Consider the following 288,358-nt stretch of genomic DNA (forward strand, 5'->3'; position numbering starts at 1 on the left):
TTCTTTTATCACGCCATAATCTGACTTGCAGGCATCGTAGGTGCGCAAGTCTGTGTTGTAATATAAACTTGGACACTTGCCTTCACTCTTACCTGAATCAATGTAGATGTGATTTTTTTTCCCCTCCCAGGCAGGGTTTCTCTGTATAACAGCTTTGGTTGTCCTGGAACTTGAGTTGTAGATCAGGCTGGCCTGGAACTCACAGAGATTCACCTGCCTCTGCCTCCCAGTACTGGGATTAAAGGCATGCCACCATGCCCCGCATGAAATTATTATTTAAAATTATTTAAATTGTTATTTCCTTCATCAGTTTTTCCATATTTAGGCCAGTATTTCTTAAAGTGTCTGATGATTTAAAAAAAAAATCACGAGCCTGGCGGTGGTGGCGCACACCTTTAATCCCAGCACTCGGGAGGCAGAGCCAGGCGGATCTCTGTGAGTTCGAGGCCAGCCTGGGCTACTAAGTGAGCTCCAGGAAAGGCACAAAGCTACGCAGAGAAACCCTGTCTCAAAAAACCAAAACCAAAACCAAAACAAAAAAATCACATGGAATGCTTGTTAAAACCGCAAAGGGTCAAATCCCATTCCTCCAACTTGTGCTGAATTATGAGTCATTGACTGAAGTAGGAGAGCTAATTTTTTATTTTTAGGTGCTTTACTCAGATCTGAGCTTTGTAATATGACTGAGGGGGTTACTCAAGCTACAGTGATGCAAGGCCACCAGAAACTCAATGAAAACACTCTAGAAGAATACACCTCCCTTAACTTCACCCTCTCTCAAAGACTCAAGATTGCATCCAGTCACACCAGGTCTTAATGCAGGAAGAGAGGGCACCCCAAAATCTCGTTGGACCCTCCAAATGATAGACCCCAGACCCAGGGTACTACCTTCTCGAGTGGGCACCCCAAGAACCCAGACTCCGGTCCAGTTGATGCAAACAGCAAGAGGTTTATTGATGCGGCTGTACAGTCGGGCTACTCTTGTCCTGAGAGCAAGAGTCACATCCTACTGCAGCTACATATGTACTTTTAAAGAAAAAACCCACAAAAGCCACAAGATTACAATTCCCATACAATTTTGTTTCGATTGATTTATGTCTAGAGGCTAATTTCTCAAGATCATGATTTGATCACAGAGTGGGTATAGTCACGTCCGCATGCACATTCTTCCTGAAACCTCAAGGGGGGTATCAGGGTGGGAGTGAGAGTTATACAAAGGTCACAGTGGTCTTTCGTGGAACACTTGCCATTATCCAAGTCACAGTTGAGCGCATCTTTTAATAGAAATCTCTTTACATTGATACACTGTGGCAGGGGTGATTGAGTAATGGTTGAGTCAGCTTGCCCTTGGAACTAGATTTTTAGTTCCTCAATTTCCTGGGGCTTGGCGGGGGGGAGGGGGTAAGCCTGAAGGGTTAGAGTCTTTCATTCCCCCATTTTCTTTTTGGCAAATTTTAATCTTAAAATTATGGTATCCTATATTTCAGTAACTTTTAAAGCTTGGTATTGTTGGGTTAAAACAAGGGCCTGTACAACAGATAATCTCTCCCATATAAACTGCAGTAACATTTTTAAAATGCACGGGCCAAAGGTTAAAAGCGGGAGTAAAATAAGCAGGGATCCCATAATTGCAGATACCAGGGTCGTCATCCATGGGGACTTATTAAACCATCCTTCAAACCAGGCTTGTTGGGCTTCCCGATCTCTCTGTCTTTTATCTAATCTAGCTCGGAGCTTTTCTATGGAGTCCTTGTTGGCCTCAGCAGGTGCCAACTTGACGTGGGAGGCGTGGATCCAGGCAGCAATTCCGTCGACCTTGATGGCTGTTGGGGTAGTCAGCAACACGGTGTAAGGTCCCTTCAGGCGAGGTTCCAGGGTCTTAGTCCGATGTCTGCGGATGTAGACAGAGTCTCCAATCTGGAAGGGATGAGGCATACATACTAGGTGGTTTGGACTGGTACACAGTTGCCAGCGGTTTCCAGACTTGGGTCTGGATGAGTTGTAGGGCCTTGCTGGGGGATGTAGCAAAGGAGTCTATTTCAGGTCCCAACAGGTCTGCTAATGGGGGAGGGCCCCCACAGAGGATTTCATAGGGGGTTAATCCAAAGAAAGCAAGAGTGTTCCGAACCCAGAACAAGGCCATGGGGAGGAGTTCGGCCCAGTCAGTCTCCAGTGCCAGTCTCCATCGCTAATTTAGTGAGGGTCTTTCTGAGGGTTCTGTTGGTACGTTCTACCTGTTCTGAACTTTGGGGTCTATATCTTTCAATTCAGCCCCAATATCCTGGCCACCAACTGACTTACCTGGGAAACGAAGACAGGGCCATTATCTGACCCTATTACCTTGGGCAGGCCAAAACGGGAAAAATCTCTTCTAAGATCTTCTTGTCCACCACCTGTGCTGTTTCTTTCTTCGTAGGGAAAGCTTCCACCCATGCAAAGAAGGTGTCTTAGAGGCATTCCTGTTCTGTCTTTGCTGTCAGGAGATCATCCATGTACTGGAGGAGGGTCAGGTTTGGGTGGTTGACATGGAAATCCACTAAGTCCTGGTGCAGCGCTTCGTCAAACAGGGTAGGGGAATTTTTTGAATCCCTGTGGCAGTCTGGTCCAGGTCAGCTGCCCCAAGTATCCAGACTCTGGATCTTTCCATTCAAAGGCAAAAAGGGTCTGACTCTGAGGGCTCAATCTCAAACAGAAAAAGGCATCTTTTAAATCAAGTATGGTGTACCAGACATGCCCTGGAGGCAGGGTGCTGAGCAAATTGTCAGGGTTAGGTGCAGTAGGATGAATGTTCTCCGTCCTTTTGTTTACCTCTCTCAGGTCCTGGACCGGCCTATAGTCATTGGTACCAGGTTTCTTGACTGGCAGCAAGGGAGATGTTCCATGCCGATCGGCAGGGCTTCAAAATGTGCAGTTGTAAGAGTCTCTGGATATGAGGCCTTATCCCCTCTTTCGCCTCCTTGGCCATAGGATATTGGCGGATGGACACGGGGGTAGGGGTGGGGGGGGGGTAGGTGGTGGGTGGCGGTAGGCTTTAACATTATCACCAAGTGGTGGCTGCTGGGTGGCCAGTCCCATGCCTTCTATCTCTGCCCATGCCAAGGGGTAGTTGGTGAGCCATTTGGGGTCCATTCAGAGGGGTTTTGGAGGAGCTTCATGTAGCCAGTGCTCATCCTCCAGTCTCAGGGTCAGTACCTGGAGAGGCTGACCCTTTAGGTTTATAACGGAGACTCCCTTTTCTTGGAAGTGAATTTGGGCTCCTACCTTGGAGAGGAGATCTCTTCCCAGCAGTGGGTATGGACAGTCTGATACCAGCAAGAATGAATGAGTGGCTTTTCCCGTGGATAAGTGGACCTCTCTCTCTGAAGTCCATTTATATAGTCTTCCCCAGGTGGTCCCCTGGACCCATGAAGTTTTGGAGCTCAGAGGCCCCTTGGTCTGGGGAATGTTGGGCCCCTGTGTCAACCAGGAACGTCACCGGTTGGCCTCCCACTTTAAGAGTTAGCCAGGGCTCAGGGGGAGGCTCCTGGCCCTGACTCACCTAATCTTCTTCCAAGAACAGTACCGGGACAGGCTTGCGCCTTTTTGTCTTCTGGATACGGACCGGACGGACAATCCTTGGCCCAGCGCCCCTTTTCTTTGCAATAGGCACACTGGTCCTGTTCCAGCAGCAGCCTCCTCCTGCTTCCCAGGTTCCTGTTCTGCCTAGGATTACTCTACTCTGTCCCTGAGACTACGGTGGCCAGGATTCTAGACAATTTTTTATTTTTATTTTTTCTGTCTCTTAAGTCCTCTGTTCCTGTTCCCTACGCAGCTTTTCCTCCCTTTGCTCCTGCGCTCTGCGTAGCCTTTTTTCCTTCTCCTCTGGCGTCTCCCTTTTGTTGAAAATCTTTTCAACTTCCTTTACTAGATCTGGCAAGGTATACCCCTGGAGCCCTTCCAGACGCTGTAGCTTAGTGTGGATGTCGGGCCGATTGTCCAATGAAGAACATTATGACCTTGGCCTGCCTGTCAGGCGCCTGGGGGTCGAAGGGAGTATACATGCGGTATCCCTCCATTAATCTTTCTAGAAACCCTGCCGGAGTTTCCTCTGACCCTTGTACTATAGCACGTACCTTAGCCAAATTGGTGGGGCATCTACCTGCCCCTTTGAGACCCGCCAGGAGAATCTGGCGATAGAGACCGAGTCGCTCCCTACCGCGAGATGTGTTGAAGTCCCAGTCGGGGCATGTCAAGGGGAAGGCTTCCTCGCGCCCTGCCAGCTCAGCACCCGCTGGGCCGTGGGAGCGCCACGCTTGGGTGGCAGCATCAGGGGAAAGGCTGCGGCGCTTCGAGCAGCACCAGCAGGAGTGCGAGTCCCACCGCAGCTGGTGCCAGGCAGCGCGGCTGCAGGGACAAGGGGAGTGGGAGTGTGTGGATCTGGGGGTAAGGGTATAAGGGGAGTTTGAGAAGGGGGAATGGAGGTCGGGGACCCAGCATTGCTGGGGCAGGCAAAGCAGTGAGGAACAGCTTCACCCAGGCAGGTGGGTCTCTGGCCAAACTCTTCCAGACTGAAATGTAGGGCACTTGATCTGGGTGTCCGTGTGGTCCTTGCTCAAAGACTCGGGCTTTCACCTGCAGAATGACATTAATATTAAAGGTCCAGTCCCTGGCCAGCTGACCTCAAAGGCTGGCCATTCCGAGGAACAGAAGATGATCCATTTCTTTTTCTTGACGTCCAGAGAGGCGTTGTGAGCCTGGGCGAGGACATCTCTCCAGTTATCTAAAGTCAAACTTAGGGGGGTAGTTAGTTGTTGCCCCATGCAGAGAGGGAAAAAGAGGTAGAGACAGACAAAGACAGATAAAACACAAAAAGGACAGACACAGTCTGTGGGGTGGTTGATTCGGGGACAAACCGAAAGTACAAATTCAAATGGGAGTGGCCACGAACAGCCTCGCTCCCCCCCCCCAAGAGAGACACTAGGTCTGTCTCCTTCCTCCAGATCACTCCGGAGGAAACCTCCAGAGTGGGGACCCGGGGACCAAATACAGGTCCTGCGCACCTGCGCAGGCACAGAATACAAATGCCAAATCGACCCGACAAAGGACAAGAACACAATAACATAAAACATAGATCAAGCTTGTTTTTACCTCCAACTGGCAGAGTGAGGGTCCGGGGGCACCCCAAAATTTTGGTGGAACCTCCAAATGATAGACCCCAGACCCAGGGTACTACCTTCTCGAGAGGGTGCCCCAAGAACCCAGTTGATGCAAACAGCAAGAGGTTTATTGATGCGGCTGTACAGTCGGGCTACTCTTGTCCTGAGAGCAAGAGTGGCATCCTACTGCAGCCACATAGGTACTTTTAAAGGAAAAACCCACAAAAGCCACAAGATTACAATTCCCATACAATTTTGTTTCGATTGATTTATGTCTAGAGGCTAATTTCTCAAGATCATGGTCTGATCACAGAGGGGGTACAGTCAGGTCTGCATGTACATTCTTCCCGAAACCTCAGAGTGGGGGAGTATCAGGGTGGGAGTGAGAGTTATACAAAGGTCACAGTGGTCTTTCCTGAAACACTTGCCATTATCCCAGTCACAGTTGAGCGCATCTTTTAATAGAAATCTCTTTACATTGTTACATTGTGGCAGGGGTCAATGGTTGAGTCAGCTTGCCCTTGGAACCAGATTTTTAGTTCCTCAATTTCCTGGGGCTTGGGGGGATGTAAGCCTGAAGGGTTAGGGTCTTTCACCTACACCCATCGTGAGTTGGAGGTAGGTCCTATGTGAGTCACACTGACACTAGCAGGGCTTGGGTTGGGGATGGCTTACTAATGGAGCGCTTACCCAGTGTGAGGCATTGGGTCTGATCCCTACAACTCAAAGAGAATGAAAAGAAAAGACAGCAGGGTTTAGTGGAGCCACAGATATACTGTGGAAGAAGCTGTTTAGTACACGGAGTCCTCTGTCCTCTTCCCAGAGGGCAACTGAACAGATCTCAAAAGAGGCTTGAGTAATTTTCATTTTAAAACAAAATGCCCCAGTGATTTTGGCACACAAGATCGGTGCATCTTACTTAAGAAAATAATGACCTAAATGTCCACAGGCAGATAAGCAAAAAGACCAGATGAAGTCTCTAGGAACATAGTTCTTAGTTTTCAACAAGTCCTCATTGTAAAAAACCCTTTTAATGCTTTCTATGGATTAATAAAACTGTTCAGGGTGAGCCTTTTGACAGGCCCTTCCATTCTGAGGGCGCCCTAGCAGCCGAAGAGGACCATCACAACCATGGATGAAGACATGCTCCTGCTATGACCATTACAGACAACCTGCAACAGCCCTGGGAAGGCTAAACAAAATGAGTTGTGGGGCACGCTAGATGAACCTGATTACCCATTGCTATTCTCAGTCAGGTCAGAAGGTAGCACTTCCAAAAGAATGTCTGTGATTAGTTCCCGCACAGTCTTTCATTTGTGCAAACGACTGTATCCTAATTGCCACAGCCCCTCCTGGCTCTCCCTCCCTGCTGTTCCTGCTGTTGCAACACTAGGTCCATTATTGAATTATTATTTGGTTATAGGAAGGGGTATGCTTGAGACAAGATCTCATCCAAAGCTAGTCCCAAACGCCTTTATGTATCCAAGAACTGGCTTTGAACTCCTGATCCTCTTCCTCTCCACCTACCATGCCTGGCTCAACATTAGGCCCGTTAAAAGGCTTCTCTTGAGTGATCTTTTCTTGCCTGCTCTTCATCTTTATCATTGGTAGGTGTCATGAAAGCGGGCTGACCCGGAACACAAAGAGAAGACGGCGGGAACAGCAGAGGAGGGGTAGCAGTGGCTGTGATGGTGGTGGCAAGAGAACATGTGAAGAGCCCCAGAAAGCAACCAGGGCAGGAAGCTCAGTGGGCAGAGACAAAGAAGGCTGTGAACAGTTGAAGGCAAGACACTGCAGGCCCTGGTCACTAGAAATGTTTTGGGGAGCTGCCATGCCTAAGGGTCAAGTGTCCTATATCCTGACTCTGGAAGATACAAGGACAGTTGCTGCTAAAGCCAAGGGGCCCAACACCGCAGGTGTAAGAGCTATAACACTAGCATCTAAGAGCTGAGGGTCCAAACACTTGAGACCTGTTCAGAAGCTACTACTCCAGGAAGCATGATGTTACCTGCTGGCATCATTCACCACTGCTGGAAACCAGGCATTCAAACAGGCAGCTGCTGCTGCAACTATGGTTAAGGTCCAGTGTGCTATGCCTCCAACCCGTGTGCCTAACGTTGTAGGTCGGACTTATAAAGGCTGGTGCAACAGGCCTCTAGCTCTCAGGGCTTGACACTGTAAACCCCTGGGTTTGCTGGTCCAGCTCCTAGGCCTTGGGCACTAAAGGGCCCAGGACTGCCAACATAGAAGAGCTCCTTGCCAGCTCATGATTTCTATCTTGGTAGAGCAAAAGGATGCCACCTTATGGCTGGTAACAGTTTGTCCCTACTGATGCATATTTAAACTGAATTTCTCCAAGTGGCAGAACTCAGAGTTCTGTAAGCAGTGAAGTTCAAGATTAGGTTGCATCATAGCATCATGAGTCCAAATACATCTATAATGTAGGCTCTATGGATTTTTCTGTGAGTAAAAACATTTTCATAAATAACTGATCATGGAGAACTATCTATGAAAGTTGCAGGGACAGGAGTAATCATATCTAATTGCAGATGGAAACATTAAGGCACAGACAAGTTAGAAATGGCCTCTAAGCTGGTCAAGAAGAAACGAGGCTAACGTGCCAGATTCTCAGGCTATCCCCTCCTCATTCTGGAATACTAATGAGAGACTCTTCTTTTTTATCTTATAGATCAGACTGCAAATTATTTTTAGATCAGAACTCTGGCTTTTAAAGGAGAGCATTTCCTTCACCAGGGCTCAAGCTCTGAAGGAGATACAAGAGGCTTTAGCCAGGGTTCTTCCACTACCTGAAGCAGACACTGGGAATGTCGTTTCTCTCCCTAATCAGCTACCATCACCTCCAGTAGAACCAGAAGATGCAGTAAAAATACAGTGAGAGGGCAAACCGAGTGTGCCAAGGGGGACAAGGGAGGTCTTTAGGAAGCAGGCACCCCCCCACAGGAACAAGGCACAATGACACATATGTAGGAGAATGTCAGAACAAAGTCCTCTATTTTGTATGCTAACTAAAAGCTTAAACAAAATACAGTGCAACTATTCTGGGCATTCTAACTTTTAAATTTTATTTATTTCAAAATCACTGTTTTCTGATTAAGTAACAAGTACTATGGACGTTCACAGCAAACTATGTGAGGAAATACTCAGCAACACTTAGGTGCTGACACATATTCCTATGTGTGTAAAATTACTCACAGGAGATATCTGATTGATGATTCAAGGAAATCTTCCTCCCCATAAGTTAGATTTTCCATTGAAAGTGTTGCTTTACATAAAAAATATCTTGTCCCAAATAACCACTAGATGCTGCTAACAGGCACTCGGGAGGCAGAGCCAGGCGCATCTCTGTGAGTTTGAGGCCAGCCTGGTCTACAGAGTGGATCCAGGAGAGGCACCAAAACTACACAAAGAAACCCTGTCTTAAAAAACCAAAAAAAAAAAATCTGTGAGAATTATGGTGGTGCATGCTTTTAATCCCAGCACTTGAGAGGCAGAGGTGGCGAATCTCTATGAGTTAAAGATCAGCTTGGTCTACATTGTGAGTTCCAGGCCAGCTGAGCTCAATAAGATACTGTTTTTTTTTTTTTTTTTTTTGCCTGTACTGGATGTGTGCAGGCTTACCATCCCTATGTACACTTAAACAATACAGAGCAACAACTGTTTATAAAGCACCTTCTTTATGTTATCATTAGTATATTAGTAATCTAGTGAGAAGTTAAAGAATAGAGGAAGATTTGTATATGCAGATACTGGGAGTAAAGATTGGAGGAAGATATGTATAGTTATATGCAATACAGTGAATGCCATTTTATCTAAGGGACTTGATACCAAGGGTCAATTGTATTAAATTACCATTAGGTAATTAGGAAATGCAGAAAATTACAACAGAAGAAAGTATCCACAGCACTACCACTTAGAGAGCTCTGAGTATAATATATTACTTATATTATTATAAACTATGTATTATATGCCATATATTATATATAGTGTGATAGGATATACTACAGTATATATCATATAATGCATGCTATGTACAATTTATGGATATGTAGTGGTAGTTATATGTTCTAATTGATTATAATTATATAGTACTAATTATAATTATATGATACATAAGTAATATATGTGGCACAAGGACATTAATTATATATTATATGTATCTAACTTCATTCTATGTAAGCTAGGAAGATAGTATCAAAATAAACACTTGTGATGTGTTACACAGCTCAAGACATGGGCCATACCAATGCTTTCAGGTCCTTGAGAAGTCTTCTCCATCCTGTTCATCTGCATGTCCCACAGAGATCACTGCTACTATGAAGTCAGATTTTTAACTTATTTTGAATTTTGCCATATACAAATAGGTCTTAAATAATATATTGTTCAGAGTTTTGTGTTTTTGAGATTTTGTTAAGACACTTTCTAAAATTCACTGGTGTTGATGTCTTCATTCATTTTCTCAGTTACGAGATACACCACACGTAAAATACCTCAGTGGCATGAATTCTCCTGACAAGCAGTTAGGCTTATCTCCTCACGGCAAGACAGCTGGGCTATCTGGTTTCAGGACAATGATGAGCAATGTTTTGCATGTGTCCTGGGGCTAATGCATAGGCCATTCTTTAAGAATGGGATTATTGAAATATAGCGTGTGTGTTTTATTTAGGAGTCACTGCCGAATGTGTTCTCACAGTACTTGTATCAATTTCGATTCTTCCTAGTGGCATGCACCAGAATCCCTGCTGCTCTCTTCTTGAGACTTGGTGGCTCCTGAGTTTTATGTGGTTGCGAATCTGCTGAGTATGGGATTGCATTTTATTATGGCTTTAAATTGCATTACTTTCTTGAAGACTTAAAATAATTAATTTTATGTGTGTGGAAGTTTTGCCTGCACGTATGTCTGGGCACCACTTGGTGCCTGGTGCTGGAAGAGGCCAGAAGAGGATGTCAGATGCCCTGGAAATGGAGTCATAGATGGCTGTGCATCACTCACTCCATTTGCTGGAAATTGAACCTGGATCCTTTGGGAGAGCAGCCAGTGGCCTTAACCACTGAGCCATCTCTCAGTAAACTCCCCCACCCCGACTCCTTTTTAAATTATTCCAGACTTATTTACTTTCTGTCTTCAAAATGCCCATGTAAACCCTTTTAAAATGGATCATTAATTTTTTTCTTGTTGATATTTAGGTATTCTTCATATTCTAGATTTTAATCTTTTCCTAGTTATACATGTTTTAAGTGTCTTCTAATTGGAAGAGATAATTGTGTCTTTGGATTAACACAAGATCTTAATTTTGTTATTTTACTCCCATCTTTTCTGTGTGGTAATTTGATGTCTCAAGGAATCTTTCTTAAAGTTAACATTTATTAATTTATTTATGGGGCGAGGCTTGCATGTGCCATTGCATGCTTGTGTAGGGCACAGGGCAACATTACTAGCTGAGGTGACTTGCTGGCCCCACGGATTCTTTTCTTATCCTGAATTTATAAAAGTATCTTCTTATGTTAAACTGGGAGTTTTTAATAAGCAATAAGCAATAGCTAATAATGTTCACAATCAACTGTGTGTCCACCACCCCATAGGCGTTTAATACGGAATGGGCAGCAATCACCATCCACACTTAGGATGATCTGCAGGGGATCTTGTGATGCCTTCTTTTGAAAGAACACCTGTGACTTGCTTCCTTCCTCTAACCACATCTAGACAGAAGGACTTCAAAGGAACTTCTTGAAGGCTTGCTATGTGTCCTTTGCACTTAGGGTCACAGAAGACTGACATCTGATTCACACTTGGGAAAATGAATGGGTACAAAGTAATTAGTCTCTGATGATAGAGCAAAGGGAATGGTCAGTGTGCACTGTTAAGATTGGTTCAGGCAGAAAGTGTTTCTCATGAACTAGGCACAGGCTGTGTTCAAAAGAGAACCAGCCTGGCCAAAAGGGTGAGCAGGCCTCAGCAGAGAAGAATCAAGTAGACTTCCATCCTTTGTGTTCCAAAGATGAAAGTATTGTCAGAATAGGGTCCGTTCTCCCAGATCATGTGAACCGAGGTGTGTGTCAGATCCCAGCAGTGAGTCAAGCATCCAAAATCCTTACAAGACTACTTAAGAGAGAATGAACTTGAAGACAATGGCAGATCCCAGGATTACACAGATGCCTCAGGATAAAGGCACTCAGAAATTCATTTGTAATGTTTGATTGCCAGTCATCTCCAGGTGGAGGTGGACTGTGTTAAAAAAAATAATTAATCATCCTTGCTACAATATTGTGCAAGGAAGACTTTTTTTCTGATAGGCACAGGAGTCTTTGCCACAGGTTCTGTTAGTGGAGAACGCAGGTATGCATGTAGCATGAACAGCGGGAACTGATAGCCTAGTGTGAGGGACAGTGAATGGAACGTTACTGAGGGCTAACGTGGCAGGAGTAAGGGGGATTATGAAGCAATAGGAACAACAGGATTCTTACCACATATAGGCCAGCGTGATAGAACACATCTGTGGGGAGATGGAGGAAGAGGACCAGGTGTTGACAAAGGTCAGATAGCCAGGGTGGAGATTTTTTGCTATGCTGATTTATCAGAGATCTTTGCAAAAACTAGAGATTTGAAGAAACTGTAGTAACTCAGCTATAGAACTGTTGAGAAGTCTGACTAGAATTAGGCCAAGGACAGAGTGTTTGTTAGGGGGAAAGCTAGGATTTGCAGCATTAGAAGAGTCTGTCATATTATATGTTATATATAATTTACAAAAGAGATGTATTCTATACATTGTGATTTCTTGTTTCCTGGTTTTCTTCTACTGATCTTATAGTAAAATCTGTCAAAAGAACTAAAAAAAGTAATGAGTTTTTTTGTACATATTGCAATTATCTTTAATATGATTTACTTAGTTATAAGGAATATATGTAGCAACTGACTTTGAAACACCTTTGGTATCTAAGGTTCTCGAAAACTTGTTCTCACAAACCAGCCCCAAAATATGACCTTTCCTGCCTTCCTCTCTGGGTCCTCCCCACCTGCCACTACTGGCAGGGTCAGAGTCTGTATTTAGTTATGACAGTGAAGAGAAACTGGAAATAAGAAAACATAATACGCAGAGTACATTTTGGACTTCTCAGTTCTCAGAGGCAGCTGAGATAGTCTGCCATTCAATAACACTGGCATCACATTAGAGAGAAGGCGTACAAGGTGGAAGGCCTAAACAGGACAGGCAAAACCAGAAGGTGGGATGAATGTTGGAGGGGCAGGATGACAAATCAGATCATGATGCCCACGTTAGCTGGGTTTATAGTTGTCATAATTACACGGCTCGTGTTTTATCTGCCCCAGCCAAGGCCTGCCAACATTGATTGACTTTTTGATCTTCACTTATGTAACTAGATTGTAGCTGATTAACTAGGCCTCAACTCTGATCTTCCATTTAAAAAACCCTCATAGGATATTGCTCTTCACTAGAGAACCAGTTTTGGTTTTATGACTTTTGGTGCCTGTGCCACAAGGGTCAGTCTGTATGTCACTTAATGAAGGAGCCACAGTCTGAGGAAAGCATCTGCAGGTGATTTCACTCTTGTACGACTATCACAGAGTGTCTGCACTACAACCAAAATTTAGACTATGGTCTATATATTGGCCTCAGACCTGTGTAGTATACGAATACTGTAAGCAATGTATTTGTGTTTCTAAACAGAAAAATGCAGTAAAAATGCAAAATATAAAGACACAAAATGGCACACCAGTGTAGTGCACTCACCATGGATTGATCCTCCAGTTTTAGAAGTTGCCCTGCATGAATCAGTGGATGACAGACAAGTGAATGGGAAAGTCTAGGGTTTTGTATGTTACTGTACATTTTCTTTTGAGACAGTGCTACACTGTAGACCAGGCTGGCTTCAGTCTCACAGAGATCTGCCAATCTCTGCCTTTAGAGTCCTGGGATTAAAGGCCCAAGCCGCCACACCCAGCATCTTCATGACTTTTGAGGGGAGAACATCGTCTTGACTTTGGTTTAAGTACTCCCACATTAAAAACAAGGAACAATCTGCTGGCTTGGATAGTGCTCTTCCCAGAACTTCAGATGTAATCTCTTTGGGAAACAGAGCTGCTGTGGTTATACCTAGTCAAGGTGAGCCTAAAGGAGGTAGGATGGGCCCTCATCTAATATATTTGGTTACCTTAGAAGAGAGACACAGAGGCAGTGTCATCCAGAAAGAGCATTATGTAATGAAGGCTGAACCCCACACACCTTCATGTAAAGGAGTGCCAAGAACTCTTGGCCACATCTCCAGCTGCCAGCCGCCACATATATCTCCTGATTGCTGGGTCTTCATTGCGTCAAGAGGCCATGACTGGCACTGACCTGTACCATCCTGGATTGTGTAAGGCCATTCTATGATGTTTGCAAAGTGATGAAATAAATCTAACAGTACATTTCTCAGTACTGTCTGTCCTTGGGCAACACATGACTGTACCATAAAAAATAAAATCATTGCATTGCACTGCCTGACATCAAAGCTATGATTAAGTTCTTTTGGTTTTGTTTCTTTTCCTATATCAGTGGACACACAATTACATTAATTTAAATATATTTACATGATTATTTTAGTTGTACACAAAGAAGGTTGTTCATTTGGCAATCTCATCAGTCCAGAACCTATTAAATTTGGGGGGTTTATTATATATTATTTATTTATATCAGTTTTACTTTTCTTCTCCCTCCTCCTTTATTTAGATAGACTCTCATGTGAGCCATGACTGAAAATTTTCTATATATCTACGGATGGCCTTGAATTTCTGATCTGCCATTCTCCACCTTCTTAAAACAAATATTTGTTATTATCATTTTTAACCGTGTGTGTGTGTGTGTGTGTGTGTGTGTGTGTGTGTGTGTGTGTGTGTGGTGATGTGCACGTGAATGCAGGTGCCCAAGGGAGCCAGAAGCATCAGATCCTCCTGCATCTAGAATTACGTGTGGAGTCAAGCTGCCTAATTCGGGTACTGGGAACTGAACTCAGGTCCTCTGGAGGAGTGCTGAAAGTGCTTTTAACCACCGAGTCATCTCTCCAGCACCACCGCCCTGACGGCCTCTACCTCTTGAGTACTGGGATCACAGGTGTGTGCCCTATACTTGGCCAATTCTATTTTTAAGGCTAAAAATAATGCTTGTGTACTGCTTTTTCTCCACCCCAAACTCCCACTTTCTCCCACAGGATTGTGTGTGTTATATGAAGAAATACATACAGAAATATGTAATGATTCAAACACACATGGAGCTGAGCGCTAAAGGCTTGTGCATTTACTTTTATGTAAATTATTCTCAAATAAAAAGAAGCCATGGGGAAAATTGTGCTTTTTTGCAATAGCAGGTTGGATGTAGAATGTTATATATGGAGGGTCTTATTACACCCTGTTATTCTCTTAGCCCCCCAAACAACCCACAAACCAAGCCAGGAATGTGTTGTGTAGTCCATAAACTGAAACCTGTGTCTGTTCGTCAATCACAGACACCATTCTTAGGAAAGTTCTCCTGAGTCTTTTTTTTTTTTTTTGTTTTTTTGAGACAGGGTTTCTCTGTGTAGCTTTGCGCCTTTCCTGGAGCTCACTTGGTAGCCCAGGCTGGCCTTGAACTCACAGAGATCCGCCTGGCTCTGCCTCCCGAGTGCTGGGATTAAAGGCGTGCTCCACCACCGCCCGGCTCTCCTGAAACTTTTGACTTGAAATCCCAGAGCTATCGCTGTTGTTAGTCTACAAAGCAACACAGCTCTGTGTGTTCAAGTGTCTAGTTACACTGGCGTCATCAGTGAGTGCTACTTGCTCAGACAGGCCAGCAAGAAGAATTCGTCAAACTTTTCAAATTAGCTTCCTAAGGATGCTGCTTTTGATTCTTAGATTCTTTGACAGTCTGTTAAAGCCTCTTCTATTACTTTTCAAATTTCAGCATTTAAAAAAGTCATTTCATTTATTTTAGTGGTGTTTTGGGTTTTTTTTTTTTTGAGACAAGGTTTCTTGCTTGTTTTGTGTATGTATGTGTGTATATGTGATGCACATGTATGTGTATGTGTGTTTGCATGTCTGTAAGGATACATATGGTGCGTGTTTGTGTGCGTGTGTGTGTGTGTGTGTGTGTGTGTGTGTGTGTGTGTGTGTTTGTATCTATTCATGTGAAGCCAGAATTTGATGTCTGGTGTTTTCCTCAATCACATGGTGCTTTATTTACCCAGGCAGCGTCTCTCACTTAGCCTGGAGCTCACTGGCTCAGCTCGTCTGTCTAGCGGCTTGCCAGGTAGAGTCCTGCAGCTCTGCCTCCTGAGCACCGGGATTACAGGTGTGCGCCACCTCACCAGGCTTTATGTGGGTGCTGGGGATCTGAACTCCTTAGGTTTGTGCACAAGAAGCATTTTACCCACTGAACCATCTCTCATGCCCTAAGCCCCATATGTCCCAGGCTATACATGTGGGCCAGTGTGAGAAACAAAGATCCTCACTTCATTGTAAGAACACTGGATATGCAGAGTACAAAAGTAAGGCAGTTTATCTTACAACTTTGCAACACTGGACATCATCCCAGAATGGTGGACACAATGGGTGAGCACAGAGAATAGTTTTGTAAACCCCAACCAAATGTATGACCTTCCTCTGTTTCCTCACTAACTGGGCGATCAGGAGGGTATAATCTTAGGCACCATCTTACCTCTCCCTCTGTCGATCACAATATGTCCTTCCCGAAACAAAAAATTGTGTGTGGCTTCATCACTACATTTCAAATCTGGCTTATTTTATTTTATTTTATTTTATTTTTTTTTTTTTACTCTTTCACAACTGAGACTTTATTGGTTGAGTACACAGACATTTCAATTCTTAAAACATGGACCCAAATTCTAAGAGTCATACATTGTGTTCACGTACCCAAAAGAGCCATGTATTATTGTTTCTCTTTGAACTTATTCCAGTGATGTTCCATCCTAAGCTTGGCAAGTTTTCCCTAAGACCTCACATAACAATCAAATGCTCACAATCCTTAATTCCACTGACTCACAATTTTATGCCACATACAGTACATATTCAAAATTTCAATCTTTCACAGCACATTATCACAACTGTTAGGAAAATGGACTGCCATGACCAGAGACAGTTCTGACAGGGCAAGGACCGAGGAGTGGTTTTTTAGGATACAGTTCTACTAGAAACACGAGACCAGAAATAACTGAAAATATTCCAGACACAAATGCACGACCAAGACTCCAAGTATGCTTTGTGTTGTAGGATATAAAACTAGCCCCCTCTACGGAATGTTATGGTGACCCCCGAGACAGTCACAGCCTCTCCTGATTCAGTATCCTGCTATTTTCTGGTTGTACCAAAAAATAAACAACCAGCAAGTGATTTAACCTCTTAAAAAAATCATTTACACTTAAAAAATGGGATGAGGCAGGACTTCCCCCCACCTTTTAAAAATGTTTCTAGAGCTACTAAAAAACTCGCATTTACAAAATAGTTGATAAAAATATTCCTCTGGATTGTACAAGAAGGGAGGCGGGGACACTGACAGACACGATGGATGGTTAGTCGGACTTGGCTTCTTTCTCTTCGACTTCAGAGGCTGGACTCTGGTTCTCAGCCTCTCCATTTTCTGCAGGCACATCTGTGGTTTGCTGGTCAGCCACCTCCGCCTGTTTGCCCTTTGCTCCCCTCTTCCCTTTTGTTTGCACTTTTTTGTCTGATGGTTTATCCTTCCCCGCGGCCTTCTTCGGCTTCGCGTCCACCTTGGCAGGGGCGGGCTTGGCCGACAGCCTCGCCGCTTGGGCTCCGCCTTGGCCGCTCCGTCCGCGCTAACCTTCCTCTTGGGCATCATGGCGGCGCAGGGTGGGAGGCGCGTGCGAGGCCGAACCCGTCACGGAGCTACACCCTCAAATCTGGCTTATTTTAAAACTTATCAGGAACATGACCTTTCAGGCAAACTTGACTGTTAGTAATTTTCTACTCTAGTTTGTTTGTTTGTTTATTTATTTATTTATTTATTTACTCATTTGCTTGCTTGCTTGCTTGCTTGCTTGTTTTGTGGGGAGGATAGCTAAACTAGTCGGCATTTACAAGAATCTAGTGTTTTCTGTTCATTTGTAGCTGGGCATACATTAGTTCAAGATACCTTTGAAAATGAGCCATCAGATTTTATTTCTTTCATATAAGAACCTTTCTCAAAAAAAAAGAAAACATATTATATATTGCTATAAATTAGAATACTTTTCCTTCACCAACCATGGTTATCCTAAGAAATAGATTTGATAGGAAAGGCAGGATAAATGCTTTATTTCTCCCTTTATTAATTTTATAATAAACAGTACTCAGCAGCTTCCAAGAGTGGCCAATTATCATTGTGAATACCAGATTTTATATATTTAATGTAGTTCAATAGAGTTGAATAATTTTAGTCCAAACTAATTGAAAAGAAAGCTGAGTTCTATTTCTTCCCAGACACTGTTTGAGTGTCTGGTTCCTGTCATCTCTGAAATGCTTGGGTTTCCCTCAAGGGTTCAGTCTCTGACTCAGCTCATCCTCCCTAAAACAGTTTGAACTACAAGGCGGAATAGACTCCTGCCCTCCTGTTCATCCTTTTCTGTCTTGCACTGAAACTCTGAACTTTATTTTTAAAGTCATTATTTTTCTTTAAAATATTACTGGCATTCTGGATGGAGACTTGTCTCTGCCATTTCTTCTTTGTGCTTCAAATATTGCAAAATTCTCATTGAGCACAACACCTTTCTACCACCAGAGAAAGCACCAAAAGAGACTGTAATCTCAGACACCCAAATTTTCTCTACTTAGCTTAAGTCATTGGAACAAAGGCAACTTTTACTTTGGGGCATCTGGAGTAATAGACCAATCTTTGTTGGGTATGCATATTCTCCTTCCTGCCCAGCTGTGAAAGCAGAGCTGAGTGGTCAAAGGTGCTGATGAGCAGGAGAACAGGTAGGGATTTACACGCCATTCTAACATAGAGGAGATGGGTTAAGAAGAGAATGGAGGACTAGATTGTTGCATAATTATTATTCTGCTTGCTTTTAATTTTTATGAAGACCGTTTCTGTAAACTTAAAGGACAACTACCAACCTGCCGGTTTTCATCAGCAAAACAGCAGTGGCTACTAGTAAATACAAATCACTACAAGGAATGAAAAGGGCAGGAATTGGGGCACCAGAAAACCCTAGTTCCATCCAGTATTTGAAAAAAAAAAATAACATACACACATACTAGGAACTAAAAATTCCAGGGAGAGAAAGAACTTCAGTCTTGTCCTGAATCTTTAAGCCCTCCCTCACTTGGCACCTGGACACGCACAGTGATGTGTCTCTTGAACAGTTAACATGGTTGTGCTAAAGTCCTCTGAATGCCACGCTCACACTGTGTTATGCCTAAACACACACACACACACACACACACACACACACGCATACACTGGTGTGTGTGTGTGTGTGTGACACATTTTAAAAAGCAGCAAATGACTTAAAAAAAACCCCTAGATCTTCACTGAGAAAATAATCATTTTTGGGTGTTGCTAGACACCACTATTCTAACATTTGATAAAAGAGAAAAGCATTTATACTTTTCCTATACAATCTGTATTTCAGAGTAATTTACAGAGTTGTGAGAAAAATCTAAAATATATGTCTATTAGATTAGCGGATCTGAAAACCTTTGATAAACATTTCTTTTACCTACTTAGGGGGACACCTAGGGAGGCAGTATCAAAGGGATTAAGAAGTAAGGAGCCACTTGGTGGATTGCAAAACCTTCAGGGTCTAAGATTACCTTCTGGCTTCAGAATGTTCTGGAGCCACAGCCGCTGGGACGTGCAGGGAGATGAAGACACCTGAATGAGAATTACCAGCAAACTGTGCCATCCAGCCTTGGGGGCTGGCCATACCATGGCGGACCAGAAACTATGAGCAATCAGAACAGAGCCTTCATTCAGGGCCAGCTTTTTTCATGCTGAGAGCCAGGGAGGAGCCTTGGGAGCCAGGGGTGTGGCTTGGGGGCCAGGGAGGAGCCTCGGGAACCAGGGGTGTGGCTTGGGGGCCAGGGAGGAGCCTCGGGGGCTAGGGGTGTGGCTTGGGAACCAGCAACTGAGCCTCGGGCTCCTGGGGGCGGGGCTTGGGAGCCAGAGGCGGGGCCTGGAATCCGGGGTGGAGCCTCAGGAGCAAGGCCAGGGCTTGGAAGCCAGGGGCGGAGCCCCGGGATTGCGCGCGCCGCACAGACGTGTGGTGCGGCTGCGCTCTGGTGGCGAGCATCAGCACGAGCTCCGGAGCGCCCGTGCGTCGACGACCGTGCTGCACGCGTCTGTTTTGGCGTCCTCCGCCGTCCGGAGAGGCCTTTCCTCTGGTCACTAGTTTTGTTATTTTAAACCCTCGGTTTCCTCCCTCCGCGGAAAGCCCTTTTGCTTGCGGAGAAGGCGGAACTAGAGGAGGAGACTAAAAAGCCTTGAGGGAGGGGCGAAGATGGAGAAAGGTGCCCAGGCCTCAGACAGTGACAGTGATGAGACAGTGATTGAGGGGTCGGTGACGGAGAACGAACTGGAAGAGGAGGAGCTGCCCTGGAGAAGGTGACCGCCCTTAGGGCTTGAGCACGGAGCCCCTGCCCAGCCGCCGGGCTAGGCTTTCCGTGGTTTTGAGTGGAAATGGCCGCCAGCAGGACGGGGCTGGTGGGTGAGATTAGAGCCTGGGGGCCGGTCACGGTGAACAGTGACAAATGTCAGCCTCCGTCAGGCCTCCGAGCCCAGCTGGAAACAGAATGATGGTGGTGGGTTCATGGCATTTCAAAAAGCTTTGTCTTATGCTGGGGCCAAGTACTTTGGACAAGGACTGCTCCACTCAAACTTAATCTTTGGCCTGGGAGATGGTTCACAGAGCTTCTTTTTAAGAAGTATAACGGAGCCGGGCGGTGGCGGTGGCGGTGGCACATGCCTTTAATCCCAGCACTCGGGAGGCAGAGGCAGGCGGATCTCTGTGAGTTCGAGGCCAGCCTGGGCTACAGAGCGAGATCTAGGACAGGCACCAAAACTACACAGAGAAACCCTGTCTTGAAACAAACAAACAAACAAACAATACCTATAACAGGGAAACAGGTTTGTATTAAACTGGAAACGTGTTATAAGAATAAGAGAGTATGGGGCTGGAGAGACGGTTCAGAGGTTAAGAGCACAGACTGCTCTTCCAGAGGAATTAGGTTCGATTCCCAGCACCCACATGGCAGCTCAGAACTGTCTGTAACTCCAGTTTTAGGGAACCCGACAGACATGCATGCAGGCAAAACACCAATCAACACAAATAGTTATATAAATAAGTTGTTTTTTTTAAAAAAAAATTCAGCTTATCAGAGCCTTTCTTGAAGATATCATATTTTCAGTGTTAGGTGCAGGAAAAAAAGTAAAAAAAAAAAAAAAAAACGAGGCCACTGCCTCTGAGAAAACTAGGCCTGGAGAAACACTTAAATAACTTCAGTATAATATCTGAAGTCTAGGGATGTGGGTTTAGCAGCCCAGATGAACTTTTACCTCACACAGTCTAGTTATTTGTCAGAGTTTGCTATGGTTGACTTCTGAGTAGAAGCTTGAAGGTGGCATAGGATTTAGTCATGTGAGGAAAAGGTATTCCTGGATAAGGAAGTGGGTGGGCGTAGATGTAGATGTGGAACATAGCACCGAGTTATGCATTTTGAAGTATATAAGCAAATTAAATCCTTCAGAACTGTAAAATAGATGTGGAGTGACAAAGGAGGGATCCAGGTGAGGTCAAGTGATGCCACATACATCCTGTGTAGACCTTAATGGGATGCTTATGCAGTTTTAAGTGGAGGAGTATCCTAATCTGATTTCTGTTTGCCTTGCATGCCTTACACTAGGGCTTTACATTTTTATGCGCTTTTGAGTCACCTGGGCCCTGTTAAATTGTAGATTCCTGTTGTAGAATATGATTTTAAGATGTGTTACATTTGTTTATTCTGTGGAACATTTGTTTAATGATGTAAAGAATCATTCTTTTATGCTGCATTTGTTTTAACTCTGTGAAGCTGTGTTACTTTGCCTGTCGAAAACACCTGATTGGTCCAATAAAGAGCTGAATGGCCAATAGTGAGGCAGGAGAAAGAAATAGCTGGGGCTGGCAGGCAGAGAGAATAAATAGGAGAAATCTGGGAGGAGGAGAGATCTAGGCACTAGAGAAGGAAGAGGGCTCCAAGGGCCAGCCACTCAGCTACACAGGAAGCCACTGAGTAAGAAATAAAGAAAAGTATATAGGATAAAGATAAAAGCCAAGAGGCAAAAGGTAGATGGAATAATTTAAGAAAAATTGACTAGAAATAAGCCAAGCTAAGGCCAGACTTTCATAAGAAAGAATAAGACTCCATGTGATTTATTTGGGAGCTGGGTGGCAGCCTCCAAAAGAGCCAAAGAGAAAAGAGTTAGAAAAACCAATTAAAGATTCTAGTTCAGGACTTGAGGTTGGGGGTTAAAATTCTGCATTTACAAGACAGGCGCTTTAGCCAACTAACCTGGGCGGTGGTGGCGCACGCCTTTAATCCCAGCACAGGGGAGGCAGAGGCAGGCAGGTCTCTGTGAGTTTCCAGTCCAGCCTGGTCTACAGAGTGAAAAAAAAAAAGATTCTGTATCTATTTAAAGCTCTTACTAATGAAGCAAGAATTCCTTTCTGCAAAGCAGGGTTGGAGAGCTTAGGTTTCAGACCGGTTACAGACTGGAATGAGAAGAAAGTGACAAGGAAATAGCAGTGGAGACGGAGGCGATGTGGCAGATTAGAGAAACCCCAGCAAACCTTTGGTAGGAGATGGTGGCTGATAAGATTTGGGGGCGCTGAGCAACGGTTGTAAAGAATAATACCCAGATTACTGCTGCTGCTGCTCCTTCTTCCCCCCTCCCTTCTTCATTCATCTTTTCTTCTTTCAGGGTCTCACTATATAGCCTGAGCCAGCCTTAAACTCACAATAATCCTGCTGGGATTATATATGTGCATCATCACTCCCTTTTTTTCAATGTACACACAAGTAGTATTTACTCCTGTTGGTGCCCAGGGAGTATTTTAATAAATGCATGGAGTTTCATAATCTGCCATTCTGGAAAGTGTCTTGTTTGGTCCCTTAACAGTGGCTGCATTGCCCCCATCTGTTTGGATTATAGTTCTCTTGCATGTGAGCAGTTTTTCTCCTCTCATCTTTTTTGTCAGGAATGACATTTTCTGTTTACTTGTTTTGACTTATCTGAGCTTCTTGAAGATGGTTTCTTTAAATAGTCTTTTCCTACCCCAATCTAATTTCCTTTTAAAAATTATTTGTTACTGTAATTTTGGTTTTACTCAATTATTGAAAAAAATAGCCAAATGAATGGAAACACATGAACTATGAACCAAAGGCTGAGGGGCCCCCAGCTGGATCAGGCCCTCTGAATAGGTGAGACAATTGATTGGCTTGGTCAGTTTGGGAGGCAACTAGGCAGTGGGACCAAGTTCTGTGCTCATTGCATGAGTTGGCTGTTTGAAACCTGGAGCTTATGCAGGGACACTTGGCTCAGTCTGGGAGGAAGGGACTGGACCTGCCTGGACTGAGTCTACCAAGTTGATCACAGTCCTCGGGGGAGGATTTGCCCTGGAGGAGGTGGGAATGGGGGGTGGACTGGGAGTAAGGGGAGGGGGTGGGAGGGGGGAGAATAGGGGAACCCGTGGCTGATATGTAGAACTGAATGGTATTGTAAAATAAAATAAAATAAATAAAAAAATTATTTGTTATTGTATATGTATGTGCACGAAGGATGTGTGTGTGGGTGCTTATGCTGTGGCACACATATGGAGGTTGAGGACAATTCTTGGACTCCATCTTTTCCTTGTGCCTTTACTTGTGTGTTCTGGGGATGGAGTTCGGGTTGGCAGGCTTATGTTGTTAATGCTTTTACTTGCTAAGCCGTCTTGCCAGTCCCCAATCTCTTTTCTTTTGCTTTCTTTTTGATGTGCATTTTGGATCTTGACATATAGTCTCTCAAACCCCTGAACTTCTACTTAAGTTTTTTTCTCCTGGAGAATCAGACTGTATAGTTTTTCATACTGTGTCTTTAGGTTCATTTACATCCCTCCCTTAAAAAACAAAAAACAAAAAAACCCAAAGTGTTTCTGTGTACCACAGGCTGGCTTTGAGCTCAAGGTCCTTCAACTTTAGCCTCCCTAGCGCTAGAATTATGTATAATGAATGGCTACCTTGACCTAACTAGCCTGAAAGATAGGGGTTGAGTCTGTCCCTCAGGGACATACTAGCACTATATTCATGTGGTGATAAAAATAACCTAAGGGAAGGTCGGAGCGAGAGAGCAAAGCATAGGAGACATAGGCTTAAATAGTCACCTTAAATTAGCTCATGAAAGTAGCCATTTTGATCAAGATCTGTGCCAAAATGGAGGTTCTACTACTGATGAAGACAGACTGTTGCTAAACACTGTCTTTAGACCATTACGTTGAAAGCATGTTTTAATTAGATGTTTTTAATTGAATTAAAAGCTCAACATGATGTTAGGACTGAATTGCAAAAGTTTTTATACACATAAAATTGAAACCCTAATTGTCATAAAAATTCATTATACTTTTAATAACCAGTGAAAATTGCTTTAAATCTCCAATCAGATTTTAACCTGGAAAATTTCCTTTTAGTTCAGTCTGTTAAATTCACTCCCTTTCAAATGGAAAATACTTTTTCAGTGTTTCGTCTTTCTAATATTAAAAAGTTATACTTTATTATTAAAATACTGCATCCATGGAATGTTTGAGATTTTGGTTTCTTAAGTCAGGGTGTCGCTCCTATTCCAGGCTGGCCTATAACTCACTATATAGCCCAGGCTGGCTTTGAACTCTAAGGACTCTGCCTAGGTTAGTCTCCCAAGTGCTGAGATTACAGGCATGAGCCATAACATATAGCTGTGATTTTGATAATTGAATTGTTGAAGTTTGTCACATAATTAAAAGGGATTTAATTCAATCACAGTAATAAAAAAGTTCTCCATATTTCCTTCTTTGTCCCTAGAATTTTTTTTGAAAATGCTCCTTTTGTCCTCTTTTTTGAAAATGGCATCTCTTTAAAAAAATGTGTATGTGAATGTGAATGTGTGTATTGATGTGCATGAACCTGTAGAAGACTGTAGGAGGGTCTAGCCCACTGTGTGCAGTACCACTCCTAGGCATGTGCTCCTGGATGATATATGAAGCAAGGTTGAGCAAGCCATGGTCATCAAGCCAGTAAGCAGCACTCCTCCATGGCCTCTGCTTCAGCTCCTTCCTCCAGGTTCCAGTCTTGCTTGAGTTCCTGCCCTGACTTCACTTTATGATGGACTGTGATATGGAAGTATAAGCCAAAATCAATCCTTTCTTACCGAAGTTGCATTTGGCTATGGTGATTTATTACAGCAATAACTAAGACAATTCTAACTAAAGACAATCAAGTGCTATTAATGTCTGTCTCTTGTTCCCCTAAATCAAACATAATGACAAAATATTTGTAAAATGAATATGAATAAGTGAACATTTTTCTTCTTGGATAAATTCTTATATTTTTGGTTGTGAGCCTAGCCTTTAACGGCTGAGCTATCCCTCCAGCCCTGGATAAATTCTATATTAGAGTAAATGTTTCTGAAATACTACTTTGAAATATAAGTATTTATAGTAGTATAAAAGAATTTCAGCAATTTAATTTACAAAAATGATAATTTAAATGTTACTCTGTTTTGGAAATGTCTAATTAATTTGTGTTTTCTTTTTTGCATTTAAAAGGTTGCTCTTGAATCGATACACATCTTCGAAATCTGAGTTCTTTCTTCATCCTGGTGTAAATGGGATGTGGAAAGGTGAGAAAAAACTTTAGCTATTGTCAGTGTCCCAAGTATTATCATTCTGTTAACTTTTTATTTTATGTTACTCTTCTTTACACAGTTTCTTACATGCCTTTATAACAGACCCTGTGATAGGGATAGCAATGGGAACTGTAGCTTCCAGAGGCTATGTAGAGCTCCTGGAAAGGGTCCAGAAGTATTGAGGTGGCTCCTGGACAGCTCTTATCATCATCATCTAATCTCTAGCTTAACTCTAAAACATACTTGTAAAAGTACAAAATAACATTTAAAAAATTTTCATGGCTTATTATTATTTTTAAAACTTAGAACACAGAGTAAGAATTCCTTTATAGCCTTTTCATACATGTATGTCATTATAGTTCTTATTTATCTCTCATCAATAAGATGTGTGTGTGTTTGTGTATGTGTGTGTGTGTGTGTATAGATAGACATGTGTGTGTGAGTAACTGCTTATGTATGTACATGTATTTGGAAGGACAACCTCATGTATCATCAAGTTAGGCTGTGCAATCCTCATCTTGAGACTTGTTTTGTGTCCCAATATGTGGTCTGTTTTAGAGAAAGTTCCATGGGCTGCTGAGAATGTGTATCCTTTGGTGTTTAGGCAGAATGTCCTGTAAATATCCATTAGGTCTGTTTGATTTATGATGTCATTTAACTACAGAGTTCTATTTATTTTTTTCTTCAGATGACCTGTCATTGGTGAAAGTCAGAGTATTGAAATCACCCACTATCACTGTGTTGGAATCCATCTGTGATCTTAAGTCTAACAGAGTTTCTTTTATGAAATTGGGTGCTACTATGTTTGGTACATATATGTTTAGGATTATAATATCCTGTGGTTTTCCTTTTAATGAGTATACAGTGCCTCTCCCATCTTTTCTAACTAGTTTTTATTTGAAGTCTATTTTGTCAGATAAATGTTTTTCACCTTTTTACTTTAAGGTGGTGTCTGCTGTTGGTTGTGAGGCATGCCTTTCTTGGAAGCATCAAAAATACAGATCCTGTTTTCTGATTCAGTCTGTTAGTCTTTGTGTATTTTGGAGTTTCAGACCATTGATATTAAGAGTTACTGAACCACATGTGTTAATTCTTGATATTTGTTACCTTTGTTAAACCACTTTGATTCAGTGTCCTGGAATTGTTTGTTTCTTGTATCTTCTTAAGGATGCTTTAAGATCTTCAGATCTAAGCCTTCCTTTCTGTATCCTGTGCTGGTCATAGATTTTAAAAATCTGTTTTAAAATCTCGCAAGTTTTCCTTTTCCTTTGATCATGACCAATCATTTTTATGGGTATAATAGTGATATCTGTGCTCTTTAATAACTTATAGAACATTGGCCCAATCCCTCCAGGCTTTCAGTCTCCATTGAGAAATCAGCAGTTAATTCTGATGGGCCTGCCTCTCTATGTGACTTGATCTTTCTCACTTGGTGTTTTCAATATCTTTTCTCTGTTCTTTCACTTAGTGTTGGAGCCCATTTTTCCTAGTGGCTTTACCCAGCATGTCTTCATAAAGAGGATGATTGGACCACAGGCCCGAGTGCAGGTGTCTGAGATGGTCTGCATTTGGCTGTGCTGGGAGGAGGTCTTTTGCTTCACCCCTTGGCATTTCTTTAAATACCCTAGTGCAGAGACAGTCAAGGGCTGATGGATTAGGATCTAGGCCCTCTCAAGGCTATCCTGTATTGTCTATCTGTTTCTCTCCCCTCTATCCTTCTAACTAATATTTCTTGCTGCTCCTACTCAAGAGTACTCTGGGGAAATGTGTGGGTAAGGGATAAACCCCCAAAGATGGCGCCACTGAACAGGGCCTTAGGAAAATAATAACTATATATATATATATATATATATATATATATATATATATATATATATATATATATATAATTTAGATTTATCTAGAGTGCTTGGTGAAAATAGAAGTAAGGTACTGCCAGTTGAAGAGGTATGGTCCGGTTTTGTGGTGGAAAAAGTTAAATAAGGCAGAGGGTTTTATCTTCAAGAGAAAAAGAAAAAATGGACTGGAAGGATGTCCAAGTATTAGGCCGCAGTGTACAATCTTCTCTATCAAGATTTCTCCTGTGTCTCTTAATTTCTTTCTATGAAAAATAAAGAAGGTTGAGTGTAATAATATAGGGTAAATAAAAAACTTAGAAGAGTAGTAAGGTAGTGTAGAAAAAATTAGTAAAAGAGAATAAAGGAAACTTAGGATAAGACAGAGAAACTAAGTCTGTAATTTTCTAACTTTGGGGCTTTGAATGTGAAACTGGGGGGGGGGGACTATCCTCTTTGAGCTTAACGGGAAGATAAAAGCTCTTCTTTGAATATTTTGGGCAGAAAAAAGATTCCTGTGGAAGCCAAAAGGCCTGGGGACAGCTAAAATCCTAAGTCCAAGCAGCAGAGGAAAGAGATTTCCCCTAGTTTGGATGGAAACAAAAGTTCTCTGCTCCACCAGCAGTGCCTGAGAGCACTTTTACAACATCATACCAACAGAATTAGTTTCCTTTTGACCATGAAGTCAAAAGCTTAGAGAACAGAAGTTCTCTCAAACTAAAAGCTTTCTTAGAAAAAAACTTAAATTTCTCTCTAAAAATCTAAAAAGCTTTTCAGAACTTTCTCAGTTTCTCTTTTGGTAAGGGCAAAATTAGATTCACCTGGACCTCTATAGGGAAATTATCTGTGATTCGCTCTAAGGAAAAAAAAAAACCTCTTGGAACAGGCCAAAACCTCTCTTCTAAGCTCTGTCTCTTTAAGCCAGTAAAAAGCAGCAGTCAGAATCCCCTGAAGAAACACAAGGGAGAGTGTGGGCTAAGAGCCACAGAGAGCCCAGTGGGGCAGGAAACTGCAGGCTCGGACAAAGCAGTAAAAGCGGAGCCTCTCAGCTATGGCTGCAGCTGAGGCATGAGGAACTGTTTCTGGGTGAGTGTCTATCAGAATGAAAAGATTGCTCACAATCACCCTAACACAAAGATCCCCTGAAGTAATGAAAACCCTCTCTGTTGGCATTGTATCCTTACTACTAACCAACAACTGAGAAGTGATTAGCTGGCACCTCTGAGTTTAAGTGTATTCTGGGGATGCTAGGGTTCCTACAGTTGTCAACAGCTTCCTTGAGCATGGAGCTGTGGCAGGAAGGTGAGGACCTGAGGGAAAACTGCTAGCGTATAAGCAAAGCCAGAGCCAGTGGGAACAGCACAGTCACCCGCTTAACTACAAGCCCCAGGTTGGTAGGTGAGATTACTCAGTATTCATGGCTGCCAAAAGAAATTTCTCTGAGAAAAGCTTTGTATCAAGCACTTTCAGTTTCCCCCACTAACTCCCAGTGAGTAGAGGGAGTGAAACCCTGAAGCGTATTTTCCCTCTGGCAATAAACCATGGTCTGAGTATATGTGAGTAGACACAACCTGCTTGGACAGAGGGTCAGGTGAAAGGCCTGATTAGGGAAATAACACTTGTCCTAATTCAAGCTTGGGGTTACAAAAACTTCCCTTAATAACAAGCAGGAAGAGATACCAGGGAAAGTCTCTCTGAAGGAGCTGTGGGAAAGTTCTATTTTAAGTGCTTTTGTTGCTTTTCCCTGACTGGCTGGGGCAGATGAACAGCCCAAGGAAATGTTGGTATCAGGAGTGTCTACCTCCATGAGTACTAATGAGGCAGGTGTGATTCTGATTGGAGCCAGTATCTGATGAAAGAAAAACACCTACAAAAAACAGTTCAGGGAGAGCAGAAATCTTTTGACTCAAGAAACCTCCCATAGCAAAGAAAACTTGTTTACTCTTGATTTTTCAAAATATAAAAAGCACGGTAAAAGGGAGCTGGAAGTTGACTCCCAGACATGAAAAGAACTATGGGAAATGGAATCTGAAAGGTTACTTGTAACAGCAGGCTGATGTAGAGAAATGCATTCTGGGAAAGGTAGTTTTTCCGATAAAGATGGTGACACTGCCTGGAAAAACTGTTTTTTCAACTGAAAGTGAAATTTCTTTTCAAAGCAATGTTAGAAAGCTTAATTTTACCTTCTGAGAACTAATGAGTGTGGAACAGAGGAATGTCAGCTCCAATAAAAAGCTAAAGAGATTTGGAGCTAGGAGCTGCTCTGCCTTTGATCAGCAGAGGATCTGATATACAGGCTCCTTTGGGAAAATGTCTTATATTGCCTAATAACTGTGCAAGAAATTTTTGCTAAGAGCTTTATGACAGTTCAATATGGTAATTTCACCCTCATTCTGAATCAAAGCTTTTTGGTAGAGCAAACCAAAAGTTCCGCTATAACAGAAATGTTTGAATTATGGCACAGGGAAGCTGTTATGAATTTGGGTAAAGGGACAGTCCCTAGCTAAGAAGCGATTTACCACAGAGTAACTCACTGCCAGACCTGGAACAGCTGATAGAGAGCCTGGCGAGAAAGACAACTGGGAAAAAAATATCTTTACCCCAAGGATTATAGTCTTAACAGAGCTAAGTCACTTAAAAATACATTATTCCCCTTAGAAGGTTTTTCTTCTCATTCTCTTTTCTTCTCATTCACTTTTTGGGTTTGAAATGAAGTCTGAAGAAAATTACTCTCTGTCTTGTTAAGAAATCTTTTAGGTGTTTGCTAAGTTAGATACTTGCTAAGGGTAGCCCAGAGTATTTGCTTAATATAAGTTTGTAAAATGGATCTATAGAATTTCTTTCAGACATGTAGTAATATAAGTGTATTTGCTGATGTAGTCCTATAGAATTTCTTTACAAATATAAACTTGTATGAACATAAGAAATAAATGTTCTAAGGTAGTCCTATAGAATTTCCTTAAGAATATAAGCTTGCGGCCGGGCGGTGGTGGCACACGCCTTTAATCCCAGCACTGGGAGGCAGAGGCAGGCGGATCTCTGTGAGTTCGAGTCCAGTCTGGTCTCCAAAGGGGGTTCCAGGAAAGGTGCAAAGCAACACAGAGAAACCTTGTCTTGAAAAACCAAAAAAAAAAAAAAAAAAAAAGAATATAAGCTTGTAAGAAGTATATATAAGTATATGTTGAATGTGAGTCTATGCTTAATGTATATGGCGAAGGAACCTGGGACACAGAAGGTAGTGTCCCTAGCAGACTGAAAGCTGGCAGTCTGAGTGATTTCAGAAGCAGATGCCAGAGCCAGCACAACAGCCACAGCCAGGCATCCATGGAACATTAGTACAGCACAGAAAAACCTGACCTACCAGCAAAAACCTTGCAGTTTCTACTTGATAGCTAAAGAAAGTCTCTCTTGAAAGCACTTTGCACCAACCAACTCTTATGTAACTAATAGCTTTCACCCTGTAGGAAAGACTCTTATAAAATGCTACTATAACTAAAAATGTTTCTGGCCAGAGAACAAAAGTTGCAGAGATGCTTGTTTGAACTAAAATTGTTAACTGCAAAAAGTTTTGGGTTTAAAACGTTTCTTCATATTTGGATGTGGAAGTCTAGTACCAGAATTTATTTGAACTTAAAAGATAAGATAAAACTACATAAAGGTTTTGGTTATGAGTTTCTTCATATTTGGAAGGCTGGTACCAGAATTTATTATTTGAATTTTGGGACTTAAGAAATGAAATGGACAGTAATGATTTCATTAAAAGAGACAATTTTGCATTTACTTATGGTGATGATGTAGGAACTGTTTTATGGAATTATTTTTGTTAAAAATGGAACTGTTTAAATGGAGGAATTTATTTTTTCTACTTAGGCTCAAGATGCAGTTTTGTGTGTGCATATATGCTTTATTAACTGTGGTGATTCATGAATTGTTTTATCTTAAAAATGAAACTTTTATGGGACTGTTTATGTAAAAATGGAACTACTTGAAAACGAAACTGTTTAAATAAAGAAGCTTGGATTTTCTAAAAAATTATAAAGAAAAAGGGGAGTGTTAATATTCTTCAGTTTATTTAATTAAAAACATTTGAATGTTACTTGAGTGAATTAATGTTATGTTTTGTATAGTTATATTAAGAAATTGTTTTTGTATGTAGGTTTGTCAGAAAGTATTAATGCTTATATTGAGAATATTGCCTTTGAATATATGTTTGTAGGAATTATAATGGTGTATAAGTAATGTTCATGTTAGAGTTATTATGTTAACCTGTTGATATTAATGCACCATGGTTTGGTGAAGTTAAGGAAGTATTTAAGTTTGATGTGAACACATCAGAAGTTTATCCTGTGTTTTGTTAGCAAGAAATTCAAATGGTTCTATTAAGAATTTGCTTTAAGATTGAGAGAATTTTAACTATGTATAGCAATATTTATGTTAGAATTATGTTAACTTGTTTATGTTAATTATGAAGCTAAGGAAGTATTTAAGTTTGATACAGTTGCGTCAAGAGTTTTTTGGTTTAGAAAGGGCTGGATGTAGCTCAGACTGTTGTAGTCACCTTAGACACATACCAAAAAAGAAATGCCATCTTTATCATCCTCTACTTTCATACAGGGAGGTATGACAGCTATGGAGATTGCTGTGAGCTTTTAATGGGGAGTTGTTTTTTATATGTTAAGAAGGGGAGAACCTGTTGGAGCTCATTTTTCCTAGTGGCTTTACCCAGCATGTCTGCATAGAGCGGATGATTGGACCATGGGCCTGAGTGCAGGTCACTGAGATGGTCTGCACTTGACTGTGCTGGGGAGAGGTCTTTTGTTCCACCCCTTGGCATTCCTTGAAGTACCCTGGGGCAGAGACAGTCAAGGCCTAATGGATTAGGATCCAGGCCCTCTCAAGGCTATCCTATATTTTCTATCTGTTTCTCCCCCCTCTATCCTTCTAACCAATATTTCCTGTTGCTCCTACTCAAGAGTACTTTGGGGAAATGTGGGAGTGAGGGATAAACCTCTACAACTTAGTGTTTTGATATCTGGGTAGTTTCTTCCTGGTTTTGTCTATTTGGTATTTTGTATGCCTCTTGGACTTTGATAGGCATTTCTTTCCTTAGATTAAGAAAGTTTTATGTGACTTTTTTGAAAATATTTTCTGTGCATTTCTGTGCATTTGATCTGGGTCTCTTATTCTGTTCTTCTTTTTCTATTATTCATAGATTTGGTCTTTTTATAGTGTTCCAGATTTCCTGCAAGTTCCATTCTTGCGCGCACGTGTGTGTGTGTGTGTGTGTGTGTGTGTGTGTGTGTGTGTGTGTGTGTAAATTCAACATTCTCTCTAATCCAGTTCATTTACTTATCTTGAAGACCTGATATTCTCTCTTTTATTTGATCTAATTTATCAGTGAATCTCTACTCTGAAATTTTTGTTTGAATTTCCTAATTTTTTATTTTAAGTTTTCATTTATTTTGGCTTTTTTCAGATATTTTACTTGGTTTTTAAATTCCATTTTCATATATTGAATTGCTTTTATTATTTCATTCATCTGTTTTTGTTTTCAACATTTATCATATCTTTATTGAGTACTTTGATCTTGTTTATTATTGCTATTTTGAAATCATTTTCTTGTATGTCATTTAAGTCACTTTCCTTGGGGGACATTACTGTGCAAGAATAATTTTTGGAGGAGACATATTTTTGGTTATTCACACTTTTTGTATTTGCAGTGGGAGTTAGGTCATTGGTAATGTAGTAGGTGTGAGAATCTAGTTTCTCTTATTTACTAAGTGTTGGAAGCTGTTTTTCCTGTTACTCCCAACTTGTCAGGTCAGCTGTCTAGGTCTTAGGGAAGCCTTTAGGCATCATTGTTAACATTCAAATGGGGTATCAGTAATGGTTCCAGCCCAGCTTGGCTGGTTTCTAAGGCCAGGAGCAGACTTACTATATAGAGTTAGATGATTCCCACAGCCATTCTTCATGAGCCTAAGGGAGGTGTCGTGGATCCCTACCTAAAGAGAAAAGGCCCTTCTTCCTGCTGAGCTTTCTCACTGACTCAGGATTTGTCTTTCTGTGTCTCCTTTATTATAATTTCTAGTTCCATTAATTTTTCCTGCAAATGTCGTGATTTCATTTTTATTTATGAATGCATGACATTGCATTGTGTTTATGCACCACATTTTCTTCATCTATTGATGGCTGTTTTCACTTCCTGGCTATTGTTAACAGTGCAGCTTTAATTATGAATATGTAAGTATCTCTATGATTTGTTGATTAAGAGTCCTTTGGGTATATGCTTAAGAGTGTTATAGTTGTGTCATATGGCAATTCTACTTTTATTTATTTATTTATTTTTGGTTTTTTGAGACAGGGTTTCTCTGTGTAGCTTTGCGCCTTTCCTGGATCTCACTCTTTAGACCAGGCTGCTCTTGAACTCACAAAGATCCGCCTGCCTCTGCCTCCCGAGTGCTGGGATTAAAGGCATGCACCACCACCATCTGGCCATCTACTTTTATTTTTTAAGGAACATCCGTGGTGGCTGTAAAAGTTTACAGTACTACCAGTGGTATATAAGGGTTCCTCTTTTTCCAATTCTCACCAGCATTTGGCATTTGCTTTCTTTCTTTCTTTTCTTTTCTTTTTTTTTTTTTTTTTGGTTTTTCGAGACAGGGTTTCTCTTGTGTAGCTTTGCGTCTTTCCTGGAACTCACTTGGTAGCCAATGCTGGCCTCGAACTCACAGAGATCTGCCTGCCTCTGCCTCCTGAGTCCTGGGATTAAAGGCGTGCACCACCACCGCCCGGCTGGCATTTGCTTTCTTGATGATAAACATTACAACTAGGGTGAACTGGAACTCAGCACTTTTAATTTGCATGTCCATGACAGCTAAGGATGTTGAACATTTTTTTCAAATATTTATTGGCTCTTTATGTTTGTCCTACTGAGAATTCTCTTATTCAGTTCATCATTACATTTTGTTTGTTTGGTTGGTTTTGGTTTTTTGAGACAGTGCCTCACTATGTAGCTCTGGCTATCTTGTAACTCACTGTTTAGACCAGGTTGACTGAGATCTGATAACAGAGCCTCCACCCACCTCTCCCTCTTGAGTGCTGGGATTAAAGGTGTGTATCACCATATTTTCTGATTAGATGGTTTTTCTTGGTGTTTAATTTTTGAAGTTCTTTATATACTCTAGATACTAATCCTATATCTGATGTGTGGCAGAGATGTTTTTCCCAGTGTGTAGGTGGTCTCCTCCTTGTGGTCATTGTTGCCTTTGATGTGCAGAAGCTTTTTATTTTCATGTAATCTCATTTGATTATTTTTGAGATTATTTCTTGTGCTATTGGTGTCCTTTCTTAGAAAATTGTTTCTTATGCCTGAATCTTGAAGCATTTTCTTCTAGAAATTTAAAAGTTTTTGTTCTATATTAAGGTATTTAATCAATTTTGAAGTGAGTTTTTACACAGGTTGAGTGATAGGTTCTTGTCTCTTTTAAAATTTGTTTGCATACGTGTGTGCATGTGTGCGTGTGTGTACGCATGTGCCCATATAGATTGAAGGATAGCCTTGGGTCTCATTATCAGAAATGCTGTCTGCATTTCAGACTGGATCTCACTTATTAGGCTAAACTGACTGTCTAGTAAGCCCCAGAGATTATCTTGTCTCTACCTCCCCAGTGCTGGGATTATAAGCATGTGCCATTACACTTAGCATTTTTACATGTGTTCTAGGGCCAAACTCATGTCCTGGTGCTTTTAGGGTGAATAAGTGCTCTACTGGCTGAGCTGTATCTCTAGCCTGCTTTCATTATCCTGTGCTTAATATATTTAGAATATTTTGGCATACGGGAAAAGAAGAGTTCTAATTTTATTTTTTCAAGTAGTAAACTAATTGTCCTAATACGTTAATGATTATTCCATTTTATTCTGTTTAAAATACTATGGTTCTGATATATTAAATAAATTTATACATTGGTTTATTTATGTGTGTGTGTGTGAGAGAGAGAGGAGTGGGGACAGTTGTGAGAGTTGGTTCCCTTCTACCATGTATGGCCTAGGGATTTGAACTTAGGTGGTCAGCCTTGGCAGGAAACAGATTTACCCACTGAGCCATCTTGCTGGGCCATGCCACATTACCTGTCTTTGTGCATGTATGTAAATTCATTTGTGTGATTATTTCTGCACCATTAGTACATTAGTGTACTTGGAAGAAATCATGTAGTTACTTCTGAGGGAACTTTTTATATTGAATGACAAAGTGTGTCTTAGCTTGGGCTGCTTTAACAAAATGACAATAAGCAATTTATTCATCAAGACATCTTCCCAGTTCTAATATATAAAATTTTCTGTACATACTCATTGCATCCCTTCACCTGAGGCCAAGAAATACCAAGCACTGTTTTGTTCAATGCAGCATGACCCCCTACCAAGAAATAATTAAAAAATATTGACATAAAAGTCACAGTTAAGAAACTGTGATATATAATCTTTTGGACTGTGCTCAGTCTAGGACTCATATATACTAAACATTCACCCTACCATTTAATAACATATAACATTAGTCCCTTGTCAAATGACATTTTACCGTATTTATACAATGCTTTAATTAATCTAAAAGTGGAATAATAAAACTAATTATATTTCATTATAGGCATGCCTTCTCCTGAGATTCACCTTGGGCTCAAACTCGGAAAGGATTCACAAGAGCAAAAGAATAAAAATAAGGTGATGCCAACTCTTAGTGAGGACCTGGTATTACAGGTGCGTTGATGATGTATGAACATATGCCTATCAAATCTGGAACCACTATCTGGCACATTACTAATTATAAGGTTTTTTTTTGTCTGTTACTGTTTTGGTTCTCTTCCTTTGTTCAGTTATTATACCTTTAAAAAGCAATCATTCAATCTCTTTGCAAATTTGATGAAGGTCATTTGTTTTAGGACAGGGAATTTAAAATATTTCCCTTTTTATTCTCTCGATTTTCTTTTTCAGTGATGATAACATAGTAAAGGAACAGAGGTTAGACATAGGATATAATAATTAGGATTTTTCATTTCTATTTTGTATCAGTTCATTTTAAATTTTGTGAAGGGAATACAAGTTTATGTGGTGTAATTTAAACAGAGGGTGCATTAAAGACCCTCTGTTGTCTTGTGTATATGTGTGTGTGTGTGTGTGTGTGTGTGTGTGTGTGTGTGTGTGTGTGTGTGTAGATAGTCTAAGAGTTATTTGCTTCTCCTTAGTGCAAAACTATTGGGGGAAGTAGGGCATAATTTAATTAGCACTTTGGCTTGGTTAAGTGAGCCAACCTGGGATACCTACTTGTAGATGAATTTCTAAATGGTCTTAGTAAATTAAAAACATGGAGCCAAATATAGGGGTGAAAGCCTTAGAGAGACCAGGGAAGTAGGGAATGCCACCAGCCAACCTTACCTCATCAGCTCTGCAGCTTCCAAATGCGAGTTACTTCCTTTCTACCCTTGTCTATAATGCTTTGCTGTTCTGCCATCTGATTTGCTCTCTCTATTCAGCTACATCACTTCTTCTTCCTACACAGCTCTGTCACTTCCTGTCTGTCTGTACAGACCTCCATGGTTAATTTATTTTAGAATTTAAGGCGTGTGCCACCACACTTGGCTGCTTCCAGTGTGGCCTTGAACACACTGAGATCCTGCCTGCCAAGTGATAGGATTAAGGGCGTGTGCTACCACTGCCTGACTTCTTTGTTTACTTATAAAAGCTGGCCTTTTTCCTCTGATCTCCAGGCAAGCTTTATTTATTAAACCACAAATAAAATATTACCACATCTACCTACAAAGACTTAAGGAATGGAAGGGAAGATACATACATGTATATGTTTGTTTTCAAGACAGGATCTTACTTTGTAGTACAGGCTTGTCTGGGACTCACTACATAGCTCAGGCTGGCCTTGAGTTTGGGAGCCAGCCAGCCTGCCTTCCTTCCTTCCTTCCTTCCTTCCTTCCTTCCTTCCTTCCTTCCTTCCTTCCTTCCTTCCTTCCTTCCTTTCTTCCTTTTTTTTTTAAACAAAGACAGATTTATTAGAAAACCTTGGACAAAGCAAAGGTGTGTTGTCCAGGCACAGATAACCAGCAGGCTAGAGAGTGAGCATTGCATGGAGGGTTTCTGAAGTCTGGGTTTTTATTGTCTGTTTCCTTGGGGGTTGGGGAGATGGCTTTATACTCCTAAAAGACATATTTCTTCCACATTCAGGGCAGGAGTTCTTACCTTGGATGGTCAGCCTGGGACTATCATGGCACCATTTTGCCTAATGGAACTGTTAAGAGGCCCAGAGGGTGTTCATTGCAGAGAGTTTTTGTTTTAAAGAATAGTGAGCCAACACACATATTAGGTACTTCTCATTGCTGGAGCAAAATGCCTGACATATGCAGTTTAAGAGGGGTTTATTCTGGCTTACCGTTAATGAGATCCTTAGATCATGGCAAGGAAGCTGCTTCTGCCTCTTAAGTACTGGGATTGCTGCTATACCTGACTCACACACATCTCTCTCTCTCTCTCTCTCTCTCTCTCTCTCTCTCTCTCTCTCTCTCTCTCTCTCTCTCTCTCTGTGTGTGTGTGTGTGTGAGAGAGAGAGGGGGGGGTGCACATGCATTTGTGTGTGTGGGTTTACTCACACCTGAGTATCATTTTAATGAAATACTATACTTTTCCTTCCCAGAATTCTCACTTCCTGGCACAACCCCTGTGAACTTTCATGTAGTTTGTCTTAGTCTGTCTGACTCAAAAGAGTGTAACTTTTCTTTTCTTCTGTCTTTTTCTTTCAGAGCCTAAGTCAGTCATTCAGGCATTCATTTAGTCTGTCTGTCTATCTATCTATCTATCTATCTATCTATCTATCTATCTATCTATCTATCTATCTATCTATCTATCTATGTATTTATATTTTTGTGCCCTGGGCTTTCTTACTCCTCTAAAGCTCCTGTTTATGCTGTGTGGCTGACTGCTGTGCCAACTTATCTCAAAGTTGGCTTTACCCCCCTTCTCCATGCTCTGGTTAGCTGCTGAGATTACAGCTTGTCTGCCCTAGGGTTTTTCTTTTAAATGCTAATAAATTTTTTGAGTTTCCATTTGAGTCCATTCTTAAATTATTTTATTAATGAGACTAAGAACTATAAGAAGGGACTCTAATTTCCTTAGTAGCTGTATCTAAAAGCATGTAGGTACATTTTTAGTAAACTGATTCTGGGATGAGGCTAGTTTTGTCTTCTAACCTTTGAGTCTCTTGAGTTTTATAAAGCCTGTGTAGAAGGATATATATATACATGGGACTTGTGTGGATAACTCTGATGTTTGTAGGCTGCATAATCAGTGAATAGCATGAACATTAATTGGAGAAGATAAAGGTAATTTATTTTCAAATTTTGAAACATTTATTTTATTTGAAGAAAATCATAGAACAAGGGGGAAAGATTTTATTTTGATTACCTTTGGCTAGCTGTAGTAGGTTTATAATTATATCTGTTATCTCAAGCTTTTTAAAGTTAAAGTTTCACTTTATTTTTAAATTAAAATATTATATCATTTTCTCCCTTCCCTGAGGAGGACTATTTCTCCTATTTTCAGCATTCCTTAGTTGCCTGTAGTTTGATTTCATCTTTCCATGTTATACATATATTGGTATGCTTCTTCCAGTCTTGTTTAGGTAACAGTATTGTTAAGGTATCATAAGTGAAGCATCCCTGCCCTTTCTAGGAGATATAATCTCACAGCAACTTTCCTGGTCCTCTGGCTCTTACAGTCTTTCTGCCATCTCTTCTGTGATGTTCCCCAAGCCTTAGTTGCCAAAGTTGTGTTGTAGGTGTATCAGTTGTGGCTGGGCACCCACCAACATTCGTTTCTCTGTATTTTAATTAATTGTGCTTTTCCATAATGGTCTTCTTTGGTTGCAGAGAGAAGTTTCTTTGATGAAGGCTGAAAGTTACACTTTTCTATGGGTATAAAGATAGATATTTAGAATGCAGTTAGGAATTATGCTGGTTTTGTAAAATGGCAGTACTATTGAAAGACCCCCGGCTGAGATCTTCCTCCGGGAGAGACCCCAAACCCAAGGAACACACCGAAACCACAGATCAGATGCAAAAGCAAGAGGGTTTATTTAGACCAGGTACCTGGGGCGAAGTCTCTTGGAGGACTTGCGCGCCTTCCTAGGGCAAGGGGGACTTTTTATGGGATCCCAGGGGCAGAGGCGCGGTTACAGAAGCGAGAAGCATAGTTACAGGGTCCCTATTGGTTGTTTCAAAGAAGGCCAGGGTGAACTTGGGGTCGTATGTGTGTGGCTGATTTGGCCTTGTCCAGGCCAGCTGCTTATTCCTCAAGGCCAGGGGGCCAGCCATAAAATATCCTGATTCGACTCAACTGTCTTTCTCCCAAGGCCGCCGACCACAGTTATCTCTCTCAAGGCTGAATGGCTGGCCATAGCTATCTCTGTCAAGGCCGGGTGGCTGGCTATGGCTGTGAACTCCTGTTTTTCTGATTTCATTAGAATGGCGTTTCTTAGGCTAAGTTATGGGGGGGGGCGCATTTTATTGGCCCAAAGCCCCATGTCCTCATAATGGAGCGGGGGTATTTCACTATGTTCTCTTCTAAGATCCATGACCTCACTAGCCTTTGGTGGTTGACTAGGTTTTTAGTATCAGGCATAGTTTCTTTCCATCTAAGGGGCCTTAAGTTCAATTAGAGAACTAACTGTTGGCTACCACTAAGATGTAAGTGCCACCATTGCACCCTTAGGGCTATCCTACCATGCTGGTTGTCATTATAGTCCATAAGCTTTGCACCAGGTAGGACTGTTGGTTGCTTCCCTCCCTTGTAGCTTCCGTTGCCCCTCCTGATGCTATGAAAGCTTGTCCTCAGACCCAGCTTAGATCCTCCAGGTCTTGTGTCTGACATGAATGGTGTGGTCAGCAATAGGGACTCACCTTCAACCCCCTGGAGGCATTCCAGGGCAGCAGCAGTAGCCTCTATTCTTTTGAAAGTCTCTTGAACTCCCCTGTTCAACAACTCCAAAGAAGATTTCTTGTGTCTGGCATTGGAATGTTTGTTCGTCTGTGGCTATTTGGCAGAATATTATCAGCCCAAGTGGCATAACTTCATACATGCACTATTGTTGGAGGTTTTTGCTCTTTTTTGAGGGGCCTGCCACCCAGCTCCCAAATAAATCACACCTGGACGCTTATTCTTATTTATCAACGCCCAGCCTTAGCTTGGCTTAGTTTCTAGCTAGCTTTCCTTAACTTAAATTATCCTGACTACCTTTTCCCTCTGGACTTTTCCCATTCTCTTACATCTGTAAATCTTACTCTTACTCTGTGGCTTGCTGTGTAGCTGGATGGCTGGCCCCTGGAGTCCTCCTCCTTCCCTGGCTACTACTTTTTCTTTTTCCCATACTTCTCCTTCTATATATTCTCTCTGTCTGCCAGCCCTGCCTATCCTTTCTCCTGCCTTGCTATTGGCCGTTCAGTTATTTATTAGACCATCAGGTGTTTTAGACAGGCACAGTAACACAGCTTCACAGAGTTAAACAAATATAACATAAACAACAGTAACACACTTTAAATTAATATTCCCTAACAGTCTCCAGCAGAGAGCACTATTTTTGGAGCTTGTGGAACCTTTTAGGAAGTAAAGCCTAGTGAGTCAGAGATCAGGAGGTTCTTGCCCAGCACTATTTTTCCTGGTCTACTAAATGTAAGCAATCTGTGCCACAATTCCTGCCACCCCAGTGCCTAGCCACTGTAACTCTCCTGCCATAGTTTACTACATCTTCTGAACTGTGAGCCAAAGTATCTTCCTTTGTTTTAAACTGCTTCTGTCAGGTATTTTTTGTTTTGTTTTGTTTTTTGGTTTTTTCCGAGACAGGGTTTCTCTGTGTAGTTTTGCGCCTTTCCTGGATCTCACTCTATAGACCAGGCTGGCCTCGAACTCACAAAGATCCACCAGGCTCTGCCTCCTAAGTGCTGGGATTAAAGGTGTATGCCACCACCGCCCAGCTTCTGTCAGGTGTTTAGTCATAGTAATGAGAAAAGTAATAATTTATTTTATAGAAGTAAGTTAAGGAAAATACATAAACTAAGTAATAATTAGAAGAAATATAATAGAAATTATCATGACATTGGGCTTAACCGTGATTTTTTTCAATAACACTCTAAGTATAGAGAAGAAAAAGATTGCCAAGTTAGATGTAATAAAATTAAAAACTATTCAGCTATGAAAGGATACTTTAACAGAGTAAGAAGGTAGTCCATGGAATGGGAGAAAATATTTGCAAGTCTTGTGACATGAGATTGTTAATCCCACTGATCAAGAATAAGACCATTACCACAGTACCAAATTTGAAGCAAACTTTAATTAAATACTGACTAGGTGGATGGGCTCTGGCCAGGTCCATACCCGGGGTCCTGGGAAATGGCCCAGAATCACAGTTTGTAGCAACTTAGGAAGGAAACCCATAATTCATTGCATTTCCCATCAGGTCGAATGAGGGCCAAGCATACATCCTGATGTATCTTCTGCCTGTGAATCTCCCGCTCACATGTGATCAAGCACATCCAGTGCAGATGTGTCAAACAAACTTGTTTAGGGGAATGAAAATATGTGGCTTGTTATCTCCCGCAAACAATAGCTTGCAGCATTTCAGGAACTATCTGCCCTTAGGCAAGGGGCTTGCAGATCAGAGGCATTTTTGTTTCATGGATCTCTTAGACATAGTCATTAAAACTTAAAATGTAGCATTGGCTCTCACAAGATTAATATCCAGAATATATAAAGAATTCTTACAATGCAACAAAAACAAGTCAATTAGAAAATGAGAAAAGGGCCCGACATGGTGGGATGGCCCTGTAATATCTCATACTCAGGACACTGAGACCAAAAGATTGCAAGTTTAGGGACTACTGGGGCTATCGTGAATTCAAGACCACACTGGAAAACTGTCTGAAGGTGAAAGAATTAAAATGAGGGCTGAGGTTACAGCTTAGTAGTAGAGTGCTTGCCTAGAATGTATGAGGCCCTTGGTTCAGTCCCCAGTACCATAAAGAAATAAAAGGAGGAGGAATAGCAAAGAACTTGAATAGATATTCTGCCAAAGAAGATATACAAACAACTAATAAGCACAAGAAACTATGCAAACTAAATCTCCCTAGGGGGACAATTTCACACTCATTAAGATGACTATTACAGGAAGTAAACAATAGAAAATAAAGGTTAGCAAGGATGTCCTAAAATTGGAACCTTTGTGCTTTGCAAGTATGGATGTAAAATGGTACATTGAATGGCAATTCCTCCCAAAATTAAACAATAGAATGCCATATGATCTAGCAATTCCACTTCTGAATCTATGCCTGGAAGAAGAGAAAATAGGGACCTGAAGTAAGTTTTTATACTCATGTTCACAGCAGAATTATTCTGTAGCAGTATTTATTATTCACAATAGCCAAAAATGGTGGAAGCAGTGCAAGTGTTCATAAATGATGAGTGGATAAGTAATATGTGCTATATAGTCAATGGAAGTTATTCAGCCTTAAACAAGAAAACATACTGATACATACTACAGCATGGATCAGCCTTGTACTGTGTCAAATAAGCTAGTCACAAAATAATAAATACTGTATGGTCCCTACTCCATGATATTCCTAGAGGAATCAAATTTATAGAGACAGAAAGTAGCTTGCCATGGGTGAAGATAGAAGGAAATGGGGAATTTGTGTTTAAACGACATAGACTTTGAGCTGAGGAATTTCTGTTGAGAAAGTTCTGGAAATGCATGGTGGTAATGGTTGTGCAAAATGTAAGTTCCTTAATGCCCCAGAACTATACACTTAAAAATAGTTAAGATGACACATGTTATGTATATTTTTTCCACAATAAAAAAGCTCACAAGGCTTCAACCTTACACAAAGAACTACAAGCAAGTAAGGAATGCTGAGAGTGGGAGAGGTAGGTTTCCCTAGGAAAGAGCACACCGATTGGTTGTTCAATACCCAATGGTGACAGTATACAGACTGAGCATGCTATATTTTGTGTCTTTAGGAATACACACACACACACACACACACACACACACACACACACACACACACACACGAAGGTAACAACAATTAATGAAAAAGAGACCACCAATTTAGAAGAGCAAAGAGGGATATAAGGAAGAGTTTAAATGGAGGTAAGGTAACTATATTATAATCTCAAAAATAAAAAATTAAAAAAGCTAAGAAACACTAATGTAAAAAATTCTCTAGAGTGTTATGCTTTTGGTTTGTTTCATTAGGTTGTCATTTCCTAGTTTGGAAATAAAAAACAAAAACATTATATATATGTATAAAAACAATATATAATATATGTATATATAATTATATATGTATATATATGTATATATTTATATTTATATAAAAAGACAACTTTGGAAAAAAGTATCCCAGTTTACCTTGTTGAGTTGGCATTGTACAGAAATTAACAGCCATATTGGTCTAGAAATGTTGAACTTAACTTTTTTTTGCATTTGTACAGGGGTAACGCACTGTATTAAATATGTAAGGTCTTATCTACGTGGGTTTGATTACAAAAACTAATAAAGTATTCTCTAAAAAAACAAAAGCAGCCGGGCGGTGGTGGCGCACGCCTTTAATCCCAGCACTCGGGAGGCAGAGGCAGGCGGATCTCTGTGAGTTCGAGGCCAGCCTGGTCTACCAAGTGAGATCCAGGAAAGGCGCAAAGCTACACAAAGAAACCCTGTCTCGAAAAAAAAGAAAAAAAAAAAAAAACAAAAAAAAAAAAAAAAAAAAAAAAAACAAAAGCAAAAACAAAAAAAAAACAAAATAAAAACAAAAACCCTACTCTTTTTCCCCCTTAGGATCCTCAAGATGAAGCAACACAAAATCAAGTTCTGTTACAGTTAAGTATAATGACTTGTGGCTTTGTTATATATATTATAGGGTATTTATTTTATTACTGTTTGTACAGCTAAGATGAGTCTGGGTTTTTATAAGACTTAAAATTATATATTCTGGAATGTTAGTGGAGTAAATATAGATTGTTTTATAAGCATTCAGGATAAATTTAATTTCATATGAAAACTTGAATTAGATTAAAGTAACTTTTTTCTGTCTGCTAATCTTATTTAAAAAGTGAATTTATAGCATAGCATAAAGGAAAAGCTTGTAGAGTCTTTGGTGTAATGAAACTTGATATCCCTCAAGTTCTTGAAAAACAGAGGTTCTTAAAATACAGCTTGTATGCCGGGCGGTGGTGGCGCACGCCTTTAATCCCAGCACTCGGGAGGCAGAGCCAGGCGGATCTCTGTGAGTTCGAGGCCAGCCTGGGCTACCAAGTGAGTTCCAGGAAAGGCACAAAACTACACAGAGAAACCCTGTCTCGAAAAAAAAAAAAAATACAGCTTGTAGACTCCTTGCTAGTTCCTGAGATTCTTTTAGGTAGCCTGAGAAGGCTATTTTATTAATAATACTAACATATTACTTGCCTCTTTCAGTGGGGTTTGCATTTGCACCAACAGTGCTCAGTAATAATAAGTAAAATGCTTAATGGCCTTAGCTGGAACCAAGGCAACTGTGTTGAACAATACTAGTAGTCATCTTTTTTTTTTTTTTTTTTTTTTTTTTTTTTTTTTTTTTAGTGCTGTGTGCTAATTGTAAAAAGGAAATGATGCTAATTTTACTTAAGAATATGTTTGAAGGATATAGGTAGGAAAGGAGGGGAAGGGAGTTAGGGAGGCATCTGTTCTGGGTAGAGACCGTCCGTTGTGGCTGCCTCGAGGCAACCGACATTCTTTTGTACATCACTCTTCCATTTTCAATAATTCTCCTTTCTCCAGAGGCCCTGGAATTGGTATACATGAAATTTATATCAATGTAATGGTAGGAGTTTTATGGACATTGCTTGATTTAGATAGCAGGCCTAGACCAGTCAGAAGAACAGGCCTTGCCCCCAACTCAGAAAGACATCAGGTTCAGGCCACACCAGTCAGAAGAACAGGCCCTGCCCCCAACTCAGAAAGACATCAGGTTCAGGCCACACCAGTCAGAAGAACAGGCCCTGCCCCCAACTCAGAAAGACATCAGGTTCAGATCACACCAGTCAGAAGAATAGGCCACACCAGTCAGAAGAACTGGTACAGGCCACACCAGTCAGAAGAACAGGTACAGATCACACCAGTCAGAAGATCAGAGACCCTCTGCTGCACCAAAGGCTAAGCTAGCCACCAGAAGGCCAGCCCCCCAACTTGGACAGAGACTCTCTACTAGACCAGAGGTCACACTGGCCACCAGAAATCCAGGCCACAAAGACCAAAGAGGAAAGAGAAACCAAGGAACTAAACACCTATTCAACAAAGACAAACTTAGAAATCTGCACCTAGGCTAATAATCATTCTAAACCCAGATGCCTAAACACCAGTATAAGAATATAATCAACAACAGCCAGGGAGGGCAGTATGGCACCACCAGAGCCCAGCTATCATATGACAACAAGACCTGAATATTCCAACGTAGCTGAAGCACAAGAAAACGACCTTAAAAACAACTTTATGAAGATGATAGCGGTCCTTAAAGAGGAAATGGAAAAAAAATTCCTTAAAGTAATCAAGGAAAAGACAAGCAAAGAATTGGAGGAAATCAATAAATCCTTTAAAGAATGCCAAGAAAGCCAAGAGGGGAAAAACAGGTGAAGGAAACTGTTCAAGGCCTGAAAATCGAAATAGAAGCAATAAAGAAAACACAAACAGAAGGAATTCTGAAAATGGAAAATCCGGATTATTAAATATGAATTATAGACACAAACATTACCAATAAAATACAAGAGATGGAAGAATGAATCTCAGGCATTGAAGATACAATAGAAGAAATAGATTCATTGATCAAAGAAAATGTTAAATCTAAAAAATTCCTAATACCAAACATCCAGGAAATTTGAAAAGACCAAACCTAAGAATAATAGGAATAGAAGGAGAAGAATTCCAGCTCAAAGGCGGAGAAAATATATTTAACAAAATAATAGAAGAAAATTTTTGTAACCTAAAGAAGGACATGCCTATAAAGGGACAAGAAGTTTACAGAACACCAAATAGATTGGATCAGAAAAATTAAGTCCCTGCATCACATAATAAACAAAACATGAAACATACAGAACAAAGAATATTAAAAGCTGCAAGGGAAAAAGACCAAGTAACATATAAAGGTAGACCTAGTAGAATTACACCCAACTTCTTAACACACACACACACACACCACCACCACCACCACCACCGTCACCACCACCACAAACAGCAACAACAACAACAACATAATAGAAATTAACAATCATTGGTCATTAATGTCTCTCAATATCAATCAACTCAATTTGTGTATAAAAAGACACAGGCTAACAGAATGGATGCAAAAACAGGATCCATCCTTCTGCTGTATACAAGAAACACTCCTCAACATCAAAGATTGACATTACCTCAGAGTTGGAAAAAGATTTTCCAAGCAAATGGATCTAAGAAGCAAGCTGGTGTAGCTATTCTACTATCTAACAAAATAGACTTCAAACTGAAAAAAAGAGGGGGAGAAGGACATTTCATACTTATCAAAGGAAAAATCTACCAAGATGATATCTCAATTCTCAACATCTATGCTCCAAATGCAAGGGCACCCACATTTGTAAAAAGAAACATTAATAATGCTTAAATCACACTTCAAACCTCACACATTAATAGTGGGGGACTTCAACACCCCACCCACCAATGGACAGATCATCCAGACAAAAACTAAACAGAGAAACAATGGAGCTAACATGTTAGGAATCAAATGGACCTAACAGGTATCTACAATATTTCAAAGAATATACCTTCTTCTCAGCACCTCACAGAACATTCTCCAAAATTGACCACGTACCTGGTCACAAAAGAAGTCTTAACAGATAAAAGAAAACTGGATTGACCCCATATATCCTATCAGAACATCATAAATTAAAGCTGGATATCTGAAGGAGACTCCCACACACTGGGGGCTCCCTTCCAGACTCCAGATTAAGCACAAACCACACCAAAACACCTGTTTTCACAGAGAGATCTTTTATTAAGTGAGGTAGAAAAGTTAAAGTGACTGCTTTCTGATTCAGGCAGAAAAACAGTTGCAGGTGTGATTCTAAGAGGAGAAGAAGGGGACGTCTGTGTTAGAATGGGCTAGAATGCAGTGGTAAAGGAGATAGGGGACTAGGGATAAGGGGAAGGGGACAAGGAAAAGATTGAAAGGGTGTTTGTCCTGTAGAGACAAAGGACTACCTCTGGATAGAGAGGAAACAGATGTGGCACATAGGCAATTGGCAGTCAGCCTCAGGAGAAGGAAGTGGCCCAATAAGGGAATAGACCTTGGTGGCTTGCTTTAGGAATGCAGTCTCAGGGATTTTAGCAAGGCAGAGGTAATGGGAGAAGGGCATGGCTTGTGAATGCCATGTTTGAGTGGGCTAGTGTCCCTTCAATATCAACAACAAAGGAAACAATAGAAAGCCTACAAATTCATGGAAAATGAACAACTCCCTACTTAATGACTACTGAATCAAGGCAGAAATAAAGAAATTAAAGACTTGTAGAATTCAATAAAAATGAAGGCACAATATGTCCAAACTTATGCAACACAGTGAAAGTGGTGGAAGAGGAAAAGTCAGAGTATTAAGTGTCAGCATGAAGAAATTGCAGGGATCTCATACTAGCTACTTAACAGCACACCTGAAAGCTCTAGAACAAAAAGAAGTAAACACACCCAAGAAGAGTAAATGGCGGGAAATAAACTGAAGGCTGAAATCAATAAAACAGAAACAAAGAACAATATAAAGAATCAGTGAAGAATCATGGTCAAATAGGCTTCATCTCAGAGATGCAGGGATGGTTCCACATATGAAGATCTGCCAATGTAATCTACCATATAAATAAACTGAAAGAAAAAAAACCCACATGATCTCTTTAGAGGCTGAAAAATCCTTTTGCATAATCCAACACCCCTTCATGATAGAAGTTTTGATTAGGGCTACAAGGAACTGATACAGCTTATAAAAACCTTCAGCAACATAGCAGGATAAAAGATCAACTCAAAAACATCAGTAGCCCTCCTATATACAATTGACAAACAGGCTGAGAAGGAAATCAGAGATACATCACCCTTTACAATAGCCACAAATGACGTGGTAATATACCTTGGGGCAACACTAACCAAGCAAGTGAAGGACCTGTATGACAAGAACTTTAAGTCCCTGAAAAAAGAAATTGAAGAAGATGTCAGAAAATGGAAAAATCTCCCATGCTCATGGATAGGCAGGACTAACATAGTAAAAATGGTAATTTTACCCAAAGCAATCTACAGATTCAATGCAATCCCCATCAATATACCAACACAATTCTTCACAGAGTTGGAAAGAATAATACTCAACTTCATATGGAAAAACAAAAAACCCAGGATAGCCAAAAGAATCCTGTACAATAAAACAACCTCTGGAAGCATCACGATCCCTGACTTCAAGCTCTACTACAGAGCTACAGTAATAAAAACAGCTTGGTACTGGCATAAAAACCAACATGTGGACCAATGGAATCGAATTGAAGACCCTGACATTAATCCGCACACCTATGAACATATAATTTTTGACAAAGAAGCCAAAACTGTACAATGGAAAAAAGAAAGCATCTTCAACAAATGGTGCTGGCATAACTGGATATCAGCGTGTAGAAGGCTGCAAATAGATCCATATCTGTCACCGTGCACAAAACTTAAGTCCAAGTGGATCAAACACCTCAACATAAATCCAGCTACTCTGAATCTGCTAGAAGAGAAAGTAGGAAGTAGTTTTGAACACATTGGCATAGGAGATCACTTCCTAAATATAATACCAGTAGCTCAGACACTGAGAGAAACAATCAATCAGTGGGACCTCTTGAAACTGAGAAGCTTTTGTAGAGCAAAGTATATGGTCAACAAGGCAAAGCGACAGCCTACAGAATGGGAAAAGGTCTTCACCAACCCCACATCTGACAGAGGACTGATATCCAGAATATATAAGGAACTCAAGAAATTAGACATCAAAATGCCCAACAGTCCAATTAAGAAATGGGCTATAGAACTAAACAGAGAATTCTCAACAGAGGAAACTCAAATGGCTGAAAGACATTTAAGGAATTGCTCAACATCCCTAATTATCAGGGAAATACAAATCAAAGCAACTCTGAGATACCATCTTATGCCTGTCAGAATGGCTAAGATCAAAAACACTGAAGACACTTTATGCTGGAGAGGATGTGGAACTAGGGGAACTCTCCTCCACTGCTGGTGGGAATGCAAGCTTGTACAACCACTTTGGAAATCAATATGGTGCTTTCTTAGAAAATTGGGAATCAACCTCCCCCAAGATCCAGCTATATCACTCTTGGGCATATACCCAAGGAATGCTCAATCATACCACAAGGGCACTTGCTCAGCTATGTTCATATCAGCATTGTTTGTAATAGCCAGAACTGGAAACAACCTAGATGCCCGTCAACTGAAGAATGGATAAATAAAATGTGGTACATATACACAATGGAATACTACTCAGCAGAGAAAAACAATGACATCATGAGGTTTGCAGGCAAATGGATGGATCTAGAAAAAAATCATCCTGAGTGAGGTAACCCAGACTCAGAAAGACAAACATGGTATGTACTCACTCATAGGAGGATACTAGATGTGGAACAAGGATGATTGGACTGCTACTCACATCACCAGGGAGGCTACCTGGAAAACAGGACCCCAAGAAAGACACAGGGATCGCTCAATGATGGAGAAATGGATGAGATCTACATGAACAGCCTGGACATGAGTGGGGGTAATGAAGGGTGAGGGTCGAGGGAAAGAGGGCTTGGGGGAGCGGGAGATCCCAGCTAGATCAAGAACAGAGAGAGAGAGAACAAGGAATAGGAAGACCATGGTAAATGAAAACCACATGAGAATAGGAAGAAGCAAAGTGCTAGAGAGGCCCACAGAAATCCACAAAGATACACCCATAATAGACTGCTGGCAATGGTCGAGAGATAGCTCGAACTGACCTACTCTGGTGATAGGATGGCCAAAAACCCCATCCAATGACTGAGGGAACTGGATGCAGAGATCCACGGCTAGGCCCTGGGTGGAGCTCCGGGAGTCCAATTAGCGAGAAAGAGGAGGGTTTATATGAGCCAGAATTGTTGAGACCAAGGTTGGATAAAGCACAGGGACAAATAGCCAAATGAATGGAAACACATGAACTATGAACCAATGGCTGAGGGGCTCCCAACTGGATCAGGCCCTCTGAATAGGTGAGGCAGTTGATTGACTTGATCTGTTTGGGAGGCATCCAGGCAGTGGGACCGGGTCCTGTGCTCATTGCATGAGTTGGCTGTTTGAAACCTGGGGCTTATGCAGAGTCGCTTGGCTCGGCCTGGGAGGAGGGGACTGGACCTGCCTGGACTGAGTCTACCAGGTTGATCTCAGTCCTCAGGGGAGGCTTTGCCCTGGAGGAGATGGGAAGGAGGGGTAGCCTGGGGGGAAGGGGAGGGGGGCGTGAGAGGGGGAAACAAGGGAATCCGTGGCTGATATGTAGAACTAAATTATATTGTAAAATAAAATAAAATAAAAATTTTAAAAAATTGGAGTATAGATCTAAATAGAGACTTCTCAACAGAGGAATCTCAAATGCCTAAGATACACTTAAATGTTCAACGTCCTTAGCTATCAGAGAAATGCAAATAAAAATGACTTTGAGATTCCATCTTACACCTGTCAGAATGGCTAATCAAAAACACAGGGACAGCTCATGCTGGAGAGGATGTGGAGCAAGAGGAACACTCCTCCATTGCTGGTGGGAGTGCAAACGTGTACAGCCACTTTGGAAATCAGTGTGACAGTTCCTCACTACCTCACGACTCAGCTATAGCACTCGGGCATGTACACATAGGATGCTCAATCATACCACAAGGACACTTGCTCAGCTATGTTTATAGCAGCTTTATTCAGAATAGCCAGAACCTGGAAACAAGCTAGATGTCCCTCAACCAATGAATGGATAAAGAAAATGTGGTACATTTACAGAATGGAATATCACTCAACTGTTAAAAACAATGACATCACGAAATTTGCAGGCAAATGAATAGAACTAGAAAAAAAATCATCCAGAATGTGGTGACCCAGATCCGGAAAGACAAACATGGTGTGTACTCACTTATAAGTAGATATTAGCGATAAAGTAAAAGTTAATCATGCTATGGTCCACAGATACAGTGAGGCTAAGTAACAAGATGGGCTTAAGGGAGGCATGCAAAGATCTTCCTGAGAAGAGGAAATAGAATAGATTTAATGAGTGAACTGGGGGTAGGTGAGGTTGGGAACATGAGGGATCAAATGTATGTGGGAGGGAGAAAATTCTGGGAGAAATTAATGGAATTGGGGAGCATTTCAAGGTCAAGGTGGAAACCTAGTGCAATGGAAACTCCATGGAATCCACAAGAGTAACCCTAGTAAAGACTTGTAGTAATGGGGGACATGGAGCCTGAACCAGCCATCTTCTGGATCCAGGCAAGGCCTAAAGTGGAGGGATTAGGATACCATCCTAGCCACAAAACGGTTGACCTACAGTTTGTCCTGCCTGCAGAGTGTTTTGGGACTGGAACATAGGTGAATGTCATAAAAGAGACCAGGGAGGCTTCATCCAGCAACTGATGGGAGCATATGCAGAGTCCCACAGACAAACATTAGGCGGAGCTCAGGGAGTCCTGCAGAGGAGAGGGAAGGACCAGAGGAACCAGAGGGTTCAAGGACACCATGAGAATATGGCCTACAGAACCAACTGACCAAGACTCATGGGGGCCTGTAGAGATCTGACCTAGGTTTTCTGCATGTATGTTATAGCTGAGTAGCTTGGTGTTCTTGTGGAACTTCTAACAATTGGAACAGAGGCAGTTTCTGACTCTTTAGCTTACTTGTGGGACCCTTTTCCTCCTACTGGGTTACCTTGTTCAGCCTTGATGTGATGGTATGTGCCTGGTTTTATTGTAGCATATTATGCTATGTTTAGTTGATGTCCCTGGGAGGCCTGCTCTTTTCTGATAGGGGCGGTGGGATCTGGGGACAAGGGAAAGTGAGGGGGAGGGGGTGCTGGGGGGAGAGGAGGGGAGTAAACTGCAGTCAGGATGAAATATGATAGAAGAATTATAGAAAAGTTGCTGGATTTTATAAAGTGTCTGCTTTTAAGTCTGTATCTTTCCAGTCTTCTGTGTGATGAAATGAGGTAGGCTTAAAGCACTTCTGTGCCATTTGAAGTCGTAACGAGAGAATCACAAGTACAGTTGGTTTAGTTGTAAACATCATAAAATCCACTTTAAAAAAACTTGAAAGAATAATTGACAGGCCAGTTATTCCCAATTGGTATATGGCTCAGTGGTTCAGAGTGCATACTGCTCTTGCAGAGAACCCACATTCAGGTCCTAGCACCTGTGTTGGGCTGCCCATGACTGCCTGTAAAGACAGGTTCAAGAGATCTGACTTCTCTGGCCTTTGTAGGGATCGGCACACATGTGTTCCTACTCACACACAAATATGTATACATAATTAGAAATAAATATTTTAAAAATGAATAAAGTAAGCTGGTCATTTCAAGAAAAACAACTAATAATTAGTGTTGCCAATAAAAAACAAACTCAATTTTCTAAATTTATTTCATGGAAATTTCATGTATGTATACAATGTGTTTTGATCATATCCACCCTCAGTCCTACTCCCTCCAGGATTCCCTGCTCTTCTCCCTCCCAACTTCATATCCTCTGTTTATAATTACAAAAAAAAAAAAAAAAAGGACCCACTGCGTCCAATTAGTGCTGCTCATATGTTCATGTGTGTGGGATTAGCAACTGGGACATGCACAACCTTCCAGTGGCCACACTCCTAAAGGAAAGTGGCTCTTTCTCTCCCAGCAGCCATCAATTGCCAATAGCTCACCAATTAGGGGTGAGACTTCAGTAGCCCCTCCTCCCTCCATGCTAGAATTTTAAACTGACTTGATCTTGTGTAGGTCTTGTGGGGGTAACGACTATTGCTGTGGGTTCATGTGTGTGGCAGCCATTTCATATCCAGAGGACATCGTTTCAATGTTGATGTTCCCTGAGCTTTGGGGGAGGATATTGATGTAGATGTCCCATTCATGGCTGAGTGTTGGCAGTTGTTCCTTCTTAGCGCTTTGAGCAGTAATCTATCCCGGCATTAATGTTGGAGCCCACCTAGGTTTTCTAGTGGCTGTACCCAGCAGGACGCATAAGAGGATGATTGGGCTACAGGCCTGGGTACCAGGTGTTTGGAAGAATCTATTTTACTATTTGTAAAAGTAGTATAGCTTCTTAATTCTTAATAACATCAATTGTAAGAACATCCACAATGACCCTAAGGTTACTAAAACATTCCTCCATTTTACAATGCATATCTTTTTGAGGCTGGATTTTTGTTATGTACTTCAAGCAAATAATATAAAGATTAAACAAAGGAACAGATAACGGTGGTAGCTATATTACATACAATAAAGAGATTTTTTTTTTTCTTTAAAAAATGTGACACTGCCAAAAAAAAAAAAAAAAAAAAAAAAAAAAAAAAAAGCCGGGCGGTGGTGGCGCACGCCTTTAATCCCAGCACTCGGGAGGCAGAGCCAGGCGGATCTCTGTGAGTTCGAGGCCAGCCTGGGCTACCAAGTGAGCTCCAGGAAAGGCGCAAAGCTACGCAGAGAAACCCTGTCTCGAAAAACCAAAAAAAAAAAAAAAAAAAAAAAAAAAAATGTGACACTGGAGCTGTGGAGATAAAGTAGGTAAGAGCCCTAGCTGTGAAAGCATGCAGACCTGACCACAAATCCCAGCACTCATGTAGAAGGTGAATATGGCCATATCTGCCAGTAAACACAGTGTTGGGGAACAAGAGAGAGGCCAGTTCACTGGCCAGCTTATTTAACTGAAATGTGAGCTTCAGGGTCAATGAGAGACTCTATCTCAAAAAAAATAAAGCCAGGGAGGGATAGAAGAAAACACTTGACATCCCTCTCTGGCCTCTGCTTATGTGCATGTAAATAGGCACAGGTGTGCACACGCGCACACACACACACATACACACACAGAAATGTGAAGCACTACAACTTCTGTTTTCTCATTTTTAGTGTGTGCACATGTTACATGTGTATGCATGCTTTTTCATGTGTGTGTGCATATGTGTATGCCTGCATGTGGAGGCCTGCGGTTAATGTAACCTAATTCATCCTCAGGATTCATCCTCAGTGGCTCTTCTACCTAATTCATTGAGGCAGGGTCTCCCTGTCAAAACCAGAGTTCACTGATATAGCTAGTCTTCCTGTCCAGCTCCCCTTGGGGATCCCCTGTCTCTGCCTTAGGAGGCTGGCATCATAGGCAGGCCACCTACTCACTGAGCATGGACATAGGTTGCTGTGGATCCACATTTGGGTCCTCAAACTTACACAACAAATGCTTCAACTGCTGAACCCTGTCTGCCAAGCCCACCACAGCTCCTCTTTTTTTTTCTTATTTTAGACAATGCAGTTTTAGTGTAAATATTCTAATACATTACTGAATTATTACTGTCATTTAAAATTTAACAACTATAAAATTTTTAAATTTCTATATTTAAATATAAATCTATATAAGTCACATAAACAAAAGTTCTTTGGGACCCTCAAGCATGTAAGAGTCCAAATATCTGAAATTTTGATTGTAAAGTAACCATTTACCCAAATAATAATAAAATTCCACTTATAGAAATGAAGAAGAAAAGGCTAAGGAAGACAAATATACCATATAACCTAATGCCTAAAGAACCACTGATGACAGTTTGGAACACCTTATTTTATGCTGTATGTATATATGTGTATGTGTATACATATATGCATATGTTTTTGTTAAATTTTCTGTAGAGATGGGATAATTTTATGGATATGTTTTTAAATTTCCAATAAATAATTTATCAGTTATTTTCTCTTTGATTTTTTTAGTATAAGTTTTTTAAATTTCACAAATAAAATGGTTTCTGTTTATTTGCTTTTGTTTTAAAAAGTACACAAAATTATTTACCATGTTATGCAGTTAAAGTGCTTTTAATTATGTAATATCTTATTGCATAACAAATGTTATGATTTGTTGAATCAGTCATTTAGATTAGACTCTTGTTTGTAGTCTTGCTTAATAAAACTAGTTTTAACATTTAGATGAGGCTTTGAGTATTCAGACTGTGTCTTAACACTCTCTACAATTCTTGTAATTAAAGAAAGGAGTTCTGCTTCTTCAAACTGTGATTTCATTTTGTTTTCAATTAGCTGAACCTGCTGAAATTGGACATTCTTTCTTGTTGGCCTCACAGAAATTACCATTCTGTTTGCAGCACTCAATCTACATTTTCAACCTAACTTCTATTGACCACTTTTGGCTTGGGACAGCAGAAAATGCTGCATTTGTTATTTTTGCTTAGGATTTGGATAGCTATACCTAATACATTAAAAAAAAAAACTATTGTTAAAACACTTAAAGCAAGAGGATTTTTTTAATTTAATTTCATTTTTATTATTATTTTTGTCTTGTTTTGTTTTTTCCAGACAGGGTTTCTCCATGTTGTTTTGGTACCTGTCCTGGAGCTTGCTCTGTAGACCAGGATGGCCCCGAACTCACAGAGATCTGCCTGGATCTGCCTCCCGAGTGCTGGGATTAAAGGCGTGCGCCACAACCGCCCAGCTTTTTTTTTTACTTTAAATAGGAAAATGCCTTTATTGCATTTATTCAGTAAATTACCCCAAAGAAATAAAATAACTGTCTGATTGCTTTTTTCAGTGAGCTTTTAATACCCAAAAGTAGAGGATCAAAATTGCAGATTAGACATGACCTTTCTTTTGGTTTAGTCCTCTTTCTTTCAATATTTTCTGCTTCCCACCTTTAAACTGGCTGTGAAAAATAAAAGCAAATATCTGAGAAGTTTCTCACATAGCTCCCACCGATATTTAAACTGTAATGGCAGACTGTCAGTATATTTGAAGGTAGACAAGTCCCATTATTTAGAGCCATTTTCTTTGACCTTGCCACCCTTATTTGGTAGGCAGTCATCTCGTGGTTCACTTTCAAACCTAAATACAGTTAAGATTGTTTGTATCCCTGAATTTACCCTTTAGCTTTTGCAGTACTCTCCAATTTTGGATTCACTTCAACAAATTGATAGTAATTGTAAAAATAATAGAATGGTGTAACCAATTTTTTTTTCATTTAAATTCTCTCTCTTTTTTTTAAATTAATTTGTTTTTTAGAACTAGAAAAAAATCCTCAGCATTCTCTGTGTCATTTCCTGACCCTGAAGTTTCATGTAGCCACCAAAAGACTGGAGGTATGTTTTCATGAGCATCAGTACATAAAAGAATCTCTCTTCAATCGTAGAAGACCTCACTAGATAGGGATTTGTTTATAACTAGGCCGGTGTATCATGCATTTTCAGTATGAAGTGAAGTTGTTGCTGACTTTTAATTGTGATTAGACTGCCCATTGGTAGTTGCAGCCAATATCTATCTGTTGTTATAAATGTGTACTTTTCACTTCTGATTTTGGGGGTTTATATTTGAGAGTAATAATTGCTTTTATGACCTTATTAAAATGTATTTATGCCTTACATAGACCCATTTCACTATTTTTTCCCCTTTGATATTGAAGTATCTTGCTAGTGACTTCCTCAAAGTGGATATTTTGCCCTCTCTTTCACAGTGGAATAGTTATGCATAGTATTACAAGAAATGAGCACAAGGACATGATAAAAAACCTGTTAAAGTTTATAAATTTCTACTTTATATTACTATCTTTGTAATTGCCTGCCCATACATGTACTTCTAGTACTAGTTTTTAATCCATGTTATTATTCATTTTTCCAATAAACATTTATTGAATGATGTATGGAGGCTATAGGTGTATGAATTCTAAATGCAGGAGTACTGATCTGTCTTGAAGCATGAAGATAAGATATATCTGAAACATGTCATTGCTGGAAAGCAAGAAATTTTTCAAGATGTCTGTGGACAGTCTGAAAGAATAAATGCTTAATCTGTTCTTGCATCTACTAGCCAAACTGTGACTATTTAAATACAGGGGGAAAAAACACAGTGATTTTTAGTGCACGGAAGTATATTTTCTAAGAAGTGCATAATAACACTAAAAAAAATGTTAAATGTTCAAATGTTTGTCTCAAGACAAAAGTGACTATAATAAGATCCTTTAAAGTTTCTGTGACTTGAAAGTAGGGACCTGTTAATACATGTGTAGTTTTTTTTCTTTTCTTTTTCATCTTTTAATGCTTAGGGATTGAATCCTGAACCTCATATATATTAGCCAGGCATTGAATTACACTCCAACCCCTTTTATTTCTTTATTAAGTATATATCTGTTCATAAAGTATTTCACTATAAGTAGAAAAAGAAGAAACCTGAGTAAGTCAGGTAGTCTTGAAGAAAGTACAAATTATACCAAGAAAGAGAATGACCACGTATACAGCTCCAGTGGTAACTCATAAAACTAATAGAAGCTATGAAACCTAACCATGTCCCAGGGTAACAGACACCAGAAGCCAACTAAGGAGACTGCTATAGTCTAGATTCCTCTACTATCAGAAAGTAAAGCTTTAAATTAGTCTGCTTTGTCATTATCAGATGCTAATAGAAGGTGTGAGTTTGAACTTCACAAGGATTTTTTTTTTTGTAACTTAACATTTTGTCTCAGAATATCATCTATGAGTTTTGCTTGGTCAGTGTTAGAAAAGCTTCACAGAGATCCACCTGGCTCTGCCTTCGAGTGCTGGGATTAAAGGAGTGTGCCACCACCACCTGGCTTTTTTTTTTTTTTTTTTTGGTTTTTCGAGACAGGGTTTCTCTGTGTAGCTTTGTGCCTTTCCTGGAGCTCACTTGGTAGCCCAGGCTGGCCTCGAACTCACAGAGATCCGCCTGGCTCTGCCTCCGGGGTGCTGGGATTAAAGGTGTGCGCCACCACCACCTGGCTTATTTTTTTAATTTGTATTTTGTGTGTGTGTGTGTGTTCGTGTATTATGATAGCACTAATTTTCTTTTATATGCATGAATGTGTTTGCCTGCATGTATGTTTGTATACTATGTGCATGCCTGATTCCTGTGAGGGCCAGAAGAGGGAGTTAGACCTCCTGGAACTGGAGTTACAGTCTGTAGTGAGCTGCCACATGGGTGCTGGGAATTGAATCTAGGTCCTCTGGAAGAGCAGCCAGTGGATGCTCCGTGGATGCTTTTCAATGTTACCTTCCTGACCTTCGAAATCTTGGCTTTGGTACTGGGAGAGACAGGACTTCCTTATTCATTTTTGTGTGTGTGTGTGTGTGTGTGTGTGTGTGTGTGTGTGTGTGTGTGTGTGTGTGTGTTTTCTTTTGGTAAAAAGTGTTTAAAATAAATTTTACTTTATTATCAACAACTTCCAGAAACATAACAGAAATAAATTAAGAGTGAATCATACTAACATATTGTTACCTCAGAATTTGTTGAAGATAATTGGTAAGTTTTGAAACCATTATAGTTGGGTGTGCTTTATCTTTATTATAAGATATTTGATGTTGAGCTCAATGGGCAAAGTGCTTATTGCTTAAGGATGGGGACCCGAGTTTGATCCCCAGAAACCCAGGAAAAAAATTGCTGAATTTTGGATTGGAGAGATGAGTAATGGCTAACAGCACTTGATGCTCTTCTAGAGTACCCAGGTTCAATTTCCACATGGTGGCTCACAACCATCTGTAACTCTAGTCACAGGGGAATCTGACACCTCTTTTGGCCTCTTCAGGCTCCAGGCATGCACATGTTATACAGACATACATGTGTGCAAAGCACCCATGCACATGGAAATCAACAGTTCATGCTGCTTTAGTTTGGCCCTGCTTTAACTCCAGTGCTGAGGAGGCAGCTCCAGTGGCTCTTTGAGCCTCCCTGGCCAGCCAGCCTCGCCTGCTCAGTGAGCGCCTAAGGACTGGTTCTCAGTCCACTCCGGTTTCCAAAGGCATGTGCACTCACTGCACCCATGTGAACATGCGTGCTCCCCCACAAGTTAAAAGGTCAATGTTCTAAACAGTTTCATCCTATTATATTTGTAGTTTTCATTTTCCACAGAAATTTCCGTTTGTAATCAATGTTTAAGTGTCAGAGAGGCAGTAATTGTCAAGTCTTCAAGTGGATGTGTGCACACGTGCATGTTTGCATACGCATGCTGAGTGAGGTTCGAGGTTGAGATCAGATGCCTTGTCAGTAACTATGCACCTAATGTTCAAGACTCGGTCACTCACTGAATGTAGAGCTTGTAGCAACCAGCTTCTGTGTGGATGCTGGGGATTAAACTCAGGTTCTCATGTTTGTGCGACAAGTACTTCACTGACTGGACCACAGCCCCAGCCCCTCACACCATATTATTCCCTCAAAATACCTATTTTTCAATAGGCTCGTAAAATTATTATAAGATACTTAGTTTATCAAGCTTTTGAAATGTCAGCTGGTACCATAAAGTGATAATCTTTATGATGAGATTCTTAAAGACAATATGGAGAAAGGTATCTTTTTATTTTTCTTTCTTTTTTTCTTTATTTTTTTTGTCATTTCCTTTATTATTCAAAATATTGAAAAGGACTTTTCAATTTTTTTTTATTCTAACTCCCAAGGATCTGAATAAGGATTTAAGCAAACAAAAGAAAAATGCACCCTCCCTTCAAAGATAATTAAAGCTATGTTTCATTTATCACTGTTAACATTGAAGTTTTTATTTTATGTGTATGGATGTTTGCTTGCATGTTTGTGTGTCATGCACATGCAGTGCCTGTGGAAGCCAGGAAAGGGCATCAGATGCCCGGGGACTGGAAATGGTTGTTAGCCAGGGGATAGGAGCTGAGACTCAAACTTGGGTTTTCTTTTCTTTTTTGGTTTTTCGAGACAGGGTTTCTCTGTGTAGCTTTGCGCCTCTCCTGGAGCTCACTTGGTAGCCCAGGCTGGCCTCGAACTCACAGAGATCCGCCTGGCTCTGCCTCCCAAGTGCTGGGATTAAAGGCGTGCGCCACCACCGCCCGGCAAACTTGGGTTTTCTTAAAGAGCAGCCGGTGGGTGCGCTTACTGCTGAGCCATTCTGCAGCCCCAGTATTGATAATTTTAATGATTTAAGACATGGGTAGTAGATCTTATCATTGTGCTTGAAATGAACGGTTCTAAAAGAACAATAAAATTAAATATTGATTGATTTTACTGATCATCTTGTGAAGGAGTAGAGTATGATTTTTAACCTTCTTTTAAAATACTTATTCATTTATTTATTTATTTTTATGGGTATTTTGCTTGCATGTATGTCTGTACTGCTTGTGTACCTGGTGCCCATGGAAGCCAGAAGGGGGGTATCAGATACACTAGGATTGGAGTTACAGATGGATGTGAGCTGCCATGTGGCTGCTGGAAATTGAACCTGCATCCTCTGGAAGAGCAACCAGATTTTAACCTCCTTGATTTTTGTACTTTCATTATCAAATGGCAAGGTCAAACAGACAAACAAACAAACAAAAAAAAACCCCAAAGACCAAAACAACTGAAATAACCACACCCCACATTATCCGTCCCTACCCCCCCCCAAAAAAAAGCCCTGAGATTTTTGGATGGTGTGAAGTTTAGCAGGTATGTTTATGCTTAGTTTCTTTCCTGTAAAACTGTGTTGCCTGCAAGGATGTATTCTAAGATTCAGCAGATAAGTACTTCTTGTTTTTGTTAGCTGTGGAGGTTTATCTATAATCAAAAGAAACCAAGAGAAAGACTCAAATACTATTTGAAGCATCAGTGAGTTGTGAGTTCTACTCAGCTATATCAGATTACTTTTGCCTGGATGGTAAAATAAAGGTAGAAGGAGAAGGGATGTGGAGTAGGAGAAAAAAAAGAAGCATCCTTTGCTGGATCTTTCCTCAACCTAACGTGGTGTGAATTGCTTTGATATAGCTCCACTTAAAGGAGCTAGGCTGAAATCAGAGTCTAGATAATTCCCCTGATTCCTCGTGGCCCTACGTGAGGTGTTCACATCTAACTCCAGATAGCTGTATTCATTTAATCTGTATCACAGAGGAAATGATAACTCGGAGAAAGTAGTTTTAAAGTCTTCTTATGTAGTTATAGATACTTAGAATAATGCAACAGAAATAGAGAGGTTTGTTTCTAGCTAAACTAATTTCAAGTAGTTACAACTCTGTTTGGATTCACATTGTTGACTGCTCTCATTGGTGGTTAAACCTGAGAGTGGAGCCTAAAAATGAGGTAGACTAAAGTCTCATGTAATAGCCAACTTTATTCAGAGCATCAGGCAGTTTATACCCTGAGGGCTAAGAAAGGTCACATGAGACCTTTATATACAAAGTGTATATAACCACAAGGACAAGCTGCATGTAGCATTATATGTTTTTCCATAGAGACATACAAACAAATAACAATAGCCAGTTGTAATTAATAATCTGAAGTAAACTCACTCCTATCCACTACACCTCCTAGGGGCAGGAAAGCATATTTCAAGAACAGTTCTGTGTTTTTGAAGAATTTCTCAACAAGCACTCAGAATTCTTCTCACACTAATCCATTCTTGTACTGTGTTCTGATACCACATATTTTTTCTTTTTCTCTTAAAATTTTATTTTTAATTTAATTTAATTTTTTTAAGAAATGAAAAATAGCTGGGTGGTGGTGGCGCATGCCTTTAATCCCAGCACTCGGGAGGCAGAGCCAGGTGGATCTCTGAGATTGAGGCCAGCCTGGTCTACATAGTGAGATCCAGGACAGGCACCAAAACTACACAGAGAAACCCTGTCTCAAAAAAAAAAATGAAAAATAAGTGTCTAATGTAACCTTCCTTAGTCTTGAACTCACTGTGTTGCCTAGGATGACTTTGAACTTGTGACCCCTCTCCTGAGTGCTCCCAGTTTAACAGGTACTTGAGAGAGAACCCAGGGCAAGCAGTCTACCAGTTGAGCTACATTCCCAGCCGAAGAAATGAAGAATTTTATTATTTTCTAAATAATAATAAGTTTACAGCAATAAATTGATATATTATAAAATGTTTGCTATGTCTGTTGAGTTATTTAAGAAAGCTCAAGCTTTATATTTATAAAATGCTGATAAAAAGGGCTTTGTGGCTTAATAAAGCTATAATAAATACATATTGTTCTCTTCAAGGTCCTGATTCTGAAAATTGTGAAAATGTGCCACACTCAGAAAAGGTTGGTTTATATAACCAAGATTGGCTGTGTAGATTGTGGGTTTAGTTTTTAAAAATCATGTTGATTAAAGTTTCAAGCTCATTTAGACTCTCCACTAGGCAGTAATCTGACTAAATCACATCATTAGCTAGAAACTATTCTTTTTATAATTTTTTTGAAATTATAATATAATTACATTATTTCCCCTTCCTTTTTCTCCCTTCAACCTCTCCCATGTACTCCACTCATTTTCTCTCAAATTCATGGCCTCTTTAAAAAAAAAATATCTTTACATTACATATATGCAGGCCTGTAATCCCAACACTCAGAAATTTCAAGTTCTAAGTCATTGTGTGTGTGTGTGTGTGTGTGTGTGTGTGTGTGTGTGTGTGTGTGTGTGTGTGTGTAAATACAGCTTGCTCAGTTCATATAATGTTTATGACCTCAGAGATGGCCGCCCTGGGGAAGACCATTTCTTTCACTCTCAGATTCCCAGTTGTCTGTAGTCCCTTGTTTAGGGTTGACACCCCACAAACTGTCCCCTTCCATGTTAACATGTTCAGTCGTGTCATCATTGTTCAGATCTTCTTGATGAGAATTCATGGGTGTAGCCTTTCTGACATTCAGAGGAGACAGTCACAGCAAACTGCCCGTGCCTCTGGCTTTTACACTTTTCCTGCCCTCCCTTCTGCACTGATCCATGAGCCCTAAGTGCAGGAGTTGTCTTGTAGATCTATTGGTTGGGACTGGGTACACACAGTCTCTTGTTCACTGCAGTTTGATCAGTTGTGTTTTTCTGTAGTTTTCTTCTTCTGTTGCAAAGAGAAATTTCCTTGATGAGAGGTGAGAATTATGGTAAATATTTAGAATGTAGTTAGGAATTTTGCTGGGTTAGTGAAGTGGAAGTTGTAGGTTCACATCTGAGTTCCATGACCTCACTAGCCTTGGATAGTTGTAGGTTTCCAGTACCAAGCATGGTTTCTCTCTTGTTCAGTGGGTCTTATGTCCAACTAGAGAGTTGTTGGTTACTGCCAAGGTATGAATGCCACTATTGCACCCTTAGGGTTATTTTGTCATGACATTTATTGTTATGGTTCATAAGTGTCATAGCTGGAAAGGATTATTGGTTCCTTCCCTGCCTTGTAATTTTGTGTGGTGCCTTCTGGTACCATGAAAGGTAGTCTTTAGGGAGAAAAAATATTGTCTAAAAATCTGTTCATGTATTCTTCCTTATCTTTAATACTTTAGTAATTTTCTGATCTGTGTTCCTTACCCACTACTACAAGTCTCTTATTCTTTGTTTAGAGAAATATACACTTTGTTATTACATATGCCTACATGCTGGAACATAATCCTTTTTTGTTTGTTTTTAATGTCAGCCTCATTTCTTTAATATTTCAAGCTTGCTTTCTCATCATCGTGTTGCTAATATTTGTCGAGGGCCTGCTTTGTCTTTGCTTTCCACTTGGTGATGTGAACTGGCTCTGCCCACAGTGGACTCAACACTCTCCTTCAGGCTATCAAGCAGTTATGGACCTTCCCAGGCCCGCCCTGTCTTACCCGACTCTATCATTTCATCTGTGCCTTCTATATACCCAGTTACCAAGCTTTTCTGCTGAAGTTAGGAGCCAGAAGGCAGGGAAGTGCACATAAAATTTGGACTGGCTATGACTTCTAGGGTAACTCTTGTTTACGTCTCTAATGTACGGACAGATACATGTTTCAGAGAGTTACTGTGAGACCAGGAGCAATGATGACTTCTGGCCTGGCACCTAGTTGTGTCTGGATAAGTACTGTTATACTTTCCCTCCTTCATAAGTCATTCATTTATGCCTCAACTCCTTCCTTGTCTTTGGTTCTGTGTCAGGTGACTGGGAATATTGACTGAAGTAAATGCTGCTTCTCTGATACTTCTTTTTCACTGGCTATATCAATATTTCCTAATAGATCATATGAAAACATTTTAAATAAAACAATTGGAGAGTATTGTGTCAGATATTTACCATATATATTTTGAAAAAAAAATTGTGGGAAAGTAACTTGTTTAATTTTGTCCCACCAAAAATTTATCAGCAAAATCAGTAAACTCTGTATCGCCTCCTCTTCCCTGAAGGTTAGTGACTCTTATGGGGCTGTTGTTTGGTACACCTTCATATCTTGAATTTAATAAACATAAAGGAACTTTAAATAGCAGGGAACCCTTAAGATGTGACTCAAATAGTGAATAGGATCCAGTTCTTAGATTTCTTCTAAATTATCTTACAAAAATTATACTTAGTATTACAGATAAATAAAGGAATCTTCTTAGGCTGTGTATGCTATAGACAGGGGATAAATGGTAGCAGATAGAATATGTTAATTTTTTACTTCTTTTATTCAATTTAGAACAAATTATCAGCAGGCTAAGGAGGCAATAATGCATCCTTTGAGAGAAGTAGTAGACTTGTGGGGAACAGCCAAAGTGATGAAAAACTAGACATTTCCATACCTATAGAGTATGTTGTTTTCCTGAATAGCATAGCAGCTGATCTAGATAGTAGCTTTGAGAGGGATTCTAATATTGGGCACTGGGAACTTTGTAAGAACAAGCACAACCTGTTAGGTTATTATTGCCTTTGAAAATAATGCACTGGGAAAGTTGTATTTTATGTTGTTCTCTTCAAAACAATAAAAATCTGAAATTATTAATTTAGAGTGAGAATTCATAAAATGTCATAGAATTGCTCTTTCATTTCTCCTATTTCCCTTTCTAATTTCCAGTCCTTTTTATCTTCTTATTTCATATTACCATATTAATTTGAAGGTGAAATGATAAGAATTTCATAATTTTTGACTGATAGACATATTTAGAAAGAAAGAATTTTATATCATTACTTAAGATGTGAAGTATTTAGGTCATTTATTAATTTAACTAACCAGGGCATCTGTCTCTTTTGTTGGAACAGATAATTAAAGCTTAGTTGAAGAGATAATTTGTCATCTGTGATCCAGCCAATATCACTTTTGGTCCATTTATCTACTCTTGGTTAAATGTTTAACCATGTATCCAGGCATTACTGATTTCATATAGGGAAGTAATAAGGAATAATCTTTTTATTTATGGGTGAAGTAGACAGCTGGTAAAAATAAATTACTAACAAAATGAGTATAAAACTAATTTTTAATTTTAAATTTTGGCTTTGTGTTTTCTGTAATACACAGGAACTAAGTGAAAACACAGATTCCCCTGAAACTAGTCTTCTCTCAGGTACTTCACTTATGGCATCTGAGTTGGTTACGCTAAAGGAGAGATCATTAGCAGAGCCAGTGAAGACCTTAGCTGTACCAAATACATTTTCTGAGCCTGGAAAGGATGTAACACTGACCATGACATCTAAAGAAACCAAAGATGAAGAAAGCTCTCTTGAAACATTTGTGTCTGCTTTAGAAAGGTTAATAGAATCACCAGAAGGCACCCAAGAAGAAACCCTGCTTGAAATAATGAATGACTTCGATCCTCAAGAGTTGATGAACCCATTGAGCAACTCCTTGAGCTCTCTATCAGTACCCTTGAATGCCTTATCAGCATCTTATAGAGATGTACTAGAAATCACGAAGGATGAGGCTGCATTGCCTGCTGAATTGCTGGCAACCATCAACACATTACTAGGTGCTGATGTAGGACCTGGACCTGTAGGACCCATCTGTCAAGGACAAGAGAAAAGCAGCAGTGCTAGTGATGGAAATGGATGTTCAGAAGTGCAGTCTACCATGTCTCAGATAGATGAAGACTGCACCCAAATAGCACAGGTGAATTAAGTCTCTTTCCTATCCTACCATTTAAACAGTTCAGGCTATCCAGGTTGTGGAACAGCCATCTGTCAGTAGGACAAGTGGATGTGCACAGTATAAATATCTGAGTCTAACTTTTTTTTAAAAAGATTTATTTATTTATTACGCATACAGTGTTCTGCCTGTATGTATGCCTGCAGGCCAGAAGAAGGCACCAGATCTCATTACAGATGGTTGTGATCTATGTGGGTGCTGGGAATTGAACTCAGGACCTTTGGAAGAACAGCCAGTGCTCCTAACCGATAAGCCATCTTTCCAGCCACTGAGTCTAGCTTTTATAGTGACCTATTACAATCTTCACTGTGCTAAGTTCAAATCATCTCACCAGATACCAACATCTGGAAGATTGTGTAACTTTCACACGTAGATTGCTCTTTTGTAGAAGTACTAGGTAGAGTTTACAAGGGATTAAGTTAAAATTGTTTCCTCCCCAACATACATAAAAAGGCATATCATTAGTTTTTTAGTATATAGAAGAGTTACTAGAAATTTCTCTGTTTAGACTATTACTATATTACCCTGAGTTCAGAGTAGATACAGAGTGCTGTAGTTGGACACAGCATAATTTGGGCTGCTAAGTGTCGGGGGAAGAATTAAATCTTCTTTAAGCCCTATTTATTTGCCTTAAGTACATGAGTTAAGTGCCAGACATAACTTGTGCTTTTAGAATTCCTACGTTATGCCCAGAGGCCCTACAGATGTGTAAGGGGAGCCAAGTTCCTTTTTCATGCTGGGAGTTTGTATTCTCATTAATATAAAATTAAAAGCAAGTATAATGGTACATACTTGTAATACCAGCACTGGGGAGGCTGAGGCAGCAGAGTTAGCTGTTCAAGGCTAGCTTGTGGCCATAGCAACACCCTGTCTCAGATCAACCAAAACCAAAAGAACATATCAGACATTATAAGATTATATAACAGTATGGTAACAAAAGCTACCCAAAGATCCACTTTCTTAAGCATCATTAATAGTTTTGTGTATCTTCAATTACTTCTACTCCATGTAAATTTATTTTACTCAAATGAGACTGTAATACACAATACTTTGCAACTCATTTTTTAAATATAAAACATGTTGCTTATCTTTTTAGTGTCAGGAAATTTAGCACATTGAAATTAAATCTTTTAGGTTACTAAATGATATGTAAATTCATTATATAAATATAGTTTAATCAATTCATAATAATGGATACTTAGATTCCCTTTTTATTTCTTCTTAGCTATTAACAAAGTATTCCATCTATATTCCCAGGAAGATTTAGAGAAAACATGAGTTTATGTTGCAACATACAAACCTGGAATAATACTGATGTAGTCTGGCTAGCAACTTCCAGATAGATATTATGGGATTAAGAGGAGAAAGCTGGTCAGACACCTTTTATTCCAGCATTCTGAAGGCAGGGGCAGGTTGAGCTCTGTGAAGTTCAGCCTGGTCTATAGAGCAAGTTCCAGGACAGCTAAGACCACTGAGAGAAACCCTGTCTTGAAAAACAAACAAACAAACAAGCAAAACCAGAAAAAGATACATTAATCATGGAGTTTTAAAGAAGATTAAACATTTCAGTGTTCTAGTATAAGAAGAAGGACTATGAGTCAAATGTAGAAAATAGAATTAATAGTGGTAAAGTAAGCATAAATTTAGCAAGTCTTCAAGTTTAAAGAAAGAAACCCTTCAAGTAGTAGAAAGGAAATTCACTTAGAATGAATCAAATTCAATACTCTTACTCAGCTGTGATTAAAATATTGAAAAACCAAAAAAAAATTTCAATATTTTATCTTGAGAAGCTTTGCATCTGTATATATATATATATATATATATATATATATATATATATATATATATATATATAAATGAGCTCCAGAAGTTTTAGCTGGTGAATGTAAAATGTAAATGTCTTCATAGAAGTTAGACCTATAGGGGTTAGGGATTTAGCTCAGTGGTAGAGTGCTTGCCCAGCAAGCGCAAAGGCCCTGGGTTCGGTCCTCAGCTCCAGAAAAAAAAAAAAAAGAAAAGAAAAGAAGTTAGACCTATAGTAGAGTGTCAAGGAGAAATTAGAAGTCATGACGTACTATTGACCTGTGACAGTGTGAAGTTATGTACTGCCTTGTTCTCTAGCTGTCATTGCTCTGTCACTGCAGTTCTAGGCTGCATAGACCATTCATCTGCTCTTGACTGGTCTTTGCCTTGTTCTTATGTGGGTGTCTTATTCCACACAACTTATTTCCTGCCAAATTAATGCACCAAAAGTGATCTTCTTTCCTGTAAGTTTTAAAGTTGAATATTGATAAAAATAATTTGAAGGTCTTTTTTTTTTCTTTGCCCAGGTCCCTCTATGAAGTCCAGGCTGGCCTCAAACTCACTAATCTCCTGCCTCAGTTTTCCAAGTGCTGGGATTATAGACATATGTCACCAAGACGAGCTGCCTATGTTTTTCATAAGCTTAAAATCTATGTTGTTCTTTTTAAAATACAATTACAGAATTTTTCATTATGTTCATATATGATTATGAATTGGTACACTTTCATCTTAAAGACATTTAGTTTTATCAGAGAAGAAGATAAATTTAATTTTTTGTTTTAATGTTGTAATTATTTATGGATATATGTATATCTTTATAGACTATAGAAGACCCAAAACCATTTATATTGCAAACAGTGGCTCATGAAAATGCCACCTCTTATGAGCAACTAAAGAATAAGGGAAATTCAGATCCTGTGAAACAGCCCTCTGTCCAGGAACCCCCACATGTACTAAGAAGGTCATCAAGACTGGAAAAACTGAAAGCAAGCCGAGCCGTGACACACACAGATGTTGTACTGAAGACACCAGAAACGATTTTACCAAAACCACTTAGTTATGAGGATCAAATAGACAGCATATTTGCAACGGAGAGTTCCAGGTATGCCAGGAAATTGTGTCTCTCTCACCAGATGTGCTGCATATCTAATCGGGAATTGGGTGCTGGAGGGTGGTAGAGGCAGGGTCAACTTACCCCTAAGGAAAAAACCTTTTTATTTTGCTGTTTTTAATTACACAATTTTTGATCAGTGCCCCACTACATAGCACGTTCCTTTACCCCTCACACTCCTGCAGAGAGCCTGCCTCCTTTCCCTACAAGGCAAACAGAGAGGATAGTGACATGCCAGCTTGGGGAATGAAGGACAGGTACCTCAGAGTCCTCATGGGATTATCCCCAGCTCACTTAGGCCCCATCCCATGTTTAAGTTGCCTCTCAGTTGAGAATAACTCAGTAACTATCTTTGGGTTTTCACTATTTTGTCAAAATTTTATGTGATTCCCCATGAATGCTTTTAAAAATTGCAATTATTTAATCAGTCCATTTTTTAAAAAAAGAATACAGGGTTCTGTTTTAATGACTGACAGTAAAAGGAAGAATATGCTTTCATCCAGATTCAAGAGTGAACAGATCAGGAAAAATGAACAACTTAAAATAAAAAATGGTGAGACATATTTTGAATATTTCTTCATTCCTTTAAGTAGCTTATTGAAACAGAACTGAAGTAGAACAATTTAAAATATGATCTCAGTTATATTGATGAGTTAACAGTTTCAGTGATGGTAAGTAAGACTTCCCACTAGCACACATAGCTTAGTAGTAGCTTAGTGGGATTTGAACTTAAACAGCTTCCAGGGTAGCATTATTTTCTATACTTTCCACTATGGAGAGCAGCTAGTATCAGGATACTTTCACATTTGAGTGTATGGCTAACACAGCAAAAAGCTGACAGCGCATACCAAAAACAGGAGTAGAGAAAAGGAGAGGGCACATTACTGACAAGTTAATTGTCATTAACTTGTTTTTTTTTCTATATAAGCCACAGGATTGAATGTAAAAGTTATTACAATAAAATAATATAGAAACACTGGTTAAAGTGATAGTGGACTTGACAGAATTGAAATATGGGCTATAGATTGCATCTGTTTGAGTTTTCTGAATGTGAAAATAATACTCTTGATTGTATAAGAGAATGATTGTATTTTTAGAAAATACATGATAAGTATTAGTTATAAAAGGTATGGCATAAAAAAGTTAATCATTATTATCCCACCTGTCTATGTACAGCAGATAGATAGATAGACAGACAGACAGACAGATAGATAGGTAATAGATAGATAATAGATAGATAGATAGATAGATAGATAGATAGATAGATAGATAGATAGATAGGGTAGATGAAAATGATTTAAAATTGTGACAAAATGTTAACATTGACTCCTTTGCTTATTTTTCTTTTCTACTCAGATCAAACTCAGGGCTTCACACGTTAGCAAGCACTCCACCACTTGGCTATAGCTTTAGACCCTTTATTTTCTTTACATACTTTCTTCTGAGAGCCTGAAATTATTTCAAAATAAAATACAGAAAATTCAATAAACTGAAAAAAACTGGTTATAATATACTAACTAGATAAACAGTATAAGAGAAAATTATATATAATTATAATAATTATAGTGCTATAAAAGTAAGGAAGATATACTTATGACAGTAAAGCCTATGTCAACTTATAAGAAGAGGGTTTAAAATTTCTTCTGAGGGACAAAAAGGAGACTGGAACAAATGGAAACAAGAAACTAGTTCTCAGTTAAATTTAGAACTTAAGAAACTTTCTTCTCTCAGTAACTTCATAAGTGCATGGGATCTCAATCAAAAGTAGGTTTGGGCCTCAGGCAGTAAGGTGCTTGTCAAATCTGAGAACCTGACTTTAATTTCCAGCACTGTGGTGGTTTGAATAAGAATGGTCCTCATAGGCACGTGTATTTGAGTGTTTAGTCGCCAGAGAGTGGAACTGTTTGAAAGGATTAGGAGGATTAGGAAATGTGGCCTTGTTGGAGGAAGTGTGTTGATGGGGGTGGGCTTTGAGGTTTCAGATGCCCATGCCAGGTACAGTCCTCCTACCCCCCCATCTGAGGATCAGGATGTAGCTCTCAGCTACTGCTCCAGTGCCATGTATGTTGCCATGCTCCTGCCATGATGATAATGGACTAAACCTCTGAAGTTGTAAGTCCCCAATTAAATGCTTTGTTTTCTAAGTGTTTTCTTGGTTGTAGTGCCTCTTCACAGCAATACAGTAGTGACTAAGACAAGCACATTAAAAAAGAGAGAGACAGCAGCACATTCTTGTAATCACAGCACTTGAACAGGAGAGTCAGGAAGATTTGTGGGTATTGATGCCAGCTAGTTTTGTCAAATCCATGAGCTATAGGGTCAATGAGAAGCCCTGTCTCAAAACTGAGTGATTGAATAGACCCTTGATATTGACCTCTGTCTGGCCTTCACACACACCTGCACATACCTGCACATATATCACACTTAGGTTCACAGATAAACATGCAAACACACAAAACCATATAGAGGTGTGTTTGTGTATTGCATGCATATGAGTATGTTAATATGCATGCCTGTGCATGTGCATGAAGAAGCCAGAGCAGGACATTGGGTGTTTTGCTTCACCACTGTCCACATTATTTACTTGAGACAGAATCTTTCACTAGAAGCTTGCTGTTTCAGCTAGAATGGATGGATAGCTGATTCACCTTCTCTTGCTTCCTAATGGTGGGTTTCTGGTCTGTCTTTTTACATGGATGCTAAGGACTTGAACTCAGGTATCATGCTTGCAGAACAAGTATACCCATTGAATAATCTCTCCTACATACATAGAGTTTTGTCTGCTTGCTTATTGTTTTATTATTTTAACAGGGCTACAGAGTAGCTATGAGACCACTACAAAATGACACTAAATTTCAGGTAGAAAAGTAAGTATAAAAAAACAGCAAAAATACTCAGAAAAATTAAAGCAGAGATAGTGTGGGTAAGAATCTGTTTTGTGTAAATTGTAACACTTTAGAAAGCCATTGAAATTAGAGTAATTTCCATGGCATTGGACCAATAAATCAATGAAATAGAAAAGAAGTTTTAGATTTGAAAAGCAGATACATTGGAAATATGACAGTGATGAGTGATCTAGACCATACATATCTCAAAGTGTTGGTAAAAAGGACTAAGTGTTATATATAACATCCATTATTCTAAATTGAATTTCTGGCTGATCAAAGGTTTAAGTGAAAACATTCTGGAAGAGAACAGACATGAATTGTTTTGTTATCTTAATATTGAAAAATCCAATGTCCTTTTATTTGTTTGTTGTTTCTTTGTTTAATGTCCTTTTAAAGAATTATTCAAAGAACTAAGGTATGAGGGAAAAGAATGATAACACTGAATATATGCATTTAAACATTTTTAGAAATATATTCTAAAGAAGATGCAACATGAAACAGGAGAGCTACTAGTGACGTAACACAAAGGTTTAAATGCACTCATAAGGAACAAACTCCCATGAAACAATAAGAACAAGGAAGAGGGAAGATTTGTCTGTGATCTTGATGAAAGTGATTTTCACAAGTATATCCTTGTCTCTAAACTCACTGAGTTGTATACATTAAATAGTGCAATTTTTACAAGTCAAAATACTAATACCTAACATCTTTACTGCTGATAACTGGCTTTAAATTTGAAAATTACTCACTGCAACTTACATTAACAATCTAAAAAGGAACAACTGTATATATCATTTCAACAGATCTAAAGAGAGAGTTTGATAACATCAAGCATCACTTCTAGTTAAAAATTTCAGTAAACAGTGATAGAGGAGAATATCTTCAACCTGACAAAGGGCATCTACAAAATCATGTAACTATTCTATTCATTGATAAAATAATAATGCTTTCTCTCTGTCTTGGTTAAGGTTTCTGTTGCTGGGACAAAGCACTGGGATCAAAATCAACTTGGGGAGAGGGTTTATTCCCTTTTCTTTTGTTTTCTTATGGACAATTCCCAAGTCACAATCTGTTACCAAGGGAGGTCAGGGCAGGGACTCAAGGCAGGAACCTGGAATCAGGAACTGAAGCAGAACCTTGGAGAAACTCTGATTACTACCTTGTTCTTGGGGCTTGATCAGCTTGCTTTCTTTTGCAGTTCAGGACCACCTACCCAGGGGTGGGTGGGACCACCCACAGTGAGTTAGACCCTCCCACACCAATCATTAGTCAAGAAAATGTCCCATAGACTAGCTCACTGGGTAACTTGGTGGGGACATCTTCTCAACTGAGATTCCCTCTTCCAAATGACTAACTTATGTCAAGTTGATAAAAAATAAATAAATAACTAGGATATCCCCTAGTACCATTAACAAAAGTATCTATTCTCATTACTTCTGTTGAACATTGTGAAGTTCTAGCTAATTATTATGTAAAAAAAAAACCAAAAAGCAATAACATTAGAAAGTAAGTGTATTTAGTCACAAACACAATCATCTATGTCAACAATTTGATAGAATCTATGATAAAAAGCTACTTTACCTCTTTAACTGTAAGCCAAAATAAGCTATTTTTTCTTAAGTTGCTTTTGGTTATGGTATTTTATCATAGCAACAGGAAAGCACGCAATACAGCTACTGTAATTTAGTTTAGCAAAGTTGAAGGACACAAAATATGTAAATATCCTTATATTTTATAGCAATAAATGAAGTAAAATTTGAAAACCGTCATTATAATAGCAAAATGTGTATTTAGGAAAAAGTTTTATTTAAAAAAATCTCAGATCACTAAAGCCTACAAAATCAAACAAAACCTAGAGAAATCAAAAGAAAGTTAGATGATGGGACATGGACTATCATTAAAGTGTAGTGTTACTTTTCAAATGTGTGTTTTGTATATAATCCTAATGAAAACCCACAACCCATGCAGAGACTGTTTTGTCTTTTCACAGTCATAGGCAGGGGGGAAAGGTGCACATGTGCAGGTAAATGTCAAGGCCAGGAGACAACCTCTCACTGGTCTGGAACTTGCCAGATAAAGCTAAGTTGGCTGGCTACCAGTCTCTGCCTTCTTGGATCAACTCAGGTTCTTGTGTTTGCTAGGCAAACACTTTGCTGACTGAAACATCATCCCAGTCCTCTCTCCTCTCTCCCCTACCCTCCTCTCTTTTCTCCTCATCACTCTTTCCTTTCCTTCCATAAAATTACTATGAGTCAATTCATTTTTAAGTGCAAAGGACCCATAACAGCAAAATGACTGAAAATAAAATTTGAGAGCTAACCTGATCAGGCTTTAGGAATTTTGTAGCTTTAATAATAAAAATAGCATGACTTTGTCATCAGTAGGGAAATAGATCAAGGAAATGAAATACAGTCTGGAAATAAACTCATACACATGCAAAACTGCCTTTTCTGGAGTGGAAGGAAATGTGGAAAACAAGTGGATATCCATATGCAACAAAATATTACTGCTTGTGTATTTTAAAAGTAGTGTTGAGCTTTACTTTGACAAGTTATGTGAAGATTAACTTTTCAATACTTTGTTAAGATTTTGATAGGCAAGTGTGGTGCTGGGCCCTGGAGAAGGGGGGTCATGAGAAATGGCTATTTTGGGGGCTCTCTTAAATGCCCTAGCTGCTCAGCAAGCTCCATATACTCAGACTGCTAGGAATGTGAATGTCTCCTAGCCCTGTGTGGGTGCTGTAGTTTTCTACTTACTCATTAGTTGTTCTTACCTAGCCTTACAGAAGAGGTTCCTCTTTGTGTATATGTGGAGGTGTATGTATGTATACATGTGTCTATGCAGGCATGCATGCCTATGTGTATGCATGTGGAGACCAGAAGCTAATGTTATGTATCTTTGCCTGTTGTTCCCCACATTAATTTTTCACTTAATCTGGAGCTTTTTGTCTCTGCTAACCCTTCCCAGGCATGTGCTGCTGTGCCAGACTTTTACATGACTGCTGGGGATCCAGACTCAGGCTCTCACACTTGCATAGCAAGCCGTGGACACATTGAGCCATCTCCCCAGCCCTGGGGTCCTCCCTCTTATGTGCAAGCATTTTTTAATTAAATTAAATTTTACCCTGTGTTTAAATAAATTTAAAACAATAACTCAAGGACCCACATATGTAGATTTCTGGCACCTTTTCTTTATTTTCTCATCTATGGTATCCTGCTTGGCAAATTAAACTCTAGATGTAACAGCCTCCCCAAACTCTGATTCTGTTTTCTAAGATTAGTGAGGTCCCCTAACTTTGTCACACCCTCCCCCTGTACCACTGTGCTCTGAAAATTCATCTGAACAAAAAGCCATAAGGACCTTGGGGCTTACTGCATTCATTTCTCTCCACATGGGGTCATAGATCTAAATTGCCAGACATACACATTATCTGATAGGCATACATATTATCTGGTAGGCATACATATTATCTGGTAGGCATACACATTATCTGGTAGGCATACACATTATCTGGTAGGCATACACATTATCTGGTAGGCATACACATTATCTGGTAGGAGGATGTTTGTATTCTTTGGTATAAGGATAGTAGTCTAATGTATAGCAATTAGGGTAGTCTGTCTGACTGCCTGTCTTTCGTTCCTTTTACTCTTACAGCAAGACCTAATAGAGGCATCAAAATAAAAGGAAAATCAATGGAGTTACAATTAAGAGAAGTTCTCAGTACTCAGTTACCTTTATAAGGTTTTTTTTGTTTGTTTATTTGTTTGATTTTTTTTTTTTTAAAACAAGGCCTTGCCACATGGTCCAGGCTGGTCTGGAATGTGCTGTGTATTTTAAGCTAGCCTGGAGCTCATGGCTCCCCTTCAGCCTTCCTTCCTGCTGGGTTATAGGACTGTGCCCATTTCTGTTTCATCATTATCAAGTTCATAGATGGGAGAGCTTGCCTAGATCAGAACTGGAAAAGCCTCCTTCTTCTGCCTTCTTTCCTGCTGGGTTACAGGGCTTGGTCCATGTCTGCTTCACCATTATCAAGTTCTTCTCTTGGGGGTTTGGCTAGATCAAAATTGGAAAAGCTATCATCAAAACTATCTTGAAATTCAGGAAATCCATTGAGTATCACCCCCGAGAAGTGCCTGGATATGGAAAATCCATGTAAGAAGTTAGTTTTAGTGTTTTAAGAGGCACAGTTAAGAATTAGTGTTTGGATTGTATCTTCTGGAAAATTGCTGTAATTGTATCTATTGTGACTTAGCAAATCAAAACTATTGCAAAAATGGAGATTGTCATTCTTTAACTTGAGGTTCTTTTTATTAAAGAGAAAATTTAGCAGAGCTGGAGAGATAGCTCAGCTTATAAGGGCATTGGCTGCTCTTCCAGGGGACCCAGGTTCAATTCGCAGTACCCACAGGGCAGGTTACAGTTGTCTGTAACTCCAGTCTCAAGGGATCCAGTTCCCTCTTCTGGCCTCTGTAGGCATCAGGCACACAAACGCACAGACAAACATGCTGGCAAAATACCCACATAAAAAAAATTAGAAAATTTAGCAATTCCAAAGTTTAGCTATTCTATTTCTGGTCTTGTTGGGGTTAGTTGTTTTGTTTTGTTTTTTTGTTTTGTTTTTTAATCTTACTCACATGGCACTGAAATATTCTAATAGCTTTAGAAGACATGTTGTACTATAATATAAACTTGTTTTGTTTTTTGTTATTTTTCTTATTAGGAAATTTTCTATTCATTTTACATACCAACCACAGATCCCCCTCCCCTCCCTCCTCCCATCTCCCAGCATCCCCCCCCAACCCAACCCCTATTCCCACATCCTCCAAGGCAAGGCCTCCCATGGGGAGTCAGCAGAGCCTGATATACTCAGTTGAGGTAGGTCCAACCCCCACCCCTCCCTGCACTAAGACTGAGCAAGGTGTCCCACCATAGGTAGTGAGCTCCAAAAAGCCCACTCATGCACCAGGAATGGGTCCTGATCCCACTAGCAGGGGACCTCATAAGCAGATCAAACTATACAACTGTCTTGCCTATGCAGAGGACCTAGTCCAGTTCCATGGAGGCTTCACAGCTATTGGTCCACAGTTCATGAATTCCCACTAGTTTGGTTTGGTTGTCTCTGTAGGTTTCCCCATCATGATCTTGATGCCCCTTACTCATAGAATCCCTCTTCTCTCTCTTCTACTGGACTCCTGGAGCTCGGCATGGTGCTTGGCTGTGAATCTCTGCATCTGCTTCCATCAGTTACTGAATGAAGGCTCTATGATGACAGAGTTTTCACCAATCTGATTACTGGGGTAGGCAGTTCAGGCACCCTCTCCACTATTGCTAGTAGTCTAAGCTGGGTCATTTTTGTGGATTCCTGGGAACTTCCATAGTACCCTGTTTCTCCCTATCCCCATGACGTCTCCCTCGATCATGGTATGTCTTTCATTGCTCTCCCACTCCGTTCATGTTCCAGCTTGACCAACCCGTTCCCTTATGTTCTCCTCTCCCATCCCCTATCCTCCATTGCCCCCCACCCCCAGTTTACTCATGGAGATCTCATCTATTTCCCCTTCCCAGTGCTATCCATGCATCCCTCTTAGAGTGCTCCTTGTTAGCTAGCTTCTCTGAAGCTGTGGGTTGTAGTCTGGTTATTCTTTGCTTTACATTTAGTATCCACTTATGAGTGAGTACATACCCCATGTTTGTCCTTCTGAGTCTGGATTACCTCACTCCGGATGATATTTTCTAGTTCCATCCATTTGCCTGCAAATTTCATTATGCCATTGTTTTTTACTGCTGAATGGTACTCTCTTGCGTATATGTGCCACATTTTCTTTATCCATTCTTTGGTTGAGGGGCATCTAGGTTGTTTCCAGGTTCTGGCTATTAAGAATAAAGCTGCTATGAACATAGTTGAGCATGTGTGCTTGTGGTATGATTGAGCATTCCTTTGGTATATGCCCAAGAGTGGTATTGCTAGGTCTTGAAGTAGATTGATTCCCAATTTTCTGAGAAACCACCATACTGATTTCCAAAGTGGCTGTACAAGTTTGCACTCCACGAACAGTGGAGCAGTATTCTGCTTGCTCCACATCCTCTCCAACAAAAACTGTTTTCAGTGTTTTTGAACATAGCCATTCTGACAGGTGTAAAATGGTATCTCAGAGTTGTTTTGATTTGCATTTCCATGATGACTAAGGATGTTGAGCAATTCCTTAAATATCTTTTGGCCATTTGAGATTCTTCTGTTTAGCTCTGTAGCCCATTTTTAAATTGGATTGTTTGTTATTTTGATGTCTAGTTTCTTGAGTTCTTTATATATTTTGGAGATCAGCCCTCTGTCAGATGTGGGGTTGGTGAAGATCTTTTCCCATTCTGTAAGCTGTTGTTTTGTCTTATTGACCATATCCTTTTCCTTAAAAAAGCTTCTCAGTTTCAGGAGGTCCCATTTATTAATTGTTGCTTTCAGTGTCTGTGCTACTGGTGTTATATTTAGGAAGTGATCTCCTACGCCAATGCATTCAAGACTACTTCCTACTTTCTCTTCTATCAAGTTCAGTGTAACTGGCTTTATGTTCAGGTCTTTGATCCACTTGGACTTGAGTTTTGTGCATAGAGATAGATATGGATCTATTTGCAGTCTTCTACATGTTGACATCCAGTCATGCCAGCACCATTGGTTGAAAATGCTTCCTTTTTTCCATTGTACAGTTTTGGTTTCTTTGTCAAAAACCAGGTGTTCATAGGTATATGGATTAATGTCAGGATCTTCAGTTAGATTCCATTGGTCCACATGTCGGTTTTTATGCCAATACGAAGCTGTTTTTATTACTGTAGCTCTGTAGTAGAGCTTGAAGTCAGGGATCATGATGCCTCCAGAGGTTGCTTTATTGTACAAGATTCTTTTAGCTGTCCTGGGTTTTTTGATTTTCCATACAAAGTTGAGTATTGTTCTTTCCAGATCTGTGAAGAATTGTGTTGGGATTTGGATGGGGATTGCATTGAATCTGTAGATTGCTTTTGATAAGATTGCCATTTTTGCTATGTTAATCCTGCCTATGCATGAGCATGGGAGATCTTTCCATTTTCTGATACCTTCTTTAATTTCTTTCTTCAGAGACTTAAAACTTCTTGTCATACAGGTCTTTCACTTGTTCGAGTTATCCCAAGGTATTTTATATTATGTTTCTCTGATTTCTTTCTCAGCCCATTTATCGTTTGTATATAGGAGGGCTACTGATATTTTTTGAGTTAATCTTGTATCCTGCCACATTACTGAAGTCGTTTATCAGCTGTAGGAGTTCTCTGGTAGAACTTTTTTGGTCACTTATATATACTATATCGTTTGCAAATAGTGAAAGTCTGGACTTTTTCCTTTCCAATTTGTATTCTTTTGATCTCCATTTCTTGTCTTACTGCTCTAGCTAGAAATTCAAGTACTGTGTTAAATAGATATGGAGAGAGTGGACAACCTTGTCTTGTTGCTGATTTTAGTGGAATCACTTTGAGTTTTTCTCCATTTAATTTGATACTGGCTGTCAGCTTGCTGTATGTTGCCTTTATTATGTATGTTCCTTGTATTCCTGATCTCTCTAGTACCTTTATGAAGGGGTATTGGATTTTGTCAAAGGTTTTTTCAGCATCTAATGAGAAGATCATGTGGGTTTTTTTCTTTCTGTTTGTTTATATGGTGTATTATATTGACAGATTTTCGTATGTTGAACCATCCTTGAGTCTCTTGGATGAAGCCTACTTGGTCATGGTGGATAAGCTTTTTTATGTGTTCTTGGATACAGTTTGCCAGTATTTTATTGAGTGTTTTTGCATCAATGTTCATGAGGGAGATTGGTCTGTAATTTTCTTTCTTTGTTGCATCTTTGTGTGGATTGCATATCAGGATAACTGTAGCCTCATAAAAAGAGTTTGATAATGTTCCTTCTGTTTCTATTTTGTGGAATAATTTGAAGAGTATTGGTATTAACTCTTCTTTGAAAATCTGGTAGAATTCTGCATTGAAACCATCTGGTCCTGGGCTTTTTTTGGTTGGGAGACTTTTAATCATTGTTTTTATTTCCTTAGGGGTTATTGGTCTATTTAAATTGTTTATCTGGCCTTGGTTTAACTTTGGTATGTGATACCCATCCAGAAAATTGTCCATTTCTTTTAGATTTTCCAATTAGAGTACAGGTTTTTGAAGTATGACCTGATGATTCTCTGGATTTCCTCATTGTCTGTTGTTATGTCTATCTTTTCATTTCTGATTTAGTTAATTTGGATGTTCTCTGTCTGTTTTTTGGTTAGTTTGTCTAGGGGCTTGTCTATTTTGTTGATTTTCTTAAAGAATCAACTCTTTGTTTCATTGATTCTTTATAGTTTTCTCTTTGTTTCTATTTTACTGATTTCAGCAGTCAATTTGATTTTTTTCCTGGCATCTATTCCTCCTGGATGAGTTTGTTTCTTTTTCTTCTAAGCTTTCAGGTGTGCTAGTAAGTCACTAGTGTGAGATTCCTCCACCTTCTTTACATGAGCATTTAGTGCTATGAATTTTCCTCTTAGCACTGCTTTCATGGTGCCCCATAAGTTTGGGTATGCTGTACATTCATTTTCATTGAATTCTAAGAAGTCTTTAATTTGTTTCTTTATTTCTTCCTTGACCCATTGGTGATTTTGTTCAGTATTATTCAGTTTCCATGAGATTGTAGGTTTTCTGTAATTTTTGTTGTTATTGAAATCTAGCTTTAAGCCATGGTGGTCCATAGAATACAGGAGGTTATTCCAACTTTTTTGTATCTGTTGAGATTTGCTTTGTGACTGAGTATGTGCTCAATTTTAGGGAAGGTCCCAAGGGGTGCTGAGAAGAAGGTATATTCCTTTTTGTTAGAGTGGAATGTTTTGTAGATATCTATTAAGTCCATTTGAGTCATAATGTCTGTTAGTTCCCTCATTCTCTGTTAAGTTTCTTTCTGGAAGACCTGTCCATTGGTGAGAGTGTGGTGTTGAAGTCTCCCACTATTAGTGTGCGGGGTTTTGATGTGTGGTTTAAGCTTTAGTAATGTTTCTTTTACAAATGTAGGTGCTCTTGTATTTGGGACATAAATGATCAGAATTAAGTCTTCATCTTGGTGGATTTTTCCTGTGAAGAATATGTAATGTCTTTCCTGATCTCTTTCAGTTGATTTTAGTTTGAAGTCTATTTTGTTAGATATTAAGACAGCTACACTAGCTTGCTTCTTGAGTCCATTTGATTGAAAAGTCTTTTCCCAGCCGTTTACTCTGAGGCAGTGTTTGTCTTTGAAGTTGAGGTGTGTTTCTTGTATGCAGCAAAAGGATGGGTTCTGTTTTTGTATCTATTCTGTTAACCTGTATCTTTTTATAGGTGAATCAAGTCCATTGATATTAAGGGATCTTAATGACCAATGATTGTTAATTCCTGTTATTTTTTGTTGGTAGTGTCGTGTGTCTCTCTTCTTTGTGGGATTATCTATTGACTGTGTTTTCGTGGGTGCATCTAGCTTCCTTAGGTTGTATTTTTCTACTAGTGCTTTCTATAGGGCTGGATTTGTGGATAGGTATTGTTTAAGTTTGGTTTTATCTTGGAATATTTTGTTTACACTGTCTGTGGTGATTGAGAGTTTTACTGGGTATAATAGTTTGGGTTGGTCTCAATGGTTTCTTAATATCTGCATAACATCTGTCCAGGACCTTCTGGCTTTCAGAATCTCCATTGAGAAATCAGGTTTTATTCTGATGGGTCTGCCTTTGTATGTTACTTGGTTTTTCCTTTGCAGCTCTTAATATTTTTTTCTTTATTCTATATGTTTAGTTGATTATTATATGGCAAGGGGACTTTTTTTTTTATCTAGTCTATTTGGTGTTCTGTAAGCCTCTTGTATCTTTATAGGTATTTCCTTCTTTAGGTTGGGAAAGTTTTCTTCTATGATTTTGTTGAATATATTTTCTGTGTCTTTGATCTGGTATTCTTCTTTTTCTTCTATTCCTATTATTCTTAGGTTTGGTCTTTTCATGGTATTTCAGATTTCCTGGACATTTTGTATTATGACTTTGTTGGCTTTAGTGTTTTCTTTGACTGACAAATCTATTTCCTCTATCGTATCTTCAATACCAGAGATTCTGTCTTCCATCTCTTGCATTCTTTGATTATGCTTGCATCTGTACTTCCTGTTGGTTTACTCAGATTTTCCATTGCCAGCATTCCCTCAGTTTGTGTCTTCTTTATTGTCTCTATTTCATTTTTCAAATCTTGAACTGTTTCCTTCACCTGTTTAATTGCTTTTTCTTGGTTTTCTTTTAGGAATTTGTTGATTTCTTCCAATTTTTTGTTTGTCTTTTCTTCAATTTCTTTAGGAGAATTTTTCGTTTACTTTTTTAAAGGCCTCTATCATCTTCTTAAAGTCATTTTTAAGGTCGTTTTCTTCTGCTTCTTCAGCGTTGGAATGTTCAGGTCTTGCTGATGTAGAACCACTAGGTTCTGGTGGTACCATATTGGTCTTTATGATGTTGATTGTATTTTTGCACTGGTGTCTTCTCATCTCTTCCTCTACTTGGTGCATGCGATATCTACGTCTGAGTGAGCTTCTCTTGGTCTGATGGGCACTCTTGGTCCAATTGGAGCTCTTGGTCTAATCAGAGCTCTTTGTTTAATCAGAGCTCTTAGTCCAATTGATGCTGGTTGAATCTGTGTCTTGGAGGGTGGATTGGTTTGGGAGGTCGGTGGGCTTGTAGGTTACAGGATCTGGTGGGAGATGGTGGTAGTCTTGCCTGCCTGCAGGAGTCCTGGCTGCTGGCCTGAAACTGGGGCTGCAATAGATGGTGGTGTGAGGGCTCAGGGTTGTGTCCCTGGGCCCAAAGCCTAGAGGCTAGAGTGATTGGCTAAAAGAACCAAGACTCACCTCTTAGTCCAGTGGTGCTGGCTTACTCTCCTATCTGCAATTTTTACTGACTTTTCATTGGAACTACCAGCCTCTTGAAGTAAAACCTGCCTACATGGTCTAAGCCAGCTGCTGCCGACTGAGCACCCAGGGTGTTCACTGTTATTTACTACACGGCACAATGTTATTTATTAAGCAGTGCTCTTTACCATGCGAGAGAAGCCATGAGGCACAACAAAACCCACTATAAGAGTTTATTAAGGGAATAGAGAGGGTGTGTGCATAGGCCTGTGGAATGACCATGCAGGAAGAGAGAGAAGGGATAGGTGGAAGCTACTTTTATAGGTTTGCCTCTCCCCGCACATGTGCATAATGGCTTATGTAGCTACAACATATATGTGCATAGATTATCTGATCATGCTGTGTGCAAATTACATGATCACAGAGCATACGGATTACAAAGGCCCTAGGATGACTAAGCATCTTGCCTGGCTACTGGACGGAGCATACGTGGTCATGTAGCTGGGGGGTGGGGAGTGGCTAGGAATTATAATATTCACCTACTCTGCTCTGCTTCATCTGCTGCTGCCAACTACACACAGCTGCTCGCCAACATAAAGTTTGATAATGTATCACTTTAGCAGATTTGTAATGATAATAATTCTGCAGAGAAAAAGAGTTATTTTGGCTCATAGATTTGGAGGATCTACTCAATGGAAGATTGGACCTGTGATGAGGTACTACATAATGGCAGGAGCACCTGGTGAAACAGGTCTGCTTATGTCGTGGGCAGGAAGTATAAGAGAGGCTCCCACTGTCCCTTTGAGGACATGCCTCCAGTGACCTGACTACCTCTTAGTAGACCCAACCTCTTACAAGCTCTGCCATCTCCTAGTAATTAAGGAACTAAACCTTTGCCTCATGGAACTATGGGAGCATGCAGATAGATAATATAGCCAATAGTAAATAATTCTAGATTTCAATAATTCTTTGCTCAGAATTTTTAAGAAAATCTGTCATCTTTTATGAGCATTTTTCTAAGATTTTAATCAATATATATCATGAGCTTTAGTTTACTACAAATATTTTAAAACAAACACATCTTTACATTTTTTTATTTAGATAACATTACAATAAGGCTAATGGATAAAATACTCTTTGATACTATAATATTCCCACTTCTAATATTGACTAGATTTATCATAGTCTTTCCCCCACCCCACCTCCTTTTCTTTGAAACAAAGTGTCTCTGTGTAGCCCTTGCTGTCTTGGAACTCACTCTGTAGATCAGGCTGGCCATGAACTCAGATGCACCTGCGTCTCCCTCTCAGGTGCTGGGATTAAAGGTGTGCACCTTTGTTCTTTCTCTCATTTTAGGAAAAAGGAAGATAAATAAATTGTGTCTTAATAGTATAAACCGGAGAAACATTTTTGGAGAGAATTTACTGTATCAAGCTGCTCTCCATAATGATGTTGATCTGGTTCGCTGTTGCATAGAAAATGGTGGAAATGTCCATCAGCCAAGTTATGCTGGTAAGTCATGGTTACCACCCACAGTTTTCTAGGGAGCCGTTTGTAGTCTTAGCTGAATTGCCCAGGTGAGAGCATGACAAAGTGAGCCAAAGACAGTATGCTCTCCAGTAATTTTCTGGCTCTCCATTATTTCCCAAGGAAGAGAATTAGGTGGGTGGTGTAAGAACATTACATTTCTCATTAAAGATGTCAGGTAGGTCGTGTGCAGTGACATTATATAGAAGGAAAGATGGTTCCTGGTGTTAGCTTTGCAATATGAGGCCTAACCTTGAATAGAGGTAAGATGATATCAAAACTGGAAATAACTAATGTTAACTCAATCACAAGGGAAAATTCATAGTAATGGCAGGGATACAGAAGGAGTAATGACCAGGGAAATAAGCAGAATAGAATATAAGGTTGAATCTGGATAGGTTGCTCAGAAAGGAAACAGTCTTTCCCTGTGGCTGGCTCTGCAATACTTCCTTCTGGGGAGAATCTTACATGTTTTCTAGATAGGACTGACTGTAAAGACACTTGTGTGTTAGTGCACTGAATAGCAGTAGGCCAGTCTGGGGGTGCTTTGGAGTATCTATACTTTTCCTTTTGTTTCTACATTGTCTATGTATTAAACTTGTGTAAAATCTGTGGTGCATAAATGATGGCATAGTCCAACCCCTGCTCGAGCAGGTGCCCCTCCAATACTTAGAATAGTAGGGTTTGCAATGTAGTCAATATGACAAGACTTTACAAATTATTTATTTTTAATTACATTTATTGATTGATTTAGTGTGTGTATGTATGCGCACAGGTGTGCATGCACACTTGTAGCAGCCCATGTGTGGACATGAGAGGAAAATGTGTGGAAGCCAGTTCTCTCCTTCTACTATGGGATCCCAGGATTGAACTCAGATCATCAAGGTTAGCAGCAAGCACCTTTACCTCCTGAACCATTTCTCCAGCCCTTAAATCTTACACTCAGATTAATAAACAAGATTCCATAAACCTTACTCATATGCTTGCAAGAGCATTTACTCTTTAAAATTGTTTTTAATTAATTAATTAATTAATTTTTCCCCAGCCTGATCAGAGTTTCCCCTTCCTCCTCTTCTCCCAATCTCTCCCCTCATCCTCCCCCCATTATCTTTCTCCTTTCTCTTCAGCAAAGGGTAAGCCTCTCATGTATATCAGCCAGCCATAGCATATCAAGTTACAGTAAAACTAGGCACCTCTTCTCCTATTAAGGCTGGAGGAGGCAACCCAGTAGGAGGAGTAGGGACCCAAAAGCAGGTAACAGAGTCAGAGACAGCCCCTGATCCCACTGTTAAGAGTCCCACAAGAAGACCAAGCTACACAACTGTAACACATGTGCAGAGGGCCCAGGTCAGTCACATGCAAGTTCTCTGGTTGGCAGTTCAGTCTCTGGAGCCACTATGAGCCTAGGTTAGTTGATTCCTTGGGTTTTCTTGTGGTGTCCTGGCCCCTCTGACTCCCATAATCCTTCCTCCCCTCTTCCACAGGATTCCCTGAGGCCCACCTAATGTTTGACTGTGGGTCTCTGCATCTGCTTCCATTAGTTGCTGGGTGAAGCCTCTGATGACAGACTAGGCGCCAATCTATAAATATAACAGAATATTATTATTGTTTTGTCCAATGTCATGCTGTTTTTAAATTGGGAAAGGTAATGCAACTAGCAGTTCTTTTATTATTGAGGATTGTTTTAGCTATCTTGTTTTTTGTGTGTGGATGTGTTCCCACATGAGGCTGACATTGTCCTTTCAAGATCTGTGAAGAATTGTAATGGAATTTGCAATGAATCTGTAGAATGCTTTTGGTAGGATGGGCATTTTTACTATGTTAATCCTACTGATCCATGAGCATGAGAGATCTTTCCATCTTCTGATACCTTCTTTAATTTCTTTCTTCAAAGACTTGAAGTTTTTAATCGTGAAAGTCTTTCATTTGCTTGATTAGAGTTACCCCAATATATTTTCTATTATTTGAGGATATTGTGAAAGGTATTGTTTCCCTGATTTCTTTCTTAGTCTGTTTATCATTTGTATATAGGAGGCCTACTGATATTTGTGAGTTAATTTTGTTTCCAGCACTTTGCAGAAAGTGTTTTCTTTATCAACTGTAGGAGTTCCTTGGGAATTTTTAGGGCAACTTATGTATACTATCATATTATCTGCAAATAAAAATACTTGGATTTCTTTCCTGTTTGTATGCCCTTGATCTCCTTCAGTGTCTTTTTCTCTAGCTAAGACTTCAAGTGCTATATTGAATAGGTATGGAGAGAGTGGACAACCTTGTCTTGTTTCTGATTTTGTTGGAATTGCTTTGAGTTTGTGTTAATGGTTTCTCAGTTGAGTCGAGGATATTTACAGACAGTTGATTGTGAGCCTAGCCTTTAACATCTGAGCCATCTCTCCAGCCCTTGTAAACATTTTTAATGGTCATTTCTGAAATAGAAGATGCCTCTTCAGTCCAGGAGATGGAGGCCAGGAAAGCTGTTAAATATTCTATGATGCTCAGAACAAAAATAAATTTCCTAACCTAAAAATGTCAATGCTTAGATAAGACCTAAAGTATAAATTAAATATAATTTTACTTGAATTTTTTGGACTTTATTAAATCTGTCATCTGATTTATTGAATTTTGTAATTATCAACAGCATACTATTACCTCTAACTGACAAAGAAGATGTTTATATAAAGACATGGTATATGGTTTTTATATAAATATAAATAGTTGTTTGTATAAATAAGTGGGAAATATGCCTTTTAACTCACAAATATGTGTCTGCTGGCTGAGACACTTCATGGTTATACCTTGAATTAGAAATAAAGCCTTTTCCATCTTCGCTGCCTGTAACCAGTATTCTCAGCTTGAGAACTGACCTGGAAGGGTTTTAAGAATCCTTTAAAATACTTACTTTCCTGGGTTGGAGTGGTGACTCAACAGTGAGGCTCTTACACAGGACCCAAATTCAGTTTCAGCACCTCCATCAGGCAGCTCACAACCACCTGGAACTTTAGGTCCAGGGATATATAGTACCTTTGATCTCCATGGGTACTGCATTGATATGTACATTCCCACATAGAGACATATGTACACACATAACTAAAGATAAAAATAAAAAATAAATATTTATTATCGCCTGTTTATAATTTACTGTAGCAGGGTTGAGGGTTAAAAATTAAATTTTTCCCTTATTTATTTTATTTTATTTTATTTTATAAAGACAAGGTTACTTGTTATATAGCAAAGGCTGACTGGACTTTATATTCTCCTGTCCTCATCTCCCATGTTCAGGGATTACAGGCAAGTAGAACCATGTCTGGCTTTATATAAAACCAGTTCTTAAACCCAGGTCCTTGTGCATGCTAGGCACACAGTATAAACTGAGCTACATTCCCAGTCCTCCTTGAATCCACTAAATAATACAAAATACTCTTATGTTAGGTGAGCTCATGTAATTAGAATACTTTTAAAGAAACTATATAAAATTAGAGTGTTTTAAAGTATTTATTCGTTTTAATTACATGTGTGTATGTATGTGTGTATGTCTGTGTTAAGGGTATGTGCATGTAAATATAAGTGTCCATAGAGACCAGATGAGGGCGTTGGACATCTGGAGTTACAGGTAGTTGTAAGCTATCCATTGAGAGTGCTGGGAACCAAACACAGGTCCTCTGCAAGAATAGTATATGCTATTGACCTCTGAGGCATCTCTCTAGCTCCTAGAATTGGTTTGCTTTTTTAAAAGAGTAAGCATGAAAAAAAAAGAGTAAGCATGAACCATTATACCATTATTAAGATATCAAATAAATGGTGTCTTTGTTGTATAATAGGATGGACAGCACTTCATGAAGCTAGTCTAGAAGGACATTATGAGATAGTGAGTGAACTGTTAAAGGGTGGAGCAGACGTGGATGTCAAAGGAAAGTACCAGATTACTCCCTTACATGATGCTGTGATGAATGGACATTATAAGGTACTTTAATGCTTCTGTTTATAGAATAAACACAGTACTTGTAAATATGGATGATCTCTGTTACCACACAATAGGAAAGCAAGTTTTAGTTCATTTACTAATGAATACTCAGAATTTGTAATAAAATTTACCTTGTAACATTTACCATTAGTCCCAATATAATGGATGCCAGTTTATACTTTTTTGGTGACATTTTATATTTTTTTCATTTGAAATACAGTCTTGATGCTATTATCCAGGCTGGTCTTGAGCTCCTGGGCTCAAGGGAACTTCCTGCCTCAGCCTCCTGAGTAGCTAAGATTACAGGAACATGCCATTTTAACATACTATTTGCATGTAGTCATACAGAACATTTTTTCCTACATAGTATGGTTTTCAGTGTGTACTCTTTTAAAGCCCTTTTCATAAAATGATTTGCACTTTTCAAAGAATGTTTTCTTCCATAAACAGTGATGCTCAGTCCAATAGGAAGCCAATAAACCTCATGGACTCCAGTGGAACATTCAAAATCATCACAGGGCAGGAGAATGTTAGAGTTAACCATAGTTGCCTGCATGGTTATACCACTGTTTAAAATCAAATATCATAGATCCATTCTAGTAAATGAAAATATTAAGCAAGATGATGAATCCAGTATTTATGGTTTATCTTGAGACTTTAGGCACTATATTAGAGGACTGAAGCTTTTCTCCAGATGTCCGTCCTCCTCCTGCTCCTCCTCCTGGTACTCCTCCTGTTCCTCCTCCTCCCCTGCTCCTCCTGTTTGCCCTTCTTATCCTTTTTCTCCTCTTCTCCCTGTTCCCCCTTCCTTTCCTCCTCCCCCTTCTTCCCCTCCTCCTCTTTCTTTTTAGTGCTGTTCATCTAATCTAGGGCCTGGCCCATGCTAGTAAAGCATTTTATCACTGAACTACATCTCACTCCCTGAAGATACTGGACTGTTTATTTCAGTCAGAGTCCTGGGGTATGAAGGGGTTTAATCAACTGACCCTGGTACGATCTTTTCTTCCTGTTTTTAGAACAAATACCAAGCATAGAGAGATTGAAGAGGCTTCTGGGAGTCGTGGGCATACTTATTTATAGTGTGGAAGAATGCTTAAGGAGAATTTAGACAGTTTCGCTTATTTTGATAATGTATTTAATAGTAGTGGTAGGTGGGGACACCACTTGTAGAAAACTGGGAAAAGAGAATTCCACATGGGACATAGTTTAATGGTTGGAAGAATGACTGTATGGCAGTCCCTGCCCTTCACCTTTTTTTCAAAGATGGCCACCAATCAATCTCCTTTCTCCCAACTCAGCCCTTCATAGCAGTTTATCTGATTTCTATTGTTGTAGTTCTACCTTTTTAGAATATCAGAAATACCAGAATATTTTCTGTTGTGTTTCCCTTTTAAAACTTAGCATAATGCTTTTAACATTCATCTGTGATGTGTGATGTTAAGTAGTTCTTTCTCTTAATTCTTGAATAATATTCCACTCCAAGGTCCACTGGATTGTGGGTTTAGCTATTACAAATAAAGCTGCTATCATTGCTCAAAAATAGAAAGACAGAAGGTGAAAATACTTAGGAAAGTTTTAAAGTTAGTCCACAAAGTCTTTAATACTCCTCCCTCAAAAGACAGAGCCTAATTCCCTTCCATGGAATAAAGGATAACATTTTGATGACTTGCTTCTAGTAAATAAGACATGGCAGTATGTGGTTCCTAAGGTTATGTTAAAAGATACTGGAACTTTCTTTTGACCTTTCTCTTGGCTCATTTACTAGAGAAGACTAACTATTATATGATATACACACTCAAGCAGCTGTTTAGAACAGCCCATGTGGCAATGATTATTGCTTCTGCCTTCAACTGGGTTACCGAGACATTTTAGAAAAATATCCTTCAGCCTCAGTCAAGGTTTTGTATGACTATGTACCCAGCCAACAGCCCGACTACATGATAGACTATTGGAAAGAACCATCTACCTAGGCCACTCTGAAATTCCTGACTAGGGAACTGTGAGGTGATGCATGTTGATTGTTATCTTAAGCCACTAAATTTTGAGGTGGTTTTTTTTTTGGTAGCAGCAGTTATCAAATAGACAATCCAAATGTAGGTTTAAATTAGAAGGAACACTCTAGGAAAGTTTGCTTGATTTGCCACCCTTCAAAGTTCCTATCTTAAATAGAAGTATAGCTCAGTGGTAGAACTTTGTTAGCTTTTGTAAGGTCCTGGGTTCAGGCCCCGGGGGATTTGCTCCATGTGGATATTTAGTAAGGCAGACTATCTCTTATCCACAACAAATCTTGTGAAAGTAATGTATTCAGCCCTTGTCCCAACCCAGATTCCACAAGGCTCTCACCTGACTTCCCTTTCTGATCCAGTCATCTTTCTTAGGCTCCTCTCTCTGTCCTCTCGTGTCCTATATCTTATTACTGGACACAAAAGATCTCAGCAGCTGAGTACCATAGTACCATAGTTAGTTACTTCCAAGTCAAAGCACTTTTCCTGAAAGAATAGAGTATATTCTGTGTTTTCTTTTTTGTTTGTTTGTTTTTCTTTTGTTTTGTTTTGTTTTTTTGAGACAGGGTTTCTCTGTGTAGCTTTGCGCCTTTCCTGGAACTCGCTTTGGAGACCAGGCTGGCCTCGAACTCACAGAGATCCGCCTGCCTCTGCCTCCCGAGTGCTGGGATTAAAGGCGTGTGCCACCACCGCCCGGCTATTCTGTGTTTTCTTTCCTGAACAATATGTGAAGATCCAGATGCAAATTCTTTGGCTTCTTCCTATGACTGACTTATATGTAAACTTAGTTTTATCTACTATTGCTTTGTTTTTGTATCTAACATTAAATCCCCATTGTAAAGCAGTTAAAAAAAGACTCATCACATTGCTGATTCTTAGTAGTTTTAAAAGAATCCATTTTTCTCCTACATATGCTTCCTCATTTCCTATTAGAATGTGTCCTCTGTTGTAACTTCCAAGTCTTACACTTTCACTGTAAATTTTGAACTACTTTATTGTATAGACCGAAATGATCCATGTGAGATAGTTATTGACAGTCATGCTGATTAAGCTAATTAAAGGTTTAAGTCCTTTTTATTGATGGCCAGAACAAGAGCAGGCTTGTGCCTCTGAAAAGTCTCTTGGTGCCCAAGCTCAGGGTTGCAGAGTTTTAAAGACAAAACCCACCAAGACCATAGTTCACTTCAAAGTTAGATGAGGGTCAGAGTAACCTTGAACCATTCACTCCTGGCAGAGTACTCATTTTAAACATAACTTGCTGGTTATTTTGGTTAATACATCTGGACCATGGGCAAGGACATAGAAAACTCAAATGTGTTGCCAAGGCTGAGAACTGTGAGTACACAAAATGGAGTCAGAACAAGATGGCATTACCTTGGTCAGTTTAAGACAGCTTGAAATAACACCTTCAGTTGATGACAGCGGTAAGAATGAAGAAGTATTAGCAAAAGCTCGGGGTTGGTGCAAGTTCCTAGTGCCAGTGATGTTACTAGATGGTGTTGGTTTGCTGGAGGAGTGTCTCTGTCCTGTTCTGAGAACTGTTAGCACTGCTGCGGTTACCATCATCTTCGTCACTGACGGGATGTGTGCGCATCTCATGTGCCAGTATTCAAATACAGTTCAGTGTGTCCTTGTGGAGGCGGAACAGAGAGGACCTTGTCTTTTCACTTCAGACTGTTACTGTTGACCCTTAGTTCCTTGTAAATTAAGGTTCCGGGCTGGCTTTTCTTTTAACTGAATTCATGTTCAATAATTACAGGTACTATGCCCCCTTCTGCTGCTTTACAGCTAAAGGTAAAAGTAAGACACATATAAAATGTTAGCTGTACATCACACATCTCAAGCCACTCTGTCTAAGCTAACTTCTAGTTTAAGGAAACATAGAAAAATAAATAGTTGAGTTCAATGTTTCCAGGAAAATTCGATGAACTTATCAGTACATCTATAAGGAAAATTGGCCTAATCATTACAAAAAGTGAGTACTTAAAAATAAAAAAAGTGGAAAGAGTATGTGAGCCATGACTGAAACATATGTTTTTGGGCAGTTTGAAGAATATGAATATGCACCAGATACTGGATGAATGACATTAGCTGTGTATAGTTAGTTTGTTGTCTAAACCATGTATCACTATAATCATGGTCACCTAAGCATTCTTAGGAAGTACACACTTAAATAGAGATGAAATGTCACTGTATTTATAACCATTTATTTAAAAAGTTATCATTTCTGTTTATACTTAGACTTACACACATACCTACATTTATACAGATAACACACATATATGTATGAAGTGGGGGCAAATATTAATTGTTGATCAGATAAAGGATATATAAGTGTCCGCAGTATTCTTGTTGTTTGTTTGTTTGTTTTTGAGACAGGGTCTCTCTACATAGCCCTAGTTGTCCTCAAACTCATTATGTAGACCAGAATGGCCTTGAGTACAGAGATCTACTCTGTCTCCTGAGTGCTGGAATTAAAGGTGTGCACCAACATGTTGAACTTCCATTGTATTCTTGTTTCAGTGTTTTATATGTTTGAAAGTTTTTGAAGTAAAATATTAGGGAAAATTATCCTTGAAGGAAAAACTAGTAGGATTCATTTTAAAATCATATTCATTGACATATAATTGATATGTTCACCCATAAGTTCACCAATAAGAAGTATATAATTAACTGGTTTTGGTCTATTTACAGAATTTGGTAACTATCATTATAGTATATTTTTGTTTTTAATACTAAAGACAAACATTTATTCTTTAGCTAGCACTTCCTGTTGACCCCCAAGGCTTCCAACCCTAGGAAACCATTTATCTGCTGTCTGTCTCCTAATTAGGCCAAAGCTGTGGTCTTGGGAAGGAAGACAAGGAGACATGGGATTCTCTTCTCAGCATATCATTCCTTTTCCCTCTTCCCTTCCCTTCCTTCTCTTCTCTCCCTTTTTCTTGGTGTCTTTGTTCATTTGTTTTTTCTTTTGTAAGAGAAAGTGTTTTCTATTTAAACAAATTATAACTTAGTGGCAGTTATTGATTATACTTATTGGGCAAAGATTTTATAGTTAACCCTTAACTCTGTGTTGTTGAAGTGAATGTTTTGTGTTGTTTAGCATTATGTGCTAGAATACATTACAATAATATATCCTTTATCTGGGCTCCTTTATGTGAACAATGTTTTTCAAGGTGGCAGAGTTACTTCTTCTAAATGGAGCTGACCCATTATTTACAAGTGACCATGGAATATGTGCTTTGGATGAGGCCAAGGATTCTGCTATGGAGAAACTCCTTAGGAAATACATTCCTAAACATAAAAAATCAGGTAAGATTGAACACTCGGTTGTAGTTTTTTATTGTGTTGATAAAGTTATAGAAACTGAATTTAGAACTGTGGAAACTGAATTAGTTTCTTCCAGAAGTTTTGAGAAAATAGATTCTGTGATGTCATTGTTTCATCCTTTGAATAAAACTCACTACTTGTGTGCAGTTGTACATAAGAAAAGGACCCTCAAAGAAAGAGAAAGACCCTGCTTTTCCTCCAGCTGTGGCATTGCTAATAGTTAAGAACCTTTTGCAGGTCAGGTGTGGTGGTGCCCATCTTTAATACCAACACTTTGGAGGCAGAAGCAGATAGATCTCTTGAGTTTGAGGTCTGTGTGTGGTCTATGTAGTAAGACCCAGGACAGCCAGGGTTATGTAGAGAGACCTTGTCTCAAAAAACTAAAAATAAGTAAGATAGAAACCTTTTATAAATTGGTGCTTTCTTCTCAACAGTTCTTTGATCTGATAGAAATTATAATTCTAGCCACTTCAGTGAATGTGGATGGTAAATATATATGTCCATTATCCGTTTCCTAGGAAGTTTCTCCCATAGCTATAGTCTGATCTTCTGTCTATTACATTGTCAAGTTGGACTACAAAATAATTTCATCTGAGATTCTCAAAAAAAATATTATTTTAAAAATACTTAAAACATATAGCTTTTTTTTTCTTTTTGGGGGGGTTGGTTTTTGGAGACAGGGTTTCTCTCTGTAGTCCTGACTGTCCTGGAACTCACTCTGCATACCAGGCTGGCCTTGAATTCAAGAGATCCTCCTGCTTCTGCCTCCCAAGTGCTGGGATTAGAGGCATGCACCACCACTGCCTGGCTCATGGTATATTTTTACACTCTCTTTGATGCATCTGTTAGACTTTTTTGGTAACATAGCATTCCTTGGTTACAGGAGTTGGTTCTCCATTCTTTTTATAACCTTATCTTAGAAGTTATGTGCCGTCACTCTTGCTGTGTTCTGTTTGTTAGAAATGGGTCACTAAATTCACCCACACTCAAGGAGAGAAGATTTTTTTTTGCCATAGTTGGAGGACAGTTTCAAAAAAATATGGACATATTTTTGGAATCATTGTATTCATTCTAGAGGTGCTTACATTGCTCTACTGAGCCTTTCTCCATAGCACGTAATGTGCTGGCTCAGGAGGCTGTTTACTTAGTGTTTTGTTTGTGTTGTCCTTATATAGAATCTAAGCTCCACGAGGGAAAGACTGTTTTATTTCCTTGAGAATACTGAATTGGCCTTGGACACAGTAGCCATTCAGCAAATACTTTTTGAATAGTGTGCCTGAAACAAAAATTATGTTTTCCCTTCAGGAGATGTATGTGAGCACTTAGTTTTCTCAACTTCCTCTTTCCTCCCTCTCTGTATGTTTTATCACATTTATTTATTTGTTGTATGTGTGCATGCACATATGTACCATTTCATGTGTGTATTGAGGTCAGATAACACATGGAAACAGACTATGCCATGTGAGTCCTAGGGGTCAAACTCAGGTCTTCAGCCTTGGTGGCAAGTGCCTTTACCTGGAGTTGTTTGTCTCTGTGGTCTTTAAACTACAATTTTCATTAAAAAAAATTTCAGGAGATAATTCTTCCAAAGGCTTTGAATATTATTATTTTTAATAACTAAGGCTTATGGGTGGTAATATATTGTGTACCCTAATAAAATTTGCCTAAAGATCAGAGGATAGAACAAGCCACTTTAAACATAGAGGCCAGGCAGTGGTGGCACACACCTTTAATCCTAGCACTCAGGAGGCAGAGATCCATCTGGATCTCTGTGAGTTCAAAGCCACCCTGGACTACATGACATTGACTCAATCTAGGAGAGAAAACAGCCAGGCAGTGGTGGCACACACCTTTAATCCCAGTACTGGGAAGCACACATGCCTTTAATCCCAGGAAGTGATGGCTAGGTGGAGAAAGGTACATAAGGCGTGAAGAGACAGGAACTAAAGGCTGTTTGGCAGAAGTGTGCCTTTCAGCTGAGGCTTTTTTGACTGAAGCCTTTTTGGCTGAAGAAGCTCATTCAGCTAGAGGCCTATCCGCTGAGGGTTTTTCAGGCTGAGGAGTTGGTGAGGTAAGAGGTGGTGGCTGTGGCTTGTTCCTTTGTCTCTCTGACCTTTCAGCATTTACCCCAATATCTGGCTCTGGGTTTTTTATTGAGACCATTTAGAAATTTCTGTTACACTTACGTTTTTGGAATTTCTCTTTTGTGCACAGGAAGATTTAGTCTGCGAATTCTTCTAGAACAAGTCTTTTTCCCTCCAATCTGAAGGAAGCTTAACCTGACAGTGAAAATCTAATCTGTTACAGTTCTGATTCTCCCTGGAGACAAGGAATACAACTATGCTTGTCTTATCAGTTCTTTGCAATTGCATAAGGGTTGTTCAGTAAGAATTCTTTGGTGGCAGACAGTCATTTTAAGGCAGAAAAAGAAGTTTCTTGGCAGAACAGCTCAGTAATGAAAGGGAAAGCTGAGAGAAAGATCGGGAGTAAAAGCAGCTCCAGGGATCTCAGCCACAGGAGTCTGTAGACCCGTCAGAAGGTGTTGGACAGCTAAAGCACTGCCACCACTACCACCACTCCTGGAGGGGTTTGTTCTCTGTGGAAACTCACTCTCTCCTGCATTCACACACACACACACACACACACACACACACACACACACACACACACACACACACCGCCGTTCCGTTAGTCTTTCATTCATGGCTTACTATGTGTTAGGCACCAATTAGTCTAACGCCTAGTAATACAAAATGAATTTTTTAAAAACCAAGTAGCAAACACAGTGAAGAACATGATAAAGAAATGATTAGATCCTATGAGAATACATTAAAAAGGCAGTACCCAGGCTTCTTCAAAACATGGTATACCAACATCATGGTTGATAACCGGCTGGACAAGCTCTAAGTTGTTTCAAACAAAATTGAAAGTATGCTTTCTTCCCAACTGAATTATATTTAATATGACATTTCTCCCAGTTAGTGTTGAGTGTATTTGCTGAAAAAAAAGGGGCTATTCTGACTGTTGGTCATAAGACTGGTTCTCCTTTATGGATACGTTTTATTATTTTTCCCATTTTATTATGTTATAGCTGTTATGCCCAGATTGTGACCCCCCAAAGAGTCCACCGTAGACCTTTGGATGTCCAGAATGCAACAGCAAGGTTTATTCTGCAGATACAAGTCTAGACAGGGACTCATTCCTACACCCAATACAGTGAGGCAGGGAGGAGTGCCTCTTTCTTGGGGAAGTTAGTTTTTATAGGCAAAACCCATAAAATTTCTTAGAGGGGAGGGGGTTAGTACGGGTCCATCCTTGATTGGTCAAGTTTTTCCCGGGCCTGGACTTTATCTTATTTTAGCTTATCTGTTTGCCCTGTCAGGAGTTTTACAACTTCTCTCTGGCGTCCGGTCTTGTTATCTCTGGAGAGGGGCATCTCGTGGTTAATTGGTTACCATCAGACATCCTGACTCTGTTCTTTTGTTCCTGGGGCTGGCGCCATCATTTCTGGGGACTTGAAACTGGCCTGGCCTAAATCACAGTCCCCAAAGCCCCCACTGAAGACTTTAGGTACAGAATGCAAAAGTAAGGGGTTTTCTAAGTTTACAAGTCTCCAGGGAGGCTCTTCCAAACCTCTCACTCACAGCAAGGAGGTGGGAAGGAGCTCTCCCCTTTCTTTGTGAGGCTAGTTCTTAAAGACACAGACCATATAATTTATTTTAACCCGCCTCCCTTTTTATTCTTTTGGTCGACTATCCTGACTGTTTTCCAAAGTCCCTGTAGCAGATACAGCCACCTGGGGAAAAGGGGTCTAAGTTCTTATCTACACTTAGGAATCCTGGTTTAAGCTTCTCTTTGTCTGTAGGGGATAGAGTGGGGGGTTTTACTGAGGTATCACAATAGCCACTCATTTTATGTTTTTTACATCTTCAAGACATGTAATTATTTAAATGCTTTTAACTAAGGACTAAGACCTAGACCAAAATGTCTCACTTTTACAATACAGAGAGACTATTACTGAATTTTAGGTGATCTTTCTATGCTGCGTAGGCTGAGCCTGAGTCCCTGAGCTCAGGCAGTCATCTTAGCCTCCTCAGTAGCTGGGACTATGGGCATGCACCCTGGTGCTGCTTCCACAAAGTAACAAGTAAACCTCTTTAGAGCAGAACTCCCTCTTAGAAACCAAACCGCACTGGAAGAGACAAACATGACTTGCTAATGCCAGGTGCAGGAAAGCACATGAAGTAGACTATTAATCACATTTATGTTTGAAGACACAGAAAAACTGCAAATAAAGTATCACGCTAGAGGCACACGTTTATAAACTCTCGAATGTGCTTTGATGCTGTTCGTAATCATGTGGCTTCTTTATTCTGTAATGAGTTTTTTGGGGTTTTGTTTTGTTTTGGGGTTTTTTTGTTTTTTGTCTTTTTCTTTCCTGGAAGTGTTTTCTCCAGAATTCTAGCCTTCTCTGAGTCCTGAAGCCCTGTTCTAATCTCTGCTTCTCTAACCTAATCCCATACAGGAAATTTCCTTCATGCAAAGGAATTCCTAACCTTTTCCTTTAGACATGGCTTTGATTCTTTCTTTGTGAGAGAATTTATTAATTTAGTATGCTTCAGCAGGTTGACTATTTCTTAAGCATGAACATTTGAATTGTCATTAATTAGCACCCTATTTTCCAAAATAGTGCAAGTTTTGTTTTCTTAATAAATATATATGCTTTAACAAGACATTTGTTTTTTAATTTCAGTTGAAAAGGGCTTTGTTTTATTTTATTCCATTTTTCATTTTGTTTTGAAATGCTAGGGATCAAACCCAAGCCCATTTATATACAGGTAAACACTCCTCCCCTGAGATGTATTCCGAAGCCCTGAAGAATGTTGTTTTTAAAATTATAAGGACGATGAATCAAGAGTGTTCTTAACATGAAGTGTATTTGCTAACTTTTCTCTTAGAATATACAACTACTTTGATGAGTAAACTCATTCTTACAGGCTTTATCACACTGGGTAATTGACATCCCTGTTTTCTCATTTGCAATTTGATTGAGTTTTTTGTTTGTTGGTTTGTTTTTGTTTTTAGGGGTGAGTTTTCTGTTGTTGTTGTTGTTTTGAGATAGGATCTTACTATAGTCCTGGCTGGCCTGAAATTCATTATGTAGACCAGGCTGGCCTCAAATTCACATGGATCCACCTGTATCTGCTTCCTGAGTGCTGAGATTAAAGGCATGCACCACCATACTTGGCCTTGCAAATTGGACTTTTAATATATATTCATCTACCCAAATGACTATAGAAATGTTTTTGTTTTTTTTTTGTTTTTTTGGTTTTTTTGGGGGGGCAGGGGTTGAGACAGGGTTTCTCTGTGTAGCTTTGCGCCTTTCCTGGAACTCACTTGGTAGCCCAGGCTGGCCTCGAACTCACAGAGATCTGCCTGCCTCTGCCTCCCGAGTGCTGGGATTAAAGGTGTGCGCCACCACCACCCGGCTTTGGTTTTTTTTTTTTTGGGTATACTATAGAAAAGTTAGTGTGAGGGTTGGATTAATGTATGTAAAATACCTAAACACACTGTGTTAGTGCGTGATGGAGTTCAGTGGGACAGAAAGGAATATTTCTAAAATTACCATCAGCTGAACTCACCACTTGAGAACTTATATCTGTATAGTCAATTGGCTAGACTAGAGAATGTGGTCTTTAAGACTGAGAGGGAGTACAGTCTCTTTTATTCCTTTAGAGTCTCTTAGGAACCATGCTTACCTGACTAGGTGGTTATGGAAAATATTGTTATTTCTGTTTTTTGATTTTATAACCAATATTAAGAGAAGGCATAGCACCCTTCATATTCTTAAAAGCTATTAACAGCAACAGTAGTAATAATAGAATATTTTCTGTACATGGATTTCAGTACTTAATCTTCGTAACTCTGTAGCTGTTCTTAGTTTTTTTCATTTATGGACAGTCTGTGAAGGCAGAGACATTAAGAAACTTGCCCAGGGTCACCCAGCTCATAAGCAAGAGAAGCAACAGTGAAACTCTGGAGTGTGGTTTTGACAGGACATTCTGGACAACTCTTCTCATTTGAATAGGGTGAATGGAATTTGATTGTAATGGTAAAAGTCATTTCTAAAAAATAAATTCCTCATATTTAATTACATCCTTGTTAAGATATTTTGTTTCCTACTTATATTCAAGGTAATTATATTTTATATATCCCATTTAAAATGTTAATTTATCGGGATGGTGGTGGCGCATGCCTTTAATCCCAGCACTTGGGAGGCAGAGGCAGGCGGATCTCTGTGAGTTCGAGGCCAGCATGGTCTACAGAGCAAGCTCCAGGAAAGGCGCAAAACTACACAGAGAAACCCTGTCTCCAAAAACCAAAAAACAAACAAACAACTAAAATGTTAATTTATTCATATCAGACATTTATTGAATATTTTCTATGTACAAATAGAAACCTTCATAAAGTTTTATCTTTCGTGGTTAACTGCACATGTGCCTAATTATAATTACACATTCAGTATTTTAAGAAGGCAAGGAGAAATATGCTAAATTGCAATCTTTTAATCACCAACCTTGCCCCCTTTTTTAATAAAAGTATTTTTTGTTTCCTCTATGAAGTCACAGTGTTGATCTTTTCTATGCATGTTTTGCTTTGAAGAGAATGCAACATTCATGTTAGGACCTTATTGAGCAGACATATTATGAAATGATCTATTTAAAGTTTTTGTTACATTATTAATTTGTGTGTGTGTTTATGTATGTATCTGGAGAACAGAGGGCAGCTTGTAAGAGTTAGTTCTCTCCTTCCACCTTGTGAGTCCAAGGGATGGAACTCAGCTCATCAAGCTTGGCAGCAAGTGACCTTACACTGAACAATCTTGCCAGCCCATGATAATCTATTAGTTATTAAGGGTTTTTTTTTTTTGCTTTATAAAAACATCTTGCATAATCTCCTGAATGAAGAGAACATACACATATATTTCTGTGAATAAATTAAAAAATACTAAGTTTAGTGCCCATCTTTATTAGTAGTTATTTTGTCAAATCTATTTACTTTTCCAATAGAAATACTATCATTCATAGTAATATTTAGCTTGTAATAAATATGGAAACTATATAGTCATATTGTATGTGCCAGCTTTAATATAGAAACATTTATTGGGGCTGGAGAGATGGCTCAGAGGTTAAGAGCACTGACTGCTCTTCCAGAGGTCCTGAGTTCAATTCCCAGCAACCACATGGTGGCTCACAACCATCTGTAACGAGATCTGGCGCCCTCTTCTGGCCTGCAGTCATATATGCTGTATACATCATAAATAAATAAATTAAAAAAAAAACACATTTACATGATTTCACATATTCCCTCCAGTTTTAAAATTTTATTTGAGTATATATGTATGTGTGTACAGGTGTAAACATGACAGATAGAAAGCAGAGGATAACTCTGGGGAGTTACTTCTCTCTTGCCACCTGTGGGATCCAGGAATTGAATTCAAGTCATCAGGCCTGCCTGAGTACACACACACCTGCTAGCCCACTCTCTAGGTTTTTTTTTTTCATGGCAAAAAACTTGCAGGTTTTAGAAGTCTAGAGTCTAACTACTGGAAGCTATTTTAATGTAGATGTAAACAATCATCTTATTAAATAAGAAACACAGAACCAATGCAAAGAAGAAAGCCAAGAGATCAGAGCTAAGAGCCTTACCGCCTGCTGCAGCTAGCGTCTTCAACCAAGAGACCTCTCCGAAAAGGACCTACTTCCTGTGTGTTTGTCTTTATTTAGTTTTTCTGTTCTGCCTTCTCATTGGTTGTAAACCCAAACACATGACTGCCTCGTCACTGCCTGTCTGTAGAGACTTCCAGGTCTTCTATGGTTGGGATTGAGATTAAAGGCATGTGTCTCCAATTATGGCTGTATCCTTGAACACACAGAGATCTACCTAGCTCTGCCTACTAAGTGCTGGGATTAAAGGCGTGCACCACTGCCGCCCAGCTCACTATGGCTCTAATAGCTCTGACCCCCTGGCAACTTTATTTATTAACATACAATTAAAATCACATTTCAGCACAAATAAAATACCACCATATTTATTTTCTCTTTTTGTATGCAGCACAAAGGAAGAACACTGACCCAGCATATGTAGAAGATATATTCCAGTACAAGGTATATCTGTATTTAATAATAAATGTTTTAGCAGGTTTATACCTGTTGGTTATTTTTATAGATCCCCATAGGGAAAGAAAGACTGGTGAAGCATTAGTCAGGTTATGACTTGACCTTTGGTTTAAGATACTTTGGAATAATTGCATGAGTTATCCAAAGGTTCTAGCCTGAGAAACAGTTAGGTAAGTAGCATGCTGTGGTAATGTATTGTAAGCCGTTTTCTTCCTGTTGCTCTTTATGGTGTCTGGGATTTATCAACCATGTCAAAATTTTTCTGATTTAAGAATAATACAGATAATCTAATAGTAGTAATTCCAATTGTCCGTCCAACAAAGTTTACATTGTGTGTGGCTGCTCTTCATCTGGATTTGAGTCATGTTTTAATCGTAGCATTTCACAGTCAAGTTTCCAGAGAAACCATTTCAGAAATCATCTGTCTTTTAGTTTTCAAATTCCATCTTCCACTGCCCCACCCATAATTCTTCTAAATATCAAAGGAAGAAACTAACCTAATTCTATTCTTTACTATGTGACAATTGGAAGAGGATACTGTCTTGAAAATATTCCTGTAACACTCCTTTTACAGTGTCTCACAGAGTCTGTAAATCTGCCCCTAAAATTAAAACTAACCATGTTTTTCTTGTTTTCTTTTAATAGAAACCAAAATTAAGTTCTGCTAATCACACTGAGTTTATTTGTGATGAAAATTCTAATAGACAAGAACCAGGACATGTAGAAATGAAAGGAAGCAACAATTTACTTATAAATGAAGCATATATATGTGAACCTTGCCAGAAAAATTCCAATACCACAGAATTTGGCAAGTGCAAGCCTAGGCAATCAGCTGTTAACCAAATAGACTCTATAGGACTCAGAAGGAACAATGTCCACAATGTGAAAGATAGCAGAACTAATGTGTCTGAAAATAAAGGACAAAGAAATACACAACATACAAAGACTCAAGTAGATGATAGAGACTGCAATTTAAGTCAGGGAATAGCTATTTCTTCTTTCAGGAGAATGAATAAATTAGTTACTCCACAGCAGCGTACTATCCAAACCCTTGATGACCTTTCAAAAGGGTCATGTGAACTTTCTACTCCAACTCTAGCAACCTTGAAAAATGGTGCAGGTAGCAATAGTGAGGCTTGTGTGGTTTCCAAAAAAGCGAATACCCACATCCTGGATTTATCAGATAGTCAAGAAATGCAGTTCTTGGAATTAGAGTCCATTGATCAAACTAAACATGCTTCCTTCTCTGAACTTTCATTATATAAAGAAATAAAATTACCATATCTAACTGCAGATCAGCAGCCTCACACTAACCAAGAGTCCCCTGAAAACAAGAGCTCAGATGAAAAAGGCAAGAACCTTAATGAATGGGAAGATTCTTTCCTCTCCTTCATAAAAGGACGCTTTGCTGACAGTGATAGTGATTGCCACACCTCTAACAAGTCTGTGGAATCTCAGAAAGAATTCGTGGGCCAATCTCCTAATGAAGAGAGCACAGCAAATAAAGAAGAAATTAATGCTCTACAGTGTTTATCTTCTGAAAACTATTTTTCACGGGAAAATGAGCTAACCATGGGTAGCCTAACTACACATCCACAAAAAGAAGCTGTTAATTATTGTGATTTGAATAATCCATTAATTTATGAACAACATATTCCAAATGATGAACAATATATACATGGAATTTCATTTGCTCACTCATATGCCAGTAATGAGCACAATTCTATGCCTTGTATAAAACTGCCTTCAACGCAGAACGTTTCACAGTTGACTAGTCAAGTGGAGCTATTAAAAGCATTCCAAAATAATGGCCACAGAGAGCCAACTCCTTTAGTAAATCAAACTGATACATATAATGTGGAAAAGAAGCAAGACACTGAGAGGAATTATACTGTAAAAAGCCCAAACCCAAGTTCTTCAGATAGTCCTTTACACACAGTTGTTCATTCTCAAGTAATAGAAATAACTAAAGCTGAAAAAAGGAGACAAGACCTTCCAGAGAATGAGTCTGTGAACAATACAGATTTTCATTCCACTGACGATGTGAATAAAGAGTTGGCCAGCTCCTCACAACCTAATCAAGGAAAAGAGAAGGAAATTGCTCATAAATCAGGTATTAATATTTCTCAGTTTGTACATTTCTTCTAGCTCTCCTTTTGTAGAAATTTACAACTGAATTCTATTTACCCTGTGGCCCAGCTGACAAGCACAAAGCCACCACATAGGTCATGATTTTGGAAGCTGATAAACTCAGTAGGTATTCGTGCATGATTTTGATTTTGAGGCTTATGCTCTGTCATCTGGGCTAGCTAGACATTCCTAGTGCTTACTTTGAAAGTCAGACTGTTATTATCAAAGATGGTTACTAAATTGATACCAGTTAAAGCTAATGAAAAATATGTCTACCAGTTTTTATACCTCTTTTTAATATGGTACTAATTTAGTATTCAAACCCTAATGTCATTTTCATGGCAGAACATTGGTATCTCCACTGATTGCAGCTAATCATTGTGTCTGTGTTAGTACCATTACTAGCACACTTAGTCTGCTCTGTGGAAACATTTGAAAGGTTCCTTGTAATTAGTTCTTGAAGCAGAAACCCTGGAAGAACAGGAGTTTATTTTCTTGTCACGTAACCAGTAAGGGGAACCATAAGACTAATAATATAAATGGTTGTGTTTCAGATGAGGAGTTAACTAATAATACCAGTAGAGCTGAAAGAGCTGTAGGAAATTGCAAGGAGAAAAAGAGAAATGTGGATTCAGAAGGTCACATGCCTTGTGATTCCCAAGAACACATAAAAGACCAGAATCTCAGAAAAAGAAAAATTTCCTTGAAAACTCCCTGCAGCCAAGGTTTGTATAAATGGTTATGTCAAAGTTTTGTAACTAAGCTTCACATTTCAAAGAATTCCTAAATGTTTAATTAAGTTAGTGAGGGTTTTTTTTATGCTAGAGGACAGTCATTTAGGAATGAATGTGAGATTATTTCAGATATATTTGTTGTTAAAACTCCATTTGAGGATATCCAGTAGTCTCCAGATAAGTTTTTGTCATATTGCTGACTGTGGCTTTCAGTTTATGACATTAGAGGAGATAAACAGCAGAGACAGTGACAATTCAGTGGGAGGATTAGGACTGTGTAGTATCTCAGATTTTTATGTCACATCCATTTTGCCCTTTTAAGGATTATTAAAGAAGTATGGGCACTATTTTTTGTCGAATTAATCGACTGTCTATATTTGTCTGACAAACTACTCTCCTTTAGTGATTCTTAGAGCTAATCCTGTGATGAACAACAACCGGGGCCACCTCAAGTTAAATAGTAATCACTCATAACTGTTGTTAGGAGGTAGGAAAGGTGCTGGACAAAGCATTTTCTGTGTGAGCCTTCCCTTATTTTCCCTCTCGTGTAAGCTGAAGACCTTCATGGGCTTTCAACAGTCGGGTGAATGATGGTCCTTCCATAATGAGTCTATTTTTCTAGGCTCTGGAACTTGTGAACAACACCTCTTTGTTAAATGGTTGAATATTATTATCTTCTTTGGAAAAGGGATATTTACATAAATAATCAAATTAAGGTCTTTGAGGTGGAGTCATTCTGAATTATCTAGATGAACCCCAAATCTAATCAAAAGCTACTTTATAAAAGAAAGAGAGAAATTTGAGACATATAGATTGAGTAAAGGAGTTCATGTAACCTCAAGCTAGGGAAGCCAAAGAATGTCAACAGCCACCAGAAGCTGGAAGAGGTAAGGAAGACTGGCAGTTGCAGTTATGTCCCTGCTGGTACCTTGATTTTAGATGCAGATAGCAGAGTAAATTTCTGTTGTTTAAGCTTATAAGTTGTTATAGGTGACCCAGGAAGCTGATGTACTTCCTTAGTAGCACTTAATCATCTTTAAGTATAAGTTTGTGTATGTATGTCATTCCACTAAAGTGTACAACTTGAACAGGGGATGGAGAATTCTAGATATTGGCACCAGGAGGTTCCCTAATGCTAGCTTCTCTCACAACCATTCAGCAGTGAATTTAACCATGCCCTCAGTTCTACTGCACAGATTTCCAATCTGTATTTAGTTTCCCTCGACTAAATCATGATACAATGATTTTAGTCATGATACATAATGAGACTATTATAGTCTCATGATACATAATGAGACTATTATAGAATAGCATAGAAATGTAAAGGGATATATAGATGCGTGATGCATAAAGTAGATGTATCTGCAGGATAGTTGATAAAGCCTCACAGATCTCATGAAAGCTAGCTTGTATAACCATGGGTTAGTACCGCAATGACTTAAAGTGTTTGTGGCAGCACTTACTTGTGCTGTATCATGTAGTTCACTCTAGTCTTAGTTCTGAGCACACAGTATGCCTTTTGCAGTGCACATGCCATCCATCCCTTCATGCCACAGCCTGACACAGGTCAGATTTGAGACTACTGTAGAGTATGGATTTCAGTGTTTTTTAAACTATACATACAAAGTTTGTTGTTCTTATAGAAACATAATGGTTTAATTATGAAAAACAAAGACTAATATTTTCTTATCATAATTTCTCAATATGTAAATATTAATTTAGTGTGTCTTTAAATTACATTGTATTAGAATGTTTGATCTGAAAAATTGTTTGAATTACTGACTTTACTTTCATAAAAGAAACAACTAAATGAATTTTGACATGGGATTAGGACAGAATTTCCAAACATTTCTGAATGGCTCTAAACATAATTCTGACATTTTTACTGTGTATTTATGTGAAGTAGCATTCTCTGTATTGATGAATATAACATCAAAATGTCAATCAATCTGAGAATTTGTTACATTAGTTAATTTTCTCATTGCTGAGCTAATACCTATAAAGAAGCAACTTAAAGGAAGAACAACAGGATTTATTTTGGGCTATAGTTCAAAGATAAAGAGCTATCTACCTACCTACCTACCTGTCTGTCTGTCTGTCTGTCTATCTGTCGGTCTGTCTGTCTGCCTATCTATCTAATCTGTGGTCTGTCATGGGGAGGAAGGCATGGCAGAACAAGCATGAGAAAGCAGGCCACATTGTATCTGCAGTAAGGAAGCAGGGGGATGCATGCTAGTGCTCAGCCTGCTTCCTCCTGTTCTATCCAGACTCCAGCCCATGGAGTAAGATGGGCCACATTTAGGATGGTGTTTAATTTATGTAAGCTAGGAATTCTCTCTCAGACATGCCCAGAAGCTTGTCTCCTATGAAATTCTATATCCTGCCAAGTTGACAATCAATATTGTCACAAATATTGAGGATGCTATGTATCCTGCAGTATGAAATACTCAACCAAGATTTAATTCGTCATATAAAAATAAGCAAGTACATCCATCTCCTTAATTTACAAATTTGATTACATCTTTAATAAATGCAGATTTGTATGTATACCAAAGAATATTTTAAAATAATCTCTTTATGAGTTATTATCTGTAATTGATTGGAGTACCTGTTTTATATACCTTTATGCCAGGTCGTCCAAAATTTCTTGGGTACAAAACAGTCACTAAGTAAAAATGTTTAAGAAGCACTATTATAAAGGACAAGAAAGGAAGGCAGAGAGGAAGGACTGTACTTACTAATAGTAGCACCCCTTCCAGACTACAGTGGTGTGGTGATATTTTGCTTTTGATCTAACAAATAAAGCTTTCCTGAAGATCAGAGTGTAGAACTAGCCACTAGTTAGCAATAGAGGCCAGGCAGTGGTGGCACACACCTTTAATCCCAGGGTTCAGGAGGCAGAGGCAGATGGATCTCTGTGAATTCAAGGCCACCCTGGGCTACACAAGATTGATCCAGTCTAAAAGAAAAACAGAGCCAGGCAGTGGTGGCTCACATCTTTAATCCCAGCACTAGGAATGTAGAGACAGGAATATAAGGTGGGTGGATACAGGATCTCAGTGCATTCAGTCTGAGGATTCGTAGAGACAGGATCTTGTTCCCTTTCAGGCTAAGGATTTGCTAGAGGTAAGAAATCTCTCTAGTGGTTGGCTTCTTTGTTTCTCTGATCTTTCAGCATGTACCCTGGTATCTGACTCTAGCTAGGTTTTTATGAAGACCAATTATGATTCATGCTACACCCACTACCTTAGATGATTTACACTTAACAAATTAGTATCTGTCTGTCTTTCTTTGTATTTTTCCAATAAAGAATTGTGAGTGCACAAAAAGGAGTATGTTTTATGTTTGTGTGGATGTCATTAGAAAATACCTATGAAGGGACTGGGGTGGTGACTCAATGGATAATAGTACGTGCTTTGCAGGCATGAAGGCCTGAGTTGGAAGCCCCAGAACCAGTATAAAAAGCTGAGCATGACTGCACTTGCCTGTAACTGTAGCATCAGGCATAGATGGTGACAGATTTCAGGAACTTACTGGTCAGTCACTCTAGCCACTGGCAAGCTTCAGGTTTGATGAGAAACCCTGTCAAGGCAGTAAGGCAAAAAGTCGATAGAGACAAACACCCTGTCCTACTCTGTCACCTGTAGGAATGTGCACATGTGCATGCCAGCATGCATGAAACGCACACACACACACACACACACACGTGCACGCACGCGAAAATAGCTTTGAAGATATTGCAATCCATGTAATTCAACCCATTTTATAGAGAATAATCTTTTTTACTTTTATTCTTTACATAAGTTGCATCCTGACTGTAGTTTTACCCTACCTCCACTCCTCCCACTCCCCGCCTTCCTCTCTCCCTCTCCCTCAGATCCATTCCTCCATTTCCCTTTAAAACAAAACAGGCCTCCTGGGGGTATCAACCGAACATGACATAACAAATTACAATAAGACTAGGCACAAAGGCTAGCTAGACAGGGTGACCCAGTGGGAGGATAAGGGTCCCAGGAGCAGGCAAAAGCATCAGAAACTTCTCCCACTCCCATTGTTCCGAGTCCCATACGAACACCAGGCTATACAACCGTAAAGTATATGCAGAGGACCTAGCTCAAATTCATACATGGTCCTTGATTTTCTCTTCAGTGTCTGTGAGCCTGCTTAGTTGATGCTGTGGGTCATGTTCTCAGAGTTTCCTCTACCCCTCTGGTTCCTAGAATCCTTCTTCCTCCTCTCTTCTGTGGGGTTCCCCTGGCTTTACCTAGTGTTTGGCTGTGGGTCTCTGCATCTGCTCCCATCAGTTGCTGGATGATGCATTCTGATTACAACTGGGTTAGGCCCAATCTATGAGTATATAGCAGAATATCATTGGGAATAATTTCATTGAGTTTTGGGGTTTTTCTGTTGTTGTTGGCTTGTGTTTGTTTGTTTGTTTATTTGGTTGGTTATTTGGTTTGATTTTTGTTGCTGTTGTTGTTTTGTTTGTTCTCTTGCCAGTCATTTTTGGTCCTGTCTTGGGTCTCTGGGCTTCCCAGTCTCTGGTTCATGGCCATCCATGCAGTGTCAGGCATGGGTGTGGGCCTCAAGTTGGACTAGTCATTGGTTGGCCACTCACAAGTTCTATGCCACCATTACCCCAGGTCATCTTGCAGGCAGGACATATTGTGGGTCAAAGGTTTGGTGGCTGGGATGATGTCCCAGTTTCACTGCTGGAAGCCTTGCCTGGTTAAAGAAGATGGCCAGTTCTGGCTCTGTGTTCCCCATTACTAGATTTAGGTAGGGTCACTCTTGTCGATTCCAGGGAGTTTTCACTGCATTGGTTTCTCCGTCACTCCCCAAGTGTCCCCCAATCCAGTCATTTCTCCCAATACTCCCTCCTCCCTTCCCATGTCTGGACCCTCCTCTTTCCATCCCCATCTGCCCCCAATTCACCCACAAAATCTATTTCCCCTTCCCTGGGAAATCCATGTGTCCCCACTTGAGCCCTCCTTGTTAATTAGCCTTTCTGGGACTGTGAATTGTAGCATGACTATCCTTTACTTTACAGCTAATGTCCACTTACAAGTGAGAACATAACATGTTTGTCTTTCTGGGTCTGAGTTACCTCACTTAGGATATTTTTTTTTCTAGTTCTGTCCATTTGCTTACAAATTTCATGATGTCATTTTTAACAGCCGAGTAATACTCCATTGTATAAACAAATATGCCACATTTTCTTTATCCATTCTTCGATGGAAAGATTTATTTATTTATTATGTATATAGTGTTCTGTCTTCATGTATGACTGCAGGCCAGAAGAGGGCACCAGATCTCATTATGGATGGTTTTGAGCCATCATGTGGTTGTTGTGAATTGAACTCAGGACCTCTGGAAGAGCAGCCAGTGCTCTTAACTGCTGAGCCATCTCTCCAGTCCTGAGATAATTATCTTTTATCTGTTACCTTAAAATGATGTGTTTGGTTGCTGGTGTTTCACAAATACAGTAGGAAGGGTCTCATGCTTAATTCAGTGGTCCTCTAACTTTAGCTTGTGTCAGAATCACCCAGTCAGCTTGTTAAAATGCAGATTGCCTGGGCTTGCTCTCAGAGAGTCTGCTTCAGTACGTGAGTTGCCAGTATCACAAACTTAGTTTTTAAAGCAATGCACATTTGTCTCCCCAGTGTCTGTAGATCAGGAATTGAGCACCACCTTGCCAGGTCCTTTGACAATAATTTTGATAGGGCTGCAACAGAGGTGCTATTTGGGACTGGCTCTCACCTGCAGCCTAGACTAGGGAAGGACTTTCAAGATCATGTGGTGGAGGAAACAGTTCCTGTGGATTGGTGAGCAGCTTCCATTTCTTGCTGAATGGGCTTCTTCAATATAGTTTCCTCTTCAGAAAATGCAAGCTGAAGGCAAGAAAGTGAGTCTATAGGAAGATAACAAGTGTTATAATCTTCAATGACCTCATCAAAGAAATTAATATACTTTTAACAGTGTTGAAGTGTTCTTTTGGTTAAAGGAAAATTATTCAAGGGGGAGAGAATTACATAAAACCACAAAGATCAGAAATAGAAAATCCGTAAGAGGAGGCTTTAGAGTTTGCTCTCCAGGTTTGAGCTGGAGAACCTGCCTTTGTAGCAAATTTACTGAGTGGTACTAACATTGTTAATGTAATGAATATTCTTTTGTTTCTTACCCTAACTCTCTGATTTGCTTTTATGTCAGTCTCCATCTTCTCTGATGTGTTTCACGCAGAAAATAAACCTCTAGGTTCCTGGATTTGGAGTAGGTGTGTAAGATAAAGTGAGTGGTTGCCAGTCAATTCAGAGTTGGAGAAGGGAGCTCAGAGTCCCAGCTTTACTCTATGTAAGCCTTCAGTTGGTTTTCCTATGTCCACACATCTTTCTTCCATGGTAACTGATGACTCCATGCACTGACTGCCTGGGGTCAGATAGGCTTTTTTTTTCCCACGATTCTCCTTGCAGGCCATCCTACACTCTGCTAAGGCAGTTCATTCTTCATCAGTGACTTTCCAACTCCCCTTCCCCAAATCTGTTTAAATGTATCCTCTGTTCTCTCTTCCTGTATTTTCTTTGATAGTTAAAAAAAAAAGTACCCATCACTGCAATGTAGTAGAGTATGGGAAGGAAACAAGGAAAAGCATGATCTGTTCATTGGTTTTAGTTCCAACTTAATCTTTCTAACTTACACTGCAAAGAAAAGACTTTAAAGAGACTTTTTGAAAAATGATTTTGTACTGAATTTTCTATGGAAAAAAAAACAAAAACAAAAACAGAGAACCTTAAAGGCCAGCTTGCTACTTGGAACCATGTGTGGTAGAACATACATTGAGAAACAGCTGTGGAAAGAAGGAATCTGTTCTGGTTTTGAGATAGAATTTTACTATATAGCCCAGATTGACCTAGAATTTAAGATTCTGCTGCCTCAGCCTCCCGACCGAGTGTTGGGATTCCAGGCATGCACTAATAATTCACGCATCCTGAAAGAGTCTCCATCATACCAGAACTGGACTATCTTAAGAAAACTGGATCCTGTTATTAAAGGATTTGTTTTAACCAGTGTTTGACTGGTTGCTAGAATGAATGCAAACCACTATGATTTCTTCTCAAGGTAGGATTTCAACCAAAAGCAGTGAACAATTTTCCCAGTCCACTGATGTATGCCCAAGATACAGTTTTAAAAAGAAATTATTCCTTTATAACTCACCTAGTGTGAACTAATTCTGAAAATTAACAGATGTGTTCCCAGATTAGAAACACCTTGAAGGAGGCAACTAGTAAAATGATATATGGTATCCAGTAGGCGGTATGAATTTTATCATTAAACCTTTCCAGTGTTTCAGGAGTTTTATCTATTATATACCGTTTGCACACTTAAATATAATCAGTTTACAAGATTATTAACCAGCTCTCTCAAACTCGCGCTCCTCTACCTTTCCCCCCATGGTGATGGACTCTACTGAAATTCAACCAAAGATAAACACTTTCTCTTCCTTAAAACAAAAAACAGTGTTACACATGTTTATTGTAGTACATCCTGTTGAGAGTATTATGAGGAAGTAGATCTGTATTTCTAACGTCCTTTATAATAATGAGCATTTTGTATAAAATAAGTCTTAGCTTTGCTTGATACGGTTACAGAAGCGAAGACAGCTGGAATCAAGAAGAGGAATGCCAAAGGAGAGAGCCCGCTCCACGTGGCTTCCAGAGGAGGAAATCTGTCCCTAGTGAAAGTTCTGATCGAGTCTAGAGCAGATGTGAATCTAAAAGATAATGCAGGTTTGGGTCCCTTTAACTGTCTGTGTTTTTAATTAGAACTCACTGAAATGCTATTTTTTCCTTTGCCCCTAATTTTGATGCTGGCTGATAATTAACTTCGAACTATATTTTTATGCTATATTTTAACTTGGTGAATAATAAGATTTGTCACTGTTTAAATACCTGTCTTATTTGAAACACTTATAAGTGAGAAAATTGAGAAGGGTGCACAGGATGGGGGTAAAGGGGGTTAGTCAGGCTTTTCATTGGCAGCTTTAATCCCATTCCCGACTTGGGAGAAAATGCAAAATGTCCCAGCTTCCTGTCCATTCTTCTCTCCCTGCTCCCTTTATATGACTCCCTCCTTTTCTGTTTTTTCCTTCTTATTCTAAACCTGTTCTAAAAATTGATTTTATGACATTTTGCTTATACATAAAATAATCTTGTGTAAATAATTAAAGATGGGATATGCAAAGGTTTTCTGAGTCTAGTGCCACTTTAAATAGAAATGTAGCAGTGCAAACCTAGGATATGAAGGTTAGATACTGTCAAACCTGAGCTGAAGCAAGTTGAGATGATTAGTAGCATTTACCTTGTTTCTGTTTTGGCACTTCTATCAACAGTATTTAGGAAGAGATTACTTTTTTCCCAAAATGAAGCCTGTGTGTTTTAAAGCAGTACTTTTTAATACTATTTCTTGTTCAATACTTAGAACATGTACATATATTTCAATAGGGTTATTGAATCTACTAACACAAGAGCCCGCTTAAAATAAAGATATTACCTGAATCTCAATAGGTATGGAACAACTTTATTATTTTCTTTTTATCTTTTTCAGGTTGGACACCCCTTCATGAGGCATCTAGTGAGGGATTTACTGATGTAATTATAGAGTTGTTAAAAGCTGGTGCAAATGTCAACTGTGAAAGTATGGATGGGATGCTGCCTTTACATGGTGCTGCTGCAGGGAATCATTTAAAGGTAATTGGGCTTGTCAAATTAGGTTTTTATTTTCTTAGGAAAATGAGTGAAAAAAATGAAGGTATTTTAAAGTGAAAATTAAAGTGATTGCTTATACTAATAAATGATTTTAAAGTCTGCTAAAATTATGCATGAAGACAGAATATTGTATGTGGATTAGAAAATCAGTGACTATTATAGTAAATTATTTTTACATTGCCTATCACATATAGCATGTAGGTCATAAGAAAACATTCTATAATCTTTATTTTTAGTTGTCTAAAGTGATTTCCACAAATGGTCTAATATTAGTGATAATATATATATATATATATATATATATATATATATATATATATATATGTCGCAGGTTTTTTTGTTTGTTTGTTTTTGAGACAGGAATCTTAACATGTAACTGACACTGGCCTCAGACTTAGAATCTTCTGCCTCAGCCTCCTGCATGCCAGGAGGCAGCATGAGCCCCACACCCACCCAAGACATTCTTCTCTAACCTGCATCTTCTCAGTAGTTTCGAGGGGACCGTGTGAAGTGAGTGCTGTTTGGAGGTTTGTTGTCGCGTGCTTTACTTTCCTCTGCCAGGCAGTACAGTAAACATATCACGGGACGTTAAAAGGCCATCGTGTCAGTGACACACTATTTTAAATATTGACCTTAAAACTCAGGAGATGTGTTTCAATGTTTTCTCCTTCAGAATTGCACAGTCCAGGATGCTCTTACCAACTCCACATGTGCCCTTAGGTGAGCCTGCTGTCAGAATGACACTGCTTCCTGCCAGTGTCTTCAGTCCTTCTCTCACCTTCCCCACCCAAATAAAAACATTGTGCACTTTAAAAAAAAGGGGGGGGGGTTGTTTCTGGAAGGTCTTTAATTATTATTATTACTCTGTATGTATGAGTGTTTCGCCTGCGTCTAGTGTGTGTGCACCACATCCATGTAGCATCCCCAGAGGCCAGAAGAGGACGTCAGATCCCCTGGAAGAGGAGCAGCAGACAGTTGCTAGCTGCCATGTTCTTGCTTGCAATCTACCTGGATCTTCAGGAAGAGTAGCAGTGCTTACCCACTGAGTCATCTGTCTCTCCAGCTCCCAAACACAAGAGTTTTACCAGCTTCCTTCCCTTCCTCTCCTCCTCCTCTCCATGTTCCTCCTTTTTCTTTTCTTCTTCTTCTTCTTTTCTCTTTGACAAATCTAGGGGGCAGGGATGATACTATTGCCAAAAGTAACATGGGGGCTGAGGACATGGCTCAGTCAGGAGACAAACGTGCAGGCCTGCGTTCAGTCCCCAGAACCCACGGAAGGAAAAAACAGCCCAGTGTCAGGAAGTGGAAACAGGCAGTTCTCCGGGGCTCAAGACCAGACAGCCTTGCCTAACCTGTAAGCACTGGAGTCCAGTGAGAGACTGTCTCCAAAACAAGGTACAAGACTTCCAAAGGATGGTGTCTGAGGTTGACCTCTGGCCTTCATATTCACATGCATACATGTGCCCTCACAGTCACCCACACATACATATGTACACACACACACACACACGGACACGGACACGGACACACACACGGACACAAATTCTTTGGAACTGTCTTGAGTACTTATTTATATGTTTGTATGTTAAGAGAGCCTAGTGATAGTAAGTTTGTAAAACGCCCCATGCTATTTCAGCCTACGTATATCATAGATTGTTGAATTTAATATTTACAGAGAAGAGATGTGAACTAATGATTAAGATAAGGGCAAGGTAGATAGGCTTCTTTTGGCAGAATTCTTTGGACTTTAGGGTATTTAAAATAACAGAGAAGGAAGAAATTCTCAAGAATATAAGGTTTTACAAGATCTGGCTAGATAGCCTGAAGTAGCTTGAAGCTGTGTTTCCTTGCCTCAGCCAATCAAATGCTGGAGTTGCAAGGGTGTGCTGCCATGTCAGAGTGATCTGTTTATTTTTAAATGCTGGGTATTATGCCATTGCACATGTGTGTGAATGTATATGAATATGAAAATATGTGTGTCTGATTTCCTGTGTCCATCAACAGACATGGGTTCTTTACATATATCTCCTTCATTATGAATTATGTTGCATGTCTCTGGGACCTCTGAAGTGGTAGCTTTACTCCATTCATATATATGTAGTGATGGAATTGATATATTAGGTTTGTCTTAATTTTCTGAGGAAACTCTGAACTCTGAAATTGCTATACTAATTTATATGCCCATCAGCAATATACAGGTGTTCTCTGTATTTTCACACTGGTGATACATTATCTTTTGACATTCTGAAAGCAGTGGTGGTGTGATAAAATAAATCTGGAAGTGATTCCTTCTCTTCAATTTTTGGTAGATCTTGTGAAGGATTGGCCTTTATCCTTTTTTAAAGGTTTTATAGAATAGTAGTGAGGCAATTGGTCCTAAGCATTGTTTTCCTTTTTTTTTTTTTTTTGTTTGTTTTTTGAGACAGGGTTTCTCTGTGTTGTTTTGGTGACTGTTCTAGATCTCACTCTGTACATCAGGGCTAACCTCAAACTCACAGAGAACCCCCTGACTCTGCCTCCCAAATGCTGGGATTAAAGGTGTGTGCCACCACTGCCTAGCAAGCTTTCTTTTAAGGGAACAGTTTTTATCATTAACTTAATATCTTTTTACTTTGTCAGAGTGTTGAGGTTTTTGATTTTCATGAACTGATTTTGGTATATTATATGTCTTGTAATCAAACCTACTTCTTCCAGCTTATTCAATTAGCATATAAGTGGACATAATAGTTTCTTATGAACATTTTATTTCTGTGATATCAGTTGTATTATCTCCTTTTTCACGTCTTATGTTACCTATTTTGATGCAAAACACAGCTTTTACTCCAGTTTATTCAGAATCAAATATATATGACCATGCAACTGAAGCATGGATTCAGTTTGCCACAAATAACATGTTACATTATGTAAGTAGTTACATGAACTCTTATAGTCACAGAATAAAACCATAAGCCAAAGCATTTACCAAATACAATGCTGGGGACATTAGATTGGTGGGTTATAACTAAATGAGGAAAACTCTGCTATGAGGTTTAAATATTATCTGATGACATTCTCAGCCCTGGGGCTGGTAGAAATTAGTGGCTGCCTAACAGTACATTACAAGTGTTTTACCAGACTGTCAAAAAGATGTTAGTCAATGTAATATACATATACATATACATATACATATACACACACACACACATATATAATGCATGTGTAAGTTTCCCGTGAAACACAGTGCAATGCACAATGAATATATACAGTGAAAAAGGGATGTTAGCTGGGATACAGGTGAATGGTCAATTTGAAGGAACTGAAGGTAGACCAATACAGTTTTATCTCTGAATCTGCAACATTCTCATTCTCCAAGACCATGGAATTCCATCAGTCTGTTAGCCTTATAGGAAGGATCTTCAACATAGGCATGGCTTTTTTTCTAGGAACTTCAATTCACATGTACTTCAGCTTGCCAATTTTGTTAGTATTAAAACAGAACAAAATACTGTTTTTTTCTGAACATTTTTGTTTTTCCTCTCATCTTGGTTTTCCTTGTGTTCTGGGTTTTTGTTGTTGTTATTTCTGTTAATTTGGGGACTAGTTTGTTCTTTTATTTCTAGTTCCCTGATGTGTAAACTTAGTTTATTTAAACTACTTTCTTTTCAAGATAGATGTTTATTGCTGTATTCTTTCCTTCTTAAGTCTGTTTTTACTTGTTTCTCAATTTTTGGTAATTTTGTATCATTTTTCATTTTTCTCATGTTGCATTAATTTCCCTATTTTTGGCACATTGGCTACTCAGAAAATTACTATTTAATTTTCACATATTGTACATTTTATATTTTCCTTTTTCCCCTTGAGACAGGGTCTCACTATATTGTCTTGGCTGGCCTTGAACTCATGGAGGTCCCCTTGCTTCTGCTCCAAGTGCTGGGATTAAAAGTGTGTGCCACTATACCGGGCCTTTCTTTTCTTTCTTTCTTTTTTTTTTTTTGGTTTTTCGAGACAGGGTTTCTTTGTGTAGCTTTGTGCCTTTCCTGGATCTCACTCTGTAGACCAGGCTGGCCTCCAACTCACAGAGATCCACCTGCCTCTGCCTCCAGAGTGCTGGGATTAAAGGTGTGCGCCACCACCGCCTGGCTTCGGTTTTTTTTTTGTTGTTGTTGTTGTTGTTGTTGTTGTTTGTTTGTTTTGGTTTTAGGGTTTTTTTTGTTATTTTAGTTTCATGTTGTGGTTGAAAATAATAGTTGAGATGATACAAGAATTTCTCAATCTTAAATTTCTCAGCATTCGTTTTGTAGTCTAATATATTATCTATTCTGGAGAATGTTTTTATGTTTTAGGTAAAAATATATATTTTGCTCCTTTGGGCTAAATATTTTATTTATTATTGGCCCAATAGGTCAATTTGATGTAAGGTGTAGTTCAGGTCTGCTGTTCCCTTTTTCATTTATGTCAACACGATCCATTCATTATTGATAATGAGGTCTTGATGTCTACTCTTATTAGCATGTTGCTATCAGTTTGCTAATACTTGCTTTATGTATGTGCTGTAATGTCGCGTTTATCCCTACAACTCCAACAGGCTGTCATTCTATCCTTTGATCTCTTGCCACAGTTGCTTTCTTTAAACTATTTATTTGTTATTTCAAATACAAGTACAGCTGCTCTTGTCAGCTTTGACTTTCATTTCCAGGGACACTTTTGCCATCTCTTCACTTTTAGCCCAGGACATAAAAAGGCTTACAGTTAAAATGAAGTTTTTTAAATCTGTTTTCCCACTCTGTATCTTGTGTTGGATAATTTGTTCTATTTATGCTTAAACCAGCTATTTATAAGTAAGATCTCATTATTGACGTTTTGGTTTTGGTTTTGTTATTTCTGGCTGTTTTGAAGTTTTTCCTTTTTTCTCTTTCTGTATGATTTGGTGATTTTATCTAATGGTATAATTTGATTAACCTCACATTCTCTTTTGGTTTTCTACCAGAAATTCTTGCTTTGTAACTATTTGGGGCTTGCATTTAAAAAATTAATCTTTGTTTTATGATGATGATAAGTTAATTTTAGTTATATAAATACATAATATTTTCCTGACCAAAAAGAATATATGGTTTTGAAATGGAAGAAAGCAAACAGAAAGAATCATTAAAATGATAAATTTATTGGTTATTGTACAAGGAAAAGGTCAGTTAATGCTAAGCCATATAAATAAATATCCACATTTTATAGTGAAGAAATCAAATTTTTAGACTATTATCTTAAAAAAATACTGCATTTAAAAAGTTAATTCTATTATTTGTGTTAGACAACTGGAGATTGATTTAAAAAGACTTCTAGAACCTGTTATATAGTCGTTTATCACATCATTATAATAAGGATATACCTATGGTTCATAGAAGAAAAAGATGGAATGTGGAGGTATCTATGAGGGAATTGTTTTATGTTCTGTTCTTCACAAGACACCACACAAGAACTTATTTATCAACAGTGGAAAAACTATGAATATAAATGTAGTGTTTCTGCTTAGGGAAGCTATTCAGGCGACTCACTACACAGTATTTTTATTTTAGGTAACCTGTTCACATATATCAAAAATTAATACTCACAGAATCATCAACTCTATTGGTGTGTGTGTGTGTGTGTGTGTGTGTGTGTGTGTGTGTGTGTGTGTGTGTGTGTAGGTGCATGTATGTGCATATGGGTCCCAGAGGTCGACAGTAGGTTTCTTGCTCAGTCACTCTCCATTTTGAGACAGGTTCTATCAGTGGACCTTGTATTTACTGACTGAGATGAACTAGCTTTCAAGCATAAAACAGGAATCTTTATGACCACCCCTTTTTGAGATTTCCTTTATTTTATGTGTGTTAGTGCTTTGCCTTGCCTGTGTGTCTGTGTATCATATACCTGCAATGCCCATGGTGGCCAGACGAGGGCATCAAATCTTCTAGAATTGGAGTTAACAGTTAGTTATAGATCTTCCTTTTCTTTTGTTGGTTGTGAGCCTAGACTTCAGCAGCTGAGCCATCTCTCCATCCTTATCCTAATTTTTTTAGACAATTAATATGGAACACAAACCTTTGAAATAAGCAAGGGCTAAAATAATTCATTTCCTATATTATTGCATTAAAAATATTGAAGTATGAGACTGAATAGATGGTTCTATATTAAGAGCACTGGCTACACCTTCTAAAGGACCTGGGTCCCCACATGGCAGCTCACAGCCATCTGTAACTCCAGTTCCATGGGATCAGATGCCCTCTATGGCCTCTGAGGGCACTGCATGCATATGGTACATAGATATAGCAAAATACTAGTACATATCAAAAAATAATATGCAGCAAAACACCCATATGTGTACAATAAAATAATTTTTAATGTTAGTAATTGTTAAAATAATCTAGAAGAAAGATTATACTTAAAGGAAATTCAGATTTATAAAAGAATGATAATTTTACATGTGATAATGTAGATTAAAAAATAATTTTTTTACTTTATAAATATCCCTAAAAGAAAAATTAAATGCTTGGAATAGAATAATACTGCACTGTAGAACTAATGTATTCAAATAAAATGAAAGATAAAAGTAGCCAAAATAAATAGGTAGTGATAAATTGAAATAGTCTATTATAACATTCATATAATAAAGGAAATGATTTACTATTTGAAGACAGGGGTGACAACTTAAAAAGATCTTATTGGAAAAGCACCAAGGCGTGGTGGCTTCTGCCCCCTTCATCAAGCTGTTCGGAGAGGAGGAGGAAGGGAAGAGATGCTTGCAGTAGCAGCAGGAGGCGGGCAGTGCTGCCCTTGTTTGTGCTGGTGTGTGGTATAGACCGCTCTGCAGCACCACCACGTGATTTGTTCCCCCTCAGCTAGACCGTCGGAAACACAGAAGCAGCCAGACTTGCTAATTATGATTTCCAGTGTAAACGATCCAATCACTGACAGCTTTCTGTCACTGTCACAAATACTTGAAATAAATTGTCTTATACAGAGAAAACCTTTTTTGGTTTATGGTATCAGAGATTTTAGTCTGCAACTGATTGGCCTTACTGCTTTAGGCCTGTGCTGTATAGAATAGTAGCAGAAAGCACATGGATAAGCAAAGCAAAAGAGAGGAAAAGACATATTGTGTATGTTCCCAGTGACTGCAGGACTTCCTACCAGTACTGGAGTTTCTGCTACCTCTCAATGCCGAGGTAAGAAAGCCTTTAACACATGAGTCTTTAGGGAACATTCCACATGTAAACCATCGCACCACTTCAGTGAGATGGTAGGAAATTGCAGATTGGATAAAGAAGCAAAACCTAACTAAATGTGGTCTGTAAGAAGCTTACTTCAGTTATAAAGACACAGATGGGACCAAAGCAAAATTATAGGAAAGATACACTCCACAAATAGTAAAAGAAGTCATGGCTCTGGCAACATGTGACAAAGTAGATTTCAAAGCAAGTGCTATTACTAGGATATAGACGTTTCATAATGATAAGAGAATGATTTACCAAGAAGATATTACAGTTCTCAAAGCATGTGACACAAAAGTTAAGTTACAGGTACGTGAAGAAAACCCGACAGAATTGAAATACATAGTCATAGCTGGAGACTGCAATTCTTCTAATAAATGATTTGGATATAGAAATTTTGAACATTTCAACTTAGTTATCTATTTGATATTTATTGATGATGTCATCATTTGTGACACTGCATTCTTTTTGAGTGCTCAGAATATTCACTAATATAGACCATAGATGCAGATCATGAAATTAGTTTTAATAAGTTTAAAAGACTTTAAATCATGCAATTTATGTTCTCTAATCAAAATGAAATGCAAGTATGTACTAATGATTTTTCTATTGCTGTAATAAAACACCATGACCCCAAAGAAACTTAGAGGAGAATAGAGTTCATTTGGGCTCCAGGTTTCAGGGGATTTAGTACAGCATTGCAGGGAAGGCATGGTGGCTGAACAGGAATCCAGCTGTCCACAGTTTAGTCTACACCAGAAGAGGGGCAAGGCTATCAGCCCTCAGTGCTCCAGCCCTAGTGGCATACTTCCTCCAGCCAAGCTCCACCTCCTAATGATGCTGACCACCTGGGGATCAAGTGTTCAAATGCATGAGCATGCGGGGGACATTTGTCATTCCATCCACCACACAGTCTTGATAAAGGCTGTAAGCTTTTCAAATATTTAGGAATTTAAACATATGCTTCTAAATAACCTGTAGTACACAGAGTAAATGGCAGAGGATTCATAAACTATTTTACTGACTTAACACAATATATAAAAATTACATGATGTAACTTGTAGGCGGAGTTTTTTGTCAGGACCGCAATCAGCTCTGTTCTGCCAGCCGCTTCCCAAACAACCATTCAGAAGCTTAATATTAATTATAAATACTTGGCCAATAACTCAGGCTTATTACTAACTAGCTCTTACAATTAATTACTTAATTGTCCTCCATTTCTATTAATCTACATCTTTAGATTCCTGTTTGCACATTTTTAAAAGCCTTTCATTGTATAAAAATTAACTTAAAATAGGTCATAAGCTAAATGAAAGTTAATTAAGACAACCTCCTTAAAAAAAAAAACAGAAGAAAATTTGATTTTCAGATAGGCAAATATATCTTAAATAGGCATGAGCTTTAATGACTGACTCTGGTAAGTTAGACTATGAAAATTAAAAACATTCTTCAAAGACATGAGCAAAATTGAAGAACAAGACTCTCAGATTAGGAGAAGCTATATTTTCTAAGTCATATTTACAATAAATAGTAATTTCTGCTGGCTCAGTGACTTCTGTCTTCTTCGCCTCTATCTGTATAAGCAGAAAGATAAAGACCTATTGTCACATAGTGTGCCTCCATTTTACCCAAATTCTGACCATATTTTTACCATCAGATGTTCCTCATGGTTTAAGTTACTGGCTTCTCTGTGCAAGCAGGATCGCTGGCTGTTGGACAGCTTGACTCATACTTAATCTCATTGTTAGCTATTCTTAATTTTGGTCAATTACAGACTTAATTATAACACACAACTTCTTTCAGATTGCTTATTTTATTTTCTGTGTGCCTGAGTGTATCTGTGTAGCACATGTATGAGCCTGTGGACGTCAGATGGATCCCCTGGAGCTAGAGCTACAGACACTTGTGAGCCACCATGCTAACATGCAACTTTTTGTTTTAGTTTAGTTTAATTTTTATTACATTCTTTTATTTATGTGTGGGCACTTGTAGGGTACTTACGGCATGTGCAGAAATCCAAGGGCAACCTGTGGGAGTAGATGCCACGCATCAAACTCAGGTCATCAGGCTTGGCAGCAAGCACCTTTCGGCACTGAGCCAACTCTCTAGCCCCTCTAACACTCAACTTTGAGTTACTTAGAGTAACCTTATTTGTATTAGAAATGCTTTCTCCCCAAAGGTCACAACCTCTTTGACTTGTTAAGTACCACCTCCATCTTTGATATCTTGTGATCATAATTATCTGGAAACATTTCTATAGGGAGAATTTTAGAATTGGGTATTAGGTTGGTAGTTTAATTCACCTTAATGCTCGTCCAAATGGAATTTCATTAAAGGACATTGAATTGGTAACTTGCAGTCGAGTTTGTACTATAATGTAGTCCTGAAGCAAAGCTTCCCATCTTCTTTACTCTGTCCTCCAGCACATCGGGAAGAACGGGAGGACGGTATCAGAGACTCCACATTTGCATACAAGTGACTGAATCTGCAGTATAAATCTGTGCTGTCCAGTACAGTAGCTGTGAGCTACATTTTGCTATTTGAATTAGAATTAATTTAATAAAGAATGCTATTACTTGGTCATATTCACTGTGTTTCAGATACTCATCAGGGCATATATTGTTTGCAGCTACTTTTTGGGAACAGAGAAAGTACAATTCTGAGCAGAAGTGATCTAAAGTGGTATTACCTGTGCTCACCTCTTTACTGCAAGGAAGCAGCGTATCGTGTTTAATACTATTGTTTGTGTTTTCCTGTGAGGGCCAGCCAAGCCCAATCAAAGTTACAGTGACCATATCAAATGTAATTGAAATGTTTTGTGTCAATACCGTGAAGATATGTGCTTGGTGGTGGTGTCTTAAGATGAAAGCAGATATATGTAGGCATAACTGAAAATTTACCTTTCAGGCTGCTGAGATACTCCTAGAACATGGAGCAAACCCTAATCAGAAAGATCAGAAACAGAGGACTGCTTTGGAGGAGGCAGATGATGAAAAAATGAAAGAACTACTGAAATCTTACGGTGCTGTGGAGACCAGAAGTGGAGATGAGATGGGCTCTGCAGTGACCGGTATGCACGTCAGCATCACTTCCTATTTCAGACCGGTGTCTAGCTCTGCTTAGCAAAATGAAATCTGCATATATAGTGTTTCCCTCGCTTCCTTAAACTTAAATATCCGTTATTTATTTCTAGAAATTAGTATTCTAGAGTTTGATTTAGAGGTGGAAAGATGGCTCAACAGTTAAAAGTACTGGATGCTCTTCCAAAGGACCCAGTTTGATTCCCAGCACTCACATGATGGCTGACAACCATCTATAACTCCAGTTCCAGGGTCTCTGGTGCTGTCTTCTGGCCTCTGTAGACTACATACATGTAAGCAAAACACCCATACATATAAAATAAAAATAAATAAATCTCTAAAAATAAGTAGAATTTATAAATCATTTATTACTATTAGTTTTTCCTTCCCTACTTTCCTTTTAAATTTTTAGTTCAAAGGATGCTATTTTATTAATATTGTCATAGTATTATATCAAGTTTTTTCTTGGTTTTTAAATTTCTATACAAATTTTCCCTGAGGGGCAGTGCAGTTAGGCATTTGTCTCATGCCTGAATTTTATAGTCCTTTTGGAAGGTCAGTCTCTAGGTTTACAATCACTTCTGTGGCACACTGGATGCTTACATTTGTTGTTACTGGTCTTCTAGAAAGAGTATCTTGGAAATGTCATCAGAAACCACCTATTTGGATGTCTCTGGGACTTGCTGGAGGTTGTGTACTTCTGTATCCTTACACGTTATTATTCAGGAAGACACCCAACTGCCCCTTGAACACAGCCTAGCAATGCAGAACACTAGAGCATCAGCTGTTCGTCTTAGGGTTGCTTGGCTAACTGGAAGCTGCAGTTTGTAGCCTATACACCAAGGAAAAGGATCAACACATAGTGCTTGCTATGGGAGAGACCCAAATCCAAATTGGTTCCTACAGAATGTGTCCCACTCCCGCACCATCATAAAGCTAGAAAACATGCAAGTCAAAATATTATTAAGTCTGAACTATCTATTTCTGGAAGAAGCAATAATAGACAAGTGATAAAATTATAATTTATTGATAAAATAACAAAGGATAATGGGCAGCTGTTAACATTTTTAGTATCCAAACAGTATAAACTAGTAGTGTTCAATTCTGGGAGAAATTGGAGATTTAAGAACTAGTGTGTGTGTGTGTGTGTGTGTGTGTGTGTGTGTGTGTGTGTGTGTGTGTGTGTGTATAGAGAGAGAGAGGATTGAAGGGTAAATAGAACTTAAATGTGGGGAAAGGAATTCAGTGAAGAACCCTGTGGTACAGGACGGTGTGAGCAATGTGTGAGTGCTAGAGGCACAGGGCAGATGAGCTTGGTGTGTGCTATGTGAGAAAGGAGCAGTAGAGTATTTGAATGAAAGGCAGATTTATTCTGTCATCAAATCTTACACATTCAAAATTATGCCTTCCATAGATAAGCCTTTTCTTCCACAATTTCCATCCCCAGGACCTGGTGTTCATAAGTGTAGTGTTGGGGATTGAGCCCAGGGATTATGCATGTGTATGTGAGGAAAGCGCTTATTACTAAATTGTGTTACCAACTTCATATGATGCTATTGTATCGGAATTACTGGAATGAAACACACACCAACTGTTAAACATTAACCTCCCTACCTTTGTTATGAGATAGACAATTGAAACCAAGCTGCTGATTTACTTGTAGAAGTGCCAGAAAAGGGTGACATTACATCAAAGTCCTTGCAGCTAAGATTTCATTACGTTAAAATTTGTAATAATTCCTGAACTTTTTAGATTTATAATAAAAAGAATATTTCAAGAAAATGTATAGCTAGGTAAAAATTTATGGAGTTATTTTTGCAATACTTTTCTCTGTATAAAGTGTTGAAAGAGAATTGTTTTTCCTTTTCCTCATGATTGAACTTTGACTCAGAAGAGACTCAGTAATGTATCTGCTCTTGCTGTGGAGAATTCAGGAGTGAGAACATGTCTTCCCTAGCCTAACATACTTCTCACCAACTATTGGTTTTCAAGGGCAGATGATTCTCTGATGTGATTGGTTAAGACAAAGAATATACACTATGTAATGATTTATTAGTGATCTAGATCATATGAAGGTCAAGGTTGGGACTACTAAAACTCTTCTCTATCTTGGGGCCTCAGTGTGTTTTCTCTCCCTTTCTACAGCCATACCTGAAGATTCAGGCTGAGCTCAGCATACTGGGGAACCTTGGCGTTTGGAGACATTGGGACTCTGCTGTAAAGTGCTTTCTCTGTCCCTGTGTCTACTGTTTCTCGAGTGTATACTTCTTGGTCAGGTTCCCAGAGGAATGAAGCACATACAGCAAGTGGAGCATAGGGCAAAAGGAACCCATGACAGGAAAGAGCCCAAGAGCCTACAGAGCAATGAATCAGAGTAGTTAGAAGCATGGACTTAGATTCAGAGGACATCTACTTACAGTAACTAACTCTGATATTGGGAAATTTCCTGAGCCTCTCCGACATTTCACATCTGTAAGATTTCTAACAAACTACCTATTTCAGAGGGTTCATGTGAATATTTGAATATTTAATAGGATGATGCACTAGAAAATAATCTATATGTGATAAGTGCTCATAAAATGTTGCCATAGTTAATAATAATGGGAAGCTACCTAACATTAAGACAATAATTGTAGCCTTAATTTATCCTTTTCATCCTTATCACAATTAAAACTGGTAAAAGAACATTTTGAACACTCTTATTTTCTAACTTTATTTTTAAAAGTAAAACGTCCTGCTCTCCGACCAAAAAGATGTAAGCCATGTACTTGTGACGATGAAAAAACAATTGATCCTCCTTCGCCCTTACATAAAGCAAAGAGAAGTGAAGGCCTTCCTGTGGTAAGTGACACTGAAGTTCTTTCATTCTTCAGCCTAGAAAATACGATTCCTTCAACTAGTCAGCCATTGGACATAGGCAGCAGTCTTTCCATTTTTATTTTTTTTTTTGGGGGGGGTTTTCGAGACAGGGTTTCTCTGTGTAGCTTTGCGCCTTTCCTGGAACTCACTTTGGAGACCAGGCTGGCCTCGAACTCACAGAGATCCGCCTGGCTCTGCCTCCCGAGTGCTGGGATTAAAGGCGTGCGCCACCACCGCCCGGCAGTCTTTCCATTTTTAAGGACACAGATTGAACGTGGGTTTTTTATAACATCAATTGAACAGATGGGTTAAGAAGATACACTCTGATTAACTCTGTTGTCTGCACTGACTAGGGAAGTATAAATAAGCTGCTGTCCTTTCCACCCTGCTTGGCTGTTTGACTACTTCTTTGCCCACAGAAAGTGCTACTATCCATTGTTTGATCATTCACTCCCCAAACTGTCTATGATATGTACTTTATAGAAGACTCCAGATCCTGATAGAGAATGAGAAAGCTACCTGGCTTAACTGCCTTGCCTTATAATGTTAGAGTTTGCTGTGAAAACCATTATATAAAGGTAGAAGTTTACAAAAATAACCTAGCCATTGCTCAATAAATTATATTTATAGATAGATAGACTGATTTAATAAGACTGATATTTTTAGTTAAAAACCACTAAGTTCATTAGACATAAACTTAAGTAAGGTACCATCTTCAATATTATTTTGAATACAGCTTAGTCCATTGTGTTGAAGATTGAGTATATCTACAATATAAGCAAGACAGGAAAGTCTTGCACAGATAATATCCTAAAGTAGATGTTTAGCCTGGGCACAAGTTTAGGTCTTCTGTTTGCTTCTGTAATTATAAACACTTCACCATATAAAGAGATAGGCCTTGGGCTTTTTGTTTATTTGTTTTGCAGTTTCCTATTTTATAGTTTTACTGTGATGCATTTAATAAATGGCAGTGCCAAGATTGTTTTACCCTGTCTAAAAAGACAGCCCACTGGGTAAAGCCACTTGCCACCAAGCCTGACAACTTGAGTTCCATCCCTAAATCCACATGGTAGAAAGAAAGAACCAGCCGGGCGGTGGTGGCGCACGCCTTTAATCCCAGCACTCGGGAGGCAGAGGCAGGCGGATCTCTGTGAGTTCGAGGCCAGCCTGGTCTCCAAAGAGAGTTCCAGGAAAGGCTACATAGAGAAACCCTGTCTCGGAAAAAAAAAAAAAAAAAAAAGAAAGAAAGAACCAACTCACAAAAGTTGTCTTCTGACTTCCACGCATATGTGTGTGTGCACACACATAAATAAATAAATAAATAAATAAATAAATAAAGTGTATAGTAATTAAAATTTTTTCTAGAAATTACCAAATAATTTTATTGTGTGTATTTTCCACATTCCTTGTAAACACCACAGTAAAAAATTGGAGCAGTATACTTCAGAAGGCTTTGACATACAATTAAAATAATAAATATATATTGAGAATTTATGAAAAGATGAATAATATGAACAGCATATTAGTCACTTGTGCTAACAGTTATGTATGCAGGATTTTGGAAATCATACACAAAAATAAAAAACATGTTCCTACTTATAAGAACTAATGAGAAAATGTTTTGTAAAGGCATTATGTGGCTCTGAAATTATTAACTTACCAAAAGTTAAGTCAGTATGGATTATGTCAGGCAGAGGTTTTATGTATGAGATGGATTTTATAGAACAATAATAACCAATTTTTTTGAGCTCTTAGTTTATAATAATGTTGTTCTTAACATTTGACATGAATATATCCTCTCAGCTCAGGTATAAGAGGAAGAGCAACCTGCTGCAGTCAGTCAGCTGGGAAGAAGTGAGGCCAGGAGCACACACAGGCAGGCTGGCTCTGGAGCCCACCCACTTTGTGGTTCTAACAAGAGGGGACCAGGAGCACACACAGGCAGGCTGGCTCTGGAGCCCACTTCGTGGTTCTTACAAGAGAGAGAGGGAGCAGGCAGAGTGAGCTGAGTGCATTTCAGGGAGGGAAATTCATGTCACCGCAGGCACAGAGTAGGAGAGTTAAACCCCTTTCTTAGGCTTTTTGAGAATAGTGTGTCATCTGTCTAGGACTGTGGGAGGGATTTTGATACTGTGTAGTGCCAGTGACGAAGTCTTGAAGTGGACTTGTTGTGTGTATGATCATGAAATAGTATGTGTTGGGGTTTTTCCTCCTCCCATATCTATAATTTTAAATGAAGTCAGAAATGGTAATTCCTTGTATGGTTACTCCTTTTCTTCTGTTTTTCAGTAGATCCACTGCATAAATCAAGATATATCTAAATGTGTTTTTCATGTCTTCAACATTCATTCATTTAAGGTTACATAAAACATGAGAACAAGGAGAGATGAGCTTTTAAGCTACATATTATTTGTATTTGTCAGACTATCAGAAAGCATATCTTCCCTCTTATAGTGGAATTCCTAATGTTTTTATCTGGCAGCATCAGACCATCAGTGCTATTCTACAAGATATAGAAGAAAAACAAGAAAACTTATTGAAGTTTGAAATAAGAAACTCTGAAGATGCAGGTAAATATCCACTTCTTATTTGAAAGTTCATAACAGCTGAAAGTGTGAACTCTGTGTGAGTGTGTGTGTATGAGTGTGTGAGTGTATGTATGTGAATGTGAGTGTGTGTGTGTGTGTGTGTGTGTGTGTGTGTGTGTGTGTGTGTGTGTGTGTGTTCGGGCAGGCATAGGCCATGGCACATGTATGGAGATCAGAAGACAGCCTCAGACATTTTTTCCTCATCTTCTATCTTGTTTGAGGCAAGGTCTCTTTGTGGTTTGCCACTGAGCTACGTCCACCAGGCTAGTGACCCATGAGCTTCCTGGTTTCTCCTGTCTCCACCTCTCATCTCTCCTGAGGTGTACTAGAATTATAGACACACAACCGCACCTGGCCTTACGTGGATTCTCGGGACTTGAACTTGGTTCTTCACATGGCAGGTGCTCTTACCCACAGAGCCATTTCTCCAGCCCCACACAGACTTTGTAAAAAATATGACAGTACTTAAGGTGCTACAGATTATAAAAAAGTCAATAATACATACAAGTAGTTTATGAAATTTTTGACAGACATTTCTATGCAAAGTCAAAATAGCATGCATCATGTGAGAGACATTTCGAACCCTAACAAGAAGTAAGCAACCACTAAGGATATGTTCAGATGGAGGTGTGGCTTTAACCCAGGGGTCAGGATTGTTGAGCTTGTTGCTCTTTGAATGCTGTCCTAGCTTTCCTATTGCTGTGATGAAAACATGCTTATCCCCTCCAGTATTGTCTCTGATAAGTAAGCACACCGTATCAATTACATGTGAAATATCTTTATGTTCTTTCTTACAGCAACAGGCTGCATTATGCTACTGTGGTGTTATTTTTAATATCTGAAATTGAAAATTCAGTTAGAAAACCCAATGTGAAGGGTATGTGTATGATTTAAATGTCTTTAATAAACAATGTCAAATCTATTAAGCAAACTTATATCTAAATTTTTAATGATTTCACACATTTTACCACGTTGTTAGCATATGCATCACCCCAAAACTAAACTAATTCTTCATTATAATATTAGAGAGATAGAAACTCCCCTGGGGACACTGGCCCTAGACTTTTCCAGCCATTTTGGTTTGCACAGGGAGACCCTGTGAACCTCAAACATCCAACTAATCGTTTTCTTAAGTTTGGTTAGCTAGGAAGAAAAGGGGCAGCAATTCCAGAAATATTAGCAAAGATCTTAAGAAACAAGTCCAGAGCTGGGCGGTGGTGGCGCACGCCTTTAATCCCAGCACTCAGGAGGCAGAGCCAGGAGGATCTTTGTGAGTTCGAGGCCAGCCTGGTCTACAGAGCAAGATCCAGGAAAGGCGCAAAGCTATATAGAGAAATCCTGTCTCGGAAAACCAAAAAGAAAAAAAAAATCCAGAAGTTAAATGAATGGCAGGTAGATTAAGAGGAATGTCATGCATTAATTTAAGCCTTTGGATTCCTACTTGGGAATCGGGATTTGGGCATAACCCACATCAATGTGTCATTGGAGCCCATTTGAGTTTCCTGGTGGCTTTACCCAGCAGGTCTGCATAAAAAGTATGATTCAACCACGGGCCTGGGTACCAGGTATCTGAGATGTCTGCACTTGGCTGTGGTGGGGGAGGCCTTTGGCTCCACCTCTTGGTGTTCCTTTAAAAACCCTAGGGCAGAGACAGTTAGGGCCCAATGGATTAAGATCCAGGCCCTCCTGAGGCTATCCTGTATTTTCTATCTGTTTCTCTCCCCTCTTTACTTCTATCTAATATTTCCTGCTGCTCCTACTCAAAAGTACCCTGGGGACAAGTGGGGATGAGATGGTCCCCCACAATCTGTTAGCCTCTGGATCTAGGTCATTGCCAGACTCCTACAAGGGATACTGTGTTGCTGTTTTCCTTTGGGTGTCATTTTCTTCTCCTTCCAGAAAATTCACCTTATACATCATCAGTGTACGTTCCTTGAGGCCAGGAACCAAAGTAATGTCTCAAGAACATAGATCCAAGATGCTTTGACCCTCTTTCACAGTTAGCACACTGTAGTGCAGAAGATCATTTTTTAAAATTAAAGAGAAATTAGTGGAATTATCTCCGAAACTTTGATTGAAGAAAAGTTGAATTCTTGAAGGATATAAAGGAGAATCATGAAACTTTGCTCTTTAATTAAACCATGTTTCCAGGCTGATGGACAAACTATCAGTTTTGGGGTTTTTGTTTTGTTTTGTTTTGTTTTGTTTTGTTTTGTTTTTGCAGAGACTAGAAACAAAGTTGCTTCCCAAGTGGTCATTATTTTCTTTTCAGTGTTCTTTGTTCTAGAAATAATAAAAGTGATATATTGATGTCATGCACCACTTGCATCTGAGAATTCAAAATATCTTGCCATGTTTTCACTGTATGTGGTTGGCTCTAGGATTGTTTGGGAAAGCCTTGCTTTACAAAGTTGATAAACTGTTGAAAAGTAGTGTCAACAATTCCAGATTGCAGTGGGTAACATTTTATTTAAGGAATAAATAAATATTCAATCATTTTAGCCAAAATAGTGAGCTTCAGTTTCAGTAAGGGACCGAGTCGCAAAAGTAAGGTGAAGCCAGTGAGATGCCTCCGTGCTTGCCTCACAAGTCTGGCAACTCCACATGCCTATGCATGATACCTGTGTCTGTCTGCACATAGACAACTACATGTATCACACATAAGCAACACTACCACATACAAGACAGACAAGAAGAAAAGAAAGCAGATCATAGAGAACAGATGAACCCCAGCTCCTAGAGCTTAAATCAATGGGGTAGCAGAATTAGAATTTAAGATGGACTATTCTTTCTTGGTACAGTGTTCTTACCTGAACACCTCCAGGCATTTCATTAGGATGATATAATCAAATAAGCTTTGATTTAAGTATGTGGGCCACTTACATTAGAGAGTGGGTTGGGAATAATGAGTTTAAGCCCTATCTCAAAAAACAGCTGTCAGTAGGTCTAAACTTGGGTGAACAGATAAGCATTTGCCACTCTTCAATTAACTGACCTTTTATTTTTATCATTGTGTCTCTAGAACAGTACATTGGAAAGATGTTAGAGATAAAAGAAGTTATGGATAATATACTTGCTCAACAGAAGACAGAAAGAGATGATCTAGCTAAAAAATACAGGTGAGTAGGGAAAAGGACTTACCCATTTGAATTATTAAAATGCCAGGGTTTAGGTTTGAAATGTTCCCCAAAGGCCCATGTGTTAAAAGCTTAGTTTCAAGCTTGGTGCTTTTGGGAGGTGATGAGGCCCAGTAGGAAGTTTTCCAGTTGTTGGGGAACAAACACTGGAAGAGTATGATGAAACGCTAGCCCCCTTCCTCTCTGTTGTATCTTGACCATGAAGTGAACAGCTTTGTTTTGCTACACACTCTTGCCAGGATAAGAACACCTCAGGATAAGAACATTAAGCTGGCGATGACTGAAACCTCTGAAAGTCTGACCCCCAAATAAAATGCAGTTAAAATGTTAGTCAGCAGAAGCTGGGGGGATACTAGTAGTCAGGCCAAGGATTGCTTTTATAAGTCTCTTATTACATCTGTTCTCTGACAGCATCATTTCTGTTTCTAGCTTCTAGCTTTTGAGGAAACTCCTCACTAATTCCCATGGTGGTTGCACCAGTTTTTACTCCCAACAGTAATGCACAAGGATTTTTCTTTCCCTGTATCTTCTCTTGTATTGGTTGTCATTTTTTTTGTTCCCAATGAATATTTATTTATTAAACCCATACAGTGTAAAGGTAGAGCTCATAAATGCCTGACAACCGCTCTCATGAGGGACCACTTCCTTATTCTTTGTTTGCTGGGAGCATCCTTAGACTTCCATCATTTTCTACAGTTATAGAAGTATAAGACCCAGAAGGGCAGTGGTAGGCTTGTTCCAAGTTAGTCTCCTCAGAAAGTGAAGGGGAGTGCAGTGATAATGGAAACTTTTACTATGTTTTATAATGATACACTGAGGTGAACTCACTTCTTTCCATACCTCTGCTGAAAATCTTAACTCAGAAAGCTGTCGGGAAAGTCATATAACCATCTGTGGGCTCACTGGCTTCTTTTGGAAAGCTGGAGGCGACATCTCAACGTTAGTACAGGAAACAAAAGTCCGTGTAGTTAACATAGGTATGTGGTCTGGTCAAGGTCAGTGGCTGAATCAATGTTGGTGTCAACCTCTAGACCTTCCTTAATGCTGTGACCCTTTAATATAGCTCCTCATGTTGTGGTGACCCCAACCATAAAATTATTTTTGTTGCTACTTCGTAACTGTAATTTTTCTATTGTTATGAATCATAATGTAAATACTTGATATACAACCTCCAAAAGGGTCACGACCCACAGGGTCAAGAGCCACTGGTCTAGACCAACAGTTAACACTACCTCAATTGCTTCTGATTAATCACTGGTTGAGTTTAGTAGGTCAGTAGTTGAATCTAGTAAGCTTTCACTTACTGGATATAGTAGGTGTATTAGTCAGGGCTCTCGAGAATCACAGAACTTACAGAATGACTCTTTCTCTCCATATATACATATACATGTATATATGGGAATTTATTAGAATGACTTACAGGCTGCAGTCCAACAATGGCTGGCTGTGAATGGAAAGTCCAAGAATCTAGTAGCTTCTCAGTCCCATGAGGCTGGGTGTCTCAGGCTGGTCTTCTGTATATTATGGAATCCTGAAGAAGTAGGCTCCGATGCCAGTGAAGGAATAGATGTGCTGACAAGGTGAGGGCAAGCAGGTGAAGAACGAACCAACCCTTCCTTCTTCCATTGTCCTTATATTGGCTTCCAGCAGAAGGTGTGGCCCATATTAAAAGTGTGCCTTCTAGCCTCAAAGTCTGGATTAAAGGCAGGTTTGTTCCAGCCTCAAGACCTGGGTCACAAGTGTGCCCTCCATTTCTGGATTATACTTCATTCCAGATATAGTCAAGTTGACAACAAAGAATAGCCATCACAGTAGCTCATAGTTGAATCTGGTAGGTCTTTACTGGTTGGGTCTAGTGGGTCATCATTGATTGCTTCTATGTACAGACTGGTTGGTTGTCATTTTTAAAGATTGTTATTCTGACTAGGGTGAGATGGAATCTCAGTGTTTTAATTTGCACTTCCCTGGTAGCTAATGATGTTGTACATTGTTTGAAATGTTTATTGGCCATTTGTATTTCTTGTGTTGAGAATCCTCTGTTCCAACACATGGTGCATTTTTAAAACTGGGTTGTTTTCTTGATGCTTGGTTTATTTACTCCTTGTATATTGTAGAATTAATCCTCTATTGGATGTATAGGAGGCAAATATTTCTCTCATTCTGTGGGATGCCTCTTCACTTACTCAGTTTCCTTTGCTGGACACAAGGTTTCGAATTTTATGAGCTCTCATTTGTCAATTGTTGGTTGTATTTTCTGAAGGACTGCAGTCCTGTTTAAACAGTCTCTCCATATTTTGTGCATTTTTGTGTAAAGTACTTCCCACCTTTTCTCTAGCAGTTTCAGGTTTTATTGTTGCAGACTTTGATAAATTTGGAGGTGATTTTTGTGCAGAGTGAAAGATGAGGATCTAGCTTCCTTCTTCTACACACGGACATCCAGCTTTTCCACATCAGGTTGGCCTGTGAGCATGTGTGTAGATGTAACCAACTGTCTTACTAAATAAGAAACACAGAACCAATGTAAAAGAGAAAGCCAGGAGGTCAGAGCTCAGAGCTAAAACCTTACCTTTCCTCCTGCGCTGGTCCTACCTCTCCGAAAGAGACCTACTTCCTGTGTGTTTGTCTTGATAAAGTCTTTCTGTTCTGCCTTCTCATTGGTTGTAAACCCAAACACGTGACTGCCTCATCACTGCCTGTAAGTACAGCCCTCCAGGTCTTAAAGGCGTGTGTCTCCAATGCTGGTTGTATCCCTGAACACACAGAGACTTACCTAGCTCTGCCTACCAAGTGCTGGGATTAAAGGCGTGTGCCGCCGCCGCCGCCGCCGCCGCTGCCGCTGCCGCCACCACCACCACCACCACCACCACCACCACCACCACACTCTTTCTATGGCTCTAATAGCTCTGACTCCCGGGCAACTTTATTTATTAACATACAATTAAAATCACATTTCAGTACAAATAAAATACCACCATACATGTGTATGAGGAATTCTCTTGATTGTTAATTAATGGTGGAAGACCAAACCCAGTGTGAGCAACACCATTTTACCGGATGGGCCCTGAATTGTATAAGAGAGGAGAATGCTAATGAAAACCATGAGTGTGTGCACTTCTCTCTGCTCTTTACTACGGATGTGGTGTCATCAACTGTCCCAAGCTCTTGCCTCTGAGATCCCAGCAATGATGTGCTGTGACTTGGAATTGTAGGCCAAAGAAACCCTTTCTTCTCCTGTGTTGTCTTTTGTCTGGTTATTTGTCACAGTAACTAAGCTACTGAAATTTTCATTGATTCAATTTCAAGTTTTTATTAGCATATGAATTAGGCTCCAGTATTTCATTTCTTTTTTTCTCTTTCTTTATTCTTCTCTCATACAACACATCCCAACAGCAGCCTCCTCTCCTCCCACCCCACCCCACTCCCACAGGTGCACTGCTCCTCCATTTCCTTCTAGGAAAGAGCAGGCCTCCCAGTGAGTGATGTCAGCTGAACACGGCATAACAAGATGCAATAGAGACTAGGCATAAGCCCTCTGGACAAGGAAAAGGGTCCCATGAGAAGAAGGATCCCATAAGCAGGCAAAATAATCAGAGACACTTCCACTCCCATTGTTGCTGGGTCCTAATGGCTCCCTCAGGGGAGGGAGTGAGAAGGCGCGAAATCAATGACACATACACTGGGAGTCAGGTGAAAGGTAAACAGCAGACTTGTTTATTCATCCACAGGGAAAACCTTATATACCCTCCTCTCAGCACCCAGGCTGTCTCCCCATCTGGTGACATTGTGTAGTCATCCCTCATTGGCTGGCATGATGAGGACCTCTGACAGTGTCTGTTACTAGGTCCTCAGGCAGACTCCAGGTTGGCTCATAGGGAAGTATGTTATGTACTTGCCTTGGCAGCTGGTTTGAACCTTATCTTCCTGCATCCCATGAAACAAAATTTAGTTTTCTCTTTCATGGTGGGAAGCACAGTTTCATAGGTTTTGGTATGTTGTTTTTTCATTTTCATTCAATTCTAAAATGTTTTATTTTCCTTCTTGATTTTCTGTCTTAACATGTTTTTCATTCAATAGTGAGTTGTTCATTTTCCATGAGTTTATATACTTTCTGTTAATTATATCCAGCTTAATCTGTTGTGATCAGATAGATTACAGGGTGTTACTTCATTTTCTTGTATCTTTTGAGACTTGCTTGTGTCCAAGTATGTGGTCAGTTTTGGAGAAAATTCAAAGAGCTGCTGAGAAGAAAATATATTCTTCTGTGTTTTGGGTGAAATGTTCTGTAGAGATCTGCTAGGTCTGTTTGATTTTTGATGTTATTTAACTTCAGCATTTCTCTGTTTAGTTTTTTGTCTGGGTGATTTGTTTATTGGAGACAGTGGAATATTGAAGTCACCCAAATCACTGTGTGAGAGTCAATGTGACTTTTAGGTGTAGTAGTGTTTCTTTTATATACTTGGGTGCCCTTATATTTGATGCATAAATGTTTTGAATTGCAATAATTTCTTGGTGGATTTTTTCCTTTGATGAGTATATAGTATACTGTATATCTTCTGATTAATTTTGGTTTGAAATCTATTTTGTAGGATGTTAAGATAGTTACACCCTCCTGCTTCTGGTTCCATTTGCCTTGAATACCTTTTTCTATCCTTTTGTTCTAAGGTGCTATCTATCTCTGATGGTATAGTGTGTTTCTTGAATGCAACAGAAAGACACATCCTGTTTTCTAATTCAGCCTGTTAGTTAGTGTCTTTCATTGGGGAATTGATATCACTGATATTGTTTATTGATTCCTGTTATTTTTTTGTTACGGTGTGAGTTCCCTCCTCCTCTTAACTGCTGTTCTGGGGTTATTCATTCATTGTGTCTTCTTGGGTATAGTAACCTCTTCAGACTGAAGTTTTCTAGCACCTTCTTTTGAGCTGGATTGGTTGCTAGAAATTGCTTAAATTTGGCACTCTTAGGAATGTATTTCTTTACCCATCAATTATGATGAATATTTTGCTGAGTATAGTCTGTACCAGCATCTGTGGTCTCTCAGAGTTTGGTGGAGATGGGCTAGGAGGAAGGGCTAAGAGAGGTCATGGGAAAGATGTGCTGGGGTGGAGGTGGTGTCTGCACCAAGAGGCAGAGTCACCAGGCAGTAAATACAGGTAGGGTGGGGGGGGGCTCCTGTAAGCAGACAGCTACAGAGCTAAGAATAAGTCTGGAGACAGTGTAATAGACAACCGGAAAGATGAAAATTTCCCACCTGAGTTCCATCCCAGTGTGGCCACTGGGGGTCCCTTGTGGAAAGTATTTCTGAGGATAGTAGGTCGACACCAAGGAATGAAGATGGCCTAAAAGGGAAGGCTGAGAGGGTTGGCAGGAAGCATCTAATCTTTGGAGTCTGCACCAAGAGGCAGAGTCCCCAAGGAATGGCCATTGGGTGGGAGGAGGAGCTCCACAGGGCAGGATGCAGTAAGACTAACAGTAAGTGTGGAGAGACAGGGATGAAAGCTTAATCTCCCCTATTCCTTGTTCTTTCCTGTGTAGTTTTCCTTATACTAGCAAGCAAGTGAACTTCTGTCAACTGAGGAGAAATTGGCTATAGGCCATTTTAGGAGATTTTGAGCATCTCCTAGCTTCAATTCTCTTTTATTGTCCTATGGTAAACAGTGTACCTGGGATTGTGAAATGTTCCCGTTCATTTGAAGTTTCGGGTGTCTAAATCACATTGTTGCTGTAAGATTTCTTGATATGGATGATCTAAAGAGAACACTTTTATGTTTTGTATGAATTCCTTTATATACATAGTTTTAAACATGGTATTATTATTTTCTTCTTTATCTAGCACATTGTATCCTATGCTACCATTGTTTGCCAGTCTCTTCTTACTGTCCTCCTTATGTACTAGTACTGTTATCACTGTCTGTGTTCAATATCAGCTGTAGATGAACAGTCTTATTAAATAAGAAACACAGAGCCAATTGCAGAGTTAAAAGCCCAAGAGGTCAGAGCAGTAGCTAAGAGCTAAGCTTACCCTTCGCTGCCACTGCTGTCCTTCCTCTCAGCAAGAGCGCTACTTCCTGTGTGTCTGTCTTTTTATGGACTTTCTATTCTGCCTTCTTATTAGTTGTAAACCCAACCACATGACCTCCTCATCACTGCCCATCTATACAGACCTCCAGGTCTTCTATGGTTGGTATTGAGATTAAAGGCGTGTGTCTCCATGCTGGTGGTATCCTTGAACACACAGAGATCTACCTGTCATGTGATTGGGATGAAGGGCGTGCGCTACCACTGCCAGAGTTCTGCTATGGCTTGCTATCAGCTCTGACCCCCAGGCAACTTTATCTATTAACATGCAAATAAAATCACATTTCAGTACAAATAAAATATCACCATAATCAGCACCTATGAACTTTGTTAGAAAGAAAGGCAAGCTATTTCTATAATGCTTTTTCTAAAAACATTATCACTTAATATATAGCCTGTAGATCCCTGGTAGATCCTTAAGACCATTTTATGTCAAGTTAAAGCTATGTTTTATAATAATATGTTTTTCGTTCCAATTCACTTGTCAGTGTCCAGTAGAATTTTCCCAAAGACCACCTGCTAGCTAATAAAATATTTGTTTTTATATCCTTCTTTACAATTTTTCTGTTTGAATTCTAAAATAATAGTCATAGATACAGTCTGTACAAACGAAAGCTGTTTGGTTTCCTCAAGAGTATGTATAAGTTCTGAGGCCAAAAAGTTTGAGAACCAGTGAAGTCAAGGTCAGCGAGGGATTTGTGCTTAACCAAAAGACAAATGTGGAGGTGAGATGAGTCACTTCCTCTGCCATATTCTTCAAGATACTGAAGTCTTGGAGTTGAAGCTGCCTAGGATAGGAGTTGTCTGGGAAACCCTTCTCAGCTTGAAAAAACCTCAGGACAGATTCAGAATACAACTATAGTAAATATTTAATGAACTAATCTAAGTCTCATTGAAGTATGATTATTCAAAAAACAGTGTTGTTACTCTGTAGCTAAGAGAACCTGAGTAGAACTTACTCCCCTATATACCTTCCTACTGTAAACTAGGTGTTCACACTGGAAATTAAGTGACAGTAGTCTATTCAGGCACCAGCCGCTACCTTTGAACCAGTACAGGATAGATTACCCAAGTCTTCTTTCCTTTTGAGTTCACTCAAATAATGTCACATTCTAGAATAAAGGCAAACTGAGGCTGGAGAGTCAGATCAGAGGTTGAGAACATTTGTTGTCCTTTCAGAGGATTGGGGTTCAATTCCCAGTACCCACGTGGATACTCAAAACCATCCATAACTCCAATCCTAAGGGGTCTGTATCTCCAGTCCCAGGGCATCCAAAGCCTTCTTATGACCTCTGGCACCAAGAATGAATGTGGTGCACATATATCACTCAGGCAAAGCACTCATATACATAAAATAGTAGAAAATAAATTCTAAATTTTTAAAGGCCAATTCACATTAAATGTCAGTTTTCTTGCAAAGGAAATATATATCCCAAAGATAGACTTTATTTACTTAAAGCTGACTCACAGTAAGAGAGAGAGAGTATCTTTAATATCAAAAAGTCTGTGAAGAAAATTTTCCATTAATATTTTTTCCTTTTTCTTCTAGGGTATCCATGGAGTCATTTAAGCACGGAGCCCTGAGAGAACAACTGGCTAACTTGGCCACAAGACAAAAGAGTCTTTTAGTTGTGGCAAAGAAGCAGAAAAAAATAAGACTGAAAATTCAAAACTTTAAAAATGCCATGCCATTTTCTGGTGTTAGTTTAAGGAAGCTTCCATGTAGCTCAGACATCGCTAGTGAGAAGAAGAGCCAAGAGTCTCCTCGTCTGGAAAACTCAGTCCATCCCCAGGCAGGCCCACTGCCTCCTGTCAGTCTTGCTTCTGTTTCTTCTGTCAGTAGAAACATGGAAGAAACACAGTTGTCTGTGGACACACAGAAGGACCGCCATGACAGTAGCATTTGTTTAAATGCAGAAGCAATGAAAAGAGGAGAATTCTCTGGAAATGAGATGAATTCTAAACAGAATGTTCAGGATTGTGTCTTGGATGGGTTATTGAAATCCAGACACTCAGATGGCACTGAGAAAATGAAATCATCATCCCAGCCTGTTGCTTTTATTCCTCAAGCAGGAAATTCACAAGCAGAAAAGAGTTGGACAGAAACTGTGGTCAAAGGCTATGGACTTGATAGTTCTCCTGCAGTGACTGACACTATAAACATTTCAGAAGATAAAAGTGTATTTTCCCAAAATGATGCCCGTCCACCACCTGGACCTCAGAATCAGGACCTTTCCTGTTGTACTCCAAAAAGAAGAAACAAGAAACCAGTTTCCCGACAGCCATCTGGGGGAGCATCCAAACCTCTGGCTCATCAAGTGACTGCTGTCTTAGACACTGACACTGTGCAGCAGACAAAGTCGTGTCTTAAAAACACAGCTTCCGTTGTTTCCCATGCAAACAGCATTCAGAACTCTCCTTCCTCTGGGTCTGCCCATCCACATTCTATTAAAAAGCCTTCACACCACAGCACAGCTCCTAAGAAGAAAAATGTGCAGCTGAAAGATTTGATATTACTTGGAAGAATTAATCCAGGAAATGACATTCTGGAATTCAAAACACAGGTATTTTTTTCTCTAAAGTCTTGCAAATTTTATAAACAATGTTGGTGTAGCATAGTATAGGCATATAGGAAATAGGATTTTGTGTGCTGTCTAAATGTGGAGACATACTATATTCTTAGGGAGAGAATCCACACCTTCTGGAATTTCCCTGATAGATTTTAGTCATAAGCACCTTTGGATTCTCAACTCATCCAGTTATATTGTAGCAGGAAGGATTTAAGAGTAAAGATAGGAAATGGGAGCTGAAGCCATCCCTAGGAATGTGCTAATTTGTCTTCCATAAGTGTTCAATTTAAGACCAGACTTGAAGTTTCAGTAAGAAACTCAATTAAAAATATAGTATATACATAAACCCAGCACTTGGGAGGCAGAGGCAGGCAGATCTTTGTGAGTTCAAGGCCAGCCTGGTCTACAGAGCGAGATCCAGGAAAGACGCAAAGCTACACATAGAAACCCTGTCTTGAAAAACCAAAAATAAATAAATAAATATAAATATAAATATAGTATATGCATAAAACTGAGTGATGAGAAAAGATTCTGTTAGATATGCCTATTAAAAATATTCCATATAATCTCACTTTTTGTGAGAGGAATTCAAAATGGCAAAGATTATCAAGTCATCAAATATGCTTCTTTGCTTGTAGACTGATATTTGAGAAATCAGCCCAGCCTTACTGTAATTTAGCCTAATGGCTGTGTTTTCTACTTTTCTCATTTCTAAACACTGACTTTTCCTACTTCAGAGGCTTTACTTCTAAGTTAAGAACAAAACAGTTTAATGCTAAAGTTTCAATTAGGGTTCTAGGATCACATTAATGGTTTGATCTCCTTCCCTTCAATATTCTCGCTTGCCCACCAACCAATTTGTTAAGGAATACTTACCTTATAGTAACCAGAGCACATCAGTTCTTAGTAGATTATAGTTCCTCAGATCAGCTTAATGGATCTTCAGTAGTCTTTCATAATTGTAGCCATTTTAAACATCTTTATTGGGGTGTAATTTGTATACAGTGCACTATACATACACCAAGTGTACTATTTGACAAGTTGGACATGTGTATTACCTGTGAGATTCTGTCCACACACAATAAACCATCCCTCTGCTCCGGAAGCATCTTAGGCCTGTTTTCTACCTCTTTCCTGCTGGTCCTCGGGCCGGTGCTTCTGTGCTTTGTGCTCCTCATTTGCATCTCTAAGAATTTTACATAGGAGAATTATACTTCATATGTTCATTTTTGTCTGACTCCTTTTCAGTCTAATTATTTGAGATCCATCTTTGTTCATTCCTTTTTTATTGGTTGGTAATTTATTTCATCTGATACTATAGTTTATCATTTTTACCTGATAGATATTTAGGTTGTTTCCAGCTGTTGGCTATTACCTATAAAGCTGCTATGAATTTTGTTATACAGACTTTGGTATGAGATATACTTTCATTTTTCTTGGGCACATACCTATGATGGATTTCTTGAATCCTAAGATAGGTGTACATTTAACTTTTAAAGAAATTGCGGAAGTTGTTTGTCATATCCGATTCATGCACTACTTGTGCATGAGAGTTCTAGTTGCTCCACATCATCACCGGTGCTTAGTATGATCACTCCCTTAGTTTTAGCCTTGCTAACATACAGTGTTGATGGATGGATGTGTTAGATAGCATGTATGTATGTGTACTACTTTATCATTATGATTTTAATTTGCATGTCCACAGTTAATGATTTTGAACATCTTTTCTTGTTCTATTGGCCATCCTTATTTAATTTTTGGTTCAAGTATTGGTTCAGATCCATTGCCTATTTTTCTAATTGCTTCTTCATCTGCTATTTAAGAATTATTTGTATAAGTAGGTTCTCCTCTTTGATCCTTGGTCTTAGCAGCTTCGATGGTTGGCTAAGTTTCCAGTACCAGGCATGGTTTCCCTCCTGTTGATCAGACCTTAGGTTCAATTAGACAACTGTTGGTTAGTGCCAGGATACAACTGCCGTGTTAGGAGTATCTTTCGGTGTTGGTCATTTTTGTGACTCAGGCATCACAGTCAGGTAGGCCCAGTGGTTTTTTCCCTCCTTTGTCAGCTTGCATAGCACCTTCTGGTACTCTGAAAGCTAGGCCTCGGTGAGGAGGCTTTCAGGTCAGATGCAATTCAAATCTTCCAAGTCCTGTGTCCAAAGTACATGGTGTCTTCAGTAATAGGGATTTACTTTCAACCTCTGGGAGGCAACTAAAAGCAACAACCATAGCCTATATTGTTTTGGGAGTCTCTTGGACTTCCTGACCAACAACTCAAAAAGAGGTTTCATTCAAGGTGTGTGTGTGTGTGTGTGTGTGTGTGTGTGTGTGTGTGTGTTTTATCCCTCTCTATTCCCTCTCCGTCTGTTTTGACCTCCCTCCCTGCTTCCTAACTAAAGGCACCTCCCCATTATCCCCATTCCCCAATCATATTGCTTGTATCCTACGATTCCCTCTCTAGAAACCCCTCCCCATGGTTCTTTTTTATTTTTCTGGTTTCTGTAGTTATTCCAGATTATGTATTCACATCTGGAGACTTAGAGCTAGGTACCACAGATGGTCAGCACTGAAGTCATGTACATAAAAGACAACACTAAACAGATTCAGCAGACTTACTAGACTTACGTAGGGTTCTCTAGAGGTACAGAACTGATGGAATTGACATGGAAGAGATTTACTAGACTGATCTATAGGATGCAATTCAGATAGTCTAACGAAGGCTGCCTCATAACAAAAAGGCCAAGAATTCAGTAGTTGTTCAGTCCACGAAACTCAGTGCCTCAGCAGTCCCTGGTGCTGGAGTCCTGAAGGATTCCTGGAGAAGTTCTGATTTTCAGTCTGCAGTGGAGTCCTGAAGAGGTTGGGTTTAATACTTGCCACAGCAACAGAGGAGGAGACAGATTTGCCAGTTAGAGTGAAGGCAGGCAAGCAAAAAGTAAAGCTTCCTTCTTCCTTGTCCTTTTATGTGGGCTGCCACTAGTGCCTCTTCCTACCTCAGATTATTTTTAATCAAAGAATAATTTGAAAAGGATGAGTTTGTAAGATTTTTTTTATCTTAATCAAATTAAGAAAATCCCTCACAGGCATGCCCAGCATCTTGAGTTTTAGTTGATGCCAGATGTCATCAAGTTGACAATGAAGATTAGCCATCACACATACATATATGTAAGAAAAGGAAGCCATGAATTTTAGAGGGAATAAGGGGAGGAAGCTTGGAAGACAATGGAGGGAGAGGACGGGGAGAGGTTGGAGGGAAGAAATGATTTAATTATATTTTAATACAAATTTTTTAATCTATGTTCCAAATGAAAGTGAAAAAAATGATTTGTCTGACTCAAAGTGGCAAAGGTTTTTTTGTATAGCAAAGTTAGTGAGTGTATTAAGTAGCTGCAGTTTGGGGACGTGATGGTGGTGCTTAGGTGTCTTCAAGTGACTGTGCATTTGACCTCATGGCTTTATAAATTACATTTCTCAAAGAATGTAATTTACCGCAAAGATAAAGATTGAGCATAATTTTTAGTTTTGCGCTAGGGTCCATTATAAATTAATTTTCATATTAATTTAAGTATAAAGTATAATCCCTATTCATATGTGTGTGTGAATTCATATATATGAACATATCTATATATGGTAGTATACTTATATATGGTAATATATTTATATGAATATACTTATTTTTATCTATTTTTGAAACAATATCTTACTCTGTATCCCAGATTGGCCTGGAACTCTTCATATAGCCAAGGCTAACATGTGGTGATCCTCCTGCCTCAGCCCTCCAAGTTCTGGGATTGCATATGTGACCTACCATGCCCAGGCCCATTCATATTTTCTAATTTGAATAACTAGTTGGCCCAGCAGCATATGTTGAAAGAGACATCCTTGTTCCAATGAGTTGCCTTTGAGTCTCTTTAAAAGATCAAGTGCTCATATGTGTGTCTATTTCTGGACTCTCCATTGTTTCGTTATTTATTTGTCTATCTTCATATTAGTAATAAACTGCCTTGATTATTGTTACGGTATAATAGACCTTGAAATTAAGTTAATGCTAGCCTTCTGATCATGTTCTTTCAGAAACATATTTGGCTATTTTAAGTCACATATGAAATTTAGGATGAATTTGTCAGTTTCTACTACTAAAAAAAGCTGTTATTTTAATTGATATTTCATTAAATCTGTGGGTTAGTTGGGAAGGAAATGGCATCTGAGCAGTATTGTTTTGTTAAAACCATGAATGGAGTATGTCCATTCATTTACTTTGGTCTTTGATTTGTCTCAACAGTGTAGGGGTAACTCACTTTTCAAGAAGTCTTTCTTATCTTTTATTAAGTTTGTCTATAAATATTTCATATCTTTTTTTGTTTGATTGATTTTTTGAATCAGAATTTCTCTGTGTAAACAGTCCTGGTTGTCATAGAACTCACTCTGTAGCCCAGACTGGCCTCAAACTCACAAAGATCCTCTTGCCTCTGCCTCCCAAGTGCTGGGATTAAAGGTGTGCGCCACCACCCCACTTCCACCCCATTATTTCATATCTTTAATAACATCAGTTATCCAGTTTTTAAATTTTTTCAATTTCTAGTTGCTTATTACTTATTACTAGTTGCAAGAAATTGACATTTGGATATTGAAATATTTTCCTACAACTTTGTTAAGCTTACTAGTTGAAGGATGTGTTTGGAAATTTTATTGAATTTGCTTTGTAAATTATCATATGGTTTAGTAACAAAAGATAGGGCTTCTATCTTTCTTTTCTTTTTTTTTTTTTTTAATTTGTTACCTTACTGCAGGGACCAAACTGGATGGCAGTAAAGGAATAGGAGCAGACAGACATCTGTTTCCTACCTGGTTTCACTGTTAGGAATGTGTGAGCTCTAGATTTTTTAAAGATGTTTTTCATCAGCCTGAACAAGTTCTCTTTTCCTCATAGTTCATTGGGTGTTTCCATCAGGAAAGGATGTTGGACTTTGTATAGTGCTCTATATGAACTTGTTGGGAGGGACCCCTGGGTTATTTTTGTTCTGTTGATATTGCAGTGCAAGAAAACAAAACCCGCAGCTCTCATCTTGAAGGGAGCAAGACACAGTTTATTCTGGAGCCATTCTGAGTGGCCATGGCCCGGGGACACAGATTTAGATTCACTCAAATTCCATGTCCCAACGTGGGAGCAGTTTTGTGAAGCTTGATAGTTTTACAGAACAAGAAAGCTGAAAATCAAGGCAAATTTAGAACACATGGGTGGGTACATCAGAGAGGCAGGCATGGCAAGATGGGGGCAGATTTTTTCCAGACCCAAGATGCTGTCTGAGCTTTGGGGTTGGTGGAAGCTAGTGATATGCTAAGTTGATAGATTCCCAAAAGTTTCTGTCTATTAGTCACGGGATCTTGATTCTGACACAGGTGAACAAGGAATGGCTATTCAGGGGCTAAAGCTAACCCAAGATAAGGTAATTAGCCCTTTGGACCTGCAGCATTCCAACTTCTCCACATCACTGCCGTTCTAATCCACCAGTTTTTGCAGACACAGCTTGCCTCCAGGAGTTCTCGTTCACAATATGGTATATAGCATTAGTTGACTTTTGGATGTTAACCCTTGCGTTCTAGAGATAAATTCCACTTGGTTGTAGTGTAGGATTCTTTCATGTGTTGTTGGATTTGATTTGCCAGCATATGTTAAAGATTTCCTCTATCCACATGCACTAGAAATACTGGATGTTATTTACGATTTTGGTCAGAGTAACACTGGCCTTATAGCATGAGGTCACAAATGCTCCTCTATCCTGACTTTTGGAAAAGTTTGTGAAGTCTTTTTAACTTTTTCACAGTATTAGCAGTGAAGTCATTCATATCTGGGCTTTTCCTTGTGAGTAATGTTTTGTTACTAATTTGCTTGTTACAGGTGTTTTTAGATTGTCTGTTTCTTCTTGGCAGTTTTGGCAGTTCATGTATTTCAAAGAATTTGCTAATCTAATTTATCAGTATATAGTTATTAATAGTATTCCCTTACAGCTTTTTATTTCTGTAATATCAATATTAGTATCTTCTTTGCTTTTGACCTTCATCATTTGACTTGTCCAACTTGACTTTCTTAGTCATCTAGCTTAAAGGTTTGTCGTCCATATTATTAAAAAGAAACTTTTTATTTATTGCTTTTACTCTAAAGCTTTTTATCATCTATTTTGTTTTTACTCTAATAGTTTACTTTTTTAATTACTTGTTTCCTTCTGCTGTGTTTCTTTTTCAAGTATCTTTAAGGTTAAGACATCGAATTGATTTTCTTTTTTAGTATTATCATTATATTTATAATTGCAAATATTACTCTACTAGGTGTGGTACACATGTTTGTAATCCCAGTACTTGATAGACTGAAACAGGAGGATGGTGTGTTCGAAACTAACCTGAACTACATATGAAACTGTCTCCAACCCCTACCCTGAGCCAAAAGAATACCCTGTTGCCCATTGCTTTTGCTGCATCCCTACAATTCAATATGTTGTATGTTTTCAACCATTTTAGAGTTTCTGTGCGTGTGTGATATTTGCGTGTGTGTGTGTGTGTGTGTGTGAGAGAGAGAGAGAGAGAGAGAGTGAGAGTGAGAGTGAGAGAGAGAGAGAGAGAGAGAGAGAGAGAGAGAGAGAGAGAGAGAGAGAGAGAAACCATGGATGCCAGAAGTCAATGTCAGGTGTCTTCCTCTGTCGCCATCGTCTTTTTTAAAAGACAGGGTCTCTCACTGAACCTGGAGTTCACTGTCTCTTCTAGACTGGCTGGCCAGAGAGCCACTAGGATCCATATGCCCTACCCCACTGCTGTGTTACAAATACAGCTAGCTTTTATGTTGATGCTGGGATCTCTGTGTATCCTTTGGGCCATATCTCAGGTATTTTCTAATTTGCAGTTTGATTTATCCTTTGATTCACTACTTACTTAGGATTATGTTGTTTGATTTTTATTTAATGGTGAGCTTCCTGGTTTTTTTTCTGTTAATAATTTCTACTCATATTCCATTGTGGTTAGAGAACGTATTTTATATTATCCCATTCCTTTTTAAACTTTGTGAGGCTAATTTTATGGCTTGCCTAGCGAGTGTCCTCGCCTAAATAATGTTCCACAGGCAATACAAGGAATAACTATTCTGCCCTTAAATGGTTTTCTTTTTCTTCCTTTTTTTTCTTGTTTTCTTTTGCAGTGCTAAGGACTGAATGTATGTACAAGGCAAATGATATACCACAGAGCTATATCACCAGCCTTTGGTATTTTTACTACATGGTTTTGCTCTTTTTATTTTAGCTCAGGCTGGCCTTAAACTCACAATCCTCCTTTCTCAGCCTCCTGGGTGCTGGGATTATAAATGTGTACCTATTTAAGTAGAGGTTTCTGTATACCCTTGCTTAGTGTTTAATTTTATAGTGATTGAGTCTTGTCTTCTCACGTTGATATTTTGCTGTTTGATCTTTATACCTTCTGGTTAAAAGTAAGACATTGAAGTCTCCTACCATTTGTGTTAATTTTTCTGTTTTTCCCTTAAGTTGCTTCCTATGTTTTGGAGCTCTTCTGGATTTATGCACATGTGTACCTATCATTGTTATATCTGCCTGATGCAGAAACCCTTTTAGTATTGTATCATGTCTATTTCTAATAACTTTTGGTTTAAAGTATTTTTGATATTAGTGTGGCCTTTCCATTTGTCTTGTGCTTTTTGTTTGTATGATATGCTTATCCATCTCTTAATTTTTAATTTACTTATTTCTTTTAATATGAAGTATGTCTTATATAGTTGGGTCTTATTCATTTGATCTAGTCTAACAACACCTGCCTGTTGATGAGCTATTTAAACAAATTAGTATTGTTAATATTGTTGGATTTGCACCTGGTAATTTTTATTGGACCCTATACTGCAGCTTGCCTTGTGAATGCTGCATATCTTTACATTCTTAAAATTATTGGCATTTTTTATATATTATATTATGCAAAATTGTTGCGTAATATAGTGAAGTTGCTTAGAAACTCTTTGACCTTTTGAATTTTTTAAAGTTTTGTTGGAGCAGTGTGAAATTTTGGGCTAATTTTTTTCCTACTTATTGAAGACTTTTTGATGAAATTTTCTGATGACACCATTAGTGCTGAGGTTTTCTAGTTTTAGAGTGAAGAAAAGCATTAGTTCCTGTCCTGTGAGAGTGCTGGCGGTCATTTCCCATGGTCCTTTTGTTTTCATTCTTGGCCAATGTGATAATTTCCTCTCATACAAACGTCAATCACTATTTTGCTGAATCCTTCAGGAAGAGCCTGTGAAGAGCTGATGATTTCTCTTCATCTGACTCTGCTGCAGTACTTTGCCCTGCTGTGACCCCTGTAACTCTAGACTCTTGCCTGGATTCTCCTTTCCTGCCAGATCTGTGATCTGGACACCTGGACAGTAGGCTGAGGCAGTGGAGCCTCCCCCCGCCCACCCACCCCCGCCCCACATTAAGTTCTTATTTCTCAGTGTTCAGTGGAGTTGTTTTGCCTGATACTTGGCATTTTACAAACCATTGTATGTATATTTTGTTGGGGTTTTTTGGGGGGAGGGGGGTCAGATGTTATAGTAAATCTAACCTCTTATTTCATCATAACCAGAAATAAAAGTTCACACATTTCAACAATTGTTTATCTTAATTTTTGTTTTTCACTTCAGGAAACTACCCACAAAGCCAGTATTTTATTGAGTGGTAAACTTAAGGTAGAAAACGGGCAGATTTACCAGAACCCAGTTAGCTGGCTCAAGGATCTTCTGGGTGGTGACAGTTATGTGTCCTGGAATTATGCTTGGAATAAGGTAAATAATTTTTAAATTTGACTTCATAATGAAATAGAAAATATTTATTTTTTACTTTCAAACATCTCTAAAAGAAAATTACAGGATTCCTGATTTGGTTTCTATCCCTGCATGTGTCTCCTGTGATGTGCTACATCTCCTTTCCTACTGAATCAAGACTTGGTGAACTTTTCTGATGACACCATTAGTGTTGAGGTCTATTTGCCAGAATTGCCAAGGGCATGTAGCACAGTTGACTGCACCCCTTCTTTGCTTCTTTAATCTACTCTCAGAAACTTCATCACACCTGTGCACCTCTTTTTTTCTCCCAAGAAATTTCAGTTTTCTGAATCCATATAGAACACTGGAATCATGAAGTAGCTGTGTTGTTGTTAGTGTAATGAAATGAAGCCAAAATCTTCCCGAGTTCTAAGGGAGTGGACAAGAACCCTAAGGCTTACAGACCTCACAGTACACTTCACTTTTGAACATGGCACTATCTTCAAATCACTCCGTTATTTTTCTCAGACTAGAGAGATGGCTCAGGGATTAAGAGCATTGGGTGCTCTTCCAGAGGTCCTGAGTTCAATTCCCAGCAACCACATGGTGGCGCACAATCATCTGTAATGAGATCTGGTGCCCTCTTCTGGCCTGCAGGAACACAAACAGGCAGAACACTGTATACATTGGATGGATGGATGGATGGATGGATGGATGGATGGATGGATGGATGGATGGATGGATGGATGGATCTTTAAAAAAAGATTATTTTTCTCATTGTCACTTAATTGTCTAAGACTTAATAGCTTGACTACTAATTTATTCCTGGCTTCTGAATTACAAGCCCAGTTAGGATTTCACTGCTTTAAGAACCATTCTACCATAGTTGACCCAGACAAGTATGCAGTATCAAATTCACCTGTGCTGGATAGTTTGTCAACCTGGTAAAAGCTAAAGTCATGTGAGAGCCGGGAACCTCAATTAAGAAAATGCCCCCATAAGATCTAGTTGTGAGCAGGCCTCTAGGACATTTTCTTAATCAATGATCAGTGTAGGAGGGCCCAGCCCATGGTGGGTGGTGCCATCCCTATGCTGGTGGTCCTGGGTTCTATAAGAAAGCATGTTGTGCAAGCCATGGGGAGCAAGCCAGTAAGTAGTGCCCCTCTATAACCTCTGCATCAGCTCCTGCCTGCAGGTTCCTGCCCTGTTTGAGTTCCTGTCCTGATTTCCTTTGGTGATGAACAGTGATGTGGAAGTGTAAGCCAAATAAACCCTTTCCTCCCCAACTTACTTTTTTTTTCCATCACAGGCAATTTATTTTGTTCTATTCATTCACAGTTAATAAAGAAAATACTTGGAAACATTTCCATATAATGTTTGACACAGAAATCATCAAATAGAAGTATACAATGTTGACAGGAGGCAGTACATTTATAATTTATAACCCCAAATGTATTTATAAATTAGAAATGGAAAGATCTACAAATGAAATTATGAAGGTTCACCAAAGTCATTTAATCTGTCAGTTTCTCATTCATTTTTATGTCTTAATAATATTCTATTGTATGAATAAGCCACATTTTATTTCTCTCCAGTATTTGATAGATATTTGAGTTGTTTTAACTTTTTTACTATTAGCAACACACTGCTGTAAACCTTCATGTACATGTTTCATAGGTGTACATTTTCAGTAGTTTGAGGATATATTCCTAAGGGTAGAATTGTTGAGTAACAGAGTAACAATATTTTGCATTTTGACCAACCACCAAACTGTTTTGCCAAAGTGGCACACCATTTTACAATCTCACCAAATCCTTGTTTTTAAGGCTCTGATTTTTGTACAAAAGCATTCAATCATTCTGTCAGACCAAACTAGGAAAAGTAAGCTATAGTTCAGAGCTGTTCTATTCCATTTACTATGCAAAGCCATTCTTGGCGTTTGCAACTCTCAGCCCTTTTGAGTATTCTTACAGTGTTCACCTTTTCCTCCACCACTTTTTTTTTCTTCTTTTTTTCTGGTTTACTTCTATCTATTACAAGTGTATAAAAAATCCTCCATCAACGCTGCTAATAGCAGCAGAACCTTGAGAAATATACCTTTGGTTTGCCTCAGAAAAGGAACACATATTGCACTGTAAAGTTTATAAAATTGGCGCAAAACATTGTGATAATGTTACAATACCAGTTTTAAGAGTTCAGTGACTAATGGGGAGCCGATGTGATACATGCAGAACTGTGAAAGCGATCTCACTTAGCCAGCTGTACACATAGACTGTAAATCTACATTCAGATCATTTCTGAACTAAGACTATCATCTCAATTTATCTGTTGAGGTCAACCAGGAAACCCTAGAATATACCTTGATTTTTGCAAAAAAACAAAATAGGGGGAGGGGTTTCTTCAGCATTTCAGTCCACGAGTAACAGTATCCTATCAGGCAAAGTGTTCTCTCACTGTCAACATAGAATGAACTGCTGCTGGAGGTCAACTTGGGCTTTAATTTGCATTAGCACTTACATGCATAGTAGTCCAAGTTGTTGACCTCATGACTTTAAAAAGTAACTCTAAAAAAGTAAAATGGCCCTTCTTGGAAGACTAAAGAAAGACATCCAGCCACAGTTGTAAAAAGTCTCATCAAAACAATATACCCTTTTATGAATTACGCCTCAATTAAAAAAAAAAGTAGCCCCAAATAAGAAGCAGCTCTGAAAAAGAAAATATAACTTAAGATATTTGAAAAAAACAAGGTGAATACAGGTTCAAAAATAATTAAGATACATTTTCTTAAGGCTACCTAGAATTAGGCTTTAAAGAATTCTATTGACACTTCTTCAATTTCATTTTTCTTATGTCTAAACTGTGGAGTGCTAGATGGCTAGCCTTCTGACATAGAGATCTGAGATAGCACAGCAGTGTGCACTTTGTACAAAAACTTGATAAGGCAGGTGGATCAGCTGTTACGCCTGTTTATGGATGCTCTCTATTTGAGCTCTATGATATTAAGTGACCCAAATTGCCTCATGGCTAGTAAATATCAGAGTTAGGTCTAAAACTTAGTCTTCTGATGCTCCACACATCATTTTCTACACTTGTAACAATAGCACAAAGGAAACCCATGTTCCTTTTCATGAAAACGGGCTGCTCTGCACTCACATGACCCTGTAGTCTATCGTGGACAGGAAAAGTGGCTGGCTTTCATTAAAACAAAAAAGTGTCTTTCTAATTTATGGTAATGCCACCCTGAATATCCCTGATATCATTCAGTCTCAGGGGGGAAAAATCAGAATTCTGCCTGGTTAGTACTTGGTGGGAAGGGAAAATGTCTTTAAAAGTCACGAGATTTGTAAGAATGGTAATCTGAGGGAATGCCCGGAAGTGAATAGGTGCAAATGAACAGTAGGCTACCATTTTAAGTATTTACTAGAAGAACACTAGACAGATCTCTCTTGCAAGCATACTTTCTATCCAGATGCCTTACTGAATTTCCATCTATACAAATTCACCCTTTCAGAGTTATCATTGAGTTTTATCTATGCTTCCCATGGCCAACATACATACATCACATATGTATGCATGCAGAGATAGAGGGAGGGAGGAGAGGAGGGGAGGAGAGGAGAAAAGAGAAGAGAGAAAATGAATTAGTGTTATAAACACACATTCCTCCATCCACCATGATCAGGAATATCAAGACATAGAAGGCTGGGTCAAGATAATAGAAACAGATCAAGAATGTTTGTCTGGATGGATTCCCTCAGTCAGTTAATCTCACAGTGTCTTCCTGTAAAACTCCAGTGGGGACATTATACAGGGGAAGCAGCGGGGAGGAGCCTCCTGCTGCAGCGTAGGGATCCTGGGCACTGAGATTGGGAAGGTGTTGTGTTTTGACAGTGGACTCCACCTGTATCATCACTTTCCTAGAGAACAAGTATTATATGTTGATAGGACTTTCTGCCCTGGATTCTGAACTCCTAAAATAGTTTATTGGAGAAATATTTTCTTGGAAAGTCTTTTGTACTACAGTGAGCCTGAAAAGAAACCTTCAGGTGTCTTGTTGGTTGGTTGGTTTCTTTACCTTTTCCCCACCCTTAGAAATTCTCCTCTTTCCTTCCTTGGGATAGTAAAAATTTGTAAGACTTGCTTTTTGAAGCCAGAATTTTGATCATCCATGAGCAGATTATTTTTCCTTAACACTAACAATAACTTTTGACCTTTTAACTTATTTGTTTAAGTTATGATACAAAGGAATGGGTTTCATAATTACAGTTTTCATACAAGTGGCTTTTCTGAAGACAGCAAAAATGGAGTGAATCCAAACACCGTGCTGTATGTCTGTAATCTCAGCACTCAGAATGCTGAGGCAGGAGATTTCAAATTCAAGGTCAGCCTGGGTGAGAACCTGTCAGAAGGAAGAAAAGGAGGGAAGGAAATAAATGGATACTTTCAAATAAAATGGACTCCTAGAAAGGAAGTAAAGTCTTGGACATCTCTTTTGTGTTCAGTAGAAGATTATGTTAATTAATACTCTAACTTGTTTTATTAATTACATTTACAGAAAGGTAGCTAGATGCATTCTCAATCCACATATAGATATAAGGGTGCTCTCGTGTGCGCGCATGCGTACACACACACACACACACACACACACACACACACACACACACACACACACTTACTCTCACCTAAGCATGCTCTTAGGGCTTTATGCTCAAAGAGTCTCAGAGAGAGCATCAAAGCAGAACACCTGCAGCTCTGCCTTAGAAACAGAGCATAATCTTTCCCTACTGATACCGGAATGCAGTGTCTTATCAACCTTTTATTTCAGCCTGATGCTCTTTCTTCTGCTTATTTAAATCTACTGTTAACAGTTTATACTGTGTTTTCTATTGAATTCATTGGAGTTTTCATTTTCAACATTTCTGTTCTTTTCAAAATCTCAATATCCTTGCTCATTGCTCATCCATGTTTCTAGCATTTTTCTCTGCATTGCTAAATTTTCTCTTTAGGTCCTAGATTATTATTCATGGTTTTTGGTTGTTTTGTTTTTCTCAAATCATTGAACATTATCAGAAAACTTTCGGAAACTTGTGGCATTTTACCTACTTGAGTAACTTTGAGTCCCATAGTTGAGCAGTTAATTTTAGGGGGATGGTCACCTTGCCTTGCATTTCATGTTTCTTGCATTTTTGTGCTACCGATTTGCTCATCTATTGCTTTTAATATGTCTTCTAGATTTGGGGGTGGAGTAAGGGATCTGTTGAGCAGCCTATTGTTAAAGACTTGATTCTTGCTAGGTGGTAGTGCACACCTTTAATCCCAGCACTCAGGAAGTAGTGGCAGATAGGTCTTATTTCCAGGCTAGCCTGGACTACTTAGTTCCAAGACAGCCAGGGCTGTGTAGAGAGAGAGAGCAGGTCTCAACAACAACAACAACAACAACAACAAAAAAAGGCTTGATTCTCACTGTTAGGAATGAAAACAGAAACTGATGTAGTCTTCATCAAGTTTCATCACAGCCAGAGAGACTGACCATTCAATGGTTTTCATGTGTCATAGGTAAAAGGCAGCTTCAATATGAGGCTTCCCAAACATTCATCAAGCCAGCAGCCATACCCCTGCCTGAGCTTGACTTCTGTCTTCACCTCTCTTCCCTCTGTCTACTTCCTTATAGAAAATAGATTGTGACAACAAAAAAGATATGGCCATCTAATTTTTAACACTGGAGGCAAAAACATGCAGTGGAAAAAAGATGGCCTATTCACTATATGGTGTTAACAAAACTGGACATCTATCTGCAGAAGAATGAAATTGATACATGTCTTTCACCTTGTACCAAAGTCAATTTGAAATAGATCAGAAACCTTAATTTAAAGCCTGAAATGTAGAAAACATTAGAGGAAAACATAGAACATGCTCTTCAAGACATTGGGGTAGCCAGAATAGAAACCAATAGTGCAGGAACTAGCCCCACTTATCAATAAATGGATCTGCATGAAATAAAAGGAGTCTGTGCAGCCAAGAAAACTCAGCAGAGCACACAGATAGCCCACAGGATAGGAGGAAACCTTCATGAGCTATGCTTCAGACAGACGGGTAGTATCCAGAATTTACAAAGAACTGCAGAAATTAAACACCAAAAGAAATACCCCCAACTGCCATTTAACAAGTGGACTAATAAAATAAACACAGTTTTCAAAAGAAGAAATACAAATGACCAGCACTATTTTTTTAAGTGTTCGACATCCCTAGTCATCTGGGAAATGCAAATTAAACTACTTTGAAATGCTACCTCACTCTAATCAGAATACTATCATCAAGAAACTCCATAACAGGCCGGGCGGTGGTGGCACACGCCTTTAATCCCAGCACTCGGGAGGCAGAGGCAGACGGATCTCTGTGAGTTCGAGACCAGCCTGGGCTACCAAGTGAGTCCCAGGAAAGGTGCAAAGCTACACAGAGAAACCCTGTCTCGAAAAAACCAAAAAAAAAAAAAAAAAAGAAAAGAAACTCCACAACAAATGTTAGAAAGGATGTAGGAAAAGAGGGACCCTTGTTCTCTTCTGATGAGAGTTCAAATTAATACAGCCATTGTGAAAATCAATTTAGAGTTTCCTCAAAAAATTAAAAAAACTACCATATGACCCAGCTATGTCCTGGGCATATATACTCTGAGAACTGCATATTCCACCAATAGAGATAATTGCATATTCATGTTTACTGCTACACTATTTATGATAGCAAGGAAATGGAATCAACCTAGATGACAGTCAGGAAATGGCTCAATAATAAAAATGTGGTACATATACAAAGGGGATATTATTGAACTGTAAAGAAAAATGAATCAGGAAATTAGCAGCAAAGTAGACAGACTTAGAATATACATATCATTTGAGCTCACCCAGACTCAGAAAGAGAAAAATGCATATGCCAAGAGACTGAGAAAGGGTAATCTTCAGTGATGAAGATGTGGGATGCAAGCAGAAGGACTCAGGAGTTGTGAAAGAAGTTATAAAGCTAAGTGCTTTTCTAGCTTTAACTCTGTCACAGTTTCTTCTTCTTTTTTCTTATGAATAAGCCCATAAAAACTAGTTGATGGTGAAAGTTTAAAACCCTGAACAAAGCTCCTTTAGAATGGCCTTTCTGACTGTACAGAGGGTCACTGAGATGCATAGAGTTTAGAGCAGGTGTCTAAACTCTGAAAGCAAGTGTCCACTTGAACGGTTACTGTAATATAGCTGTGTGATATCTTTATTTGTAAGTTCATTACAATAAAGTGATTTTGAAAATTCAGAGATAAAAAAAGATTTACAGCTTTAAACAATCTGCTTTGGGCTGGAGAGATGGCTCAGCCGTTCATAGTGCTGGCTGCTCTTCCAGAGGACCCGGGTTCTATTCCGAGCATCCACATGGCAGCTCACAACTGTCTGTAATTCCAGTTCTATGAAATGCCCTTTGACCTCCAAGGGCATGCACATGGAAGTGATGTCATACATACATTCGAGCAGAAGACTCCTACATGTAGAATAAAAAAGTACATTTTAACAATCTGTTTCATGGCATTTACATTGTAGTGAAGCATATTTTGTTTTGGTCTTAGAAGGATCTAGTGAGGTTGACTGGACAAGGTTGACTTCTATTAATTTACAAATAGAGTTTACACAAGTCTATTAAAAATGAATGAACCATCGAGTCTCAGAAGTCCACATGCCAATGCTCATTAGGTTCTGTCTCCACTAATTCCTCTCTATCCTGTCAGAATTTTTTGAGGAACTAACTGCAAGATCTAGTTTACTTAACATCTACAAAGTGAATGAGATAATTTTTTTAAAATAGATTTTTAATTTAGTATATTTTCTTGTTGTTTTCAGTTAGGGATGTTGTTTATTTGTTTGTTGAGACAGGCTCTTACTGTGCAGCATAGGCTAGACTGAAGCTAGCTATATAGGCCAGACTGTCTTTGGACAGTAATTCTCCTCTGCCTCTGAAGTCCTGGGATTTTAAGTATGCTCTATTATGTCCAGTTCTGTGTGTTAAAGCTGTGGGGGATTTTTGTATGTTTTAATTACTTCCAGTGGTTTGTGTATTCCACTCTACATTAGTTACCACCTTAACATTACCCAGCACTTCCTGGTAAACAAATGGTGGTTTAGTATGAGGTACAAGAGCAAACATACTCAGTCTATACTTTGGTGAGTGTAAAGTACATTGGACATTTTCAGGACATAACAAATATATAACCCATTGTTTCTAATATCGGTTCTTTGAAAACTGACTGATAATATTTAGGGGCCTTTCCACTCTGTGAAAAGAAAGGAGGGATTGGCACCCTAGAGAGGCCCAGTATGCCCCATTTTCACCTTCAGACTTTGGTCTATGAGTTGAGCCCAAAGGGTCCCTTCACCTTACAGATCTCCTATCTGTAGGTCACTCTGTTGGTCACTGTTCAATTTAATAAATATTTATTGAGCACTCAGAATATACTAGACAACCATGTCAGATGTTTTCTGGATGCTATCTCTTTCAATCCTAACTTAATAAGCTGCAGATAAGTCTTTAAAAACAAACTGAGACATGCAGTTTAAGAGCCTTACTTAGGAGTTGGAACTTAAAAGTCCTTGATTCCATAATGTCACTATGTGACATCTAACGGTATAAGAATGTATATGACACAAACCATGTTCTCAAAAAGTTCATGATTTAATGGAAGCAAGACACATTAACTCATTTAAATGAGATAATTGCCGTGACAGAAACAGGAGCCCAGAAATTATAGGAGGCCTATGTGGGTATCATTCTTAAGCTTAGAAGTTACAAAAATGTGCTCTAGAGAGAAGTATGTTCGGATTGAAACTTGACAGATTGTTCACGTGAACCTACCCTCGGGGAGTGTTATTAGAATGCCATAGCTGAGAGAAGATGGCTCTTCGTGAGTCTGCCTCCGCCCTCCCTTTACATAGAGATGTTTTTAAGCTCTGAGCTTTTAAGCTGATACACATTAATTAACTGGTTAATTAATATCTAGATTCACAAGCACATTTTTAAATGTATACAGAGACCTAAATCTTATTAATGTGATCAGTTAGGTATCTCATTTCTTGAAAAATGCCATTACTTTTGTGGTTTAGTTTTATTATAATGATCATTTTTAAGTTATAAAGCATCAGGTACTAGATTACATGTGAGCTGATGAGAGAATTAATGGTAAACAAAGGCTGACAGATTTTTTTTCTATATAGGAGCAGATAGTAAATTATAGTTCAGGCTTCACTGACACATGATTTCTGCCATAAGAACTTAATTCTCTCCTGGCTGCCACAAAGCAGCCAGAGATGTTAAGTAGATGAGTGCTAACTATATTTCAACAAAATATTTTTATAAAAATAAAGGTGACAAGTTAGACATGGCTGTGATCTATGGTATTATGAAACAATAAATAACTTGTTTACAAAAAGCACAATTTTTCAGGTAATCAATGTATTTGCCTCTTACAGAATATATGACTTTTAAAACCATTTTTGATTACTTACAGGTAACATATCTTGGAAAGGAGCTTTTCAAGTATGTTTCTGAAGAAGTGCCCGTTCCTCCAGAACCTTGTAACACACCTCAGCAACAGCAGCCTTGCCTCCCAGGTACATGTGGTACAGGAATACCCAAGCCTACTGGAAAAGTACTACTTCTTTTTCCCCAGATTTGGTGAAATTCATAATTAGTCATAATTAACCATTTGAACATAAAAATCAAGCGGCACTTAGTGTATTCACAGTGTGTGCATCCACTACTTCTAAGTAGTTTCAGAACACTTTTGTGGTCTCCAAAGAATCCTGTTCCCATTCAGCAGTTACTCCCCCATTCTCTATATCCCACAGCCCCTAGGAGTCGCTTTCTATGGATGGATATGTTATTCTAAATGTTTTTAAAGTGGAATAATGCACTGAGGCTTCTTGTGTCTAGCTTTTCTTCAGCACAATGATTTTGAGGATTTTCCATATCATAGCATGTGGTTGTACTTTGTTCCCTTTCATGGCTGAATGTACTCTATTACATGAATATGCCACAATTTATTCATTCATCATTTGAGCATATGAGCTGTTTCCACTTCTGAGTAATGTGAACGATGCTGTTGATAACTCCGTACACATTTAGAGTGCCTGTCTTGCGTTCTTGTGGTTATATAGTGAGGAATGGAATTGGTATATTGTATAGTAACTCTAGGTTTTGTTGAAGAATAGCCACTGTTTTCCACATCATCAGAATCATCTTACATTCCTGCAGTAATGATCAAAGGTCCCAAATTCTCTACATCCCCAGTGTAATATTTGTGTTAGTTTCTTGTCCTATTCACAGTTGCTTCTAGGAAATTTTTAGATAATACCATCCTTTATAATTAATTCCTTTCTCTGAATCTATTCTAAAATCTCTGAGTGGTTTTCTTAAAGTGTCATACACAGGAAAGAGTACTTTTCCTTCCCAAAAGCTTTTTCTGTTCACATATTTTCTGAAAACTTGCACTAAAATGAATCTTTGCTTATTAAGCTAACATTCCTTATCAAATGGAGATACTATCCTGAAAAACCTAAAGAGCATTCAGTCTCACAAATGAGTGTCACACTTGACTTGATTGTGAAAGAGCACCTTAACCTCCTTGGATCCTGTCTCAAAAATAATAATAATAATAATAATAATAATAATAATAATACTGTGCTGACTGGTTTTATGCCAACTTGACACAAGCTAGAGTCATCTGAGAGGAGGAAACCTCAGTTGGGAAAATGTCTTCATAAATTGGGCTGTAGGCAAGCCTGTAGAGCATTTTCTTAATTAGTGATTATCCAGGGAGGGCCCAGTCCATTGTAGGTGGGGCCATCACTGGGCTGGTAGTCCTGGGTTCTATTGGAAAGCAGGAGGAGCAAGCCATGGAGAGCAAGCCAGTAAGCAGCACCCCTCTATGGCCTCTACATCTACTGCCTATGGTGTCCTGCCCTGCTTGAATTTCTGTCCTGACTTTCTTCAGTGATAAACAGTGATATGAACATGTAAGCCAAATAAACCCTGTCCTCCCCAACTTGGATTTTGGTCATGGTGCTTCATAGCAGCAGGAGAAATCCAAACCAAGATAAGTACCTCCATCCTAGTAGGTACCTTCTTCCAGTTTTGTAAAGACAGGCTTCATAAGTACGTTTCTTCATTTGGAAACTTACTCTGGGAGATCAGATCAGTGAACATGGGTGAATTAAAGGCTTAAGAAACCTGGCAGTTCTTGTAATTCTGGTGTTTGGTTCCAGACTGTCCTAATTTTCTTCTCTGTTGCTATGATAGAGCAATGACCATAAACAGTTTAGGGGAGGAAAGAAGATGTTTGGCTTGCAGGTTAAAGTCCACCGTCTGGGGAAACCGAGGCAGGAACCTAGAGGCAAGAACTGGAGGAGAGACCAAAGACAAAGGTTGGTTTGCGGCTTGCTTTCCAAGACTGACTCGGCCTGCTTTCTTAGACAATCCTGGACCACCAAGCCCTGCTAGGAAGTGGCACTTCCCACCGTGAGCTAGGCCCTCCCACATCAACCAACAGTCAAGAAAATGCCCCACAGACATGCCTCCAGGCCAGTGTGATGGAGGTAATTCCTCAGTGAGGTTCTCACTTTTGAAGTGACACTAGTTTGTATCAAGTTGACAAAAGTAGTCAGCATACTAACCCTAACTACAGTAGGTCAATTTAATCAAATCATGGAGTCAGGCCTAGTGACCTCCTTATATTTAAGTGACTCCTATCACTGTGAATCTTGTATGACATATAGTGTATCATTTCTTATGCAAATGATAATTGATAGCTTCCTAAGGGTGAAATTGCTATGTCAGCGTCTCTCTTGTTCTCTCTCTCTCTCTCTCTCTCTCTCTCTCTCTCTCTCTCTCTCTCTCTCTCTCCCCCACTTCACACCCCCCCATGCCACCCATACATCACACCCATAGCTGTTTCCAGGAAAATCCAGCAAACCTTTCTCCTCCTAGTTTCTAACCTGGAAATAAAAGAAGAGCTGTATCATAAAGGCCATCTGCTTCCCAGATTTTCCCCTGTTGCCTATATAAATAATTTCTTACTATGAATTTCTTTCCAAAAATCCTGATTGCCCTATGCTTCAGATACTTTTAAAATGTGTATGCTAATTTGAAAGCTGTAGAGGTACCAGGGGCCATCTAACTTCTCCATACTTGATCTGAGCCTGAAAATCCACAGACAGACCCTTGCTGGATGCTGTTGGAGTTTCATTTCAACTTTCTTGATTAGGATTCTTGTGTCCTTGTTTTATACCTGTCAGTATAAGTTAGAAAAAATGTAAAATGCTTTATCCCAACTGCAAGAGAAGCATTCATGAGAGAACCTTTCTCCTTTCTTGCATATAAAAACGAGTTAGGGAAATGAAGACTTGTCTCTGACACTATAGAGACCAGACCAACCCAGGTGGGGACCTCATGACCCTACCCCAGGTCATAAGCAAAATCTGTCTCTTGTGTTTTCAGTGACCAGTCTTTGAAGAGTGTTTTTGGAGAGAGGAGGAAAAGGGGGAATTAGAAAGAGCATTTTATACTTCTTACAGCTAGGATGGCCATGTATTTACATTTGACTGAAGCAGTATCTAATCTACAAAAACTATTATAGAAGTATACTGCTTCAGTGACTCAGTATAAAAGCCAAGTAACTTGGTGTTTAAGAAGATAGGATGTGGAAGAGGGGAGGCTGTGACTGTTCATACCTTCTCTTATAAGAAGCTTATGCAGGCCTTAAAACACTGCAGCTGGAGTGTCAGACCTTACCCTGCCATTCTCTACTATACGTCATTGCTGGTTGCCTGGCTTTTATCCTTCTGAGAGATTGAAGAGGTCTTGAGTTCAAAGAGATTCTTATAGGCTCTTATTTCTTATAGTCCCCAACATTCACCACACCATAGCTTCCAATAAATATCCATGGAGTAATGTTCATTGAATGTATGAATAAGTGAATGTAAGCATGAATATGATCTAAAGGACTCTGTTTTAAACAGGATTTAGTTGAATGATCTTAAGTAGGCCTGTCAAGATGTCAAAGACTGTAATAGAATTTGAGATAAGGAATTCAACAAATGGTAAATGCAATTTTAGTTACTATTACCTCTTTTAAAATATTGTGTGTGTGTGTGTGTGTGTGTGTGTGTGTGTGTGTGTGTGTGTGTGTGTGTGTGTGTGTATACATGTGCACCTACATGCATGCCATAGTGTGCATGTGGAGGTCACTGGACTACCTTCATCTACCATGTGGTTCAGAGGATCAAACTTGGGTCATTCACCTACTGGCCCATCTTGCCAGCCCAGGTAGTAGTATCTCTTTCATCTAGAATTGATGTTTCTGATTGTGAGGTAGGTAAAGGTAATGGCCCTTCCTGTTTCATTCACTGTCATAGTCCCTCTCTCTTTCTTCCTCTTCATGAGAAATCATGAAGTCTCTTCAGCTTTGTTCATCATTTTTTTCTTAAACTTAAATAAAAATCAGATGACATCTGTAACATTTTACAGAACAAACAGCAGCTTCCTAATATCATATGTATGTATATATGCATGTATGTATCATGTTTGACTCATGGTATCAAGAGAATCTTAAATCATGAAAATAATAAGATTTTAAGTTTTTAATCTGGCTATTTCAAGACTTTCTTCAAGCCAGATGTAATGGTGCAGACTTAATAATTCTAGCACTCAGGAGGCTAAAGCCGGAGGATTGCAGACTCAAAACCAAACTATACTAAGCAGTGAGATCCTGTCTCACTGTGCAGGCCCAGTTTATATATTTAAGTTTCCTGTCTCTATAGTACCAAGATACTCAAAACACATCAACATTAAGCTAATCATATATAGGTATGCACACACACATACACACATACATATATATGTAGTGATGGCTTCTAAAACATCTCAAAGATAGTCATGTCAGTGTTGCTGTTTTGCTTTCTTTCTCTAAGTGTATGTGGTAGAGCTGGTACATTCACAGGTATTCCTGTTTTACATGGTTGAGAACCAAAGCCCAAAGGAAGATAAGTACCTAATAAGAGTACCAAGGTTGTTTATTGCAGCTCTTATTTACAACTCTGAATTATTTTTTGTTGTTTTAATCATATTCTCACTCAGATATCATGATTAACACTATTTTAACCTAACTCATAAGTTTGAATATATATTATATATGAAGATTTGCCTTGTGTAGTCAGGTTTCTCCAGTACCACCCGGCCATGTGATCCCTCAGCCACTTATAAAATAATCATCCAGAGGCTTAATATTAATTACCAATTGCATGCCCTATGGCTGGCTTCTTGCTAGCTAGCTCTTACATCTTTTTTTTTTTTAAGATTTATTTATTTATTTTGTATACAGCATGTATGACTGCTGGCCAGAAGAGGGCACCAGATCTCATTACAGGTGGTTGTGAGCCACCATGTGGTTGCTGGGAATTAAACTCAGGACCGCTGGAAGAACAGTCAGTGCTCTTGACCTCTGAGCCATCTCTCCAGCCCCCATAGCTCTTATATCTTAAATTAACCCATTTCTATTCATCTATGTTTTGCCATGTGTTCTGTGGCCAAAAGAATTTTATTTGCTAGCCAATGGGAGCAACACATATTTACAGCACACAGAAAGACATCCCACAGCAGTGTTGTCTACAGACCTCTTAGAAGTCACTTTACCTGTATTAAACCATTTACTTCTTTATAGTAACACTCTGGGACTCTGGGTTTCTTTTTCTATTTGATCAAATGCACAAAACCCTGAACACTTTACATTTAAAATCAATTACTCCAGTGTATCTCTCTCTCTCTCTCTCTCTCTCTCTCCCTCTCTCTCTCCCTCCCTCTCTCCCTCTCCCTCTCCCTCTCTCTCTCTCTCTCTCTCTCTCTCTCTCTCTCTCTCTCTCACACACACACACACACACAGAGACAGAGACAGAGACAGAGAGAGACAAAGAATAAGGGCTTATGTTGTTTAAAACTTACAAATAATTCAGGTCTCATGAGCTTGGGCAAAGCATCATGGCAGCAGAAGCATGTGGAGAAGGACCAACTTTGTCTCATGATGGACAGGAACCAAGGAATTCAAAAAGAGGCCAGAGAAAGATAGAGCCTCCCTCCTGTTCCAGGATACACCACCATGGCGTGCTTCCTCTCCCTGGGCTTCACTTCCTGCTCTTCATCATATCCCAGAAACTCCGTCATATCATGAACACACCAAGGTATTAAACCATTCCTTAGGTCGGAGCCCTGGTGATTTAATTCACTCTGGAAACACCATAACCAACACACTGTGGGTATTCCTGCTACCCATTGAAATAATTGTTGATCATTTGTTAATGGTTGAAATTACATTCATCATGGAAAGAATTTGATTTGTCTCTGATTCCTGGCACAGAGCTCCTTAAATCCCTGGAATTTCCCAAATGATAAGGATGATAGGAATGTCTTCTTTCTGAGATGGATTGTGACTGGTTCCTGGATAGCTTCAAGATGGGAGCTTATCTTCAAAGAGACCTTCAACTCTATCTTCCAGGCTCTATGAAAGAGAAGAGCTAATCTTGAGTTAACCAGTAGTGGCCAATCATTTAATCAGTTACTTTAGGCCTGTGGAAAGGTAGGCATGTTACAGCAGGAACATAGGGTAACCCTTTTACGTCATGGCTAGCATGGCCAGGAAGCAAAAGAGAGAGGGGAGGGGAGGGTATGGTCCCACCGTATCCAGGGCCATGTCTTCAATAACCTAAGGACCTTCCTTAACTCAGAGCCCCACTTCTCAGAGGTTTCACCACCGCCTCTCAACACCATCATTTGGGGTCAAACTGTCAACATAAAGGCTTTTGGAAGACACTCAAGAGTCAAACTACGGAAGACATCGAGTTGGTGTCAAGCGTTGGTCAGTTGATATGATAACATAACAAAAGTCAGAATGTCAAAAGTGCTGGGAGTAATTAGAGCTCTTTAGAATGAAATGCATCTGTAGGTTTAATATGGTGTTTTCCATTTGGAACCAGAGTAAGCCAAGTTTCATTCTATGAGCCTAATGAAAGGTAGTGCATAGCTCGTAAGACCAAGTTCTGGAAGTCTGAGTTAAAAATTTCACAAATAGAAATGACCTCATATGCAAATATGAACTTGGGGCCTGGTATACAGGTAATAAATCTAATAGCTAGAGAGGTAAAATGGGTTAAATGAACAGATTAGTGAGATTTAAGAAGTAAGCTGAATTGGAAAAACACATCTGATGGATTTTGCTTTTGATCTATTAAGTGAAAAGTTAAAATATTAGTGGGGGGAAAGCCAAAAATAAAAATTACTTTCAACCTAACCAAATTAACATATCTGCCAAAGTACTGATTCTGGCACCTAGTTAACATGAAAGTTGCATATACATTATTTTGCCTAGTTAGTGAATCTACCAATTCAGTTTGAATATACTTGTAGAATATATAGCATCTGGTACTATTACCTGAGGAAAATTTTTTTCTCCCCACCCCATTTATGGACATAATAGTTCTTAGCTGTACAGTCCTTGGAGGGTGGGGTACAGCAAGAGCATCTACATACATATGCTACTATTTGTTCATAGACCTCAGATGCCAACAACCCTGTTTAAGAATTATACCTCAGTAAAAGTGAAAATTAAAGGACAAGGTGTTTCTACCTACCAACCAGGTGATTGCCTTCATTAAGCTATCAGTAAGAAGGCTTTGGTCATTGCTATAAAAAACAATCGGCATTTGACCCAGGAAGGGATTGAATCACTTCTCAGGTTCCTGACTTCTCCTTTCTTTTCCACAAAAAAATTCTTTCAGAGACAAAATTTCTTTTGTAATCTTCCACTAACACTTTCTGATACTTTGTTCCTTGCACAAATATGTAAGATAAGGAAGGGAGATTTTTCTTTTCTTTATTTAAGAATTTATTTATAATACCCAATATGCTATTGTTAAAGCCCACCACCTGCAATCCAGTCCTCCTTGTCTTCATGCTTCAGAGCTAGGAAGTATCTGGGCTCATTTAGTATAACTAGTATAACCTCTGAACATGATTCTGCATAATCCTGTCCAGTCAAGACTGACAATTACAGAGGGGAAAATGAATAGCAGATATTGTTGGACTGCATGAATATCTGTGGATCAGCAGGGATATGCCTAGTATCAGTCTTTTACATGTCAGTTCATATTGCTGTCAATCACAACAGCTTAGTTTTTCTAAGATCTTTTCATGTGACTGGTAGCATTTCCTAATAGGCCCAGGACAAGAGCTCTTGTAAAAGACATTGACTTTAAGCATTTACTCTGTAGTGTCTGATTTCTTCCCTTCTTCATCCCCTCAAATGAATGTCAGGGCTAAAGTGAAAATAAAACTAGTGTGGGATGGTATTCTTTTCCAAGGCAGATCCTTTGATATGTGTCCTCCTCATGGTCCCTAATCTGTTCCCTTCTCCTTCGTGGCACAAAGCTTAGCGGGAGTAGTAGGAGTTGAAGGATAGACTGGATTGGTGAGAAAGCTTTTGTTAAAGTTCATGTTAAAAACATTATTGAGGTAGACGGGCCCAGCGGCGGCAGCCGACAGGGATATTCAGACCCGGCGGCAGCCGGCAGAGACATTCAGGCCCAGCGGCGGTCCACAGAGGTAGACAGGCCCAGCGGCGGAGACAAGCAGACGCAGGTAGGCCTGTGGCGGCGGCCTGTGGAGGTAGACAGGCCCAGCGGCAGCCCACTGAGGTAGTCGTGCCCGGCGGCAGCGGCCGACAGGGACATTCAGGCCCGGTGGCGGCCCCCAGAGGCAGACAGACCCAGTGGCAGCTGACAGGGACATACAGGCCCGGCGGCGGACCGCAGAGGTAAACAGGCCCAGGGACGGAGACAAGCAGACGCAGCTTGGAACAGGGACGCCCCTAACCCCAACATCTGGGGAAGAAGCTATCTCCGTGGGTCAGAACCAGAACGAATCTGAACACTCCGTCTGAGGACAACCCAGGGCCCAGCTGCTGATCCTGTGAAACCCAACAACTTGGAGGTGTTGGTGAGACTACCCTGCTCAGCTGAAACCCATCTGGGAGAGGATTCAGATGCCTACAGTTTAAAGTCTGAAGAAACAAGATCAGCTGAGGAGTTGACAAATGAACAAAAAGTGACCTGAGAACACAGAAGAAGGCGCTACCCAGACACCAAACCAGATCACCAGAATCATAAGTATATAATTCACCGATTGAAATCAGCTGCCCCTGAAGAAATAGCCCAATAGCACCAATTTAACCAAGAACCACTACTAAACCGAGACTAAAAATTAGAACAAGAGAGGCACTCTCAGACACAGACACCACCTGCACCTCACAGAGGAAGAGATAAGTAGACGCCAGTGCAAAAATACAGGCAACAACATAAAGACCTATATGGCAACATCAGAACCTAGTGATTCTACACCTGCAAGATCTAAACATACCATGACAGAAGAAGCAGAAGAAATCAACCCTAAAAATGACATTAAGAAGATGATAGAGGCCCTTAAAGAAGAAATAAAACATTCCCTCAATGAGGAAATAAAAACTTTCCTTAAAGAGGAATTGAAAAACTACCTTAAAGAGGAAATAAAAACTTTCCTTAAAGAGGAAATAAAAAACTCCCTTAAAGAGGAAATAAAAACTTCCCTTAAAGAGGAAATGAAAAACTCCTTTAAAGAGGAAATAAAAAACTCCCTTAAAGAAATGGAAGAAAAAACGAACAAAAAATGGGAAGAAATCAAAGAAAGCCAAGAAAAAGCAATTAAACAGATGAAAGAAACATTCCAAGATCTGAAAAATGAATTTGAGACAATAAAGAAAACACATGCTGAGGGAATGCTGGAAATAGAAATCCTGACAAAACGAACAGGAACTACAGAAACAAGCATAACCAACCGATTGCAAGAGATGGAACAGAGAATATCTGACACTGAAGACACGATAGAGAAAATAGATTCGTCAGTCAAAGAAAACAATAAAGACAAAAAAGTCCTAACACAAAACGTCCAGGAAATTTGGGATACCATGAAAAGACCAAACCTAAGAATAATAGGGATAGAAGAAGGAGAAGAATACCAACTCAAAGGCACAGAAAATATATTCAACAAAATCATAGAAGAAAACTTTCCTAACCTAAAGAAAGAAATACCTATGAAGATACAATAAGCTTACAGAACACCGAATAGGCTGGATCCAAAAAAAAAAGTCCCCTCGCCACATAATAATCAAAACACTAAACACACAGAATAAAGAAAAAATATTAAGAGCTGCAAAGGAAAAGGACCAAGTAACATATAAAGGCAAACCCATCAGAATAACACCAGACTACTCAATAGAGACTATGAAAGATAGAAGATCATGGACAAACCTCATGTAGACACTAAGAGACCATGGATGCCAACCTAGACTATTATACCCAGCAAAACTCTTAATCACCATAGGTGGAGTAAACAAAATATTCCAGGATAAAATCAGATTTAATCAATACCTGTCCACAAACCCAGCCCTACAGAAAGCACTAGAAGGGAAAATTCAACCCAAAGAAGCTAAACACATCCATGAAAAATCAAGCAATAGATAATCCTACACCAACATACACCACAGAAGGACAACGCAACACAACCAAAAAAATAACAGGAATTAACAATCACTGGTCATTAATATCCATCAATATCAATGGTCTCAACTCACCTATAAAAAGACACAGGCTAACAGAATGGATTAGAAAACAGGACCCATCCATATGCTGCATACAAGAAACACACCTTAACTCCAAAGACAGATACTACCTCCTAGTAAAGGGCTGGGAAAAGGTTTTCCAAGCAAATGGACCTAAGAAACAAGCTGGTGTAGCTATCCTATTATCTAATAAAATAGACTTCAAACTAAAATCAATCAAAAGAGACCAGGATGGACATTACATATTCATCACAGGAAAAATCCACCAAGATGAAGTCTCGATTCTAAACATTTATGCTCCAAATACAAAAGCACCCACATTCATAAAAGAAACACTACTAAAGTTTAAAACGCACATCAAACCCCACACATTAGTAGTGGGAGATTTTAACACACCACTCTCACCAAAAGATAGATCTACCAGACTGAAACTTAACAAAGAAATAAAGGACCTAACAGATGTTATGACTCAAATGGACCTAACAGATATCTACAGAATATTCCATCCTAACACAAAAGAAGATACCTTCTTCTCAGCACCCCATGGAACCTTCTCAAAAATTGACCACATGCTTGGACACAAAACAAATCTCAACAGATACAAAAAAATTGGAATAACCTCCTGTATTTTATCAGACCACCATGCCTTAAAGTTAGAACTCAATAACAACAAAAATTATAGAAAACCCACAAACTCATGGAAACTGAATAATACCCACCTGAAACATCAATGGGTCAAGGAAGAAATAAAGACAGAAATTAAAGAGTTCCTAGAATTCAATGAAAATGAAAGTACAACATACCCAAACTTATGGGACACTATGAAAGCAGTGCTAAGAGGAAAATTCATAGCTCTAAATGCACACATAAAGAAGATGGAGCAATCCCATACCAATGAATTAACAGCACAACTGAAAGCTCTAGAACAAAAAGAAACAAACTCACCCAGGAGAAATAGACGCCAGGAAATAATCAAATTGAGGGCTGAAATCAATGAAATAGAAAACAAGAGAACAATACAAAAAATCAATGAAACAAAGAGTTGGTTCTTTGAAAAAATCAACAAGATAGACAAACCACTAGACAAATTAACCAAAAAGCAAAGAGAGAACACCCAAATTCACAAAATCAGAAATGAAAAGGGAGACATAACAACAGACAATGAGGAAATCCAGAGAATCATCAGATCATACTTCAAAAACCTGTACTCCACAAAAATGGAAAACCAGGAAGAAATGGACAATTTTCTGGATAAATACCAAATACCAAAATTAAATCAAGACCAGATAAACCATTTAAATAGACCAATAACCCCTAAAGAAATAGAAACAGTCATCAAAAGTCTCCCAACTAAAAAAAGCCCAGGACCACATGGTTTCAGTGCAGAATTCTACCAGACTTTCAAAGAAGAACTAATACCAATCCTCTTCAAAGTGTTCCACACATAGAAACAGAAGGAACACTACCAAACTCTTATTATGAGGCTACAATTACCCTGATACCCAAACCACACAAAGATGCAACAAAGAAAGAGAACTACAGACCAATCTCCCTCATGAACATTGATGCAAAAATACTCAACAAAATATTGGCAAACCGAATCCAAGAATACATCAAAACAATCATCCATCACGACCAAGTAGGATTCATCCCAGGGATGCAAGGATGGTTCAACATACGGAAATCAGTCAATGTAATACACCATATAAACAAACTGAAAGAAAAAAACCACATGATCATCTCCCTAGATGCTGAAAAAGCCTTTGACAAAATCCAACACCCCTTCATGATAAAGGTCTTAGAAAGAATAGGAATACAAGGAACATTTCTAAACATAATAAAAGCAATTCATAGCAAGCCAACAGCAAACATCAAATTAAATGGAGAGAAACTCAAAGCGATACCACTAAATTCAGGAACAAGACAAGGCTGTCCACTCTCCCCATATTTATTCAATATAGTACTAGAAGTTCTAGCTAGAGCAATAAGACAACAAAAGGAGATCAAAGGGATACAAATTGGCAAGGAAGAAGTCAAACTTTCACTATTTGCAGATGATATGATAGTATACATAAGTGACCCCAAAAACTCTACCAGGGAACTTCTACAGCTGATAAACTCCTTCAGTAAAGTGGCAGGATACAAGATCAACTCAAAAAAATCAGTAGCCCTCCTATACACAAATGATAAAAGGGCTGAGAAAGAAGTCAGAGAAACATCACCCTTTACAATAGCCACAAATAATATAAAATACCTTGGGATAACACTAACTAAACAAGTGAAAGACCTTTTTGATAAGAACTTTAAATCTCTAAAGAAAGAAATTGAAGAAGATATCAGAAAATGGAAGGATCTCCCATGCTCATGGATAGGTAGGATTAACATAGTAAAAATGGCAATCTTACCAAAAGCAATCTACAGATTCAATGCAATCCCCATCAAAATCCCAACACAATTCTTCACAGACTTGGAAAGAAAAATACTCAACTTTATATGGAAAAAACAAAAGACCCAGGATAGCTAAAAGAATCCTATACGATAAAGCAACCCTTGGAGGCATCACCATCCCAGACCTCAAACTCTACTATAGAGCTATAGTAATAAAAACAGCTTGGTACTGGTATAAAAACCGACATACGGACCAATGGAATCGAATTGAAGACCCTGACATTAATCCATGCACATATGAACACCTGGTTTTTGACAAAGGAGCCAAAACTATACAATGGAACAAAGAAAGTATCTTCAACAAATGGTGCTGGCATAACTGGATGTCAATATGTAAAAGATTACAAATAGATCCATATCTGTCACCATGCACAAAACTCAAGTCCAAGTGGATCAAAGACCTAAACATAAATCCAGTTACACTAAACTTAATAGAAAAGAAGATAGGAAGCACTCTTGAACGCATTGGCACTGGAGACCATTTCCTAAATAAAACACCGACAGCACAGACCCTGAGCACAACCATTAATAAATGGGACCTCTCAAAACTGAGAAGCTTTTGCAGGGCAAAGACACAGTCAATAAGACAAAAAGACACCCAACAGATTGGGAAAAGATCTTCACCAACCCCACATCTGACAGAGGATTGATCTCCACAATATATAAAGAACTCAAGAAACTAGACATCAAAGCACTGAACAGTCCAATTAAAAAATGGGCTAAAGAGCTAAACAGAGAATTCACAAAACAAGAACTACAAATGGCTGAAAGACATTTAAAGAAATGCTCAACATCCTTAATCATCAGAGAAATGCAAATCAAAACGACTCTGAGATACCACCTTACACCTGTTAGAATGGCTAAGATCAAAAACACCAATGACAACCAATGTTGGAGAGGATGTGGAGCAAAGGGAACACTCCTCCACTGTTGGTGGGAATGTAAACTTGTACAACCACTGTGGAAATCAGTATGGTGGTTTCTCAGAAAATTAGGAATCGAACTACCTCAAGACCCAGCCATCCCACTCTTGGGCATATACCCAAAGAATGCTGATACATACCATAAAGATACATGCTCAGCTATGTTCATAGCAGCACTATTTGTAATAGCCAGAACCTGGAAACAACCTAGATGCCCATCAACGGAAGAATGGATGAAAAAATGTGGTACATATACACAATGGAGTACTACTCAGCAGAGAAAAACAATGAAAGCATGAAATTTGCAGGCAAATGGATGGAACTAGAAAAAATCATCCTGAGTGAGGTAACCCAAACCCAGAAAGACAGTTATGGTATGTACTCACTCATTGGTGGATTCTAGATATAAAATGAACAATCAGACCACAACCCATAGAACCATAGAGGCTATATATATAGCGTGGAGGTCCCTAGGACGACTGTGGCATATAATAAATTTCAGTTTTACTCAATTATTGAAAAAAAATAGCCAAATGAATGGAAACACATGAACTATGAACCAAAGGCTGAGGGACTCCCAGCTGGATCAGGCCCTCTGAATAGGTGAGACAGTTGATTGGCTTGATCAGTTTGGGAGGCATCTAGGCAGTGGGACCAAGTCCTGTGCTCATTCCATGAGTTGGCTGTTTGAAACCAGGAACTTATGCAGGGACACTTGGCTTAGTCTGGGAGGAAGGGACTGGACCTCCCTGGACTGAGTCTACCAAGTTGATCACAGTCCTTGGGGGAGGACTTGTCCTGGAGAAGGTGGGAATGGAGGGTGGGCTGGGGGTAAGGGGAGGGCGTGGGAGGGGGGAGAATAGGGGAACCCATGGCTGATATGTAGAACTGAATGGTATTGTAAAATAAAAAATATATATCACAAAAAAAACATTATTGAGTATTATGAGTTAGTTAGTAAATATAGAAAAGAAAAAAATTGCTACCTAACTACTGTGTATTCCTTAATTTTTTATTTAAAGGATTTAAATAGCAAAGGTGCTAGACAAATATGCAATATTATTAGAGCACAGAAACAAATTCAGAGGCTAAGAGATAGCCTGGCTTTTTATTGGTTGCCTAGGGAGGAAAAGGAGGTAAGGCAGACAGAATAGAAAAAGCCTGTACCTACAAGACACACCTGAGACATGTACACAGATAAAAGCTGGAGACTCACCATGCTGGCACTAAGATAGGTGATTTTCACTCTCCTTCCTATCCTTCATTAAGACCTCTCGAGCTCTTTTTCATGACACCTCCTAGTCAGCAATGTCAAGATGAAACTGAATATCTTCCTCTCAGGCACTGGATGTCAAAAATTGATTGAAGTGACTGAAAAGCACAAACTTTTGGTACCTTCTGTGAGCAGCACACGGTCACAGAAATTGCTGTTGATGTTCTGGGTGAGGAGTGGAAAGACTGTGTTGTCTGAATCAGTGATGAGAATGACAAATGAGGTTTCCTCATGAAGCAAGTTATCATGACCCATGGCAGAGTGCGCCTGCTGTTGGGTGAGGGGCATTGTTATAGACCAAGGAGAACTGGAGAGAAAGCACTAGTCTGTTCATGGATGCATTGTGGATGCCGACCTGAACATTCTCAACTTATTTGTAAAAAATAAAAAAAATGGAGAGAAGGATATTCCTGGACTGACAGATACTACTGTGCTTCCTAGAGAAGGAAGCCCAAAGAGCTAGCAGAATCCAGAAGCTTTTCAATCTCTAAAGAAGATGATGCCCACCAATATGTTGTGAGAAAGTCCTTACACAAAGAGGGTAAGAAGCCCAGGACCAAAGCACCCAAGATCCAGTGTCCTGTTACTCCACATGTCCTGGAGCTTGAACACTGACATACTACTCTGAAGAAACAACACACTAAGGAAAACAAGGAGGTGGCTGCAAAATATGCTAAACATTTGGCCAAGAGAATGAAGGAAGCCAAAGAAACACACCAGGAACAGATTGCCAAGAGACATGGGCTGTCCTCACTAAGAACTTCTACTTCTAAGTCTGAGCCTAGTCAAAAGGAGGTCTGTCAGAGTAACAAATAAATGATGATCAGATCTTGAATAAAAAAGATCTCTAAAGATAGATTCTTAGTCCTATAGCAGCCTGCCTACAGGAGCCCTCCTCCCACCCACATCCATTGCCTGGGGACTCTGATACAGTTTCCACATACCCTCTTAGCCTTCTCTTTTTAACCCATCTCCATTCCTTTGTTTTCGGCACCAATCCTCAGAAACACATTCTACCAGGGCCTCCCAGTGGCCGCACTGGAATGGGATTCAGTGGTTTTCAATATCCTTCCTGTCATCTATTGCACTCTCTGCAGACTTACTTTTTGTCCTGTAGCAGCTGCTTGTAGGAGCCCCTCCTCTTACCCCACCTGCATTCCCCTTGATGCAGACACCAGTCTCCCGAGCTCTTTCCAGGGACCCCTCTCAGCCTTTCTTCCTAAACTTTCTCCATGCATTTCTGCCACCCACTGACCTGACCAGCAGAAGCATTTTCTCCAAGGACCAAATAGCCACCATGCTTGCCTAGGATCCAAAGAGGGCAGGCAACAGCAACCAACGAATGGAACACCCACCCAACAAAGGCAAAACTAGATATCAATATCAAAAAACACCTTAAACATAACCCCAGATGCCTAGATCCCAGCACAAAAGTATAATCATGAACAGCCAAGACAGTATGAGTCTTCCAGGAACACATCATCTTACTGCAGTAGGCCCTGGTAAATGCAATATAATTGAAGCAAAAGACAAGGACTTCAAAATAGCAATTATAAGTGTGTTGAAGGACTTTAAAGAGGATATGAATAAATAAATCCCTTAATAAAGTCTAGGGCGAGAGGAGGACAGGGAACAGTCAAATGAAATAATGTAAATAATTCATGATATGAAAGTGGAATTTGACAAATAAATAGAACCACTAAAGTGTAGTTGGAAGTTTTCCTGTGTCCAGCCTGGTCCACAGCCACTCAGACCCAAATTAACACACAGAGGCTTATATTAACTATAAACTGTATGGCCATTAGCTCAGGCTTATTAACTGACTAACTCTTACACTTAAATTAACCCATAATTCTCATTTTTGTTTAGTCACATGGCTTGGTACCTTTTCTCAGTTCTACCTTGTCATCTTGCTTCCTCTGTGTCTGGCTGGCAACTTCTGACTCAGCCTTCCTCTCCCCAGAACTCTCCTTGTCTGCTTACCCCACCTCTACTTCCTGCCTGGCTACAGCATTTTATTTATCAACCAATAAGAGCAACACATATTTATAGTATACAGAACGACATCCCACAGCACTAAAGAAAATGGAAACTGAAATCAAACTAGAAATGACAAATTTAAGATATCAAACAAAAACTTCAGAGGTAAACTTCACTCATAGATTACAAGATATGGATGAGAGAATCCCAGGTTTTGAATACAAAGTAGAAGAAATGGATAGCTCAGTCAAAGAAAATGTAAAGTCAAAAAACAAACAAAAAAATCCAGACACAAAACATGCTGGAAATGTGGGGCACTATGAAAAGACCAGGGACAGAGAAAGAGAAAAATAACCTAGATTAAAGGTACAGAAAATATTTTTAACATAATCATTGAAGAAAATTTCCCCAATCTAAAAACAGGAGTGCCTGTCAAGGTACAGAACACCATATTCCCCTCACTCAACCAAAAATAAATAAATAAAAAGCCCAGGGCCAAATGAATTCAGTGCAGAATTCTACCAGACTCTAAAAGAAGAATGAACCCAATCCTCCTCAAATTATTACACAAAGTAGAAACTGAAGGAACATTTCATCATTCCCTTTACAAGGCCACTATTACCCTGATACCAAAACAAAGACCCAACAACAATAAAGAAAATTATATAAAAATATCCTTATAGACATCAGTGAAAAATTCTCAATAAAATATTTGCTAACAGAACCCAAGAACACATCGAAAAAACTATCCACAATGATCAAGTTGACTTCGTCACAGAGGGCCAGGGATAGTTCAACATACATATGTAAATCAATAAACATAGTCAACCATATAAACAGACTGAGAAAAAAACAACACATGATCATTGGGGGAAAGAATATATTGTTGTGGAGAAACCAAGGGGAAGTTAAAATAGGAGGAATAAATATGGAGATGTAAGAGAAGGGTAGAGGAGGGACTATGGGGAGTGACAAGTAATACTAAAAGCTGTTTGAAAATCAATGTGGAAACCTACTATAATAGAAGCTTCCCAAAATATATACAGAGAGGAAAGAATCTAAATGGAGTCACCAAAGAATAGGGGATGCACTGTCCCAACAAGACAGCTTATGCCACTAAGTGAAACCTCCAGTGCCAGGAGTGGGACATCTTGTTGAGTCATTAAACGCAGGAGCTCCATGGAAACCCCCAAACATAATAAGGGTCCTATGCTCATAGATCAGTACCTTACTCAACCCTCATCAGAGAAGCTTTTTGCCATAGATAGGAACTAACACAGAGACCAGAAACTAAATGAAATGCAAAGGAGAGAACTTACTTATGGAATATAGAAAAGTTGAGCTGGACCCTGACTAGAAACTTCACCCCTACTAACTGGTATTTGTGGTACTGAAAGGTACTCTGCGCACTACCAGAGGAGAAAAGTAATTATCAGAATCTCCCAGCTACAATCCCTGCACCCTACAGCAGTAACCTGCTTGCAGGAGACATTGGTGCAACAGTGTGGGAGTAACCAACAACTTTCTGATTGGATTTAAGACCCACTCCCTGAGATGGAACTCCTACCTGACATTGCTAAAGTGACCAAGACCTGAGACTAGATAGGTCATGGGCCTAGACGAAAACCCAATACTATTAATCTGCTAAAGGAACACAGTTATAAAATAACTCCTAACAACATGGATCAGTGCCTCCCTCAGTCCTCATCAGAGAAACAACTTCTTGCAGCAGATAGGGGCTGACATAGAGACCCACAACTAGACAGTGTGCAGAGTGAGAAACTTTGGAACCCACACAGGTTCAAGCACTGAGAAGGAGAAGTGGACATGGACTTCTCCATGAACCAAGAAGCTGTCTGCAACTGAACTTCCCCCTGGAAAAGGAAATACCAGCTCTTTCCAGGGGACTCTCACTGCGTGGTGAGCCACATTTCAGGGCAGACCCCATGCTCAGGAGTAGTTTGCCAACACAAAATGAACTCAATCATATTTTTGTAAATGTCGTCTCATTTTGCTGTATTTGAACATTTTTTTTTGTCTTACAGGTCTTTTGCTTGTTTCTTTTTATTTTCCTTTGGTTTATAGGGATTGTGTGTGTCTCTTGGGGTTTTTGTCATTTTGTTTTTGTTCTTTTTTTTTTTTTTAAGAGAAAGAAAAAACATAAAATTGGGTGGTTAGACAAGGAGGACCCTAAGAGGGACATGTGTGGATCACCCTAGGAAGGGGAAGGAGAGAAGATCTCCTGGGTAAACTGGGGGGAAGGATGAGAACACTAGGGAACAGGATGGTTGACTTGGGGGAAGGACAGAGAGGGAGAGCAAGGAAAGAGATATCTTGATAGAAGGAACCATTATGGTGTTTGGGGGCAACCTGGTGCTAGGGAAATCCCCAGGAATCCACAAGGAGGACCCCAGCTAAGACTCCAAGCAATAGTAGAGAGGGTGCCTGAACTGGCCTTCCCCTGTAACCCAATTGATGACTACCCTAATTGTCATCATAGAACCCTCTCTGAGGAGTGGAGGGGGGGAGCAGGAAGAGGGGATGGAGGGGGAACTGTGTTTGGTTTGTAAAATGAAAAAAAAAAACTTAAATAAAAAGTTGGGTGGTTAGAGAGGTTAGAGAGGAAGATATGGAAGGAATCGGGAGAGGGGAAGAACATGATCAAAGTATTGTATGAAAGTTTTTTTTCAATAAAAAAAGTATTTCTTAAGCTGAAAACTCAGCAGCAAAATCCCAAAAAAGGAGCAGGTGATGGGATAGGAACACGCTAGAACTGAAGTCCCAGAAGAAACACTAATTCTGGAGCTGTGTTTCTGACTACCTACTTTTCAAAAGACTGTTTCGAAGTAGGCATTCCAAACTACATTTATATTTCTTTTTCGGAAAAGAAAAAAATATGAGTGGCAGTGGGCAGGAGAGGTTGTTTTGTTTTGTTTTGTTTTTTGGTTTGTTTGTTTTTTTTTTGTTTTTGTTTTTTTTTTTGTTTTTGTTTTTGTTTTGGTTGGTGGGATGGCTCACCAGACTGAAGTACTTGCTGCCAAGCTGACTACCTGAGTTCAGTCTCCAGGACCCACATGGTAGAGGAGAGAACTAACTCCTAGAAATGGTTCCCTGGCTTCCATGTGTGCTCTGTGGCTTCTACATCACACACACACACACACACACACACACACACACACACACACACACACACACTACATACAACTATTCTTTGACAGGGAAGGCTGGATACTGGCAGTCCACAGCAGGTATAACAGCAGCACAGTCATCCTGTCTTTCTGCTCCATGTTCCTCAATACTGTGTTCTTAGCTCAGCTCAGGGCCCCACATTGTAATGAATATCTAGCCATCATATCTGAGCTCTAGACATTAGGAGGCTACCTAATTTAGGCAAAATTAAGGAATTTTGCCTAAAGTCTATCCCAGAACTATGGCATACATTTCATTGGCCAGAATTTAACCAAATTCCACACATAGCTGCAAGGAAAGATTTCTGTATAACATATCAGCCAGCATTCTGTCAGCTGATGGAAGAAACAGCCAGAAACTAAGTAACCAGTAGTTTCTGGCAAAAGTCCTTCTTAGGTAGCAAAATATATCTATTGCTCTCAATGTCACCGAAGAAAATACCTGAAAGAACAGCTTAAAGGACGAAAGCTTCCTTTTGACTCACAGTTTCAAAGTCTGTAGTTATTTGCTTCCATGTGCTTTAGCAAGATGCCACAGTGCCAGAAATGTCCCTTCATGGCTGACCAGGAAGCAGAAAGCAGGAGAAGTGCTAGGCAGAGATAATATGTGCCCAAAAGCCTTCCTCAGTGACCTACTTCCTCACCAAGGCTCTACCCACTGAAGTTTCTGTAACCTCCCAAATTAGCACCACCAGCTAACGACCAACTATTCAAAATAGGAGCCTGTGGAGAACATTCATATTCAAACCACAACACTGTAAACAGAGAGAATACTAACTTAGACACAGCAAATGATGTTGGATAATTTTCATATTACAAGGAATTTTACACTGGAAATTGAAGCAGTAGGCCTGTCTGAACACTGGATTTAAAAAAAGGGGGGGTGTTACAATTAAGAGTTGGACCAGTTATAAAGACCTTGAGTCTCTAAAGGAGTCTTGGCCTGAGGTAATAGGATATTGTGCATTGGCATTGGTATGTACACTCTCAGCTGAGGCCTTCCTATTCTGCTCCTTTGCAGCCATAGGAAACCCCAAGTTTGGTGTGTCAGTAGATCCCTGCTTCCCCCAGAAGTTCAAGATCAGCCTGAGCAATATACTGGGATCTTATCTCAAAATAAACAAATATAAATCCCCTTTATTTTTGTGTCCGTAGAATAAGAACTATAGGCAAAGAGTCTCTAAAACTGTTCTTGTGTATAGAGCTAGTGTTACCAAGACATGCAACAAATTTCTCCCTCTTGGAGCACCAGATCTAACTAAGCATTGCACTCTCATGCTCAGTGAGCTGAGAATACAGTTTGAAAGCAGAATTTTGATTCATACACAGATTAAATTCCTGACCTAATCAACAACATACTCTGGGTTGCTATCTGATCAGTCACTGCCAACAGAATCTTAAAGAGGCACCTTCCTAGGTCTAGAAATTTTAAAGGTATTAAGTCCATATGAAAGATGCTCATACTAGATATCAGGAAGGTATCAATGAAAACAATAGTTTTATTTTGTATAACCAGAGTGGGATAGCTTTTAAAAATTCGTATTATGGGGGCTGGAGAGATGGCTCAGAGGTTAGGAGCACTGATTACTCTTCCAGAGGTCCTGAGTTCAATTCCCAGCAACCACATGGTGGCTCACAACCATCTGTAATGAGACCTGATGCCCTCTTCTGGCCAGCAGTCATACATGCTGTATACATAATAAATAAATAAATCTTTAAAAAAAATTCATATTATGCAGTATTAGTATGGACATGGAGGAGAAAATAAGCATCATTGTAGATATTCATATACTGGCAGTGGAAAAGAGGACTTTAGGTGGACACTGGAAGACGTGTCTGAAGTGTAAAGTATGTACATATCCTCAGCCTAGTCACTTTGGTTACAAACAGCAATCCCACAGAAGTATTTGCACATGACTGAAATAAGGCATAAATTAGAAATAAACGGTCACAAAGTAAGCACCCAGAACATAACTAATGTAGATGCAGTGTCTTATGGAGGTAAGGATGGCCAGGGAGAGCTTTGCGGTTGTGAGTTTTACCTGAGCAACACCTCCCATCCCCAGCTTCTGTGGGATACCTTGTTTCTGAAAACAGGGTGTGGTGATACATGCCCACAGTCCCAATTACTTGGGAGGTTGAAGCAGCATTGCCAAAGCCCATCAGTTCAGTTCAAGATCTATGAAAAACACAACTGTTAATTGTGGGGGTCCCTGCAAGCTTTACAGCCAGCAGGACAGGAAACAGTCTGGGTAAGGGAAAAATGAAACTTGGTTCAGTCCAATTTAGGTAACCAGTGCTGGACCAAGACTTTGCAAATCTGACATCAGCTTATATATTTTTGCCATACTTAAGCATAGCACAATTTTGGAAAGAAGTTTTCAGATAACAGTTAACTCAGGCCAGTGAGTACAACAAAGCTTAAGACATATTTACTTCTTTACAAAGTGCATACAGCTTTGTCTGTAAGATGAGTTCTTTTTGACTTAAAAACAGTGCTCAAAACAAGGATCTAGGCAGTTATGACTGAGGTAAACACAATCCCTGGAGGTGTCAGGGTTGGCCTGGCCCTAGGATGACACAGAAGTCACTTGGGCTCTTGTAAAGTACAAATGACATCTCTCACAAGGATGAGTTTTATGGCCTAAAAGCAATGCTCAGGGTTTAGGGGGGAAGGGTCTGGGATAAGTAAAACATAAATTCTGGGAGACACAGGCAGAGTTTGGCTCAACAGACAGCAAAAGGATCACCAGGTTGTAAACTACATCCATCCCCAGAATTCTAGGAGGAAGACAGGTTAAACATCTCTTTCCTTTGAAGGATGCCTGTGAGTTTAACCTCTCTAGCTTCTCCAGTACTTATCTGTATGCACAAGGGTGTGTGTGTGTGTGTGTGTGTGTGTGTGTGTGTGTGTGTGTAAGTAATTGTAGATGCACACGAGGCAACCAGAAGTGAACCTTGGCTTTTGATCTTCAGTTGTTGTCCACCTAGTTTTTTATTATGTTTTGTTTTTCCTTTGTTTATTTTACTTTATTTTGTTTTGAGTTTTTTGGGTTTTTTGTTTCTGTTTTTGTGACAGGGTCTCAGTGGCCTGGAATTTACCAAGAAAGCTAAGCTGAGTGGCCAGTGAGCCCCAGGGATCCTATCATTACTGCCTCCTCTCTGCGGGGATTTCAAAGATATACTGTGTATATAGAAAACCCTCTATGCCTAGCTTTTTCTTTTTTTTTTTTTTCCCTGAGTTCTGGGGAATCAAACTTAGGTCTTTAAGGTTGTAAGGCAAGTGAGTACTTACTGAGCTATCCCCTCAGTCTGTAAATGACAGATTAAAACTCCACTCAGACTGACTTAAACCACTGAAAATGGAATTTTATTGACACATGTACATGTCAGTAAAGGCTAGGGACAGAACTACAGGCTTTATCTAGAATTCAAACAGCATGACTAAACATGGAATTTCTCCTCTTTCAGTTTCTAAACTCCAATCCCTTAAACCTGGTATGGTGATACATACTTGTACTCTACCATTCAGGAGGTGAAGGCAGGGAGATCAGAAATTCAGGGTCATCCTATTTCATGGTGAATTCAAGACTAGCCTGAGATGCATGAGATCACCATCTTTTTTTTTTTTTTTTTTTTTTTTTGGTTTTTCGAGACAGGGTTTCTCTGCGTAGCTTTGCGCCTTTCCTGGATCTCGCTCTGTAGACCAGGCTGGCCTCGAACTCACAGAGATCCGCCCGCCTCTGCCTCCCGAGTGCTGGGATTAAAGGCGTGCACCACCACCGCCCGGCCGGCTTTTGTTGTTTTTAAAGATGGTGGTCACGGGCCGGGCGGTGGTGGCGCACGCCTTTAATCCCAGCACTCGGGAGGCAGAGGCGGGCGGATCTCTGTGAGTTCGAGGCCAGCCTGGACTACCAAGTGAGTCCCAGGAAAGGCGCAAAGCTACACAGAGAAACCCTGTCTCAAAAAACCAAAAAAAAAAAAAAAACAACAACAAAAGCCACTGCACTTCTAAGCTCCACTTCCACACTGTGACTTCCCTAACAGCCTCTCATTACCCAAGACTGATTGCTTGTTGATTCAAGTCTCGAAAGGGGGGCTTAGATGTGACTTTTCCCAGACTGGGCAAAGATCTCACTCTGCTCACCTCCCTCTGAAGGGATTATGTCGTCACTGAGTCGGTGGCTGCGTTGGTGCAGCTAGAAATGAATCAAGACGGTGAAAATAGATACAGCCCAAAGCACATGGGCCAAGTAAAGTGAAAGGAAAAGCCATAGACAGGCAAGTTACAGGGGCGGAGATAGATGGGTACCGGTCATCAAAAGCACCACAGCCCTTAAAATACCTAATGTTAGGAAAGATTTATATCTATAGGATATAATTAATGGACTATATGGTGTGTCTAGCTAAAGCTGCCTTGATGAAGTTAGAACATGCTGGCAATCTCTGGAGGAAAATTTGATTTGGTAATTGATGAATAACTCAAATAGCCAAGCTCTGGGGCTGTTGGAGATTGAAGGAAGCACTTTTAACACCATTCACCATTTCAAGAAGCAGAGGTTAAAAAAAAAAAAAACCTCTCACTTATGAAACAACTAGAAGTGGGGTCATTGCCTTGAGGTATGTAGAAGAAGGACTGGAAAATTGGTCGTCTGTCTTCTGTTCTAAAATTAGCAATTAATAGTGATCATTATAATAGCAACGGTTATTTATTGTTTGCCATGTGCCAAGTAACGTGTTAAGTGCTACACATGCAAAATTTCATTTAGTCTTCACAACTGCTTGATTCACAACTTGCTGGAAACTGAGGGACAGGAAGCCTTATTCACCTACCTTCAGTAGCTTCCTTCATGCTCTTTCTGCTGTAATTTTAGACTACAAACAGCTCTCTCCTCCCCCTCTCCTCCCTTCTCCCTATCCCACCAGTGTGCTCTCTCGCTCTCTCCCTCTCTCTCCCTCTCTCTCATCCACTCACTCTCCCTGTCTCGCTTGCACACTCTTTCTTCCTCTCTCCCTCTCCTCCCTCCCTCCCTCCTTCCCTCTCTCTCTCTCTCTCTCTCTCTCTCTCTCCCTCCCTCTCTCTCTCTCTTCCTGTCTCCGCCCTCCCTGTCTCTCTTTATCTCCCTCTCTCCTCCCTCCCCCAGGTTTGTCTCAGGTACAGAAAGTGGAATGGTGAGTGTCCTGGTCATAAAACCTATCAAGTATGCTTGGGCATTGGGCATGGACTGACTGGATTCTAGACTATGTAATGATTATGTTTAAATCTTACATTATAAAGGGCTAGTTTTAACTCTGATTCGTATTTTAACAGGCACTTCCAGAAAGTCAATGCAAGGCATCCCTCATTATCTACAGATAAAAGACATACTTTCCATCAGCGACCAAGAGCTTCTACCATGCCATGTAATGGAGCAGTACTGGAAGATCTATGTGGAACGTAAGACGCTAACGTTCTGAAGACTTGTTTTCTCAGTAGCTTATTTAGTGTTGTCCTTAGAATCAATGGCTGTTCATCTCCATCTTGTATGCTGTGCCTATCTTAACCTGCAGTCCGAATTATTACTAGAGATGTGTATTTACTGTGATAAGAAAACTGTTGGGTAGGTTTAGTGCTTTTTGCCAGTGAAATAAAGGCATTTCTGAACAAACTGTATTGAGTCTCTTTCTTAGGTGTATTGATGTACACTTAAAACTAACTTTGCATTCGGCACATCTGCCCCTGCCTGAGGAACAGTTCTCGTGAGGAAGTGAAGATGCAGGTCAAAGTGATTGACAGATAACTGTCCCTAAAGCCACCCTGGGTTGTTTTCCCACGTACTCTGAACTGTAGCTCAAAATCAAAATGTAGAAGCATGAAGGAAATATAAGTTTTATATAAGATTCGTATAGGTAGTACTGAATCTTAGAAGAGAGAACTCACCAAGTGCTGACTGGGTCTGGCTGTCTCTGATGGATGTGCCCTTGACTTCTACACTGTCATGAATATTTGTAAGATAGTCAAGAGCCCTATCAGTTTTCTCAAGTGCCTTAATATTTCAGTGACCAAATTATTCTTCTCTTTCATTATCTCTGACTCCCAAGTAAGCTTTGGCCTGACATTCTTAGTCATTGCTTCTCTCTTGTTGTGTAGAAAAGTGAAAATTTCTATAAAAACCACCAGAAGGCTGGAGAAATGGTTCAGCAGAGTCCCAGTACCCGTGTGGCAGCTCACAGCCCTCTGTACAACTCCAGTTCCAGGAGATCCAATGCCATCTGGCCTCTGTGGGCACTGGGCATGCATGTGCACAGGCATGCATGTGGACAATACACATAAAATAGTAGTTTAACATGTTTAAACAGTAGAACATGTTTGGTGGAATATGGTATAGGCTTTGGGTGTCTTACTTCAAATATATAGAACATTTAGAAACTATCTTTAGAATATGCAATTGAGAGCTGACTCTGGGAGGGAGTGATGGCTGGGTGGAGAAAGGTACATAAGGTCTGAGAAGACAGGAACTAAAGGATTTTTGACAGAAGCGTCTCTTTCAGCTAGAGAAGCTTTTTCAGCTGGAGTCTTTCGGGTGAGGACTCAGAGGATTTCAGTCAGAGGATTCCTGGAATTGGTGAGGTGAGACGTGGCAGTGGCTTGTTCTTTGTCTCTCTGATCTTTCAGCATTTACCCCAATATCTGGTTCAGGTTTTTTTTTATTATAAGACCAATTTAAGATTCGAGCAACACCCTAAATGTACTAACCTTGCTTTTTGGCTCCTGGAGTTCCTCCTCTGGCTAATTGTTCTTAATAACTTAGATGTGTCAACCTAGGATGTGGATTTATGCTTAAAAAGCTCACCCTGAGAAAGGCTCAGGACTGCACTCAGGTCCCAAACATCCAGTGTAGTCACCAGCCAGCGAATAAAGGCTTTCTACTGTCTTGAACCCATGTCCAAGTAGTCTTCTCTGATGAATACCTCACAACAAAATCTAGGCCAACAATTCAATTTACCCACTGTCTGGTCCTAATACAGTCTTCCAATTTCATCTCCCAATAATCTCTAATTCTTAAATAATTTTTTGGTCCCTGTTATGAACTGAATTGTATCCCTCAAGATTCATGTGTTAATTTCAGTCCCCAATTTCTCAAATTGTGAGTGTATTTGTAGACAGGGCCTTCAGAAGGTTGGTTAAGTCAAGATAAAGTCATTAAGGCAGGCTCATATTCTGTCTTCCTTGAGAGACACCAGGGATGTAAGAATACAGCACTAAGCATCCATCTACAAACAAGTGGCCCCAGCACAGAATAAACCATGTTGATACTGATTGTAGACCAGAATCTTGAGAAATAGATTTATGTTTTAAGTCACTCCATATGTGGTGCTTTCATTGTGGGGACCCCAGCAAATGAATGCAACCTCACTCCCCTCTCCCTTGTTTATACCCCCCCACCCCCCCCACCCCCCCACCCCCCCACCCCCCCCCACCCCCCCACCCCACCCACCCACCCCCCTCCCCCCCCCCCCCCCCCCCCCCCCCCCCCCCGCCTAGAACATTCCCTCTCTGCCCCATCGAGCATGGCTCCTGGGGCTTGGTTCTAACTGAGAGTGGTGACAGACAGAAAAGCTGGATCAGGCGGTCTGGGCTCTCTGCTGGGAAAGTCTCGGCACCCCAGAAGCTCAGAGTGTTGGGTGTATAGAGCTGAACAGTGACACGGGGTTACCACATAGCCAGACGAGGAGGCAGGGGTTGTGGTTGACAGCCAGATCAAGGGGACAGGGTTGGCCTGTCTCTGTAGGCGTGGTCTCTGCTGTGGAGCCGTTTTCAGGCCATAAGTGTCCAGGGGAGGTGGAGAAGCTCTGGTGGACATTTTCTGTCCACTGTCAACACTCACACTTGGTCCCCCAAGGAAGGTACAGCCATTTCCTTCTAAGCCTCCCAGGTGGCAGGGAGGCTTTGCCATTCCTCCGAGGTTCTGAGGCTCTGGGGTCCTTAACAGGGCCATGCCCATGTCAACAGCACACATCCACTCATAGCTTCACTCACTCAGGGCTCCTTCACTCCCTACACTTCTCTGCCCTGGCCATCTGTAGTTCTCATACAGCTCATCATATAGTTCATATATGAGGCTGGCCTCCTAGGAGGTCAGCTCAATCCAAGCCCTTAATATTTGGTGCCTGATATTCCTGCTTCGAGTGTTCATGGTTTGTCTCCCTGAAGACAAACCTTAGTGAGAATCCAGTTCACAGCTGTACAGTTTGTGGTTCCTGTAAAGTATCTCAGGCCCAGCAGACGCTGAAGAACTTCCTGTCAGTTACCGTGCTTTGATGTCAGTAACAAAAACTCCTCCTAAAGAATGGCTTAGGCAGTAAGGAAGCTTCACTTTAACAAGTCAAGATTAGGAACGGCTGTTTCAGGTGAGCAGCCCATGATTGTTATCCTCCATGCTCCCGCCACAGGGGCTCTGCTGTAACAGTTAGAAAAATAGCATTAGAGATGAAACAGTTACCTTCTATGCACTTCTTTTGGGAAGTGGCCTTCCTGGACACAGCCATTCCCAAGAAGGTTGTATTACAGTCTGGCAAAATGGCTCAGCAGGAAAAGGTGCCTGCCAACGAGACTGGCAACCACACACACACACACACACACACACGCACGCACGCACGCACGCACGCACGCACGCACACACAAATACAATCTTTTTTTTTTAATTGTTTAAAGAAAGTTGTTTTTCCTTGACCACAGTGAATCATCAGCCATTCCTCAGTAGGTGACTCACTGCTGTGCCAGTCAGGAAACAAACAGGGAACGGGAGGGGGGGGGGGGGGGGGGGAGAAGGTAATCAGTAATAGGTGTAAGGGGTTGGAGTAAGAACTAACACTTTAATAATCCATCCCAGTGGTCACTACAAGCACTTTTGGTATATTAATGTGTGTCATCCTCACTACACTGTATGAGATGGGAATGCTGTCATCCATTTTAAGATAAGAGAACAAGGAAAGGGTGAAGTCACTTGGCCAAGAGTCAGAGAGCAGCCACCAAGTGGTAGAACTAGAAATCAAACCTAGAGTCTGGCTTCGGAGCTCATGTTGGGTGCCATGTGCATTTTCTCTCTAACCAAACCTGCCTACTTCAAAATGCTGTTGGGGCAGTGTCAGCCTCTGGGAGTGATCTGTTCACCACGGTAGCACAGGCTAACTCTCACTGGTAGCCAAGGGAATGCAGCACTGACCAGTTCTGATCTAAACACGTTGGTATCTACTCCTGAGGGTCTTTCTATCCTGTCTTGGAAAGTTCTAGCTATGACCAATCTGAGTTTCCATAGGAGAACTATCTTGCTGCTTTGAATGGCTGCATGTGCCCACGGGGCCTGGCTTGCAAGGGACTTTGGATTTCTTGTCTATTGGGAGCTAACAGCACTCAGCCTCCCGTGTATTTTTTAATTCTGGTCCTGATTTTTGTTGTCACTTTGTTTTTCCTGTTTTAGTGGTATTCGTTAAAGCCTATTTTACAGGAGGAAACTTACCCTTAAATGTGTAAAAGCCAAGAACCCACTGAAACTATACTGTTCTCACGTGCTAATTCTCTTACCACCTAATAAGAGGATCAGAATTAGAGGCCACGCCAAGTCAACCTGCCTGACTTCATTTAATCCCCAAGTACAGGGCTTGTGGTTAACTACTAATTTCCTTAGACACATTTGTAAGTTTCTATTCTTTCATTTGGTACTGCTTTACCGGGAGTTTTTTGCTTTGCTTTTGAGCTAGGCTGGCCTTGAAATCACCATATAGTCAGGGATGACCTTGAATTTCTCACCTCCCTTCCTTCCCCTCCCAAATGCTGACATTACAGGGATGCCACAGCACCCCATTTGTGTGGTACGGGGGGGGGGGGCATGCCAAATAGACACTCTTATCAGATGAGCTGGAGCCCAGCCTAAAAGGAGAAATATCAATAGCAATCCACGGAGTCTGCTTAATGAGCAAAGGAATTTATTTGTGGGGGTTAACTCACAAGACAGAATAAAGGAATTTGTCACAGGATCCTGGAAGGGTGAGGCACAGTCCAATGCTTTTCTCTGGCGAGATCTACCCTAGTCTGTCCCAGCCTCCAAAACTACAAGGTAGTGAAGAGAGAGCAATGTACGCACATCCCAGGTCTTTAGGGTCCCAAGTGGCCACACCCCAGGGTCATGTACTTCAAGGTCACAGGCAGGTGTAACAGTTACCTGCTGCCTCACTAGGGGCGGTGCTTCAGGGCCTGGCAAGAACAGCCACCCACTACACCAGCCCTCCTTTTCCAGGAGTTTTAAGGGAAGAACAGCAGGTACATACTTGAAATGCTGCAGTGTCAATAAAGTGCTTGTAGGTGGTAAAAGCAGCTGATGTGTGTTTTCAGCACAGCACACCTTAAAGTTCTATGACGACAGTTTGTCTGAGATATGAAGTTGGGTTATGTCCTTCAAAGCTGAAAGGCAAGGAAATGGTAAGGCAAGTTCCTAGCTAGTACTTAAGCCTTGCCAATCACCTGCCGTGGCACACAAAGCATCCCTGTGTACTGCGGCCCTACACAGTTACTGCCGTGATAGGAGCCAACAGAACAAACCAACGTGGTCTCAGTACGTATGTGTCCCCAAAAGAGATACACTGGTGATGAGCTAGTTGAAGAAAATACTGGTTCTAGCCAGCCACATTTAGAAGATGGCGGCTCTGTGCTGCAAAAGATACGTTCTTCAACAGTGCAAACCCAGAGCACCCCTAGCCACTGGGATTGGGGTGTCCCTTTCCCTTAGAAGCCAAGCAGGATGGTTTGAGCTGAGCTGCTCCATCCCTATACGGGGCAAAGCTCCCAGCCCCCCACTCTGGGTCCCCTACCCTTGTTTTTCTACACTTCCCCAGGAGAGACTTTGATCCCCCCCCACCGCCGCCGCCCCCCCCCCCCTTGCGTCTATTTCTTTGATAAAATGTCCCCTCAGCCTGCTTCTCGGGCCTGGTTCCTGGTTCCATTAGAGTGCCATCAGCTCTGTCCCAGTGCCTCCCTCCACCTGGCCATCTTCCCACCCCCGCCCCTAAATGTAGCTTTTATTGACACTTGGCTGATATAGGATAAGGAGCTGTGTAGCCCACAGCCCAGTAAACAACAGCAAGCGGGGTGTGAACTCTACCACGTGACCTCCTCCAGGTGCTCTTCCTGGTGTTCATCCTGGCCAGGTTTCTGTCAACTTGATATAAGTTATCTGAGAGGAGGGAGCCTCCATTAAGAAAATGCCTTCAGGGGCTGGAGAGATGGCTCAGAGGTTAAGAGCACTGGCTGCTCTACCAAAGGATTCAGAGTTCAATTCCCAGCCAGCACCCACATGGTTCGCAACTGTCTGTAACTCCAGTTCCAGGAGACCCAACACCTTCAAACAGACATGCATGCAGGCAAAACACCAAAGCACATAAAATAAATAAATATAAGAAAGGAAGGGAGGGAGGGAGGAAAGGAGAGAGGAAGAGCCTCCATAAAATCAAGCTGTATGTAAGGAAGGAAAGAAAGGACAGAGGGAAAGAGGGAAGGAGGGAAAGAAGAAGGAAGGAAGGAAGGAAGGAAGGAAGGAAGGAAGGAAGGAAGGAAGGAAGGAAGAGGGAGGAAGGAAGGAAGGAAGGAAGGAAGGAAGGAAGGAAGGAAGGAAGGAAGGAAGGGGAAGGAAGAGGAAGGAAGGAAGGAAGGAAGGAAGGAAGGAAGGAAGGAAGGAAGGAAGGAAGGAAGGGGAAGGAAGGAAGGAAGGAGGAAGGAAGGAAGGAAGGAAGGAAGGAAGGAAGGAAGGAAGGAAGGAAGGAAGGAAGAGGAAGGAAGGAAGGAAGGAAGGAAGGAAGGAAGGAAGGAAGGAAGGAAGGAAGGAAGGAAGGAAGGAAGGAAGGGCAGGCCACCATAAGATCAAGCTGTATGCAAGCCTGTAGGGCATTTTCTTAATTAGTGATTGGGTGTGTCCGGCCCAAGCCCATTGTGGGTGGCGCTGTTCCTTGACTGGTAGTCCCGGATTCTATCAGAAAGCAGGCTGAGTAAGCCATAGGAGCATCCCTCCATGGCCTCTGCATCAGCGCCTGCCTCCAGCTTCCTGCTCTGTTTGAGTTCCTGTCCTGACTTCCTTTGATGATGAACAGGGCTGTGGGAATGTAAGCCTTATAAACCCTTTCCTCCCCAACTTGCTTTTGGTCGTGGTGTTTCATCCATCCTAAGACAGTGCTCCTTTCCAGAACTGCCTCTGGTTGATGACGCAGGCTGGCACCTGGGTGCGAACAGCCTTTAGGCCGCATCTGGCCTGTGCCATTGCTGGCCACAGAGCCTGCCACTCTCCCATGTCTGGGGGCTCCATCTGTGTCTGTAAATAGAGCTACAGAGGTCCCTCGGGGAGTCTTGACAAAGCAGGCCTCAGTAGCAGACACATAGCAACTGCTCAAAGACAGTTGTTGGTATGAGGGTGATGTTGAATTATGTTGCCCTGGCTTCCCTCTTGCTAAGGCCTGAAAAAAATGAGCCTGCTACATTACAGTGCGCGCGCACACACACACACACACACACACACACACACACACACACACACACACACACACAAATCCTGTTCTTTTACAGAAGAATCTTGGGGAATCAGCCTGTGTATCATTAGTTTCCTAAGCTTCCCAGATGGTTATGCTATGCAGCTGGGCTGATAACTATACTACAGACTCTCTGGCCTAATCCACTCTCTTTTCTGGGCTTCCAGCCACCTTATTCCAGGCTTGGGAGAGAAATGCAGAATGCCCTTGTTTCTCAGCCTTTTCTGTCCTCCTTCCTCTCTCCTTCCTGGCCTCTAGTGGCTACTGTTCTACTCTCTGACCAGGACAAGAACCCGTCTTACCTATGTTTTGTTGGTTAACTTGTACTTCATTTATTTAGCAAGCATCGACAATGTGCTAACCACTGTGTTAAGTTCTAGAAACAGGCAAGAACAAGACAAAGTTCATATGCTTGTGGGTATTCTGTCTAGGAGCTTGAAACAAGCAAGCAATTGATGTTTAGTGTCTGTTAAGACAAAATTGCAGCTCTCTGAGGTGAGGCACATGCCTTGAACCCTTGCATTCAGGAGGTGGAGGAAAAGGATCGGAAGTTCAAAGTCATCAGCTACATTGTACATTGAAGGCCAGACTAGAATACACAGAATCTGTCTCAAAAAATAAAAATTTAAAAAGATGAAATTACAAAAACACCTAGATTAGCAGTTATTTGGGGGTACAGGTAAAGGGCCTGAGACGTGGTAACTGTGCTGACTAGTGTTTTGTTAACATGACATAATCTAGAGTCATTTGGGAAGAGGGAACCCCAAAGGAGAAAACCCCAACCAGATTGGCCTGTGGTTAAGTCTTTAGGACATTTTCTTGATGTGTGATTGACGTGGAAGGCTCAGTCCATTGTGGGTGGAGCCATCCATGTGCCGTGTTTCCTGAGCAAGCCGTGGGGAGCAAGCCAGTAAGCAGCATCCCTCCGCGGCCTCTGCTGCAGTTCCTGCCCGGAGTTCCTGCCCTGACTTCCCTGGCAGATGGACCACAAGCTGGAAGATGAAATCCTCTCTTCCCCAGGTTGCTTATGGTTGTGGTGTTTCATCATAGCACAGGAACCCTGGTACAGTGACTCTGTAGCCTAGGCTGGCCTGGACTTTGCCAAACAGCCCCAGCTAGCTTCAAACTAACATCAGTCTGCCTCTGCTTCTGAGATTAGACATGAACCACCATGCTTAGGTCAGATTTGCAGACATTAATTGCCTTTTACCTAGAATCCAGTCAGGCATCGGTCCAAACCAAATACAAGGATCCTCTGGAGTGCCACACCACACACCACCACACGTGCACATTCAATCACAGCCAAAGAAATGGAAGCGGCAAGCAGAAACCGGAAGTGAGAAATACCTGGATTAACCACAACTTGGCATTCGTCTTTTTTTAAATATAGCCTCAATAGTTCGCTGCTGTGATTGGCGGAGACCCAGCTATCTGTTGCAAAGGCAAATGCCCAGGTGTTCACATTCTCGGTTAAGTTACAGTTCACTGGGTAAGTACTGACTCAGTTCCCTGCAGAGCTAGACTCAAGTCAGACTTAGTTGGACCTGATGTGCCCTAATGATGAAAGAAGCATGAAAAAGGCCAAAGGTGACACAAGATGAAGGAGCGCATCCCTCAAGACGCTAGCCAAGCCAGGACATGGTATAGGACACCTATAATCCCGAAAGTGGAAGCAGGAACGTTCAAGGCCAGCAGGGCTACATAATATCCTGTCGCAAAACAAAAAGAGTGGGGGGGGTGCAAAAATGCTCTAAAAAATCACTTTAAAGGGGTAGCCAAGGAGAGCCTGATTTTGAGAAGCAGAAACTGCTCACAGATTCCTCTACAAACGCACATAGAATGTTGTCTCGTGCCTCCTAGAGGAAATAGGATTTTTCCTAAGGATAGGATCTGTCTTTTATATTTTGATATTGTCTCATAGCAACCGATGCAGCAATGCAGGAGCAAGAATGCATTGGCTCACAGCAGACTCAGAAGTGTGTCAGCCTCAAATGCATGTATCTGTGAAGGCCGCCGGACCCAGCAGGTCACCAGCTTGCTAAGTAAAGGAAAATCCAGAGAAGCACAGAAAACCGTACGTGAGATCCGCAGCCTAAGGCTAGACATTCTGCTTAGCCGCAGCTGCTTGTCATAGTTGCAGATTCTCACCCTCCCCCAAAAAGAAAAAATCTGCTGGGCGGTGGTGGCGCATGCCTTTAATCCCAGCACTCGGGAGGCAGAGGCAGGCGGATCTTTGTGAGTTCGAGGCCAGCCTGGGCTACCAAGCGAGTTCCAGGAAAGGCGCAAAGCTACACAGAGAAACCCTGTCTGGAAAAGAAAAAAAAATCTTCAAAATACACCAAGGTCTGGTTGTGTGGGTGCTGCTTCAACGTAATGAGACTAGACACTGGGGTGAACACCAGGTTCTGCTAGTTTACATCCTGCCGGAGTGGAGGGCCCTGAACAGGGATTGTCCGGAATGTTTCACACCAGCTCCGATCTGGTGTTCATCCTGGGCTAGTCAGCCGAGTCCTTGGAGCCTTGGGATCCTGGGTCACAAGACATGATGCTCTCTCTCTAACGGTGCTCCGGACAGTCAAAACATCACGTGAAACTACTGGAGGTGAGGGCTCTTCTTATCCTCTGTGCTCCACTCCTTACCAATGACTCTGTGTGCCTTCAGCCCTACTTCCTTCAGGCAGACGAGTTCTGCAGAAAGGGTCCTTTCCTGCGCGGGAAGGTCGGCAGGGAGTCTTCAGAACACTCAGGTGGAGCCTGCTCCGTTATCCAGGAAGGCTGGCCCGTTTCCCGGCTGGAACTCACGCCACTTTAAGGAGGCTGTCATGTTTCCTCCAGGGGCTTTCCTTGGAGCAAGAGCAGCAGTCAGTACTGAAGAGCAACTCAGGAAGCAACAGCATTCTGTGTGGGCAGAGAGGTGTGGCGGGGCTCCTGAACAAGGTCTGCAGAGCAGTGTGTCACATACAAACTATGACCTATCTGTGACATAACCTGGGCGAGTTGTGCCGCTCCTTCAAACCTTGGGATCCTTGATTACAAGACGAGGTATTCTCTCTGACAGTCTCCGGACTTTCTCAAAGAGCAAAGCACTGAGGGTACTTCCCCAACCCCCACCCTCCATCCACTTTCGATCCGGGGGATCGAACCCAGGGCCTTGTGAATCTAAACCACTGAGCTGCACCCTCAGCCCAGAGAGTACTGTCTGCTAGGGGATGCAATAAAAAAAAAGCTGCCAACAGGACCACTCCACGATATGGCGAAGGGTTTTATTATCAATAAGAGACAACAGCCAGAGGCATCTGGAAGAGTCCAGAGCAGAGAGAAAAGAGTAGACTGACCATGGCCCGCTGACTGGACGTGGTGGTCAGTCAGGGCTTCGTGTGAGACAGAGGACAGAGAAAACATCGTGAGGACAGCAGCTGAGGGCAGAGAGCAGAGTAAGGACGGCGAGGTCGAGGGTCGTAAGGAAGGGGAGTAGCTTGTGGGAGGGAAGTCTCTGAGCTGGAAGGGGGCTGTGGGATGTATAACAAGCACTTGTGAGTAAGGAATGGGGAGCCTGGAGGCTACAGCGGGCCTGGATATGCTGCTGATAAGCACCAAGGCTGTGTGTGAACTGTAGAGTCGTAGAGGTAAAGGAAATGACTCCCTTTGGTAGACCGGGAACTGGCTTCACAAGTTCCCGAGGAACGCTGGGTTTTAACTAATCACTGGGGGAACTGGAGGCTCCTTTGGGCCTGATACTAAATGCTCTGCGACCACAGCAGGCCATGGTGGCAGTAATTGGTGGTGTTCTCCCGTTTCATGTGGTAAGCACTTGCATTCCCTCAGCCTCTCACTTCCGGGGACACTTCAGACATGGGGTGCTGCCAGGCACACCTTTGCCCTTGGAACCTCCCTTGATTGTGCCTGGACCACTCTTGCCTGAGGGTGAGGTTCCCTAGTGGGATCCCTGGCCACTGTCCCGGAGCTGTCATTTGGCCCATGGGTTGTCATTTGGCTCTCAGTGTCTCCTTCCTTGGTTATTTCTGTTCGTAGTAGCCAGCGTTTCTTTGAGGGCAGCAGGCACCTCAATTTATACCTCTTTGCATCCTTAGCTCAAACACTGTATCATTAACTGACTTGGGAATTGTGGGAGGTTAGTGTTTCCCCCAAACTCTGTGTCCTCTTGAACTTCACGAAAGGACCCTCATTTGCAAAGAGAACCTGCACAGATATAATCCAGTTCAAACGAGATCGTATTGGACTAGGGCTCTAAATCCAGTGCGCACTATTCTTGAAGCCAAGAGGAATTTGGAAACGGAAGAAACAGAGGAAGGCGGGCCAGAGTACAGTGGGAGAAGAATTGGAGGGGTACAGCTCAGAGCCGAGCACCAGCAAGGATTGATGGCCACCAGGAGGAGACAGAGGACTCTCCACCCTGAACCTTCAGAGGAGTCACACCCCTGCTAGAAAACACTCGTGGGGTGTTAAGGCCCCTCATTCGTAGGGTGCTGCAGACAAGCATACAAAGGGGCGCTCCTCCTCGGAGGTCACAACCCAAGTTGGGCAGCCTGCTTTTCGGATCTGGGGGAACTGTTTGCAATAAGATTTTGAGAGAACAAGGACAGTCACCACTGAAGGCAATAGATGGAGAGAAAGGTAACCCCGAATATGACCGGAATAGAAATAATAATCATCCCAATGAATAACCTAAGACAATAATCCAAAACTAAGCTTAGGAACATGAAGTGGAAGATGTTTTTTTTAAAGGTGTGATGGCTAATTTTGATTGTCAGCTTGACACACCTGCAAAGGAGCCTCAGTTGAGGAAATGCCTCCATCAGATTGGCCTGAGGCGTATCTGTCCGGCATTTTCTGGATTCTAGTTGATGTAGCCGGGCCCAGCCCACTCTGGGCAGTACCATCCCTAGGCAGGTGTAAGAAGGCTAGCTGGCCGGGCGGTGGTGGCGCACGCCTTTAATCCCAGCACTCGGGAGGCAGAGGCAGGCGGATCTCTGTGAGTTCGAGGCCAGCCTGGGCTACCAAGTGAGATCCAGGAAAGGCGCAAAGCTACACAAGAGAAACCCTGTCTCGGAAAACCAAAAAAAAAAAAAAAAAAAAAAAAAAAGAAGGCTAGCTGTATGTAGCCTGGAAACAAGCCAATGAACAGCTTTCCTCCACGGTCCTTGCTTGAGTTACTTCCCTCAGTGATGGACTGTGATCGGGATATATAAGCCGGATAAAACCTTTCTTCCCCAAGTTGCTTTTTGTCCACGTTGTTTATCACAACCACAGAAAGTAAGTTAGAAGAAAAGGTCCCATCACTGGGCAGCTAACATGGTTCACAGGGCGAGAGCATTCACTACTAAGCCTTACAACCTAAGGTCCATCTCCAGGGCCTACGTGGTGTAAGTCAAGAACTGACTCCCGAAAGTTGGCCTCTGACCTCTTTGCCCCAAACGAATAAATAAATGTAAAAAATAAAAATAAAAGATAAAGGTCCCACCATAGAAAACACTTGCTTTAGGACAGAATGATTGGCCAAAGATCTGGGGCTAGGGGAGCCAGGAAGTGAGTGGATATCCACTTTGATAGGTCCAAATTAATAAAAGAGATGTGTGTGTTTCCTAGTGTGCCTTGCCTGCGGTAACTGGAGGCTGGTGCTGCTTGAGTTGGGGCTGAGGCTGGCTGCTGGTTCTTATGAATTCCAGCCCTCTTGGCCTGGGTTCCTCTGTGGTTAAGGGCACACACCCAACAGACCACGAAGTCTACATTCTGGCTCTCCCCTCTCCAACCCCACGCCCACCCCCCAACCCCCCCCCCCACCCGTTACTTGAATCCCACTTCTCATTTGAGAAATCAGAATAAAAACAGTTCTTCCCCTTCATAAGGTCGTGGAGATCTATTTCAACTGCGTTAGTGCTTCGAACAGGGCACAGAACGGAGGACCACTGGAAGCCTTGGTTTCTTCTCCTTCCTCTCCAGCACAGAAGATGCCAACTTGGAAAAGGTGAATTATTGGGAAGATGAATTGTGGAGGTCATTTAATGACTTCTCCAGAAAGTAGAGGTCTCCTCAGGAAGGAGAGGTGGGCCAAGCCGCCGGCCCATGTTTCTCTCAATAAGTCTGTAAAAATGGACATGAAGACTTGCACACTGAGCACATGATGCTTTTTTAAGCCAGGGTAGGGAAACTGAGGCTCTCTGCTGATGTGGGCACTCTTTGGAACTAACTGGATCTGGATTCTAGGTCCAGCCAGGCATTCTGCAGGCTTTCAGTCCATTTCAAAAGATAGAACAAAGAATAAACCTGCTCGGACTGACTCACGTAGTCCTACTCCTTGCCCTGAAGGGCAGATTCCAGGAACAGTCCCCTACCCCCACCCCCACCGGATGCGGAAGACCCTTTGGGCATGTGAAGCACCACCACACCTACAGTGTCTACTTTAAAGTGAACATACTCACAGGACCCCTTCCTTACAAGAACCTCAAGAGTCAGATACCGCCCGGCTGGTTTAATGGGCGTGTACCACTCTTTGATGCAGTTACTCTGTGAACCCGATACAGCATCACCCCCTGCCACCCTCACCTCCGCCGGAGGGGAAAGAGGAAGCGTACTTCTCATCTAGCCCCTGATTAAAACACAACTTTGTACCCTAATTATCCTGCTAGACTCCACCTTCCCACGCTGCTGATAACGCTCGCCAGGCAGCGCAGGCCGTTGCTGGCCTCGCCCTCAGAGCCCGCTTGCATCCTGGCGAGTCCTGCCAGCCTTGAGCCCGGCGTGCGGGGGGGACAGCCCGGAGTAGCAGACGTGAGTTGCTTTGTCACCGCCCTCTCGGCGACTTTGGGCAAATCACTTAGCAATCCCGTTCCTCCGACGCCTGGTGTGTGTCTGGCGGGCGGGGCAGCCGCAGAGAAGCGGGTACCCGGGCCCCAGAGCCACGACCTACCGGCGTGCGCGCCAAGGAAATTCGGTCCCCAGCGCGGTGCGGGGGACCCCGAGCGCAGGGCGCGGAGCCTCCTCCGCGGGAGGGAGCGTGGCGGTGGCGCTCCTCCTTTCCCCGGCGTCCCGGGGACCTCGGCGCTGTCCCATCGCTGGCCGAGGGAGAGCAACTCCGGAGCAGCACGCGTGGCAGAGGAGAGCCGGGCTCGGAGTGCCGGGGTGGCGCAGTGCCGGGGACCTCGCGCCCCGGGCCCCCAGATCACCGGTAGGTCGGCTTGGGCACGTGGACCAAGCGAGGAGGCGCTGGGGCGCGACCCCTCTCCTCCCCGCCACTTTCACTTTCCCTCGTGGGAAACTTGGCGCGCCGCGTCTTGGTCGCGATGGGGCGGGGGCGGCGCGATCCGGAACTAACCGGGTCTAGGCTTCTTGGCGGCGGAGCCCGTGGGTCCCCGAGGAGCCGGCGAGGGCGGCGGTGCGACTGCAGTGAGCGTCCAGCAGATGCCGCGGCTTCGCAGCCCCACGCGGCAGCCGCGGCCGTGAGTGGGACGCCGCGAAGTTGCCGGGGCCCGCGGGGGAGCCCTCCCCGGCTTGGGCCACCCAGAGACCCGCTCCTCGCGCAGCTTATCCGTGGAGTGGCGGGGACGGAGGTCCCCCGGGGGGAGGCAAGCCGCAGGTCGCGTGTCCCGGCCCGTGGCCTCTGCGGGGACAAGCTTCTGCGCGTTTTAAGGTCAAGTTTGCATGCTGCGGAGCGGGCCAGAAATCGTACCCTCCTCCCTCCCTCGAGCGAAGTGGCGGCGTCTTCCTGGAGGGCTGGGAACCTCTGGGGGAATCCCAGCCCCAGGGAAGGGACTCCAGGGCCCCCTCACGGACGTGGGCGTGCCTCCAGGGTGGGCATGGTATGCAAATGAAAGCTCCTAGCTTCCAGGTAGAGGCTGGAAGATCTTATGCCGGGCGAGTGGAGAGGTGATGCCAGTTTGGGGGCACATGCCCCACACCTTTTTTAACCTTTAAAACTTAAGAGTAATAAACAAGAAGATTAAGAGAGCTGGAATAAAATTAGAGTCTATTGTTCGGGGTTGAGAGACGTAGAAATCTCCTTATATGCATAAAGGGTGCCCTTGTTATTTATTAAGCCACGTGTCAGCCCAAGTCTAGAAACTAATCGTCTGTTTTGGCAGCTTTAGTTGATAGTGCCTGGAGGAAGTAGTCTTTAAAAGTGAGTTATTGCGGAGAGCTGTCTGTGGTGCACCCAATAGGTATCCAGATCTGTGAGGAATGCTGGGTTCGGATGTTGCTGGATTATCTTTTATTGGTATTGGGGAAGAAATGGCCAAAGAAGTGTGAGGCACGGAGAAGGCTGGAAGGAGAGTTCCTGAGAGTCTTGCTAAACAGGGCAGAGATGGGCAGGGTGAGATGAGTACTGCAAGAAGTACCGTCAGCCTAGGCAGGCTGTACATACTCCAGGCAGGAGGCTCCATGTGACTGACGCTGCCTTTTCTGCCCTGACCCGAGGAGACGATGTGGGCAAGCCCTGGTTCCTGGGGCTTACCATTAGCACTACATTGTGTGAGTTAAGCTGAATAAGCTTCAAAGATTTGTCTTAGACTTGCGGGGCAGGAACCTCATTGAGACAATAAAATTGAGCAACGTGGGGTCAAAGAGTCAGTTGGACAAACCAATGTCTTGCATGGTTACTGTGAGCGGGGCCCTGGCTGTGGGGCACAGATGGGCAGTAGCTCATCTTTTCGGGGTGCAGGCCCCATACTGTGGAATGGAAGCTGGGCTAAGGATGAGTTGGGACTGAGGGGTTGGGGGCGTAAAGAGGATCGGTGTATCCTAAGAGCAGAGAACAGGAAAGGTCAGTGCTGGGAGAGCCCCATGGGAGCCCGAGGGGATGATGGAGAAGGGTGCTGCTGAGGGATGGTGGGAGGTGGGGCCCGTGACATAATGTAGGTGCATCTTCAAAACAGCTTCCCACCTGTGAGTCTCCTCATACAGTGGTGACTGAAAACCAAACCAGCCAGGTGCAGGTGCACAGAGCTTTCAGGCCCAACCACTTGGGAGGCTGAGGTAGGAGAACTGAGTCCCAACAAGCACTCACCCTGGCTGCTGAATGGATTTGAGGAGCCCTGGAGTGTGCAGGGCTGGGTCCGAGCGACTGAGGTACTGATGATTTGGTGGGTGGACCGGGGGAATGCTGCGGAGAACATTTTGTGGAGGATGTGAGTGCAGGGAGGTTCCATAAGTTTGGGTGCTGCTGTTCCCAGAAACAGGGAGCACTGGGAAAGGAGCAGGTTCCAGGAAGAAGGACAGGTCCAGTTTTGTTGAGTCTGCGCAGTTCTGGAGGCTGGGAAGGAGAGCTGCGTCCCCTGTGGCCAGTAGAGCAGGCTCTGGATGCTGGCTGCCATCTGCAACAGGGATGAGGTGTGAAGAGGAGAGAGTGGAGATTCGGAGGTGGGAAAGGGGATCCTGAGGGCAGAGCATCCAGAGAGGGGTGGCCAGGTCTGGTAGCCGCTTCCAGGGTAAGAGGGAAGCCGAGGAATGAATGGCTTTTTATAGCTATTTAAAAGTGAATGACGTGGAGCCAGTGGAAGAAGATGGCGTCCAGAAGAGTGAGAATTCAGAGGTCAGGAGTGCTGGCAGCTTCTCCAGAGGACCCGGGTTCAACTCCCAGCACCCACACGGCAGCTCACAACTGCCTGTAACTCCAGTTTCAGGGGACCCGAAACTTCCCAGGGCAAAACATTTAAAGTTTGATTCTGATGGTAGATCGATCAAACTCATGTAAGCAGTCAGTGCCTTAAAGAGACAGTGTTGTGAGGCAAGTACGTCTGCAGTTGGACTTTTTACTGTGTAGATCACACAAGTTGGATGATGCCAGAAATGCAGAGGGTGAGTGACCTCAGACCTCAGCTGTGCTCTGATCAGGGACAAGGCTCCTGGGCTGAGGCTGTGACCACTTGCTTCTTGTCTCTGTCATTCCCATGCTTTGCATTCTAGCTCAAGTTTCCTGGCTTTTGTGACTCCTTGTCCTGGTCTCTGAAATGACCCTACGCCTAAGGGCTCTGTTCTTCCTCACTAACTGATTTCATGTTTCCAGCACACATGTATAGTGTGTGTGCGTGTGTGCGTGTGTGCGTGTGTGCGTGTGTGTGTGTGTGTGTGTGTGTGTGTGTGTGTGTGTGTGTGTGGTACCCAGCCACTCGAATACGGTGGTAATGTCCTTTCTGTGGTGTCATGTCCGTCGTTTCCAAACACGTCATCTGAGACCTGGAGAACCTTGAGCCGACAAAGGCCGCAGCAAGTTAAAGCCTGCGTCCCTTTGGCTGATTTCCAGGCGGCAGCTGCCTTTCCCTAGCATTGTCAGTGTCAGGTTCTAAGTGTGGCCGAAGACCAACCGCAATAAGAGAATCCGGGACAGACGTGGTACGCTTATCTGTAGTTCCAATACTCAGGAGGCTGAGGCAGGAGGATTCATGACTAGCTTGGACTACAGCATTCCAGATAGTCTAGAATACTGAGAGAGAGAGAGAGAGAGAGAGAGAGAGAGAGAGAGAGAGAGAGAGAGAGAGAGAGAGAGAGAGAGAGAGCGCTGCCAGGGTGTGGGGAGGTGAAACAGGTTGAATTGGTTTTAGTGGGGGCTTGCAGACGTTGCCCAAACCGTTTAGAGACCTATGCCTGGTGTTAATTTGCATCGTTTTGCATGTCATTTGATATGCATTCCCATATGCTGGTGATTTTCCTAGCAGGTTCCAAAGTCTGAAACTTAGGGGATAGGAGGAAAAATAAAATTAATTGGGAACCAAATGCAGTTTAATTAAATGTAATTCTGTCGTAATAGACGGGAATGGTAGACTCAGTCAGAGCGGGTTTGGAGGGTGGGGGGTTAGGTCTGTATTTACTATTTCAGAAGGCAGGGAAGCCAGGTATCATTTGATAAAAGCAGGTCATTCCTAATATCTTATGAAACTTGTTCTGCTGAACGTGTTGTGAGAAGACATAGGAAAAATGGAAGAAGACCAGAGGGAACCAGATTATATAAAACGCCAGAAAGTGCAGCACAAGCAGAAAGGTCTGGTTTAAGAGGCTGAGCTTACAAGAAATCCTAAGGTGGTTGGAAGGGAAGGGCTGGGTTTCTGCCGGGCAGACTGAATGTTAGAGAGTGTATAATCTCAGATACAGATGTATGAGGATTTTGCTGGGTGTGGTGGCGCATGCCTTTTATCCCAGCACTCCAGTGCTCGGGAGGCAGAGACAGGGGGAGCCCTGAGTTCGAGGCCAGCCTGGTCTACAGAGTGAGTTCCAGGCCAGCCAGGGCTAAAGGGGGAAATCCTGTCTCAAAAAAAAAAAAAGACAAAATAACAACAACAAAAAATCCCACAAAGGAAAGTTTTAGAGATACAGGATATCAAAAACCAGCAGCCTATGTATGTGGTGCCTGCCTGCAATCCTAGCACATGGGAATTGGAAGCCGGACCAGTTCAAGATAATCCTTGGCTGTGTAGCCAGTTCAAGGCTAGCCTGGGCTACATGAAACTCTGTATAAATAAGTTAATTGATTAACTAGATAAACAGCCAGAGAAACAAATGCTAGCTTTGTCAGTTGGAGTTAGTTCATGTGTGTCCCTGAGCCAGCTGCTTCAGTGTCGTCCGGGAACTCAGAAGCTCTGTGACCGCCCAGGGGACTGTGAGAACCTCTGGAGGTGGCAGGTCCAGCCACCAGCTTTCACGGATTCTTTAGCTCCTTGGAGGAGCTTTTCTTTCTCTTGATTTTTCACTCATTGGCCCCTCATCTTCCAGTTTCCCGCCCTTCCGTATACCATGGCACATACGGGCTCCGTGGTATGCTGTTTGCGATCCCTCCTTCACCATCCTGGGGAGGGGTGGACTGAGAGACCCCCAAACCACCCCTTAGGTCATCTGCTCAGGACAGAACAGAGCAGGCTGGGCTGTCCCTCCCCGTGGCTAGGCCCAACCTCACGATGAATGCTTTCTTAGCTCCCTTGGGGCTTCAGCCTTCTGCGCGCCTGTGGTTCTCCACCATCCAGGGCGGTGGTGGCGGATTTGGATTGCCACCTTTTTCTTTTTCTCCTTTGGCAACTCCATTCTGAACAGTGACTCATGCCAAATGCAGCCAGCCAAAACAAAGAACCACCGCCCCCCCACGGATGCCCCTGCAGCGAGCATTGGTCCATGGTGGGCGTGCGCGGTTGATGTCTGGGGCCCACGCATGGCTCTTTGCATTTAAATTTCATCCTGTCAGATCCAGGTGTGAGAAAAACTGCCCAGGTCTCCTTTCTGTCAGCTGACCTGTAAACCAAGCCTAACTTAAGCGTCCTCCGCCAGCTGGGTCACTGAGGTCCAGGCCAATGAATTAATGACGTGAGAGTTTCTTTGTGAGTGGCCCTCCTCCCAGCTCATGAGGCCCACACTGGGGCCTCTTGTGCAGTCCTGTGGAGCCAGCGTGAGAAGATTGGCCGTGGTGGGCCCTGGCAGGAGTTGCCCCACTATTCTGAAAGTCCTGCTTTTCTGTCAGCCCTGCTTATATAACCCCATCCCGGTCCGAGGCTCCTGGTCACACTGGCCAGCAGCTGCCAGGGAGACTGGCTGGCTTCTCTTGCTCGGGTTTGTACCACTCACTGGCTTAGGGCCTGTGGGGGGAAGGGCACAAAAGTGAATTCAGGAAGTGAAACTTGTGCTTTAGAATTCCTCTCTGCTTCGCTCAAGTTCTTTTTTGCTGTAGTCTAGACTCAGGCAGGTGTCTCAGACGATCTAGGATTTTAAGTGTAAAATTATGCCCCTCTACAATTCTTAAAGGAGCACAGTGGGATGATATGAATGCATTTGAAAGGTTTCAGAAGGTTGCGGGGCATGGTGGCGCACACCTTTAATCCCGGCACTAAGGAGGCAGAGGCAAGAGTGTCTCTGAGTCAAGGCCAGCCTGGTCTACATAGTGAGTTCCAGGGCAACCAGGGCTACATAGCGAGACCCTTTCTCAAAAACAACGATAAAGCTTCAGAAGGCCAAAAACAGAATACCTGTATAGCAGGAATGCCTTAGCCAGGCTCTCTAGAGTTATGGCTGTGCCTGGAATCCTGTATTATTGTAACGCGGTCTCACCCAGCTAGCCTCCCCCTGCTTGCATTAAAATTTCCCCTTAAACCAAATCCAGAATCCCCGAAGCCAAGCTTTTTTTTTTTTCCTTCCAAGATGCTACCACCACCACCCCTTGGTTTTGGGCTTGTTTGTTTGTTTTTGTCTTGGATGCTTGGGATGGAACGTGCAGCCTTGTGCATGCCGGGCTCATGCCTTGCCGATAAGTTCCACCCCGGCCTCTGCTAAACCTCTTTGGGTATGATGGTCTTCCTTACTGGGATGAGAAAAACAAGACAAAACCAAAAACCCAGAACAAAGAAGTACCCGGTGGCGATGGAGTTTCCTATAACCTGAGGTAAATCTTCCCCGTGCAGGAGTCAGCTTCATCACATTATTCTCAGGGTTATTTGCAGGGGCTGAAGATTGAAGCCGTGTTGGAATGATCCATAGCATACAGGTGCATGCACTACGAGTCTCCCGTGACAAGGGAGAGCGCATAAGGAAAGGAAGGGCAGAGATGCATGAGACGGAGAACTGGCGGGCTGTTACCAGCTGTGAAAATGGGACAAGGGCAAGAGAGTTGGCCCCAGGTGGTGGGTGGAGTAGAAAAAATGGCCAGTAGGAAAGGGCGAGCTTAACAAGCTTTGTGCGGTCTCCACCAGAAGCGGGGCTTGCTTGCTCATTTTGTGGGGGAACGTTGTCTCCTAATTTTTTAAAAATGTGTTTGTTTTTACTTTACGTCATGAGTGTCTCCATAGATGTATGTGTACTACGCGCATGCCTGATGCCCACAGAGGCCAGAAGAGGGGGCCGGGTCCCTGGAACTGGAGTTACAGGTGGTTGTACACGACTGTGAAGGCGCTGGGAATTGAACCCCGGTCCTCTGCAAGAGCAGCCAGTGCTCTTAACCACGGAGCCATCTCTGCAGCCCCCCTCATCTCCTGCTTTTAAGAGTATGGAGACTAAACTAGTCTTACCCCTCCGATGGTCGAGTGCATCAGGTCACGAAAGAGTGACATTTTTGATGGTGGCATAGTGTGTCCTGAGCAGGACTGCACTGCACTTCCATTTCTGTTGCTTGCAATCCTCTCTGCTCTCCGGGTTTTCCTTTTTCCTTCTTCTAATCCAGTTAAAGGGAGATGGAATGTGGTTGTCCTTTTGACCACGGCCTCCTAATGGTGCTCAGGCTTGGCCCATCGGCCCATCTGATATCTTGGGTGGGTTGTGCTATTATGTCATGTGGGAACCATGGTGGTGACAGGCCAGTGATGTGCGGGTGGTAAAGAGTTCACGACAGAGCAAAACCAAAAGACAGGAATAGAGTTTATTAGATACACTCTGTCGTAACTATAGCGAGCAAGACAGTTGGGGGACACCGTCTGCGCAGAGGCATTGTAGGGGGCTGCGGGTAGATGGGGGGGTTCTACTCTGGCAGTGTGCCACCACTGCTGTGCCCTAGTTATTTCGGGCTTATCAGGTGGGTATCTGTGCGGGGCTTCTATCTGGTTAGGCAGATGTGTCATTATGTGCTGAGGAATACCTTTTTTAGTGTGGGTTATCTCTCCATGGGATTGGCTATCTGTGCAATGCGGTGCGGGTCACTAAGGGTCAAACTCCTCGCGGGCTGAGCTGCTCATTAAAGCCTGGGATTCTCTGCAGCGTGTTCTGAAGCTCGAAAACAGATTGCAGCTAACACCCTCGTTAAGGTTAACTCTTTCTGGACCTGCACAGAAGTCCCAGGGGGCCTGCCTCTGAGCCCCAGCCAGCCTGTTTTAAGAAAGCAGGCCTTGTTCCGTGGTTAGAAGAGCTGGGTATAGCCATCCGTCCCAGAGTTATATACATAGCTTAGATCTGTCCCCAGGGGTCAGCAAGCCTTGCCATTTCACCCTGGGGGTCTGCAAGATGGAGAGGACCCGGGACGCGGTGGTGGCAATTGGGGAAGCAGCTGTGACAGGCCCATGGCATCGGCACAGCAAGCTTCCCTCTCCTCCCTCCCGCTTGCCTAGATGAAGGTGGCGGATCTGAGAGGCTGCATCCACCCCACATTCCACCTTGGCAGAGTAAGGACCTGGCTCTTCCCGGCCGCCATCCTGCCCTCCCTCAGCTTCCAGACTCAGAGACGTGCAGCAGATGGGTTCGGACCAAGACGTGGGATGGTACACAGAATGGACATGATGTAGGCTGCCAAGACAAGACAGACCAGGAGGGACAAGGCTAGAATGATAAGCACAGCCGAAGGAAGGAATCCTGAGAAAGTCGACACCATAGCAAGAAAATTCTCCAGGAAAGAGACATTTCCAAATGCTGGCTACCAACGTGTCTGTAAGACATTGTCTCTGGACGCACTGTGACAGCTGGTCTTGGTCGGCCACTTGACTGAATTGAGGAGGTTGTCTGAACTGGGAAAATGGACACAGGTGTGTCTGTGGGAGCATCTCCAGAAAAGACCGTCATGCAGGGTCATGACACACCTTCAGAGTGGACAACACCTTCCCATTGGGCCTCCCGAATACAGGGTGCCAGGTAAGAGCGGCGCTCTGTCCATCCATTCCTCTCTTTCCAAACAAGTGCAGTTTTGGGTGCTGCCATTTCCACTGATAGCAGACTCCAGTTTCCTGGGCTTTCTGATGTGTACTCAATACCAGCGACCCTTCCGGGAATGTCCAGTTTCACAGCCAGATTGGGACTGTTGAAGTGCCCCGCTTCCTGAACCAGGAAGCTCCCCGGCTGTCCAGCATGCAAATGGACTACTTCACCCCCACTGTATATGTCTGTCTTATATTTCTTTTATAGTGTATATGTGTTGAGGACCTCACGTCCATTTCCAAGTTCCTCAAGGCAGCGCAGCGTTCAGGTGTGTCTATACGGTGCCTCCAACCATGTGGCAGGCACACAGTAAATTTTCCTTGGATGGATGGATGGACAATGAGATAAAGGGAGCTAGAGTAGCAGTTGGCAGGTGATTGCTGCCCAGAGAGGGAAGGTCAGTTTTCTTTAAGAGTGTGACCCCTGGAAATTTCCACACTGCAATGGAAAACCACAGATCCAAGGATATGTGAACAGCACACAAGAGACATGATGGGTTAAAAAAAAAATAAAAAGACCCAAAGTAGACAAGTAGAGAAGTAAAGGCGGATTTGGGGGTGGGGGTGGGGGTTAAGGTGGGGGTAAATATGATCAAAGTGCATGGCATCAAATTCTGAAAGAATTGATTAAAAATTCCCTTAGAATAAGTAAGGAATAAGGTGTCTATTCTTTAAAAAGGCAGTAACTCCAATTATTTTTATACCCGTGCTCACAGCAACATGGAAGCATGCCCAGATATTTACTGACAGGAATGAGTGAGCAAAATATGGCATGTCCTACAGTGGAATATTATTCGGCCTTCCAAAGGAAAGAAGTTTTGGTACATGCGACAACATGGATGAATCTTAAACACACTACATTAGGCCACATACTGTGTGACTCCTGTTGTGTGGGCTCTTGAGTGGCCAAAGCCATAGAAGCAGTGGGATGATGGGTCCCCTGGGCTGGACACACAGGAGAAGCAGGAGCTAGTGCTCAGTAGGCACGGAGTCCAGCCGGGAAAGGAAACAGTTCCAGAAACGGATGGTGCTGGTTGCTGCACAGCGACATGAGGGTCTTTAATGCCGCAGAGCTGTGCTCTCAGATGACGAGACGTGACCCATGCATGTTCAGTGTCTGTGTGTATGAAAGTTACTACATATAAAATGGTATTTTTAAGTGGTTAAAGTGATAAATTTTGTGTCCTCCATATTTTACCACCAAAGTTAGAAAGAATGGCTTTTTAAAATTATGACATTCAGTGGTGTGTGTGCGTGTGTGTGTGCTCACATACGTGGAGACCAGAGGACAACCAGCTTGTGATAGTCACTCCTCTCCTCCTGCCATGTGGGTTCTGGGGATCAAACTCAGGGCATTGGCTTGATGGCACGTGGCTTCACCAGATGATCTAGCCAGCTCCAGAAAAAAAAGATCATTATGATCCTCACGTAGTTTATAAATATAGAATAATAGAACGTTTAGAGTAAAAGAAGGAATAGCCATAGGAATTATTGAGAAAGAAGTGATGATAGTCAGCTTATAACCAAGCCACCAAAAATGTCACATCCCGGAACAGACTTTAACAGGGTCTGTTAAATCCTGTCTCCTTTGCCTTCTTCGTGACCCTTACGATTACTTCTTTGTAAAAATGTGTTTGCAAAATTTTGGACTTTCAGATAGCTATAAATGCAGCTGTGGGCCCCCATCTGACTGCCCTGGACCACGAGAAGTATGGAAACCTTTGTTGTGGCTTTGGCCTCAGCCGCCGATGCAACCCATGGCTGTCACCTCTCCAAGACAGTCCCTTGGTGTGGAGTGGGCAGGGTGCTCTGAGCAGGACTTCCTGGTCTGGTTGGCAGAGCAGTGCCTGGTCGCTGGAGCAGCTGTTCTCAATGCCTGTGAGTCTGGCCGTCAGCTCCCCAGTTTTCCTGCCGCGGCACATCCAGGGCATTAGCTCAGCTAACCATGTCATCGCCGCGGGAAGCAGGGCTTTCATTGCTCTTCTCCAGCCCAGGAGGGAGAAGCCAGCTAGTCAGTCATGACATCTCGTCGCTGATAGACTTGGGACTTCAATGAGAACCATTAGTTTCCAGTTCCAAACTTGTAAGATGTGCCCAAAGGTCAGATGGAGTTTGTCACTAAAAGGGGGTTGGGGCCAGAGGACATGGTGAGGGGGCACACTTGTAGCTTGAACTGCTCAGAGTGTTTTTGAGTTGTGTGGTACTGACTTTTTTTTTTTTTTAATTGAAAACCTGCCTCTTGAGTCTCTGTGTGATAAGAGCCTTTCAAGAAGGGAGCCCACCTCCGGGGTCATGCTGGGACACTGTGTGGACCACTGCCTTGGCTAGCAACCATGCAGAGCAGGCTTGCCATGTGTTGAGGGGTGCTTAGGAGAAGCCTAGTCAGCCAACTGCGGCTCTCGCCAGCACTGGAGTTAATTTGGTAAATCTTGCAGGCTGCCTTCCTTCAGATGTTTACCTAAAGCCTCCATCTGCCTCCAAATTTAGATGGATGAGAAGTTCAGCATATCTGAGACATTTTTGCACTTGACTGTGTACAGGATTGTGCTGTTGAGCAAGTACTCACTTGAACCTGATTTAAATTTACTTTTGCTATGTGAGAGAGTGAGAAGCATCATTACCCTTTTCCTGTGTTCATCTTTCAAAGTGCAAGGTGCCTAAATATGTCAGGGCTTGTTTTTTCTCATCTAACAAAAGCTCGGGCCAGGGGGTGTTTGCCGAGTTTAGCTCAGTGGCTTGAGGAGCTGGAGGCTGAGAACATCTGTACCATCTTTTGCAACTGGCTCTAGCCAGTTAAAGAGTTCCAGGCAGAAAGGTGGAAAGAGAGGAAAGGACAGAAGTTGGACATTCTTCCTGCCGAGAGCCACACCTCCCCACTTCACAGCCTGGCTTCTCATTACTGGCTGTTCTACATGGGAGGCGGGAAGGAAGTTTTCCAAGTTGCTCATTTCTGTCACCAGCAATAGAGACACTAAAGGGGGGGTGGGTTGTGAAGCCTGGCAGCCTGCGAGGGTCCCCGTAATGCTCTGTTTCTGAATTTCATCACACCTCTGTGCTGGCACTTCACTCGCCATCAGAAGAAGATCTGCTCTGGCTGTTGATTTCTGCTTTTCACACAGCTGGCGTGTAGGCTTGCGTCAACATTTCAGAAGCTAAGCAAGGCTGTTACATCACCTGCGTGTGACAGCCTGCTGTCTTAGTGGGAACTATGGTTCAAATGCACCCTTGCCAGAGATGTCTGCTACACAGTTACCATGGGATTTTCTGGATTGGACTTCGGCAAAAATGAAAAATCTCTGCTTTGGAAGTTCCTATTTTGGTAATATTGACCCAAGCACTGTGGATTTTCTTCTATCTCCCCCACTTAAGTACCTGGATTTTAACTTAGTATTCTATATGTGCAGGAGATTTCAGGGCAGTTTGCATATTTTAAGCCAACAGATCTTTGACTAAATAGTGGAGTCATGACAGAAGTGCCCACCTTCGTGCACATGTGTGTGTGTGGGGGGGTGTTGTGTGTGCTCATGTATGTGTCTCTCTGTCTATGTGTGCATGTGCACATGCCTGGAGGTATGTGTGTATCTGTGTGTGTGTATGTGCACATGTATGTGTGCGTATCTGTGTGTGCATGTGAGTGTATGTAAATGTGCATTGTGTGCACATGTATATATGTGTCTGTGTGTCTGTAGGTATTTACCAGTGCACGCACACATGTGTGCATGAGTGTGTGTGTGTGTGTGTGTGTGTGTGTGTGTGTGTGTGTGTGTTTATTTGGAGAATCTCACAGTATAGCCTAGGCTGGCCTCTCACTCTTGATCCTCCTGCCTCAGACTCCTGAGTGTTAGAATTACAGATGGGGGCCACCATGCCATGATGATCTTGACTTGATTAGAACAGAAGCAATGGTGATGTCCATGGACTCCCACTGTTTTGATTGAACCTAGAAGACAAATGGGCCAAATCTTCTCACTTGAAATAGAGTGCGTCCATTCCATCCATTAGCAGCAAGGCTTGGGCCTCCGCCATTCCTGACAGAGACACCCTGATTCACATATGTTTGTCCCCAGGCTTTCTCCACTATGCAGTAATTTAAGGGCAGAAATACACATGTAGAAATCAGTTACTCACAGATCTCCAGTGAGCTACAGAGCTTTGGAGGAGTTAATTTCAGGAGAATAAAATATGGAATTGAGGGCCTGGAGAGACAGCTCAGTGGTTAAGAGCACTGACAGCTCTTCCAGGAGATCCAGGTTCAATTCCCAGCACCCACATGGCAGCTCACAATGTCTGTGACTCCAGTACCAGGAGATCTGACACCCTCACATAGACATGCATGCAGGCAAAACACCAATGCATATAAAACAGGAATAAATAAATAATTTTAAAACTTTAAAAAAAAATATGGAGTTGACTGTATGACACCAGAGATCTCCAGAGAGAAACGACTGCATCTGCACACATTAGGTGAGGGAAATCTTGTCTTTGTAACACAATGAAGTTCATTTAAAAAAAAAAAAACAACTAGACAAGGCCTGGGGAGGTGGCTCAGTGGGTAAGAGCAGGTGCTGCTAAAGCATGAAGACCTAAGGACCTGAGTTTGAATCCCCAACACTCATGTGAAAACCAAATAAGGCAAACATGACTGTATGTGCCTGTAACCAGCCTTGGGAGGCAGAGATAGTTGGATCCCAAGTGGTCTATGACCAGTCAGTCTAGTTGAAGTAGCAGGCTTCCAGTTCAGTGAGAGATCCCGCACCCAGGTGATAAAAAGGAGTGCTGTGGAGGAAGACAGCTGCCTTCCTGCTCTGGCCTTTACATGCACATGCAAGAATGTGCACACACACACACACACACACACACACACGACACACCAAATGTTTTTTTTTTTTATTTTGAGTTTTCTACTTTGTAGAGAAAAGAATCCAAAATATTCTTGACCCACATTTTAAGGTCAGAACATGGAACTTCAAACACGCCTTGGTTTTCATTGTACCTAAGCTAAATGAGATGGGCAGAGGTGAGGAAAGAAGGAAACCCAGGTGGCGAGGTCCAATGCATCAGTCAGTTCCTCTTCTTAGAGTCCCTTGTGCTCAGACAGGTGGGAATGGTACACAGGCGCCCATCAATCTAACATTTGAGGGGATAGGTATTTGGGGAATCTGCCCATCTTCTAAAAACATTTTTAGAGGAAAAAGCCAATATTTTACTCCATGATAAGTGTCACGGGATGCTATGAGTTGGAAACCCCATTGGCTTCACAGTCTCTGGCATTTTTGCTAGAGCCCCTTGACATCAAGGTGGCCTTGCCAGCTGGACCTTGAACAACTTCTGATAGTTACCGTGAGACCATATAAGAGAAAAACCAAGATCAAGTTGACTCCCCAGATTGCTGTAATCTCAGAATAGTAGCTGGTTTCTGTACCTTTCTGTTACATTGCTATGACCCAGATACCCCACTAACTCAAGGGACCCCTATCAGTCGGATCAAAACATCTCGATATGAGTTACTCATTTCCCGTGTAACCTTACACATCTTGTGACTCTCCCTAGACCTGAAAGACTCCGGAAAAGGCACTGCAGGCAGAATAGTGACCTAAAGAAGCAGTGTGGAGAATGACTCTCGTGTCCTGCATTTCCACTGAGGCCTCTGTTCTCACGGTTTTGCAGGTAAAGTAACTATTTTATAAAGATGACAGCCATACTTCTTATACAGCCACGCTGAAGCCAACTACCAAGCGAGCAAGCTGTCAGTGGTTACACACCCTGCAAAGGGCCTCAGCTAGGGCCCCTTGATTGGATGACAGCCTAGTTAACCGTGCTGAGACAGCGTCACTGGACATGGTCTTTGTGACCGGGTGTTACAAACGCCCTGTCTGAGGGTGTGTTTCGTGTGTTCACATTGCTGTAAAGGACGAGGGATGGTTTTGTTGGTTATGTGGGGTGACTTTTCCAAAGCAAGGTCAACACAGAGCCACTGCAGAGAGTCACCCCTAAAAGAGTAGGTGGCTGAGAGGACAGATCTGTAGCTTCTGCTACACAGGGCACTAAGGCACTAGTGCTAAGGCTGTGTGCACTCCTAGGTGCCTTTGGAAGAAACTCTTTGGCAACCAGTGTTTCAAAAGAAATGGAGAACGATCTCCAGACATGAGAGAACGATCTCCAGACATGAACTAGAGCTGCTGTCTTCCTGTCTCTCACAGTCAGGGCAGGTCTGGGTCTACACCATTCCGAAACCCCAGGGAGAATTCGGAACCTTAGTTCAAAATTACTGTCAACACAACCCATGTAGCCAAAGAGTAAAGAACGAATAATCATTTAGAATGTCAGAGTGGGGAGGGAGGATAATGGATGCGCTGCTTCAGGAAAATAGAATGAACAAAGGATTGGCTCTGGGTTTACCCTCAGGGAAACCATTCTTCTTATGGAGGTCCTAAAACCTGACATTTGCAAGCCAATGTCTTTTTTTCCTATAGCACTTTCACATGCATTGTATCATAGGGCCTTCACAATAGCACCATAGGATAGAAAAACTATTGTCCTGCCTAACACTTGGGGCCTAAAGACTTGCCTGTGGTTAACAGCTTGCTGGGTCGCTTGAGGAAGCCTTAGATAGGAGAGCCCGGACTTAAATGTGGGTCTTTGGGCTTTGTCCGACTGACCAACTGCAGTGTACCAGGATGAATGTGCTTCCCGCTAGAGTTGGGGGAGTAACCAGAGCCTCCGAGGACGTTGTGTTGCTGTCTAAAGACAGATTTCAAACAAGAGCAAATGTAGTGGGTAGCCATGTCAGCTTGGATCTGGAAGTTCCAACCCCCATTGAGACTCTGGCAACTGTCACGCCTATGAGGCGGGGCCAGGGGAGGCGCCTGGAGACCCGAGATCTGGGTGGGCCAGCGCTCTCTGTTCCAGGACCCTGAATGGTGGAGGTAGACCCAGCAGAGCTCCAAAGAACACCGCTGGATTGTGGTACACCTTCCCCAGACCCTGCGACCTACCTATCCCTTAATTTGTGAGTTATGCCATTAAATAAATATCCTTTTAACTACGTGGAGTGGCCTTATAATTTCACCAATAAGCAAGTGGACTATCATCTGTGGTAATGGCTCAGAAAAAAATGCAGGGGTGTGGGTAGGCCAGAGAGAGCTTTGGAAAAGGTAATCAGAACCCCAGGAAATGATATATTTGTTTTTCTCCAATGTGAGAACCCCTAGCAGGCCAGGGTCTGGGGAAAGCTGGTCTAGATTAAGGAACAACAAGAACACAGGTCCTGAGGCCATGAAGAGGCAGGGGTGGGTGCTCGAAGGATTCAGAAGGCTGGTGTCACCTAGAGCTCAATGAGAGAGAGAAATGAACTTGTAGGGGGAAGCAGATGCAGGGGAAGGATTCTGGTTTTATATTTATACATGAAGTGGCAATCCGGTGAAGGGTTCGGCACACAGGGAGCAGGTGTGCTTGGCGGGGTGTGTCTCATCCATTCATGAAGCATGGATGAGAAGGAGCAAGGGAGCCATGCAGAAGGCTATTGCTCATGCAGGCAAAGTGGCTTGGGTTCCAGTCCCTCTGACAGAGTGGAAAGGGAACCAATGGATTCCTTTAGTATAGGACTAACATGCCTTCCCGGTAGAAAACCTCCCTACCACTTAGAGATTAGTAAATCAAAACTCTATGCTATACAGTCATAGCAGTGGGAAAGCGCTAAGACACATATGTAATGGAGAAAATGTGTTCCCAGCCTCCCAGGACTGAAGTGAGGGTCCGTGACAGGCAGGCACCTTTGGAGGGCTGCGGAATTGGTCACCTTTAAAGTCTTTTCAGTTTGAAGATTTTACGTTTAGGTTTCTTTGGGAACTATGGATTTGTTAACTAGGGAGGAAGGAGCTAGGAAGAGAAACTATTATTAAGTGGTTTTGTTCCTGTTGAAAAGCATGCTCACTGCTGTTAGAAAACCTCGAACATTTCACAGACTCATCGAGAATAGGACTGGTCGTAGTATATTGTGAATGAAAGAAATGGGTAGGACAGTGCCTCATAGTGAAGCTGCTGTTAAGGCAAACCTAAGGGGTCAGGGGACCATGGAGGACATCTTTCTTAAAAACCGGTTGGAGGGGCATGGTGTCCACAGAATAACATACCAAGTTATGAATCACTGGAATCTCTGTTCTCCACTACTGGCTTCTCTAAGTTCCTGAGTTGTTGTTTGTTGTTTTAGTGAAATGAGAATGAACTCCCCTTTCCTCCTCCTTGTAAAGACTTACCCTTTCAGGGTTGTCTGTCCTCACGTACACAGCATTATCGGCCCACCCATGAGGCTCAGCCTGCCCGTGAGGCTCTTGGGTTTTGTGTAGGCGCTGTGTTTACCTGCTTCGCACTGGGACAACCATTTGCCTTTGCCATTGTCCTTCCAGACTAGAACAAAGAGAATGTAAACTCAGAGAGAAGCTTGTCTTCCCACTGCTTTGCACAACTCTTGAGGTACTGTGGGGGTGACGCGGAAATGCACAGCAGCTGAGTCATCCTCCCACCTAATGGCCACAGTCCAGAATCTTCTGTGGTTGCTGATGAGCAAGCCATCGTGGAGAATCAGGGGCCTCACTGAGATCAAGTGTGGTGGTAGCACATTAGCTCGTCCAGCTCTGAGGCCTCAGGTTCCCTCTGTCTAGGAAGAGATTTGGCTTTTTATTTATTTTTGTTCCTGTTTTTATTGTTTTGTTTTGTTTTTTAGTATGCTCATCTTTCTATTTCTGTCCTTGTATGATGAGTAATGACTCTACTTTGTAAGGCTTTAGAAAAAAACAAATCCTGACATTCCCAAGTTAATAAGCTTCTCGTGTCCTATTTTTCAAGCTGACATGTAATAAAACAAAGTTTAAAGACTTGAAGGTGGGTGCGTGGAGGGAATGTTCTCTGCCCGGAGAGAGATTTCATCTGGAAAGTTTCTAAAATACTTAGGAATTCTCAGACAGCCCCAACTGCATAGCGACAAGATATGAGCCAGGCATCTCTGGTGACTGAATCCCTTTAAAGGATCCCACTGGCTGAAAATTGGCTCATATCTTCACCAGCTCACTTGGGCCTGGGGCTTCAGAGGAGATATATCACCTACGTTCCCATGCAGGTCCTCTCCCACGCAGGTGTAGTGTCTTATGAGTGGACCATTTGTCTCTGCTTCAGGATAGTTATGCAAGACAGTGGGAGCATCAGTCAAGGGCTGAACTATTATGGAAAACATGGAGAATTTTTCTCCTTACATCCAAGTGACAGGGTTGTGTGGAGGTCAATGTGTGTCTCCAGAGGCTTTCTGGCTTCCAGCTCCAGCTGCTAACCCTTTCCACATCTGGACCTTGGACATTTGGGGGTTCTGTTGTTGTTGTTTAATAGATTTTCTTTTTAATTTGAGACATTGGTAAAGCTGAGTTTAAAGTTGGAGAGACTTAAGTAAGGAGAATGCCCATTATTCACAAGGAAGGGACATTCCTGTTTACATGCCATGACCTGAATGCACTGAAGGACAGCACCCAGGAAGGTGCTGGTAGAGTCCCACCTAGAGAAGCTTTGCAGCCGCCATCATGGAGAAGGCCCCCTCCCTGGGAGAAGAGGCATCTGCCCTTGCTCTTGGGTAGTTTCTTATTTGTCTCATGTGCCTCGGTTTCTTTTCTTATAAAAAGAAAGATGTTAGCAGTTACCACCTCATTAATCTGTAGAAGGGATTAAGTTACACATACAGAAATCCAGAAGCACATTCTGAGGAAGTCTACCTCCACAGCAGTGCTATTAAATTAACAAAGAGTTTGGGGTGGAGGTGGTGGGGCGCTGACTTTAAAATACTGAACTTGTATTGAGGCTTCAGGGGTGAGTGGAAAAGCTGACAGCCGAGCTGGGGGGGGGGGGGGGACACGGGATGAAAGGAGCAGGCAGATATCAGGCCTCAATTTCAGTTTCCTGAGACTTGAGCAAGCAGTTTCTGGGAGGGCCATGAACAAAAGACATAGTCCTATTAGTAGCTCCCTTTCTGCACGTACTATGACTGCTCAAGGTTCAACCAGTTGTTTACTGTCTGGGACCCCTTACCAACTTAGAGCTATGTGCATGAGTCAAGGACAGAGCCTGGGCCACTGAGCCAGCCCCCATGGCAGCTCAAGGACAGAGCCTGGGACTTGTGCTGGACTGCCCCCAAAGTGATAATTGTAACCCCAACCAGTAAATTCAAAGGTTACATACCCTCACCCAATTAAAAGAGAACAGAGATAAAAATAAACCAATCCGAGTTGCACCCGTGCAAACCCCCCCAACCCCCCTGAAGGGCTTGTGGTTTTTGCCTTTAAATAGCCAGCCACACAAAGAAAGAGCAACTCCTCCCTGCCTCACTGTATTGGGAGTAGGAATGAGTTCCCTGTCTAGACTTCTATCTACAGAATAAACCTTGTTGTTGCATTCTGGACATCCAAGGTCTTTGGTGGTCTCTTTGGGGTCACAATCTGGGCATAACAGTGGCACTGGCCTAGCTCACCTGAGGTCCTAAAAGGTCTCCAGTGCTGAAAAAAAAAAAAGATAAAAGGCAATAAGCATAAGTCTAGGTTTAAAGAAGTGCTTGTCATTTATCCTTATGACATCGCCACCTCCTACCTTGATCAGGGATGGGGCATCCATGTTCTTAACATTGTCTATATAAAATGACCTTACAGATTCTGTTTTTAAAAGCTCAGGGGCTGGTGGCATGGCTGATTGGTTAAGAACATATACTGCCCTTGCCGAGGACCTGAGTTCAATTCCCAGCACTGTATCGGGTGGCTCACGACCTCCTGTAAGTCCAGCTCTAGGAGAGCCAAGGCCCTCTTCTGGCCTGTGTGGACACTAGCATTCGAGTGCGCATATCCCCACACAGGTACACATGCACACACATAACTATAAAATAGAAGTCGGTTTTTTAAGATGGGAAAACTCAGTGAATCCTGAATAATTAGTAAGTACACTGAAAAGGTTCCATGGTGTGTTAAGCAAACTGACCATGGGTAAGGAAAAGCCTTTTTAGGGAAGGGAAGGCTTCAGAAACTTTTTATTGTTCCTACATTTTTCATGAATTCCGTGCCCAGCTGTGTGACCCCATATGCAATTTAAGACACTGGGGGCTGGGAGATGGGCTTTCTAATCCCATGTTGAGCAAAACCACCGGGCCTTCAGAGAGGTTAACTAGACACAGCTAACTACAGAGTTCCCCCAGGATCCTCAAGCTCAGCTCTGGGACGTCCTAAAACCCACCACTTCCTCCTCTCTCTCTCTCTCTCTCTCTCTCTCTCTCTCTCTCTCTCTCTCTCTCTCTCTGTTTCTGTCTCTCTAGTAGTGTCTGGCAAGCTCCCGGAAAGCACCATAAGAATGAAATTCTTCGTTTATTTTGATTTTTGAGATTTAATCTTTATTTTATGTGCATGGGTGTTTCCCCATATGTATGTCTGAGCACATGTGTGGTATGCCCTCGGAGGTCAGAAGAGGGTGTGGAATCCTCTGGACATCAGGTAACAGACAGTTGTGAGCTTCCGTGTGGGTGCTGGGGCTCTAACCCGGGTCCTCTGGAAGAGCAGCCTGGTGCTCTTAACCCCTGAGCCATCTTTTCAACCCTCAGTTCTTGGTCCCAAAGTACTGAAACTTCCTCGGTACTTTTCTCTCTCTTGGGTCATCTTACTCTTGTTCCTGATTTACCAGTCCCCTTCCTGATGGCCCTGGGCTCTAAGAGGGCTGGCTGAAAAGATGGTTGGACATCTGTTGGTGGCTGTAGCCACGGGCCATGTGTGCAAGTATTGGTGCTTAATTCTGTGCATCCGGCACCCCATGTTGTTGCCTCCGGGCTCTAGCAATGCGGGGGGCGGGGGGGGGGCTCCGGGCTCTAGGAATTCCGGGGGGGGGGGGGGGGATCTGGAGAGATCACAGATTGAGGCCATGCTTCATGTCTTTCCTGTTGGGACTTTAGTGAGGAACGGTCTCTTGAATCATTATAGAAATCCTGCTGTTGTGACTTTCTTCTTCCAGTTTGACTGTCATGGCTAGGAACTTGTAGTGACAGACTCCACAAGACAACTCCCTTGTCTCCCCAGGTAAGAGGGGAGAGTCTCTTCTTCTGTGGGAAGTCATTCATAATGTAACTCCTGGCCAGCAAGCTGCATGCCTGCCCACAAGCCTGCCGAGGAAGGTAGCTGCTGTGGTGTTTACAGGAGGTGCTGTACGCCGATCTCCTGGGAGCAGTGTGGTCACCCTGAGGGCCAGCTTAGCCTAGCCCACCCTTCAGACTCTGGTAGGGCCTCAGGGCTCATTTACATCCTCCGTGCCTGAGGTGTCAGGGGTTTTCCGGGCCTGGGCTGCAGGTGACAGGAAGATTCGAGGGGCTATAATGAATAGGTGTTGGCCACCTTCACCCCTGCAGCTTGTGAGCCTCGGGACCACGCTGGCCTCTGTGGATAGGTACAAGCACACTTCGAGAAGTTCCTGCAGAAGGCCAAAGCCAAGCCCAAGCTGGAGATTTTAGTCTCCTTGGACCTCCTAGAGGAGCTTTCCTTCTGTTAGCGCCCAGGATACAGGGCTGGCTTCTCAGTGCAGCCAGCAGCTTGGAAAGATGCCAACATCCCTGTTTAGGAACTGGCAGGAACTCATTAAAATCTGAGGGCACGCCACCTCTGAGGCCTTTTACTTTTTTTTTTTTCTTTTAATTCCCTCTTTTTGCAAACTCCTTCCTTGTTCTTTGTGAATTTTATACAGCATGCTTTGGGCATATTCACCTTCTTCCCCCCAGTTCTCAGGTTCCCCCCCTTCTCTAGCCATCCACCTTTGTGCCCTTCCTCCAACTTGAGGCACTTTTAGTTAAAGAATAGTTTTATTTTGACTTGGGACAGGGTGCTAATACTGGAAGGTGCTTCTTTCACACCAAATCCAGCCCAGACAAGCTTTTCCTCCTAAAAGATCCCTGGGGAGCAGACAGACATTCAGAGAGCCAGGACAGGCCTGGCCTCCCCCAGTGCCTCCCCTTTCTGTTTTGAAACACACTCTTGTCCCTGACCACAAAAGGCCAGAGCAGTGTGTAAGAGCCGGTTCCAGAGGGCTTTTTAGAGTGCGCACACCCCACGCTCCATTGCCCAGTCCTCTGGGACTGGCCTGTTTTGAGCAGCTAGCTAGCCCTGGCTTCCTGACCGCTCAAACTCTCCAGACCCAGGGCTGGACCCAAGAAAGGCAGGAACCTAGATGCTGAGGCCCTTGTCTTTGTATGAAATGTGAAGATGGTGGTTAGGTTAACCGTGGCATGCTAACTCTGGGGACCTGGCTCTTTAAACATCTTCTCACTTGACAGAGGGAAAGATTAGCTGATGCCCATTAAGAGCCCCTGGACCGATAAAGTGTAGTCGGGACTGACTAATCTCTTGACTTGTTCTTATCACAGCTCCTCTGTACATGTGTGCTCAGGCTTCTGAGTCTGCAGCTTGGTGCCCTTGACCTGTGCTGCAGAATCTCGTTCCCTCCGGCTGCATCTCAGCCTACCCTCTGTGGCTGCCTGGAGTCCCTTTCCCAGCCCCCTGCTCTCTCCTCTACTCAGCCTGGCCACCAGGATTTTCAGTTCTGCTTTTATGTTGCTGATCCTTTTGTCTCCAGCCCTCACTTCAAGCTCAGTGCAGCCAGAACTGGCCTGTTAGCCTCACCTGTCCTGTTTTCTGTCTCCACAAATGGTGAGACCATCCACTCAGAATCTAGTGAGAGTAATCCAGCTTCTCATTCGCCTCACGCACACAACATTCACAGACCAAGTCCTAAATAAGCTTCAGATCTAACCTTCCTTCTCCACTCGGCTGCTGGGGTCCAGACAGCATCTTTGCTGAATGAAAGCCCCGGCTCAGGGGTCCTGGTCCACTGTCAGGTCTTAGCTTTTGCTCTTCTAGACACACACAGTCATTGAGTCTTGGCCACTCGGGCTCAAGGTCAAGGTTTCTGCCTACTGTGACAAAGCTGTGGAAAGCTGACTCTTCCACAGGCAAGGCAACACACTGTAGATCCAAGGCCATTTTTATAACTCTGCCTGAACGAGTGTTGGACTTTTCCCAATCTGAAAGCTCTATTGCTAATCCCTATGAGGAAATGAGAATGAACAAAGAAAGAAAAGGGTGTGTGCAGTTTGTACAATCTGTACATCTTACAGTCTGTCTGATGTGATTTCTGAAATGGGGTTCTCTGGACTTTTCCTAAGTGGCTTCTGGCCTCCGTCATCAGCCTCTGAAGGATGCATAAAGTTAGATGATCTTTTGGGCTCAAATGAGTCATTGTGTCTCTGAGGACCTCTTGATTCTTCTGGTTCTCTCAGCTTCTATCCAAACCATAGTAATCCCACCTCAAATATGCTAAGATGAAATGCAGGCACATTGTGACACATTGTAGTCAGCCTTCTGGATCTGTGGGTTACTTGTCTGCAAATTCAGCAAAACTCATTTAGAAAACCTGAAAAAGAAAATTCTAGGAAGTTCCTAGAAACAAAACTTGAATTTTCCCTGAACCCGATGCTATGCTGCGTCCATGTGAGCAAGGGTTGTGTGAGCGCTACACTAGGTATTGTCTATTACCTAGAAACAGAAAAGGGTGCATAGGAAATTGTGTATAGGTTATATGCAAATATTAAGCCATTTTATCTAAGGAACTTGGGCTTCTGTGGATCTCAGTCATCACCTGGAGGTCCTGGAACCAGCCTTCCACCATACTAGTGAACAACTGAACAACTGGTTTTTATTATCCACTGTGTTTGAAAACCAACATCTCCAAATGAGCTAATATTAGTTAACACCGACAATCACAAAATCCCCTGACAATATATTTCTGTTTCATTATTTCTGGATTTGTTCAAGGACTTTGCTTCCTTTGTCTTTGGATTCCTCGCTCTATGGGATGTGTAGTAGGTGGTACCCAATAAACGTGGGATACACTGAATTGATTTTTCTCTTCATATTAGTCAACGGTTGCTATCCCTTTCTCCTCTGCAGAATGAAGACATTCAGATGTTGCTGTAAATACACACTCCAGCAGAAGATCTTCGTCCTCTTCTTAACGCTGTGGCTGCTCTCCTTGTTAAAGCTTCTAAATGTGGACCGGCTCCTCTTCCCTCAAAGAGACATTTACTTAGTTGAATATTCCCTAAGTACCTCCCCTTTTGTGAGAAACAGGTTCCCACCTATCAAGGATGAAGTCAGGTATGAAGTTAACTGCTCAGGGATCTATGAACAGGAGCCTTTGGAAATCGGCAAGAGCCTGGAAATCAGAAGGCAGAACATCATCGACTTGGAGGACGGCGATGTTGTGGCCATGACAAGTGACTGTGATATTTATCAGACCCTGAGACGGTACCATGAAAAACTCGTTTCGAGAGAGGAGGAGAGCTTCCCAATAGCCTACTCACTGGTCGTCCACAAAGACGCAATTATGGTTGAAAGGCTAATTCATGCAATTTACAACCAGCACAATCTTTACTGTATCCATTATGACCTTAAGGCACCGAACGAGTTCAAAGTTGCCATGAACAACTTAGCGAAGTGCTTCTCCAATATTTTCATCGCTTCCAAATTGGAAGCTGTGGAGTACGCCCACATTTCCAGGCTCCAGGCTGATTTGAATTGCCTTTCAGACCTTCTCAAGTCTTCAGTTCAGTGGAAATACGTCATCAACCTATGTGGGCAAGACTTTCCCCTGAAGTCAAATTTCGAATTAGTGTCAGAGCTGAAGAAACTCCAAGGGCAGAATATGTTAGAGACAGTGAAACCTCCTACTGGTAAAATGGAAAGGTTTACTTATCATCACGAGCTCAGACCGGTGCCTTATGAATATATGAAGCTTCCGGTGAGGACAAACATCTCCAAGGAGGCGCCTCCTCATAACATTGAGGTGTTTGTAGGCAGTGCCTATTTTGTTTTAAGTCAAGCATTTGTTAAATATATTTTCAACAGCTCCCTCGTTGAAGACTTTTTTGCTTGGTCTAAAGATACATACTCTCCTGATGAGCACTTTTGGGCTACCTTAACCCGGATACCAGGAATACCTGGAGAAATTTCCAGATCAGCCCAGGATGTATCCGACCTACAAAGTAAGACCCGTCTGGTCAAATGGAATTACTATGAAGGCTATTTTTACCCCAATTGCACTGGATCACACCTTCGAAGTGTGTGTATCTACGGCGCTGCAGAATTACGGTGGCTTATAAAGGAAGGACATTGGTTTGCTAATAAATTTGATTCTAAAGTGGACCCTGTCTTGGTTAAATGTCTAGCAGAAACGCTTGAAGAACAACAGAGAAAGTCGATCACTTTGTCTTCAGAAAAGTTCATTACAGATAGAAATCCCAGTCACACGTTATCATAAGATCACTATGGAACTGGGAGTATCTGATACAAAGAGTTAAGTAAGATGGAATTGTGGACCCAGGTTTTGCCCAACACCATCTGAACTTAAATACTTTTCCAAGGTTGAACCTTCTATAAAGTTCCATGCATGGACTTTGAGTCTGCATGGACTTTGGTTTTTAAATGCTGGTTTTGCTTGTCGTCTTACTAAGTCAGAGATCTTAAATGTTTAGTGATATCACATTTATTGAGCACCTAACGGTGCACCAGGCACTTTATCAAAAGACACGCAGCAATTAACTCTAAGTTGTAATGAAGTATGCCCTCAGGAAGCAGTGTTTACCCTCCTGATGTTCAACTGTGGTGTTTTCGTGTGTCCAATGTCACAGGGAACGTGCTACTGAAGATGACTTTGGGGTATGTGCTCATCACAGGCCTCTAGTCCCTGAAAGGGTGTGAGGATGAAGCCAGCACCCTACCTGTTTCTTAGTCTGGCAACCGAGATGCTTTTGAACTGTTAGACTCTTAGGATTCCACTACCTCAGAGAAACTCCAAGAACTGTCTGGTCTCCTGCTTGCCAAAGTATAACTTACCTTTTGGGGCCTCACCTTTTGATGCAGGGCAGAGGGAAGGCTGTTGGTGTGAGGATTGTCCGGGAAGGCAGATGGGTGGCCGGTAGGTGTGTTGGGACAAGTAGTGCCCGAGGAGGCACAAGGGGCTTCTTGGTTCATCTGCATTAGCTACACAATGGTGTCATGAACGGCTTCCTTTTTAATTCACTTGTTCCTGAAAACACACGCACTGATGAAAATAAAACTGAGTACTAGTTCAGAATGTCGCACAGCAGAATCCCAGGCCTAAGCCTCTCGTTTTATATGTGAGCATTATGGATGAGACTGTGTCCTTGCGACAGTGGGACACTTGTGATGAGGTTGATAGTTCTGTTTTATGTTGTTTTGGTGATGGTGGTGGTTTTTGGTTTTTGGTTTTGCTGGGGGTGTTTTGGTTTTTGGATTTGGGTTTTTTGAGATAGGGTTTCTCTGTGAAACAGCCTTGGCTGTCCTGGAACTCACTCTGTGACCAGGCTGGCCTCGAACTCACAGAGGCACCTGCCTTTGCCTCCCGAGTGCTGGGACTAAAGGCGTGCACCACCACCACCCGGCTGTTTTGTGTAACTAAGCCAGGGAGTTTCCTTAAGATTTTGTGAAATATGACAGAGCTTTCTCACTTGGCTCTTGTGATCACTTATACAGTTTTCTTTTTCAGCAAAATGGAATCCAAATTCAATTCAAAATGGTAAACACTCCAAGTTAGTGTAGCATTTTTTTTAACCAACCAAGCACCAAAGGGAGTATTGTTTTCTTTATTTTACAAATTCTCACACTTAAGAGAATCATTTCACACACACACACACACACACACACACACACACACACACACACACACACACACACACACGGGTGGGTTGGGGGTGGGGCGAGGCTGACAGACTGACGGACTGTATTGTGTGTTGTGTTTCTGAGGCAAAGCCCTGAAATCAGACTGCGACATTTCACTAGTCTCTGGGGAAAGTGGGACACATGGAAGCATTCCTTATGTTTTGATGTCAGCCCCAGTAACTACTTAAATATGTAATAATCAAGGCCGAAATAAGACCGTTGGAAAGACTGAAGTGCTTCACTGTGTTTTTAAGTTTCTGTGCCCTGCATGTGAGCACAGATGCAGTGTGCTTGGCCTGTGTAACCGTTTATGACACTAACTACCCCAGGACACCACTTCTGCTTCATTCCTTTATCTTTTTTCCTTTTTGGTTTGGTTTTTCAAGACATAGTTCCTCTGTGTAGCCCTAGCTGTCCTGGAACTCTTTCTGTAGACGAGCCTTGAACTCACAGAGATCTGTCTAACTCTGCCTCCTGAGTGCTGGGGTCAAAGGTGTGCACCACCACCACTTGGCTTCATTTCTTTTTTTTTTTTTTATCTTAAACTCACTTTCAACCTCTTTTGATACCCTTTAAATTATTATATTCCCCAGAAAACACTTGTTACCAAACCTCTACCACTAAAGATAAGTTTCAGAGGAACTGGAAAGTGTCTCAGCAATTAAGAATACTTGCTGAAGGGCTGGAGAGATGGCTCAGTGGTTAAGAGCACTGACTGTTCTTCCAGAGGTCCTGAGTTCAGTTCCCAGCAACCACAAGGTGGCTCACAACCATCTGTAATGAGATCTGGTGCCCTCTCTGGCCTGCAGGGACACATGCAGGCAGAACACTGTATATATAATAAATAAATAAATCTTTAAAAAAGAAAACAAAACAAACAAACAAGCAAACAAAAAAACACTTGCTGCTCTTGCAGAAGACCCAAGTTCTATTCCCGGCACCCATACCAGGTAGCTCATAGCTGCCAGTAACTCTAGAGAATATAGTGCCCTCTTCTGGCCTCTAAGGGTACCTACACCCATCTGTGTATACACACACACACACACACACACACACACACACACACACACACACACACACATAGATAAATTGCAAGTTTTTAATGAGTTGAGTTTCAAAGAGAACCTGGAGCTGCCATGTTGCTCTCTGTGGGCTTCTGTTCTCAGTGTGCTGGGCACACGGATACTTGTGGCTTCCTCACAGGCTCTTGTGAGATTCAAGTCAATGTCACATGAAGTGGAGACAAATTTTGAAGTATCAGCGAGGTGAGAGTATAAAACAAACACAGGTCCCAGCTCCATTGTGAGACGTAAAACACAAGGAGAGGCCCCCAAATTCAGGTCTGAGGAAAAGCCCTGCCGGGGGGCATTTGGAATTTCTTCTACAGCCAGTAACATTGGCATGCTGCTTGACTGGTTTACCCAGGGAATGAGGATGACAGATACTTCACTGGCCATCCGGGGTCCAACTCCAAAGGTCTTCGTTAAAAAAAAAATGGTTTTTATTAATTTGGTCATCAAATAGAATATAAGTACAACAAAGAAGTATCATCTGCCTGGTCCATTGTCTTTCTGGAGAGAAAGACACCTGTTTCCTGTTATTAGAAAGTGTCTCAAGTTGCTCCAGGCTTTAGTGTTATTTTCACGGAGACTGTGGTCAGACAAGAAGTGGCAATGCCTTCCCTTCCCTGTGGACATGTTTCTCTGGACTCAGAAATGTCAGCTGCTCGTCTTTCAGGAAGCTTGCCAAAGCACAGTCTCTTGCCTTGGGAATCCTGCAGGTTCCCTGTTTGCCTTCAGAACTGATTCTTGCAAAAACCTTTTGCTACACAAGTCCTTCCCCAGTCAGAGACTGTTCAACACTGCTTTATAATTGTTCTTTGTATAGTATTTATTGAATCTAGACTGTAATTGACTTAAAAATGAAAGTTTACTGATTATGTGTAAATAATAGGATGAAAACTGTCAAAATAGATTATGTGATCCATCTACTACTGTACCATAGATACTATGTGTACTGAAAAGCCAGTATTGCTATTTTTATTTTGCCTATCTTAAATAAAAATGCCATTGAAAGTTAAAGATTTTAGGGCTGAGAGATGGCTCAGCAGTTAAGAGCACTGGCTGCTCTTCCCAGAGGACCCAAGTTCGATTCCCAGCACCCTAATGGCAGCTCACAACCATCTGTAACTCTAGTTCCAGGGGATCCAACATCCTCTTCTGTCCTCTGCAGGCACCAGGCACACACATGATGCATGGACATACATGCAGGCACAACACTCATACACGTAAAACGGTAAGTTGTAAGTTAAAGATTTCTCTTGACTTCCAGAATGTGAATGTATACATGCTTATGTATTTCATGGAAAATGAAATGACAATCTGGGAAAGGTAAAGGGAATGTATTGCTAAGTAAATTAAAATCATTTCCATTGATGGTATTTTTCAATTGTTTTCTTATCACTCTCCAAGGCTCCTTCTTGTGTGTTATCCCTGTGTACCATTTTAGTAATCAATTTCCCATGTATGAGTTTTAAATAGTGATTTGTTGTTTTAATTATGCTGCTGGTATATGTTAGTTCTCCGACATTGCAAAATAAAATGTGCTCCTCAGATCAAACTCCTTGGACTGATGTGCTTTCCTGTCACTGTGCCTTCTGGCCCCCACACGCTCTTTTTGTTTGTCAAACTGGCCTAACAGGTGAAGATCAGAGCTCATTTCACTTTGGTGAGAAAGAATTGCTGCTGTGAGATAATGCTCCTGTACACTGTAAAGATTTGTCACTCGAATTAGTTTAATAAAACGCTGATTGGCCAGTAGCCAGGCAGAAAGTATGGACCACACTAGAATTCTGGGAAGAGGAAGGGCAGAGTCAGGAGTCACCAGCCAGATGCAGAGGAAGCAAGATGAGAATGTTGTACTGAGAAAAGGTACCAAGCCACGTAGCTAAACAGATAAGAACTATGGGTTGATTTAAGTATAAGAGTAGTTAGTAATAAGCTTGAGCTACCAACTGAGCATTAATAAGTAATATTAAGCCTTCAAGTCAATTATCTGGGAAGTGACTGCTGGATATTTAGGAACAGGCAGGCGGGAGAGAAACTTCTGCCTACAAATTGCAATGTATCACATTCAGATTACAGACACAGGAACTTGAATTTATGTGATGAAGTCTCAAAAGAATCCTCCAGGGCTTCTCTGTCGTCACTCTTCACTTTGGTTTATCTCCTAATATTAATTATCTTCTTTGCTTGATAATTTCCCAGAAGTTCTCAAAAGAGCTCTCTACTTTTTAGTCCTTTAATCCTTGGAAAATGGGAACTTTCTTTTCTTGGGAGAGTTCTTATCTTTGTTGAAAGTCCATGGCGAAGTAGGGCTGGCCACCATTGGTGTGGACCAGACTTTTTCTTTTAGGCCACCAACCAGCCCCCAACTCATGACACGGGGACTTCTTATTAGTTATGAATGCTCAGCCTTATCTTATGCTTTTCATATAGCTGTTATAACTTAACCTGTTTCTCTTCGTCTACATTTTGCCTCGTGGCTTTTTACCTTTCTTTCCTTCTGTGTATCTTACTTTCACTGTGTCTCATGTCTGGCTGGCAGCTGGCTTCCAGCCCCCCGGGATGTCCCTCTCTTTCTCCCTCATTCTCTTCCTTCTTCTCTCTCCTCTTTCGAGCCTGGGTTTCTCCTCCTATTTATTCTTTCTGCCCGCCTATCCCTCTCCCGTCTAGCTATTGACTTTTTGGCTTTTTATTAGATCAATCAGATGCCTTAGGTAGACAAGATAAAATAAATGCAGCACATCTTTACATAGTTAAAAGAAAATTCTTTAACATTGGTGTCCCCAGGCTTTGCTGATAGGAAAATACCCTTTGTAGTGTGTAATAGTCACACACCTAGCTTATCTGTAGATATGCAAGGGGTTTGTATATCCTGCACGTAGATCATGAACCTTTTCAACAAGGCCATTTTAGGAATCATCAACATAATAGAAATAAGCATTCTGCTGCCCCTAAAGTATGTCTAGCTCTTGCCAAATTGAGCCGCCACACACAGCCATCAGAACTTCAGGAAGCATTAGGCACGTTTGGTTGTGGATGGGCACAAAATCGTATGAAAGCTCTAAGTTAGGAGCATCGGAGCATGTCTGTATTTCCAGCACTTGGAAGGCAGCGGCAAGAGGAATGCCAGTCTCCATGCCAGCCTGGCCACTTTATAGTGAGACTTTATCTCAAATACAAAAAGAAAAGGCACTATAGTTTGGATTCCTATGGGAAGTTCCATACATTTTTTTTCTCTTTGCCGTCCATAAATCCATATCCAAATTAGAAAATTGTAGTTTCCTGACACCAGTTATGGGGAAACCCTGGCACGAGAGAATACGAAGATGATTGTAAATTTGCCCACATGACTGGAAGATATTCTTATGCTGTACACAATACCTTGATCTTTTCTTCAGAGATGTGAGCAGAATGGTGACCTAGGCTGATAGATAGGTTGATACATAGGAACCTCAGAAAGCCCAATCCGCCAACCTTAGCCCAGAGACCTTCCCACAACAGCAAAGGCCTCTTGGTGAGAGCCTCAGACTGAGCAGTGCGGAAATAAAGCCAAGGGTGACTCAGGATCAGTAGGCCTGGGTAAATGTATTTGTGTTGCCATCACTGGTGCATGTGTGAGTGTGTGTGTATGCGTGTGCGTGTGTGTGTGTGTGTGTGTGTGTGTGTGTGTGTGTGTGTGTGTGAGTAAGTTAAACAGAAAGAGCTATAAATGTAATTCTAACATGCTGGTAAGATCACTGTAGTTCTCTGAATACTCTTCAAGTCTGAGACATACTCACTTCTGATGTGTCTTCCCACTGCCCATGTATTGACTCCACTTTGCCATGTGACTTCATGATCTTTACAGCTATGACTGTGAGTCATTTAGGCTGTAAACCACTTGTTGTTTGTTTGTTTGTTTGTTTGTTTGTTTGTTTTTGCTGTCATAGATAGCAGTAATGTGAACTGCTTTGCAAATATAGCTTCTCCTTTTTGAATTATTATTTCCTAATTATGCATTTCTTTTTTTTCAATTAAACTTTTTATTGATTCTTTGTGGATTTCACATCATGCATCTTCATCCCACTCATCTCCCTGTCCTTTCCCATCTACTCTCTCTACCCTCGCAAGCCGCCCCCAAAGATAAAATAAAAAAAAACTTTAAGCCGGGCGGTGGTGGCGCACGCCTTTAATCCCAGCACTCGGGAGGCAGAGGCAGGCGGATCTTTGTGAGTTCGAGGCCAGCCTGGGCTACCAAGTGAGTTCCAGGAAAGGCGCAAAGCTACACAGAGAAACCCTGTCTCGAAAAACCAAAAAAAAAAAAAAAATAAAAAAAAATAAAAAATAAAAAAAATAAATAAATAAAAAAAATAAATAAATAAAATAAAAAAATAAAATAAAATAAAAAAAACTTTAAAAGAAAAGAAAAATCTCATCATGAAAGCCGAGTGTGACACAGTGGGTCTCACAGTTCACTCTTTAGTCTGTATATCATTATTTGCAAGTATTCATTGCAATGAATCATGGGTCTGGTTCGGGGCCTCTGGTTTTTGCTACACCATCGATACTAGGCCTTCACTGGAGCTCCTCTTGGGTATTCCGTTGTCCTGTGTCAGGGAGATACTGCAACTTTGGGTCTGCAGGACCGGGCCGTTCATGTGCTCCAATAGATCATAGATAGAGTTGAGGATGGGCTGGACCAACTCACAGCTCTGGTTTGGGATCTGGGTGCTTGCTGGCTTGATCATTCTGCCAGCTCTCCCTCATCCTCAACACCAGTCCCGCCCTGGCTAGCTCACCCTACATAATCAGCAGCAAGGGGTGGGGCCAGTTCTCCTGCTCTCATGTCCTCGGGGGTGGCTCATCCACACCTTACACCACCAGGGCCAGCTCTACTGTGTTACCCAGGCAAGCTGTAGGGTTCACTCTGCCTAGGGCTGTAGCTGGTGAGAGGCAGGGCTCTCTCACTACTGTGACCTCAGGGACAGCTCTCCCACCTGCCACAGGTCTCGAGGGGTATGTGAGGTGGGGGGGAGGGGCTTCTCTCCCTTGCCCACACCACCATATGGCAGATGAGGGATAGGGCCAGATCTCTCATGCTCACAGTTTTTCAAGTCAGCTCGCTCACACCTTTGTCAGTGGGAATCAGCTCTACTGTGCTGCCCAGGCAAGGTGCAGGACCCGCTGTCCCAAGTGCTGATTCTGGTGAGGGGCGGGGGCAGCTCTCTCCTCTGCCACAGGTGGCAAGGGAGGAGGCCATCTTTCCCTCACTCTTGCCACCGCATGGCAGTCGAGGGGTGGAGGGCCAGCTCTCCCACTCTCACGGCCTCAGAGCAGGCTTACCCATGCCCCCTCCAGCAGGGTCAGCACTACTGTGGTGCCAAGGAGAGGTGCAGGGCCTGCTCTCCTGAGCACGGCAGCGGGTGAGGAGCAGGGCCAGCTCTTCAGCTCTCATGGCCCGGGGCCAGCTCTCCCACCTGCTGCAGGCAGTGAGGGGTGATGGGTAATGGCAAGCATCTCTCTCTTGCCCATGCCCATTCCATGTCTTGCTGTGTTGCTAGGTGACTGGCCCCTCGCCTCCTCCTCTCCTCCTTTTCTTGCTCCTTTTTTCTCTCTCTCTCCTATTTATTCTCTTTGAGCCCTGTCTATCCCTTTCCTGCCTAGCTATTGGCCATTCAGACCTTCATTAGATAAATCAGGTATTTTAGACAGGCAAAGTAACACAGCTTTACAGAGTTAAACCACATCTTTGCATCATTAACAAAATGTTCCACAGCATAAACGAATGTAACACATCTTCAACTAATATTCCACAGCAGAGAGGACTGCTCAGCTCTCCTGACTACCACAGGTAGTCAGTGGGGAGAGGGGAAGGCATCTTTGCCCTTGCCCATGCCCCCACATGGCAGAAGAGGGTGGCATGGCTAGCCCTCCCACTCTCCTGTCCTCAGGGCCAGCTCACCCAAGACCATGCCAACAGGGTCAGCTCTGTCACGCTACCCAGGTGAGGTGCAGGACCTGGTTGCTGTCTTCCGTACTGCAGCCAGTGAGAGGCATGTCCAACTGCGCAGCCCTATCCTCTCAGCCTTCGGTGGTAACAGGAGCCGCAGACATCAACACAGCCACAGCTGTGGCATGGCCACGGGCACAAACGTGGCCCTTGGCTGCAGCTCAGGCTGGACGGCACCATGGCCCTGGGTGGCAAGCGGACCACCCACCTCAGCCCACTGCTCACTGCCTTCACCTCTTCAGACCTGCCTCTCTCCACAGGACATGAACCTCTCTCTCTCTCTCTCTCTCTCTCTCTCTCTCTCTCTCTCTCTCTCTCTCTGTCCCATACCCCATCATATATTTGCTCACTGTATTAGAGCTCATCTGCCCGGCACCTTGTGGTGTCAGGCAGGCCTGTGTGTTCTCCTCTGAGCCCAGGGCAAAGAGTACCGAGGACTGGCATGTGGATATTTGTCTCCTGCTCAGTCTTCTAATTATGCATTTCTAAGAGGCAAAGTACAATCCTGAAAATAATGGATTTTTTTAATTGATTCCTTTTCATACATTACCAATCACCATGTCTGGGAGCTACATAGTACACCTGATTGGTGTGTGTCAACTATAATCTCTTACCTGTGAAGTAGACTGTCAATTTGTTTATTTTGATAAATAGTTCTGAATCTCAAAATAGTCAAAGATCTTTGTCTAAAGCAGGAACATAGATCTCATCTAAAAACCCAAAGACAGCCAGGCGGTGGTGGCACACGCCTTTAATCCCAGCACTCAGGAGGCAGAGCCAGGCGGATCTCTGTGAGTTCGAGGCCAGCCTGGACTACCAAGTGAGTTCCAGGAAAGGTGCAAAGCTACACAGAGAAACCCTGTCTCGAAAAACCAACAACAACAACAAAAAGCAATAATGCTCCCAAAGGTTTAACTTTGATAACTCCATTCTTAAAAGGTCCTAGCAATGTTGGTCTAAAAACAACCAACCTGTGGCTTTGAGGGGGCATGTGTCCTAAGAGAGCTATAAATGTGGCCCCACATGTTTATAGGTCATCATACGTCGACGGTAAAAGACTGGACATCCTTGAGGCCACTAGTCCATTCTCCCTGACTTCCTGGCTCTAGTCTTAACAATACTACCACTGACATGTAAGTCCTGGCAGGGTTGAAATGCAAACTGCCATTCGGTGCAGTAGCTTCCCTTCATCTCAGATTTCATCTCACTGACCTTGTAAAGTGTTGACTCTTCAAAGGAAGTGTTTGTTTTTGAGTGGACGTTGGCCAACTGCTCCTCTTTATAATAACCTATCTGTCGCCCTGACTACTCATGAGTACGTGACATCATCATAACATAGAAACAACAGAAAAGGAGAATGATTTACAGAATTGTAAATTCAAAGAGGGGAAGAAATGACAGCAGAACCAACAGAGCGGAGTCACATTGTAGAAAACAGGGCAGTAAGACCAGCTTATCTTTAGACAATATGGTGCTGATATGGACTATCCAGCGTGGATCAAGATGGCTAACTCTGAACATCCAAGGGGACTATGGATCAGTACAGAACGGCTGACACTGGATATAATACATAGACACGGTATATAAGTAATACTTTTCTGAGGCCTAAGGTCCTTCGCCTTCACCTTTGCCAGCCTGCCTGATGTCTGCTATGTATGTATGTATTTCTGTAGGCCTCTGTGTCTACACCCATGCAGCTCATGTGTGTTGGCTTGTGCCTGGCTGCTTGCCAGCATCTGCCTGCCTAGCAGTCTATGTGATGGCCTCAATTCAATGAGTAATGTCTCATCTGCCTGTGGCTCCTCAATTTCTCTTCAACTTCCCAGCCTCCCACGACCCTCCTTCTTTCCTGGCACTGGAATTTGGACCTTGTGCCATTTCATATGACCCACGCCCACTTGCTGTGATATTGGGGTCCCTTCTTGGTTTCACCCAGTGACTCTCTACACAACTATATATTTTTACCTCAAACACACTAATAAGAGGACTTTTTTAGTAACAAGCAGGCCTATGAACATAACTCCTGTGTGCTAGGATTGTATTACCCTTGAGAATATGGTAGTGGGTTTTTATGAGTATTACAAATCAAAATATTGACATTTTATTTTTATCCCCAAAATAAATATTAATAGAAACTGTTCTATAAACCCAAGTAGATTTTTTATGGTCTGTCATGTGGCATCAGCTCACAAAACATTGTCATATGAAAATCAGTACACATTCTTTAGAAGACAGTTCTATATACTACATGCTATATATAGGTAATGAATACGTTTCTACATCAACATAGTCCCCAGGTGGAATAGAAGAGAACGGGGAAGCCCCCTTCTTCACTCCTTGGAAGCAAAACAAAGTCCCTCTGAACAAGTTTTTGTTTTGTTTTGTTTTTTTGTTTTTCTTTTTTTTTTCAAGACAGGGTTTCTCTGTGTAGCTTTGCACCTTTCCTGGAACTCACTTTGTAGCCCAGGCTGGCCTTGAACTCACCGAGATCCACCTGGCTCTGCCTCCTGAGTGCTGGGATTAAAGGCGTGCGCCACCACTGCCTGGCTCCTCTGAACAAGTTTTAAAAGATGAAAATTATAGAAAGGTATAAACTATACAGCCTCCTGTATATATAATATCAGACTAAAACATATATGCAATATGGTCTGCAATACTGTAGATGACTGAGTTCTGCACATCCATAGAATCTATATTTGTCTATTAGGCATCTATCAATCACTGGGCCAAACTAATGAGCAAAATAGTTTCCAGTTCCCCTGAAAACCAAAATCCGTAGTGCTATAGTACTTGCCTGGTATGTCCTAGGTTCAATACCCTGTGCACAAGAAAAGAGAAAAAAAAAAAACTTAGTCCCCAGACCCCAGTCCTGTAGGGGGTGATGGAAACTTTAAATGGGGCTTAATGGGAAGCCTTCTTGCTTGTTGGAAATAAGCCTTTCTAGGGGACATTGGGACATTAACCCTCTTCGTCCTCTCTTATCTCACTTCCTTTCCAGAAGGTGAGCTGCTTTGATCTACCACGAGCTCCCCACCGTGATCCACTGCCTCACCACAGGCGCAGAAGCAGTGAGTCCAGTTGATAATGGACTGAAACCTCTGTAGTCGGATACTTTCCTATGCCCCCCCCCCAGATCCCACAGTTCTGTAGTCACTTTGCCCCAAATAAACACATACAGGCTTATTATTAATTACAAACTGGTCTATGGCTCAGGCTTACTGCTAGCTAGCTCTTTTATCTTAAATTAGCCCATTTCGACTCATCTATGTATCACCATGTGTCTCGTGGCTTTCCCTGTGTTCCATTACATTTTGCCCTGCCTCCCAGCAGCACTCAGCATCTTCCCCGACTCCGCCTTTCTTCTCCCTGTATCTTTGCTTGGATTTCCTGCCTGGCTATCACCTGTCTTGCCATAGTTCAGAGCAGCTTCTTCACTAACCAGTGGTAGCCACACATATTCACAGCATACAGAAAGCCATCCCACAGCAAACCTCTGAAGCTGAAGCTCTCCTCTCTTTATAAGTCAATTGTCCCTGGTATTTTATTACAGTAACGAAATGATGGCTAACACACACACTGTGAACCATGTCTAACTAGAATAGTCCCCCTACCCGAAACTCCCTAGCGTGGGTAGTAGGTAGCGTTCCTAAGTCATTTCCCCAGCTCTGCATTGATTTTTTTTTTTAATTTTTTGGTGGGGATGGGGGGCAGTTGGAGAGACAGAATTTTGCTCTATAGCCCAGTGACCTTGAACTCACTATATAAACCAGCTGTTTTAAAACTGAGATTCTTGTGCCTCAGTCTCCTGAGTGTTAGGATGACAGATGTGTGGTGCCACACTTTGAATCTTGCTTTGCCTTTCTTAGGAAAATCCCAATAAAAAGTTTCTGGACTCGTGTTCCTATGTGGCCCAGAGTGGCGGCATAGTATGCCTCTCCTCTGGAACTTAGGTAATATACGCCCTTCAGTGAAGTGACATCAGTCTCTCCATATCTCTCACTTACTGACCTTTGTGTGCGGGCACAATTGAGAGAGACTTGTGCTAAGGGCATTTCTGGTCACTATTTCCACTGCTAGACATGCAATCCACACTCACCCCCATGTGTTCCTTCACACCCACGTGCTTTCTTCCTCCACTGTGTTTAAGTCTCAGCTCAAATGTCACGCACCCCAGCAGCCTTCCCTGGCCTCTATCTGACTCAGCAGCCCCTCCACTTCTAACAGCCTCAACCTCTTTGGCCTACTTGGTTTCTCTTTGTAGTTCCCATCACAATTTAATACTATTTGTCTATTTGGTGTGATTCTGCATACCTCACCACACAACCTAAACTTCATTAAAACTAAGTATATATTCAAGGTTGTTATTGTTCTGCTAATTCCAATAGTCCTATCACTGAGAACAACGCCTGACAGATAAGAGACATTAAAATATCTCTTTTTTAATGAACAAACTTCATTTGTTCAGAGTACCTAGCTCACTAATAAGCATATGAACCATCTGCTTCTCCCTCGGATTTATGCCTCTTATTGGATTTGGACATATATGCAAGAGGCCAGTTCTCTGGATCAATATGACGTGGATTTCTAAAAGGGAGTAAGTGCTTCAAAAACATATCCTGGGTGATCCCAGGATAAACTCCCAGGCAAGCAGGCTTGAGGAATCAATACTGACACTCCCGGGAATTAAGGAAGAGCAAGCAATTACCATGCCTGAGTTGTCTGGCCCTAAGCCCTGACTCTGAACACTTGGCTGCCTTGGACGTGGGCTCTTGTGATACTGCAGAGATAAGGGAAGGACTTTATCACCTAGAAATACACACATCCTCCTGTGAGGCTGACGTACAGCCCAGGGAGCATTTTTGCAAGTGCAGGCACAGACATTCTGGTGTATCCAGTTGGAGCTTATCAGGCTCTGCTAGTGCCACTCCACAGTGCAGCCCGGTTCCCCACAGTGATGCCCCTGCAGGGGGCCTGTTCCCTCCTATGTGCAGCAAATGCTTTGCAAAGGAATGCTGGGTACCACCATGCGCTTATCTGAGTGTCTCCGAAAGAGCTGGATGCCACCTTGGGTAACATTTATAGCAGGGGTTCTCAGCCTTCCAAATGCTGCAACCTTATAACACAGTTCCTCCTGTTGTGGTGACCCCCCCCCCACAACCATAAAATCATTTTGCTGCTACTCCATAACTGTAATTTTGCTACTGTTATGAATCATAATGATCTGTGTTTTTAGAGGGTCTTAGGCGGCCCCTGTGAAAGGGTCGTTCAACCACCAAAGGAGTCACCGCACCCCACAGGTTAAGAACCTCTGATCTAAAATAAAGACAAAGATGATGTTGTAGTGATGACTGGGAATACAGAGGCTTGTGGCCAAGAGGGGAGCGGGAGAGGGAGGGAGGGAGGGAGAGAGGGAGGGAGGAGGAGAGGGAGGGAGAGGGAGAGGGAGGGAGGGGGAGAGAGAGGGAAGGAGAGGGAGAGGAATTCTTACTCTCTAAAAAGACACAGGAACTTAAGTTCATCACTGGTATGAGAAACCCCCCTACATAAATTTCCTCACAGGGTGATCCCAGAGGCCGATCCACTATATGGGTTTTAAGGTATTTTTCTTTCTCTAACCCAAATGCTGCCATTTAGAACTAAGATCTGATGGACTCTTGTCTCCAAGTCCAAAGGTATGATTAAAAAAAAAAGACAACACTTTTTTTAAATGGAGGGAGGATTAGATTTATGGTTTACAGTGAAGAGGACCTACTGCTCTACCAGAGAATTGGGTTCAGCTCTCAGCACCCACGTGGTGGCTCACAACTGACTATAACTACAGCCTCAGGGACTGATGCCATCTTCTGGCATGCACACTTGCACACACATGCATACACTCAGGTGTACACATAAAACTTTTAAAAATAAGTATTTCTAAAAATATTGTAAAATGAAGAAAGTTAGAGAAAGGAAGTTGAGAGGAGAATTTGTCCGTGCAGAGAGCTCTGATAGCCAGCTCTCGGCCCTGGGTACATAGTCTCCAGAAAAGCTTCTGTGGAATTAGTTGTTCGGGACATACCATCTGTACCCAATCTGAGACTGATAACAGGGCTCATAGTCAACAGTTGCCAGAGACAGTCTGCAAAGCTGGAAATGTTGACTATCTTTAGAGAAAACATTTGCTGGTCTTCAGAAAGTCCTAAAGGAGGCCGTTAACTTCCCAGACTCTTGTGGTCTCAATGAAATATTTCTGAGGACTCTCTAAGGCTCTTATTTGTTTTGATTCCCCTCTGGTCTAGCAACCCTCTAAATGTAATTGTATTTCTGAAGTATGTTTTCTTATTAAGAAAATCCTCAGACTTGTTACTGAGAATTTCCCATCATCCCGGGCAGCTGTGTTTTCCCCTGTAAATGACTGATTGGCCTTCCAGTACAGCTCCACAAACTCACACACAGTTCCCCAGACTTCAGCAGCTCCAGCATCCCTAACATTTACCTGCCACTGCTCCAGATCTAGGGTGGGAAGGTGATGCTGTGGACCTGGGATGACCCCATATTGTCAGAGCCCTATGGGGCCAGAGCATGTGGGATATTACATCCTGCAGATAAGGTAAGTCTTTGGTGTTTGTGACCCTAGGTTTCTAGACCTTTTTCTCTTTGAGATATCTTCATTTTTAAATCAAAGTCATTTATGAATAAAAACAAATGGGCACAAGACTGAAAAATGCTACCTTCCCGAAGAATTCTACCACCCATCTTCAAACTTTTCCACCACGTGTTTGTGCTACAAGTCACAAAAATATACAAAGTAGGATTTCAGCTGATTACAACAAAGCCAAAGGCCTTCCAGAGGTAAGCTGAGGCTCCAGGAGCCTTGGTGATATTTGGCTTTTGATTATCAGTCATTATCTGCTATGAGTTTCTTGTGTGCTATTGTAGCTTTTCCATCATTTATTGGGCACCATTTCCCCTCTACTAAAGAAACATTTAGATAACTTTGTGCACTGACAGCTGTGCACAGCCAGAACCCCAGTTCAAGCCTCCCTGTAATTATCGTCATTGGCAGCATCCGGCCAGGTCCAACCCCAGATGGAGGAAAGTACTTTATCAGAGATACCTCTGTACTCTCTAAGAACAGACTTAAGCATTCAGACTACCCGTTTGAGAAGGTCTGGCGGATGTACCAATTAAGCTTAACTACCTCCTTTCCCAAATCTTACCTCTGGTTCCAGATCTCCCTTTAACTGTCACCAGAGGCATCTAGCTGTACACAGGTTGCCTAGTGACTGAGCACATCTTCCCCTACCCTGCAGAAAAATGGCAGATAGCTTGGACAGATAAGAGCCACAGGAAAAAAGAAGGCAGTTTTATATTCTCCCATTGACTTAGCAATTTATAGATTCTTAACATTTTCTATCAATCACATTTAAGGTAATAGTGGAGCAAAGAAGATCCCTCTTCTTAGATATTACCCGAATTTAGCCTTTAGTTAATTCATTTCCCCATTAGTCACTTCTCTTTTAGGTTGCAAATGATAATTAGTAATTACTGCCTCTCTATGTGATTCTTATCACCCCTCCGTTTGACCCTGGAATCCTGGCTTTGCACCGTCAAGGGATTACTGCTTGTAAGTGTATATATACCAGGACTCCCAGGACATGGAGGGGACGGAGAAGAGAAAAGAGAATGTAAGAACTACATGGGTAAGAACTTGAGAGGAACAAACTGAGATGGGGAAGAACTAGATTGAAGGACTAGAAGAGAGTACTAGAGGAATGAGATGGAAAATGAGGAAGAACCAGATGAGGAAGAACAAGATGAGAGAGAAGGAGATGGGAGAGGAGCTGATATGGGCAAAAACTAGGTGGATGAGAACCTAGAAGGGGCAGAACTAAGATGAAGGGATTAAGATAGAACCTAGAGGGGACAGCATAAATGTAGAGAGAAATCAGGCAAGAAAGGAGCTATAAATGAGAGTAGAATATAAGCTTGTAGGAAGAGAACTGACACAGAAGAATAAAGTGTATGGACTAAGGAGTTTCATGTACATAGACTCATTTCTTTTCATCAAAGATTAATTATCAGCTAGTTGTAGATTCTTCCTAGACCCTGGGAGGGGACTATTGAGGGGCTGGACCCCCATAGTCCCCAATATGTTTGGCTTTTTGTTGCTGTTGTTTTAGGTAATTCTGGGGACTGAACCCAGTGTCCATGCTAGGCATCTCCACCCCTTACTATATCTCTTCTTATAGTCCTTTCTCTTGTCTATGGAAGATTGATTCAAGATACCAAATTCTACATATATTCAAGTCCCTTACATAAAATGGTGTAATATTTGGATTTTAATGACAGATATATTCTTAGACTCTTTAAATAATCTATAGATTACTCATATAAAATATAACATAGGTTTATTAAAATAGTTGCTACACTGCATTACTTAACACATAATTATAAGAAAAATGTCTATTATATAAATGTAGTTGGAAGTTTTCCTGTGTCCTGCAGCCACTCGGTCCTAAGCAAACACACAGAGGCTTGATATTAATTACAAACTGTTTGGTCTATGGCTCAGTCTTACTGCTAACTAGTTCTTTTATCTTAAATTAACCCATTTCTATTAATTTATGTATCGATGTGTGTCTCGTGGCTTTACTTCTTTTCCATTACATCTTGCTCCCCCAGCAGTGCTCAGCATCTGCTCTAACTCTGCCTTTCTTTTCTCTGTATCTTTTTTGGATTTCCTGCCTGGCTATAACCTGTCTTGCCATAGACCAAAGCAGCTTCTTTATTAACCAATAGTAGCAACACATATTCACAGTATACAGAAAGACCATCCCACAGCACTTCCCCACTTCTGTCTAATCAGAAAGGAAGGTTTTCATTTTAACATAGTAAAATTACATATAACAAAACAGTTATCAAGCAAGAATTACAGTTACAATATCTAGTCTATTTGTATTTGGTGAAATTAAAAATATTCTATCATCTATCTTAGCTTTGTTAGTCTAAAGTTTTATATCTGATTATATAAATTATATAATATCTTTTAACATAACTAAGGAAAACTATAATTATAATTATCTAGTCTTCAACTCCATCAAAGACCTGGAAGGATAATATTACCTAAATAAACAGGAAGTGTGTTGTAAGCAACTTCCAAAATTCTAAAAATGACAGAGACACCTAACTGCCTAGAAAGTCACCCAAAGTTTCTCTGTAATGTTGGGGCACCCATCTTCAGCCTTCAGGTCTAGAGTCTCTGGCATACTTTTCAGTGAAGCAAGAAATTTGAAGGACTGTTCTGTCTAACGGCAAACTTCATCAGTCACTTTCCTTTGTGTTCTGCAAAATGCCTGGCAGTTTCCTCTGAAAAGCAGGAAACTGAAGGACTATTTTGTCCTATTTTGGCAAAGTTCAGTGGTCATTTTCCCATGGGTCCTGCATGTCCAGTTTATACAACATACTGTCAAGCAGTCCAGGCAAGAGCAGTTTCTTGCTAGCCTTTTCTATATTGTAAGCAAACTCCATAATGAGTTTCTTTGATGCCCATCATCCTCTTTGAAGTAATCGGTGCTGCCAGAAGCAGACATGTCTCACTGTCCAGAAAAGTCTAAATTCTTAAAACATTTTAAATGCCATATTCTGTAGGTCTTTGAAGTGTTTGAACATTGCCTATCTATCTGAAATATATCTTTGTATACCTAAAAAACCTAACTAATATGACTGTAAGTTTGACTATTATAGATTATTAACTATTAATCTGTATTTAATTATACATTACAATTTCAAACGATCTGTATAAACATAATATCCCAAAAAATGCAAAAATATACATAGTATAACAAAATTGACCCTAAACCTGTATTAATAAAGCAAAATCCACATCAATGTAAAGTATTTTGAGACCAACAGTTTTTTGTTTTGGGGTTTTTTTGGATTAAAGTAGACCCAACAATCTACCTTTTTTTCATCATTTCTATATCATATCCTCTTTTTTTTCTTTAGAAAGAGATTGACTATGCCCCTTAACTATTTATAACCAACCATCTTTAAATGAAAACAAACATTGATAAACAATATTTTGGAAATTTGGGTGTAGTTTTTCTATACTACTGCCTGCTTATTGGGGGCACTGGCAATCTTATGGGGATCCTAAGAAAATGTAGGATGAAAATGTGGCTTTGGCTACTGGCTCCACTCGGCTTGACTTTTCAACATGGTACAGGTACTAATGAGTCACACTGACCTCCCCAATCCTGGGGAGCAGTATTAAGTAGCATGGAGCTGTGTTTTTAAGCCCATGGCTGTGTTCTCATTCCTGCAGTCAGTGGCTGGGAGAAGCTTCTTTGTAGTACAGACTGTAGGGGAGACTGTAGAAATCTGCCATGATGCTTAGCTCATGGCAGCTGGAGGCCAGCTTCATCTCACTGGCAGTTGTCAGGAGATGTGTCTTTGCGCTGCTGCTGGCATGAGACTGGGAGACTAGGAAGCCCAGTGCAACTCAGTTTCTCAGGTCTGTGTGGATCAACACCTGACAGTGGGGGGCACCAAATGTAATCGGAAGTTTTCCTGTGTCCCACAGCTGCTTGGTCCCACGTAAACACACAGAGGCTTATATTAATTACAAACTGTTTGGTCTGTGGCTCAGGCTTACTGCTAACTAGCTCTTTTATCTTAAATTAGCCCATTTCTACTAATCTATGTTTCGCCCTGTGTCTAGTGGCTTTACCCGTGTTCCATTACATTTTGTCCCACCCCACCCCCAGCACAGCATCTTCCCTGACTCTGGCTTTCTTCTCCCTGTATCTTTGCTTAGATTTCCTGCCTGGCTATAACCTGCCTTGCCATAGACCAGAGCAGCTTCTTTATTAACCAATGGTAGCAACACATATTCACAGCATACAGAAAGATCGTCCTACAGCATATACACATACCATTTTTAGAATGTATTTTTTTAACTGTGGGTGGTTAGATTCAAGTAGAAAGAAACCACAGATACAACAGGCCAACTCCAGTTCTTTTGATCCCCTCTGGAAGCCACCCTTGGAATCACATTATTCTGTGCTTGCCACATAGCTATAGCCCTACAGGTTCCCTCTAGCATTGCATGCTTGGGTCTTCCCACAGTCTCCTGTTTGAGATTTCTCATCTTCTTCCAGGCTGTGCGTTTTCCTCTGGAATTTCCTCTGATTCATAGAACATCTTCTCTTTCGTGAGAAAGAATGAATGGAAGGTAGAGCTGCTGTTACTGTGAGTGTTTAATGTTGTCTTCATTGTGCCCTCACATTTGGTTGATAGCTTTTCTGGGTATGGGGTTCTAAGTGAAAACTATGTTCCCTCCGAAGTTGTAGGCATTTCTGCATTGTCCTATAGCTTCCTGTGTTATTAGGCCAATTTCTGGTGCATTTTATTTTATGTGTATGGATGTTTTGCCAGCATACATGTCTGTACACGACATGTGCTTGGTGCCTGTGGAGACCAGAAGAGGGTATTAGATCTCTAAGACCTGGAAATGGAACAGTTGTGAACCATTGTGTGGGTTCTAGAAATTGAATCCTAGTCCTCTGCAAGAGCAGCCAGTGCTCTTAACAGCTGAGCCAACAAATTCAGCCCTTTCCTGATGTTTCTATCATTTTGAGGTCTTATCTTTATTCAAAAGCATTCTAGAATTTTGTCATGATACACCCCAGTATGGATCCTTTTTCTTTCAATTTCTAGAACTTGACAGTCAGTGACCCTTTCAATTCTATAGGCTCATACATGCCTCCATTTGGTAAATTTTATTTTCTTTTACTATATATATATATATATATATATATATATATATATATATATATTGGTTTTTTCGAGACAGGGTTTCTCTGTGTAGCTTTGCGCCTTTCCTGGAACTCACTTGGTAGCCCAGGCTGGCCTCGAACTCACAGAGATCCGCCTGGCTCTGCCTCCCAAGTGCTGGGATTAAAGACGTGCGCCACCACCGCCCGGCCATGATATATTTTTAAAGATTTATTTATTTATGTATATAGTGTTCTGTATACATTCATGACAGAAGACGTCATCAGACCCCATTACAGATGGTTGTGATCCACTATATAGGTGCTGGGAATTGAACTCAGGACCTCTGGAAGAGCAGCCAGTGCTCTTAATCACTGAACCATCTCTCCAGTCCCCTTTTACATGGTATCTTATCTTCCATTTTTTTCCTATTCTCTTTTTCCAAAGATACTTTTAATTGAAAGTTTGTATTCTCTCAATCAAAACCTGTAATGGTTTTATCTGTTCTTCCTCTATTTGTATTTTTTGTTCAACTACCTGAAATTTTTATGCTTGTACCTTTGAGAGCTTCTACTGAATTTTTAATATAATATTTTTATTAGTTCTTTGAGAATTTCATATACACATACAATGTATTTGGTCATACTCACCTTCTCACTCTTCCCTCTAATTTCTGGTTCTCTCCTCTTCCTCCTCCTCCTCCTCCTTTCTCTCTGTCTCTCTCCATCTCTTTCTCTCACTCTCTTAAATTACCCAACAAGTCCAACTTATGCTATCCATATACTCATGGGCATGGGGCCATCCACTGAAGTGTGAGCAACCCACCAGAGACCTCGCCCTTAAAGAAAACGAATTCTCCCTCTCCCAGAATTTGAGAATGCTGCTCAGTTGTAGAGTGCTTGTGTGCAGTTATAAGTCTTGACTCCCAGTACTGGAAAAATAAATGATAAAAACAACTCATCTCCTGATCTTGTATCACAGAGAAATTTACTCAATTCAGTGACAGAACAATAAAAAGAAACAAAGATTTAAAAAGGCACATTGTCTCAATAACTCATGCATCAAAGAATAATAGTTCAAAGAAATTTCTAAAAACTTTGAATTAAGTGAAGACACAGTTTGTTAAAAATTGTGACAGAAACGACGGTTAGAGCCTAGTGTAAATGCATGTTAGACTAGATGAGACATTTCAGGAAGCTAGAAAGTGAAGAACAAATTAGATCCAGAGTAAGAAAACAAGGAGTAAGAATTAGAGCAAAAATAGATACAGTTGAATACAGGAAACTAACTGAGAAAACCAATGGAGCCAAGGTGCTTCCCTGAGAAGACAGTGAGTGACAAGCTTCTCACCAGCTAAGAGAGGACACAAACCATTAATCTATAAGAGAAAGAGGGTTTCACCACAAGTGCCATGGGTGTCCAGTAGATATGAAGGAATCCTGTGAACTATGCTCACACATTTGATCATGTAACTGAAATGGACCAGTTTTTTGTTTGTTTGGTTTGGTTTGGTTTGGTTTTGTTGGTTTGTTTTTGTTTTTGTTTTTGTTTTTAAAGACGGGGTTTCTCTGTGTAGCTTTGGTACCTGTCCTGGATCTTGAGCTGTAGACCAGGCTGGCCTCGAACTCACAGAGATCTGCCTGGCTCTGCCTCCCAAGTGCTGGGATTAAAGGCTTGCGCCACCACCGCCTGGCTGGACTGCTGTGGATGATTGATTGATAAATAAAACACTGATTGGCCAGTAGCCAGGCAGAAAGTATAGGCAGGACTAGCAGAGAAGAGAATTGAGAGAGCAGGAAGGCCAGCCTGCCGTCCAGGGAGCATGATGTAAAGGCAGCAGGTAAAGCCACAGAACACGTGGCGACATATAGATTAACAGAAATGGGCTGAGTATAAGAGTAAGAGCTAGACAATGGTAGGACTGAGCTAATGGCCGAGCAGTTTAAATTATATAAGCATCTGTATATTTATTTTATAAGTGGGTTATGGGACTGCCAGGGTTTGGCAGGACCCGGAGAGAAAAACTCTAGCCACACTGGACCAGTTTTTTGTTTGTTTGTTTGTTTGTTGTTGTTGTTGTTGTTTTTTAAGAAAATCTGCCCTGACTCATCTTACTCAGGATGTTTTGTTCTCCTATAAAACCACTGATGGTATCTAATGTACAATAATGCTTTAACTAAGAAAAAAAAAAGAATACTTAGCTTATTGTCTTCTCATTCAGAATGTGTTATAGACTTCTGAGTATCAGAAACCACACCTAGCCTTGACCACTCTCTATGTCCTACCTGTGAGTTTTTCCTCATAAATCCCAACAATGCGAAGATGCAGACCATAGTAGTTATGGAGTTCACACTAAAAAGCTACTAGCAGAGTAGTGGCATGACCCTCCACCCGGAAGAGAAACTCCTGGGTTCTGCCATTTTGTATCTTGGTGATGTAGGGTGCACAGGTCATCACTCTGGGCTGCTCACCTCCCCCCGCCAAATAAACAAGTAGTCCAAATAACTATGAAATCTACACCAATGTTTACTAAAAACAAACAGTCCTTTTTGTGAAAAACACCTCCAAGAGGAAGAGCTGTTTTCACCATGGTTTTCAGAAGTTCTGTTCCATGGCCAGTTGACTTTATGTCTAGGCCTGTGGTGAGACAGAGGCCCACAGAACAAGTCCATGGTTGAATAGAGCCATTTACCTTATAGAGGCCAAAGGGTTGGCACAAGATAGAGCCTTTGAAGACAACCACCCCACATACTCTCAGTGACCTACTTCCTCCCCCATCTTCCACAGCTTCTACAACCTACCAATAGACAGCTCAATTTTTTAATCCATCAGTGGATTAATCTCAACAGCTGACCCTACCAGGTAGGAACTTTAACCCATGAGTCTTTAGCGAACACCTCATATCACAGCCATAATATCCCCCAAAAGGAAGTAAAAATATAATATGCCACTATACTAGAATTGGAAGGACTAAGCCTAGTTCTATGCCAGCCATCTCCTTCTCTGGTAGTGTCTAGGAGGTAGTGACCATTTCTGACATGAATATAGCTATCTATGATTGAATAAATACTGTCATCCTCTTCTTGGGTATATCAGACTGGGACTAGAAAATAATTCCTTGTGCCCTGTGCCAGCTTCTGACTCCTGACACTTGTAGCTCACTGTTTTGCTTAAGTCTTCAGTCAAAACAAAAGATAATTATATTTGGTCTTCAGCCCTTTTTGAAGTTCTGGAGTGCTCCTCCTCCTTGACTGGCTAAAACAAGTCCTGGAGCCAGAAAAAGTACATAGCTGTCTAGACTGATTACTGTAGGTGAGCTTGGCTCTGCTGGCTCTGGTAGGTTGCAACACACCACTCATGCATTGCATGAAATGGGGTGAGCTGTGTTCCCAGAAATGATAGGTCAAAATTGCATCCCCTGGTAACTCAAAGTGTGAACTCCTTTGGAAATGGTCGTTGTAAATAGATAGTTAGGACTTTACATACATTTACATCTGAGGCAAGGAAGGATACTACCCAGACTCTCACGGGGAGCCTGGCCCTGCTGGTGCTCTGATTGCAGATTTCTAACCTCTAAGACTATGAAAGAACACATTTCTTTGGTCTTGAGCTATCCAGTTTGTGAGGCTCCCTTTCTTATGGCAGCCCTAGGAGTTTAATATGCCAGATATGCCTGCAAAGAAAGCCAAGGAAAGCTGCCTTCAATTACGACATAATTAGACAGACATCAGTGTAATGTTGGAGCCTGGGAAACCCTGAATGTAATTAAGTGGTCATCAGTCTTCAAATGCTCAAAGCTGGCCAGTGAGTGAAGGGGAGATGTATCTTCACTTATACTCTTGAATACCTGTCATCGAACCCGATATATTTAAAACATAGAATTTTACTTCTTGGTTCTGCCTGACATTCTGACCAGCATGTATGTTAATACCTGATCTCTAAAAATATGAAAAACAGAAACTTAAAACCATTCTACCCTGATGTGGAACCTTTGCCCTAGTACTCCCACTGGAACCAACATCAAGCTGTCCCTGTCACTGAGGACACAGTTGGGACAAGATGCACAGTGGCGACTATTACATTCTCTTCCTATCACATGGATAACCCCGGGAATGCTGAAGTAAACATACTGCAATAATTAAAGTATGGGATGGGGGTCGCCCAAAATAAATAACAATAGGAAGATTAATGAGAACAAAGCCTAACAATGCATTAATGTCCACATGCTGTGGGATGGTCTTTCTGTACGCTGTGAATATGTGCTGCTACCACTGGTTAATAAAAAAACTGCTCTGGCCTATAGCCAGACAGGTGATAGCCAGGATGGAAATCCAAAAAAGATACAGAGAGAAGAAAGGCCGAGTTGGGCAGACACCATCCAGCTGCCCAAGGAGCAAGATGCCAGCAGACCGGTAATGCCACGGCCATGTGGCAAAATATAGATGAATAGAAATGGGTTAATTTAAGATGTTAGAGCTAGCTAGCAATAAGTGTGAGCCATAGACCAAACAGTTTGTAATTAATATCAAGCCTCTGAGTGATTATTTTAAAAGTGGCTGCAGGACTGTGGGACCAGGGCAGGACAGAGAAAAGGTCTGTCTACATCCATATGTGCCCAGAAGCCATGCAAAGTTGAAAATTCAAAGGAAGGGTGGGTGGTTGGCACAAATACTGTCTGTAGAATACTGAGGTGGGAAATTGTAGGCCATTCATGGTGGTAGCAAACAGGATGGAGGACAGAGAATAAGTTTGCAGAACATCCAGCCCCTCTGGGCTCCAGTGTGGTATCTGAGTGTCTTTTCCTCTGTGGAATAAACAAAAAAATAAGTAATAATAAATAAATAAGTAATTTTGATGAACTCTCATGAAATAAACCATGAAGACAGCTATGAGCCTTTTCCACAGACTGGCCTTCAGGTGGCCAAGAGCCATTGAGAGAAGCGCTAATCTGTATGCCCTGCTCCCCAGGGCTCCAGGGTCACCATCTGATGTGGCAGATTTGAGGATATCACTTACTGACCGGTGATCTGAGAGAGTCTTTGCCAAATTACCATCAAGCTTATGAAACGCCCGACTGATCTGAGCATTTCTTGGAAAAATCCAGGGTTCACAAGAGCTTAGGTAAGTGAGTATAACAACAAGTCCTCATTCTTGACGTTTGATCACGCTCTGTATAGGATCAACCTCTTCATCTCCCACCTCCCCACCCACCCACCCCCCGGAGACATCTGTCTTCCTCAAGAATCTGTTAGGTCATTTTTACTAGAGTTCTCCACCTACCCCTATCCCTATTGTTTCTCCTTAGTAGTCTCCCATTCGCCAACACCCACTTGTTCTTAGGTGACAATTCCCAGTTCCTACTGACTCATGTTGAACTCAGCCTCTCTCTTCTGCTGCAAGACGAAAGGCGCACTGTAACAGTCTCTACCTGTTGTGATGATCCCGAGTCATGTCTTCCTGCCCGTGTACTAGCAATCATCACTAACATTTTTTTTCTTTAAGAATCTCTAACCTGGGGCTGGAGAGATGGCTAAGCAGTTAAGGGCACTGGCTGCTCTTCAGGGGACCTGGGTTCAATCCCTAGTGTCTACAGGGCAGTTCACAACTGTCTGTAACTCCAGTTCCAGGGGATCCGACACCCTCATGCGGACATGCATGCAGGCAAAAACACCAATGCACATGAAATAAAAAGAAATAACATTTTAAAAAAAGAATCCCTAACCTTTGTTTGACACATGAGATATTAATAGCACATGGAACTGGGAAAGCTTCTCTTACTCTGACTCAGTGATATTAACTTTCCTTCACTGCCTCAGCTAGAATTTTCATTGCTTGGCTGTTGCTCAAAGCTGGGAACATCACAGAAATAAAAAGAACCTTTCAGTTCCTCGTGAGTAAGCCTAACCTAAAACAAATTCCATTTTCAGTTATATATATAAAAAAAAAAGCCATGTCATTTTAAAAAAAAAAATGACAGTTAACACAAAATGACTGGAATTTTGCCCTTCATTTTTAGCATGCTGTAGGGGAACAGGAAGATTGTTATTCCAGGAATGCACACATGCAGAGAGAGAGAGAGAGAGAGAGAGAGAGAGAGAGAGAGAGAGAGAGAGAGAGAGAGAGAGAGACTGATTGAAGTTGAAGGACATATATTAAATAAGCCGTACATCTGAGAATTATTTACGGCAAATAGGGTCATTTTTCTCTGTTTCAAGAGAAGAGTGTTTAATGTTGGTTTTGTGAAAATACCCTTCTCCTCTCCACTCTCCAGCTCTGCTGTCTCATTTATAAAACATGAAAGAGTCCCTGTAGGTAATTCCACTCGTACGCATTAAATTCCACTCTGCGTGTGTTCTCTCTGCTATCTGAAAGAAATAAAAGTTAAAAATTAAAAACTGATAAAATCACACTTCAGGGGGACTCACTGGAAAGTGCTCAGCTTTGGGGGTCAGGACTCAGCTGTGGCTTCGGGACTGTGCACACTGGACAAGCCCTTCCATTTCTCTAGGGTTCTGTTTCTTTATCTGTAAAACACTGAAGTTCAAGGAAATGGAGTTTCCTTTAAAAAGAGAACTGGCAAATGGTTCAGCAGGTAACAACAGCTCATGCTTCAAAGACTCACAACCAGAGTGTGAGCCCCAGTACCCATGGGGTAGATGAAGAAAACAGATAAATGGATTTCCACAAGTTGTCCCCGATCTTCACACTGGTGCTATATATAGCAAGCACGCACGTGCATGCACACACACATATGCAAATTAATAAATGTAGTGTTTATTTAAATGGGTCACAGACCCACAGCAGAGACTTTGGATGCCAAATTTTAACATTCTGTGGTTTTTGTTATGTGAGCAAGGTGTTGGACATAGCAAAAAATTATGCTTCCGGCTGTGAGCAATGGAAAAATTGACTCCCTGTGACTTCATTATTGAGAATTTCTTCTTAATTGAAGGATTTGGAGAGAGCTATGCCATTGATTTTAATGGTTCAACCATGCCAGGGATAGTAAATTCTTCATTTTTTAAAAATATATTTTCCCAACATAACATTTTTATTGAAATTAAAATTTATTGAAATATAGAAATTTCACATCATGCATCCCGATCACACTCACTTCTCAGTGCTCCCAGTCCACCCCCACACCCTTATGACCTTCCTACCTCAAAAAAAGAGGAAGAAAAAAAAGTCCAATTTGTGTTGCCCAGATACTCACTGGAGCATGGTCAAATTCCCAGTGGCCAGCCCCTTAAAGAAATTTCAGTCCTTCCCCCGCACACCCCTGTCAGAAGTCATCAATTGTAAAGAACTACCCTTCAGCATCCTTGTCACAAATTTTAAGAGTTCTCTTAGATGACTTTCTGTCTAGGCTGGGGTTTTTTTGTTTTTGTTTTTGTTTTGAGGGGGTGTTGCCACAGAAGCCTTCTAAGTCCCTCTTTCTCAGCTGTGAGTCTGCAGTCATCAATACAATGCAAAAGTAGCTTCCTTGCCCTTTAGAATGAGAGGGAGCATGGGTCACCGTCTTCCATGTGGTCTCCGCATGTGCCACAGACCCCAGCATGGTCTCCAGTGATAATACTGACCACAGACATCAAGTTTTAAGGGTTATAAATTCTTTAATATCAGACATATGATATTGCTTCCTAATATGTGGCTGTGTTTTGACTGTAGCTTTCAAAAGGGGAGTTTGTTTATTGTTATTTATTATTATTACTGCTATTATTATTATTATTATTAAGTTGAGGACCAAACTCAAGGCCTTGTACTTACTGGGAAATTGCTCTACCACTGAGCTGGATCTCAACTTCTCAAAACGAGGTTTTGAAAGGGTCAGTTTGTCAATTTGTTCCTTTAAGCATCGTGTTTATAGTGTTGTGGCTAAGAAATCATTGTGATGTGAATTACAAGACCTACATCTTTCCTTAGGAGTTTTATAGTTTTAGATTTCACATTTGTATCTATTGATTTTGTGGATGGAGTGTGGTATGAATCAGCCTTCTATTTATTTATTGATGTGTGTCTGTGTGAGTCTATGAGCATGTGTGGAGTGTATGTGTCTGTATCTGCATAGAGAGGCCAAAACAGGGGCCTCAGGCGGCCTCCTCTGTCATGCTCTACATATTCCTTTGAGGAAGGTCACTCTTTGAACTTGGGGACTAAGTTTTTCTTATCCCCAATGACCCTCCTATCACCATCACCACCCCTGCCTTGTAGCTGGATTGCAGGCATGTGTCAAACACCAGCTTGTATCTCTGGTGCTAGGATCTAAATGCTGATCCTCATGATTGCACAGCACAGTCTTAACCACTGAGCCATATTTCCAGGACTCACCTCCTTCTTTTTTTTCTTTTTTTAAACATGGATTTTCAGCATTATTTGTAAGTAAAGCAACCTTTTTTGTTTGTTTGGTTTTTGAGACAGGGTTTCTTTGTGTGACTTTGGCTGTCCTAGAACTCGCTCTGTAGACCAGGCTGGCCTCGAACTCACAGAGATCTGCCTGACTCTGCATCCCAAGTGCTGGGATTAAAAGTGTGTGCCACCACTGTCCTGGTGAAAAACTAACTTTTGAATTGAATTCCTTCTGTACCTTCATGAGAAAGCAATTGTCAATACACGTGGAGCTTCTCCCTTCTATTCAAATAGTTCTTTGTCCAGCTTTCTTAATATTTTCATGTTCTAGTTGTAGTTGTCTATGTCTTAAAATAAATCAAGTCAAACTTTTTATGCAAAATTGGATTAACTATTCATAGTCTTTTGTATTACAGTATATTTTAGAAGCAATTTGTCAATTTTAACCTCTATATATACTGCACACCTTTAATCCCAGCAATTGGGAAACAGAGGTGGGCAGATCTCTGTGAGTTCAAGGCTATCCTGGTCTACATAATGAGTTCAGAAGAGCCAGATATACATAGTGAGACCCCACCTTTATATATATGGAAATTATTAGATTGGCTTCCCGGCTGTGGTCCAGCAAATCCAAGAATGGCTGTCTACCAATGGAAAGTCCAAGAATGCAGTAGTTGTTCAATCCATGAGGCTGGATGTCTTCAGAATCCTGAAGACATATGCTCTAATGCCAGTGAAGGAATGCACTTGCTAGCCAGAGCACAAGCAAGCAAACAGAGCTTCCTACTTCCATATCTTTTTATATGGGCTGCCAGCGGAAGGTGTGGCCGAGATTAAGGGTGGATGGTCCCATCTCAAAAGATCTTGTTTTCATACTTCAAATGATTTAATTAAGAAAAAAATTCCCTCACAGGTGTACTCAGTTGCTTGAGTTGTAGTTAATTCCAGATGTTAAGTCAAGTTGATAACCAAGAATGGCCTTCACAACTGTGTTCTTCTCTGGCATCAATCAGTTATATATAACAGCTTTAGTGGGAAGGTTGTCTTGGTCTCAGGCGGGTGGGCATCAGGGAGTCTTCAGGCATGTCAAATTCTGGAACACAGACTTTGAGTATATTATCTTGGAGGACATGGAGTCATCCCAAACCAGTGAATCTAAGAAAACATGACTGTTCTGAGGTTTGTGTGTGGCCAGTTTCCATCACAGCCATTCCCATGAAAGCCTTTCTCACAACTTAGCAGGGGGAAGGGCCAGTGTTGTCGGTCACTAGATAGACAGCAGCGTGGGTAACAACAGTTACAGCATAAATTAGGAAGAGAAAGAAATCTTTAAATTTGGCGCAGCCTTGGCTTCTTTTGGCTGAGCTAAGGATTAAATTCACAAAAGAAACCAAATAACAAGAAAAACATGATAAATTATGAATGTACAAAATTATGAGGCCGAGAAAGGGCAGATGATTGCAGCTTATATCATCATCTTGAGCTACCAAGAAGGGCAGGGAACTCCTGGGGGTGATGGAAATAAGTGTGGGAAGAAGGAAGGAAATGCGTGGAGAACGAAAGTTGTCTCTGATGGCAGACGGCCAGCAGGGTAGACTTCTTTTATGGGCATGTTTCTTCTACAGAGGGACAGCTTTTCACAGATACTGCTGCCTTCGGCTTTTCACACTGTATCAAAGAAGTGTATCTGAGGGTAGTGTAGTTACACTTCCCATGTTATATATTTGGGGTATTGTACTTTGAGCCCCAGTAGAAGCTGAGACATTTACTTCAAAATTTTCTTTTTTGGTGTATATATATATATATATATATATATATATATATATATATATATGTAGCAATAATTTTCTTATGGGCAATGTTTAAGTGATATTATACAATATTTAATATATTCTTATTATATTCTCTCTCTGTGTGTATGTGTGTTGTTGTTGTTTAAATTACTTTCAATTTAAAAAAATTCTTTTATTGTGTGTCTTTAGTCCCCATATATTTGGGAGGAATTGCCAGAGTTTCCTGTTATTAATTTCTATTTTGATTCTGCCGTCGTCAAACAGCACACTGTGATCCATCTGGAAGACTGTCTGTCTGTCTCGCTGGCCTCTGCTGCTTTGCAAGCATGCCTTGCCAGTTGGCTGAAACCCAAGCAGAGCCCTCCACAGATTTCTGCTGTTCTCTCAGAATAGCGACCTCTTCAACGGTGCTTACTCTGCCCTGGAAACTGTCCTTGCTTCCATCTCTTTAAATTCTTGGTCTCTGATGAAGAACTTCAGGAAGTCCACTGGGCTCTGTGTGGATTACCCTTTCTCATGGCTTGGAAACTATCAGCCAGTCATCCAGGGTAAGCATGGGGCTCATCTTTTTTTCCACAGTTTCTTGATATCACTGTTCTTTACCACTATCTGATGCCTTGGTATCCGTTTGTTTGTTTGTTTGTTTGTGTTTTTGTTTTTTCAAGACAGGGTTTCTTTTGTGTAGTTTTGATGCCTGTCCTGGATCTCACTCTGTAGACCAGGCTGGTCTTGAACTCACAGAGATCCACCTGGCTCTGCCTCCCGAGTGCTGGGATTAAAGGCATGTGCCACCACTGCTCCACGGTATCCTTTTAAAAAAACAAACAAACAAAATATTGTTTCCTGTATTTTGTCATCTTATGTTTATTTTAACAAAAAAAATTTTTGTTTACTTCATTTTGACTAGAAACAGAAGTCAGTGAAGGGAACGGAATCTTAATTTTTATCTTGAAAAACCTTTATAATGGTTTGACTATAAAATATCCTGTAAACCTCATGTGTGTGAACATTTTCCCCCGTCTGGTAGCGGTTTTTGAGGAGGCTGTGGAACCTTTAGGGGGAAGGACCTAGCTGGAAAAAAATGGGTCACTAGAGGGACCTTGAGGCTCATAACTCATCCTTGTTTCCTACCTGCTCTTCTGCTTCCTGATCTTCCTAGATGGAGCAAATTTCTGCTACAACAACCATGAGCTTTTCCTGCTGCCTTGACTTTCCTAGCATGATGACTGTATCCCCCTAAACCATGAGCCCAGATAAATCTTTTCTCCATAAAGTTGCTTCTTCTCATATATTTGGTCACAGATATCACAGTAAATAATATAGAAAACTGGTACCAAGACATGGGTCCATTGCTGTGGTAAACCTGACCAGGCAGATCACAGACTTGAAGGACAGGTTAGTGAGAATGTGGGAAGAGTTTGGAGCTACAAGCCAGAGAAGCCCAAGGATGCTGTAAGCATAGTCTAATGGGCCATGCTGGCGGGAGTGTGGAAGACCAAACCATGTGGACAGGGCAGGCTGCGCTCATAATGTTTTGGTGCAGAATAAAGATGACAGAGTCTGACTCCATTCATTCGACCTGAAATTTTGAGTGAGGCTAAATCACAAAACCAATCAACTGAATTGTTTGGTAGGAGAAATTTCAAGACGGCACGGTTTTCAAGTGGCGGCATGATGGATGCTCGCTGTACTTGTGAGCGTCACGAGAATTCAAAGCAGAAAGATACGGGAAATGTGCAATGTGTTGAGAGTAGTATGGCTGATGTTAGGTATGTTGGACAAGGTGGCTGCAGAGGAATTATTTTTAACTGGTGCCATTAAAGAGAACCCTTATGTACCCTGCAGTGGCACCAGAGGAATGGTAACTTGAGAGCAAGACCTCACACATCAAGGCCCCAAGGGTGTGAAGAGCAGATCCATTTGAAAGGTGCATGCCCAAAAAAGAAATAATTGAGAAGATAGCATCTTCAGGGCACCCTGCTTAAGTAGGGCCACCAAGGGAAGTGTCTCCCCAAGTTCACCTGTGAAGGCGCACAGACCTGTGCATGCGTGATCCAAAGGGACCAGGCTACATCTAGAGCGGGCAGCAGAACTTGATGCCATATTAAGTGGTGCTGGTTTGAAAGCATGCAAAAAGGTCCTGGTTCCAGAACGCTGATGAAGGTAGGCAACAAACATGCAGATGTTATGCCCAGGTTGCAAGACCCCCAAGCAAGACCACCACAGAGCCGATATCCAATGCAAGCATACAGAGGTTTTTAATAACAAAACAAGCAAGCTTGGTCCTTGTCCAACATCCAACACAGTGGGTGGAGGAGAATGGCCCCGAGCACTCATTTTAAGGGTTTATATAAGAAAGGTTTACATGCAATTTGGGATTGGATGAGGGGGGTAGGGGTGAGGCAGCTCTTTGAAGTTACTGGCTGAACTATAAGCATGAGGTTACTAATTGCTAACAGGATTCAGGGTATCTACAGAGACATAAATTTTTACTCCCTATGTCCTGCTTTTGTTGAACCCAGGATATATACATTCAGATTTATTGTTCTAGTCCTACTCTCCTCTGAGGTCAACTTCTGGTCAGTTGAGTCCATTACTCCCCATATCTTGTTTTGCCAAGTCCATGATATACAGATTTATTGTCCTTGCCTTATAAGTTCAATTTTTGATCACTTCTAAAACTGCTGGTCAGCAAATACCTTTGGAGGAGGGCAGGAGGAGGCATCTCTCAAGATGGCTACTTTTCACAGCAGGTCAGGTTTGGACCCCTTGCCCAGAGCTCCTAAACAGGCCCTGTCTGAAACTGAAAAGGTAACATCTAAGTTGCCAAGGATATTAGAGGTGCCAGGACTGTGGGATATTCACCAAGGAAAGCCTCAGGCACTAAGTGGTGCTAGCTCAGGAGGGAGGTCACGATGGCCACAGGCAACAGAGCTGGAAGGATGAGGCTGTTTAAGCCTGCTAGAAACCAGATGATGCTGTCACTAGTCCCAGATGCTGGACATGAAGCTGTATGGTTTGGTGTTTTCCATATCGGGTTTCAGCCTGGCTTCCCTTGCTAGCCTTTCATTCCTTACTTTAGGAGTGGGAATGTTTACCCTGTGCCACTGTGTGCTGGAAGTCTAAAACCTGGTTGTTTGTTGTGGTGGTGGTGGTGGTGGTTTTGTTGTGGGTTTTTTTTCCACTTTGGAGGCGTTCACAGTTAAGAGATCACCCTGAGTCTCAGAAGAGACTTTACACTTTGTACCTTTAAACAGTGTTAGAAATGTAGATTGTGGGACCTTTGAAGTTGTACTGAATACATTTTGTAGTACAAGATGCCCATGAGTCAAATGGCAGCCTACAGAATGGGGAAAGATTTTCATCAACCCAACATCTGACAGAGGGCTGATTTCCAAAATCTATAAAGAACTCAAGAAACTAGACATCAACAAACCAAATTATCCAATTTAAAAATGGGTACAGATCTAAACAGAATTCTCAACAGAGGAATCTCAAATGGCCAAGAAATACTTAAGGAGATGTTCAACTTCCTTAGTCATCAGAGAAATGCAAATCAAAATGACTTTGAGATACCATCTTACACCTGTCAAAATGGCTAAGATCAAAAACACAAGTGACAGCTCATGCTAGAGAGGATGTGGAGCAAGGGGAACACTCCTCATTGCTGGTTCGAGTGCAAGCTTGTAAGCCACTTTGGAAATCAGTGTGACGGTTTCTCAGAAAACTGGGAATCAATCTACCACAAGACCCAGTTATACCACTTTTGGGCATATACCCGAAGGATGCTCAATCATACCACAAGGACACTTGCTCAACTATGTTCACAGCAGCTTTATTTGTAATAGCCGGAAACTGGAAACAACCTAGATGTCTCTCAACCCAGTAATGGATAAAGAAAATGTGATAATTTACACAATGGAGTATTACTCAGCTGTTAAAAACAAGGACACCAGGAAATCTGAAGGCAAATGAATGGAACAAGAAAAAAAATCATCCTAAGTGAGATGACCCAGACTACAAAAGAGAAACATAGTATGTACTCACTCATACGTGGATATTAGCTGTAAAATAAAGGATAATTATTCTACAATTCACAGACCCAGAGAGACTAGGTAACAAGGAGAGTTCATGGGGGGAGGGGGATGGATTTCCAGATCTCCCTGGGAGGGGGAAATAGAAGAGGTTTCGTGAATGTATTGAAGGCAGGTGGGCATGGGAACATAAGTAGATGGGTTGGGTAAGACACGGAGTGGGAGAGTACTGAAGGAGACTACTGGAAAGGGGGGTGCATTTTGAAGTCAAGTAAAAACCTGGCTTAAGAGAATCTCCCAGAAATCTCCAAGGATGACCCCAGCTAAGACTCCTAGCAATAGTGGAGAGGGTGCCTGAGCTGGCCATCTCCTGTGACCAGATTGGTGTCTAGCCCAATTGCCATCAGAGAGGCTTCATCTAGCAACTGATAGAACAGATGCTGACCCCAGCCAAACATTAGGCTGAGCTCAGGGGATCCTGAAGAAGGGGGGATGGGTGAAAGGATTGTAGGAGCCAGAGAGGTTAAAGACACCACAGGAAAACTCACAGAATCAACTAACCTGTGTAACACAAATTGCTAAATAGTTTTATAATAATAAAAAAAAAAACCCAGAGCCAGATATTGGGGTAGATGCTGAAAGATCAGAGAGACAAAGGAACAAGCCACTGCCATGTCTTACCTCTAGGATACCTCAGCCTAAAAAAACCTTTAGTTCCTGTCTCCTCACGCCGTATATACCTTTCTCTGCCCAACCATCACCTCCTAGCACTGGGATTAATGGCATATGTGCTTCCCAAGCAAAGGCATAAGATCTCAAGTGCTGGTATTAAAGGCGTGTGACTCCCAAGTACTGTGATTAAAGGCATGTGCCACCACTACCTGGCTCTATTTCTCTCCTAGACTGAGTCAATGTCATGTAGTCCAGGGTGGCTTTGAACTCACAGAGACCCAGATGGATCTCTGCCTCCCGAGTGCTAGGATTAAAGATGTGTGCCACCACTACCTGGCATCTATATTTAATCTAGTGGCGTGTCCTGTGATCTTCAGGCAAATTTTATTAGAGTACACAATATATCACCACAAACTTGGGCTCATAGGAGCTCACAGAGACTGAACTGACAACCAGGGAGCCTGCATGGGACTGACCTAGGCACTCTGCATATATGTTACAGTTGTGTAGCTTGGTCCTCTTGTGGGACTCCTAACAGTGGGAGCAGGGGCTGTCTCTGACTCTTTTACTGGCTTTTGGGACACTACTCCTCATACTGGGTCACCTTGGCCAGTCTTAATACATGAGAGGTGCTTAGTCTTACTGCAATTTGATGTGCAATGTTTTGTTGATACTCATGGGAGATCTGCCCTTTCCTAAACAGAAACGGAGGAGGAGTAGATTGGGGGGTGAGAACAGAGGAGGGATGGGAGGAGGGACTGAGAGGAGAGGAGGGAGGGAAAACTGTGACCAGCATAGTAAATTAACTAACTAATTAATACATTTATTTAAAAAAGATACCCATGACTATATGTAGGCCATGGGTGGAATATTATGGCTTGAATATGAAATGTCTCCCAAAGTCTCATGAGTTTGAACTTTTGGTCCCCAACTGGTGATGCTTTATGTTGCTGGAGAATTTCTCTCCAGCTCCCGCCGCCAAGTCCCGCCAGTCCCGGAGCCCACTTATAAAATAAACACACAGACTCTTACATTATTTAAACTGCTTGGCCATTAGCTCAGGCCTATCATTGTCTAGCTCTTACTCTTATATTTAGCCCATTTCTATTAATCTTTACTTTGCCACGTGGCTCGTGGCTTACGGGTACTTTACATCTTCCTTGTCCTGGCGGCAGCTCCAGGCAGTCTCCTTCTGCCTTCCTGTTTTCTCTTTTCTCCTCTCTGTTAGTCCCGCCTATACTACCTGCCTGGCCACTGACCAATCAGTGTTTATTTATACAGAGTGATATCCACAGCAGCTTTAGGCAGGCATTGTGGACCCTTTAGGAAATAGGGCCTGGATGGAGAAAGTGGGTGACTGGAGGCTGGGCCTTGAGCTGTGTAGACTGGCCTTGCTCCCCACCCTCTCCCTGTTTCAACATCTGCCCAGATGTTACCAAGTTTCCACCACTGCACCCACAAGTGGATTCTGCGGTCATGCTTTCCCCAGGATGGACACATCCTCTTAAACCATAAAACAGAACAGTCTTTCCTCTTCTACATTGCTGCTCATCAGGAATTGTCACAGTGATGAGGAAAGTAATGCATTCACTTCCCCTCCTGCTTAGGAATAGACACCAGACAGCTGCTGTATTACACAGAGTTAGATTTCACCTTGTACAGAACTTAACACCCACATGCTTGTTGCTTGTTTATTTCTTTTCTTTTCTTTTTTTATACTCTTTGTTTTGTTTTGTCTTGTTTTGTTTCTCTGTATAGTCCTGCAACTTACTCTATAGACTAGACTGGCCTCGAACTCACGAACTCACAGATATCGGATACCCACCTGCCTCTGCCTCCCAAGTGCCCAGCTGTCTATTTCTTTATAAATGGGTACTTTTTCCCCAAAGTCCCCCAGCACACTTGACCACAGCGAAGTCAGCTGTCTATCCTCAATTGCAAAAGAGTCTGCAAAATCAGGAAACAATGTTGTGAGTGACTTACGTTTGAGTGTGACCTCACCAGCCCCAAGTCATAATGTCATCTCAAAAAACTAGAGAAGATCGGTGATACAGGATGTTCTATCTATAGAAGACACCATCACAGGCAACAGTGCCCTCCTCAGAACGTACAATCAGCTTACATCTCCCCAAGGGCTTCTTCTTGGTCCTGCTTGCAGCCTACCAGGGCTTTTGTGATGGTCTGTTTTCTCCCTTTTCATTTCGGAGGAGAGTCCCTGTGTCCTGTGGGATAGGGTTAAGCTGGTGTCCTCAAGCGTGACATCTCATCTTAAGGGCAATCTCTGAAGCTCTAGAGTCTGAAACTGAAGTCATCAACTAAACTACAAACCAGTTAGGTCTCTATGTGGAGGCTCCTAAGTAAAGTTAGACTGGTCAGTGGCCACAAGCCAGGCCATATCTACTTCTCTAAATTTGCCTCAGTAGATTTCTTTTTCTTTTCTTTTTTCTTTTTCTTTTTTTTTTTTAAGACAAGATTTCTCTGTAGCCTTGGCTGTCCTGGAACTCACTCTGTAGACGAGGCTGGCCTCAAACTCACAGAGATCCCCCCTGCCTCCTGAGTGCTGGGAATAAAGGTGTGTGCTACCACTGCCCACCTAGATTTCTTTTCTTTATTATTAAAAATGTTTTCATACAATCTATTTTGATCATGTTTTCCCTCTCCCAACTCCTCCCAGATCCTCTCCACCTCCCTACCCAACAACTTCATGTTCATCTCTCTCTCTCAAAAACATATACATAAATAAATTTTAAAAATGGAAAGCACACAACTGTTCAGCAGAGGGAAGACTCAGGAATCCGAAATTCCAGCTTCTTCCTGAGGGCTAGGACTCTGAAAGTCTCTGAAGAGCTTTCCCTTCTAACTTAGGGTTGATCAAATTGAAGAAAGAAGTGTCTGATTGGACCATGACTGTTGTGTAACATGTCCTGATCCAGCCTCAAACTTATTGAGACGTGTCTGTGTGTCCTGATCTGGTCTTGCATTTGGTGTGCTGATTCATCAGCATACAACACCTTTGTCTTAAGCTGCCAGGCTTCTGTCTCAGGTCAGGGGTGCAGAAAGAAGCCAGCCATCTTAAAAGTTCACCATCTTTATTACCTAGCCACAGACTCTCTCCCTACCTGTCTGCCTGCCAAGAAGTCTGTCTAACTCCTAGTTTCTTACCATGACAAAACAGTAGTGGATCCGTCTTTGTTAGGGTTTTATTGCTGTGAAGGCTGTGAAGAGACACTATGATCACAGCAACTCATAAAAAGGAAAACATTTAATTGGGGCTGGCCTACAGTTTCAGGGGTTTAGTCCGTTATAATCATGGGAAGCATGGTGTCCTGCAGGCAGACATGGCGCTGGAAAAGGAGCTGAGAGTTCTACATTTGGATCTCCTGTCAGTGAGAAGTGAATTGGCTTGAGCTTCTGAGACCTCAAAGCCCACCCCCTAGGGTCACCCTTCCTCCAACAAAGCCACACCTACTCTAACAAGGCCACACCTCCTAATAGCGTCACTCCCTACGGACCAAGTATTCCAACACATGAATCTATGGGGGCCATTTCTATTCAAACTACCACAGAATCTATTCTCAGAAACAATTTTCTGCTTAAGCAAAGGTGGGTTAACAAAGATGCTTGGGGTCTGGGAAGATGACTCAGTAGTTAAGAGCACTGGCTACTCTTCTTGAGGACTCAGGTTCAACATCTAGGACCCACAGGGTAAGATCAAAGGGAGGTGGGCAGCCATCCCACTGAATATTTCTGCTTGAATGAGAAAGGACAGGCTGTGATCCTGCAGAAACCAACCGCCTTTGAGTTTCAGATGCTAAAACAGTGGAGTGTATGTGTGGGAAAGGGAGCATTCCAGGGCAGTTGCCCGAGGGTGACTGAGTTACCCAGGATGCTTCAGTCTTGGGAGCTTTATGACTCAATATGAGGCCCTTCTCTATGACTGCCTGAGGTAAGGGAGAATGGTTGGACAATCATACTGTCTTAAGCTGGAATACATGTCACTCTAAGGTCACATGGCTGTCTTATCGATGGCCACTGACCTAGTTAGCTCTAATTATCAACTTGACACAGCCTACAGTCACCTGAGAAGGGGCTCTCAACTGAAGGGTTTCCCAGATCTGGCCTATGGAAAAGGCTAGAGGATTGTCTTAATTAATTATTTGATTAATTGATGAAAGAGGATCCAGCTCACTATGGGTGGCACCATACCAAGGCCAGATGTCCCTAGGCTGTATTAAAAAAAAAAAAAAAATCTAGCTAAGCATGAGTCTGGGCAAGCCACCAAACAGTGTTCCTCGTGGTTCCTGCTTGACTTCCTGTCTGAGTTCCTGCCCTGACTTCCCTCAGTGATGGACTATAACCTGAAAGCTGAAATCAACACCCTCCTTCCTTGTATTGTTTTTGGTGAGCGTCTTATCATAGCAACAGAGATGGACCGAGAACTTGACTGAGCAGGAGGCGTCCGTGTGCCTAGACTTGGAAGATCTAGCTGATAACCGTAATAAGCAACCTACTCTAATAATACTTCTCAGGGAAGAAGTCTGTGCCAAGCCTCAGAACCTCTTTCTAGAAGGGATGACAGGCAACCTTCTGGGTTGGAAGAGGTGCTTAAGGGACCTGAACCGCATTAGCACGGCAGGAAGCAATGTTTACATAGGCTGGACGCTTTGCAGGCAACTGTGAGAAATGCTAACAGAGGCTCCATATGAGTGAGGAAAACCCTCCCATTCTACCCACCCCCACCACAGCCCTTCCAGGATTGCAGCTTCTTCCTAGGTACTCCTAATGTGACACTGACCACATGCATGTATGCCAACAGCTGAAGTCCCCAGCAGGCAGACCACCAATGGGATACAGACAGTACAGGGGAGACACCCCTCCCACAGTACCTCAGCCTGGGCTGGTATCTTATTCCCACCTCTGTTTCCTGCCCATCAGCAACTTCCACCCTGCATTATAGTAATGTATCTTTTCAGAAAAGCAACCGGAAAAGCAAAACCAATCAATTAGATTCTCGCTGCCTCTCCCGGATCTCCGATTAGGAGTGAGACAGGCAGTGGAGTGAGAGAGACGAGAAAGCACGGTTACCATTTCCTCAGTGGAGGAACAGCGCTAAGTACCAGGCCAATCAATGGAGTGGGAGGTCAGACAGGAAGACCGTTCGCTTCCCCTCTACTCTGAGAGCCTCTTAGCACCCTGGGAACCAGACATCAAATCTCCCAAGGACCCACAGGGAGACTTCTTATTTGAAACAGTCACATTGACCCTTCAGCGGGGCTTGGCAACCGTTTTCCAATCCTCCAAATATGGCAACCAGCCAGCTACTGTCCTTGTGAGACTCCATCTACCTTACACCAACCAGTGCTGCTTTACAGGTCTGGCTGGTGGGAACTGCAACATATGAATTTGTCTCTGGTGTTCCCTGTGCTTGTCCCTGATGGGCAGACATTCCCTCCCCTCTCTGCTAAGACTCCCAAGTGTGTCTTCTCTAGTTAGACCTCCCATCCCCTTCAAGTGACCACGCTTTGCCTTCTCTAGTTAGGACACTGGTCCCCTTAAGATGATGCACTTTCATCACCATAGCTCATATTCTAGCCAGTGGATTAACAATTAACAAGGTTTTTATCAGTTCATTATTTCGACTTCTGTAAGTTACCTGTCTGGTAGTCTTTGGGAGGAACAGAAATCAGTCTAGAAATCATGAGGATTTCACTTTTGACTCTTGAAAGACAGGCTGAAAGTTAAGCACTCCAAAGGGACCGTTCCTTTAGATTTGTAAACGCCCGCCCCCCCCCCAACAAAACTACAGCCACCCACTCCAAATTCTACAGCATTCTTTGGGTAGCCTTTGTATGTTTCTGAAATATTTAACTTAGGCTTTCATGGAAACAACTCCCTTTTATGGTCACATTTTCCCTAAGTGATTTTTTTCCCCTAAGGTAGATGTTAAAACAAAACGTGGCCATCATGACAGTTTTGGTTGTGACTCCAAAACTAAGAACAAACAGCAATAGGCATACACACACACACACACACACACACACACACACACACACACACACATACACACATATACATACATACACACATATATACACACATACACATATACATACACACATATACATACATACACATATATACACACACGCGTGACTGAAAGACCCTAGCCCTTCAGGCTTACACCCCCAAGCCTCAGGAAAAGAGAAATTTCAAGCACCAGGAAATGAGAAACTAAAAATCTAGTTCCAAGGGCAACCTGACTCAGCCACTACTCAACCACCCCTGCCACAATGTAACAATGTAAAAAGATTTCTGTTAAGAGATGTGCTCAACTGTGACTGGGATAGTTGCAGGTGTTCCAGGAAGGACCACTGTGACCTTTGTGTAAACTCCACTCCCGCCCTGATATCCCCCCTTGAGGTTTCAGGAAGAATGTACCTGTTGATGTAACTGTACCCCCTCTGTGGTGACTCTGTAACCAGACCATGATCTTGTGAAACAAAATTGTACGGGAATTGTAATCTTATGGCTTTTGTGGGTTTTTCCTTTAAAAGCCCGCATGTGGCTGCAGTAAGTTGCGGCTCTTGCCCTTAGGAGCAGAGTTTGCCCTTCTATATAGAAGCTTCAATAAAATCCTCGTGCTGTTGCATCAACTGGACTGGAATCTGGGTTCTTGGGGGGCCCACTCAAGACCCCCAGATTTTGGGGTCCAACAATGACAGAATGAAACTACGTTGTCCTTTTAGGACTTGTGGTGTGACTAAAAATTCCCACCAAGACATCACTCAGCACTAACTTCCAGGGCCCACAAATTAAAGGTCGAGAAATGGAAGACGTGTAAATAAAAGCAGTGTCTTGGAAGCATGGGCCAGGTTGAGTTTGAGCTGAATTGCTAAATGAGCAGGATGTGGCTGTCTGGAGCTGAAGGTCACCAGGACAGAAAAGCCTAAAGGCAAAGAAGTGGTCCCCAGCTGCGGGAAAGCCAGAGCCACCCAATGAGAGCAGCTGTAGTGCATCCTCGGCCTTCAGCCAGGGTGGGGAAGGGTGTTTCCCATGGGCGGAGGGTGTCTCACCAGGTTTCTGTCCTGCTCAAAAAGTGGCTTAGGAACCATGTCTCAAAAGAGATCACAGAGGCCCAGAGCAATCCGTGTCTAAAACAAGCCCACATAGCTCACACAGTCCAGGCCTCTGACTTCAAGGTGAATATCATTAAAAAGTAGACTCAAGGCTCTTGAGATGGCTCAGCAGGTAAAGGTTTTTGCCACCAAGCCTGACAACCTGAGTTTGCTCCTTGGGATCCATGTGGTGGAAGAAAAAAAAAAGTATCCTACAAATGTCCTTTGATGTCCATATGTGCGCCAGGACAGGCACACACACACACACACACACACACACACACACACACACACACACACACACACACACACTGAACAAATAAATGTAATAAAAACAATGTATTGAGGAGTAGACCCAGATAAACAACATTAGAATTGTCTGGGTAATGTGATGAAAATATAGATTCTTGGGACCTTTGCCCAGATGACTTTGTCAGAATCTCCAAGAAATTTTAATTTCCTAAAAGCAATGAAGATAACTCTAAGAATCAGTTAAGTTCAGGAATCACTTACATGCATCTGTTGTCTTACTGGTACATGCAGCATTGAACAGCCAATAAACTGATAAGTCATGGGTTCCTGGTTGAACTGAGTAGCTGTGAGTTCTTACCAGACACCCTAATGTTTTAGTAAGACTAGATTTAGCATCATTCCCATTTTTATTTACTTTTTTCCCAAAATAGCCTTCAAACCCTGAAGACTAGAATGGGACACCTTTGGCTGGTGTCTTCATTTGAAACGTTGGCAACATGGGTAGTGACTGTTGGGCACTGTCACTCAGCAAGAAGAGAGAGCCCATGGGGCGGTGGTGGCCCTAGGTTTCAACCCCAGCACTCAGGAGGCAGAGGCAGGCAGAACTCTGAGTTCAAGGCCAGCCTGGGTTACAGAGTGAGTTCCAGGAAAAAGATACACAGAGAAACCCTGTCTCAGAAAACAAAAGCAGAAAGGAAAAAAAGAACAAGGAGAAGAGAAAGCCATGGCTAATATTTCATTACCACCTCTGTGCATTGCTGACCTAGAACTCACTCTGAAGACCAGGCTGGCCTGGAATTCAGAGATCCACCTGCCTCTGCCTCCGGAGTGCTGGGATTAGAGGACATGTGCCACCACTGCCCAGCCAACATTATTAATTTTATTACAAATATATGGATATGGATATATATATATATACATATAGAAATATCTAGAATAACGTATCAACCATGAATGGTTATTTCTATGGCTGTAAAGCCTATATTTCTATGTTACTTGTGTGTGTGACTATGAGGAGTATGTACTTGTGTGTGGGGGTGCACACATAAGTGTGTATATATGGATGCTAGATGTCCACCTTAGGTGTTTCCACAGGAGTTGTCTACCTTGTTTTTGGGACAGAGTCTCCTCTCACTGGAAGCTGGGGTTGCCATCTAGGCTATGCTCCCCGGCCATCAGCTCCCAGGGAAACACACTCGTTTCTTTTTGTTGGTGCAGGGATTCCAGGCACATGCCACCGCATCCAGCTTTTTAGGGCGGGTGCTGGGGATCGAATCCATGCCCTCATTCTTGCACAGCAAACACTTTAACTGCTAATCCGTGTCCCCAAGCCCTCACAGGAACGGCTTTTTCTTTCTTTCTTTCTTTCTTTCTTTCTTTCTTTCTTTCTTTCTTTCTTTCTTTCTTTCTTTCTTTCTTTCTTTTTTTTTTTTTTTGTTTGTTTTTGGTTTTTCAAGACAGGGTTTCTCTGTGTAGCTTTGCGCCTTTCCTGGAACTCACTTTGGAGACCAGGCTGGCCTCGAACTCACAGAGATCCGCCTGCCTCTGCCTCCCGAGTACTGGGATTAAAGGCGTGCGTCACCACCGCCCGGCCGCCTTTTTCTTTATAGTAAACTTTTTTCTATTTAAAACTATAAAAGAGGTTTTCAGAACTCTGTTTCCTGAGGTACCAGGGACTGTGAAGGAGTTCAGAATTTCTGAAGTGAGACCTGGAAATTTACATTTAAAAAAATAGTCTCCAAGTAAATCTATATATAGCAAGCTGGCCATAAAAACCATGCAGTTTATTTACCTTCCCACAACCTCTCCTCAAGAACAGGTGTTTGATATACCTTGAGAACCTTCTAGAGGGAAGAGCCATTGTTTGTCTGTTTGTTTGTTTGGGGAGAGGGTGCCGAGGATAAACCTGGGGCATCACGTGCTAAGTAAGCACTCCACCCCTGAGCTGTGTGCCCCCTCAGTGCCACATTTTATTGACCAGAGACAGGCAGGGCTCCTTTGTCCTACCAAGATCTAGATGAGGTTCATTCTAATCCTAAAAATTGCAAAACATAGTGAAGTTGTCCTTCAGGCCTGGGGACCTTGCCTTCTCTCCCCACCACAGACACGTGCGGTGACCAAACACTTAACCTTACTCCATTCCCCGCTCAAAAGCAGACTCAGGTGGTCTCTGACCAAGTGAGGATTCTACTGGTTCTCTTTCACCACAGGATGTTGCCTGCAGATGACATCCTATGTGTCTGTGTGTCTGTCTGCTTCCCCTTGGCTGCTGTGAGTGCTGATGAGGGGAGGCATCCCTGAATCTCCTTCATTCACTGCGCTGTCCCTTCTGACGAGCACAGCCTGGGACTCAAAAGTACACACTGATAACTGAGTGTGTGGAGAGATGTTGGCTGTCTTCCCTGATCCGTCCCTTCTGCTGCAGATGGGCCACCACAACTGTCCTTCCGGCTTCCCGCTTCTTCAGGGGTTTTCTCCTCCATTCTCCCCTCTTTTTTAGTCTTCTCTCACAAAAACACAAAAATGTAAAATGTCCACTTCTTGCCTTTTGAGATGCTCTCCTCACTGCCTCTCATCCTCCAAAGTCTGGTAGTGTTCCCACCCCAGCAATCTCTCTGCACAAACTGAACTTATCCAGACAGTTCCCTATCATTTTCTATCATTTTCTCCACAGAAGGAATCCTGGGTCAGAGACTATTTTTTTTAAATAATTTATTTATTTTTATTTTATGTGCATTGGTATTTTGCCTGCCGGTATGTCTGTGTGAGGGTGTCAGATCTTGGAGTTACAGACAGCTGTGAGCTGCCATGTAGACGCTGGGAATTGAACCCAGATCCTCTGGAAGAGCAGCCAGTGCTCTTAACCACTGAGCCATCTCTCCAGCCCCAAGAGGTTATTTTTTAAGTGATGTTTGTTTCTATTTATCTGAAGCCCCTTCCTCCATAATTTCCACGTGACGTCTACAGTGCGACCCTCGGGAAGGAAGAAGGACCTGTGTGTGATCTTTTCCACGTGGCCGCCCTTGCAGAGGACCTTCTAGGGAGCTTCCATGGTTTCTAGCTCCCAGTTCTCTATGAGGCAGATCTTTGTAGAGCCTGGTCTCCAGAACTGCTCTTTCTTCTGCGGCTTCCTTCCAGAGGTCCCTTCACCCTCCAATGTCCCTCTTAGACTGCATTGTACGCACCTGCATACATCCAAGGCAACGGTGGGGTCACTGCATTCAACGAGAACTGGGGGCCAAAATGTGACTCTTTTTTCCCAAACTGGGGGTGGTTAAGACTACACCAACATGCATTCTTTTTGTCAAAGGCTAAACAGTGGGTCTGATAAAGATAGTCCTGTTCCCTCAAATGACTGTACCACAAATTCTAAGTCGGTTCCCAGATACAGCCTTCTGGGAAATTCATGCTTTATCTTCTGTCTGTCCCCCAGAGACCATATTTTTTAATGGATACTAAATTCCTAGGGGATCCTCTAGGCTTAGGCTTTCCAAAGGAAACTCCACTGAGCACTCACAAATGTTCACAATCTTTTTTTTCTTTTATTTATTTTATTTTACAATACTATTCAGTTCCACACAACAGCCACAGATTCCCTTGTTCTCCCCCTTCCTGCCCCCCTCCCCTTCCCCCCAGCCTACCCCCCATTCCCACCACCTCCAGATCAAGGCCACCCCCGAGGACTGAGATCGACCTGATAGACTGAGTTCACAATCTTATAGTGATTTAATCCGGTAAATGTACCATTCTTGTCTAAAAATAACATGCTCCTCCTTTCTGAATCAGAATCCCTTTTCCGTTTCCCCCATGAGGTAAGTTTGAGATGTTTCATGTTGTATTAACTTTGGACACACCATAGTCAGGCCGTATGACTCATTGAAGTGGTCATTTGAGAGGGATGTTTGGAGCAAAACTCTGAACTCACCTTTTTCTGGAACATGGTCTTTTTAGTGGCACAGATGGGTTAGCAGGCCAAGCATCTTGCTTATTCCAGCCTAGCCAGGGCCCTCTGGCCCGAACAGAAAACACTGACTCATATTTAGAGAACTTGGGTAGAAGCCAGGTAAAGTTGAGGTGTCCAAGGCCAGAGCCATGGAATGTCCAAGAGTTCTTCTTGCTGTCGGAGAGCCTCTCCAACCCCAGTTCTTCACTTCTCCCATTCAGAATTCATACATAATCCTGCTTTTCATTATGTTGGTGTTCTTATGTTGCCTCCCCACAGGCACGTATTTTGATGGCTTGGTCCCCAGCCGGTGATACAGTTATGAAACCTTTAGGAGGTGGAGGCCCTCTGTTGGAAGAAACTCACTTTTTTTGGCTTTGAAGATTATACCTGGGCCCTGGTTCTAGTCCACTCCCTCTGCTTCTTGGTCCTCTGTGGTGGGAAGAGCCACTAAGGGTGGAACCACTCCACAGTGTATTTCCTTCCAGGGTGGACGAAAATCACCCAAAACTGTGAAGCCAATCAGTCTTTCTCCCGTCAGTCATCCTGTCCGGTGTTAGGATCACAGCATCATGAAAGTAACTAGCAGAGTTGGCCGGAGCGGAATTTGATCGGTCTTAAACTACAATAGAGTGATAGGGTATCTGTCACCAAGCCTGTACTTTGTCACTCTGTCATCTTTGGTCATATCATGAGACAAACATTAATGTGCCTGCAGTTTACTTGCATCCTGAGTCCTGTGGTTTTAACGAGCTCCCAGGGCCATATAAGCTGCTGGTCCAACTAGACTTTGAGTTTTAAGACCGTATAAAACATAGACTTTGAGCCTATCAAATCTGCAGCTGCCCCAAGCTTAAAGAAAAGGCTAATTAATAGAAAAACAGAATCTAGACATTCAAACTTCAAATGAAGGTCAGGATAAACAGAACAATTGCTAATGTTAACAGTTAACAATAATAACTAACATAATATATGCTAGGTGCTAGACTCTGTATTCTCATGAATAATTCATTCTAGTAACTCATGAGATGGGTCTTCTTATCATCTCCATTTTAGAAACGAGTCAAGGATGGATAAGTTCAAAGACAACAGCTAAGAGGAGGAAGAGACAAGGTAGAAATCATAGATCCCAGAGCCCAACAAACAATACCCTTTTGAGTGTTCAGGCCAGAGTCAAGGAACTGTGTGCTTACCTACACTCTGTGCCATGCAGAAAGCCGTCCACCTTGTGTACAAGGTAGAATTTGATGGTCTCCCACCTGGTTGAGAACCTGGCTTTTCTAGGCCAACTTCTTTGCCTCCTCCCCCAATTCCATCCCTACCCCCGACTCCTGTCTGTCTTCTGATACTGAAATAGAGAACATGACGAAGGCATGTAAAGAAGTTTGGGATTTAAAAAGAAAGAATTGAGTTCAAGAAGTTATCTAGAAAGAAGTCACCATTTCCAGGGCTTGTGACAGGGGAATGATGAATCAGACTGCTATCATATTAGAGTTCCCTAGAGTGTGTGATCGCATGCGCACACACACACACACACACACACACACACACGGGGATGGGGGGAGTCATGCATTGCCTTATTCCAGCACTTGGGAAGCTGAGGCAGGAGGATTGTTTAGACCACATAGTGAGTTCTAGGCCAAACTGTGATATACCCGTGAGACTCTACCTCAAAAAACGAAGGAACAAAAACTGTTGTTACTTCATTTCAAGATTGTGTGAATGTCACACAAGCCCAGGTGGCACACGGGTGTCAGCATATGACTGTCCTGAATAATATACCTATAACACAGTGGAGATTAGCTGAGTGTCTAAACACAGCTAACCAGAAGGACTGCAGCAGAACACAGATTGAGAGACAGAAATTGGTGTGTCTGTCCTTCTTCCCTTCCTCCCTTCCTCCCTCCCTCCCTCCCTCCATCCTTTATTTTTCTTTTTATCTTCCCCTTTCTCTCTTTCTGAGACAGGCTATTGTTATGTAGCCAGGGGAGGCCTAGAATTTACAATCTCCCTCTTTCAGACTTACAAGCGAGGATTACAAGCCATTTTAAAAATAAGTACAATTCAATAACAATAAAGATATAGCATAGTAACTATATAAGCATTAACACAGTTATTTATTATCATTATCAAGAATTACATTATGTAGCTGGGCGGTGGTGGCGCACGCCTTTAATCCCAGCACTCAGGAGGCAGAGGCAGGAGGATCTCTGTGAGTTCGAGGCCAGCCTGGTCTCCAAAGCGAGTTCCAGGAAAGGCGCAAAGCTACACAGAGAAACCCTGTCTCAAGAAAAAAAAAAAAAGAATTACATATGTTATCAAGTACAGAACTGTGTGGAACATCTTTCGGGAACTTGTCTCACCAGCATCACTACAGACATGCAAGTAACACAGTGCTACAATGACGGAACTAAAATTTGGGGTTCCTTAGCTCCTCCATGTGACTCCCTATCACATAGGCTAGCCCCATTATGTGCATTATGTGGGGGCAAAGGGTGAGACTGGGATTATAAGGGATCGGCTCCTATAGTCATCACACTACAAGTTGCCAGAGCCAGATGGAGACCCAGGATAGCGGATGGCGTTGTGTCCCTCTGGAAGCCAACAGGAGACCTACGAAGAGCTGATGCTTCAGTTCAAGTCTGTGCTGGCTGCTTTTATGTCAGCCTGACGTAAGATATTCGTTTGGGAAGAGCGAACCGCTATTAGAGAAAATGCCTCCACTAGACTATGAGCAGGCATGTGGTGCAGTTTTTTAATAAGTGACTGATATGGGTGGGGCCCATGCCACAGCAGGCAGTGCCACACCTCTGCTGGTGTACAAGACAGCAGCTGAGTAAGCCACAGGAGCAAGCCGGTCAGCGGCACTCCCCATGGCCTCTGCTAAGGTGCCTCCTCCGGTTCCTGCCTTGAGGTTCTGCCCTGACTTCCTTCCCTGGTGGACTGTGATGTGGAAGCTTAAGCAAAATAAACCCTTTCCTCCCCAGGTTGGTTTTGGTCATGGTGTTTTATCACAGTGATAGAAACCCTAACAAAAACCAAAGGCAGTGGGGAAATGATTTCTCAGCTGAAAAGGAGTCAAAAAAAAAGAAGAACTCCCTCTTATTCAGGGGAGAGCCAGGCTTTTGCCCTATTCAGGGCCTAATGGAGTAGGTGAGGGCCACCCAGTCACTTAGGCAGGATAATCTACTTTACTCAGCTTTTCGAGTTAACTGCTGATGTCATCCAAAAACACACACAGAAAGACCCCAGCACAGGCTCAGCAAGATAGTTCAACAGGTAAAGGCACTTTCTACCAATCCTGATGATTTGACTTTGGTCCCTGGCACCCATATAATGGAAAGAGAAAGCAACAGGTCTTTCTGACCTCCACACATACTGTGATACATGTATTCCCACACATATACACATACATGCAGACAATAAACTAAAGTGTAATTTAAAGTAGTTTTTAAAGATATATTTACTTTGTGTCTGTAGATGTTTTATCTGCATGTACATCTATCTGATCCCATGATACTACAGTTATAGGTGGTTTTGTGTATAACACCACGTGGTTGCTGGAAATTGAACTCAAGACCTCTGAAAGCACAGCCAGGGCTCTTAAGCACTGAGCCATCTCTCCAGCCCTAAAATAATTTTTTAAAGAAACCTTTGAACATTGGCTGACCAAATATCTGGGCACCCTGTGGTACTAGCTGCAAATAAAACCACCATTTCTCCTAGTTTCTCCCCAGGACCTCCACACCTGACATTGCCAGCCTTGGCCGTGGGCTGAGATGGTCGCTCTAAACACTGGCTATAGAATGGGATTTCATCTTATGCAAATGTAAATCCAAACAAGCTTGTCAGACAATAAATTGAATTCCTTCAGTCAAGGGTGAGTTTGTTTTCTCTTCTTTAAAGTTACATTATTCAGAAAACCCCTGATACCTCCGCCTTCAAAATCTAAGAATTTACGGTTCTAGGAGGAAAAAAAATGTGTAGAAAAAAATGTAGCAATTATTTTGATGAACTTGGTAAAGGGACCAAGCTTTCAGATCAGACTCATCTACTCAGAGTCACTAGGAAAATAGAATGAACAAGTAAACAAGTAAACACCCTCTTGCAGACAGACCTTTCTTAGATGCATTAACAGCGACACCAGAAACCAAAGGGACACGTGTCTAGTGAGACAGAGAAGTAGCTTTGCAGTAACCCTCTATGGTCGCCGAGGCTTAGTGAGTGATGCTTAAGTAACGAGCGTGGTGAAGGGATCCCCACACTTACATTTTACGCTTGCAGAATGCCAGCGAGATCTGAGCCAGGTCGTATTTCTCAAGCCAAGAATTTACAGTGAGATAAGACGGAAAAGGAAGAGATAGCAAGTTTATCTAACCACATAAGCGTTCATTCCCCCTTTTATGGGCTGGTTTGTTTGCAAAGTGGCCCAGGCAAGCCCTGTAACTGCCATTTCTGCCCTTGGATCCTTGATCTTTCTGGGATTGTCAGGGCCCAATAGGACAAAGGGTTTGGGCTTCCAGACAGAGCAGGAAGTTTCCAGAGCTTTATTCTTCCTGTCCTCACACTGGCCATCACCACAACTTAGGCTGAACTCCGAGGATGGTGCTCCCATGAAGACCTGCCACCTGGAAACCGTACGAGTACCAGACACACAACGCCGGGAGCTGTAAGAAAGATACTGAGCAACCTTCCTAGAACAGAGTCCAGTGGTTCAAAGGTCTCCCACTGCCAAAAAGACTAAACAGAAATAAAATAAAAAAAAAAAAAATACTTGACGGCCTATAGTTACACAGCATGTTTATTTGGCTTATCTCATTGGAAAAATCTCTGGTTGTAGAATTATAAATTTATTGGCTGGCTTCTGGTTGGTCAAGCTTTTTTGCATGCAAATGTGTGTGGTATAGGCACATGTATTTATGCATATGTGTGTGCAAGTGTGTATGCTCCTATATACTCATGCTTGTAGAGGCCAGAGGTTGGTATAAGTGTCTTCCTCAATAGCCCTCTGCTTATATATTGAATTCAAAGCATATGGATTCAGCTAGTCTAGCCAGCCAGCTTACTCCAGAGATCCCCTGTCTCCGCTCCCCCAGTGTTGAGATCTCAGGTAGTTTGCCATCTCTGACTGGTATTTACACGGTTGCTGGGAAACAGACTCCTGGCCACATCCTTCTGTGGCGATCGCTGTGTCCTCTGAGCTGTCTTCTCAGCCCTGCTTCAAGGGGGACATCTGCAAGAAGTAGCCCAAGTTAGCTTTCCACTGTGTCTGCAAATCCAAGTTCAGGTCGCCCACAGAGCTGGTTGGTTTTGTCTACTCAGTGGTTCTTCAGACCCGGTCTCCAGTGTAGCCTCCTTATCATTCCCACTTCCTCTTTCCTTTAGTACCTGTGTGCTGTCACCCGCCCAGCTCTCCAATGCCGACTCTGATCACTTCTTCTCCTCTGCATTTCATATTGGAGTGGTAAGTGACAGATGCATTCACATTAGTAGCCTGGTATCAGCCAAGGAGGGAATATTTGAACCCTGAAAATTAGCCAGCTTTATACACGCAGAGCGCTCTCTCCAGAGAGCTGGTTGTTAAACAGTTACCAGCCCTTTGCTATTTATAACCATCACTTTAAAAGGTCACCTAGCAGCCTTTTGGGGTAGATAACACAGTTCCGTTACATGGTGCTTTTATCACTGGCCTTTTAGAGACAAGGAAAACAAGCGGAAGGAAGGAACAAAGTGGTCCAGTGGACCCACAGCTAGCACATAATGCAGCAGCAAGCAGCGGACTTCCACCGCGTTTTAGCCCCCACAGTGTCCTGATGTTGCTTTATCTCGGCTCCAACTAACAACCAGGCAACCACCCATGGAGCCCAACATCACTGCAGGTGAACCATTCAGCTGGGGGGGGCGGGGCTTGCAAACCATCATTCATCATCAGAACGCCTGCCCCCTGGAGCTCATCCCACACTGGCCATTCTCCGGCATGCAGAATTTAGGTATTCACGCAGTTCCACTGAGCACATGCATAGCTCCTTGGCCTCTGCTTTGCAATCTTCAGCTTCCGGTGGGGCCCTTTCAGAGTTGCAGTGGACGTGGGGGAAATGGTGGCACATTTCAAGTTGCCGGAATCACTCTACCGTTCAGAGTGAACTTTTGTATTTCATCAGGGGAAGGACTCTGCGGGTGCTGCCCTCCTCCTCCTCCTCCTCCTGGGGTTTGCGGTGTTTGAAGTTCCTGCCTGGGTTTCTGGAGTACTTCTATTTCTGGTGGAGCCGCTGAGTTGCTGCCTATGATGGAAGCCATTTGACCTCGGCAATGATCCGTTTGCAGAGAAAAGCGTCTTGAGACCTAAGAGTTCTCGCAGCTCCCGGAAGCTCTGGCCAGCAAGATGCTGCGTGTACACTTAGCTGCAAGCCCTGAGCTCTTCTTTCTCCCTGGTGGGGGCGGGGAGCGCCCCTAAACACCCCACCACCCACCACCCACCCGCCCCGCTTCTGTGCTTTCCGACAAGCGGTAGACGCAGTTGTGGGGTGGTTGCTAAGGTGCGCGCGCTGGAGTTTGTCAGCTCCGCTTTGGTCCGTAGCCCACTTTGGCCCAGGAAGAAATGCTTCACCAAGGACAGAAGAGAATAAAGCCTCCTAGAGGGAACGAGGGTTAGATAACTGCACAACTAAAATCACCACTGAAAGGAAGTTTATGTTTCATACCTGCCAAGTTCTGTAACCCTCCAGGAACCCTATTTCATACATGTCTTAGAAACATCTAGATTCTGTCCAGCTTAGGGTTTCTTTTGATCTTCCAAATCCTCTAACTCATTCATGTGACAAGCAGGGATGCTGGAGCCCTGTCAGCAGAAACCTCTGGCCCTTTTCTGAAGGTGTTTGCAACTACAGAGAGCTCTGACTGTATGAGAGAGAAAGGGAGGTCTGGGAAGCAGGCGATCTTTTTAAAGGTTGAAAGGAATGCCTCCCAGAGGTTCCCAACCCATATTCTTTGGTTTTCTTTTCTGTGGTTTCAGTTACATGTGGCCAACTCTGATCCGAAAATACTAAATGGAAGATTCCAAAGAGAAACAGTTTATAAGTCTGATATACACCAGAAGGTCAATAGCACTCAAAACCTAAGCCGTTCACCTCATCACACAAATGCGGCGTGATAGATAGCACATCACCACGTGGGCACTGGGTTAGTAGATACAAAATAGAGAGAGAGGGGAGAGAGAAAGAATGTCGCCCACCTTCTAGTGTTAAAACTGTTCTATTCAGCTACTGTTAAATTTTTGCACATGTGTGGAAAATGTTTGTATAAGGAAGCCATAACATATATTGGGTAGATGCTGTCTGTGGTTTCTGGCACCCCCTGGGCTTCTTAGAATGTATCTCTCCTATCTTCCATTTAGGCTGCCCTTCCTCTCCAGGCTCGGAGCTACAAAGGAATGGAGGAGCAGGATGCTTGCGACGCAGTTCCCATCCCTCCCCAGAACTGGCTGTGCAGTGGAGGACTGAGCACATGTGTCCCCAGAGAGAGGGATGCTGAGAAGAAATGTGGGCGATCTGGAGCTTGGCAGGCAGCAGCCTGGGCTCTCCTGTGGCCTCAGCAGCGGGAAGGAGATAGGAAGGGAAAGGAGCTTGCAAATGAAGGCTCTGTTGCAACTCCCACTCTCAGCCTAACTGTTTGTGTCTCCCTAGAGAGATGCATTTGCTCTCCTTCTGTGGCCCCGCAGGGCTAATATCACATTTGAGCACTTTCTGAGGCTTGTTTTCCATTCCCATAGTCTCCCATGCGGAAGACACCAAGGAAGACGAGATCTTTGCCTTTTGCCTTTTCTTCTTCAGCGGTGACTTGGAGGCCAACGCCAGGTTCATGTGTAGCACAGTATTGACCGTCACACTTACCATCTTGTTCTTCTCATGTGGTCCCAACCACCCCACTCCCTCACTATGTCCACCTCACGATGCTCATGGGCCGTGAGATGGCTAACACATGGTCTGCATTCCAGAGTCCAGGTCATCAATTAGTAACAGGCAACAGGGATGCCCCTTGATTACAGCCTGGGATCTCGGGGATTCAGTGATTTACATTCACCCTGCCCTAGACCCTTTAGCTCATCTGGTTCTGTGTTTAATGTCAGCATTTCCACAAATCATCTTGAGCAGCCCATGTGCTCTTGCTACGTGTGTTTTAATAAAACCCTGGGTTTTATATTTCAAGCCACTAACTGTCTTCCCTCTCCCTAACACTATAGTCACCCCCCACCGTGGTCTAATTACATAGCATGATTTTTTCTCAGTTGGATTATCTGAGAGCCACTGACCCAAGGGGAATGACCCATCTCCACTTTCGATCTTAAGGTCATTTTCAGTTAAAGTCCAAGGCATAGGAAGCCCAGGCAAAACATTTCCACGGATGCTGGAGTGGGAAGTGACATGTGGGAAGCCCCTGGCAGGGTGATTCCTTGGGAAAAGGATGCATGGTGAGGTTCTGAAGTATTCATGTCGCATTCAGCATGCCAAGAGTCAAACCATCGCCAGACGATGGTGGCACATGCTTTTAATCCCAGCACTCGGGAGGCAGAGCCAGGTGGATCTCTGTGAGTTTGAGGCCAGCCTGGTCTATAGTCTACAGGCATCAAAACTACATGGAAAAACCCTGTCTCGAAAAAAACCAAAAGAAAAAAAAAAAGTCAAACCATCTCCATGCCTACCCATGCCAATTTGCCCTCATAAAGTTCTGACTTGATGTAATGATTTCCTCTTATTCCCCTTTGAAAGAGTGGCTGTCACCCTCTGAGGGCAGCTCCTCCTCTTCATACTACTTCCTTGTTCTGTTCTCTGAAGGCTCCATCTACAAGATTTCAATTCCTGTCGTGACGATGATGCATTTATGACCTCAACTCCAAATATGAAGTCCGTTGATTTGATGCATGGCAGCTCAGCACTACCCCTCCACATGCTTGGAACAAATTTCAAACTGTCTTTGAAATGGTTCCATTCTTACCCTTTTACTTTTTAATACTGGCCAAGGCCACTAAACTAATTCTGTGACTTTTACAAGCAGCTCACCGTCACTCAAGACTTGAAAAGCCCCAGTCAGGGGCACACTTGGACTACTGGCTCCCTTGTGTTCTCTGTGCTATTGCCTTTGTCTTCCAGATCTTAGTCTAGCTTCTGATATTTTAGATTTGTCATTTATTTGAAAATAAATTCAGCTTGTCAACTATTTTTATATACTTTCAAAAAATCTTTCAAAGAGTCCTTGAAATCCTTCAGCCTTTGGTTTTTTTTATCTTTGACATTTTTTTTCTCTGCTCCAAAGTGATGAACATATCATACAGATCAACATATAAAAAAATATTTTTTTTTAGGCAAATCTCTGAGTTTGAGGCCATCCTGGTCTACAAAGTTTCAGGATAGCCAGGACTACAGAGAAAACCCCTGTCTCAAAGAACAACAACAAAAAAATTTAAAACTTAGATTTTTCTGGGTTTTCTTTTTTGTTATTATTTTTGATTACTTATTTATTTTTAAGATAGGGTCCTATTGCATAACCCTGGCTGGCCTGGAACTTGCTATGTAGAACAGGCTGGCCTCAAACCCACAGAAACCTACCTACCTCTGCCTTCTGAAAGCTGGGAATTAAAGGCATATGCCACAATACCTGGCTAAAGCATGTATTTTCTAATTTTTATAAAAAATAATACAAAGTTTTAAGATGGCCATCATTATATTTAAGTGTTGGGGCTAGAGAGATGGCTCAGTGGTTAAGAACTATGGTTACTCTTGCAAGGACCTTGGTCCAGTTCCCATAAGCCACATGGCAGCTCATAACTGTATGTAACCCCCAGTTCTAGGATGCCCTATGACCTCTCCTCCCACCCATGGGCACTGGGCATGCACATAGTGTACATACACACATGCAGGAAAATACTCACACATAAAATAAAAATAAATAAATCTGAAGAAGAAGAAGGAGGAGAAGGAGAAGGAGGAAGAGGAGGAGGAAGAGGAGGAGGAGAAAGAGGAGGAAGAGGAGGAGAAGAAGAAAAAGAAAAGGAGGAAGAGGAGGAAGAAGAAGAAAATGGTTGTAGTATTGGGCTCAGAATATGAAGCCTCAAGGTGTGGCACTCTGGCAGGCTGAGCACTTTGGACTGTAGCTGCTTGGGAAGGCCTCACACTGAATGATAAAAAGGTGCTGTTCTGGCATGTCAACAACTTAAGTTGTTAAGTACATCTGAAACCCGGTATCTGCAAGAAGATCATCTTGAACTTGGTTGCCTCTTAAAAACAACAGATGGAATTCCCACGTGAAAGACACTCCCCCTGTTCTAGAAAGAAAAGAAACGTTAATCTCCAAAGATAAGATATTGAGACCAAGAGAACTGTGTACAGTCCTTGAGAAGACAGCTGTTAGTCTTCAGTCCTTCCTGTAGTGTGGTGGCTTCCTCACATCCTGCTGCTCTTTGTCCAGTTCAGTGTGATTACCTGATTTGAACTGTTTCTGGGGGCCGTTGTTCCTTTCTGAGGACTCCTGTGTCGTGTGTCTTAGTTTCTTCTCTGTTGCTGTGATAAAAAACAAACAAACAACAACAACAACAAAAACCACCATGGCCAAAAGCAACTTATGCAAGAGATTATTTTGGTTTAGGTCCCCGAGGGTAAGAGTCCATCGTGGAGGGAGGGACAGGACAGCCGCTGCAGGCCGGGCAGCTGGAGCAGCGAGCTGGGAGCTGACATTCTCAACCACAGGCATGAAGCAGAGAGAGTGAACTGTAAGCAGCCCAAGGCTTTAAACTTTCAAAGCCCACCTCCAGTGACGTGTCTCATCCAGCAAGGCTGCACCACCTAAACCTCCCTAACCAGAACCACTAGCTGTGAACACGAGTTCAAATACATGGGCAAATGGGGGACATTCTATTCAAACCATAGGCCACTCCCTGGCCCCAGAGGCTTGTGGCCATATCATAATGCAAAATGCATTGAGTCCAACTTCAAAAGTCTCCCACAGTTCAACACTGAAAGTTCAAGTTCAGAGAGTTTGAAAGATAACTCAATTGTTAAGAGCATCAGCTGCTCTTCCAGGGGACCTGAGTTCAATTCCTAGCACCCACATGGCAGCTCACAACTACCTCTAATTCCAATTCTAGGGAACCCAACACCATCTTCTGGCCTCCATAGGCACTGCACACATGTGGTACACAGACTCATGCAAGCAAAACATTCATACACATAAAACAAAAATATTTTAAGTCCAAAAATATCTTCTGAGACTGAAGCCAATTTCTTAATTGTAACCTTTATTTAAATATATATATATGGCTGGAGAGATGGCTCAGCGGTTGAGAGTACTGACTGCTCTTCCAGAGGACTCAGGTTCCATTCCCAGCACCCATATAGCAGCTCACAACTGTCTGTGACTCCGAGAGCTGGCACTCTCACACAGACAGACATGCAGACAAAACATCAATGCACATAAAATTTTTAAAAAGTTTTTTTTAAAAAAATTCCACACCTCCAGCATACAGTGGCACAGAATATGCATTACCCTTCTAACAGGAAGGAATGGACACAGTGAGGAAATACCAGACCAAAGCAAGACTGAAACCCAGCAGGGCAAACACCGAGTCCTCCAGGTCCATCTCGGGTGTCAGAGACTTCGTAGACGGCTCCACCTTTCCGGCTTTGCCGCCTGTAACATACTTCTCTCTCTTGGGCTGGTTCTACTGAAGGGTTCACAACACGCCCCCATGGTCGCATATACCAGGCGGACACTTTCACCTAGCCAGTTCCAGGTCAGGATAGGCATTTCCGGGTCAGGGCGTCTCTCGTAACCAGGATACCTGGCGGACCCGGACACCTCCGCCTAGCAAGTTCCAGGTCAAGGAGTCTCGCGTAACCAGGATCCATGACGTTACATGGCCACGTAAGCGCGCAACGTGACCATGTGATCTACGCACACGCTTGGAGTAGTGACGTGACCTGGCCACGCCCCCAGCCAGTTTTAAAGCAGAGCGCCATGTTCCTGGTTCTCTCTTCTCCCTCTTCTCCATGCACGTGTCTCTCCCACAGGCCTGCACTCTCTGTCCCTTTATCTCTAATAAACTCTTATAAGCGGATTCGGTCGTGTTTCGTGACACTTCTTTGCAGGGTAAGAACACAACGCAGCTAAATAACTAACATCTACCCTCTGTCTTCAGCTCTCTTTGGCAGACAGCTCTGGCATCCCAGCACCTTGGAATCACCACTGCAATCCAATCTTCATATCCACAGCCTCACAGGATGGCCACTCAGGGCCTCCTGCTCTTTCTGATCCTTTAGGGAGGGCCTCCCCTACCACGCATTGCTTGGTGTCCCTTCGTGATTCTCTGAAACCACGGAAAAAGAATCCACAACCGCTGCCTCCCCCTCCCCAACTCTTCTGTTCTTTGTGCCTCTGTAGCCAGCAGGGCATGGGTGATGGTGACAAGTTTGAATGTTAGCTTGGAATGGACCCTAGCCCCCCTGAATCACACTAGCAGCACCTATCTTATTCAGTGGCTTTCTAGGAACCGAAAACATCTTAGGCTCTCTTTCACAAGCTGGAAGCTTAGATGGGTGGAGTCCGACTCTGAGGGTACCCTTCTGTATATTCCAGGGCAGCGCAGGGGGCCTCTCAGTAATTACAGTCTTCTCTCCCCAACCCAAGCCTCCCTCAGCACAAGCCTTGGCTGCGGCTGACCTTCCTGGAACTCTTTGCTCTCTCAGCTGTGTGCTTTGTATCTCCTTCTGTTCCTCTTGCTCTTTCTCATTGGAGAGCAGTGGAAACATCCTCGGTAATCACAGATCCCGTGTGAGGCCGTCTTGAAACTTCCTCCACCAAAGAAATTGGCCCATTACTATTTTGTGGTTGTTTTATTTTGTTCTGAGACAGGGTCTCACTATGTAACCTCATGTAGACTGCTCTGGTCTCAAACTCACAGAGATCTGCCTGCCTTTAGCCTCCAGAGTGCTGGCATTAAAGGCTGTGCCGTCCAGCCAATCCATTGATTTTTCATTTGGCCTTAGGCAGGTTTTTGGAACAAGGATAGACGTCAGCCTGATTATTTGCCAAAATATCCCAGGAATGGCCTCTAGCCCAGTTGTTGTAAACATCCTTGCTTCTTACTGAAACCTCTTGAGCTGGGGCCTCTCCAGTCGGGTTTGCTCTCAGCATTTCTTACTGTCTTCCAGGCTCCTACGAGGATGGCCAGTTAAGTCCTGACTACAGCATCCAACTGCTTTCCTAGTCCAAAGCCCGAAGCCTTCCACATTGCTCCAAAAACAAACCAGTGTGGTCAGGTTCTTCACAGAGACAGCCGGCTCTGTGGTACCGTCTACACCACGCAATGGCCAAAGTCAACTTATGGGGAGAAGGCACCGGTTTTTGCCTTATGGCTCCAGAGGGATGAGAGTTGATCACAGGAGAGGAGGCATGCAGCCAGAGCAGGAAGCTGAGAGCTCATGTTCTTGGCCACAGACACAAAGCAGAGTGAACTGAAATGGCCCTAGACTTTAAACTCTCAAAGCCCAGTCAGTGACATACTTCTTCAGCAAGATGGTAGCACCAAACCTCCCCCCAAACAGCGCCACCAGCTGGGGACCAAGTGTACAGACACCCGAGCCTCTAGGGACATTTCTCATTCAAACCCTCACACCATGCGAAACCGAAATCAATCTGAATCCCGTACCCCCACCGTGTGTGTGTGTGTGTGTGTGTGTGTGTGTGTGTGTGTGTGTGTGTATGTGTGTGTGCATGTGTGTGTGGTGTGTGTGTGTGTGTGTGGGTGTGTGTGGTGTGTGTGGTGTGTGTCTGTGTCTGTGTGTGTTTCTCTGGTTAGACTGATCTTAGATAGAGGATGTGGGGGCAATATTTTTCCCGTTCTCGCTGGCCTTCTCCCATGCCCCTTTCACTTCCCACCACCCCACCACTTCCCCTTCAAAAGGAGTCACAGAAATCACAATTCCTCTTTCTCAGGTAGGTCACGGCTTTAGAATTCCTTTTTGCTGAAGCAAACCACAAAAAAAAAAAAAAAACCACCTAGAAATACCACTCTGGCTCTCTTGTGCCCAAAAGACTGTCACATGAGAGATGCTCTGCCTTCTACCCCAAGGAATGAAGGCTAACACAGAGGCCCAGGGGAAATCCCAACAGACAAGACTGTGTGGGATGTGACTCTTAATTCTCAGGGTCAGCTCAACTGGCCTGAGAAGTGCCTAGGAACTAACAAACCACAACCCTGAGTGTCCCTGCACAGGTGTGTCCAGAGACAAGCAGGTCCTAACGGTTCTGACCTAATGGATGGCTTAATTTATTCATTTATTCAAAATGGGCCTGGACCATTGAGAGGTGATGGAAGTGTGGGAGGTGGGCCTGGGTGAAGGAAACCGGTCTCTTGGGGCCTGTCTTGGGGAGGTAATGTGTTGCCATACCCTCTCCCGCTAGGCCTCTACTTCTTAATGGAGGCTCACCATCCTAGAGACTAAGATTTCAATATATGGACTTTTGGGGGATGTTCAAGATCCAAATTGTAGCATCCCTGAGAGTCATAATTGTTAGGCTAGGGGTTTCCGGACAAAAAGATCCCCACCCTGCTTCCAGCCAGAAGCCAGCACCTGTAGAAACCCACAAACCGACAAAGAGATTCCCACCAGAAACTCACGTTTACAAAATCCCACTCAAGACACTGGACAAAGCGGACACTTAATTCCAGATTCCAAAGTGACCACTGGATTCAGGACACACCTACCGGACTCCCAAATTCAACCAATGTTCTAATACCTCGCCAAGCAGTCACTGCCTCCCACCCCTCCTACAAAAAGCCCCTAATGCAGTCCAGCCTCATAACTTCATCAACAGTGGGGCCTTGAACTCGGCTGGGAGAGAACAATCCCTTGAATAAACCTGCCTTTTACATTTTAATTCAGCTCAGTTGGATTTATTGCAGCAGTGGAAGCCATTCATTAATCTTTGTCAAACCCAATTGCAATGAAAATTTTGTGTCTCAGAGACTATGAATATGAAGTTATTTATTGGGTCATGGTTTTTAATTATAGCTGATATTTGTTTGTTGCTATTATTTTGAGAAACAGTCTTGCTACATAGTTCTGGCTGGCCTCAAACTTACAATAATCCTCCTGCTTCCGCCCCCAGAATATTGGGATTACAGATCTGTGCCTCCATGTTTGGGTTTTCTTTTTTGTTATTATTTTTGCTTGCTTGCTTGCTTTTAATTAAAATTGATAGTCTTATTTATATTTTTTATTTTCTTCTTTTTTATATTTATTTTTATTATATCCTTGTTAGTTTTCCTTTGGGGGGGGGACTCTACGAGGGTGAGGGGTGGATGTGGAGGGACTGAGAGACGGGTGGGATGGGGTGCATGATATGAAATTCCCAAAGAATCAATCAAAAAAGATTTTAAAGCGTAATCTGACCTATTGTTAGATCGACTGCCCACCTTCCCATATGGGTTGTGTGATTTCGGACCTTTCCTTGGAGATCTTCTGAGGGAAGAAGCGTGTGTGTGGCTCTCGTGAAAGAAAGGAATAGTAACCTCTACTGTGTTCCAAATCTTTCGAAATCCCCCTGGATCTTCCGCTAGCAATTTGTTGCCTGACCAGACATTAAATTCTGGTACATTAGCAAAGTGCTGGGACGATTTCCCCTGTTTGAGGCAGCAAGGCTTCATTTATAATTTAGCATCAATGTGACCACTGCATAAATGCTCAGAAGAGCTGGACCATGGAGTGACTGGAGGAGCATCTTCCCTAAAGGGTGAGTGGAGGAGACAGCCCGGAGCACAGAGGAACTCAGGTTCCACTGATACCCTGACCTCAGCAGATGTACTGAGTCAGGCATCCTCCAGCTCCCAGAAGTGGACACATTGGAGGCCTCCTGCCAGGACCTTGGTTTAACCAGCTGGAACTGGAATTGTTTTGTTCCTTACGATTAACGGTGAATGGGAGGAGTGGGCAGAAATCAATTGACTGTGTTTTGTGGTAATAGTTTCTACCAGGAAATGATGGCTTTGGGTTCCCACCAGCTTCAGTGGGAGGGGTCATTAATTCCTTATCCTACCGGCTGACATTAAGGCAGTGGATGTCTTTAAACAACAGGGCAGCTGCTGAAATGTTCAGTTGAAAACTAAGTCACTGCTGTTCGGCCCCTGCTCTCAGGCTGTTTGACCCAAGGTCGTTTAGCCGAAGACAGCTGCCGCGCGGAGAAACGTGTGCTATCTGCAGCTTCCTTTTAGCAAGCATTTCCTGTAACGCTGAAATGGTTGTGTTGGTGATATAGCTGAATTCAGGGAGCCTGGAGAAATCCCCGGCGGTGGCAGCCGCACCTAGCCCTCCAGAAACAAAAACAAAGAATGGAAATGTGATGTCCATTAGCTCATTTGTGCTGATTTGTGTTTATTATGCCCCAAAGTAAGGAACAAGCCACCAGGGCGCCACTGAAATGATGTTGATCTGTCAAGGTTCCTTTTCTTACTGAAAAACAATACTGTACACTCATTAATTCTCACACTCAGGAGGCAGAAGCAGGCACAACATGAGGAGGGTAAGTGGAAGCCAGCCTGGTCTGCATATAAAGTGAGTCCAACCCAGGGCTGCATAGTGAGACCCTGTCTCAAAAAGAAAAAAGGAGGGGATCGTGGAGAGACGGCTCAGCAGTTAAGAGTACACCCAAACTGCTCTTCCAGAGGACCTAGATTTGATTCGGAATAGTGACGTAAGGTGGCTCACAGCTGTCCGTAACTCTAGCTACAGGGCAGGCATTCAACCTCCCTGACCTCTGCTGGGACCTGAGGTAGGTTTGTGTTATGCCCAGATCGCAGAGACCCCCACAAGACCACCGTGGAGACCGAATCCCGTATGTAAAAGCAAAGAGCCTTAATTCAAGCTCTGGGGCTCGGCCCCTCCATCTGTCTGACTCAGCAGTGTGAGTAGGGAGCCCTGAGCTCAGGTGGGGCAGAGTTTTTATCATAGCAGAGGTTGGGGTGAGGGGATTTCCAGGGTCCAGGCCCTTGATTGGCTGACAATTGTCTAGAGGTATCTGTAAAACAAAAATAGGTGTGTGCTAGACTCAAGGGCAACTGGTCACCTTATGTAATGGTTGGAAAGTTTGGGATGTCAGGTACTTCTTCACCCCGGGTGGATCCTTGGGTGGTATCAGCTTAAGGCTTTTCCTGGATCTAGGTGTTGCCTGCTAGTAGCCTGTCACAGAAGCTGTGTCTTGGCCCCTAAGCTTGTCATGGCTGCTGTGTGGTCAAGCTATTTTGGGGTCCCTTCACATTGCTACGTTACAGCCTTAGGAAACTCCAGGAGTCGTGTATGGCTTTCACCGAACTAAATTTAAGGTGGACTGTGTTGTTTCCGGTGCCTCTAAGACAACATCTGCCTCCTTGCCTTTCCCAGCTTCTAGAAGCTTCTCTCCTTAGCCCACGGAGCCCTGTCTGCAATCCTCTCACTCCAGCTTCCCTTTCTGTCATTATATCTCCTCCTTTCCATCTCCCTGGCAAAGACCCTTTGATAACACCAGACACTCTACTTGAATCCTGCTCATCTTAAATTCCATAATTTAATCACGTCTGCAATAGTCTCTTTGCCCTGTAAGACAGACTCACAAGTTGCAGGGAAAAGCACCGGACATCTTTAGAAAACAGCCCTCATCTCTCCTAAGGGAAGTGGTGTTTCCACTCGCAACGTTTTAGCTGTTTCAAATTCTTTTCTGTCATGGCCAAATAAAACAGTCACATAGATGTGGAGACCCAGCATCTCCACTCTCAAATGCAACTTCTACACCCAGGCAATGGCCGTCAGAGGACTGAAAAGGTGACGGGTCTTCCTGGTTGAACAGGTGACTCCCCTGTACAGCTCCATGTTAGGGGCAGAAATGGTCTGGGGAGGAGAAGGAAATGAAGAGTGTTGGAAGGGGACAAGAATGGACCTTCTACCTTACGGTGCCTGAGTTTCTGGGTCATTTGGAAACCCTGCTGAGGAGAAACCAGCCAGCCTCAAAGAACAGTAGTTCTTTCCTCCCCATGTGGAAACCCCGGGCGGGGCTCAGGGAGGAGACAACAGCATCCGTGGAACAGCAGCTTCAGGGCCAGACAGAACAGGGTTACATCACCACTCTGCATGGCTTGGAGCACATCATGTTTCTTCATCTTTCCAAATCTTGTTACCCTATCTATAAATGAAGACATGATTTAAGGATCCCATATTTGGAATGCTTGAGATCACCAGTAGTTTGGA

General features: G+C 41.8%; 3 protein-coding genes and 1 pseudogene across 9 annotated transcripts; 2 read left to right on the top strand and 2 right to left on the bottom strand.

Moving 5' to 3' along the window:
* Positions 1-556: 556 nt before the first annotated feature.
* LOC143268782 (uncharacterized) lies at positions 557-13,478 on the bottom strand. Its single transcript, XM_076552325.1, has 4 exons — positions 13,394-13,478; positions 7,144-7,246; positions 4,113-4,506; positions 557-1,917 (listed from the first exon to the last, which is right to left on the bottom strand). Exons 1-4 carry the CDS (start codon positions 13,476-13,478, stop codon positions 1,477-1,479), a joined length of 1,023 nt encoding a protein of 340 aa, XP_076408440.1. The 3' UTR covers positions 557-1,476.
* A 1,781-nt stretch (positions 13,479-15,259) lies between these two features.
* LOC143268711 (non-histone chromosomal protein HMG-14 pseudogene) lies at positions 15,260-17,014 on the bottom strand (annotated as a pseudogene).
* Positions 17,015-19,395: 2,381 nt separating this feature from the next.
* Ankrd31 (ankyrin repeat domain 31) lies at positions 19,396-184,830 on the top strand. Of its 5 annotated transcripts, none has more exons than XM_042261661.2 (25): positions 19,396-19,744; positions 24,957-25,030; positions 35,513-35,622; positions 43,751-43,791; positions 56,227-56,303; positions 62,152-62,195; positions 65,376-65,963; positions 68,624-68,904; positions 69,417-69,466; positions 84,059-84,214; positions 88,048-88,190; positions 93,370-93,505; positions 101,639-101,691; positions 102,349-103,816; positions 104,388-104,558; positions 112,214-112,351; positions 113,169-113,311; positions 123,460-123,622; positions 126,358-126,473; positions 128,974-129,061; positions 132,102-132,198; positions 139,844-140,858; positions 149,536-149,676; positions 159,182-159,284; positions 184,493-184,830. In XM_042261661.2, the coding sequence occupies exons 1-25, from the start codon at positions 19,641-19,643 to the stop codon at positions 184,636-184,638; spliced, it is 5,646 nt and encodes a 1,881-aa protein (XP_042117595.2). In that variant the 5' UTR covers positions 19,396-19,640; the 3' UTR covers positions 184,639-184,830. The 5 variants fall into 5 exon arrangements, with proteins under 5 accessions (XP_042117595.2, XP_042117594.2, XP_042117598.2 ...); XM_042261660.2 differs by having other exon boundaries at positions 19,414-19,744; positions 69,360-69,466; XM_042261664.2 differs by lacking the exon at positions 84,059-84,214 and having other exon boundaries at positions 19,425-19,744.
* A 13,645-nt stretch (positions 184,831-198,475) lies between these two features.
* On the top strand, positions 198,476-227,746 carry Gcnt4 (glucosaminyl (N-acetyl) transferase 4). 3 transcript variants are annotated; one of them, XM_042261668.2, is made up of 3 exons: positions 198,476-198,919; positions 212,886-213,002; positions 222,338-227,746. In XM_042261668.2, the coding sequence occupies exon 3, from the start codon at positions 222,339-222,341 to the stop codon at positions 223,704-223,706; it is 1,368 nt and encodes a 455-aa protein (XP_042117602.2). In that variant the 5' UTR covers positions 198,476-198,919; positions 212,886-213,002; position 222,338; the 3' UTR covers positions 223,707-227,746. The 3 variants fall into 3 exon arrangements, with proteins under 3 accessions (XP_042117602.2, XP_015859707.2, XP_042117601.2); XM_042261667.2 differs by lacking the exon at positions 198,476-198,919 and adding an exon at positions 206,821-207,273; XM_016004221.3 differs by lacking the exon at positions 212,886-213,002.
* Positions 227,747-288,358: the final 60,612 nt, after the last annotated feature.

Source organism: Peromyscus maniculatus, chromosome 15, assembly GCF_049852395.1.
Source record: "Peromyscus maniculatus bairdii isolate BWxNUB_F1_BW_parent chromosome 15, HU_Pman_BW_mat_3.1, whole genome shotgun sequence".
NCBI classification, from domain to species: Eukaryota; Metazoa; Chordata; class Mammalia; order Rodentia; family Cricetidae; genus Peromyscus; species Peromyscus maniculatus.

What these genes read in the sequence shown, in the direction of transcription:
- LOC143268782 (XM_076552325.1), bottom strand. Translation starts at nt 13,478, where the DNA reads ATGAAGACCCAGCAATCAGGAGATATATGTGGCGGCTGGCAGCTGGAG. An exon ending in GTGGTGAATGATGCCAGCAG is followed by an intron (nt 4,507 to 7,143) that starts GTAACATCATGC and finishes GCCTGGGTGAAG; the next exon opens with CTGTTCCTCACTGCTTTGCC. An exon ending in GCCCCACCAATTTGGCTAAG is followed by an intron (nt 1,918 to 4,112) that starts GTACGTGCTATA and finishes CATCCCTTCCAG; the next exon opens with ATTGGAGACTCTGTCTACAT.
- Ankrd31 (XM_042261660.2), top strand. Translation starts at nt 19,641, where the DNA reads ATGGAGAAAGGTGCCCAGGCCTCAGACAGTGACAGTGATGAGACAGTG. An exon ending in ACTGCACCCAAATAGCACAG is followed by an intron (nt 65,964 to 68,623) that starts GTGAATTAAGTC and finishes ATATCTTTATAG; the next exon opens with ACTATAGAAGACCCAAAACC. An exon ending in AAGAAACTCTGAAGATGCAG is followed by an intron (nt 129,062 to 132,101) that starts GTAAATATCCAC and finishes TTGTGTCTCTAG; the next exon opens with AACAGTACATTGGAAAGATG.
- Gcnt4 (XM_042261668.2), top strand. Translation starts at nt 222,339, where the DNA reads ATGAAGACATTCAGATGTTGCTGTAAATACACACTCCAGCAGAAGATC.